Below are 239,050 nucleotides of genomic sequence, written 5' to 3' on the forward strand. Positions count from 1 at the left end.
CCCCGCAAAAACCAAGGCGATGCTCATGACAAATAAACTTAAATATGACACACCACGACTCAACATGGGCGGCACACCAATACATATGTCGAACAGCGTGAAGATATTGGGCTTGACAATAATGGTCTATTGACCATAAGATCACCTTTAGCGATCATATTAACGCAGCTTGCAATAAAGCCATCGGCCTCTACAAACAGGTATCCAAGGCAGCTAGGGTGAGCTGGGGACTCAGTCCGGAAATTATTAAAATAATATATACGGCTGTAGTCGAGCCCATTGTCCTCTACGCGGCTAATGCATGGGCAGACGCGGCGAATAAGGCATACATTATTAAAAAACTAGATACGGTACAGAGAAGCTTTGCCATCAAAATATGTAGGGCATACAGAACAACTCCACTCAGCTCCCTCAGAGTGCTGTCAGGTTTGCTCCCCCTAGACCTAAGAGCACACGAAAACAAAACCTTATATTAAATTAAAAAGGGGTACACGGCCTGCGAGCACCTGAAAGGAGCCGAGGTGGAAATAAAAACACCTTTCTGCTAAACTTCCCATCCGGCAACGGCAGCATTGGAATATGTTATCCTGTCCAATGAAGAACTTACAATAAACGGTAGTAGTCTACAAATATATACGGATGGTAGCAAGACGGAAGAAGGGGTGGGTGCTGCGATCTCCCTTTGGAAAGGAGACATTGAAATAAAGAGCCAAAAGCTGCATCTGGCACATTTTTGCACTGTGTACCAAGCAGAGCTGATGGCGTTAAAAAGAGCGGCGCAACTAGCGGTGCAGCGGAAGGAAACTGAGGTCCTCATTTACAGTGACTCAAGGTCTGCGTTGGATGCGGTTGTGGGGGGACGCTCTTTCGATCCCCTTGTCACCGAGATTCGCGAACTTCTTATCCAACACTCAGAAAAGAACATCAAACTTTTCTGGGTTAAAGCACACGCGGGGAGGAGGGGGAACGAAAGAGCGGACCAGTTGGCCAAAGAAGCCACAGGCGCAAAGCAGAAACCGGTCTACGACCGCTGCCCGATATCATACGTTAAAAAGTTAATACGCGAAAACACGGTGCAAAAATGGGTCACGAAACAGTCCAATGAAACAACCGGGGCGACAACTAGGATGTTCTTGCCCGACCCGGAGACCGCGTACAGAATTGTAAGATCCAAAGGATTTAATCCTATAATGACTCAAATATTAACAGGGCATGGAGCCTTCGCGGAATACCTCCACCGTTTTAAAATAAAACCAAGTCCCGCATGTGAATGCGACGAAAACGCGTTACAAACGGTGGAGCATCTCCTAACAGAGTGCCCCATATTCACCATACAAAGACACAATCTGGAGCAGACCGCGGGAATTCGGATAGCGCGTAATGTGCTGCCCGATATCCTTGCGGGGCACAGATTGGCCTTGGAAAATTTTTGTGAGCGGATTCTGGATCGGACGAGACGATTTAATGGCGCTCAAACTATTGACAAACAAAATAATAGTAAGGATACAACAAAAATCTAAAAACTCTGTACCCAAAATATGTAATTAATACAAAATAACCAAAATATAAAACTGTAATTAAACAGAAGTATTATCAAAAGTAAACTCTGAAATAAACGTAAAATTATAATGTGCACAAACTATTAACATATACATAAATTAAAAATAAAAACATGAATATAAGTGTTAGAAAAAGTAATAATTAAAATAAAGTAAACCAATAAACGCAAAGCTCTAAGTAAGTAATGTATAAAATCACTAACGAATATCTTCATGTGAAGTAAATAAAAACGCAATATAAGAGAATTAAAAACTAATAAATAAAATAAAGTAAACTAACAAGTATAAATGTTAAGAAAAATAATGTTCAAAACTAACATGTAAGAGACAAAATGTAAAATAAAAAACATGTTAAAATAACTATTATGTACACCATAGAATGAATGTAATATGAATAAGCGAACTAGAATCTTAAGAATTAAAATAAAGTAGACTAAGAAGTAAATGTTGAGTAAAATTATGTATAAGAGTAATACGCAAGAAACAAAATGTAAAATGAATAACATGTTAGAATAATTAATATGTAACCCATAGAACGAATATAAATCTATGAAAAAAGCAGTTAGAAACTTAAGAATTAAAATAATGTAGACCAGTAATTATATGTTAAATAAAATAATATATAAAACTAATATGTAAGAAACAAAATGAAAAATGGAAAACATGTTAAAATAACTAATATGTAAACCTTAAAATGAATGTAAATCTATCAACAAGTGAATTGGAAAATGAAAAACATGTTAGAGTAATTAATATGTAACCATAGAACGATTGTAAATCTATGAATAAGTGAATTAGAAATTTAAGAATTAAAATAAAGTAAACTAAGTAAAATAAATGTTAAGTAAACATAATGTATAAGACAACCATGTAAGAAACAGAATGTAAAATGAATAATATGTAAGAATAACAAATGTAAATGAATGTAATTTTTTGATGAATAAATAAAGCTAAAAAGGTCCTTGATAGGCAAATGTCGAGGGGTGGGTTCGCAGCTCCACGGCCCCGGAGCAGTCGCTGCCGGGGAGGTAGGCCAAGTAGGCAGGGGCAAAAAAAAAAAAAAAAAAAAAAAAAAAAAAACCTAACCTAACCTAACCTAACCTAACCTAACCTTTTTTTTTTTTTTTTTTTTTTATGAAGGAGGTTAAAATGCACAAATGCAGGCCCGCGGGCGTATGCAGTCGCTACCGCGGGGACTGTGGGGATGGCGTTCTCAAAGTCCCTCTGCTAATCAGAGGGGAGAAGCCGGACCCACTAAAAATTCCTCCTAAACCCTCCATACCGCCTGCGGTACCAGACTACACCCATTCTGAATGAATGCCGTCCGGCACCGCATTGAGCTCCCCGGGGGTCGCACTAGGCATTCAACCCAGAAAGCTCAGGCGGGTATGTCCGCATAAGGGCCTGGCGACGACGCAGTGGGACGCAGTTGGACCCACGCAACTATGCGTATATTGGGCCCACCCTGCGCCTACCCACCCTTCACCTTGCCGTCGCCAAGCACAACCCCTCCGGTCGATTCAACGCACCTCCCGCTGGCGATCGACAGCCGGAAAACCGGCAAACCGGCCCCACGAAACCGAAAAACCGGTAAACCGGAAACCCGGCCCCACGAAACCAGAAAACCGGTAAACCGGAAAACCGGTAAACCGGCCCCATGAAACCGGAAATACCGGTAAACCGGAAAACCGAAAAACCGGAAAACCGGTAAACCGGCCCCATGAAACCAGAAAACCGGTAAACCGAAAAACCGGTAAAACCGGAAAACCGGCCCCACGAAACCGGAAAAACCGGTAAACCGAAAAACCGGTAAAACCGGCCCCACGAAACCAGAAAACCGGTAAACCGGAAAACCGGTAAACCGGTAAACCGGCCCCATGAAACCGGAAAAACCGGTAAACCGGAAAACCGGAAAACCGGTAAACCGGCCCCACGAAACCAGAAAACCGGTAAACCGGAAAACCGGAAAACCGGTAAACCGGCCCACAGTGGGCTGGGATTTCAAAGTTTGGTCTTAAGAGATAAAATGTATATTTTTGGTATCTAGACATATATTTAAAACGTTTTTATTCTTTGAGTTTTTTTTAATTAACTAATAGTTTCGGAGATATAGCAATTTCAAATTTGTATGAAGCCTATGACTTTTTAATTTAGCAATCCATAATAAAAGAAACTTACATATTATGTATAATAAATTGACTAAAGCAAGTATGTATACTTTAAAAAGATCTCTACAATTGTGTAATCAATATTTGACATTTTTCATCACGGACCACCCTATGACGTCATTTGTTTTGATACTTTTTTTTCTGGGAATCAAGTGATAAGAGCGCAACAACAAATGACGTGTCGTTACCTGATTGGTGCATCGATACTGCACAAATTGTTCTTTAGTGTTTTACACTTTAGTGTTCTATTACCCACCATAATAGACGGACTACCCCATACATATTATTATTTGTTATCATAACGTTTGTAAAAATGTTTCAAGATTTAATGACAAACCTTGATCTCTTCGTTATTTTAAAAGTCAGTGGTAGTATTAAAAATAATGATATATTATATAGTGAGATAAAGTCCAAACTCTTAGTCAATTTAAGTGATGAACACGAAAAGTCTTTAAAATCGTTTTGTGCAAAATTTTGTTTTAATTTAAATAGAAGATGGCAAAATGCTCATTGTAAAGGCGATATTTTCAGAACTAAAAATAGCGAATGGTTACAAACAAACGTCATATGGCCAGACTTTATGAATGGTTTATTAAGCAATAATGATGATCGTGCAGAACCAAGTACATCAACTCAGTTTGAGTCCCAAGCAAAAGTTTCTATCGGTGTATCTACTGAACAAAGTCCTAGAAAACCTTTTTGTGAACTAGCTCCAAAACAGAAAAAAAGACGAGCCGAAAGCTTTCATTTGTCTTCGGATGAGATTACATATGCATATTTTGCGCAATTAAAAGCAGATGGGAATGAGGATATTGCAGAAATACTAGAACATTTATTAAAGAATCGACAAGATGTGCAAAAAGTTAAAAGGTGTATATCTGTCAAAGAAACAAAACCTGCGTTTTCTCCGGATGAGGCGTTGGGGTTATTTTTATCACTTAAATTGACCAAGTGGCAATACAATACATTAAGAAAAAGTGTTAACGAAAAAGACAACAATATATTTCCATCGTATTATCAAGTGCAACATGCGAAAATGGAATGTTATCCATCAAAAAACGCTATCAAAGTGACAGAAACCTCAGCCAAAATAAAGTTACAAGCTCTACTGGATGTAACGACAAGAAGAATAATGCTGCCACTCATCATCGTAAGTATAAGCAACTAACACTTATCAGTAAATGGGGATTTGATGGTGCTTCTAATCAAGCGAATTACAAGCAAAAAATCCAAACAGACGACGACACTTCAGACAGTCAATTTGATGATTCAAGCATATTCATGGGAAGCTTAGTACCAATCAGATTGGTTTGCGGCGAACAAGTTATCTGGCAAAATGATTCCCCGAATTCATCATATTGGTGTCGTCCAATCTTTTTCGAATTTGTGAAAGAAAACAAAATAACCATATTGCAGGAAAAAAATGCCATTGAGCAAGAAATTGCTGATTTAATGGATACAGAAGTCGGGGAAATAAATATTTCACACTCTTTATTAATGACAATGATAGACGGAAAAGCAACATCAATATTATGTGACACTTCATCTCAGAGATGCGACATTTGTAAAGCCACTCCAAGTGAGATGAATAATTTATCCTTAATTGCGTCAAAACAGACTGATTTAGATCTTTGTAGATACGGATTGTCATCATTGCACATATGGATACGAATGATGGAATGCATTTTGCATATAGCTTACAGATTAACGATAAAGACATGGGCTGTGAAGGGAGACACCAAGTGTATCCTGGAAAGCAAAAAGAAAAACATACAGGATGCTTTTAAAAATAGAATGGGCCTTCTGATTGATGTTGTCAAACAAGGTCATGGCACCACCAATGATGGAAATACCGCTAGAAGATTTTTTGCAAATCCAAGCATTACTGCTGAGATAACAGGTGTTAGCGAGAACTTAATAAGGCGGTTTGCAATCATTTTAGAGGCAATTTCATCGGGCTACCACATTGATGTAGTCAAATTTCATGATTATGCTCAAGCCACTATGCAACTGTATGTAGACTTATATAGTTGGTATTATATGCCTTCAAGTGTTCATAAAGTTCTAATGCATGGTGCAGCTATAATTGAAAGTTTTAGTCTACTACCAATTGGACAGCTATCTGAAGAAGCTGCTGAAGCTAGAAATAAAGACTTTCGTAGGTACCGCCAACACCATTCTAGAAAATGCAGCAGAAAAGCTACAAATGAAGATATTTTAAACAATTTATTGATCAGCTCTGATCCACTCATTTCAACGAAACGACACAAATTTGGCAGAAAACATAAATCCTTGTCAAAAGAAGCACAAAGTTTGATCATTGAACGGGCAGAGACGTTTGATGATGACGATCAGGAAAATTTTGAAATAGCTAATGTTGATATCCTGGACACTGATTAAATTAAAACAGCTAGTTTGTATTTTTTTTACGTATTTTGTTAGGCTTTAAGGCCTAAGGGGGATACCACTTAGGGTGGTGAGGAATCGAGAACAAATGTTGAAATTGCGACCAAATCGGGGAAAATCGAGACTCGAGAGTAAGCGTAAAAATAGGACAAATATACGTGTTATGCTCATGTAAAGTCAATTACATGAGAAAATTTGAGAATTACGAGATTTTCACTGTTTTTTGTTTTTTTCCATACAAAATTAACTTTGAAAATGAATAACTCCGAAAATACTAAGTTATCTGAAAAGTCGATAGTAGTAATAGTTTCTTATAATCAATAGAAAAATCCAACTGAATGATAAAAAATTTAAAAAAATAAACTATTTTTTTTCAAATGCTAAGTCCACTACCGGCCCGTTTCGTTCCACTGTGCGGCCCCGCGAAACCAGAAGAACCGGCAAACCGGAAGAACCGATCGCCATGCCTCATGGCTACCTAGTATTGCTGCAACAACACTCGGCAGCGAGAGGTCCGTCCAAACGACCGACACCAGGTCGAGACAGTGTTGCCTCAACCAAGTGGCACATTCGGCCAGGGTGTGCAGTCACCACCCCTGAATCGCGGCACAGCGTCACCAGATCCCCCCCAACAGGCTGGTGCAGCTATGATGGTTGTGCCACACCAACCTCCATGGGAGCGTTCCCCACAGTTGTCCCAGTCCTTTGGGCTCCCAGGCCCTTCGTCACCTTCGGAGGGTTGCAGGCCCTTCCCGCCATCTTATGGTCTGCTGGCTTCCCAGCCGTTGAGCAGACCGCGCAATGCAACTCTTTCGAGCTGCATTCATTGGCCTTGTGGCCAGCAACCCCACATCGATAGCACACCTCCGCCAAGTCCATCGTTGAGTCACAAGTGGCTCGCACGTGACCCAACTTTTGGCACTTGTAGCACCTCAAAGGGCGGTCCTCTCGGATTTCAACCCGACAGGAGCTCCACCCAATGAGGAGCTTTCCTTGGCACACTTTCTGGGCGGCGGCGACCGGACACATGAGGAACATCTCCCCCAAGCCCCGTATCCCACGCCTCAAAATCTTACCCGGCTTGATCGCTTCAGCCGGGCACCCACCCATGGCAGCCACCGCCTCCGTCACATCCCTCTCAGTGACGCTGTCGTCAAGGTCCCGAATAAGGAGGTCCGCACATTTGACGGGCCTCCCCACCAAGGCCTCCCCCGACAGCACCACACGAAGCCTGTCCGCCAGGGCATCAGCCTTCTCCTCCCTGTCAACCCCCGGCACCTCCAGCATCCGAGCTCCCGTTGCCGTTAGCCGGATGCTGATAGTTGCAATACCAATCTCAGCCAGGTTTATACCATTTCTTGCCTTGAGTAGCACATCGGCATACGTCACCCCCCGCTCCACCGCCTCCCTCCGCAATGTGATGACCACTGCGGAAGTTTTCGGCGGAGTGAGCGAAGGCTGCACCCTGACAGACCTCTCTATAACTGCCACTCGCCCAGCCGAGGGCCCTGCGCCGCGACTCACTCCATGGTCCTCTGACCGGCCAACACGGCCACTTCCCCCACTCACAGGGGGAAGGACCGGCACAGCGGGAGAACCACCCTTCTTTCCCTTTCCCTTCTTTTTGCTGACGGTCGCCCAGCTTCCCTCACTAGGACCCCCAGAGACCCGGGGCCCCGAAAGACCTGGGGCCTCCGGGACTCTGCTCCCATCAAAATCTTCGGGGCCCTGGGTCCCCACCACATTCGGAGCCACCGTGCCCCGACCCCCCAACGAACCCTCACGGGTGCTTGAGCCCAGGGGCCCTGCGAAATTCGGGGCCACCGGCCCCCCCCTCTCCACAAAACGCTCAGGGGCTCCCGGACCACGGGCCGATGCCGCCAGCGGAGGACGCAGCACAGGCTCAGGGAGGAGCCTGTCCCCAATCCCCGCAAGCTTGGCATCTAGCATGCCCCCAACAGCCCGCATCACCTCCCCCATAAGGCTCTCCTTCACCCCATCCAAAAGCCCCTCCATCATTTGACGGAGGGCATCCGGAGTGGAGGGACCCTCCACCGACACGGGGTGTCCCTTTGTCTGCACTAAGTGCGCAGTGCTCTCATTGAACTCCCTCCTAAGGGCCGCAAGCTCCAGACCCAGGTCTTTTACCTGGGCCCTCAGGCGAACATTGTCCCTCAGGAGGCGCCTCCCCTCATCCCCTCCCAGGCATCTCTCCGCGAGATCCTCCACGATCTCAGCCACCTCCTTGGCTGCAACCTTCAGGTCGCGGACAAACTCACCCTTGAGGTTGCCCGACTTCGTCGCAATTTCGAAAATGCGACGAACCCGCACAGCCGTCCGCTCCTTCATCTCAGCAATGCCAAGGAGGATGACATCGTCGAAATCCTCCTCCCCGGATGACCTCACTAACCTGATATCCACACTGGCGGGAGCCCCATAATCGGAGACATTCCCCGCACCTTCTAACCTCTCTGCAAGGCGAGAGCGAGCGTTCTGTCGCCGCAACTCTCCCTCCGCCTCCTCCAACCCAACCACATGAGAAGCCGCCTTTTTCGGCTTACCCTTGGCCGGTGGGGAGCAAGTATCCTTGTTGTTGCCAACCGGGCTTTTTGTATGCGCCCGCTTCCTCTCACCGGAGCAATCCACGATACCCACATCGTCGTCACTATCCGAGGACGACGAAATCACCAACCCTTTAGCTCGCCTCATATCAAGGTGCTACTAGACCCTACCCCCAACTAACATTAGAGTCGACGACTCTATCCCCGACTCCACCTCCGCCCAGAACTCTACCCCCCTACCCAATAAATATATAAATAAATAAATAGATAAATGAATATAGACCTGGCAACACCACACAAATACAATATTAATTCCAAAATCTTAATTCTAAAATCTTAATTCTAAATAATTAAAACTAAAATTTAAAGTCTTAATCCGCTTCGGTGTGACGAAGTCCAATCTTCGGACGCCCACTCACTTCGGTGTGAGAGACGTCCAACACGTCACGGAAAAACCCCAACCTTGCCACCAAACTTGTAAACAACAAGATGGCGGACCGACGCTTCACTAGTTTGCCCGACCTTGGCACCCAACTAGCAAACAAGATGGCGGCCGACAATTCACTTGCTGCAACTTATATTATTTTGGCCAAATTAATGGGCCAAAGATAAATAATTGAACACTCACGGTTGCACCGTAATCCCACAATGAAGACACATACAATTTATGTGTCGTCGCGACACATAAAAGGTAACACAAACACAAACACCGGGTCAATTTCCCCTCACTTTAGCCTTGTAGTTATTAAGAATATAACTACGAAGTGCACACAAACATACAAAGAAGCAGTAATTGCTACTGAATCTTTTATGCCAACTCACAGGATTTTCCGCCACTAAAAACCCACCATTGGAATTTTCCAAACGCGGAGCGAACGAAAACACAGTTGTCGCTACGACAGCTCGACGCGTACTTAAAGGAATGTTGAATTACTTAACCACTTGTAATTGCCATCCTCACACAGGAGTATCGATATAGTTGGGTGCCCACTGCACACTATAGAATCTCAACTGTGCCCACTATGTACGGTTTAAACACTCGCCCGGCACCGTACAGCCCTACCAAAGGCCGAGAATAAATATAAATTTACACTCGGACCGGGAATCGAACCCGGAACCTCACACCCACCACGGTCACATACAAAGCCGCTTGGCTATGAGGCCCTTAAAAGGAATGTCCAATTACTTAACCACTTGTAATTGCCACCCTCGGCCAAGAGCGTATTGCTACGTTCTAAGCCTACACAGGAGTATCGATATAGTTGGGTGCCCACTGCACACTATAGAATCTCAACTGTGCCCTCTATGTACGGTTTAAACACTCGCCCGGCACCGTACAGCCCTACCAAAGGCCGAGAATAAATATAAATTTACACTCGGACCGGGAATCGAACCCGGAACCTCACACCCACCACGGTCACATACAAAGCCGCTTGGCTATGAGGCCCTTTAAAAGGAATGTCCAATTACTTAACCACTTGTAATTGCCACCCTCGGCCTAGAGCGTATTGCTACGTTCTAAGCCTACACAGGAGTATCGATATAGTTGGGTGCCCACTGCACACTATAGAATCTCAACTGTGCCCACTATGTACGGTTTAAACACTCGCCCGGCACCGTACAGCCCTACCAAAGGCCGAGAATAAATATAAATTTACACTCGGACCGGGAATCGAACCCGGAACCTCACACCCACCACGGTCACATACAAAGCCGCTTGGCTATGAGGCCCTTTAAAGGAATGTCCAATTACTAACCACTTGTAATTGCCACCCTCGGCCTAGAGCGTATTGCTACGTTCTAAGCCTACACAGGAGTATCGATATAGTTGGGTGCCCACTGCACACTATAGAATCTCAACTGTGCCCACTATGTACGGTTTAAGCACTCGCCCGGCACCGTACAGCCCTACCAAAGGCCGAGAATAAATATAAATTTACACTCGGACCGGGAATCGAACCCGGAACCTCACACCCACCACGGTCACATACAAAGCCGCTTGGCTATGAGGCCCTTAAAAGGAATGTTGAATTACTTAACCACTTGTAATTGCCATCCTCACACAGGAGTATCGATATAGTTGGGTGCCCACTGCACACTATAGAATCTCAACTGTGCCCACTATGTACGGTTTAAACACTCGCCCGGCACCGTACAGCCCTACCAAAGGCCGAGAATAAATATAAATTTACACTCGGACCGGGAATCGAACCCGGAACCTCACACCCACCACGGTCACATACAAAGCCGCTTGGCTATGAGGCCCTTAAAAAGGAATGTTGAATTACTTAACCACTTGTAATTGCCATCCTCACACAGGAGTATCGATATAGTTGGGTGCCCACTGCACACTATAGAATCTCAACTGTGCCCACTATGTACGGTTTAAACACTCGCCCGGCACCGTACAGCCCTACCAAAGGCCGAGAATAAATATAAATTTACACTCGGACCGGGAATCGAACCCGGAACCTCACACCCACCACGGTCACATACAAAGCCGCTTGGCTATGAGGCCCTTAAAAGGAATTTCCAATTACTTAACCACTTGTAATTGCCACCCTCGGCCTAGAGCGTATTGCTACGTTCTAAGCCTACACAGGAATCTCAATATAGTTGGGTGCCCACTGCACACTATAGAAACTCAACCGTGCCCACTATGTACGGTTTAAACACTCGCCCGGCACCGTACAGCCCTACCAAAGGCCGAGAATAAATATAAATTTACACTCGGACCGGGAATCGAACCCGGAACCTCACACCCACCACGGTCACATACAAAGCCGCTTGGCTATGAGGCCCTTAAAAGGAATGTTGAATTACTTAACCACTTGTAATTGCCATCCTCACACAGGAGTATCGATATAGTTGGGTGCCCACTGCACACTATAGAATCTCAACTGTGCCCACTATGTACGGTTTAAACACTCGCCCGGCACCGTACAGCCCTACCAAAGGCCGAGAATAAATATAAATTTACACTCGGACCGGGAATCGAACCCGGAACCTCACACCCACCACGGTCACATACAAAGCCGCTTGGCTATGAGGCCCTTAAAAGGAATGTTGAATTACTTAACCACTTTGTAATTGCCATCCTCACACAGGAGTATCGATATAGTTGGGTGCCCACTGCACACTATAGAATCTCAACTGTGCCCACTATGTACGGTTTAAACACTCGCCCGGCACCGTACAGCCCTACCAAAGGCCGAGAATAAATATAAATTTACACTCGGACCGGGAATCGAACCCGGAACCTCACACCCACCACGGTCACATACAAAGCCGCTTGGCTATGAGGCCCTAAAAGGAATGTTGAATTACTTAACCACTTGTAATTGCCATCCTCACACAGGAGTATCGATATAGTTGGGTGCCCACTGCACACTATAGAATCTCAACTGTGCCCACTATGTACGGTTTAAACACTCGCCCGGCACCGTACAGCCCTACCAAAGGCCGAGAATAAATATAAATTTACACTCGGACCGGGAATCGAACCCGGAACCTCACACCCACCACGGTCACATACAAAGCCGTTTGGCTATGAGGCCCTTAATATAAATTTACACTCGGACCGGGAATCGAACCCGGAACCTCACACCCACCACGGTCACATACAAAGCCGCTTGGCTATGAGGCCCTTAAAAGGAATGTTGAATTACTTAACCACTTGTAATTGCCATCCTCACACAGGAGTATCGATATAGTTGGGTGCCCACTGCACACTATAGAATCTCAACTGTGCCCACTATGTACGGTTTAAACACTCGCCCGGCACCGTACAGCCCTACCAAAGGCCGAGAATAAATATAAATTTACACTCGGACCGGGAATCGAACCCGGAACCTCACACCCACCACGGTCACATACAAAGCCGCTTGGCTATGAGGCCCTTAAAAAGGAATGTTGAATTACTTAACCACTTGTAATTGCCATCCTCACACAGGAGTATCGATATAGTTGGGTGCCCACTGCACACTATAGAATCTCAACTGTGCCCACTATGTACGGTTTAAACACTCGCCCGGCACCGTACAGCCCTACCAAAGGCCGAGAATAAATATAAATTTACACTCGGACCGGGAATCGAACCCGGAACCTCACACCCACCACGGTCACATACAAAGCCGCTTGGCTATGAGGCCCTTAAAAGGAATGTCCAATTACTTAACCACTTGTAATTGCCACCCTCGGCCTAGAGCGTATTGCTACGTTCTAAGCCTACACAGGAATCTCAATATAGCTGGGTGCCCACTGCACACTATAGAAACTCAACCGTGCCCACTATGTACGGTTTAAACACTCGCCCGGCACCGTACAGCCCTACCAAAGGCCGAGAATAAATATAAATTTACACTCGGACCGGGAATCGAACCCGGAACCTCACACCCACCACGGTCACATACAAAGCCGCTTGGCTATGAGGCCCTTAAAAGGAATGTTGAATTACTTAACCACTTGTAATTGCCATCCTCACACAGGAGTATCGATATAGTTGGGTGCCCACTGCACACTATAGAATCTCAACTGTGCCCACTATGTACGGTTTAAACACTCGCCCGGCACCGTACAGCCCTACCAAAGGCCGAGAATAAATATAAATTTACACTCGGACCGGGAATCGAACCCGGAACCTCACACCCACCACGGTCACATACAAAGCCGCTTGGCTATGAGGCCCTTAAAAGGAATGTTGAATTACTTAACCACTTTGTAATTGCCATCCTCACACAGGAGTATCGATATAGTTGGGTGCCCACTGCACACTATAGAATCTCAACTGTGCCCACTATGTACGGTTTAAACACTCGCCCGGCACCGTACAGCCCTACCAAAGGCCGAGAATAAATATAAATTTACACTCGGACCGGGAATCGAACCCGGAACCTCACACCCACCACGGTCACATACAAAGCCGCTTGGCTATGAGGCCCTAAAAGGAATGTTGAATTACTTAACCACTTGTAATTGCCATCCTCACACAGGAGTATCGATATAGTTGGGTGCCCACTGCACACTATAGAATCTCAACTGTGCCCACTATGTACGGTTTAAACACTCGCCCGGCACCGTACAGCCCTACCAAAGGCCGAGAATAAATATAAATTTACACTCGGACCGGGAATCGAACCCGGAACCTCACACCCACCACGGTCACATACAAAGCCGTTTGGCTATGAGGCCCTTAATATAAATTTACACTCGGACCGGGAATCGAACCCGGAACCTCACACCCACCACGGTCACATACAAAGCCGCTTGGCTATGAGGCCCTTAAAAGGAATGTTGAATTACTTAACCACTTGTAATTGCCATCCTCACACAGGAGTATCGATATAGTTGGGTGCCCACTGCACACTATAGAATCTCAACTGTGCCCACTATGTACGGTTTAAACACTCGCCCGGCACCGTACAGCCCTACCAAAGGCCGAGAATAAATATAAATTTACACTCGGACCGGGAATCGAACCCGGAACCTCACACCCACCACGGTCACATACAAAGCCGCTTGGCTATGAGGCCCTTAACCTAACCTAACCTAACCTAACCTAACCTAACCTAACCTAACCTAACCTAACCTAACCTAACCTAACCTATTAGAAACGTTTTGATGTATTATGTTTAATGTTTTGATGATAATTGACTAAAAAATGTACAAAAATTAATTTTCTCAAAAACTACCTTATGGATTTTGATAAAAATTACACCACAATATAGCGTATTCTATTAGAAACGTTTTGATGTATTATGTTTAATGTTTTGATGATAATTGACTAAAAAATGTACAAAAATTAATTTTCTCAAAAACTACCTTATGGATTTTGATAAAAATTACACCACAATATAGCGTATTCTATTAGAAACGTTTTGATGTATTATGTTTAATGTTTTGATCATAATTAACTAAAAAATGTACAAAAATTAATTTTCTCAAAAACTACCTTATGGATTTTGATAAAAATTACACCACAAGATAGCGTATTTTAGTAGAAACGTTTTGATGTATTATTTTTAATGTTTTGATCATAATTCACTTAAAAATGTACAAAAATTAATTTTCTCAAAAACTACCTAATAGATTTTGATAAAAATTACACCACAAGATAGCGTATTTTATTAGAAACGTTTTGATGTATTATTTTTAATGTTTTGATCATAATTAACTAAAAAATGGACAAAAATTAATTTTCTCAAAAACTACCTTATGGATTTTGATAAAAATTACACCACAAGATAGCGTATTTTAGTAGAAACGTTTTGATGTATTATTTTTAATGTTTTGATCATAATTGACTTAAAAATGTACAAAAATTAATTTTCTCAAAAACTACCTAATAGATTTTGATAAAAATTACACCACAAGATAGCGTATTTTATTAGAAACGTTTTGATGTATTATTTTTAATGTTTTGATCATAATTGACTAAAAAATGTACAAAAATTAATTTTCTCAAAAACTACCTTATGGATTTTGATAAAAATTACACCACAATATAGCGTATTCTATTAGAAACGTTTTGATGTATTATGTTTAATGTTTTGATCATAATTAACTAAAAAATGGACAAAAATTAATTTTCTCAAAAACTACCTTATGGATTTTGATAAAAATTACACCACAAGATAGCGTATTTTATTAGAAACGTTTTGATGTATTATTTTTAATGTTTTGATCATAATTTACTAAAAAATGTACAAAAACGTAATTTTCTCAAAAACTACCTAATGGATTTTGATAAAAATTACACCACAATATAGCGTATTCTATTAGAAACGTTTTGATGTATTATGTTTAATGTTTTGATGATAATTAACTAAAAAATGTACAAAAATTAATTTTCTCAAAAACTACCTTATGGATTTTGATAAAAATTACACCACAATATAGCGTATTCTATTAGAAACGTTTTAATGTATTATGTTTAATGTTATAATCATAATTAACTAAAAAATGTACAAAAATTAATTTTCTCAAAAACTACCTTATGGATTTTGATAAAAATTACACCACAATATAGCGTATTCTATTAGAAACGTTTTGCTGTATTATGTTTAATGTTTTGATCATAATTAATTAAAAAAATTACAAAAATTAATTTTCTCAAAAACTACCTTATGGATTTTGATAAAAATTACACCACAAGATAGCGTATTTTATTAGAAACGTTTTGATGTATTATGTTTAATGTTTTGATTGTAATTAACTAAAAAATGTACAAAAATTAATTTTCTCAAAAACTACCATATGGATTTTGATAAAAATTACACCACAAGATAGCGTATTTTATTAGAAACGTTTTGATGTATTATGTTTAATGTTTTGATCATAATTGACTAAAAAATTTACAAAAATTAATTTTCTCAAAATTTACCTTAAGGATTTTGATAAAAAATTACACCACAATATAGCGTATTCTATTAGAAACGTTTTAATGTATTATGTTAAATGTTTTGATCATAATAAACTAAAAAATGTACAAAAATTAATTTTCTCAAAAACTAACTTATGGATTTTGATAAAAATTACACCACAAGATAGCGTATTCTATTAGAAACGTTTTGATGTATTATTTTTAATGTTTTGATCATAATTGACTAAAAAATGTACAAAAATTAATTTTCTCAAAAACTACCTTATGGATTTTGATAAAAATTACACCACAAGATAGCGTATTCTATTAGAAACGTTTTGATGTATTATGTTTAATGTTTTGATCATAATTGACTAAATAATGTACAAAAATTAATTTTCTCAAAAACTACCTTATGGATTTTGATAAAAATTACACCACAAGATAGCGTATTCTATTAGAAACGTTTTGATGTATTATGTTTAATGTTTTGATCATAATTGACTAAATAATGTACAAAAATAAATTTTCTCAAAAATTACCTTATGGATTTTGATAAAAATTACACCAAAAGATAGCGTATTTTATGAGAAACGTTTTGATGTATTATGTTTAATGTATTTATCATAATTGACTAAATAATGTACAAAAATTAATTTTCTCAAAAACTACCTTATGGATTTTGATAAAAATTACACCACAAGATAGCGTATTCTATTAGAAACGTTTTGATGTATTATGTTTAATGTTTTGATCATAATTGACTAAATAATGTACAAAAATTAATTTTCTCAAAAACTACCTTATGGATTTTGATAAAAATTACACCACAAGATAGCGTATTCTATTAGAAACGTTTTGATGTTTAATGTTTAATGTTTTGATCATAATTGACTAAATAATGTACAAAAATTAATTTTCTCAAAAACTACCTTATGGATTTTGATAAAAATTACACCACAAGATAGCGTATTCTATTAGAAACGTTTTGATGTTTAATGTTTTGATCATAATTGACTAAATAATGTACAAAAATAAATTTTCTCAAAAATTACCTTATGGATTTTGATAAAAATTACACCAAAAGATAGCGTATTTTATGAGAAACGTTTTGATGTATTATGTTTAATGTATTTATCATAATTGACTAAATAATGTACAAAAATTAATTTTCTCAAAAACTACCTTATGGATTTTGATAAAAATTACACCACAAGATAGCGTATTCTATTAGAAACGTTTTGATGTATTATGTTTAATGTTTTGATCATAATTGACTAAATAATGTACAAAAATTAATTTTCTCAAAAACTACCTTATGGATTTTGATAAAAATTACACCACAAGATAGCGTATTCTATTAGAAACGTTTTGATGTTTAATGTTTAATGTTTTGATCATAATTGACTAAATAATGTACAAAAATTAATTTTCTCAAAAACTACCTTATGGATTTTGATAAAAATTACACCACAAGATAGCGTATTCTATTAGAAACGTTTTGATGTTTAATGTTTTGATCATAATTGACTAAATAATGTACAAAAATTAATTTTCTCAAAAATTACCTTATGGATTTTGATAAAAATTACACCACAAGATAGCGTATTCTATTAGAAACGTTTTGATGTATTATGTTTAATGTTTTGATCATAATTGACTAAATAATGTACAAAAATTAATTTTCTCAAAAACTAACTTATGGATTTTGATAAAAATTACACCACAAGATAGCGTATTCTATTAGAAACGTTTTGATGTATTATTTTTAATGTTTTGATCATAATTGACTAAAAAATGTACAAAAATTAATTTTCTCAAAAACTACCTTATGGATTTTGATAAAAATTACACCACAATATAGCGTATTCTATTAGAAACGTTTTGATGTATTATGTTTAATGTTTTGATTGTAATTAACTAAAAAATGTACAAAAATTAATTTTCTCAAAAACTACCATATGGATTTTGATAAAAATTACACCACAAGATAGCGTATTTTATTAGAAACGTTTTGATGTATTATGTTTAATGTTTTGATCATAATTGACTAAAAAATTTACAAAAATTAATTTTCTCAAAATTTACCTTAAGGATTTTGATAAAAAATTACACCACAATATAGCGTATTCTATTAGAAACGTTTTAATGTATTATGTTAAATGTTTTGATCATAATAAACTAAAAAATGTACAAAAATTAATTTTCTCAAAAACTAACTTATGGATTTTGATAAAAATTACACCACAAGATAGCGTATTCTATTAGAAACGTTTTGATGTATTATTTTTAATGTTTTGATCATAATTGACTAAAAAATGTACAAAAATTAATTTTCTCAAAAACTACCTTATGGATTTTGATAAAAATTACACCACAAGATAGCGTATTCTATTAGAAACGTTTTGATGTATTATGTTTAATGTTTTGATCATAATTGACTAAATAATGTACAAAAATTAATTTTCTCAAAAACTACCTTATGGATTTTGATAAAAATTACACCACAAGATAGCGTATTCTATTAGAAACGTTTTGATGTATTATGTTTAATGTTTTGATCATAATTGACTAAATAATGTACAAAAATAAATTTTCTCAAAAATTACCTTATGGATTTTGATAAAAATTACACCAAAAGATAGCGTATTTTATGAGAAACGTTTTGATGTATTATGTTTAATGTATTTATCATAATTGACTAAATAATGTACAAAAATTAATTTTCTCAAAAACTACCTTATGGATTTTGATAAAAATTACACCACAAGATAGCGTATTCTATTAGAAACGTTTTGATGTATTATGTTTAATGTTTTGATCATAATTGACTAAATAATGTACAAAAATTAATTTTCTCAAAAACTACCTTATGGATTTTGATAAAAATTACACCACAAGATAGCGTATTCTATTAGAAACGTTTTGATGTATTATGTTAAATGTTTTGATCATAATTGACTAAATAATGTACAAAAATTAATTTTCTCAAAAACTAACTTATGGATTTTGATAAAAATTACACCACAAGATAGCGTATTCTATTAGAAACGTTTTGGTGTATTATTTTTAATGTTTTGATCATAATTGACTAAAAAATGTACAAAAATAAATTTTCTCAAAAATTACCTTATGGATTTTGATAAAAATTACACCAAAAGATAGCGTATTTTATGAGAAACGTTTTGATGTATTATGTTTAATGTATTTATCATAATTGACTAAATAATGTACAAAAATTAATTTTCTCAAAAACTACCTTATGGATTTTGATAAAAATTACACCACAAGATAGCGTATTCTATTAGAAACGTTTTGATGTATTATGTTTAATGTTTTGATCATAATTGACTAAATAATGTACAAAAATTAATTTTCTCAAAAACTACCTTATGGATTTTGATAAAAATTACACCACAAGATAGCGTATTCTATTAGAAACGTTTTGATGTTTAATGTTTAATGTTTTGATCATAATTGACTAAATAATGTACAAAAATTAATTTTCTCAAAAACTACCTTATGGATTTTGATAAAAATTACACCACAAGATAGCGTATTCTATTAGAAACGTTTTGATGTTTAATGTTTAATGTTTTGATCATAATTGACTAAATAATGTACAAAAATTAATTTTCTCAAAAATTACCTTATGGATTTTGATAAAAATTACACCACAAGATAGCGTATTCTATTAGAAACGTTTTGATGTATTATGTTTAATGTTTTGATCATAATTGACTAAATAATGTACAAAAATTAATTTTCTCAAAAACTACCTTATGGATTTTGATAAAAATTACACCACAAGATAGCGTATTCTATTAGAAACGTTTTGATGTATTATGTTAAATGTTTTGATCATAATTGACTAAATAATGTACAAAAATTAATTTTCTCAAAAACTAACTTATGGATTTTGATAAAAATTACACCACAAGATAGCGTATTCTATTAGAAACGTTTTGGTGTATTATTTTTAATGTTTTGATCATAATTGACTAAAAAATGTACAAAAATTAATTTTCTCAAAAACTACCTTATGGATTTTGATAAAAATTACACCACAAGATAGCGTATTCTATTAGAAACGTTTTGATGTATTATGTTAAATGTTTTGATCATAATTGACTAAATAATGTACAAAAATTAATTTTCTCAAAAACTAACTTATGGATTTTGATAAAAATTACACCACAAGATAGCGTATTCTATTAGAAACGTTTTGATGTATTATTTTTAATGTTTTGATCATAATTGACTAAAAAATGTACAAAAATTAATTTTCTCAAAAACTACCTTATGGATTTTGATAAAAATTACACCACAATATAGCGTATTCTATTAGAAACGTTTTAATGTATTATGTTTAATGTTATAATCATAATTAACTAAAAAATGGACAAAAATTAATTTTCTCAAAAACTACCTTATGGATTTTGATAAAAATTACACCACAAGATAGCGTATTTTAGTAGAAACGTTTTGATGTATTATTTTTAATGTTTTGATCATAATTGACTTAAAAATGTACAAAAATTAATTTTCTCAAAAACTACCTAATAGATTTTGATAAAAATTACACCACAAGATAGCGTATTTTATTAGAAACGTTTTGATGTATTATTTTTAATGTTTTGATCATAATTGACTAAAAAATGTACAAAAATTAATTTTCTCAAAAACTACCTTATGGATTTTGATAAAAATTACACCACAATATAGCGTATTCTATTAGAAACGTTTTGATGTATTATGTTTAATGTTTTGATCATAATTAACTAAAAAATGGACAAAAATTAATTTTCTCAAAAACTACCTTATGGATTTTGATAAAAATTACACCACAAGATAGCGTATTTTATTAGAAACGTTTTGATGTATTATTTTTAATGTTTTGATCATAATTTACTAAAAAATGTACAAAAACGTAATTTTCTCAAAAACTACCTAATGGATTTTGATAAAAATTACACCACAATATAGCGTATTCTATTAGAAACGTTTTGATGTATTATGTTTAATGTTTTGATGATAATTAACTAAAAAATGTACAAAAATTAATTTTCTCAAAAACTACCTTATGGATTTTGATAAAAATTACACCACAATATAGCGTATTCTATTAGAAACGTTTTAATGTATTATGTTTAATGTTATAATCATAATTAACTAAAAAATGTACAAAAATTAATTTTCTCAAAAACTACCTTATGGATTTTGATAAAAATTACACCACAATATAGCGTATTCTATTAGAAACGTTTTGCTGTATTATGTTTAATGTTTTGATCATAATTAATTAAAAAAATTACAAAAATTAATTTTCTCAAAAACTACCTTATGGATTTTGATAAAAATTACACCACAAGATAGCGTATTTTATTAGAAACGTTTTGATGTATTATGTTTAATGTTTTGATTGTAATTAACTAAAAAATGTACAAAAATTAATTTTCTCAAAAACTACCATATGGATTTTGATAAAAATTACACCACAAGATAGCGTATTTTATTAGAAACGTTTTGATGTATTATGTTTAATGTTTTGATCATAATTAACTAAAAAATTTACAAAAATTAATTTTCTCAAAATTTACCTTAAGGATTTTGATAAAAAATTACACCACAATATAGCGTATTCTATTAGAAACGTTTTAATGTATTATGTTAAATGTTTTGATCATAATAAACTAAAAAATGTACAAAAATTAATTTTCTCAAAAACTACCTTATGGATTTTGATAAAAATTACACCACAAGATAGCGTATTTTATATGAAACGTTTTGATGTATTATTTTAAACGTTTTGATCATAATTGACTGAACTATGCACATCAACGTAATTTTCTCAAAAACTACCTTACGGATTTTGATAAAAATTTGAAATGTATATTTTTAATGTTTTGATCATAATTGACTAAATAATGAAAATAAACGTAATTTTCTCAAAAACTACATTATGGATTTCGATAAAAATTACACCACAAGATAGCGCATCTCGGAGGGGGGGAACCTAACCTAACCCGAGTCCGCGTCCAAACGCCACCCGAAACGGTCGAATCCTCGCCGCTCCGTGCCTTAAAAAAGTCTAAAAAATTCAAAAAAGTGGTATTCAGTGACATTTCAGTGAAGTGAAATATAGTGAGATGCGCAAAAAACTACATTCTATCTTTTAGTAATAAATTCAGATAAATACCAAACATCCGCACCCTCCGAATAATATCAAGCGAGCAATCTTGCATAGAAAAATCAGGTAGGGTGGATTACCAGCCCCAACTTCATAAAATTTTCAAACTTTTAACTTTTTGTCTGAAACCCACCGAGCTTGGGCTAATCTAACGGCCAAAATTAATAATGTATCATCAATCTATGATTATAACCAATCTTGGACTGATTCATATCTAAAGACCGATCTCCAATCTGCATGCCAATAAACATTTCTGCTATCCGATTATTTATTTGACAAAAGATTGACAGCAATCTTTTGCGTGATCCTTGCCTCTCGACCGCGTTTCGTTCAATGCAATATGTTGTGTTCAAGCATACCAAAAGTTTGCTGTTTTTGGAACGAAATAAAATAAGTAAGACTTAGGCCGTTTCTCCACTGCTCCGGTCCGGCAAACGTTAATTACCGATCCGATTTAGAAACTCACAACAGTACTTACGTGCTTCTCCACTACTCCGGCATCCGGTTTTTAACGATCCGCTAACTTGCTAGATCGGAACGCTGTGTTTTATCGGTCCAAGTATATCCAAGAGGTTATAAATTATTATTCATAGGTTTATTTATTTATAGTTATATTATATAATTAAGTATTAGTGAACGATTTATTAAGTAGATTATAATATTTCAAGATAGACAATGTAAAAAAAGTAATAAACTAGCCAGGCAATAAAATATTCAGAATTTAGAACGTTTTATTAATAAAATAAAGTATATGGGTTTAAGTTAATATCAGTGTTGCATGATAAATATACAAGTATCGGTTATTGTCGGATCGGATATAGTGGAGAAGCGCAATCCGGCTTTCCGATATTTTTTTAATGACTCATTCCGGCTTCCGACGCCGGACCGGAGCAGTGCAGAAAGGGCCTTAGGGTCTGTTTCACAATGTATGGATAAAGTAGCAAATAGCTATGCAACGTTTTGTTTGTTTTTTTGTTACGAACAAATAAAGTTACAAAATTCTATAGAAAAACATAGAACCTTAACCTTTTTGTTGGTCATTTAATATTACTTGTAATGAAACGGGCTGTCATTGTCATATGGTATTTTTGTTTGTTAGGTTATTGAGTATTTTAGTACATATTATTACAAATATAATTTTTCTCTGAGTAGTTTGTGTATGTTGTTTTTGTGATTCGAGGTTGGTTCTTTAACTTAAAAAAATGTCTACTCAAAAACGTGAAAGAAGCGTCAATTTCAGCCGGGAAGAAGTTGACCTTCTAACTTCGCTTGTTGCTGACCATAAAAATATATTAGAAAATAAAAAAGAGTGACTCAGTCACCTGGCAGGAGAAAGAGCGGTGCTGGAAGACGCTGGAGGCGCTGTTTAATAGCACAAGTGGGGTAAACTTTCGCAGTGCTAAAGCTTAAAGAGGGCTACAAGAAAAAAGTCTGCCTTGATACATGCTGAAACATATCGTACAGGAGGTGGCCCTAGTGCTGCTACTCCTCTTACCCCCTATCGAGGAAAAAGTCAAAGACATGATATTGTTGTCTGTCGAAGGAAATGAAAGTCAATTGAAAGGAAGAGCTTCTAAATAAGAGAAATTGAATTTGAAGAGGAAGAAAGAGAGCATAAAAGAGAATTATGGGCCATAGAAAAAAATATATTGTTAAATAAATTAGAAAAATAACAGATTTTGTGTCTGGAGCGAGGATGTATTGTATTAAAAATTTGTATTTTTATTTAAATAAAAGCATTGAATTTTTATTTAATTTATCTCAAAAATGTTGTAATTTATAAAATATTATAGTAATAAAGCAAAATAATCACTTATAATATTACTTCGCACACTTGCATTTCCCACGTTGTCAATTGCGCTTTGATCAATATCATCAGCTTGTTCATCTACTTGTTGCAGTAGTTCAAAATGTTCATCTCGCATATCAATAGCAATATTGTGCAACACTGCACATGCCACTATCACGGCTTGTACACGAGATACTTGAAGCAAAACCTTTTTTGACAAACCGATTTTGGGGAACCGATTTTTTCCAAACACCATATTATGTCCTTTCCACCACATTTCTGCTTCGTATTTGAGATTCGTTATAAAGATGTTCTGCTGGAGTCTTGAGGTTTTGAAGTGGAGTTAGTAGGTAGTATCTATAGTAACAAATATTTTTAGTTGTAGCTAATATTTAATTTTTTTTTACAAAAGTTGATGAAAAGATGAAACCTGCAAGAAGTCATATATAGACATCACTTTGTGTAAAAGTGTCTCCAAAGCTTCTTTTGTTAACCTTAATCTAAATGTGAATTCGGCGTCATTCAGGCTCTGGATATAATAAATTCTTGTCTTCTTATGTCTTCTCACAGAAGTACGTTGTCTTCTTCCAGCTTCAGAATTACTATCCCAATCGGATAATTGCATTTAAACTTCCAAATCACTATCACTAGAACTGGAAGATGACGAAGAAGAATAAATTTTCCCAATGAATATTAAGTTAGGTCGCAATCCCAAACCCAAATCATACGAGTTTCACCGATAGCAATCCGAGATTGATTTGGCCAATCAAGCAACTGTCAAAATGGACAGATAGGTTGTTGGCATGAGTAAACATTCATTTTCATACAGAGGGCAATCTTCAATCTCTTATCCGCCCTCTGAACGATTGGTTGAATAATTAGATTGGTATCTCAGTCCATGTATTGAATATTGGCATGCTTTTCTTTAGAAATGGATTGAATTGTCAGTCTATGACAGCTAAAATTGGATTGATATTGCATATTGGTTTTGGCCGTAAACCAACTCGGCGAGGCGATTTCGATAGAGCCCATAGTTTCCCTCATAAACCCCCCCATTTTTTATAACAAAACGATTTTTTCCGCCTTACCCCTACCCCCTCGAGTTGGGTATCATTAAACTCGTCTTTAATAGGCGAACACACCAGTATATAGAAAACTACATTCCAGCCCCCCCTTCTACCTTATACCAGCAAAATGTTATCCCGAACCTCACCCAAAGTGATTCCACCAACTAGCAAAGCCTCCACTCCCTCTACGTCCTCAACACCAGCTAGACGGACCTTAGTAGAGATGTTGAGCCCGGCCTTCACTCGCGAGAAACGCCCAACAGAGTCGGCTCACATGGAGATGGCCAAAGAATATAGGCAGACTGGCTTACAAGCTCTCGCTGCCTCCCGCAACTTAAAAGGGGAACTAAAAACCGCAATCACAGAGGCAATCGAAGGCCTCTTCGGAGTCGTCGGCTTCATTTACCCCTCACCTACCACCTGCCCCAACTCTCCCGCCCCCACACCGCACACATCACAGGCTACCAAAGCCGCGATTACACCTCCAACAACTACACCGTCAACCCATACACATATACACACCACACAACTATATATATATTTGACGGCGCATTCCTAGCGCCATCTGTTTAGAATTACTAGAATTATTGGAACGAGATTTGACTATGGTCAGTCTGGCGGAGCGTCGTGTCGATGGTCAGCGCGAACATGTTGAATTTAGTTTAGTTTTCGAACGTCAACGGCGAGCGCACCACGTCTGCGACGAATCGCTTTTTGTTCCAAATAATCTTGTGTCTTTTTGTTACAAAACTAATTAAAAGTGATTGATTAAGTGATTCCCTAATTACGAGTGAATAGATTTTAGTGAATTGCTGTAAGGGAGATACTTTTTGTGATTCTATTGTTCCTACCCACATAACAACTTATTGAAGACATGGCTTATTCTTATGATAAAGGGCATCCGCCCATATCAGAAGTGGGATCCCATGCGCTACTGACCGTGCAAAAACAACCACCTGACTAAAATAGCGCCTTGAAGTTGTTAAGTAATATGGAAACTGACTCGGATGTTAGCGACAACGCAACCACCGGTGGCAACTGCTAACGCCCAGTATAGTGCAGTGAAATTCGTAGTTTAATCGGGTAGACGCAGACGCGGATATAGAAGGTTGGTCTTAATTACTGAGCTTAAAGTAACATTTAGAGGGCGTAGATTTCTCTAGCTCTTAGCAGTGTACTGAAAGGGCGCGCAGCTTGCTTGAGCAAGTTAAATTTGTATGAGCTGACATGGGAGAATGTAAAACAAAGTTTAATGGCTAGATTTTGTAAACCAAAATTATTTCAAGACTTCTTTGATGAAATATTGCGTTTTCAAATTGGAACAAAAGAAACTACAGCAGAGTGGCCTGCGCTTATGGAATATGATCGAAACTATACCTAAAACCCGAATCTCAAGATTTTATAACTGGATACGTCATATCGGTCTTATGTCAGAAGGATGATTTGATATGCCGTGAGCTAAACGCATATACTGTCACTATTAAACCTCAGCTGTTTAGAATCTTAAAAGGCATTTCCCTAAAGCGAAGATCGGGTGTTACTGAAATCCAAGAGCCTGATTTCAAGCGAATTAGCGAAAAAGCACTAGAATTGTGGACGCAAGATTTCCTGGTAAATGTCATTTTTGTGAAATCCTCGGACACCGGCAAGCCGACTGTAAAAAGCGTCTTCGAGAAGATTCTTCTAGGATGACTAAGCAGCAAGATCCGTCAACTGCAACACGTGCCCCCGAGAAAACTTCTACCGTAACCTGTTATATATGCGGTCAAGTTGGACACATAGCAACAATTTGTAAAGAAAAGGAAAAAAAGGTGGTGGATCTACTGCAAGGTAATAGGTCAATATCTGCGAACAGTGGCTGTCGAGGGGCACCTTGGGGATGTCATCTGGTGAGTCAGTCTCCTTTTTTTTGTTTGATAGCGGATCGTCTTGCTCGTTGAGAAAAGAGAGCTATTCTACTAAGTTCCCAAGTACTGTGCGCAATGATCTTGTGTATCTTGCGGGCATTGGTGGTGATGAAATAAAATCTACGTCACAGATTTCGAGTGAGGTTAATCTTGAAAATTTTATAAAACTCTTGACATTTCATGTAGTCGTCAAAATTAATAATGATAATTTGATTTTTTTTTTTTTTTCAATTTGAGGAACAAGTTAATGTTTGAAGTCTAAAACTGACCTGACCCCACGTGTTCATCGTTGGTGGGCATTTTTACAAGCCTACGATTTTGATATCATATATCGCGAGGGTCGTGGCATGGAGCACGCGGATTGCCTTTCTAGAAATCTGCTGCCGGACCCCAATAGCTTAGTTTCCGAGTCACAAGTCTCTTCAAAACCTACAATTCAGACAGTAAATTTTGTAGAAATTCATCGGCGCTGGCTTTCTGTGGAACGGAAACGTGATGCAGAGGTCCAAGACTTGATCGACAAGCACAATAATGGCGATTTTCCTAAACCGTTTGGGCAGACATGTGACGTTAGGAATGGAGTTCTTTATAGGAGGAAACAAGATCACATCATGGCTGCCAGTCGTTCCACGTTCCCTAATATGGACTTTGATCAGTCACGTTCATAACGAGTTGCAGCGTCTGGGTGGTGACGGAACACTGGACAGACTGTACGAACAGTGTTAGTTCCCTCAGATGTCCGAGTGCGTTAGAAAAATTGTTGACTCTTGCATTGTCTGCAAGTCATCGAAGGGTCCCGCAGGTGCTCAGCCTGTGCAGCTACATTCTATTCCAAAAGCTCCGGTACCGTGGCAGACGATTTATATCGACTTCACCCGCAAACTAAGGAGAAAAAGTGACCGTAAGGAGTATTGTTCGGTAATTGTTGATGCGTTCACTAAATGGGTATTATTAGAGCACATTAGACGCAGCTAGCGCGGTTCAAGCCGTTAAAAATGCCGTTTGCCTTTTTTTGGAGCACCTAAGCGCATAGTAGCCGATCAAGGCAGGTGTTGCGTTGGCCAGGATTTCAGGAGCTTTTGTCCGGAGCGTAACATTGGGCTGCATTTTATAGCAACTGGCTCCAGCGGGGCAAATGGGCAAGTCAAGCGTGTAATGCGCGCTTTGAAAAGTTTTGCTAGCGATTATCGAAAGCGATCCCAATAGGCGTGACGAGTTGGGTAATGTGCAATTAGCGCTTAATAGTACTGGGTCTACAGTTCGGTATCCGTTCTCAATCTCTAGGTATGTCGAGAATTAGGTGTTCAAGTCCAGATTCAGAACAACAACAGCGAATTGACGTAGAGTCAGCTAGGCAAGATGCGTCTCCTAACATACAAAGGGCAGCCGCATCCGATACTTTACGATTTGACCAAGGTCGAGCTACTATCAAGCCATTTTCTAAGGGCGATTTCGTATTCATCAAAAGTTGCGAGCGCAACCAAACTGAGTTAGATAGGAAGTTTCTTCTTATTCTTATAGTGCCATCTCCTTGCGAAGGTTGGCGATCATCTTGGCTATTTTAATTTTGGATGCCGCGATTCTAAACAATGACTTGGTGCTTTGACCAAACCATTGTCTCAAGTTTTTCAACCAGGACGTGCGTCTGCGGCCAGGTCTCCTTCTACCTGCCACTTTGCCTTGTATGATTAGTTGAAGGAGCTCATATTTTTTGGAGTTGCGTAAAACGTGTCCGAAATACTCAAATTTCCTTTTCTTAACCGTCATAAGCACTTCTTTGTTCTTCTGCATTCTGTCCAGCACGGTTGTATTTCGTATGCGGTCTGTCCAAGATATTTTAAGCATACGTTGATAAACCCAGATCTCAAACGCTTCCAGTTTTTTTGGACATAGTCTCTGTCAGCGTCCAAGATTCTACGCCGTAGAGCAGCACAGAGAAGACGTAACATCGCGCAATACGAGTTCTAAGCTGTAAATTTAGACGCTTGTCACAAAGTACTTTTTTTTTTTAGTTTTGAAAAGGCGTTCCGAGCTAAATCAATACTGCAGCGGATTTCGATGCTATGGTCACCTCGATAGACCGAATGTTTGTGATATGTGAGTGCAGGCTCCGATACACTGTCCGCAGGATCAGACACGCTTACAGCGGAGTCTGATACCCATTAACATTTCAGATCGCGAAATCTTTGAGCATGAGGTCCGAATTCACGCAGAGCAAGACAGTCCGTAACTTATAGGTATGTGTAATCTGTAAGCACTGAAGTCTACTTAACTATGTTGGCACGATTAGTGAGAAGAGTCATTGAATAACGTGGTGTGTGTGTGTGTGAAGTTGGTCGAAAGGATAATGTCGTCCGGGCCATGCAGCTGATAGCGGCTGGTCGTAGGGACACATTCATCCGGTCCAACCTTAAGTGTTCGTTGGTCGAAAGGATAATGTCGTCCGGGCCATGCAGCTGATAGCGGCTGGTCGAAGGGACACATTCATCCGGTCCAACCGTAAGTGTTCATTGGTCGAAGGGACAGTGTCGTCCGGTCCATGCACAAGTGGCTGGTCGAAAGGACACACCCGTCCGGTCCAATCTTAAGTGTTAATTGGTCGAAGGGACAGTGTCGTCCGGTCCATGCACGAGTGCCTGGTCGAAAGGACACACCCGTCCGGTCCAAATTGATACTGTGTGAAAAATTGATCCTAAGGATAGGACATGCCGATAAAGAGTGTAATGTTTGTTAAGTGATTAGAAAAAGGTGCCGTCCGGTCCATGAGTGGTCGAAAGGACACACGCTTTTTTTTTTTTTTTTTTATTCTGATAGTCATAGTTGTATGACAGTAGCATTACGTCTAGTAGTCATAGCTTGTCAGGTTGGGCGAGCGGGTAGATTTACTGACACCTGTCCGATTGATTCTGTCACTGTTACAGGACTGCAATCTGATGCGCCCGAGGACGGTCGAAAGTCAGTCCGGCCGTGACGGCGCATTCCTAGCGCCATCTGTTTAGAATTACTAGAATTATTGGAACGAGATTTGACTATGGTCAGTCTGGCGGAGCGTCGTGTCGATGGTCAGCGCGAACATGTTGAATTTAGTTTAGTTTTCGAACGTCAACGGCGAGCGCACCACGTCTGCGACGAATCGCTTTTTGTTCCAAATAATCTTGTGTCTTTTTGTTACAAAACTAATTAAAAGTGATTGATTAAGTGATTCCCTAATTACGAGTGAATAGATTTTAGTGAATTGCTGTAAGGGAGATACTTTTTGTGATTCTATTGTTCCTACCCACATAACAACTTATTGAAGACATGGCTTATTCTTATGATAAAGGGCATCCGCCCATATATTCTTGAAGCCTTGTTGTATGTCCAAAAAAAATATAAACGATTTTAAAACAAATGGTGACTTTCACCAGTATAATACGCGAAATAGAACTAATTTGAGTGTACGACCAACCAGGCTCCAAAAGATAAACCACTCCTTATATGGAAATTGTATTCGTTTTTACAACAAACTCCCAAGCGAAATTAGAGAATTATCACTAAATAAATTCAAAGCCCTTGTTAAACGAAAATTAATCAACAAAGATTTTTATAAATTTGAGGACTACTTAAATGATCCTAATCCTTGGGATTGAATTGCTCCAGTTCAAACAATTTGTATGACAATACTTGGCGATTAAAAAGAGTGGCGGAAAGTTTCTTGCCAGTTCTTCTTACCCGCTCTACGCCTTTGACTTGCGAACTGGTAGTAAATGTAAATTTATGATTAATTTAACTTGACGATTCAAAAGTGTACTTGGTTACCCACTTGAATAAAGATATTTTGAGTTTGAGTTTGAGTTTAAACTACTACAAAAACTCGAGGCCCACTCTCGGCTACTCGATGAATCTAATAAGGCCTTGCAGGAACACACCAGGGTCCTTAAGGCATCCCCTAAACCCGCGCCGTCGGAGATACAACCAGTGGCGGCGGACCCGCATAAGACTCATCAATCCTACGCTAACGCCGCCGCCACCCCCAAACCCCCTGCAGGGCCTTCCATCATCGTGTCCGGAGAGGGTCTCGACACAGCAGAACAGAAACTCACACAAATTAGTAGATCAGTCAATTTCAGAGAGGGCGGATACGCCCCTTTAATGGTCACCCCGCTATCTAAACACAAGATAAAACTCGTTTTCGAAAGAGAAGAGCATAAAATAACTAACACTTACACGACTACAAAAAAACACAAAAATAAACACTCAAGAGGAAAAGCGCATAGACCCAATGATAATACTAAAAGGCATAAAGAAAACAATACCCGAATTTGAACTTATTAAAACAATAAAAGACCAAAACATCACACTAACTAAGCACACATTCACTATAAAATTCATTGCTAACAACAGAAACACTACACTGTACAACGCGGTTCTAAACGCAACACCCTCTGCCTGGAAGGCATTCGCCGACCTAGGCAGAGTTAACATAGGGATGCAGCGGGTCCACAGCGGCAACTTCTCACCATTTAGGCAGTGTCAAAACTGCCTAAATTTCGGACACACAAAGAGCCGCTGCCCTGCAACTACGCCAACATGCGCCAAGTGCTCCGCCCACCACCCTACTGCGGAGTGCAAGGCCGAAGTACACAATTGCACCGAACACAACAAACAATTCAACCCTACACCGCGCCGACTCAGACAAGTGCCCCAAAGTTACAGGCATGCGTGCCCGCGTTGAGGCAAAAATTAACTACATTTAAAACATGCACAAAACACTAATTTCATATTAACAACACAATTACACACTGAATCAAACACTCACATTAACAGCGACCTCAACGCGCAGCACTCGTACTGGGGCATTTGTCTACTTACACAAAACCACTTATAAAATTAAAAACGACCAAATTTTCGACGACCTTTACACGCTGCACCTCCTCTAGGGCACCTATTTACACAGAAACACGAAAACATCCACAATCCTTACCCTTTATTAAACAACACAACCCTTCCCAAATCTCATGTGCTCTATCAAAGCTTCCAAAATATTATTATAGTATTTTACACTCACATTTAACAATTAATCTGCAAGTAATCCACCCTCACCCGTACAAAAATGTATAAAGTTACCTCTATTCATCTATTACCTTTAACTTTTTTTATAATTATAATACCCACTATTTAATATTTAACTTCGATTCAATTACTAACTACTACTAACCTATGTTAGACTTTAATCTCAAATTTATTCCTTCTATCTTTCATTAAATAGTAAATTTAAATCCTACTTTACTGTGTTAATATCATTTGTACTAAACATAATTTATTATATTGATCCCATTTTTATTTTACCATAAGTTTAATTTCATTTAATTGTGTATTCTTATTTTACTATAGTTTTAATTCTACTTCACTGTATGATAACATTTTTAATCTCGTTTGTGTAACTAGTTACAGATTTTTCTATTACTAGGTTTAATATATACAAACACAATTCACTAAAGATTATCCCTGTTTAAGTTTAACCTTATATCAACCGTATATGTAAATGTAAAACTTTCCTATGTTTATTATTGTAAAACTTTTCTCTGTGTAATATTATATGTTGGTGTTAAGAAGCGGGCTTAAACCGGGCGGCTGAGGGTCGGTTATTGTATCTAATAGCAGAACTGGCCCTCAACAACCTACCCGTGTCCAACTTTAAACACCCGCATAGTTATTTATAAGCACAATTACTAAAGCCTATGTCTGTTTAAATTTAGTTTTATATCAATTGTTTTATATTACCTAACGATGATGTATAGGTTGAACTTTTTCTTTGTTCAATATAAGTGTTGGTATTAAGAGGCGGACTTAAACTGGGCAGCTGAGGGAAGGTTATTTCAAAAAAAAAATCAAAAATCATTTATTCACGTAGGTAACACAATGTACACTTGTGATTCGTCATTAAAGAAATAAATATTAATGCTTCTAATTTTACATTTACTTTTATTGTATCTAATAGCTACTTCTAGCTATTATTTAAATGCTTATAAATATGTTCTGTGAAAGCGGATAGTGTGGTGTTTTTATTTGGTTAAAATTCGTACTGTTTGTCAGAAAGAATATTGTGTTTATATAGTAAAACTTCTTTAGGCGCGACTAGGGAGTAACTCAGAATTTTTGGAACGAAGTTCCTTATCGCGCGTTGTGAAAGAGGGCTAGACGGAACCAAAGTTAAGCAACGTCGGGCGAGGTCAGTACTTGGATGGGTGACCGCCTGAGAACACCTCGTGATGATGGCTTTTTTTGTAGGGTTAAGAAATGAAAATTATTTTTGGAATCACTTAACTAAATTAGTCTTGTTGGAACGAAGTTATCGAGCGTTGCGAAAGGGGGCTAGACGGAAAAACTTCTTACGAAAAGTTGTCACGACACTTTTTTGCTATTTGCTATTGTAATACACCGGTTCTCGTCCGATCACCGAAGTTAAGCAACGTCGGGCGAGGTCAGTACTTGGATGGGTGACCGCCTGGGAACACCTCGTGATGTTGGCTTTTTTTTTCGTCGTAAGATTGGTGTTGAGAAAATCAATCATACTGTTATGATACCAATTAACATATAAATTAATCGAAAGGAATTTCGTTCCATCCGGGTGTCCCTTGACACCTCTAAAGTTTTTTTTTTCTTACGGAAGTAACGGTTACTTGTGTAGTTAGTTAGTCTGTGTAGTTTCCGCTATTTAAAAATAATAATTCGGATTGGTCGTAAGTATACGAGTATGTCAATTGTCATATACTCCACGCTTCTTGACTTATACGTCATCTAGTAGCTAATATCATAATCAATTTGGATTACTTATTTCCAAATTTTCAAACGGATCAATTGTGAATAGTGTGTTTAAAAAAAAATCTGCAGTTTAAAAAATATTTTAAATTGGAAATTTTTTTTTTGAAAAACTCTAAATACCTATATACTTATTGATTATTTTATTACTTTTAAAATAAGTATAGGTCGGTTATCGAAAGCTGGCGCGTTCACAGTACTCACACTAATGCAATTTCACTATACAGTATGTTTAAAAATATTACTTTTTTGCCAAGCTATATATTTTAGTCTACTCTGGTTTTAGTAAGGTTGGGTGGGTTGTAAATAATAGTAAAATGTAATAATAAATAAAAATGTGTCAAATACATATAAATATTATGTGCATACGCGGGTGGATGCAAAAGTTCTAAGCCCGACCAAGAACGTAAATGAGTAGTTTGTATAAATAATTTTTCATTTTTCGACATAAGCTCCTTCTAGCTCAACACACTTCACTAACTATTCTTTCAATACTCCTCTTAAAAACCCCAGTCGCATCTGATGTCAAATTAAATATAACATTTTTTCATTAAACTGTTTTTATTAAGATGCTTAAAATAATTAAAATTATTGGTTGTTTGTAAAGTAGGTTTACGATCGAGATGTTTACGTGATAACGTCTTATTGGTGATATAAGTTTTTGCGAAGTAAGGAATTAATGAAGATAACAATTTTTTCAAATTTTAAATTACATCTATCGTTTTATTCACACTTTTGATGATAAATTTCGGGTGTAAATGACAAGCGCTCGAGATGAGACGGGAGATCGGTCCGTCTCTCTCTCGTTATACCTGCGATCGCGCTCGTGAGGTTCTGTTGTGACACAAGTTTCTGAACATGTCACCCGACTAAAACGATTTTAAAGACGTTATCACGTCAAAACATTGTGCACCATTTCACGAGGTTGCCCTGGTAATGTTTGAAAAAAGATCAACATGTAAAAAATAATAATAATATAAAACAGTAAAGATCAACATCAACAGTAGCAAAAGAAAAACAATAACCGTCTCTTTTATACTCATAAGCTTGACCGAGCGCGAGAGAGACGGACAGTCTTTTCGTGATGTATTTGTGAATGTATTTCAGTTTGACATCACGTCTCGCGCTTATTCACAGACACTACACAAGCACAAAGTGTAAATGTGTTGAAGCCGCCAGCTTTAGATAACATACCTATATATTAATAATAAATTTTCTGACGATTGCGACATTCTATGATATTCAATGACAAGGTTATATTGACATGTGCTGTCAAATATCATAAAATTTATTCATCAGCAATTACTTCACTTTACAATTGAAGGTTCTCGACTTTTAAATAGTAGTTATCATGAATTACCGATGACTAACCGATGTCTAACTGGAGATTTTAATGTTAATTTTCGCTCTCCGGAATCTCAGCCATTAGTTGACTTTTTAGAAGAAAAATTTGATCTATCTATGAAAACTTCTCGACTTCATTCAACAACGCGTTTCGGTACAACGATAGATGCTGTATTTTCAAGAAAAGTAGCAAATTTAGAAAGTATAATTTATGTTTCACATTATAGTTAGGTACCACAAACCTATAATTTCATACGTAAGAAATTATGATGACATTCAATTACCAATAATTTGTTCTTTGAAATATTATATATTAATTGTCGTTTGTTTGTTTTATTTTTGTATATTAATGTACTTACTTATGTTTACTATTTCATATATATTTTTTATCTATGTAATCTATTTTGGCTTTGTATATTGTCTAAGTGTTTTATTTATATTAGCTGAAAGATTTCTAATAAATAAATACTAGCTACGAAATAATAAACCAAGTAAAGATCAAACACCTATTTACATTATCAAATCATTTATTTACACAATTTCCAATAATTAACATCCAAATGTATAAAAAAAGTATATAAATAAAATATCAATTATTAATTTTAGTTATAAAATGGACGCCAGGATAATTGCTTTTTTTCTCATGTCTATGGATATTAGTTCTTTAGTGGGATATTCTTCCCATTCCAATAGATTAACTATTGACATTTGAATATTCCCGCGCTTCAAGTCGCATGTCAATTGTCGGCGACGATGAATCACAGATTATACATTTCAAAGATAAAAGCGATTATACATTTTATTTTAAAATTTGATTAACATATTGAGTAGAAAACCATTAACCATCAATGAATTCAATGATAACACAAAAAAAGGAATATTATTTTATTATTTCCCACATCCGCCTTTAGCGCAAGCGGATCGCTTAGGCGCTTTATAACTTGACGAAGACGAACCACCGCACAACGGAAGATATTCTGTGGACAAATATTTATAATTTTAGACTAGCTGGCCTGGCGAACATCGTACCGCCTAACAGTCGATTCTTTATTTTTTTTAATACTTATTTTACTATTCGGGACACCGGTCTAGCTAGTAAGATAAAAAATTAAGTTGATAAGACAACAAATACATTATGTCAAAAAATAAAAATTTACCTTCCCGGAACCCCTCCACTAACACTTGAACTTTATGATATGGTATTAAAGTTCAAATTGCCTTTAAATATTATTACGAATATTTTGTAGAAAAGTGTTGTTTTTAGACTTTTTCACTAAATTTTTTTAATTTTTCTCTCCGTAAGAACCATCCTCGTACTTCAAGGAATATTATAAAAAAATAATCAGACAAATCGGTCAAGCCGTTTTCATGTTATGTCGTGACAACGGAAAACGGGTTTCATTTTTATATAATTTTAGATTATATATAGGTTTGGAAATTAAACTATGCTTTGAACATATCAAATCTATAGTAGCTAGCTTTCAAATATAAAAAAAGAAACGCGAAAGTATCTCTCTTTTCATCTTAGCGTCATCAAAAATTGATAGAAAGAGACAAAAGAGTCCTTTTGTTAAAATTATTGCAGACTGATTTAGGAAATTTGATGGACACAATCGAGTCTCAAGTTCAAATTCCGGATAAAACAAGAACAACAATAACTTTCTCACCTCCATCACTCGGATGTCCCACTTTCTGTCCCCCCTTTGACCCATACTTTTCTAGTTTCGCCAAATTTTCCGCGCGTTTTCGTTTTTCTTTCTGAAATTGGTGAAAAATTTTCAATGCACTTTAAAAAGGAAAAACTATTTTCTCAATACCACTGTATTATGTATACATCGACACACGAGTTTAACTCGAAATTAATTGAAATGCCATCCTCATCATCATCCAGCACCCTAAACCACCTCAGTTGTTTTTGTTAAGTGTTTTTGAATAAGAATATGATTTCATGCTTTCATTTAATAAACGTCACCTTCTTCTTCGGACACATGCTTGAAAAAATTAAGCAACTTGCTTAATTTTTTCAAATATGTACTAAAAGCTAAAACCCCAGCTTATCAAGTAATTCGACACTAGCAAACGACGAGGGGGGGTACGTGCGAGAAACTTTTAGTGTAGTGTGCAGTCCCTCATATCTCAAAACACTTGTATAGTGAAGTACCACTGTATTCTGACAGACTGACATAACATTTATTACTACCGAAACACACACACAAAAACACACATAAATAACAAAAAAAATTGTAAAGGAATAAGGTACATTTTAAGTGTGTAATGTGTGTGTGTGTGTTGTGGTAGTAACTGGCCCAAGCTGTTATGCTGTGGATCACACGTGTTTCACAGCGCTGGTCATTCTGCCAGAGACCACAGCAAAAGTCAAAAATAATTTTTTCATATAGGGACACTTATGAATGTCAAAAAAGAAATATATATTAAATGCTTTTAATTTTACATTTACTGCCAGTTCTCAAATTAAGGGCGTAGAACGGAAGAGAACAACTTGCAATGGATTTAAGTTTAACATAAAATCAGCTGTCAAAATTATATGTTGGTCAACAAAGATATTTAAATTTTAGAAACATGGTAACATTTTTCCGTTCTCACCTCAATGTCCTCTTCCTTCTTCTTTCGCGATGCCTCCTCCAACTCTCTCTGCTGTTTCTCGCGAGTTCGCTGTATGGCCTCCATCCGAGCGAGATATAAATCTGGATCTAAAAAGAATATTCTATAAATATATTCTTCTAAATCTTGGCCTCAGATCTATACTGTTCCAGCAGCCGTCAATTTAATAGGAAAAGTAATTTCTTATAATCTTTTAAGTAACCTATATTACTCACTTTTTGTGGCTTCGTCAATGTCCGAGTTGGCTTTCTGCCATTGGAACCACTTGAAACCAATGTATACCACTAGCAGAGTGGAACCAAGTAAGACGGGACCTGCACTCCATAGTGAATCTAATACTGAAAATTATTATCCATAAATATAAGGATGTGTTCCCATAGTTAAACATTCAATTATTTCTAACTTTTATTGGCAGAAACCATTTTAGATCAGTTACCTAAATATATGATATGACAGCATATTATCTGATATGATAAATAGCCTGTAAAATTATGTATAAGTGAAATGATACACAGAAAAAAATCATAACAAGAGATCCTATGTCAACAAATTAATTTTGGCTAAAAATACTGTGCAAAACACTGTTTTGTTTCCATAAGCCTAGAATTGGCAAAGAAAGGTAATGGTAAAGGTTTATAAATAACTGTTTTTAGGAAAGAAAATTTAAATTTTAAGCTGTGCAACATTTTGTTGATAAGCATATAAGTCTACCAGCAAGCTACAAGCTAATAGGCTAGGACTATATGCAAGTATCACAGAATTTTAAAATAATGTACCTGATGTTTCTGTGTCTGGTTCCATTATATACTCTTCCTCGATAAGTGGGTCCATTTTAGCTAATATTTGACAATCACACACACTAAAATAAGATAATTCTTAATTTAATTGTTTTTTATAGTATATTGTAAGTACGGCATGGGGCACCAACTAAAAATATTTTATCTATTGACAGTACCTAGTTGTATCAAACATATAAAAAAAATTTTAATTATGTCAGAAGTTACAGAATAACCACAATAAAACTAGACAATACTTTTTTTAGTTCAATACCTTATTTTCTTAATGTCAAACTTAATATAATTAAAAGCACCAAACTGATACTATCTTTCAATTTCATAGAGTGCATACTAAAATGAATAACAAAATTCCCATGTTAACTTGGACTATTCCTGTTAAATCACAGAGGTCTATTTAAAGATGTGTGATAGATTTTCTACCCCAATACAAAGTCAAGTTTGTTCCAAAATTCATGGTGATTAAATTTGTGTTCCGCAGTATTGTTTTAATGTTTTTGCATAAACCAAAGACAATATTATAATATAAAAATCAACCCTCAATTCTAAAACTGAAATTTTTAATATATTATGACTCATGGCAGTTGATAAGCTGCTCTAAATTCAGATGTAATTCCTACAAGTTACAGTACATTAAGACTATAGTACCATAGTATGTATACGGAACATACGAAATACATTAATTTTGAATTCTTATTTAAACATAAGTCAGTGTGGATCTGATACAAAACTGAAATAATATGTTGGATCCCCTGTTGTTTCATAGATCGAAAATTATAAGTTCGTATAATAAATGTTTCACAAAATCGTATTGCGATTCCTTTTCTTGTCCTGTCAGCTACAATAATTAGAATAAAAATTCAAAATAATAAGGAAAACAAATTTTTAATGTCATTTTCTAGTTTTATTGATAGCGGAATTTTCTAGAATAACCTAGTTTCGATAATAAATTGGGAAGTACCTTCAACTCCTTATTGATTATTCCACAAAAAAGTTAATTTATTATAATCAACTTAAAAATTTTAGTAGGTCAAAAACACAAATCAAAATTAGAAACGTAGTGTTTTTACTTTTAGTAATTCTCAATTGTCAGACTGTCAGTTTGACATTATCGAAGTTGAATATTATGATAAATTTTTACGTTACAAGAGCACAGTACACTAAGAAATAGCGACTATTTTCATTAATATCTGTGTACTGAATAATATTAACTTCATAGGTTACCTGTTTTAATATTTTACTTTATAAAAAATCAAATGTTTAATGTTTAAAGTACTTTATTTCTCATTACAAAAATTATTTTTTATTTACATGAGAAATTTAATATTAAGTATATACGAACGAGATACACGTCGTCATCAGCTAACCCAATTTTAGTCTAATGGGCCCATTCTGATGTGTGTCTTTAATGCCCTTTTGAACTGATCAAACACGCTAATGTTACGAACCTTAGACGGCAACCGATTAAACAATTGCACACCCTCATACCTAATAGATCTCTTTAATAATTTGTGCGCGGCTTTGGCAAGACAAGCAAACTCGCTCGGCGAGTATTGCGTGTAGTGGTGTATTTGATTTTATTAAATGATAAGTTACTATTTAAAGAGTTATTTAAATTTTTTTTAATAAGGATACAGGTACTATAAACATATAGTTGTTTAATCGTCATAATTTTAGTTTCATGGTAGATTTTATTAGTAGGTGTTAAAAAATTGTATCTGAATAGTGCTTTTATTAATTTATTTTGTAGTGTTTGTATTGGCGAAATTTTGTTTTTGCATGCTGTACCCCATATTTCAATTAGGTATATGAAATGTGGCTTGACTAAACAATTATAGATCAAATGACGTACAGATTGCGGAATGCATTTAGATATTGACCAAAATCTGCCTATGGTAGGGGAGCCCACGATGCTAAATGGGGATTTACTCGAGCGTCGTAGAGACCTATTGGGATGCAAAGCTTAGATAAAAAGAAGAAAAAAATGTTATATGATAAATTCCTTTTCATCGGTGGGGGAAGCGGCTATAGATAGTTAAATATGTAAAAAAAAACTGTTGCATGGACATCCTCGAGCGCGTCAGATATTGATAGCATCTATGCCCTACGTATTTTTAATAATGTACGTATGTTAATCTGATCGTTTGCATGATGCGGGTGGTTGTATTTAAGGGTTGAAAATTAAAAAAAAAAAAAATTTATCGAGCGCGTCAGATTTTCTAAGGGAGTGTTAAGTGCACCAAAAAAAAGCTCTCATTCACTAATCTGACGATTTCGATGGGACGCAAACCCACAGCCATTTTCTTAATTTGCAAAAAAAAATCGCAATTTTGAAATACTCAAGCGCGTCAGATTAAGATATATGTGGTTCATCTTTATGTTCTAAACGTACTGTCTCATAATCTGACGATTATCTAGAGGGATTCGCCTGATCTGCCAAAAAAAAAATAGAAAAACGGTTCACCTAAAGGGCCATCCCTGCAACTTCCCGCTAATTCCATTCCTGGGCGCTTAAAATTGATATTTTGAGCTCGCTGAGTTCAAAGAAATAACATTTCTATGCATTTGAGCTCTCCCAGCTCGAAAGTCTGATAGAAGTTTCATAGAACACTATTTTTGGAATTTTCAAACCGCAATAACTTTTGAATGGATCAAGCAATTTTCACGCGGTTGGCGGCATTCGACGCAGTTTTATCATCCTCATAAATAATTTTGCAATTTTTATTGATCGAACCACAAATTTCGGAGTAATCCCGAAAAAACACTTTTTCGGGTTTCTTTCGTGTACGATATCTCTCGAACGAATCAACCGCTTTTGACCAGCTTGGTGGCGATCGACGTGGTTTTTCAAGCTCAAAGGCGGATTAGTTTTTGAAGTTGATCGATAAAGAAACCACTTTAAAAAAAATATTTCTTATTTTTTTAAGATTTTTCAAAATTTCTCAAAATCTATCGGTCCGAATCGGTTCAAATTCACAGGAAATGTAATTTTGAGGGAAATATTTAGGACGCCGTTTAGTAGATTCCGATCGGTTTAAGGAAATGTAGGCATCACGCAGCTGCACGCATTTAACTTTATCGACGAATTTTTGTTATTTCGGCTTGCGGAAATCGTCAGATTATATATTTTTCATTATTCTTGAATTATTTCCTTCAAAATAAAAAAAAAATTAGCTACGCTCGAGAATGTCGAGATGACGTTTTTTTTTTACAACTTTGTTGCCCTCCCCTTTTTTTCCGTCACTCTCAAATTGTCAGATTAGTGGAATATACACTTTTTAGGATGTAATTAACTCACCCTACCTTAATCTGACGCGCTCGGGAATTTCTGATGGTCAATTTTTTTTTACTAAACTGATCCTATCTCCTTCACGTGCGGCTTTATATATGGGCCTCATATTTTGTGGAGGTACTTAACCGGGTACAACAATCCCCCTATATTTTAATCTGCCGCGCTTTAGTAAATCCCGAAATCCCCTCTTGGGCTCCCCTACCACTATAAGTGATTTTAGTTTGGTAATTATGTGTGATATATGAAAGTTCCATTTTAAATTTGTATCCATTCTAAGACCCAGATATTTCTCCCATTTTTTGTTATTGATTTCAACGTCTTGAACTTTAAGCGTTTAAAATTCATCTTATTAACTGCGGAAACTGTTTATTTATTAAGCTGCGTATACATTAAGCGCGGCAAACCATCGAACTTTGGCGCGCGCGGCGGCCGCGCTCTATGTAGACGGGGTCGCCGCGCGCGGCGACTCGAACATTGCCGCGCTCGAACGTGCCGCAGGTCGATCCGCTCGCTGTTGGTTTTTGAGACCGCACCGCATCAAAGGAGCTTCAGTCGTTGGCTCGCGCGCAGTTGGGACGGTTATAGGTTTGGTCATTTGGCTCGCGCGGCGAATACGTAAAAAAGGGTGCGTGTACTTATGTACGCGCGTAAAGATCAGTACTCACATACGGTATTACTCGATAGTTTTACTCGAAGTCGACTAAAAATCAGCGTGTGGACCGGAAAACTCACAGCTCGAAGGCTCGCACAGAGCCGGCTCGATGGAATGAAATGAAAGTAATTTCCTTCGAACCTACTCAAAGCGAGCCGTCAATCTTGAACGTGTGTACGTGACTGCGAGTGCTTCAGTCTGGTATTGTTTATCGTGATTGAAACACGTGTTTTTAAGAGAAATGGATTTGCGAGTTTATTGCAAAAGCGCTATAGAAGACTTTATTAACACATAAAGACAGTGTGAGTGTTTATGGAATGTCAAGTCCAAAGATTACTCCCACAAAAATAAGAGAAATGAATGTTATGATTAATTTCTTTTCATTTTCTTTGATTTCCTTATAAAGCACTGTGAGTCTTGCTAAATACAGCCTCCGTCTCCTTTGTTGCACAGACATCCTTTGGCACGAACGGTTCGGTGAATACTGAACGGCGCGCGGCGCGCCTCACTCGATAGATCAATGCTCAATGTGTGGACGAAAGCGCATGCCATTGGTTTTACTCGACAGTTTAGCTCGATCGTGTAATACCGTATGTGAGTACTGACCTTAAGAAGTTATACTTCTCTGGCATTATTAAAAATAGTTTTTGATTGCATGCAAATAATTAATTACAATTAAATAATCAAAGACTGGAAAAGGAGTCATTATAGTCAATAAAGTTCAGTTTACATTTGAAAAATTAAATAAATAAATATTTATTTTTCTTTTATTTTTTTTACAAATAAGATGGTGAATCACACTGAAAGCGGCAGCCGCCCGATCACGCGCGCCCATACTCGCAGGTTTACAAGAGTGAACTGGTCTGACTATCCGCCGCGGTCTGTTCGTGATGGATCGCCTGCCGCGCGCGGCAGTTACGTCCAACTAAATTTATATCTACATATTGGCTCGCGCGGCAAATGAACGTCAAATCTGGTCGAACATTGGCTCGCGCGGCTGCCGCGCTTAATTTATACGCAGCTTTACTTTCCCCAAGAATTGTCAGCATTAAAAAAGGTAAAAATATAAACAAACTATGTTTACAAAATATTTATATTTCGTCAGTTTGGTTCGGTTTGCCAATGGCATCATAACTTAAGGTAATGTTTTACAATTTATACACATTTATCCACAAACATTCACAATATATTCATATACAAAAAGATTCCCTGTTAAGCTTGTATTAAACTATACATAACATGCATTTATACTGTTGCAGACATAACGCGGTAAGAAAATATAAATGTATTCATCATGATTGATGAACCCACTGTTTTCAAGCTACCAGGATGGCGGAGAGGTGCAGTTGTTAAAGATTGATTATTATGCAATTTATATTGCATTGTCAATATCTCAATATATATTTCACACCTTAAATTATATTCTTCAACTTACTACCCCCTGGGCCACCCTGGCTTTAGCTGCTTTATAAGAAAAAAATATCATATGTGATTGTTAACAACATACTAGCATTTTAAAGTTTAAAACCAAATTTACAATTTGTTCGTCAATGTAATCTAACAGTGGTCTAAACCAATTAACACTTAGAAAATTGTGCGTAAGTACTTACAACATACCACAGTTTCATGTCAAATGTCAAACTTTTGTTCTATTGGAAACAATGACATTATAAAAATAGTTTATAGTTTGAGCAGATCGTTTTATAAAAACATTTCATATCACCTATTGTTATTATACAGGAATTACAAGGCAGGACTAAAAGTGGGCCCCATTTTAACGTAAACTAATGGACAAACACTGAAATGTTCGGGCAGTAATGTCAATCACATGTTTGTTTCACTTAAATAAAACATTTTATAACCTCCATCGATGTCAGCCAACAAGGTTTTAAGACTATAGTCGTATTTTTAATTAGACGAAGCCAACTGACAGTAGCTAATGTCACTTTGTAAAATAATGTTGCCATATTTAAAGTAATAGTGATGCGTTCAGTTCTTGTTCAATCAGATGAATGAACAATGAGTGTGAATAGTCAATCATTCAAACAATAAAATAATATTATTTCTATTTCAAAATTGTATAAAAGTGCTCTGATATAAGTTAGGTACTAGTACTATGTAACTACAATCAGTTTTTTGACGTCTTATTGCAAAGCGCGGCGCGGCGACTAGTGCCATCACCGATCATTAATTCAGGGGTTTTTACTTTGTCACTATTTTTATTTCATTAAAAACTGACAACACCGTAAACGTCAGTTGACTTCGTCTAATTAAAAATTCGACTATAGCTATTTTGTCTTTTATTCATCGAAATAATGCCATTTATAAAGAAACTTATCAATTAGTAAAAACAACGGTAGTGAGACGGTACTTAAACTTAACACAGCTTTGAACACATTACCACTAGAGTCTTGTATCCCTTAAAACACTAAATGTGGGTATTTACAGTCAACGGACGATCACAGTAAAAACTTTTGAAGTCCACTAAAATAACACAACACTTATTCCTTAAACCGGTTAATTGACTAAAAATCTTCAACACTTGCTATGGAGAACTGAGCTCCTATGAGCCTACTCGGCCAGGACCCGTTTGACCCGCCCCCTGTAGGTGACGAAGAGGGGCGCCAGCCTCCTGAGGCCCATGAGAAGCCTGTATTATTCCCGTAACAGCCCTCTCGCCTTGGCGGTGAGTCGTCGCACACGTCCCCGGGAGGAGATCGACACTGGCCCGGGACCGGATGAACCCCCTGACCCCGCCGGGGAATCCCCTAAAAAGAAACTAAACATATAACAAAACAAAAGCCGAGCTTTCCATTGCTATTTACAAGGGATGCTGGTACCGATATTTCGACGATACAGATACCGGCAAACATCTTAAACAAATGTCCTTGACTGCGCAGAAGCGATTTTTAAGGCGACGGGAGAGTGATGTGTCGATCGCGTGATTGGTAAATTAGTTGACGTCTATGTCGCAGATGCGCAAACTTTCCCCCACTACCTTGTTTAATGCTCAAGAAGTGTGCCGGTTTCTGTACTTTGGCTTTGCCGATATATCGTCATTGTAGATATTATACAATATACAACGATACTTTTCAAATTTCGCGTTAAACAAAGCAAACGCACATCTTTGATCTAGTTCGTCGCAAACGAAACACGGCCTATCTATGCCCGGGGAATCCCCGCGTTTTATACAGACAGACTTGCGTAAAAATCTTGCCAATGTTAAATTTAATTATTCACAGTTATTTATTTTTATTTATAAACTAATTTTAATAACTAAACCTTTAATCTTATTCAAAGTTTGTGACTGTTTTTATTCTTTAATAAAAATCAAAAACTTTAACCAAACTCGATATATTTCACCTTACTTTAATTTCACAAAGCGTTGGTATCGGTATCGACGATATTTCAACAAGAGTATCGATATCGGTATCGATACTCTTGATATAAGAGATATCGTCATAGTATCGATGCATATTTAGTATTTACTTACTGTTGTGGTGATGGGAGTGTCCGTTGAAATAGTTGTGGTCCTCGTTGTGAGGAGCTGCGCTTGCGCCGGGCACGCCCGTGCCCTGGGCATGATTCTGCCTCCTCCGGGCGAACAGCCTCTGATGCCTCTGGTGGTCCTGATGATGAGGCAGCCTCTTGCTGATGGCGGCGATGGAGTCTTCTTCGCTGTCTTCGTTGTACCGCCGAGGGCTTCGACGTTTTCGAAGAGAAACACCCTTCTGTGGATAATCAGAATATACATATTAATTACTATCTACAATAATAAAAAATAGGGGTTGATCGTAGAGGGTTGAAAATTAGGGGTTGTTTGTATTTTTGTATGCTGACCGTAAAAACAAAAAAATTTAGGGGCATGAAATATGGATGTTGTCCGATTCGCAGATCTAATATGAGCACAAAATTTCACGAATTTCGTGTCAAGCCATTTCGGAGGAATTACACCGTGACACGAGAATTTATGATATCAAATAATTTTTACATTTCAAATTTCTTTGAAAATTAAAAATGGACCACAGATTCCATTCCTCATTAAGGATTTATGCTCACCCGATGATGAGGTCTTCTCGAAGGTCCCGCCTCCACTTCGTCTCCTTGCCGCTGTCTGCAATGAGTTTCGTACCTCATTAGTCAAAAATCATTTATTCATATAGGTAACACAATGTACACTTATGAACGTCAAAAAAAATGCTTCTAATTTTACATTTACTGCCAGTCCCCAAATCAAGGGCGTAGAACGGAAGAGAAGAACTGACAATAAACTCTTCGCCACTCTTTTTAATCACCAAGTTTTTTGTTTTACACAACGTTTGTAAAGCTGCAACCATTACACCATGTTCCACATGACATATTAAATATTTATTTATACTTTATTACCTTATTCAAATAAAAAAGCAGGTTACAAAAGTTATAAAGCATCGGGCGGTCTTATCGCTAACTAGCGATTTCTTTCAGGCAACCCTAATATGGAACAATAAAAAAGAAACAGCTACAGTGGGTAGAGTACAAGAAACGCATAATTAATTAATAAAGAAAAAAAAACATAGAAAACACTTTTTTAACGGATTTGAAGTTATGTATTATTATTATAAATTTACAATTATTTAACATAATTTTAAATTTATCCGACGTTTCGCGTGCTTTACAGCGTGCTTGGTCACGGTGACTGAAGACAAAAGGTGTTGGATGTTAAATAGTTGTAAATTTATAATAATACATAACTTTAATCCGGCTAAAAAGTTTTTTCTTTAAATAAAAAAAAATGTTAAATTGGCTACCCTGACCTACACTTTATAGAGCGTAAATATATTTGTCAAAAACTACACACAAAAAAGTTCAAAAGTACATAAATTTATTTATAAAAAAAAAACACAAATAAATAACATCGACTCCACTTATTAGACGCGAGACTATTTGAAATGAGTGCACAATTTAGAATGCGCGCTCGAATTGCGCTCATTTTTTGAGGACGTTTTTTAGATGTTGATTGTGCATCTTGGGTTTTTTATATATCAATGATTTTAACCAATATTACTTACAATCATTTATAATGTGATTACTATCAATAGGTAAATTATTCTATACACATAACGCTTTTCTTTTACTGGCCATCTTGACAGTTTCTAAGTTTGTCCGTTTAGTAACTCAGACCAAAGACCTAATTACGAGGCAGAAGAAAAAATATCAAAAAGAAGATTTTTAATTAAATGTATGAACAGCTAGAATAATATCAATTGGTAGGGAAATCCATAGCACAAGTAATAAATCATAATAAAATAAATTAAATAACAACAGATTTCGTCATGATCGCAAAAAAATGTCGGATTTGTAAAAAATCCAAAAGTCCACTTTTTATTATATTTGGATTTATAAACTAAATATTACATTAAAAAAATCCATGTGTTTTAAATAACAAATTAATCAGTGACGGATTTGATAGAAGCATGTGATTTTTCTAGAAAACTGTGTAATTTAATGTTACTATTTTTATTTTCATTTCAAAATTACCCCTTTTGTTTGCTTGTATGCCAATTTTCATAATAACAGATCATATAAAATAGTTATGACAAAAACTAACATGATTATATTATTGAAGTGAAACTTCTTTAGAATCGTTGTGATTTCAAACCGGATGCAACGGAAAAAGCGACAGTAAAAAGAGACAGACACATAAATTAATAGGATTTGGCGTGGGAGAGAGTGAGAAAGCGACAGTAAAAAGAGACAGACACAAAAATTAATAGGATTTGGCGTGGGAGAGAGTGAGATGGGAAGAATTGTGCAGTGGTTAAACTTTAAATTGGCGTGTATTTGATCATTTTCTGAATTAAAAAAACATAGATGTGCAAAAAAAGTAATAATCATCGAATTTCAAACTTCCATTATTTTAGTTTTTATCAAATTAAAGATTGATATTGATATTAAACTTATAAATTAAAATTTAACATAGTCCTACATTTAGTTAGTGAAAAAAGTATAATTTACATATTATTCATTATAAAAACTTTGTTTTTGATGGTTTCACTTCTACCACGTCCACACAAAACTCTATCAGCAGGAGGCATGAAAGTACCTGTACAACAAAACTCTATCAGCAGGAGGCATGAAAGTACCTGTACAACAAAACTCTATCAGCAGGAGGCATGAAAGTACCTGTACAACAAAACTCTATCAGCAGGAGGCATGAAAGTACCTGTACAACAAAACTCTATCAGCAGGAGGCATGAAAGTACCTGTACAACAAAACTCTATCAGCAGGAGGCATGAAAGTACCTGTACAACAAAACTCTATCAGCAGGAGGAATGAAAGTACATGTACAACAAAACTCTATCAGCAGGAGGAATGAAAGTACATGTACAACAAAACTCTATCAGCAGGAGGCATGAAAGTACCTGTACAACAAAACTCTATCAGCAGGAGGAATGAAAGTACATGTACAACAAAACTCTATCAGCAGGAGGCATGAAAGTACCTGTACAACAAAACTCTATCAGCAGGAGGCATGAAAGTACCCGTACAACAAAACTCTATCAGCAGGAGGAATGAAAGTACATGTACAACAAAACTCTATCAGCAGGAGGCATGAAAGTACCTGTACAAAACTCTATCAGCAGGAGGCATGAAAGTACCTGTACAACAAAACTCTATCAGCAGGAGGAATGAAAGTACATGTACAACAAAACTCTATCAGCAGGAGGCATGAAAGTACCTGTACAACAAAACTCTATCAGCAGGAGGAATGAAAGTACATGTACAACAAAACTCTATCAGCAGGAGGCATGAAAGTACCCGTACAACAAAACTCTATCAGCAGGAGGCATGAAAGTACCCGTACAACAAAACTCTATCAGCAGGAGGAATGAAAGTACATGTACAACAAAACTCTATCAGCAGGAGGCATGAAAGTACCCGTACAACAAAACTCTATCAGCAGGAGGCATGAAAGTACCCGTACAACAAAACTCTATCAGCAGGAGGAATGAAAGTACCTGTACAACAAAACTCTATCAGCAGGAGGCATGAAAGTACCCGTACAACAAAACTCTATCAGCAGGAGGCATGAAAGTACCCGTACAACAAAACTCTATCAGCAGGAGGCATGAAAGTACCTGTACAACAAAACTCTATCAGCAGGAGGCATGAAAGTACCCGTACAACAAAACTCTATCAGCAGGAGGAATGAAAGTACATGTACAATAAAACTCTATCAGCAGGAGGCATGAAAGTACCTGTACAACAAAACTCTATCAGCAGGAGGCATGAAAGTACCTGTACAACAGAAGCGGCGTTTCGTCATCGCTGCTGTACTGCTGAGGTCTGTCGGGCTTGTAGGAGCGGTCGGACTCGTAGCGGGCGGCGCCGCCTGAGCACCAGCCCGAGTTCGACCCGGAGGAACTGCTGGACGACGAGCCGTCCGTGAACCTTTCTCGGGTTCTAAAATAGAAAACGACTCGTTAAGGTGATTTTTTTTAAACGCGTACAATTTATACATTTTCCACCAGTAGGTTTTTAAATAATTAATAAAAAAATCTGAATAAAGAAATTTTAATTTTGTTTTTATTATGCCTACCGCCTTTTTTATTGGCGCCATTTGCAATTATATCTCCCCATATATCAATAGAACCTATACTAATTGTACACTTTCAAAATTCAAATTAAACATCCAGAATTGCAGACTCGCCAAAAAGCTTCTCCATCCAAGATGGCGACGCACCACGCCCTGTGACGTAACATGCTTGTAAACATGTAAACATACTTAAAATTTTTACGTCTCCCACGAATTTAAACTCCGAGACATGCGAAATCCTTCGGTTTTTTGCATTTTTAACTCTGCCAGCTCTCAATTCAAGGGCTTGAGCGGGCAAGAAGAGACTCCGACACTCTTTTTTATTCTAAAATACCTCACCGTTTGCCAGGCCTGGAGTCCCTCGGTCTGCTCCCTTCGCTGTCTTCCGAGCTCTTCGAGCGTCTGCGTTTCCTTGAGTTGCTCTGTGGAGAATTCAACAAGAGAAATAAATATCCAAAGCTTTGAGTTCGAGCTCTACAAACCTGACTTCGATAGGTTGATAGCGTCACCGCCACGAAAACAAAAAAAAAATATTTTTCGAAAAATGATCTACTATATGCAACTTTACAGAAATTGGTTAAATAAAGTTAAATTAGATAAAGTTTAACAAAAGGCTTTTAATATCACAGACTTGAATACAAATAATACAATTATTTCATTTTACCTCATTACCACTAAGATTATTACAGAATTTCATAAATTGTAATAGAATTTTTAGTATCATTGTTATCGTTATTATATATTTTTGTTACTAAAGGCTTCGAATCTCTTCGGATCAACCGTGGTAGGGACAAGAAAAAGATGGCGCGTAACCCAAAAATGTGTGTAAATTTTTTTCCAACGCCGATAAAGAAGTTTGACTTCAAAAAACGTGTGTGTACTTATGTACACGCGTTTAGGCGTAACAAGATAAAATCATTTCAAAAATTCGTAGAAGAAACGACACGAACAATAGAAAAAGGTATTCAATACATTGAAAGTTTTATTATAACGCATTATCTTAAATAAAGTTTTTTTAAATATAAAAAAAAATGATTTCTATATAATTAAAGAAATGGACATTTTTAATTTTAGCATACAACATATTGATGATAGCCAAAGTATGATACAAATATTCTTGTAGAAAAATTTACGTACAAATAAAGCATCAATAGTTGTATAATATAAAAAAGTGCGTGCGTACAAAGTACACATGTCGGAAGTGAAACTTCTTTGAAAACTAATTTTTAAGTCTTGTTCATATTTATACAAATCTAAAACTTTGGATTTCCGAGTTTTAGAGGGAGAGAAAAAGGAATTAATAAAAATTATAAATTTAATTGTCATTAAAATATTAAAAGTGTCGAAAATTAATATAAATTATAATACGTAACGTACTAAATACGTTTAAATTTATAATTCGTCAAATTTGAGATTTCAATAAATAATTTTGCATAAAATTTAAAATCTAATATTTCATAAATTCTCTTTACGAAATTTAAAATTCCTATATAATAATTCACCCTTCTCACTCTCTCTCGATCGGTCTCAATCGCTCTCTCCCTTTCGGCAAAAACGCTGCACATCTTCATAACGTTCCGTCAAAATTTTACCCTCATGCGCCTAAAGAAGTTTCACTTCAAAAACTATAATGTTGACTGTAGCTAACTTCAGGGTGTCGGTTTTTTGTGACGGCGTGCGCGCGCATTGTAAAAATTTACTCTCATCATTTTTCCCTAACGCGCCAAAAGTATAAGTAAACTTCTAAAAAAAAAGTAAACTTCTGTAATAAAAAGTATAACTTCTAAAAAGCAAAATATCAAAGCTCGAACCTGCAAATGATTCCTATTCCGATGTCTCCGACGCTCACTTCTCGCGTTGCTCTCTTCTTCTTCGTAGGTCACTTCCACTTCATCTTCCACCAACTCCTCTTCGACCACCTGAAGAAATTCATCAATTAATTTCAATATTCGTAAGAAGGCTCAAATGTCACATATTTAGTCCAATGCCCAAGGACCCAAGAATTTTTAAAGTGAAACTTCTTTAGAATCAGTAAAAAGAGACAGACACATAAATTAATAGGATTTGACGTGAGAGAGAGTGAGATAGGAGGCATTATACAGTGTATAAACTTTAAATTAGTTTGATATATGAGATAATTTGAACATTTTCTGAAATAAAAAAACAGATTTGATGAAAATTAAATAAGTAAGTCAAGTAAGTAGTTTAATTATAAAATTAGATTATTTATCAATTTTATTTACAAATCATTAGTTATAGAAACTTTTTGAAGTGAAAACTTCGTACTACACTTAATTAAAAGTTTATACACTGTATAATGCTTCCTATCTCATTTTCTCCCACGTTGGATCTTGTGAATTTATTTCAAACTTTTATTTAGTTTTTACCAAATTAAAGATTGATATTAAAGTTTTAAATAAAAATTTAACATTAAAATATTTTTTTTTAAAGAAAAGATCCTACATTTAGATAGAGAAAAAGTCTAATTTACATATTTTAATTATAAAAACTGTTTTTGAAGGTTTCACTACTACCACGTGTGAATTGGACACATGATTTTTTTATTGTTTTTAATAAAGGGTAGTCATCGCATTTCATGGACGTCTTTAGCGGGTGCGTTCCTGGCCTTTGAGGGTGGAAACAATTGAAGGTCGTATTTCCCAGGGGAGACCCAACCTGCAGTCGATTCCACAGTTCGTTAGTTACCTGTATTCTGGAATATGCGCTGGAGTCGGAAGTGCTCCCGTCAGCTATGCTCTGTCTCGCTGGCATCTCTTCCTCGGACTCCGATTGGTCGACGCCATTCGTCTCGACAAACACTATAAATGGAATATTATTATTGGCAGAGATAGAGAGATAGAGAGATGTCCTCAAACTCAAATCTTTATTGCATTCCTTATGTTCATATTTTACACGTGACTTGACATTTATTGCAAGAATATGGTACAAAATTGTGTAAAGTGGTACAATTTGATTTGACGACTCATTGGTCTAGTGGTTAGTACCCCTGACTGCGAATCCATGGGTCCCGGGTTCGATCCCCGGCTGAGGCTAACATCGATGTGATGATTCTTAGGTCTTGGGTGTTTAAATATGTATTTATATGTATATCTATCTATAATATGTATGTATATCCGTTGCCTAGTACCCATAACACAAGCTTCACCAGCTTAGCATGGGACTAGGTCAATTGGTGTGAATTGTCTTTTAAAAAAAAAAAATCGTAAGTTCGCATATTCTGCCACACACAATGGCGCGCATTTTTTTCTTTAAAGGAATTTTACATTATTAGTCATATAAATTGGTCAGTTCTTATATTATTTGTATTCTACATATCATATGTTATTAAATTACAGTGTCTCACGCAAATAATCATCTATTTTATTATACCAAGTCACTTTTTAAAGACTCTAGTCGGAAGATATTTTTATTCTTTTGATAAATTATTGTCATCCATAATTGCCATACAAAAAGTGTTTTTGTTTTTTGTGTTGGCAATTTCTCCCCTTCTTTTGTTTATTACGATAAGCACCTTGGTCAGTCACAGCAATGTTGAGAGAGGGCACGATTTATTATAATTAATTATATTCTTATAAGATACATTATTTGTTTCGTATATTTGCTGTGATTTCTCGTTGCGAAAAGGAGGTACTTAACATTTTTAATAAACTTTACTTTTATAAAGAAACTAGCTGCCCTCGCGAACTTCGTTTTGTTAAATGTGATTTTACGTAGGCTACCTTTTTAGTACATAGCAACATGGAACATTTTGCTATGCTACCCCAGAGAGTGTATCTTAGCGTATCTGTGATGAAAAAAAAAACGTGTGGCACGCGGGGACTGCCGCGGTAAAGCTATTGTATAGCAGTTTTATCAACTTGTACAATTATAATTTTTCTTTGATATTAATTAATTAAATCTATCAGACTCAGACTAACACGCCTATATAGTCTTTCTCACTCTAACGCGTACCGGCTGCATCGGCCGCGTTTACACTACGTCACCGATCTCGTCAGACCGATGTGAGACACAGCATGCGTTCTGTCCCGCTCTAACGCGTATTGGCCACACCTATATTACGTCATCGTGTGTTAGGTTTTTATTTTCGTTACGGAATTTCTTGATTAGGTCGACACGCTCAAAGTCCGGGATAAAATCTATGCAATAGCTTAAAAATTCGGAGGACATTTTCAAGAACTCCATGAAATCTTTCGCCGAGTTTTAGCAAGCAATTGCGACTTCAACATAATAGAATACAAAGAGTCCCTTGTGTCTGAACAACATGAGAGTAAGAGCAAAAGACGACTCATTGGTCTAGTGGTTAGTACCCCTAACTGCGAATCCATGGGTCCCGGGTTCGATCCCCGGCTGAGACGAACATCGATGTGACGAGCATTTGGTGTTGTACTTAGGTCTTGGGTGTTTAAATATGTATTTATATGTCTATCTATCTATAAGATGTATGAATATCCGTTGCCTAGTACCCATAACACAAGCTTCACCAGCTTAGCATGGGACTAGGTCAATTGGTGTGAATTGTCTTAAAAAAAAAAAAAAACTCACTGGGAGGCACGCGGCTGGAAGTACTGGCGATGGCACCGTTCTTCGTCTTCTTCCCGACTCCTTTTCCTGTAAACATTCCAGACATTCAACACACATTCAGGTTTAAAGACTTTATTTCTCAAAAAGACAAAAAAATTCACTTACATGAGAATAATACTCTAGATAACATAACATTGTAGTCGTTCTTAAAATAATCACAATAAAAGATAGCCGTACATGCAATAATAAATCTATATATATAAAAGAAAGTCGTGCTTGTTACAACACTTATAACTCGAGAACGGCTGGACCGATTGCCATGGTTTTTGATTTGTTGGATTTGTTTCCGTCCCGAATAGCAGAATAAGCAATAAAATATCGGATAAGTTATCGAATAACAATAAATTAATTAATTAATTTTACGAATGCAAAAACCATATGGTGCCATCTGTTGACAAAACTACGCATCACTTTACGTCGAATTCGTGTCAGTTCAAGAAATTCCGATCTTGAGGTGAATGAGGAGATGCATAACCATGCTTTGATCCTGATCAAAAGATGTTGGATATCAGAAAGTGCTTAACATGCAGTATCGCCATATTGACGCTAGAGAGAAGATGCCTAATGTGTAAAACTGCCATTCTTCTTTCGCAATGGCAAGCAAACATTTCTGTATTTGCAAAAGAGTTGTATTAATGTAATACTTAACATTAATGAAATCCTAAAATAAGTTAAATTAAAGTAACAACGATATTATAAGTTTGTAGGGCGGAACGAAGTTAGCCAGGTCAGCTAGTTTAAAAATAAAAGTAAACAAAGAAATTTGCATTCTTCACATTCAACCGAACCCCTGGAACCCACCCACCTTTGCTGTGAGCGTTGAGCGGGGCGTCGCTGTCCCACGAGTCGTCGTGTCGCGGGTCCGTCGTCCGCCGTGACGTCACAGCCAACGTCTCGCACTCGGAGGAGGAGGACGGCAGCTTGGCCTTCACCGAGCCGTTCGTCTCTTCTGAATGTTAAATATTTTTGAGACTTTTCAAGCGCCAGACGAGATGGCGTAAAGCGTTTTTGAAGTTATACTTCTTTAGGCGCGTTACGTAAAATTGATGAGAGTGAAATTTTACGATGCGCACGCACCGTGACACAAAATTAACAGAATGAAGTTGCCCACTAATTGAAGTTATACTTCTTTAGCCGCGTTATGTAAAATTGATGAGAGTGAAATTTTACGATGCGCGCGCACCGTGACACAAAATTAACAGAATGAAGTTGCCCACTAATTGAAGTTATACTTCTTTAGCCGCGTTATGTAAAATTGATGAGAGTGAAATTTTACGATGCGCGCGCAGCGTGACACAAAATTAACAGAATGAAGTTAGTTCTAGGTGGCATGAAAATAGAAAAAAGCTATGTTCAATTGTATATTCTAGTATTTTTATATTTAGAACACGTATTTCGTAACAGTACAATTAAACAGTGTGAATAAATAAATTTTATTTTGGTGTTTTTATTAAATCAATTTCATATACAACGGTGATAGTATTTACTAATAATAATTATAATATTTATCGTTAATCACTACTGCATTTTAGTTATTTTTTTTCCATATGCCAAAGAAGTATAACTTCTAACGCGTGTACATAAATACACACACTCTTTTTTTAACTCACCGACTGCTCGTCTGGTCGGTCTCGAGTGCCTGACCCGTCGATGCCTCGTGGAGCGACGCGTGCTCCGGGTTTCGACCGGCATCCGGGTCCACAGGGCTTCGAATAGGGAGGAGAGACGGACCGTCATTGAGTATATCTGAAAGTAGTGGATATGTAAAAATTAAAATTTTTTTTTTTGGAGTGGACATCCTCACTTAGGTAGGAATTATCACTTAGGGGGTTGAAAGATAGTAGCGGATTCTCAGACTTACAGAATATGCATAAAAAATTTCATAAGAATCGGTCGAGCTGTTTTAGAAGTATGGGAACGAACATTGTGACACGAGAATTATATATATATAGATATTATATTCACTATTTACGTTGTTACGGTTGTTAGGTCTCACCCTCTTATATAATTAGTTATCTCCTGCAGCTAGCATACATACACTACATATTATATACATTATACATGTAGTATATATACTATAGTACAGATACTCCTGACAGTTAAATTTAAACACACATTTCACAATCCCCTGGCTGGCAAGCTTGTATATCCACTAAGCCCACTAATAACGATATTTTTTAACCGACAAATATAATATACTCAAACTTAAATCTATATAATATATAAATATGTAAGGAAAACATAATATATTTTCCTATACAAACTTTTGTCTATATTGTATTTTATATAAACTCTTTTGTAATGTTGTCTTTGCCGTCAGATCGACGATGTTTAATTTATGTCACTTGACATAATATATGTGGGATATTTTAATTTTTTCATTATATTATTTTACTTTATAAAACCTAGGCTTTAAATGTTGTTTCTTTTGTATTCACAGAGAAACGCAGTTGCGCCTTATTTATTCCCAGTATAAGCAATTGATACTATTATATAATATATATAAATGTTATGTTGATTTGTGTACGCTTCAAAAACTCAAAAAGTTCTACACCGATCGAGCTGAAATTTTAGCATGATATATAATCCGCATCATGGATTGTTTTTATCTATTATTTTTTTCCAGAAGCATTGCCAAATTAAACTTATATGAAATGTATTATTTGTTTTGTTTCTCATTTCTCAACCATTCAATCACAATGTGCCACTGCGAAGCGTGGCAGGGAACAGCTAGTAATATATAATAATATACACAGACTCACACATATACTTATAAAATAAATAATAGTTTAAACTAACTAAAGCTCTGTGCCATATTTTTCGTCTATCGAGAGAATTTTTTTTTTCCTTTTTTTTTTTTTTCAGCCTAAATTAGGAATTATTTTTCACTTTTTAGTTTGATCTGCTTTAAAAGCGTGTTTTTTAGTTTTTTTAAACTATATTTATTTAGTTTAGTTTTCTATATAAAGCGTGTGTTCTAGTTTTTTAAACTATTATTTATTTTTTGGTTAATTTTTTTTTTTTTTCATTTTTTTTCGGATTATTGCATTGTCATCGATCTTTGACAGGTGCGCAAAGTTTGAATTAAATCTGTCCGTTAAAAGTGGGTCAAAATCGAGTCCGAAGGAGTCGGTTACATACATATATACATACATACAGGTGAAGCTAATATAAAGCAGACTTACCCGACTCCTCTTGTTCGTGTTGTAGAGTCTGCTGTTGGTGAACACCAGCCGGACGTCCGCCGCGACCTCGTCCGCGTTCGAGTATCCGTTGCTCTCCAGCTTCTGCTGGACGCTGCCCAAATCCATCGGCCGGGCTATCACCGAGTTGTAGTCTGGAAGAGCTTTTCACTTTCAATAAAACGATAACCAAACCGAAATAGAAGGCTCACCTGATGTTAAGCGATACCGCCCATGGGCACTGTACCTGGACCCTTCTAATACTCTTTTATATTATTAAAAGTGAATATATTACATTAAATTCTTTAATTAAATTACACAATGTCAGAGCTATGGTATTTATGACTTATGACATAATGACAGTTGACAGCTGACGGTGAGGAAAGTGTTGATATTGATACGAATAATTTAATTATAAGTGTTAGAGCTATGGCTGTCAGACTGTCTGTTTTAGACTTTGAAGTTGTCAACTTATGACTTTTGTGACATAATGACAGTTGACAGCTGACAGCCACAGCTCTGACATTTATAATTAAATTATTCGTATCAATATCAATCGTTTGTTCACCGCCCGTAGGGAATAAAACTAGCTGCACACGCGCATGGACATTGTTCGTGTGACTTGTTGTAATAGAAAAAGAAAGATTACCAGGCGCCATGCTGGGCGAGACGGGCTGCCTGAAGGGCTCCGCGTCCGCCGAAGCCGACAGCTCCCGCAGAAGGCCGAGGCAGTGCTGCCGCCATGCCCCTTCGGACCTGGCGCGTTCCTCGCGTCTGTTCTTCTGTAAAGCAACCTTCATGGTTCACATTGACTGAATATAAAAAGCAACCACTCTGATGGAAATGATGGTACCTGCACTTGGAGCGGTTCCTCGTCCGACGAGTGGTAGGAAGCGGCCAACTCGTGGTACTTGGATACGACGTCTATGTTCTGCCAGGTGCTGTATCCAAAAATAATTTTATTATTATTCCGTTCGTGACCATGCGTGACCATGCCGAATCACAACGAACATACCTTATAATGGACAAGAGCAAGTCCGTGACCAGCCTCGCCTGCCTCACGATGGGCGAATGGGACTTGTTGAACTGTTCGGCGTTGCTCGCCAAGTACCGCCCGTCGAACTGCGCGGCCGCCGCGCGTCGGTAGAACTGTACACCGCAAACCACAACTTTAATGACGTCACCGGGCGTTTGTGAACAGCAAAGTGTGAACTACACTTAAAGTGGCACTGACTTGGTTGTCGAACCTGGCTCGGATCGTGGCCAAGTCGATGGGGTAGGGCACCACCAATGCGTACGAGGGGTACAGCTGCAGGTCCACGGGGGCCACGAAGGGCTCCGCCGCCGACAGAGACATCACCTGGAGAGAATTTAAAAGAGCGTCCACTATTAAAAAAAACATGTGTGTGTACTTATGTACATGCGTTAGAAGTTATACTTTTTTGGCGTAACAAAATAAAATCTTAAAAAAAATTTTATTTTACGTTAGTAGAATAAGCGACACTAAAAATAAAAAATCTTTAGTTCGAAATGAAATGAAATGAAATGAAATAGTTTATTCTTGCAAGTAGGACTATATAAATCACTTTTTCACGTTCTCAAATCAATATAAGGCATAGAACGGAAGAGAAGAACTGACATAAAACTCTCCGCCAATCTTTTTAATCGCCAAGTTTTTTGTTTTACACAATGTTTGTAATGACCTGCAACATGTTATACCATGTTACACATGACATCTTAAGTATTTTTTTTATTAAAAACAAAGATTTGTCCTCTTTCAGCAGGAGGCATGGTGAAATAGGAGCCATTATACAGTCAAAGCGTGTTTATATACGTACATAAACGTTTATAGTCACAAAAATTATAACCATTATTTTGGAAGTCTAGCATGGTCATTGCATGGTCAAGCTAAATTTAGGCCAAGGTCAACGAACCTGCGAGATATGAGCGGCGATGGCTTCGCAGGCGTCGGGCGGCCACTCGTGGGTCTCGTTGCGACACAGCACCGCTTCCAGTTCATGAGGCAACACCGCCACTGCCCCGCCCGGTTCGGCCGGTAGTCTGCAGAACAGGTCACAAAAGTTATATATGTCACCGTAAAATTGTAAACACCGTTAGATTGTAATCTATCTCGCGAGATTGTAAACTGTCTTATTATTCGATAGATTGTACTACACTAACTTAGTTATCATTCAAACTTCTTTGGTCAATGGGGACCCGTAACGGTTTTATGTTATAAATGCAGTTTTATAGTCCTTGAGAAACTAAAACATAAGGTGTAAAAAATTTTGTTCTACGACCAGAACTGACAAAGTTATGGGCAAAATACCAAACAAGGTTTACTGACCGCGCGAACGAAAGCAATGACGTCACAATATCTCAACGCTTGCCGCTGAACCACAGCGCGCCCCGCGCTGTTTATTCTGTTCGCGATACTCGTCCAACACGGAGCGTAACGTCACCAGTTTATACCCAATCGATTAATAAGTGATTTGATTTGTTTAATATTATAATATAACAAATCAGTGGTAGAAATAAGGTAGATATCGGTTTTGAGCAAGCGCAATCCGATAATCTACCTAAATGGTATTTGATTATCTTAGTAATCATTTAAACTACACAAGCGCTGAAATTCGTGGTTGGAAACATCAGAGGTAAGCAAATCTCATTGTCAACCTAATCAAAACAGCAGGATAATAAGTAGGTCAGGAATACAGGGTCGTATTCAGGCCCGGGAAAATTCCCAGTAAGGTTTATGGATATGAACATGTTACCGGGAATATTCTTCTCAATGTTTCTGGGTGCATTGCCAGTCGGAAATCTTATTGGGAGTTAGTTCCTAGTATTGTTAGTAGGCAACGGACGGCACATTGCTGGTAAGTAAGTAAGAAAAGTGCCCGACGAAATGATTAATTTTATTTCAATCTCATCGACTTGCGTATTGTTGTCGTCTAGTTTTGTCAGTGCAAATGAATATAAGAAACAAAGTAATCGGTAGGTATACTTTATTCGTTTACCTTGGATTGTTTGAACAAGCAATCCTAATGAGAATGAAATAATCTTCTGCTCAAGTCGGATGACTATAGATGACTGTAGCAAAGCAGAAGAAGCAACATTATCGCAAGCTGATTCACCATTATGGAGGGAACTAAGATACTGCAGAGTAACGGCGTCAAAAATTCACGAAACTGCAAACTGCAAGACTGATGGTGTTTTAGTTGAACAGATTTTCGGGGCATCCATACAGGAGACAGTCGCTATGGAAAGAGGAAAACGTCTTGTAAAAATATTCGCAAAGAGTTTTAAAAAAAGGCGTAAAATACGTCTAGCAGTTTTCGCGTGAAAAGCGTTCAACAGACAGACAAGAAATTCAAAAACAATATTTTTGGTTTCTATTGCGTGTATGGAGCTCTCATAACTCGATTATTCAAAAAAATATTCAATGTATAGAATTCACTTTGGCTACAGTTTTATTACCTACAGATATATATTCCCCAAAGCGGGAATGTTCCGGCATTGGGAAATATTCCCGGGAACGGCACATTTCATTTAGTTGAGCCTCAGTACGACCCTGGGTTTTACCAGACTACTGAGGAAGGGTTATTAGAAATTTCACTACTTACACTTTTTATCATTTATTTATTCATTGAAATACACCTAGTACGACCCTGTATTTTTCTTTAACATTCGTAAACAAGTTTTACTAAGATACTGTTTACCACATGAGTAATGTAAAGTGTACTGTCACCCCTCTTCATGACAGTACACCATTTTTTGCGCACTTTCAGGTCCCTTGGCACATTAAAAAACAGTTTTTCAGGTGTACTAGTTGAAGTATTAGTACATTTCGGTACTATACAGTACTTATAATGCGGCATATTTTCACATAAAAACCACAAAACCACAACACGACCCGCGCAGATCGAGTGAACTTTAATAAATGAATGGCGAAGAGCGAGCGCGCGGTCCGTAGGGAAATCGTGACGTCACATGAGCATTTCGGCCGCGCCGCGGTTGGCTTGTACAAAATGTGTAATATCTTCGCAACCAATTTACCGATTTCAATGATTTAAAAAGTATTGTACCTAATCGAGTAAAAGGAACACCATTATATAGATAATATATGCATTTTCCGACTTGTTACGGGGACCCATTACAGATTAATTTTACTTTTCAACAATTTCATATAACTACCGAATAATAATATGTTAATTTGTAAGCAGTACGCTGGGGTTCACAATCTTTCGACAGTTTATAATCTCGCGAGATAGATTACAATCTAACGGTGTTTACAATTTTACGTTAACATATATAACCTTGATGACGTCATTACGTTTAAACCACAAGAACTCACCTCTCCGGGTCGAGCGGTTCCAGGTCCCAAGGCGAGAGCCGTTCCACTTCCCCATTGTCCCATCTCACTCGAAGCGATAGGAAATGAGCTGAAAATTTCGTGTCGTTAGTTTCCGATTCCGGACCCGATCGTTCGAAGTACCAAAAATGGTTTTTGTATTACAATAAGAATAATTTATTTTCTCCCATACAACATTCACAACAAACAATAAAACAATAGTTGAAAAGACATTGGGAGACTGGTTTCCAAACTAGGCAAGAACCTGTGATATGGATAACCAGGCTTCCAAATCCACAGCAAAGTCATTTTGAGTGTTTACAAAAAGTACATACATATATGGGTAGGCAAACAAATTAACATTTTAATTAAAGAGAGAAATACAACTAATTAGAAGCTAGTACAAAATAGCACAAATAAAGCTGTATGGGCGTATGTGAGTGTGTGTATGTGAGTGTGTGTATGTGAGTGTTGTGTATGTGTAGGTGAGTGTGTGTGAATGTTGATAGTGGGAGAGGGTATGTGTCAGGCACACGCCCGAGAACATATGTGAAAATTATTTTAATTAATAGTATTATTTCATTTATTATTGTCCAAACTAGACGTTTTATTGAGTGAATTAAACTCCAAAAAAATTATTATGAAATGTTTGCCCCAAGTCCAATTGTTCCCCACCATTTCACGGGCAAAAGTCAAAATATTATAATAAAGAAAACGATAATATCGACTCACACGCAGCCGCCGCCGCCCATTCGTTTGTAGCCGAAGTCTGAGGTAGCGGGTTCGATCCAGGTAGACCTCCGACCGAGCTGATCCGCTCCAGGACTATTCCCGTCCACCACGAATCGTCAATCATGCAGCGAAACCTGAAATCATTTGAATTGAAGAAACGCCCCCCCAGCTCGACCGGTTCCGATTCCGTCGAGAGACCTCACCTGTCCCCCTCCCCCCAATTCCTGGCCACCGCGGCCTCGTACTGGTGCTGCAGCACCAAGAAGTCGATGACGTCGGGCATGTCGTGGTATCGGACGGTGAAGCTGCCCTTCTCCACCTCCCGCGCCAGCTTCAGGCAGACCACCCTCGGGGGTTTTATCACGTACTTCATCCCCACCACCTTCACGGCTTCGCAGTCCTGGAACATAACATGTGTCACACTGTTGCCTGCGCACGCGCACATCGTATTGATAAAGGGCTCCGCTCACGTTGATGTGCATCCGCTCCCACGGCTTGTCCCTCGCGTTCACCTTATAGAGATCCTTTTCACTCACAGCTTCGAAGTACCGTTGGTGACCCTGCAACGGACACCCCCCGGTCACATCTCAATACTCACTTGGAGTCACATCGCTACGTGTTGCGATGTCATATCGACTCACCAATCGGAAGTACACGCATCTGTCCCCCATCTGAGGGTGGTAGGGGGCCTTGCGGGGCGACACGGCCGTCAACCATTCCCCCACGCGGTACGCTTCGGGCAACTCCACGCCCGCGTGGGCGGGGGCGGCGGCGGAAGCGGCGGAGGGGGCGGCGGAGGGGGCGGCGGCGACGGGGGCCGCGGAGGTGGCGGGGGCCGAACGCTTGCTCGTCACCGTGCTGGGACTGTACCTGTGTAAGAATTAAATCTAAAGAAAACATCTTTGGGAAGGGATTCGGTAAGATTAGGTCAATTTATATGAAAACTAGCGACCCGCCCCGGCTTCGCACGGGTGCAATGCTGATACTAAGGGTGGGTTGTTTCAAACCATTTGCTATCGTTACTTACGTTCGTTAAAATTTGACGTCTGTCAAAGTTCATACGAGTCTTCGTATGAACTTTAACGTATGTTAACTTGTTAGCGTTGCTTCATTGTTAAAAAATGAGTTCGTCATTGTTAATGGGGTTGCCTGTTTGCGTAACGCTATTTTGACCAAATGTTTTATGGGAATTTTTTTTAGTAATAACAACATTGATAAAAACAATGTCATTTGAAACATTCTGTCAAGTTTGACATCGATGTTTATTGTTTTGTATGAAAGGATAATTTTAAAAAGTGTTTAATTTTAATATAAATAATGGAAACCTTTTCGCCAAAGTAAGTATAAAGCTATTATTTTATTATTATATTGCATGAATTGTATATGCGCAAAGTATATATATTATATTGAGAGATATAGTTAGAAGTGTATTTATTTACGTGACTCATTGACTTTCAGAGAACGTTCGGTAAATTTTGGAAAAGAAGAGAAGGACAGATTTAGAAATTTAATAGAAAAACATAAACACATATTATTTCATAAAAAGACAGACAGTACTAACAATTTGCAAAAAAAAGAGGGCATGGAGTGCGATTCATGCAGAATTTAATGCCCTTTCAGATAATAAATATGAAAAAGAAATTTTTGAGTTGCGTGTTCAACATCTAAATGAGAAGAGGAAGAACGATGAAATCATTTTTAAACTACAAGAAAAAAAAATAACTTACTATTAATTATACTAAAGGGATGTAAGATTGTATGAAACTGCCATTTCTAATGTAAAATGTATGAAAAGTGGTACTTATTTACCTTTACAATAAAAAATAGACTTACTATAACTTGTTTATGATCAGAATTACTTGAAACTTAGTATAAATGCTCTACAAAATAATTAAACAGTTGTGTGTATCAATGTTATAAAATAAGTGTAAAAAATAATAAAAACTGTAAAAAAATAGATTTTTAAGATGGAGTAATTCTTATGTGCATAGGCAGGCATAACTATGTAATGTTTTAATTCGGTAATAAAAAGGCATATTATTTTTGTCTTTTGCAATTTTTTTTTTGAAGTCAAAAATAATCGTAATATTAACATACCTTGCAAAATAATTATTAATCAAACCATCTCTAATATTAAATTCAGAGGAAACAGAGTTTAGGAAGTACGAACTACGAAGTTACAAACCAAAATTTGACGATTACCAATGGTTCAAGCACTGGTTAACGTAAGCGTAACTTTTTAACGAACGTAAGCTGTCATAGATGGTGAATCAACACTTTTTTTGTCTAACGTTCGTTAGCGCCATATTTAACGGTTACGTGTCCGTCAAAATTTGTTGATGCAACCCACCCTAAATACACTACAGAAAAACTGTACCGCCGCAAACGCTACGTCCCGCAATTTTGAAATCTGTAATATCTTCGAAAATATTCACTTAAATCATACGGTGTAAAGGGCCATATAGATCTATATTAAATGAACAATGTATTCAAGGTATTTAATTGGTTAAGGATTAATGCTGTATTGGTTAAAATCGCTTCGAAAATTAGCCATTATTTGTCGTAAAAAGTAAATGATAAAAAAAGTTATCGTGGGTATCCATAAGAGATAGACATATACCATCAAGGACTTTTCCGTAGACCTTTTCAATGTGTACAATACTTAGTACATTATTTTGATAAAACTCGTAGGGTTCAGCCTGCGTTTGCAATGTAAGCGGAAAAAATGTAATTATTTACGACATCACATTAGAAACTTCAAAAATAACAGTACTTCTCCACTATTTAATGGATGTTATTATACATATAAACCTTCCTCTTGAATCACTCTATCTATTAAAAAAAAACCGCATCAAAATCCGTGGTGTAGTTTCAAAGATTTAACCATACAAAGGGACATAGGGACAGAGAAAGCGACTTTGTTGTATACTATGATACCTAGTGCTGGGAACTGGTTTCCTCCTGGCTCTGGCGGGAGGCGCCAGCGCAGTCCCGGCTTCCCAATCCGAATATTGGGATGACTCGGAAGAACTGAAATCAATCAATTGCATTGCGGCCGTTTGAATTATGAAAAAATCAAATCAAACATTTCCAAATAATAAAAATAAATAAATTTATCAAAAATATAGATTTTGATTCGTCTCGTGACACAAGACTATCACAGATCACGTTAAAAACTTGACGTTTGGTGCGTTTACAAGCATGTTACGTCACAGTATTGGTGCGACGCCATCTTGCCTAGAAGCAATTTTGACGAATTCTTGCAATTTTGAAGTTTTAGAGCAAATAACCTAATGAAAAATAACAATTTTTTTTTTAATTTTTATCAAAGGGTGCGTTCAAGTATTACGTAACGAATTTGGGGGGGTGGGTCCTTTTGTAAAACGTTACGATGCGGGGCGGGGATGAATTACGCGTTATTGTTAATATTATTCGACTTTCCAGTACTTTACACCACATAATGGTAACTTTTAGGTATAAAGAGTCACTAGGTGGTCACGAATCGTTTTACTATTGGGTACAGAAAAACGTTACGGCGCGTTACATGGGGGGGGAGGGTCAATAATCTCCTAAAATTGCGTGACGTAATACTTGGACGCTCCCAAATAACCTATTAGATTGGTGATAGTGGAGTTTCACACCTGAAGACCTGGGTTCGAATCCGAGACGCAAACTACTGGCCTAAATTGTAAAATATAAACGGCCATTTTGATAATTTAAATAGAATTCCTCACCTATCACTTTTCACGGGAGACAGGTCCGACAGGTCCCTGAAAAATAATCAAGCAGCAAAATTAATCACAACCTTTTTAGGTCTGGGCCTCAAATTTCTGTATTTGTGCCATATTTTTCGTCTATCGAGCACTCACGCTTTTTCACAATAATACCAGTATTTTTTGTTCATTACCATTTTCAGCCTAAATTAGGAATTATTTTTCAATTTTTAGTTTGTAAGCTTTAAAAGCGTGTTTTATATATTACTAGCCGATCCGGCAAACGTCGTTTTGCCATGTATATCATTTATAATAAAAAATAGGGGTTGATCGTAGAGGGTTGAAAATTAGGGGTTGTATGTATTTTTTAATTCTGTAACATAAAAAAAATAAAAAATAAAAATTAGGGGTGGACTACCCTTAACATCTGGCGGGCTGATTTGTGAATCTAAACCATTCCCAGATCCCCTTGAACACACACAAAAAATTTCATCAAAATCGGTCCAGTCGTTTAGGAGGAGTTCAGTCACATACACACGCACACAAGAAATATATATATTAAGATTGGAACGAAGTTCCTCATCGCGCGTTGTGAAAGGGGGCTAGACGGAAAAAATTCTTACGAAAAGTTGTCACGACACTTTTTTGCTATTTGCTATTGTAATACACCGGTTCTCGTCCGATCACCGAAGTTAAGCAACGTCGGGCGAGGTCAGTACTTGGATGGGTGACCGCCTGGGAACACCTCGTGATGTTGACTTTTTTTTTCGTCGTAAGATTGGTGTCGAGAAAATCTATCATACTGTTATGATACCAATTAACATATAAATTACTCGAAAGGAATTTCGTTCCATCCGGGTGTCCCTTGACACCTCTCAAGTTTTTTTAAACTATATTTTATTTCGAACAAGAATGACTGGCTGGAGTAGGTCTTATGTGTAAAAAAAGAATGAAAGAGCCATACGTGTAAGAGTTGGAGTGCGAAGAGTTCCTCGCAACCCTGGCCCTAGGTCTAGGCCTGGGCCTGGTCCGCGGTCTTGGACCTTCCGATCGGGAGGAGTGAGAGGAGAGGCTGACGGAGGAGTCCGACGTGGAATTGGAACTGTCCGTTGCCTCTTCTTCGCACGCGTCTTCGCGGACCTCCTGAAGCATTTCAAAAATAAAAAATAAGTGCGTACACATGTCAGAAGTGAAACTTCTTTGGAAAACTAATTTTTAACTCTTGTTACAATACAAATCTAAAACTTTCGATTTCCGAGACTTAGAGGGACGAAAAATGGAAAGAATTTAATTTATTTAATTGTCATTAAAATATTAAGTGTCGAAAATTAATACAAATTTCAATAAATTATTTTACATAAAATATAAAATACTAATATTTCATAAATTCTCTTTACGAAAATTTAATTTACAAATAGAATGTCTATAAGGTAATTCACCCTTCTCACTCTCTCTCTTTTCTTCTACAAAAACGCTGCACATCTTCGTTACGTTCCATAAAAATCTTACCCTCAAGTGCCTAAACAAGTTTCACTTCAAAAAATCCTTTCATCTAGCTCTAATTATAATCCATTTACAATAAACAATATAACAATTTTAAAATATGATCGAAAACAAACCCACTCACAGTATTGGGCTGCGGAGGCTGCGGCCTGGCTCTGGGCGCCGGAGCCCTAGGCCTCCGGCCCGGCTTCCTCCTGGGCCCGCTGTCGGCCCCCGGAATGGAGATCATCACCGGCCGCCGTCTCATTTCCCGGCGGTACCAGGACATCTCCAGGTTATTCAGCTCCACGCTGAAATCGGTTAAAGGTTGTATGGGCTTTGCTTTCGTGAAAGGAGTGGGGAAGAACTGCAAATGAACAATACCTGGCCTTCTCCAGCAGCTGCCTCTGCGCCGGGGGCAGGGGCAGCAAGATGGGGCGCGTGCTGAGGGGCACGTCCAAGGGCTGCCACGACCCCGCCGTGTGACGGACGCCTTCGCCTCTCCATACGCCTGCCACCATTCCACCATTATTATTAATTAGACATGATCAGGACGCGTATGAAATAATTGCACGAGAGACAATTACCGGCCGCCTGAGGCGCCTGCGCAGGGGGCGTGGCCGGGTCCGCGGCCAACGCCTCGATCATGGCGTCCAGCCTGCTCCTCGCCGCGTCCGCGTGAGGGATCAGCTGGGACAGCGCCAGGTTCTCCCTCCCGGGGACCAGGCGCTGGAACTCCGGAGGGTGGGGAGCCCCCTCCACGTCCACGAGGAAGGGGGGCGGCATCAGATGGGGGGGAATCTCTGTCTGCTCGTCCAGCGCTCCGCCGAGGGCGTCTCGGACTGAAATTTTTGATTATTTTGAATATCTAATATATAAAATTCTCGTGTCACCGTTTTCGTTACCATACTCGTCCGAAACGGCTTGACCGATTTTGATGAAATTTTTTGTGCTTATCCGGTATCTATGAGAATCGGCCAACATTTATTTTTCATCCCCCTAAATGTTAGGGGTAGTCCCCTAAATTTTTTAGACAAAATTTTTAATTTCTATTTTTTATGATACAACATACAAAAATACATACAACCCCTAATTTTCACCCCTCTACGATCAACCCCTTTTTTTATTATAAATGATATACATGGCAAAACGACGTTTGCCGGATCAGCTAGTAACCAATAGAGAAGAGGGAATTGTCTAGAATGAAATCAATGAAAGTACCCAGCGGCCTGTAGTCCGTGTGGAAGAAGAGCTCGGGGGGCAGCTGGCCCAGCAGACGATGCCCCTGGCCCAGCCCCAGCAGCAGCACGTGGCCGTGGGAGTCGGAGGCCGCGATGGTGTTCCCTTCGCCCCACTTGGCGTCGAAGATGGCTCCCTCGCCCTGACCCTCGATCACGTTGTGGAACTGGGCCAGCACCTGTACCACATTCAAAGAACCTTTAAAAAAGGGAAGCATAAGGACTTGGTAGCCATTTAAAAGGTTTGCCAAGATTATGGAAATTTAATGTTTCATTTAGTCACTAGATGGCGCTGCCGGCATTAAGGTCAATGAACTGGCATTTCATTACATTTAATTTAATTGCAATTCATTTCATTTCATTACATTAAATTTAACAGGTTTTCCCAACCTTTTTCAAGCACCAGTCTCTCAGTATAATACATAGCTTTAAGCTTATTGTCAAGTTTATTATTATTATTATTAATTTAATTAAATTAAGTTAAAGTTCATTAAAGTAAGTTTAAGTCAAAGTAAGTTTATCATAAAGCAATGTATGTATAAGATAAATAAATTCCCTCAACAAAAAAAAAATGCAATTATTTTCATTTCATTTACATAATTCATTTCAATTCAATTTAATTGCAATTCATTTCATACTTCCACAATTAACTCATTTATTATTAATGTTCTTTGGGCACCATAACTCACCTCTCCATTGGCAGCGTCCCACACGAAGAGCTGTCCGTCGTGTCCGGCCGACAGGAGGATGCCGGGCAGGAAGGGATGGGCCTCCAGCACGTACGCTTCGTCGCGGTGACCCGACAGCACACGCACTTGCGTACACGTACGCGAACACCAAACCTACGAAAAACTTTCACTTTTTAAATGTTTCCTTCAATTGTTATCAAAAGGAAACTCGCGAGCATTCTGCCTATATTGTCTTACGGCTGTCCAACTCGGAGCTAAAAGCACTAACCAAAAGAAAAGGGTGCGTGTACTTATGTACGCGCGTAAGAAGTTATACTTCTTTGGCATTATTAAAAATAGTTTTTGATTGCAAGCAAACAATTAATTACATATTATTATTATTCTCTTACATTAAGTAGAACATAAATTCTATTATTATTCGAATGTTGTTTTTAAATTATGTCCAATGCCGTAGCATCTTCCGTGGGCAACTTCATTCTGTTAATTTTGTGTAACGGTGCGCGCGCATTTTCACTGTCATCAATTTTTCATAACGCGCCTAAAGAAGTATAACTTCAAAAACTTGAAACACGTCAAGAAGCAATGAATAGAAACTTTCTGACAGAATAAACATCATCATCATCAAACACAGTCAGAAAGTGATGGTGCCAATTGGAGGCATCAAAAGGCAAACAGAGGGAATGTTATTCAACTATATTTAAGTTAATTTTTTCAATACTAAACATGTATATTCTAGATTTAGTATCTTGTCTGAATAAAGGCAAGAGGAGTGTTAGCCTAGTTGTCTTAGGTTCGATCCCCGGCTGTGCACCAATGGACTTTCTTTCTATGTGCGCATTTAACATTCGCTCGAACGGTGAAGGAAAACATCGTGAGGAAACCGACATGTCTTAGAGCCAAAAAGTCGACGGCGTGTGTCAGGCACTGGTGGCTGATCACCTACTTGCCTATTATATTTTTTTTATAGACCAGGGGGCAAACGGGCAGGAGGCTCACCTGATGTTAAGTGATACCGCTGCCCATGGACACTCTCAATACCAGAGGGCTCGCGAGTGCATTGCCGGCCTTTTAAGAATTGGTACGATCTTTTCTTGAAATCTTTTTTTGAAAATGATCATGAAACAGATTCAGAAATCTGAGGCCAAGACCTAAAGAGGTGGTAGAGCCACTGATTTATTTTTTATTTATTTATGATTATTTTTCCGACCCAAATATCGGCCAATAGAATTGCACCATTCGACGTCACGTGGTACAACCTACATGGTATTATACTGATAATTTTTTGTGAAAATTTTCTCTGGTCGTTGCTTCAAGAAAAGTATTAAGTAGTTGTTTTATTCATTATGAAATTCTTATTTGTTAACTGTACATTTCGTCTCATGGTGCAATTCTATTGGCCGACATTTGGGTCGGAAAAATAATCCCCCGAATACTACTCGAGCTTCAAAATTATCGGATATTTCCCGATAGGTTCGTTGCAAACAATTAATATAGTCGTCATGACGACTATATTTGTTTGCAGGGAACCTTGAGGGTATTACATATGAATATTGTTTTTTTTATTATTAACTTTTTAGTACATAATGAACATCTGTCCTTTCTATTTGCTTTCCAGTTTGGTTCTTGAAAAACAGAATTTCCACTATATACAGAGTGTTGTTTTTAATGCAAATAAAAGGCATAATGTAAAGATATTCCCTGACTGCGATTCTATGGGTCCCGGGTTCGATCCCCGGCTGAGACGAACATCGATGTGATGAGCATTTGGTGTTGTGCTTAGGTCTTGGGTGTTTAAATATGTATTTATATGTCTATCTATCTATAATATGTATGTATATCCGTTGCCTAGTACCCATAACACAAGCTTCACCAGCTTAGCATGGGGCTAGGTCAATTGGTGTGAATTGTCTTTAAAAAATTCAACAAACTCACCCGCACTGTATTGTCCGATACAGCAGTCATGACATATTCATCGCTGCAGTCCCAGCAGACCATAGTCACCTGAAATTATAACTTAATACACCACATCGCACAAATAATGCAAACGACTGGACCGGTTTTGATGAAATCCTTTTTGTGTCCAAGTGGATTTTAGAATGACATGTTTTTTGAAGTGAAATCTTATTTAGTATCGTGATTTGAAAGTTGATGAAAAAAAAAAGCGATCGTAAGAAGAGACAGACACATTAATTCATAATATTTGGGAGAAAATGAGATAGAAATCATATACAGTGTAAACATTAAATTAGTGTGTATTTGATCATTTTCTGCATTAAAAGAAACAGAGATGTGCAAAAAAAAAAAATGAATTAATTCAATTCAATTATAAAATTAGATGAAATTTATCAATTTTATTTACTGTACTTTATGTACACGTGTTAGAAGTTATACTTGTTTGGCGTAACAAGATGAAAATCTTTTTAAACATTTTATTCTTCGTTAGCAGGAAAAACTAAAATGTTGACTTTAGCTAACTTCAGGGTGTCGGTTTTTTGTGACGGGGTGCGCACGCATCGTAAAAATTTACTCTTATAATTTTTCACTAAAGCTCCAAAAGAAGTATACTATATTGTTCCTCCCATATATAACCTCAATTACATCTAATTATCAGGTTCTACTCCACCACCCTGTATATAGATACCTTCAATTTCTTCTGATCGTCGCCCGCGCACGTCTTCAAGAGCGAGTGCCGCCATTGAGTCGCGTACAACGTCCACAAGGCGGCCGTGCCGTCTTTGCTGCCCGACACGAACCTATAAACATTTACAAAAAACTTTAGAGGTGATTAATTTATATGTTAATTGGTATCATAACAGTATGATAGATTTTCTCAACGCCAATCTTACGACGAAAAAAAAAGCCAACATCACGGTGTTCCCAGGCGGTCACCCATCCAAGTACTGACCTCGCCCGGCGTTGCTTAACTTTGGTGATCGGACGAGAACCGGTGTATTACAATAGCAAATAGCAAAAAAGTGTCGTGACAACTTTTCGTAAGAATTTTTTCCGTCTAGCCCCCTTTCACAACGCGCGATAAGGAACCCACGCTCGCTCACCTCAAGCCGCAATGCGCCCAGGCGATCGAGTCCACCGCGTCCAGGTGAACCGCCGTCTCCAGCACCCTCCTGGGTCCCCCGACGGCCACGGAGTATATCCTCACGTGGTGGTCCGCGCTGCCCGCCGCGAGGAAGGCCCCGCCGGCCGACCAGGCGGCGCAGATCATGTGGCAGACGCCGGGTCTCATCCGCTCCACGTACTGGACGGGCTGCGAGAGGAACTGGCCGTCCGTGGAGCAGGTCCAGAAGGCGACCGAGCCGTCCGTGGAGGTCGAGGCCAGCCACCGGACGTCCGAGTGGGCCGGAGGGGCCCAATGCACCTGGAAATATGTATTATGGCGTAATTGGACTAAGGAACACTTATTTTAACTGGGAAATTGTTCAAAACTGTTGATTCCAAGTTTTATACTAAAAAGAATTTCTGTTAATATACTATCTTTCGAACCCCTTAGTGATAAGGGTGGTCCAGCCCTAAACTTTAATTCTTATTTTTTAGACAACATTTTTGTTTTTATTTTTTTTATGGCATTTTATCTTCATCTCAGGCACTCTCTTAAGCATTTTAAATTGAGTGGTTAATAGAAGCTAAAGCAAGAACCTTGAATAAATAATAAATAAATAAAATATGTTTATTTTGGAACATAAGATACAGGTATCTCTTATTCCGCGTCATTAAATTTATCTCGGTAGACATCCCTACTCATCGGCAAAGAAGACAGAGGGTGTAGGCCGAGAGAAAAAGCCGGCGTAAAAAACTCTCGGTACTCTTTTAAAACAGCAAATCATCAAACAACACGTATTTTAAAACAAATATCGCAAATTAATTAGAAGTAGCCTGTCTAGCACTAGTCCCAGGCCCTTTTATCAACTAGATAATCGTTAACTTTATAGTAAGCCTTTTTACATAGCTTTTCTTTAATACATTTCTTAAATTTATTAAAAGGCAGAGATAAAAGAGCCTCTGGGATTTTATTAAAGAAGAGTATCCCTTTCCCCAAAAAAGAGTTAATAACTTTAGATAGTCTAGTACGGGGAAATTGCAGCCTGCGTTTGTTCCGTGTATTAACATTGTGCGTATGTTCTATTCTAGTAAATTTATCAATATTTTTGTATACATAGTACATACATAATATTTTCATAAATATATTGCGAGGGAAAGGTAAGTTTATTAATTTCCTTGAATAGACAACCTTGTCCTGACTAAAAAATTCGTTGATTAAAGCAATTACATTTTTCTCTTGTTTCTCTTTTTTTAGTGAATCATTCTTCCAAACACAATTATGATTTCAGAAAAAGTTTTAAACATTATAAAACAACTTACGGAAGTGATAGTCCCAGCGTGGGCATGCAAAACCGCCCTCGGGGCTCCGGTGACCATGCACCAGACCCTGACCAGCCGCTCCACCGAGCCACAGGCCAGCAGAGCCCCATCGCTCGATATGCACACATCCGTGATCTCGGCGAAGGCCCCTCGGAGGGTCGCCAACAAACGACCGTCTATTGCACTCCATACCTTCACTAAGAGATCATCTGCACCCTGAAATACATTATATATGTCACCGTAAAATTGTAAAAACCGTTAGATTGTAATCTATCTCGCGAGATTGTAAACTGTCGAAAGATTGTGAACCTCAACGAACTGCTTACAAATTAACGTATTATTATTCGGTAGTTATATGAAATTGTTGGGAAGTAAAAATCATCTGTAATTGACCAAAGAAGTTTGAACGATAACTAAGTTAGTGTAGTACAATCTACCGAATAATAATACGATAAATTGTAAGCAGTACGCTGAGGTTCACAATCTTTCGACAGTTTATAATCTCGCGAGATAGATTACAATCTAAAGGTGTTTACAATTTTACGTTAACATATACATAGATTTTTAAGCTATTGCATAGCTTCTATCGCTGGCCTCGATCGTGGAGACCAAATCTAGAGATTCCGTAACGAAAAAAACCTTGCGCGTTAGAGCGGGACAGAACGCATACTGCGTATTCACATCTCTCTGACGAGATCGGTGCAGCCGGTGCGCGTTAGAGTGAGACAGACTATATAGGCGAGTTAGTCTGAGTCTGGTAGAGTGGTAGATTGAATTAATTTATCAAAGAAAAAAAAATACTGCATAAATAAATAATTATAATTGCATAAGTTGAAAAAAAATTATGCTTAGCTTTACCGTGGCAGTCCCCGAGTGCCACACGTTTTTTTTATTAGATTATTAAGCTATTGCATAGATTATATCGCGGGCTTTGAGCGCAGCGACCGAATCAAGAAATTCCGTAACCTAACCTAACCTAACACACGATGACGTAATATGTTGCGGCCAGTACGTGTTAGAGTGGGACAGAACGCATACTGCGTATTCACATCTCACTGACGAGATTGGTGACGAGATTGGTGACGCGTTAGAGTGAGACAGACTATATAGTTGTGTCTGAGTTTTAGCAATACATTGAGTTTCATTCATTATATAGAGTAGAGTTTATTGCCAGTTCTTCTCTTCCGTTCTACGCCCTTGAGAACTGGCAGTAAATGTAAAATTAGAAGCATTTAATGTATATTTCTTTTTTGACGTTCATACATTGTGTTACCTATTTGAATAAATGATTTTTGACTTAATCTAATTAATATACAGCATTTACTTTACAACGAATATCTAATACATTTTTAAATTCGTAACATTTACGTAGAATGTCCGATATTAGTAAATTTAAAATACTCTATAGGTATTGAAAAATTCTTGATTTCAAGTATAGATAGATAGATAGCAAAATTCAAAATGCAAAACTTTCTTCTAGAATATTAGAGAAGAGATTTATTTGTAGAAATTCAATGTCTCAGTATAAAAGAATATGAAAATAAACAAAGTTCTTGTGCTGTCGTTTTTTTGAAAATTTGCAAACAAATAGATTATCTAATAATTGTCTTTTCAATTAAAGTATAAGAAATCTGTAATTATTATCTTTTTTTATGTTACAGGAGGCAAATGGGCAGGAGGCTCCCCGCACTGCCAGAGGGCTCGCGAGTGCGCTGCCGGCCCTTTAGGAATAGATACGCTCTTTTCTTGAAAGACCCTTAGTCAAATTGGTTTGAAAATACCTATCGCCCTTGGACACTCTAAATGCCAGAGGGCTCGCGAGTGCGCTGCCGGCCCTTTAGGAATAGATACGCTTTTTTCTTGAAAGACCCTTAGTCAAATTGGTTAGTTTACTTTACTTCAGTGGGCAGCTGATTCCACATAGTGGCAAAAACTGTCTTAAAAACGCTCAGTTGTGGAACGGACGTCGTAGTGATACGGATGGTATTTCGTATTCTGCCTTGACGTCTGATGATGAACTTTTTAAACCATTTCCACTGCTAATTATTATTTCATGATGCATTACGCTTCGCAAAACATTTAGCTCTCTCATATTGACTAAAATAATCTAAAATTCTTCATACATTACTATAGGACACTGTTAAGGCAGTATTACAAAGTAAGGTCACATTTTATAATATAAAGATAATTGAAGTGAAACGTCACGAAGATATGCAGCGTTTTAATTGAAGAAAAGGGAGAGAGCGATTGAGAGAGTGAGAAGGGTGAGTTACCTTATAGAAATTCTATTTTTAAAATTAAAATTTTTACGAATTGTAAATTAAAATGCCACGTATTTTTTTTTAATCAAAGAATTAAATTTATAATTTGTATTCATTTTCGACACTTAATATTTTAATATCAATTAAATTAATTAAATTCCTAACATATCTTCCTCTTTCTGACATATGTACTTTGCACTTTTTTCTTTACTCACAGTAATAATATATTTCCCCGTACAATCGAAGACTAGACAGTACACAGCCGAGAGATGCCCCAATGTCCGCCTCTGCAATTGAAGATTCCGCAAAAGCCTTGCAGGGAAGGGCCCCTGCTGCCCCGTAGAGGCCCCGACACCCGCCCCATTGGCTGGGCCTTTGGGGCCTCCGCCAACTTCTCGGCATATTAGACGACGTACTGGAAATTAATTAATTTAGAAGTCAATAATGGAGCAGAATTTGACGACTCATCGGTCTAGTGGTTAGTACCCCTGACTGCGAATCCATGGGTCCCGGGTTCGATCCCCGGCTGAGACAAACATCGATGTGATGAGCATTTGGTGTTGTGCTTAGGTCTTGGGTGTTTAAATATGTATTTATATGTCTATCTATCTATAATATGTATCCGTTGTCTAGTATCCATAACACAAGCTTCACCAGCTTAGCATGGGACTAGGTCAATTGGTGTAAATTGTCTTTAAAAAAAAAAAAAAAGAATACTCATATACTCCTCCGAAACGGCTCGACCGATTCCTATGAATTTTTTATGCATAATAAGTCTGAGAATCGGACAACATCTATTTTTCATCCCCCTAAATGTTAAGGGTGGTCCCACCCCTAAATTTTTATTTTTTAGACATAACTTTTTGTTTTTTATGATACAGCATACAAAAATACATACAACGCTTAATTTTCAACCCTCTACGATCAACCCCTATTTTTTATTATATTAGATAGTTATTTTTATTGAACTACTATATGTTTCCTAGAAATAATATACAGGGATAAACAATGTTTGCCGGGTCAGCTAGTTATTTTATAATAGTTATATAATACTTTCATTATTTTCATTCCACCAAATCAATACATATACTATTAAATAAAGAGCAGTATTGGCCTAGTGGCTTCAGCGTCCGACTCTCATCCCTGAGGTCGTAGGTTCGATCCCCGGCTGTGCAACAAAGGATTTTCTATGTGCGCATTTAACATTCGCTCCAATGGTGAAGGAAAACATCGTGACGAAGATTTGCCTTAGACCCAAAAGTCGACGGCGTGTGTCAGGCTGATCACCTACTTGACTATTAAATTAACAAATGATCATGAAACAGGTACAAAAATCTGAGGCCCAGACCTAAAAAGGTTGTAGCGCCATTGAGTTTTTTAAATATAGTATTATAATACTATACTGATATTAATTAATACTAGTAGAAAGTAATCTCCAGGGAAGATGATCTGTATATAACAACCCCAACAACTCGGAATGAAGAAATAAATAACTTTAGACTTTCAGTTGATAAAGTTTGTTTTATAAATATGGCTTACCCAAACTATGGTCCTGCTTGAACGATGCATATTTAAACTTTGGCCTGACAAGGGACTCGCTCAGTAATGAAAGCCGGGCATTCAGATGCTTCTCTGTGCCATCGATTAAAGATATTTGTGGTGCAGCACGAGCCAAGCGTAGTGCTCTCTCACAGACTGCTGCCAACCGACGCCATGACACTTCAGAATATTGTGAGTTCTGCAATGACCAGAAAATTCTTTATTATACCAATATATGCAGTCATAACTTGACAATTGTTGAAGTAATATATTAATATCAATAGTAGCTTTACAATGTTTCAAATCGATATAATAGAATTAACTTAAAACTTCAACCAATTTCAATATTAACAATAAGAAATTTAATTATTACATTTTAGGAAGATTTACAGTTTTTTAAGTAAATTATGATTACAATAAATGCAACAATATTCCCAAATACTAGGATATAGTATAATTAAAAAATAAAATATTAAAAATTTCCAATTTGTTAAGGGACAGGACGCTACTAAAAGATAAAATGAACTTTATACATGTATAAGGTAACTAAAAATTATCTATATATGTTTAACAAACATAAGTATATATTTTTTATACATTTTAAACTAAGCGCCATTCAGTCAACTTTAACGTCATTGTACTTCGTGAAGTTTCGGGAGTATTCGTTAGTTTTGGACCTATCGCAGCAAAGAAATATCTTATCGTACAAATGAGCGAGATGGCAAACCACGTTCCTAGATTTGCTACTACGAGAGACAGAGACAATTGCGAACGGAATTACGCGATCACAAGAAATGGATGGATGATTATGAAATTTTTTTTCAAAACATGGAAATATACAAAAATAATAACTGGAACGGCACAAAATCGATTTTCAGGATTTTCCACCGTATTTTATAGATCGTTTTCATATAAAACTCAACTTAAGAAATTTTCGCATTTTCACGATAAATAATAAATTCGCTTCGCTATTTCGCTGAAAAAACGTAAATAAACCCTAGATTTACGTTAATATAACATAAACTAACCAATTCATCATACGAAAGGGGATGCTCCTTGCCCTCCCAGTCGAGTCGCCGTGGTAGCACCTGCTTCGAGAAAAAATGCATTAGAACTATTTCAGAAAGTTTCAGCGAGTTTGACAAGCAAGCCACGTGCGTTTACAATCAAAACAACTGAAAGCTTTAGTTCTAGTACTACGAGAAGCTTAAACTTACCTCGACACTCTGCAACTCTTTTAACAAAGTCTGTAAAAAAACGAGACAAATGTTACTGTAAATAACTAAATATTATCAAAATTAAATAAATAATCTATCGTTTTTACCTTTGCGGTCTCTTTAAGCGGGCCCCCGGAGAGAAATTTCGCTATCAGAAAGTAGAGTTCTGAAACCGGGCAAGACATCTTTACTCAACCTTGCTCTATGTCACACATATTTTCAAGCTTAATTTTGAAGCACTAGACTCACCGGGAACGACATTGAGGTCCTCGTTGGACTCCTCCATAATCCTAGATTCGTCTCAATTACCCACAATAGTTCATTTGTATTAGCATCACTTGCAAAAACTAGCAAACATTTCACTAAGAACATTTACATTGTTGACGAAAGATAATGTAACCACAGTATACCAAAATGGCGTTTGCTCACGGTCAAACTGTTCTGAAATCGCCTACATAGCATTTTCACACGTGGTTCAACAAATGTAGCATAGGTGGCGGCACAAGTCTTCTTTTATCGTCATTGTGTTAAGTAAAACTTTACAATAAAGCTATTTAGAATTTTTCTTGAATAGTACAATTATTAATTTTTGTATAACATTGAGTATTAATTGCAAATTGACGTTGTATAACCAGTTATTTATAAAAGATAACACAATTCTTGCTACATGAATTGATGTCATTGAAACGTCATGTCAATTTATCAAACATATGTCAATTGCCAATTTTCTGAAAACTAAATCGCAGAGGCAATGAAATGGGATTTCGTACTTTGGCTTCAAAAATGAAGCGATAAATAATTCAGCAATGAGTTTTTGTGAGAGAACTTAAGACTACAGTGTTGTTTACATTTTACGCGACTGTGCAGTTTTATTCTACACGCTGTCTTAGCTTAAGTAAAGAAGGGCGGTGGCTTGTTCCACTCATTCATGTTTAGTTTAAACTTAGGGTTTTTTGTTCTAAAGTAACTTTATTCTGCTTTTATTGCAAAAATGAATCGACACTGACTTTCATACCAAATTGTAAGTACGTATATATTAACAAAACCCCATTAGATTAAAAACGATTCCCTTAAAATCTAAATAAGTACATTTTACAACACCAGTTATCCAGTTTGATAATAATAAATTTGACTCAAATGTACTTACTAATTGATAGCAAAAGTAAACTCCTGCTTTCTACCCATTTTTAAAATACAGTTCTATAATTACAAATCTAAAAATAGAAGTGTTTTCAGTCTATTTAGAAATTATCTACTCAGCCATGTAATTGATTACAGGGATGGGCACAGGAATTAATTTTCTTCAGATTATACAGCCATTAAATGTGGCTTGTTATCGTTTAGAATCAGTTTTTTGTGTATTTAGCCAATCTTTATAAAAGTAATAATTAATTTTCAGGAAAATGTCAGGTACTGCAGCTGGAGGTGCTAGCAATTCCGGTGCCAGTACATCAGTGTCCGCTCTTGGTGGCCTCGGTGGGTCGTTAGAAGACAAGGATTGTGATCTCTTGTGCCCAGTATGCTTTGAACTCATTGATGAAGCATATGTCACACGCTGTGGACACTCTTTTTGTTATGCCTGTATTGCAAAGTCAGTGGAATTGCACAGGAGGTAGGTTATTCTGATACAAATGAATCCACATAATAGCCCAAATATCACCATAAAATCAAGGGTCCTTCGAGACAAAATCATGATTTGTTAGTGTATACCACTTTATTTCATGTATAATAATGATGAAGGGACCACACTCTAATGTAGTTGTTACATCTGGATATTATTACAGGCAAAGAAAAAATATAGACACATGTGAGTTGCTACTCAGAATATCACTTCGTAACTATCAATTTAACTCAGAAAGCTATCTACCTACATGTACATAGCCAATAACTATTAACAAAAGGTACAGATTTGCTGACCATCTGCGTAAACAAAAGATTTAGAATGCTCTAAATGACATTAGCCAACTTCAGTCTCAATGTATACTTAAAATTCAAGGGCCTTAGGTTTAAGATCTCTAGTGACGTATAGCTAAATGGTTGATACAACCTAACTGCTGGTATTTTTAATTTATTATCTATCTATTTATTTCGAAGATCTGGCAGCTACCTCGGACAAAGAATTAGTCTAGCAATTCAAAGGGGGAACGCTGCCAATATCTTCGGAACCTTGCCTAAAGGGACTCCTTTTAATGATATATTTTAGTTTATGTTAAGTTTAGATATTTATTTCAATGTATATTATTTTATTATTATAAGTATTTACTTAATGTTTATCTATAATAATGTGACTCATCTAATTATAATATAAAAAAATTAAATACAGACAATGCAACTGTCACAAATTCAGTTTCTAAAGGTCAGTACTCACATACGGTATTATTCGATCGAGCTAAACTGTCAAGTAAAACCTATGGCATGGGATTTCGTCCACATATTGAGCATTGATCAATCGAGTGAGGCGGGCCGTTCAGTATTCACCGAACCGTTCGAGCCAAAGGATGTCTGTGCAACAAAGGAGACGGTGGCTGAATTTAGCAAGTCTCACAGTGCTTTATAAGAAAATGAAAAGAAAAAACGTTAAGCACAGCTAGTAATTTATCATAACATTCATTTCTCTTATTTTTGTGGGAGTTTGGACTTGACATTCCATAAACACTCACACTGTCTATATGTGTTAATAAAGTCTTCTATAGCGCTTTAGGAATTTACTCGTAAATCCATTTCTCTTAAAAACACGTGTTTCAATCATGATAAACAATATCAGACTGACGCACGCCTCGCTCCACTCGCAGTCACGTACACACGTTCGAGTCAAAATTGACGGCTCGCTTCGAGTAGGTTCGAAGGAAATTACTTTCATTTAATTCCATCGAGCCGGCTCGGCGCGAGCCTTCGAGCTGTGTGTTTTGCGGTCCGCACGTTGATTTTTACTCGACTTCGAGTAAAACTATCGAGTAATACCGTATGTGACTACTGACCTTTAGGCAATGTGACATTTAATGTTGCTGTAAGCAAGGTGCAAGCTACACACTTTCACTATGTGGGTAATTGGAGACTTGCACTCTGAGATATCTCTTTAATTGTAAGCGTTGAGTAATGGATGGATGTGGAAAAAACAACAAAAATAAATTTTCTCACACTAACAAAGATTATAATAAAAATTAGAATCGTTTTTTCAACCTTCTAATGCCTAGTTTAATAGAATGAACTATGTTTATGTGTGTACCTAAGTCTGGTACGCCTAACTTAAAAAGGAACATTGAATGAGAGCTGTTGATACTACAGCTTATCTCATAATATTCCAAATGGATATGCATGCTATCGCAGTATAATAGGAATGAGAGTACATTTGAAAATGTATCCACTATCAAAATCAATTTAACATAACATTTATTACTAACAAAACACACAAAATAATAATATATTAATATGGAAAGAAAAAAAAAGGAATAATCTACATTTTAAGTATGTAATATGTGCATGCTGTGGTAGTAACTGGCCCTGGATCAGCATTATGCTTGGAGCAGCAGATCACAGCACTGCCAGAGACTGAATTTTTCATTTTGACATTTTCAGATGTCCAAAATGTGGAGCCCAGCTGACGGGTCGAGATCACTATTTCCCAAACTTTTTGCTCAATGAACTGGTTGCCCGTCGGCGCTTGCGCACTAAACCGACGACTGTAGCGCCCTCTATTCCTTCACCGGGAGATGCGGAGAGGCTTCGAGCACTTGTCGCAGCTGAAGCAAGGCACTTAGGTAAATTATATACACTGAGTGTTTCTGATTATACTCTCATTTTTAATTCCGTAGAATTGTGACGGCTATCATTTTTTTTTAATTTCAATACGAGCTGGAACATCTGAGTCTATGAATACATTTTATTGTTAGTTAATATATCCATTTTATTAAGTGCGGTGCTGCACGTTAAAAGTGTAAACCACTACGGCGAGTGATAATTACGTCCTTTTTATCACAAACAGTAAAAAACGCGCAAGTAAAGTTAAAATATTTGTTATTTTTGTATTAGGTCACTTGAGTAAATATTTAGATTAACCTTTTTGTAGGTAAAACATAAAAAATACGTCGCATTTTATTTTTTATTGCCTTAAAATGGGTCAAATTTGTCTCATTTTCGGTGGAGAACTTTTTAGTAGCAACACTTATGAAATGTCAGAATTCTACGGAATGAAAAATCAGAGTATAGACAAATTTCGGCAGCTTTTGTTTTCCAGGAAACTAATATTAGATAGATAATGATAATGTCAAGTGAACTTACTGTTTACTTCAATTGTCATACATTTTAGATTGAAGATTTTGTAAAATATGCCGTAGATTTAGTACTATGTATGTGTGTGTAGACTTTAATAAATAAATGAAATCTGAACAGTAGAAGTCATGTGGGTAAGAGAGCGTTCAAGTATTACGTAACGAATTTTTTTCCTTTCGTAAAACGTTACGAGGCGGGGCGGGGATGGAATTACGCGTTATTGTTAATATTGTTTTCCACTTTGCAGTACTTTACACCACGTAATGGTAACTTTTAGGTATGAAGAGTCACTAAGTGGTCACGAAACGTTTTACTATACTTGGGTACAGAAAAACGTTACGGCACGTTACATGGGGGGGGGGGGGGAGGGTCAATAATCTCCAAAAATTGCGTGACGTAATACTTGAACGCTCCCTAAAGTGCGAGCCCAGAACGAATTTAATTTAGTTTTCCTTTTAAGACTACAATTAAGACTTTAGCTTTAATTATACACCTTCAGCTGTTTATTGAACAACCAGTATTGAAATTCTTAATGATGGGGGGTTCAAAGGTTTTCCCCTTAAATTTCATTTCAAAGAATCTCTCATCAATATTGTTTAATTACCAGGTCTATCAGATGTCGATGGCATGCTGGATGTGTTGACGAGAAGAAAAAGACTCCTAGAAGCGGAGTCGGCTGCGGCTCACCACAGACTTTTGTATGAGTTTTTGTCTCAGCTTTTGAGGCATCGCTCACACCAGTTGGAGCAGTTGTCGAGAGAGGCGACGCTTGTGCGGAAGGTATGTGTGGAGTCTGCTCCTCAGCAGAGCCAGGGCCAATTACAACCACATCACAGCACACTCGCATTACACACTTGAAACGAACCGAAAGGGAAAAGGGTTTTTTTTATATCTCTCATTATATATTATTTTCTTTGATTATTGTTATTATGTGTGTTCATGTGTGTGTGTTTTTTTAGTAATAAATGTTATGTCTATGTCTATTTATATAAAATCGAATTATTTACTCACAAACATACAAATAAAAACAGCTTACGTAAGACATTAGGCAATTTTTTTAATTTTATACTAGCAATTTCTTCCAGGCAGGGTTAGTATGGAATTAAAAAAAAGGTTGCGTGTACTTATGTACGCGCTTAAGAAGTTATACTTCTTTGGCTTTCTTTATTTTTATTAAATATAATTAATATTTAACGTAAACAATTTGATAATATTTAATATTTAGTATATTATTCAATTATTAATTAATATTAATAACAATTATTATTATTATTTATTATTTTATTATATTATTCATTCAATTTAATAACTTGGTATGTTTCATAACCTTTTAACTAAGTAACAATAGGTCTTTGTGAAAAAGCATTGCTAAATTTGTTTGAAAAAATAATTTAAACCCCTTAATATTTGTTTAAAAGGTAAATGTCATTATGGTCATTCAAAATTTGCGATGTTCGAACTTCACGCATATTCTATTTCTTTTTACTTGTAGATTGTCTTATTCCCATTTCGCTCGCGCCGGCTATAATCACACTGATAATGTTGTGTCTCAGGTGCGCGCGCATCGTAAAATTTCACTCTCATCAATTTTTCATAACGCGCCTAAAGAAGTATAACTTCAAAAAAGAAACACCAACTGAGGGTATAGTATAAGAAGTGGATTAAAAATGAATTAGTTTTCATTTTCGTTACGAAATTTCTTGATTCGGTCACCGCGCTCTATGCCCGCGACAAAATCTATGCAATAGCTTAAAAACAGAGTTATTTTTAACACTAGACATACTAACTAAAATCTAAAAAAAAGGAATAATAATAATAACAGCCATTAATTAAGATACTTTTAAATTTAAACACGTTTCTATTTCAATCTTCTTTCTGGTATCTTTTTTTTATGGACAGGCTCATCTGATGTTAAGTGATACCGCCGCCTATGGACACTCTCAATTCCAGAGCTCTCCAGAGTGCGTTGCCGGCCTTTTAAGAATTGGTACGCTCTTTTATTAAAGGAATCTGTGTGCCCTTTCTTGGCAAAGGCCTCCAAATCCCGCCATTCCTCTGCACTGTGCCACTTGTACCACGTTCACGATGGTACACGTTGTACCACTAGTTGTTTTATTAAAAATATTAAACTAAGTGTGTAGTCATAATTAATATATAAAGGATTCTTAAATTAATTTAAAGACTTAGCTTGTCTGATCTCCAGGAGTAATGTTTTACACATTAGTAGTAGGGATGTTCGATGATCATCGATGTTGCTATATGAAAAATATCTTAACATTGATGTTGCTATAAGAAAAATATCGAAACATCGATTTTGCTATTAGAAAAATATCGAAACATCGATTTTGCTATTAGAAATATCGAACATCGATGTCAATATCGATGTTTTTTCTAATATCGATCATCCCTAGTGAAAAGCAGGCTACTTTGCCCCGTTAAGGAGGATGAATTTCGATAAAAATATGAAAATGTTTGTAAGGAGCTGCAACTCTCTGTTCCTCGTGAACATTTAGAGCAATTTGTTCTGGTAAAGAACGCACTGAATTGGGTTTCGCAGGACTTGGACCACGTGGGCACAGTCCTTCGAGAGCTGAAGGCGGGGGCGGAGGCCCGTATCCCTTCGCCCACCGAACATTCCTTGGCTGAATGGCTGCGAGAGGGTCGATTGAAACGGGAAATCAGCGAGGCAGACACACAGCGTGAGTTTAATTACTCTTCCTATTAGATCTATTATCTGTTCTTCTTTCTATCTTCTATTCTACAACACGACCGCAGGAATAAAGTGGTCATGCAAAAGCGTTCCACTCTTGTGGAACCAGCTGCCAGTAGTAGTCAAAGGCCAGCAACACACCCGGCGTTCCAGGTGTCCACGGCAGCAGGCTTCCTGTATCATACAAAACACGTAAAAGTTAGCTTCTTTATTAAATTCTGATAAAATAAAAATTCACTGTTTTGTATCAAAGTTCTAGTGAAGGTAGTGGACTGAAAAATAGAGTTAGGTTAGTAGCAACTAGATGACTAAAGAAAGGGGAAACTTCCAGAAGCCCCTTACGCGCAAGAGGAAGAGGAGAGTTTCGGGTCGGTCTGCGGCGGAGGCTGGGCCGGGACGGATGCACTCGCGCAGCGCTGGAGGAGGCTGGCCGCGCATTTCGATGACTTCGTACAGGTTCGTTCTTCTTCTCTTCTGTGATTTCTAGAATATTTATTGAGCTTACAGTAAACTCCATTATAACGCATTTTCATATTACGTGATTCCAGTCCCTCGTATAACGCGGGGATTGCGCCTTATATTTCTACACTGTGACATTTATGATTTTTTAATTATTCCGTTTACATAGTTTTTTCTTAATATTCGATTTAAATCCCCATTAAAAGTTAAAAGTGAATCGTTTGTATATAGATTATTGTAGGGTCATAAAAGCGCGCTAAGCAATAATATTCCTACAACGCGTTTCCTTTAACGCGGTACTAATATATAGTGTTATAGGAGGGATGACTGTCCATGACTAAAATTATTTAATTTTATTTGTAAGATGTTAAAAGTGACTGAATGAGAATTCAAATAAATATTCAAAATGTGAAATATATCGAAAGGTATTTTGGGATTTTTACCAAATTAGCGCTGGAAGAGAGATTTCGATTGGTCAGTTCTTCTTCGCGTCCGCCGCGTGTAATACCCTCCTCCCGTACCAGCTCCGTTCACCACTTGGAAGAAGAAGCCGGTCCTCCCGCTAAAGGGCCCTTCCATCCTTTCCAGCCTCTACCAAAAAGGGACTTTACCTCACTAAAGATCGCCCAAGCAGCGACTTTTGCTTATCGCACATAAACGCGGCCGCCCTCTCTTCTTGAGAAGAAGTCGCTTCAAGCCTCAGGCAGATTTGGGTCAAGCTCAGCCTTCGTGCACCTTTCCGGGATGAATAGCTCCTTGAAAACGAGAGCCACAATTCTCTTCTTCGATATAGCGAAGGCGTTCGACAAGGTCACAACAGCTTGCTTTACAAGCTCTACCTACCTCCTTCAAGTGCCTCAATCGGTCTCAATCGCTCTCTCCCTTTTCTTGACAAAAACGCTGCACATCTTCGTGACGTTCCGTAAACAATTACCCTCATGCGCATAAAGGAGTTTCACTTCAAAAATTATTGGCAGAGAGAAGAACATTATTTGTCAACTTCTTTGTTCTTTTAACAAAATCAATTTGAAAATGTATTTTGTTTAAATATTCTAATTTGCAAACGATTTGCAGTGCTACTTCGCCCACCGAGCCGACGAGCTATACTTCCCGGGGTCCGGGTCGGAGGGGCCCACGGCGCCCGTGACCCCGGGGCCCGTGGTGCCCTCGACCACCGGCGGGGCCTCGGAGGCCGACCACGTGCCCCAGCAGATGCCCGAGACGAGGGTCTCCAGCGCAGCAGGTAACATTCCTTCCCCACGTGAAACATATTTAATTGTTGGACATTCTTTTGTCTACGCTCTGCCTCTTCAATAAACTATATTATGTATTATTTTCAGCTATGGACCAAACGGCCCCGGACGGGGACCCGCCGGCGGTCCACGCCGTCGCCCAATGCGGGAGCGGAGACGCGTCGATGAACGCCGCGTTTCCGGGCGGGGACCAGAGAGCCCCGGACGGGGAGCCGCCCGTCCAACCCGCGACCCCCGTGGCGGTGGGGACGGAAGTGTACGGGGGTCTGGACGCGTTCCGCGAGGACCTGGCCGCGTTCACCCGCTACAGAGCCCTTAGGCCGTTGGCGACCCTGTCCTACTGCTCGGACGCCATCAACTACTCCACCATCGTGTCGACGATCGAGTTCGACAAGGACGACGAGTTCTTCGCGATCGCCGGAGTCACGAAACGGATAAAGGTGAGTGGTTCTGGAGGGGAGGGAGAGGGGAGGACGGGGGAAGAGGAAGGGTCTGACGAGGCTCTCTCGCGCCGCAGGTGTTCGAGTTCGAGTCCGTGGTGCGCGACGCGGTGGACGTGCACTACCCGTGCGCCGAGATGCAGTGCTCGCACAAGATCTCGTGCGTGTCGTGGAACGCGTACCACAAGAACGTGCTGGCCTCCTCCGACTACGAGGGCACCGTGGCCGTGTGGGACGCCGCCACGGGGCTCCGCACGCGGGCGCTGCAGGAGCACGACAAGCGCTGCTGGTCCGTGCACTTCAACCGCGCCGACGTGCGCCTGCTCGCCTCGGGCTCCGACGACGCCCGCGTGAAGCTCTGGTCGCTGAACGCCGAGCGCTCCGTGGCCACCCTCGAGGCCAAGTTCAACGTGTGCTGCGTGCGCTTCAACCCCAACTCGTCGTGCCACCTGGCCGTGGGCTCGGCCGACCACTGCGTGCACTACTACGACCTGCGCGCCCCCCGCTCCCCCCTCGCCGTGCTGCGCGACCACCGCAAGGCCGTCTCCTACGTGCAGTTCCTGGACTCGAAGACGCTGGTCTCCGCCTCGACCGACTCGATGCTGAAGCTGTGGCGCGTGGACTCGCCGCGCTGCGTCAGGTCCTTCACGGGCCACGCCAACGAGAAGAACTTCGTGGGGCTGGCGACGGACGGCAAGTACATCGCGTGCGGCTCCGAGAACAACGCGCTGTACGTGTACTACAACGGGGTCTCCAAGCCCCTGCTGGCGTACAGGTTCGAGGCGGTGAGGGGGTTCCTCGAGAAGGAGCGCCGAGACGAGGAGCCCAGCGAGTTCGTCTCGGCCGTCTGCTGGAGACGCTCCGTGGACAGGCCCGTGCTGCTGGCCGCCAACTCGCAGGGCACCATCAAAGTGCTGGAGCTCTTGTAAATAAACGTATCCTAAGTCTTTTCTTTTTTCTCCTTTCGTCTCGTCCATCCTTAGCATCCGTCGAATTGATAACTTTGTTAACCAGAAGTAGTCCTTATTATTCCCTTATTATTCCCTATGTAAGTACGTGCCAGGGCTCGTACATTCCGATCATCTACAACCTTGATGTTTTTATAAGTACGTGCCAGGGCTCGTACATTCCAATCATCCACGAGCGTGATGTTTTTATTATGTAAGTACGTGCTCTGGCTGTACAGTTTGATCATTTATAAGCATGACGATTTCCTACAATCGTCGGAGTCACGCCCCGAGAGTATAGCCCGACGCAGGCACTCTCTTCGACTGTTACTATGCAGTCATTCGTAATTAACTAAGTCATAGGAGTTTCACCCCGGAGCATAGCCAGACGTAGGCACTCTCTCTGTTTGTTAGATTGCACTTATTAGCAATTAACATAATAGTTATTATTTCGCTCATAGTCTATTGTATAACGCGAGTGATAAATATAGAGTAAGTTCAATTTATTCTATTATTTCGAACCCCTGATGACCCAGGAACCGTACATTTTGGTCCTTTGAGCTATCCGGGAATAGCGGGTCTTTCGCGTACAGTTGATCGCGTTCGCGTTTTTCTCCGTCATCCTGAAGATCGGCGCTGTGGAAAAACATCCCACTGCTGGTTTGTTGGGTCGTCAAGCAAGTAAGAAATTATCATCCGCATCAATAGAAAAGAGGAGAGCAAGGAGAAGGAGGACCCATAGCGGTCAAATAGGGAGGCAAGCGACAGTGAGTCCGCTCCCAATATTTTCAAGGACCCATAGCGGTCAAATAGGGAGGCAAGCGACAGTGAGTCCGCTCCCAGCATTCTCAAGGACCCACAGCGGTCAGATAGGGAGGCAAGCGACAGTGAGTCCGCTCCCAATATTTTCAAGGACCCATAGCGGTCAGATAGGGAGGCAAGCGACAGTGAGTCCGCTCCCAATATTTTCAAGGACCCATAGCGGTCAAATAGGGAGGCAAGCGACAGTGAGTCCGCTCCCAGCATTCTCAAGGACCCACAGCGGTCAGATAGGGAGGCAAGCGACAGTGAGTCCGCTCCCAATATTTTCAAGGACCCATAGCGGTCAGATAGGGAGGCAAGCGACAGTGAGTCCGCTCCCAATATTTTCAAGGACCCATAGCGGTCAAATAGGGAGGCAAGCGACAGTGAGTCCGCTCCCAGCATTCTCAAGGACCCACAGCGGTCAGATAGGGAGGCAAGCGACAGTGAGTCCGCTCCCAATATTTTCAAGGACCCATAGCGGTCAGATAGGGAGGCAAGCGACAGTGAGTCCGCTCCCAAATTTTCAAGGACCCATAGCGGTCAAATAGGGAGGCAAGCGACAGTGAGTCCGCTCCCAGCATTCTCAAGGACCCACAGCGGTCAGATAGGGAGGCAAGCGACAGTGAGTGCGCTCCCAATATTTTCAAGGACCCATAGCGGTCAAATAGGGAGGCAAGCGACGGTGAGTCCGCTCCCAATATTTTCAAGGACCCATAGCGGTCAAATAGGGAGGCAAGCGACAGTAAGTCCGCTCCCAGCATTTTTAAGGACCCACAGCGGTCATAAAGTATATCAGCGTCCTTTCAACCTAGAAGAAGTCAACGGACGTCAATCTTCAGCATACGGAGGCATCTACAGTAAGTCCTTTCCATTTGTTTTGAGCACTATATTTCTGAGAATTATCTCATTTGTGAGCATAATTTTACTGAGAATGATCTGAAGCATTCATTGAGCATTTTATCACGTATAAGCATTTAAGAATTTATAATGCAATATTTACAAAGCGTTTAGTTAATTATTATATTAAGCATAATGGAGAATTTATTCCAAGCTTCGTTTACCGACGGTCTGAAAACCATCAGGCATTCAAAAAAAACCGAAGAGTTGCTTCGCAAACAAGCATATTTATTTAGGTCGCTTGATAAGATTTTTGAACTATCAAATGTATACTCCGAATCCGACAAAGATGAACTTGAAGGAGCGCTAGACGAAATAAAGTGGCATTGGGATTTAATTTTTAAAACCCATATCGACATACTTGTTGATCATGGCGGATCCTACTCGGAGTATGAAAATATATATTACGAGAAGCAAGCTATATGTAGGCGCCAAAAGAGAAAGATATATCTCAAATTACATTCTTTAGAAACGCATATGGATTCACCAGTACTTTATTCATATAATTCAGAAAATTTCTTATATGCCTTGGAAACAGGTAATAATCAAACCTGGAAAGATTCAATTGCAAAACAACAACGACCTTCATCAAATTTTAGCATCAGCAAAAATTCGCTGTCAACGCATTTCGATACACAAGGTCAAGGAAATGCAAATTTAAATTGTAATTCTACGCAAGCAGAGCAATCATTTCAATATAAATCGGACAAGAAAATCTCTTCGTCTTCGGCAATGGTGGAAGGTTTAGCAGAAAGTGGTAACAATCAGCAGATACCATCAGGCATAGCAATGATGCCAATACAGAAAACCACTGATGTAGAGCAGGAAACATCGATAGCGGCATTGGCGGAAGCAGTGGCAGCCAGTCTCGGAGTGGACTCCAAAGAGCCCACCCGGTACTGGACTCCGATAGGTGTTAGGGTTAATCACAGTATACATGCAGATACTTATCAAGGCGGAGAATTATCCAAGTTGGCAGAAAGCGTAGCACAGTCGTTAACTGACTACAGCAAGGAGCAACAAAGCATCATCTCCGGGGTGGGAGAGACCCTGCACCAAAGTTCAGGTCAAGTTACACTGCCTGGTTCTTCAATTCATAATAATAATAAGTTTCATTCCGATGTGTGTACTGTGAAGCAAACTGTTAGTAAATTACCTATGGATAATCACAGTATATGTGCAGATGATCAAGGAGGAGATTTATCCAAACTACTAAAAAGCATAGAAGAAATGTTAAATTCAGACAGCATGGAGCATCACAGCTTCATCTCCGGGGTAGGAGAGACCCTACACCATAGTACAGATCATCAAACGCAACTTGGTTGTGAAGTGAGCGGAGAAGATAAATCACATCGTGTTAACGTGGGTATCAAAAGCATGAAATGCCTACAAGACAAGCAAAAAACAGAAGATAAAGAAATCTTGTCTTCATCCATTTCTTATAAGAAGAATAAAAACTTAAATAGCAGCTTAGTGTTGTCTAAGCCATTGTTAGAAGCGCCCATTCAATTGTATACGGAACCCTATTTGCAACGCAACTTAACACAAGGGTCCGACATAGTTGTAAGAAACAATAGCATAATAACTAGAAAGAGTTATGGCAAATTTTCGCATGGATCAAAAAAGGTTACACGCAAATTAAATGGTTTGCCTATCAAGAAAGGCAAGAAATATAAGCAAAAAGCTTTCGTGAAAAAGCAGGAATTTCGAAGAAGAAAAAATGGTGTTAAGATAAGAAAGGAATTTACAGGAAGGTCAAAAAGAAAGTTCAGAAAGAAAGGTAATATCTTTCGTAAAAGGGGAAGATTGCGAAACGTTATCGTTCCGCAATATAGCAGGCTCACCGATTCAAGATTTCATAAAAGTAACATACAGCAAACTTATTCGGATATGCATTCCTATGAGTCAAATATGAGTAATCAGAGGAAGAGAAAGAAAAGCACCATATATAAAATAATACTTAAAATTCCTTTAAGCATACAAACCAGAGACTATGTTTCGTATGTTCAGTTCCATTTATGTATAACATACATTGTCGAAACTTTATATTAAATTATACATACATCAATTAACAAATCATTTTATAAAGTGAAAAACGATAATTGAAACGAAAAACGATATCATAAACAATGAATGGAATGCCAGTTCAGCAAAATATCATATGTTAGCAAGTGGAATGACCTACTGTGAAAGACGTCAACTACAATGAATAATATTATGCAGATATCAAATTACGGTTGCACTTAATAACAATTATATTTAACCTAAGTCATGGTTGCATTCACCAAAACTGTAATACATTTTGTATGCTCATGATAGTTCTCAGAATGTGCTCAAGAAAGGTAGTGGATAGGATATTATAATCATATAAAGATCAGGAGACGTCACGGAGCAGTAGGTGTAGCAGCGGCAGAATCAGCAGCCGGTCTCGCAGTGGCCTCAGGAGAAGCCACCCGGGACCGGACACCGGTTAGGAAGTGCAAGGGCCCATGAGCTGCGGGTCCTAGTGTTAGTGATAGTGCTGTGATTAAAAGTGTTAGCATAAACCTAGAGACTGTTAAGCATATAATGAAATCATCTTGTAAAGCACTACATATTCATCTTGCACTTTTGCCTGGGGGAGTATGTACGAGCCAAGGCTGTACATTTTGCTCTTTTGCCTGGGGGAGTATGTACGAGCCAAGGCTGTACATTTTACTCGCTCAGGCTTCCTTATTTTATAAGCTTAATTATTCCCTATGTAAGTACGTGCCAGGGCTCGTACATTCCGATCATCTACAACCTTGATGTTTTTATAAGTACGTGCCAGGGCTCGTACATTCCAATCATCCACGAGCGTGATGTTTTTATTATGTAAGTACGTGCTCTGGCTGTACAGTTTGATCATTTATAAGCATGACGATTTCCTACAATCGTCGGAGTCACGCCCCGAGAGTATAGCCCGACGCAGGCACTCTCTTCGACTGTTACTATGCAGTCATTCGTAATTAACTAAGTCATAGGAGTTTCACCCCGGAGCATAGCCAGACGTAGGCACTCTCTCTGTTTGTTAGATTGCACTTATTAGCAATTAACATAATAGTTATTATTTCGCTCATAGTCTATTGTATAACGCGAGTGATAAATATAGAGTAAGTTCAATTTATTCTATTATTTCGAACCCCTGATGACCCAGGAATCGTACACATAGGAAGGGGGCCGTTGAGTATTACATAAGCAGCACTGCACTGCCCCCTTGTCAGCAAAAGTAAGCAAAGCTCTAAACGTAAACGTATTAATTTTTAGTAGGAATCCTCGAAAATGCATTTCGTTTTCAAGCATAGACGATGTGTGGGTAATATGTGTAAAAATTAAATAATTACTGTTCACGTAATCACCAAATAAGAAGATCAAAGAACCCCCCTCCCCCTCGCCCTTATAGTGCTACGTAATACTTGAACGGCCCCAAGTTTCTTATTGCCAAATGTATGTCTACAATTTTTGAGATGATATTTATAACGCCTGAAAATATTTACTTAGCAAATCTCCCTTTAGTGAACTATGGTATTGCGTATTATCCTTTTCTCTTTATAACTTAATATAACTTTTTATAAGTACATTGTGTTCCCGTGCGATTGCCAAGTCAATATTTAAAAGATTTGTAATATCGATATGAGAGGTCAGCTAATTACGTCATAACTTAAACAGAAGGTCTCTTTGAGCAATACATTATTCGACTCGGTATTACATATTCATTGTATTGGTTCTCACAACTTTTAACGAAAGAAGTGTTGTGATACTTGGTTTTTACAAGTTATGTTTTGTGATGGCATTACTCAGCATTATGCTCACCCAGGGCCAGTTACTACCACAACACACACATTACACACTTAAAATGTACTACTCTTTAAAAAAATATTATATTTATTTCTTGTTTTTGATTATTATTGAAGTGAAACTTCTTTATCGGGGATGGAAAAAAATTTGGTGTAACATTTTTTCGTTACGCGTCACATATTTCCGTTACGCGCCATCTTTTGAAATGAAACTTCTTTATCGACGTATGGGAGAAATTTTGTAGCAGGTTACGCGCCATGTTGCTTTTTGAAGTCAAACTTCTTTATCGGCGTTGGAAAAAAATTACACACATTTGTCACATTTTTCGGTTACGCGCCATCTTTTTCTTGTCCTTACCACGGTTGATCCGAAGAGATTCGAAGCCATTAGTAACAAAAATATATAATAACGATAACAATGATAGTAATACTAATAATTCTATTACAATTAATGAAATTATGTAATAATCTTAGTACTACATAGTAGTACAGTAATAAGTTAAAATGAAATAATTGTATTTGTATTCATGTCTTTGATAATAAAAGCCTTTAGTTAAACTTTATTTAACCAATTTCTGTAAAGTTGCATATAGTAGATCATTTTTCGAAAAATAAGGTCATAAAGAAGTTTCACTTCTTACGTGTGTACACCTAGTACACGCACACATTTTTATTTTTTTGTGTGTGTGTTTCGTTAGTTATAAATGTCATGTCTGGCTGCATTCATGTTTTCCCATAGCATTGCGTTGAACTGATGAATACTTAAATAGTAAGAATTCTGATGGGGGATTTTATTTAAATACAACTACCTAAAGTACCACCCTAATACTAATGTTTTGATGGACCATTGTAATAAGCGGCTCCATACAGCTGCAATGTACACTAAACCTGACGATCTAGCAATCGAGACTTCAATATAGAGTATTTGTATTACGAGATTCAAACTCACAATAACTTTATTCATATAAAGTAAAAAAGTAAAAAAATCATTTAATCATATAGGTAACATAATGTACACTTATGACTTGTCAGTAAAGAAATACATAATATTAATGCTTCTAATTTTACATTTAGTGCCAGTCCTCAAATCAAGGGCGTAGAACGGAAGAGAAGAACTGGCAATAAACTCTCCGCCACACTTTTTAATCGCCATTTTTTTGTTTTACAAAATCTTTGTAAGGAGTTGCAACCATTACACCATGTCCCATGTGACATTTTAAGTAATTCATAATAATAAAATAAATTAAAAACAAAGATTTGTCCTCTATCAGCAGGAGGCATGATGGGTAAACAAATACACTTATGAAAGTCAGAAAAAAAGTTAAATTAATTGTAAATTTACTACCAGTTCGCTAGTCAAGGGCGTAGAGCGGACAAGAAGAAATGGCAAGAAACTCTCCGCCACTCTTTTTAATCACCAAGTTTTTTACAAATTGTTTGAACTGGAGCAAATCAATCATTTAAATAATCGTCAAACTTATAAAAAGATTTATTGATTAATTTACGTTTAACGAGGGCTTTGAATTTATTCAGTGATAATTCTCTAATTTCGCTTGGGAGTTTGTTGTAAACACGAATACAATTTCCATATAAGGAGTGGTTTATCTTTTGGAGCCTGGTTGGTGGTACGCTTAGATTAGTTTCGAGTATTATACTGGTGAAAGTCACCATTTGTTTTCAAAAATCGTTTATATTTTTTTGTACAAACAACATGTCATAATACTTAATTCCTTAAGGTGCGCTTACACGAGGGCAATAATTGCTCGGCGACACGAATGGACCGATCTGGAGCAATTAATGGAGAAATTTCAATAAATTGTTTCGGCGATATTGCTTCTAATTGCTCCAGATATTTCATATCGCTCAATGTCGCAGATACGAATTGACGAATATCCAATGGACTTGGAAATTTCTAGCAATTTTCATATATCTCTTTCGCACTTGTTTGTTTTGCGGCTTGTCGTCTTGCTTCCGCGGGGAGAGCGAGAGGTCTAAATAATAATAATTTCTAATTACTCTATTCAAAAGTAATTCAAAGTCTGTTCGTGACATTCTAGTAAAGTTTTTGAATAATATATCATCTAATTATTTACACAATGAAAATTTCGGTCAAAAACGATCGCACCCAGATACGCCTATTCCTTTTCTATCTTTTTTGTTTTTGATTAATAATGAAAAAAGCGCTACAAGCCGCCGCAGCAAGAACAATGTCGAGCGAATACTGAATTGCTCGTGTAGGACAGTATTGCCTAGTTGATGAAGTTGCGCCATATCGCTCAATATTGTATTGCGCAGTATTGATGCTTGTTGCCGTTGCCGTAAATTGCTTGATGTAGTCGTGACGTCATAGTTGACGAGTATTGACTGGAATTGAGCAATTTTAGTTGCCCATGTAAGCGCACCTTTATACTTATTTCGATTGCCAGACAGAAGAAAGGCAGACCACTGATTTCTGCGTTAGAAAAATCGCAAAGGTACACTCGCCCTTCCCCCATCCGATATGTCAACAACCAAATTCCATTTGAAATCTATGTAACTTGTAACCATGATATTCTAAATCGTGACTGTGTTATTAGTATTATGTCCACTGCTCAATAGTTAGTACTGTAATTAAATGGAGTTTTACGTCGATACTCAGAGTCGCTCATTAAGAGCCCGTATCCCGTACCGTCGACCCTTTATACTATAGTAATCGCGGGAGGAAAAGCTAATCCCTGGCAAATAAATATTTAAAATACGTATGGAAATTTACATTCGTTATATTTTAATCTATTCATTAAGATCATGATCGACTCTGAGTACTATTATTGTAGACTATTATGATAGGTAATAAATGTATAAACTTTAAAATAGTCAAATCCAAGAATTATTTCATAAATTTATTGGCAAATATTTTTTAATATTCTGTTTTTGTTTAGTATAAGAGCAGTGTTGGCCTAGTGGCTCCAGCGTGCGACTCTCATCCCTCTGGTCGTAGGTTCGATCCCAGCCCTGCGATTCTGTAACTCACTTTTCGAACTCACTCAGCGGTTTTCGCATCGGCGGTCGCTCTCAAATCAGTCGTGAAGCAGACATTTTATGATTTGGCATTCTGAAAAGGTGGGAGCGTGTAGTTTATTGTTTATGAAAACCGCTGTGTGAGTTCGAAAAGTGAGTTACAGAATCGCAGGGCAGGCTGTACATCAATAGACTTTCTATGTGCGTAATTAACGTTCCAAGTGAAGGAAAACATCGTGAGGAAGCCGGCTTGCCTTAAAAAGTCGAAAGCGTGTCAGGCACAGGAGGCTGAACACCTAATTGCCTAAAAGATTGATTGATTATGAAACCGATACAGAAATCTGAGGCCCAGACCTAAAAAGGTAGCACCACTGATTGCTTTTTTATTATTTTAATTTAGTAGGCACGGAAGGACAGGAAAACTTGGCCGACGCAATTATTATCTTCTTCGCTTATTCTTCTTAGTAGAATTGTGTCGCGTTCGTTCAAATTGAATTATTTTAGGAATATAGTTTCAGCCAGATCGCCACTGATGAGAAAAATTGTAAAAAAGTTGAGTTATATTGTAAATAAAACCTTTAAGTTGTAAATGAAAACTCGTTAATACATTCCATTGTTTTATTTTCTTTAACCTTTTTCATGCAGGAAATTGATAATAGAATAGTTTTAAAGAATTATGTTTGGAAACATATTTCCGAGTCTATATCATTGTTTTAACCTGTTCGATTTCGCTACCCTTTAAAATAAAATAGAAATGAAACTAATACAATGATTAATATAAAAAAATAAAGAAGAGAACCTCTTTATTGTTAGAGAAAGAGAAGAGTTCTGGCCTAGGCTTTAAATGATATTCCTAGATATGTAATAGATCAAATAGAAACCTTGGAGGTCCCATGTCTAGACCCAAAATTTTACATGCTATTTAATGATAGAACTCTTTTTTAAATCTACTAGAATCCGACAGACGTTGTCCTGAATGATATTTCAAGCGATTAGTATATTAAACAAAGTATGATGGTACTGCAGCGCCATCTGCTGGGCTGATTTGTGAATCTAAACCATCCAGGGCGTCACCCAAACGTTTAAAAAAAACATTCAAATCGGTCCAGCCGTTTAAGAGCAGTTCAGACACACGTATAGTAGTGTATAGTAGTAGTAGTATAGGTATATAATATATATATACCTATACTGCTACTAAACTACTATGCTATATATATATATATATATATAGCTATTTGATTGAAATCGGTTAAGTAGTTTGGGAGTACATAGCGGACAAACAACTTTACGCATCATTCATATTATATATTAAGATTGCGTCTGCTACGAGAGCTCAATTTTTTTGTGTTCTACTATAAACTACACAGACACGTGCGACAGCGCAAGCGTAGCTAATACTTAAGTAATACTATTATACACAACAAAGTTTTGGTACGGCAATTAGCTTTATAACGTCTTTTTCATTCACTGAAAACATCATGTGATACAAATATCAGGCAAATACAATTATGTACAACGTTTTCAATGCACATTGAATTTTTTTTTGAGCGCGGCGATCGAATCAAGAAATTTCGTAACGAAAATAAACCTAACACACGATGACGGTGGGTGCGGCAATGCGCGTTAGAAAGGGGCCAGACCGCATACTACGTCTCACATCTCTCTGACGAGATCGGTGAAGTAGCGTAAGCGCGGGCGGTGCAGCCGGTACGCGTTAGAGTGAGACGGACTATATTATATTGTGCGTTTTCCAATTACAGCACTAGAGCGCATTATGCGGCATAATGCTCAACGTTGAATGTTCCAACTACAGCAACGCTTCGCACAATTGAGCACTCTCAAAAGTGATGCTCTCGCGTGCTTCTCGCAATCAATCGTAGATTTTGAAAATAATTAAAGTTATTTCAAACTGCTAAAAAAAATAAATATAAGTATGGATGAAGGTATAAATAGTAACTTTTTTATATTCCACATTTAAAGTATGAATAAATTTTATTTTAAAATTCGGATCTGTAAACAAATTTATTTTACAGGATAATACTCTTGTAAACATTGCAATGGTTTTGAGAAAGAATATAATGTTTTTAGAAATCATTTAAAAAAAATTACTCAAAACGTAAATGATGTAAACTTCTTACATGAAACTATATATTTTACTGTTAATTTAGCTTGTTAAAACCTTATATTATTTAAAGGTTTTCTCTTCAGTAAAAAAATGTTAATGAAATAATTTGATTATTAAAATAAGCGGAAATAGTTTTCAACCAATTATTATTGTTAACCACATTAATTATACATTAATGAGGTGGCTAACTCTATTCAGAACATTTTTTTTTCAACACTTGACTTAGCGCACTCTGCTGATGCATTTGAAAACTAATTCACGTTCCAATTAAGCTTCAGCATTATGCGGCATTGTGCGGCACTGAGTCGCATTATGCTCTGTAATTGGAAAACGCACATTATATACACTATACGGCGGGTTAGTCTGAGCCTGGTTGAGTGGTAGATTGAATTAATATAAATATTAAATAAATAATTATAATTGCATAAGTTGATAAAAAATGCTATGCAATATCTTTACCGCGGCAGTCCCCGAGTGCCACACGTTTTTTTTAATTCGTTCACAGACGGGTTCGAATACACGAACAGGGTTTTTTTTTTTTAGAGACAATTCACACCAATTGACCTAGTCCCATGCTAAGCTGGTGAAGCTTGTGTTATGGGTACTAGGCAACGGATATACATACATATTATAGATAGATAGACATATAAATACATCTTTAAACACCCAAGACCTAAGCACAACACCAAATGCTCATCACATCGATGTTCGTCTCAGCCGGGGATCGAACCCGGGACCCATGGATTCGTAGTTAGGGGTACTAACCACTAGACTAATGAGTCGTCAGCTTCGGTTACGGATCCTTTGCTTAAAGCACATTACTTTGGATTGGATTTGATCAAAAAGAATTGTGGGATTTATAAAAAAAAACACTTGAACTCTGAACATTTATTAAGTCAAACTTGCACGTTCCGGCCACACAGTATCAATGATCCAATCGAGGTATGGTCCCACTCTTGTATACACTCCGGGTCCACCCGAGCCGCACTGTGGGCCATGGGACACAACGGCCATCGCGATGTAGGTGCAACTTATCTCACGGGACCTCACCGTCACTGGGCTTCCGCTGTCTCCCTGTAACATTATGTTATCTATTAAGGCCTACAACGCACTAGCGGCTGGCCGCGATGCGCTGCGGCATGCCGTATTCCGGCTAACCGTCCCTATTGCGGTCCTATTGCGGTCTGCCGCAATCGTCACTCGTTAGTGCTTCTTGAAATATTGCGCATGATGGACGTTGAAGAAGTTGCGGCAGTTATTTATTTATATAATCGTAGAAAATATCGTCAAAAAATCTCTGCGTAGTGTCTAGCGCAAGGAACAAGCGATGACTGAGGCGGGTAGGACGTGGTATTTACGGCTAACCGCGCCGAGTGCGTGGAGGGGACGCGGCGCGCCGCATGATTCAACCGGTGCGGTTGACGGTTGTCCGCAAATGAGTGCGTTGTTATCGTGCGGTTTCATGTAATAAGCGATGTGTGGCCTACCGCAACGGCACGCCGCATCGCGATTCGCGGCCAGCCGCTAGTGCGTTGTAGGCCTAAACACTTCGTTACATTTATACAAAAACAAATAACATAATGCATAAATTTATAATGCAACGGGCGGCCTTATCGCTAACAGGCGATCTCTTACATACAACCCGAGTAAGGAAAAAAGTGCGTCTTCTTTGGCAAACGAATTTTTAAGTCTTGTTCATATTTATACAAATCAAAAACTTTACCGAGACATAGAGAGTGGGAAAAGGAAGATATGTTAGGAATTTAATGAATTTATCTGTCATTAAAATATTAAAAATGTCGAAAGTTAATACAAATTATAAATTTAGTTTAATAAAAGTGTGTGCGTGTAACCTTTACGCGCGATTGAAGTAAAACTTCTTCGACGTTGACGATATATCACTGGATTAAATATTAACTTAAATAATAAATATCATAATTTAATTATATTTATTATTCATGCACATGTCAATATAACCTTGTTATTGAATATTATAGAATGTCGCAATCGTCGGAAAAATGTATTATTAATTTAATTATTTTAAAAGTAATAAATCAATAAGTATATTTAGAGATTTTCAAAAAATATTTTTTAAAACTGTTGATTTTTTTTATTCACTCTGCTATTCTCTTATACAACTTTGTTATTTTTAAAATAAAATAGACCAGATTTTTAGGATAATTAATTTGGTATTAATTTACTTCTTCGAAAATGGTAAAATATGAAATTAAGCGAAAAAACTGGCCGTATGTATAACAAAAGAAAAGCAAGCTAGGATGGGAACCTACCCTCTTTGGTGGAATTTTAATTTGGTCACATGTTACTAGTATGGATTGTCATTTTAAATAAATATATACTAATAATAACATAATTACAAGAATCAGTATCAAATAAAACTAGTGAATGCTATCCTAAATAAACACTACCAAGAAACTGATTTAAATCAGTTCAAATAATGCACCACTAGATGGCGCTGACGGACTTACAAAACGCGATATCGTTGTTATTTTTAAATAGCGGAAACTACACAGACTATAAGTAAGCGTTACGTCAGAAAAAGAAGTTCGACTTCAAAAAGCAACATGGCACGTAACCAAAAAACGTGACGATTTGCTACAAAATTTCTCCCATACGTCGATAAAGAAGTTTCGCTTCAATAATAAGTATAATATAAACATATGGCATTTTAATTTACAATTCGACATTTGAGATTTCAATAAATTATTTTGCATAAAATAAAAAATACTAATATTTCATAAATTCTCCTTACGAAATTTTAATTTTAAAATAGAATTTCTATAAGGTAATTCACCCTTCTCACTTCTCAATCGCTCTCTCCCTTTTCTTTGACAAAAACGCTGCACATCTTCGTGACGCTAATCTTATTATTATTGCGTTTCATTCTTAAAAATTTTACCCTCATACCCTAAAGAAGTTTCACTTCAAAAACTAAATGTGATTGATAAAGTTTTTTAGATGAGACTACAAAACCTTCACCGAATATTGTCTCCGGATAAATTACGCCATACATTCATTTATGAATCTAACAATAAGTCACCTTTTAGACAACATTTATCACGAAACACACACATACAGGAACATACAAATAAATAATAAGAAAAATATTATTTTTTTAAAGGAATAATGTACATTTCATGTGTGTAATGCGTGTGTGCTGTGGTTGTAATTGGCCCTGGCTCAGCATTATGCTGAGGAGCAGATTTCCACAGTGCTGGTCATTCTGCCAGAGACCAAAACAAAAAGAAATGAAGAATGTAATAATAATAGTAGAAAAAGTAATCAAAGTAAAAATTTACAGTGTATCTAAAGAAGTCTTGTGTAAAAGTATATAGTAAAAAAATATAAAAATAATTTTTAAGGGTAAAAATCGTTTTTTCTCAAAGTTGTAGGTCATAAAAAAATCTACAACTTTTGTTTTCACACATTTTTCACATAACCTCAAAATTTATGTGAAAAATTAAATAACTTTTACAAAAATTTATTTTTTTAAACGAAATTTGGTGAAAACTTACCTTATTATGTCCCAAATATACTGTAATTTATTTGATTAAAAATATTTAATTTTTCACCTTATTTTGAATTAATATCGAAAAAAACACCCTAATTTTCAATCGAAAATTGTGACGTCAAAATTTCAGCTTTTTTCAAAAAGTTGGTGTGCTTTCAGTTCGTTGAAATCTCTACTTTCCTATGGTAAAAAAATAGATATATATTACCATAGTAAATCTTCTCTTCAAAAAATCCTATGCAGTAACGCCCAGACCCGTCATCCCTTTCCCTACTTCTCTATGAATCTTCTCTTCTCTCCCTTTCCAATAGGTTTTATCCTACTATTATTTTTTTCACTTTTTATTTTTTTTAAAGGCTATCTGCACTGGTCTATTCCATCATATGGTCATTTTAAAAGCGGAGTTGAATTTGCTAAAGTATTAACATATCTACTATACCTGACATGTGTCTTGGTAAGTGTCGTTGCGATTTTTAAGTTTCGATCCCTGCGCACAAATCATCGTTGTGCTATTGAATATCCTGTCGCGTGTATCGTATCTGTGACAATCAGACGCTCTCTTTTCCGTCACTGCTACCTGAAATGTAGAATAACTGCTGTTACTCATTGACAAAGGACATCGACTAAGGTAGCCTGTTATTGAATTCTATACCATATTCAGCAGACACTAATAAAAAAAAGAAGGGTGCGTGTACTTATGTACGCGCGTAAGACGTTATACTTCTTTGGCTTTCTTTATTTTATTTAAACATTAAATAATTGATGATAAATATTTAACGTTAATAATTTAATAATATTTAGTATATTATTCAATGATTAATTATTTTTAATAATAATTATCATTATTATTTATTATTTTATTATATTATTAATTCAATTTAATAACTAGGTATGTTTCATAACCTTTAAACTAAGTAACAATAGGTCTTTGTGAAAAAGCATTGCTAAATTTCTTTGAAAAAATAATTAAAACTCCTTTATTTGTTTAAAAGGTACTACAAATGTCATTATGGTCATTCAAAATTCTTGGCATAACTGCTGACGTCACGCATATTCTATTTCTTTTTACTTGTATATTGTCTTATTCCCATTTCGCTCGCGCCGGCTATAATCACACTGACAATGTTGTGTCTCAGGTGCGCGCGCATCGTAAAATTTCACTCTCATAAATTTTTCATAACGCGCCTAAAGAAGTATAACTTCAAAAAGTGCGTGCGTACAAAGTACACATGTCAGAAGTGGAACTTCCTTGTAAATTAATTATTAGTAATTAAGCTGCACAAATTTCATAATTTAATTTTGCCAGTCTTTCTATATTATTGAATGATACTAGGCTAATTAAAAACTAGAACTAAAATTAGTTGTTGTTATGTATATAGAAAGGGTGTATTTAAACGCAAGTCGAAAAAAAATACTTTTGTATGCAATACAAATCCGATATCAAAATTACTGAAATCAAAATGACTGATTGCACAGCAAAATACTCAACTCAAAATATTACCAAATAAACTACAATTTATGTTCGCGGCGTACGGCTATTTATCTTAAAGCACAGCTTTTTTACCAATACACAGCTAATAATACTAATGCACATTATACCTACTTACTCTTTTTTTAAATATAGCTTCTATTTGTATATTACTTACAGCAGTTTTTATAAATAAAACAGCATTTAATCGGTTATAATAATCTTATTATTTATTAAGTAAGACATAATGAGATCAGCAAAAAAATATAAAATTGGAAACAAATAGTATCTTTTTTATTGGATTATTAAGGCGGGTCCACGCTTCCTTTTTTGCCCAATAGGCACATTTTTGGCTTCTGGAGGTGCCATGTTCTTGAGTCGGATCGCAAGTCCGATGATATGCTTGCACATAATATAGTTCTTTAAAAGAAATGGGGCAGGTGCATTTTCCGTTCATGCAGTTGTTGTTGGTTGGGCAAGTCAACTCTCCAATACGCGAAAGCTTTCTTTTTGTATCTGTCACCGTAAAATTGTAAACACCGTTAGATTATAATCTAACTCGCGAGATTATAAACTGTCGAAAGATTGTAAACCTCAGCGCACTGCTTACAATTTAAGCGCACCTCGCGCGCTGATTGGTTGAATATGCCCCGCGCCACCATATTTGTTTGTTAATTCGTTTGTTGTCGAATGTAAATTGATTGTTTTGATGAATGTAAATTGATGTCGTGGTGAAAGTAACTCACAGCTTTAGTAATAGTTATATGAAATTATTGGGAAGTAAAATTAATCTGTGATTGACCAAAGAAGTTTGAATGATAACTAAGTTAGTGTTGGAAATGAAATGAACCAATACATATTCCGTTCAACCAATCAGCGCGCGAGGTGCGATCCGTTTCACAATTTGACGGTTTCACTTCGATAGATCTACCGAATAATAATACGTTAAATTGTAAGCAGTTCGTTGAGGTTCACAATCTTTCGACAGTTTACAATCTTGCGAGATAGATTACAATCTAACGGTGTTTACAATTTTACGGTGACATATCCATCAAAAGATACCCAATCTTGATTAAATGGAATGTTTCTTGCTGTTGAGCTTTCTACTATGTAAGTATTTACTCCGGAATCAGGTTCTAAGAATTTGACATTTTTGTCAAGTTTTGCCCATTGATACGCAAGAGTCCAATCTTTCAGTTCTATAGGAGGTACAGTTATCTTAGTTAAAAGGCTAGGCAATTAATTGAACGGTTAATTAGGCTAGTTGGCTGCGACGTCTTAATATATATAAATTACGTGTCACGTTGTTTGTCCGCTATGGACACCTAAACTACCGAACCGATCAATCATAATTGCACACCGTGTGTAGTTTGATCCAACTTAAAAGATAGGATAGCTTACATCTCAATGTATACCCGCAATATTATTTGATTGCAAATCACGGGTCAACACGAATTTTGAGTCTGCGTTCTGTACCTCTGATTTTGATTACTTATGCCTAACTAATTAAAGAAAAAATATTTTTATCTATTAAAGTTTGCTTTTGTAGTTACTACAACGAAATTTATTTTTTATGAAAGAGCTCTATTTACATTGTATTGTATATACATTGTGTAAAGGTACAAAAGCAAACTTTATTTATTATAAATAGAGTTTCTGCTTCTTTTTCGATGTATACAATCAGAAAATATTCACTAAATAACAGACTCAAAAAAAAATATTTTTTTTGTTGACTTGTGAAATATTTGTTTATTATTTGATACAATTCTAACAGATGGCGCTGTGTTAAAAGTACCAACGTTTCACATAAGCTATCTACCTTTCACATAAGTTCTCCTACCGTTTCCCTTGAATAGTTTACTACTATGTAATATAACAAAAACTTTAGCCACAGCAAAGCTTGGCCGGACTGCTAGTATATTCTATAAAGATATCTAAAATATCGTATAACAAGCGTTTACCTTTAACAGCGTCTCTGCCCTGACTCCCTCTTCGGTGACGCCCCAGCCGGCGACTGTGAGGTGTAATAGGGACAAATTCATACCAGGAAGAGGCAGACATAATGGCCGAATGAACTCGGAGAATTGGACTCTGGAATTAATTACTCAGACTTATGTATCTGTTTCATGATCATTTGTCTTATGGGCAAGAAGTTGCTGCTGCTCATGTCGGTCTCAGTCTATATAACATATTATTTATTCTATTTACTTACATTATAATAATACAAATTCAACTGACATAAAATGAAAAAGATCGCGCGTATTTTGTAACATTGCTGTGGTACAATTTATAACCGTACAGGTATTTGCAATGTAATTGATTTCTAATGGATTGGTAATGAGTCGCATTTTTAAAGAACTTTCAGCTGGTGCTTTGGAGACCTAAAAGATCTCGTAACAAGCCTATCCTTTGGTGCGTTTGAGACCTAATCAGTCTCCTAAAAATACACCTTTGAAAATAATTTATATCTTCCAAAAATACAATGACATATATTTTGAAGTTTTTGTGGGTGAAAGATAGCTAATTGCTTTATATTTTGCTAGGTTCGCACGCAGTTACGATATTTGAATAAACTACAAATACCAAATAAAATTAGATATCGATTGTATCTCGTACCGCAACCGAAGATAGTTCAATATGTGTAGTAAGTAGTGATGGGAATAAAATAATATCTCAGTTATCGATTCTAAAAGTTTTATTAATTATGCAAAGTGTTTTTCATTAAAACATGGTAAGCACATTGATTGCTTGCACATTACGCGCAAATGGTAACAATTCGTTTAGTTTTTTTAGAAGCGTCAGCGCTGTTTAACTGCGTGTGCTCCAACGAAAAAGGTTTATCGTTAAATATTTCATAATCAGAATCACTGTCATTATTAGTCAATGGGGGGCAAATTTGATCATTTTCCAAAACAAATATTTTACTGGACGATGCAGCAGTATAATCCGGCGTTGATTTTTTGTTAGAAACCTCACCAATAAAATAGATTTTTTACACTTTTTTCTTTTAAAATCACTCATTGTTTATCAAAAATAATCAACACGCTGGTATATACGCGAGTGTTATTTCCAAAACGTGCCCGCGACTTCCTGAATGTCGATTCTAGGACAACACTAAAAATCCCATCCTCCATCTCTTGCGTCTACCAGGCGTACGATTTCACGAGTACCGACATATCTCCTAACGCAAGGAATTAAAACAATTACAGTACTGTGCGTTAGGGACCTAATCCATCTCTAATTTATTTTTTAATGTCCTTGAATTCAGCTTTAAGTAGGAAGCAAATATGTATATTTGTCCTGCTCATCCTTAAAGAACTTTACAAGTTAGACCCTCCCGCAAGGAGTGAATAAACACGATTATGCTCAACGCACAATACAAAAGTCCTGCAAGAGATCTGATAGATCTCGTAATGCAACGAACGTGTTAAATAAATAATTATCCCTTTAAATATCTTAATAATTTATCCCAACCCCGAACAGCTGTTGTGTGGACGGCAAAGATCTTACCTCCTGTCCAGCTCTACTAAGGCGATATCGTTGATCTGCTTCCGTGGATCGTAATCGTTGTGTGGAATAAGTCTTACAATTGTATACAGCATTCCACTGCGGATGTCCGTCTTGTTCAGAGTGCCCATGAGTGCGTAACGGATCAAGTTGTCGCTGTAATAAAGTAAAGATGACTTTTTGGCCATGGGGATGGGGCCATTCAAATATTACGTAAGCAACTGCAATTTGTCCCCCCCCCCTCCTCTTTTCATCAATAGTAAGAAAAAAAATACTATTTAAACGTATTAATTTTTTGTGGGAATTCTCGAAAATGCATTTCGTAAGCGTAGACAATGTGTGGGTAATATGTGTAACTAAGAAATAAAAAATAAAAGTTGCTCGATGGCACAGAGCGCCTCACGCTGTTTCACAATAAAACCAGTATTTTTTGTTCATTACCATTTTCAGCCTAAATTAGGAATTATTTTTCACTTTTTAGTTTGATGTGCTTTAAAAGCGTGTTTTTTAGTTTTTTTTAACTATTATTTATTTTTAGTTAGTTAAATTTTTTTTATTTTTTTTTACGGATTATTGCATTGTCATCGATCTTTGACAGGTGCGCAAAATTTGAATAAAATCTGTCCGTTTAAAGTGGGTCAAAATCGAGTCCGAAGAAGTCGGTTACATACATACATACAGGTGAAGCTAATATAAAGCGTGTAAAAAAGTACATAATTACTGTTGACGTAATCACCAAAAAAGAAAATCAAAGAACCCCTCCCCCCCCTCTACCCTGTATAGTACTTACGTAATACTTGAACGGCCCCGACCCAGGACAATCAGTCATCATATGAGACTCGTTTGTGGACTTCGTTAGTGGATAATTACAGATAAATCGTTCCAAATACATTATAACACACAAAAAAAATCGGTTGTCTGTAAAGTCGGTTTACTGACGATAGTTGAACGTGACAACGTCACAAATCGCTCACTCAAGTAGGAGAGAGACAGATGTCGAACGCTGAAGAGCGCGGAGTCCGATTGTGCCTCTCTGTCGCCTCGCGTTCTCGCTTGCACTTCAAGCCTTAATGGAACGCCTCAGAGCGAGGTAACGCCGCATGAGTCATGTTTTATCGTGCGTGCAGCCGGCTCCATCGAATTATAAGACGTTGTCACGTCAAAAATAACTGTATGCTAGATTCTCCCTCAATGTGACTCTCAACGACATGTTGACTTTGGTCTTATCGCCTCCCCACAACAGCTAGGCTATAGGAAGCCATCAGCTATTGAGTATATGAGATTGGGGGCTGAGATTCTCCCTTGTCAGGAGCTCATATCTTTAATTACATCTAAAGGCCGATTTACATTATCTTAGTGTTTAGGAGAGTGCTTTAGTACAACTTGAAAGGCAAGTTCTTTAGCGTAGCGTTTACTAAAGCAAGTAGCGTTTACATGTTTCAACTAAAGTACTATCCTAAAGCACTCTCCTAAACACTAAGATAATGTAAATCGGCCTTTAGGCTTACTTGTTGTTCTTAAGGGCGTGTCCCGCAGTTAAAATGAACTTGTCGCTCAGAAGTGCACCGCCAGCAATCCAATCAATATCTCTTTCAACTGTTTCATCTGAATTGTCAGTGCCGAGAACAGCCTGAAACAACTCGCTCATATCATTTCAGTTATTGATGTTTCAATGGATGTAAACGAATTTATTGAACTAACAAATGCAACTAATGGTATATTAGCCGAAAACTATGTTATATTGAGAAATTTTGTTTGCTTATTGCAATATAGCTTCATTAAAACGAAATTACACTTGAATTCTTGCTGTTGTCTCAGTAACGAACATAGGTCTACCATGGCTCTCTTAATTCTAACAATAACATTAAGATAACCACACATTACGACGGTAAATTTAACTTGTTTTTCAAAAATTCTGAAAAAAACTACAAACTACAGACACCCAAGGATGTCAAACATTACAAGACTATTATTATTGCATACCTCTCTTTAATGTAATGTCTAAAGTTAGGTTTTAGTAGAAGTTATATGTTACCATATGTGGAAATTCCCTCGGTTCCACCGGCGCACCACCGATTGTCCTTACATCTGTATTTGGCATCCCACAGGTGTTCTCCCTGGTGAAGCCACTCCCATCTGCCTTGGTCACACATTTATTGAAATGTTTTTGGTATTGCCAGCACTCTGGAATTATCCAAGAAAAGGTACGATTCGGCTTCAAATATTCTTTTGGAAGTTATACTTTTTTAGGCTCGTTGGAGAAAAATGATGAGAGTAAATTTTTACGATACGCGCGCACACCGTCACAAAAAGCCGACACCCTGAAGTTAGCATAGTCAACATTTTAAAATAAAAAAATGTGTGCGTGTACTAGGTGAACACACGTAAAAAGTGAAACTTCTTTATGACCTTACTAATGGCTTCGAATCTCTTCGGATCAACCGTGGTAGGGACAAGAAAAAGATGGCGCGTAACCGAAAAATGTGACAAATGTGTGTTAATTTTTTTCCAACGCCAATAAAGAAGTTTCACTTTAAAAATTTCCATTTATTTAATTCTGTAGAAATATTTTTTTTGTGATATTTAATTAAACTTTATTTAACTAGATAATGCGTTATAATAAAACTTTCAATGTATTGAATACCTTTTTTCTATTGTTAGTGTCGTTTTTTCTACGAACTTTTGAAAAGACTTTATCTTGTTACGCCAAAGAAGTATAACTTCTAACGCGTGTACATACACACACATGTTTTTTGACGTGACAACGTCTTATAATTCGATGGAGCCGGCTGCACGCACGAAAAAATATGACTCATGCGGCGTTACCTCGCTCTGAGGCGTTCCATTAAGCTTGAAGTGCAAGCGAGAGCACTCGTTGCGCGCTCTCGCTTGCACACAAAAATTGACATAATTGTATTTATGCGTACAAATAAATGTAACTTGATCAATTCAATTGTGATTTCCATTTACTTCCTTCTCTATATCCATACAAAATATCTATCTAACAAATAAAATTAAAATTTTCTTTTAAAGAATGCAACCATTCCATCAGTATTTTCTTATGACGTTGTCACGTTCAACTATCGTCAGTAAACCGACTTTACAGACAACCGATATTTTTATTTAACTGAAGCAAGCGCTTAATACAAAATACCATCCGTATCAATTCGAGTGCATCGTTCCACAAATGAGAGTTTCTTTTGGTAGTTTTTGCCACCACCACAATGTGGAGCCAGCTGCCCACTGAAATATTTCCGAACCAATTCGACTTAGGGTCCTTCAAAGAGCGTTCAATTCTTAAAAGGCCGCCAACGCACTTGCGAGCCTTCTGGCAGTCTGAGTGTCCATGGACGGTATCACCAGTGCCGGATTAAGCCAGCGCGGGGCCTGTAGCAAATTCTGCCTATGGGCCCTTGGCTTGTAGGTTTTTAAGTTAAGGGTATTTAATAAAACAAAACTGTTTCAAATAGACTTTTCTGGGTTTAACATGGGCAAATTTAGAGATAACACTATCAATATCGACTTCTTCAAGCAAATCATTCTCTATATTGAACAAAGTGAGAAGATTAAGACGTTCTTGGCCCATCGAGTTCCTTAATTAATTTTTAATACTTATACGCTATATTTTTATAACTAAACGCTCGCCACTAAATTAATACTTTTTTTATTACGGTCAGACAGGCGTTGGAGCGCGGGGCCCCTAAATTCGCGGGGCCCGTAGCATTTGCTACTCTTGCTATATGGCTAATCCGGCACTGGGTATCACTTAACATCAGGTGAGTCTCCTGCGTCCTTTACATAAAAATAAACATATGAGAATAGAGTAGGTAGATATATTGTTTCTAAAACACCCACTTGATATAACTTGGTCGTATTTCCCGATTCCTGTGGCAATGTGCTGCCTCGGCAGTCGAGGGCATCCTCTGGGTTCTGTGTATTCGATTGGCTTTGGATTACCACAACACACCATTGGCTGATTGCCATCATAGTAACATGTCTGTAACGCAACGTAAAGATATTTCATTTTATTAGAATATAAGCAGCAGTAATGTTGCATAATATAACGATGGGCAAAATTCAAGGCGAGAGATGGGCTCGTGGAAAGAAGTCGTGGTTGCGAAACGTACGGGAGATGGGAAAAGTTTTACCAGAAGAAGAAAATAGAATCATAGTTTTGTAACTAATTGTAAATAAAAAAATGTAATTCTAGAATCGTCTGTTTTGTTATTTGTAATATATATATATACAAACATAATATACAGGGTGGCCAAAAAGTCGTGGATCAAACGCAAATAGGGGATGAGGTCATCAGCTGCAAAAAATTGTTCTACGGGAGGTCTCTATAATTTATTTTATACCTTTTCAGAATCCCTATTAAATGCGCCAAAACTTGTATACAGGGTCACTTTTCGCTAGAGTATTTTTTTTTCACATTGGGATCCGAAATAAACAAAAAGTTTTGATTTGAAAAAAAATTATATCGTATAACTTAATATTATCTTCAATACACTCAATAAACAACTATAAATAGTATGTCTAACGCAAGAACTCATCAGTACCAATCTAGTGGATATTATGCAAAAGATACAGGATGTTTTATTTTTCGAATGTTAACAAGAATTAGTAAAAAAAGTCAATTTTATTATAAAATAAATTATAACTCTGCAGGGGTTGAGCTTAGAGACCTCCCGTAGAACAATTTTTTGCAGCTGATGACCTCATCTATCCCCTATTTGCGTTTTATCCACGACTTTTTGGCCACCCTGTATACAACTGCTCATTACAAACATTATGTAAAACAAAAATCTTGGCAATTAAAAAGAGTGGCGGAGAGTTTTTGCCAGTTCTTCTCTTCCGTTCTACGCCCTTGATTTGAGAACTGGCAGTAAGTTTTTTTTGACGTTCATAAGTGTACATTGCGTTACCAATATGAATAAATGATGTTGACTTTTGACACTATTGTGAACTTACAATGTTCTTATTCCGAATGAAGTTGTCTGTGGTCGATTTGAAGATTTGTCGAAAAGCTCCAGTTTTGAACAAACTGTGCTCGGTTGGACAGCACGCCACCTCCAGCTTATTATCTCGGTAGCAAAGCTGGAAAGATTCATCAAGATTAAGCAAAACGCAGATTATATAGATAAAATAGACATAGATTTTTTGAAAAAAACAGGAGGCTCATCTGATGTTAGTGATACTGACGCACATGGACGCTCTCAATGTCAGAGGGCTCACGAGTGCGTTGCCGGCCTTTTTTTTCAAAGAATAGGGAGCATATAGACAGGAGGCTCATTTGATGTTAAGATATACTTTTGCCCATGGACGCTCTCAATGTCAGAGGGGTCACGAGTGCGTTGCCGGCCTTTTTTTTTTCAAAGAATCAGGAGCAAATAGATAGAAGGCTCATTTGATGTTAAGAGATACTTTTGCCCATGGACGCTCTCAATGTCACAGGGCTCACGAGTGCGTTGCCGGCCTTTTTTTTTCAAAGAATAGGGAGCATATAGACAGGAGGCTCATTTGATGTTAAGAGATACTTTTGCCCATGGACGCTCTCAATGTCAGAGGGGTCACGATTGCGTTGCCGGCCTTTTTTTTTTCAAAGAATCGGGAGATACAGACAGGAGGCTCATCTGATGTTAAGTGATATTGCCGCCCATGGACGCTCTCAATGTCACAGGGGTCACGAGTGCGTTGCCGGCCTTTTTTTTCTCATAGCCAGAGGCCTCTAGTTGCCTTTAAACAATTCGTACGTTCTTTGAAGGACCCTAAGTGGTTCGGAAATACTTGTGGGCAGCTGGTTCCACATTGTGGTGGCGGCAAAGACTGCATTTATTATTTTTTTTTTTATAGAACGGGGGGCAAACGGGCAGGAGGCTCACCTGATGTTAATTGATACCGCCGCCCATGGACACTCTCAATGCCAGAGGGCTCGCGAGTGCGTTGCCGGCCTTTTAAGAATTGGTACGCTCTTTTCTTGACAGACTTTGTATTAACAGAAATAAATATACTTACATACGGAGGTATCCTATTGACTGTGATGAGCCTCACGGCCATGGGGCAGTAATGTATCTCTTTGCATGTTCCGACTATAGTCGTGTTATCTATTTCACTGTTGGCTGTACATGGGGTGTCAACTGGGGAAGAGGTTACCCATGAGTCACACATTTTCTTAAATTTCAATTATTCAAGTATCTTATTATCTTAATTAGACCACCTTAAATGGCTTTTTTGAACGTCAAATAAAATATAAAGATGATTCTAGTTGCCCCTTCCAAAAGGTTTCGTGTGGAGAAGAATGGGCAAAAAACTCCACACTTACTCTTTTGAAATAGGTTTTACAATATTTTGTATATGTCGCAGTAAAGTAGTTAAATTATAGAGTTAATTGAACCCTAGACAGTTAATTAATGATCGATATTCAATCAACTCGCTAGCGTTTATTTAAATAAAGCAGCTTCGAAAACGTTTAACTATCTGTCTGACCGAAAGCCAGCGTGTTGATAAATAATGTAAAACAAGATGGCGGTCACGACAACAGCTGAGAGAGAGCTAGAGTCTTTTTGTGTGACAGTGTTTTTTTGTTTCAAATTGTGGTCTTTGGTGAACATATTGACATACAACATGTTGATTACAATTTCGGTGAGATCGTGAAAGCGTGGAAATTCCGTGTTTTGTTTTATTCTAAATGGTTAGGTTAGTAATAATTTTAATCTTGTTAGTAAGCATATTTTTCATTTGTATAGATTTTGTTTACATTACTTAAATATATAGCTTCTTTTAAGGCAGTGTATGCCGAATGCCTAGCCTGTTTGTTTTTGAATAAATTGTTTTTAACGTTTCACAAACATTCGTGAACAACATATTCAGACACAAATTTGATAGTTGTATCTTCCGACCATTTAGCCATCTTTAAAAATAAAAAAACACGCACGCGTTTCACGGCACTTATGCACTCTCCTAAAGATTTGACTAAATTACGTGTTTACACACAACGAGGGAAGATCTCGGGGGGTGCGCGGGCGCGGGAGGGGTATCACTTGAAACAAAAATAAAAAGCGATTCTATTTTGATTCAACTTGAAAGTCAAGTAGAACCGTACTAAAGCAAGTGGCGTTTACATGTTTCAACTAAAGTACTATCCTAAAGCACTCTCCTAAACACTAAGATAATGTAAATCGGCTTTTAGACCAAAACTACTATACTAAAAAAGTATACAATATGTTCCTCACATATTTACAAATATCGAAACCGTAGAATATTATACATTAAAGAGTAATAAAAATAATATAAAAAATGCACAATAAAACAGTGTGTGAGATAAAATAAAATAATTAAATTTTGTAGTATTATAAATTTAAAAAAAATATGTAAAAGCAAAAAATCAGCAACCAATTTGATTTTGTCCAGGCTCTATGATTGTCCTATGAAGCAGGACCAGCATGTTTCCAAGCATTCTTATCTTGAATATAATCCTCTAATTTGTAATATGCTTGTTTACAAAGTGTACTTTTAATAAAACATTTAAATTTTCGTTCATTTAGTTTTAAAGTGTCACAAGGTACCTATTTTATTGTAACATTGAACACAGTATGTACCCCATAAATGATGTTTGAACTTTGGCTAATCTGAAAGGTGGTTGAGCTATTTTATCTATATTTCTAGTACTAAATTATGTCTATCATTTATTTTACTAAAAAGATGTAGATTCTTTCTCACATACATAATATTTTCATAAATGAATTGGCAAGGTACTGTCATAATATATCATATTTCGTTCGGTCACTTGTCTGACAAAACTTTAGCGAGTTGATTGAATATCGATATTTAATTAAATATCTAGAGATTCAATTAACTCTCTGATTTAACTACTTTACTGCGACAAATAAATTAGTTAAATAATTAAATGTGAAGACAATATATCCAAGAATAAAACTACTATTCTAAAATAGGCAATGCAGCGGATAGGATATCGAGATCCTCACATATTTACAAATATTGAAACCGTTTTAGTAAGTCAATATTTTATTGTAACATCACAGTAGGAAAAGATGTTTGAACTTTGGACACAACTGTGTAAAACTTTTCTTTTAAACAAATAATATTTTACGTAAATACTGTTAATGTTAGTATGATTAAGTTAAATAATAGTAATCCAGTGACACTACAGCTCAAATGTCAATTAATTAGACCAAAATTTCATCAAAAACAGGACATGTATATGAAATAATGTCGAAGAATTTGAAATACTCACGTTTATAATAGTAATTCCGAACCTGAGCAGACACAGACACACACACACAAAACAACACTAATATTGTATAACGCAACATTTTGTCTCTTTACACTTTATCTAAGGTTATCATTGAAGTCTAAATTTCAAATGAGACAAAATCATTTCAAAGTTGTTAATTGTTAAAATTGAGATGTCTATTTTTGTAAAAAAAAACATCGCAATATATATTAATTACAATTTTATTTCAATATAATAAAAAATTACCAATAATGTCTCTTATAATAACTCTTTAAATATGCAGTATTTACAATATTATTAACCTGCATAGTAATAATATTTAAAACGTAAAAAATAAAATAAATTTTAAAAGTTTGTTCCATTTGGCAGGCCCTTAAATGCTGGTATTTCCTCGCTGTACTTGGATACTTATTTGTTGAGGAAAACACCAGCTCTGGGGTTACCGGTACTATCTACCAAGCGCCTTAAAACCTGAACCTTAAGGCCCAAGACTACTCCAAAGGGAACAAATTCAAAGTTGGAGAAAAATTTAATTTATATCATATAACTCCATTAAATCCAATCGAAACTTGACATCTTTGTGCTTTGTAAAACACACAAACACAAGTCAAAAACAAAAATCTAATATACTAAATGAATATTACTTTGTAATGCACTTTAATATCACAAATAACCGACCGGCTTCTCGTTGAGCCGTAAGTTGACTAACAACAAAAAATATGTTTAACATTAAGATGACCTTTGCGGCCACTAGATACGAAATAACCGCTTGGTATGCTTATTATTAAGATACGAAATAACCGCTTGGACTGCTTATTATTAAGATACGAAATAACCGCTTGGACTGCTTATTATTAAGATACACAATAAAAATTAATTGAATATTGGACACTGCCCCACTACCTAAGGGAATCTAAGACAGCATGTAGTGAATGAGGCATCTTTGGTAATAGCCTTAAAGCATCATCGTGACCCTTTCATGTAGATAAAATAAATAAAAAACACTCGATGTGTATTACAAAATATTAAAAGTCAATATTTAGTTGGTAACTACTTATTAAAAGAATACGATATTAACACGTTCACTGCGGCAAGTAAAATAATAATGTTTCATCAGGTGCGGCGGCGGGCCAAAATGCGCCCCCAATGATATTTCCGCCGGTGCGTGGCAGGTCTTTCTAGACCCAACAGCACTAGGATATATTAAATTGCTATAACTTTGTGGAAACATAATGTATAAAATTTTTTTTTATATTGTTAGAATGACCTTGAACCCAACTTCCTTAGGTTTGATTCGCCCCGGGATCTGGCAAACAGGAAATGAGAAATAAAGCAGGAAAAGCGGCAGGCCGATATCGACCTGAACCGCACTAGAATATATTTTTAGTAGTGATGGGACAGAGAAATATCGAAAATAAAACAGAATTATCGTAAACTCAACTCAAACTCAAACTCAAAATATCTTTATTCAAGTGGGTAACCAAGTACACTTTTGAATCGTCAAGTTAAATTAATCGTACATTTACATTTACTACTAAAGGAAGTGAAAAATTTATTTATTTACTTATGTATGCCTGTCTTGGAAACAGAAATACTTTTTATTTTTCTTAGTGGAAAATATTTCTTCACTGCTGTCACTATCACTGTCAATAACTGCAAGGCGAATAACTCTATTTTCCTAAATTTGTATTTTTCTTGTATTGCTTGCCATCGTTGATAATATCGAACGCTATGTTAGATCAGTTAGATAGCACAACACTAACTGGTCGGGCGCGCGCTCTGTGCGGTATCGGGTCGCCAGGTGCCTGTTGGGTGGGCGGGCTGAAATAGGCCCACTGCCGCACTCAGCGGATGCAAAGCAGCGTCAGTGCGTGGTAGGTCGATAAAAGCCTGCCGTTATGTTTTGATGGGGAAAACCTACAATTTTGACAGCAAGATGAAATATATATTTGTCCCTGTCGAATTTTTACAAACACCTGAGATAATCGTTACGCACCAGCGAGAGGGACATAGATTTCTTCGTCCGCACCAGCGGAAATACCGCGGCAGGCTGATATCGGCCTGTTACGCAGTGAACGTGTTAAATACATAATAATTTTAATTTATAAATTCTAAAACAACGCAACATAAAATTATACAAGAAAATATGATTTCACAAATTTTACACACATACACATCAATAATATTAGAACAAAAAACAAGAACTAACCTTAAAATATAATAACTAAAATGTATTATTAAAAGGAGTCTTTAGGCAAGGTTCCGAAGATACTGGCAGCGTTCCCCCTTTGAATAGCTAGACTAAATCTTTGTTCGAGGTAGCTGCCAGCTCCTCGGTCTCCTGTGATGTCGACTAACCTTTTTGCTATATCCTTACAAAGCCTTATAGCGATAGGACCCCACGGACCAAGGGTCTCATAATAATTAAAATGGATAAATGGAAAACTAAAATAAAGAGGTTTCGTCCCTGTATTAAAATGCTGGCAGTATTTCCTCTCTGTATTTGCGATACTTCTTGGTTTTACAATAACAATTTTAGTCTCTTACAAGACCAATCAATAAAAGTATTGTTATTTTATTCTTTTTAGTGGATGCACCAAGGACACAAGACCTCACGTATTAATAATAATAATAATAATTTATTGCGATCGATCGTTCGCGATTCTCGTGGCCGAATGAGGAAAATACTTAAATAAATGTGTTATCACACTAGCTATACTGGTATTCCTGTTCCAACAGGTTTATAAATCACAATAAACATAACTTCAAAAAGTACCAAAAGTTTGTATGCGTGTAATATTTTTTTTAGCGACTGAGGCACAAACTAGCTGCTGTGGTCTCTGGCAGAATGACCAGCGCTGTGGAACAGTCTGCTCCTCAGCATAATGCTGAGCCAGGGCCAATTACAACCACAGCACACACGCATTACATACTTGAGACGAACCGAATGGGAAAAATCTAAAATCATATCTAAAAATAAATATCTCTCATTATATCTTTTATTACATTTTTTCTTTTTGATTATTGTTATTTTGTGTGTGTGTTTTTGTTTGTAAAAAAAATATTGGTTGTTTGTAAAGTAGGTTTACGATCGAGATGTTTACGTGATAACGTGTTATTGGTGATATAAGTTTTTGGGAAGTAAGGAATTAATGAAGATAACAATTTTTTCAAATTTTAAATTACATCTATCGTTTTATTCACACTTTTGATGATAAATTTCGGGTGTAAAATGACAAGTTTACTTATTCGACTATGATATACATTTTTCTTCATACATTCACGGAATGACTGGCAGCGCTCGAGATGAGACGGGAGATCGGTCCGTCTCTCTCTCGTTATACCTGCGATCGCGCTCGTGAGGTTTTGGTGTGACACAAGTTTCTGAACATGTCACCCGACTAAAACGATTTTAAAGACGTTATCACGTCAAAAATGATATGTCTATAATATTTCATTAATAATGTGCGTAAACTCACGACATCAGCTCCTGGTGTTTAGTGGATTAAACTCAAAATATCTTTATTCATATAGGAAAACAAGTTCACTTATGAACGTCAAAAAAGAAGTTAAATTAATTGTAAATTTACATTTACTACCAGTTCGCAAGTCAAGGGCGTAGAGCGGGCAAGAAGAACTGGCAAGAAACTTTCCGCCACTCTTTTTAATCGCCAAGTTTTGAGTCATACAAATTGTTTGAACTGGAGCAAATCAATCCAAAGGATTAGGATCATTTAAGTGTTCGTCAAATTTATTAGAAGCTTTTCTTATAATATCATGCTCTTAATGAGGTTTAAGTTTCTATTTGGTTTTAGTTATTTTTTTATTTTGTGGTCGCTTGTTTAATATTTTTCCTTGAAAAGAACTCTTTCAGAAAGGCATGAAGTATTAACATTACTTAATTCACGATTGTACGAAAAAATTATTAAATATATAGTATGCAATGACAAAATTTTAACCACTATTAGCTCCACTTCCAAGAGATACAGAGTTGAGAACTATATCTGTCAAATCTATAAACATCGCTTTAAAAGTAAAAAACAGACCGGCTTGTCATGAGCATTGACAAACCCGGTCAACTTTGGAGCGCGAAATTGTTCTGATATTATTAAAAAAAAAAGGTATTTTTTTCACTTTTTTACTCATAACTTTGAATTTTGGCTTTATAGGCCAGTCATTATAGACATTCGAAATCGAAAATTTGATAATAATTCCAAAAGTTTTCAAACTTCGGTCAAGTGAATAGTACATTGGGACGACAATAAATCTCATTTTGCAACCTTGTCCGCAGTCCGGAACATTGTTAAAATTGCAATTAAATTAATTTTTGCTGTATGGTCGTGAAAAAAATTCCAAAAGTTCTGCAAACTTGGGGAAGTTTTCGATATAATATTTCATATCACGTATAAAATTTGCAACCAACCTAAGTGTACGGAAATTTTTTTGTTATTTATTTTATTTTCGATATATCTGTCAAATTTGCAGAACTTTTGGAACGTTTTCCTTCAGTTTAATAAAGAAAAACATTAATTTTTAATAACAAAAAATGTTCCGTACACTTAAATTGGTTGCAAATTTGACACGTGATGTAAAATAATATATTTAACACCACTCCAACTTTGCAGAACTTTTGGAATTTTGGTCTCAAGAACTGAGAAAATTATCATTTATTGCATTTTTAACAATGTTCCGGACCGCAGAGCAGGTTGCAAAATTTTATAGTTTGTTTTAATACCACTCCCGACCTTACATCAAAATTTGAAAACTTTTGGAATCATAATGAATTAATTGTCTTGACTAACTGGACTACATTGACAAACCCGGTCAACTTTGGAGCGCGAAATTGTTCTGACATTATTTTTTGATAAAATAAAAAGAAAAAAGTTATTAAGCAAAAAAGGTATTTTTTTCACTTTTATACTCATAACTTTTAAATTTTGGCTTTATGATAAAAAGTCACAAAGACATAATTGTAGGCAAAGTTATTTGCTACAAAATATCACAAACTTTTTGTACGATGGATAGTTTAGGATATATAGCCAAAAACGTGTTTTCACCCCTTTTTCCAAGATGGCGGCCGGGGGACTAGGATGCCAACCCCACAGACTTGGCTTTAAGCTTGTATTGACCCCCCCTACATGTGCCATAAATAAAATTGCATCCTCTAACAAATGATCAGCAAATGTAACATTTCAATGGACTAGTAAGCGAAAGAACGCGATGTATTTTTGATAGTATTAAGTGTATGGCGGCTAAAGAATTTTAGGATTTTTTTCTTCTACAATTAAAATTTAGTTAAAGTGCAAATTTGTTAGATGGGTCAAAAAGTCCCTTACTTGGTATGGCCCAGTGGGAAGAAAAAGGAGGAAGCCCACCAAACCTGGGAACATGAAATAAAAGAGATAGCGGGAATTAATTTCGGTAGCGGTTGTTGTATGGATATGTTCAAATAAAACACTTTGTGTGAAGCTGGGTAATAACTTAATTGTTTAACACATGAGCTTATAACTAAGATAAAATTAGGGATTGCGACGCTGGATTAACAAAAAACTAACTTGACTTAGTGAAGAGTTCGTAAATCTAAGTGACATACCAGAATGTTAAATTACAAGATTCAAGATAAGAATGCTTGGAAACATGCTGGTCCTGCTCCATAGGACAATCATAGAGCCTGGACAAAATCAAATTAATTGCTGATTTTTTGCTTTAGCATATTTTTGTTATTATTATTTTTATTTATAATGCTACAAATGCTTTTTTAGTATAGTAGTTTATGCTAAGAGTACATTGTCTTCACATATAATTATTTAACAAATGTAACAAAATATTGTAAACAATATTGTTGTGAAGTTTCTTGCCCATTCTTCTCCACACGAAACTACCTTTTGGAATGGGCAACTAGAATCTTCTTTACATATATATTTTTTTTTTGACGTTCAAAAGTGCCATTTTAGATGGTCTAATTGAAATAAATTATTTGACTTTGACTTTGACAATTTATGAGTGTGGTACAAACTAAAGGGCTCATTTTGGCCTCAAGTGTGCGATATTATTTACGCTATAAATTTTAACTCAAATATAACTTAACTAATGTTAGTTATATAACTCTAGTTTGAAATTTTTATTCTAAAATGATTGATGTGTATCATCAAGTGTGTGTGTGTGTAAGAATTGTGTCATATTCTTGTATATTTAGTAAAACTCGAATAAATGTGACGTCAAACATTAAAAAATAAATAACCTTCAAAGGAATCTCAATTCGGTTACTTATTCATTCGTCAGATGAAGCGACATTTGCATTTTTATTAAATCATATTTAAGTGTCAAAGTTTTAAAAAATACAATTTTGCTAGATTGTATATTATAAACGCGAATTTTTGTAGGTATAGATGAATGTTTGTTACTCTTTTACGTTAAAACTACTGAATGGATTTTAATGAAACTTTACAATAATATAGCTTATATCGGGTGTTTTTTTTAGAGGTATAGAACTTTAAATTGCAATAAAACAACGATGGATTATTGGACTGACATGATTTTATATTTATTTGAAAGATAATCTTGTGGCATTACATTTTAAATATGATTTCTGGCATATGACTGCCACGGCTGGCTCGGATATAGTCCAATCTGGACGTCCAATTTTCGATGACTTTTTTCAACATTTGTGGCCGTATATCGGCAATAACACGGCGAATGTTGTCTTCCAAATGGTCAAGCATTTGTGGCATATCCGCATAGACCAATGACTTTACATAGCCCCACAGAAAATAATCTAGCGGTGTTAAATCACAAGATCTTGCAGGCCAATTCACAGGTCCAAAACGTGAAATTAGGCGGTCACCAAACGTGTCTTTCAATAAATCGATTGTGGCACGAGATGTGTGACATGTTGCGCCGTCTTGTTGAAACCACAGCTCTTGGACATCATGATTGTTCAATTCAGGAATGAAAAAGTTAGTAATCATGTCTCTATACCGATCACCATTGACTGTAACGTTCTGGCCATTATCGTTTTTGAAGAAGTATGGACCAATGCTGCCAAAAACCAAACAGTCAGTTTTTCTGGATGTAATGGTGTTTCGACATACACTTGAGGATTAGCTTCACTCCAAATGCGGCAGTTTTGTTTGTTGACGTGCGCTTCATCGCTAAACAAAATTCGCTTATGAAAATCGGGAACAACGGACAGAAAAATTGGACGTCCAGATTGGACTATATCCGAGCCAGCCGTGGCAGTCATATGCCAGAAATCACATTTAAAATGTAATGCCACAAGATTATCTTTCAAATAAAAATAAAATCATGTCAGTCCAATAATCCATCGTTGTTTAATTGCAATTTAAAGTTCTATACCTCTAAAAAAAACACCCGATACATCAGAATAACACATAGGCTACAATTTATAAAGAAATTGTTTGAATTGTCTAAACTATGTAAGTAGGAAAAAATCTACCATCTGCGAGCTATTCTGGCGTGCGCTGCCAAAACCGCTAGAGTTACACATATGTAATATATGATAGAAATGTTTATCTTAAATAGTCCTACAAAAAAAACCGCCACAATATATATCTATATCTTATATGTAAGCCATTATAGCCAAACTATTGAACCATAACTACAATATAAATTAATAATTTATTTCAAACGCACATTTGGTAGCAATAAATTGAATCCAAAATGAAATTAGATACTTCTATCGCTTCTGGTATTTAAAGTAGATAAAACATGTCTTTTACGCTACATCATTTGGACAAATAATTTCCTGCGCAGACGAAGTCGCGGGCAACAGCTAGTTTCTTATAAATTGTATAACTTAAATTGTCACGTCATAGACAACATACCACATCTGGATGATTCCCATGCTCCGATTTATTGAATTCTCTTACAGAACTCCGTCTGACTCTCGAAGACAGCTTAAGAATCGAGCTGTTCATTCCAGTGCCGGCCAGATGCCAGAGTCTTTTAACCAGTTTTGTGACGGGTACTAGATTCTTGTCCCTCCAAATGTCCCACGTTTCGTATCAAAGAAGAGGGATGCCTTTCCAGTAAAGAGGGGGGCAAGAGAGCCTTCAGGGGTGGTGGTATCACGCGATCAGACGCTCTTCTCGGATATGAGAGCTACCCGGTGTAGTATTTGCTGCAAACCCTGGAGAGGGGTGAGCTTGTGCTTGGCCCGTTCGGGGCATATGCCCCTTCGGGTGGTGATTCTGTGTTCGCGCCCTGCTGATACAGAGCGCTACGGGGGCGGGCTTTATAACCCTTGGTGGGCTTTACTCGGTTGGTGTCAATCCGGTGGTGAGGGGCCTAAGAGTATTCTCAACTTGGCCGTGGTAGCTGGCAGACTCGCGGTCAAGCCCCGCCGGGTAAGATCCCCGGTTACCCCGGGGAAGGCCCGGCGAGGTGACCACTACAGCAGTGGTGTGTTCCTGGCTTCCGGTGTGCCCCTGAGAGCTACCTAGCTGAGCTCCACAGCTCAAAACCAGTTATCTCTATCTCCTTCTCATCACTTGAGATTCAGCTAAGTAAATCTTAGTTAAAATTATGCCTGAAGCAACCCTGCCTCGATAGAAAACTTATGATCTATTTGTAATGTTATCGAGCTATTTTCGTAGTAAACCTAGTACGAGAATTAACGTTTAAATGTTCTCTTAGGCGATACTTAAGTCAAAGTAAAAAATCATTTTTTCATATAGGTAACAATGGACACTTATGAACGTCAAAAAAGAAACATTAAATGCTTCTAATTTTACACTTACTGCCAGTTCTCAAATCAAGGGCATAGAATGGAAGAGAAGAACTGGCAATAAAGTTACTTTGTATTATCATTGCTAAAGCTATACTCTTCAATCCTTCTTCTATCTAAAATCTTTTTATCTCAAGAACGATTTTAAATTCATGGGAGCTCACAGCTGTAGCCTACTCCGAAAATAATATCATTGTTATCCCATCACCATAACTCTGCCTTTCTTCGCGGATCCTTTAATGTCTCTGCAGTGAGGCTATGGAATTCACTTCCCGTCCCTATTCGCTTAGCTCCTTCTCTACCTTCCTTTAAATCTCTACTAATCTTAAATGAAATTATCGTGATTCATGTATAATTTTCATTGTCTACATAGCTTTGTTTTGTTCAATTATTTTTGTCTAAGTAATAGTATAGGTATCTAATAAAGTTTTGCACTTCTTGCACTCACCTTATTTAATTTATTTTTCCTTATAGCGGTTGCCTGATAAGATGCCCTCCATGAAGTGTAAATAAATAAATAATAATAATGCTTTGTTTTATAATTTTTCTAGTTAAGCTTATTGGCAATTTATATAAAATACACATTGAATTGATAGACTCCTTATTCAGCTTTATTAAATAGTTAAAAGGTAGTTGTTAAAAACTACATGCATATAATGACCATGCAATAACCTATGGCGTTTAATGTTTATATTCGCTAAAACTAATAGATAATAATACAAATATTAAGAAACTACGTTGCCTTGAATCTACATTTTTTTAATGCAACAGACGACACGACTATAGGTTCACTTATGTGAAGTGACAACCTTTAATAACAGCCTTGCGATTCTGTAACTCACTTTTCGTTTTACGATTTGGCATTCTGATAAGGAGGGAGCTTGTAGTTTATTGTTTATTAGAATGCCACATCGTAAAATTACTGCTTTACGACTGATTTGAGCGTGTCCGCCGCTGTGAAAACAGCTGTGTGAGTTCAAAATGTGAGTTACAGAATCGCAAGCCTGGGACGTTGTTTCCTTGACGTTCTTCTCTAAGTTGTATTGATTCAGAAATACTTTGACGTAATACTTTTTTTACTTCTAAACTTAATGCCTAAACAAATATTTGAAACGTAATCTTTACTAATAATAATACAGTGACATTATCCGTCTGTTTTGGCCTAAAGTTTGCACTTAGTATAGTTTTTTCTTGTAAGTAATCAGCTTTCTGTGCCGGACCCACGAGTTTTAGGTTTTGGATCTCCAGATCTTAAACGGTTTCAATGTTTCCTTTACTGTACAAGTGTTGATTGCGCTGAGAAACGTACACCAGCTGGCAATATCACAATAAAATTAAACACATACCGCTCCGAGTGTTACTAGGCGAGAAGGTTTCGATCGTTATCACATCGTTTTTCTCAAATCCCGTGCTATCTCGAAGGTATCAATAACATAGCAAATAATGCATATTAATGGTGGCGAAGTTGAAAATTGTTAAGAGAATGATAAATATTTATCCCGCGTCTTCCTAAAGGATGTTTTCTATATAAACAGGGGATGGAGGATCTACCCTCATTCGAGAACTAGTGCCTGCTGCAAACATGTTGAAAATAGCCGCCATTTTATCGTTATTTTTGATTGGTAAGTAATAGTAGTTATTCTAAATTTTCTACGTCATATTTTTTTCGTGGATTCCAGCCCTGCGATTCTGTAAGGTGGGAGGTTGTAAGGTTCGAAAAGGTGGGAGCTTGTAGCTTATTGTTTATCAGAATGCCAAATCATAAAATGACTGCTTCACGACTGATTTGAGAGCGACCGCCGATGCGAAAACCGCTGTGTGAGTTCGAAAAGTGAGTTACAGAATCGCAGGGCTGGACTTTGTTATTCATACCAGAACTTTACCTTTAACGCTAGCATTTCCTCGCTGTATTGCGGTACTTGTTCGTTGAGGTACGTACCAGCCTTGCGATTCTGTAACTCTGTGCTGCGAAAACCGGTGTTGAGTGTTTTTTAAAAAGCGAGCCTACTCCTCCCTCAAAGGCCGGCAACGCACCCACTAAAAATGGGTGTCTATGGGCTGTGTAGACTGCCCTTTTTGGTCGTCCCGCAAGCTCGTTTGCCCCCCTATTATATAAAAAAAAAAAAATGAGTTCGAAAAGTGAGTTACAGAATCGCAAGGCTGCTCTGGGGTAACATACCGGCCCTAACTTTAATATTTTATTTCACTTGAATATATATAGTTTATTAATAATATATATATTATTAATTTTATTATGTGTGAACTGTGCCATAGTATATATTTAGGTGTATTGTCCATGACGTTCTTTAATTATTCTCAGAGACTACTGGTTATAAAATATTCCAATGTTGGGTAGTCAATCATCTGGGAATCAGTCTGAGTCTGGTAGAGTGGTAAATTGAATTAATTTATCAAAGAAAAAACTTGAATTAATATAAAAGAAAAAAAAACTTCATAGGTATATAAAAAATAAATAAATAATTATAATTGCATAAGTGCCACACGTTTTTTTTTATTAAACATTTATCAAATGTATGTTTGCGGATTCACTGCATCTTCTACCGTATTTATCATGGAGAGGGTTTAGAGGAGTTGTTCGGATTAATACCTGCAGCTGAGTTTCACGCACGTTAGACAATCGTTCCTCAACTGAGCGTTTTTAAAGACACAGATAATGAAGTATTTTCGAACCTTCCAGAAAAGAGCGTACCAATTCCTAAAGGGACCGTACTTGCGAGCACTCTGGCATTGAGTGTCCCGTTTGGCCCCTGTTTAGTAAAAAAAAAGAGAGAAAAACAATTTTTTTAAGTTTTCTTCATATTTATTTATACAAATCTAAAACTTTAGATTTTCGAGACTTAGAGGGAGGGAAAAGGAAGATATGTTGGGAATTTAATTGTCATTAAAATATTAATAGGGTCGATAATACAAACACGTGGCATTTTAATTTACAATTTGACATTTGAGATTTAAATAAATTATTTTGCATAAAATATAAAATACTTATACATATTTCATAAATTCGCTTTACGAAATTTTAATTTTAAAAATAGTATAGGTATAATAAGGTAACCTTCACACTCTCTCTCTCAATCGGTCTCAATAGCTCTCTCCCTTTGACATAAACGCTGCACATCTTCGTGACGCAAATATTATTATTATTGCGTTTCATCCGTTAAAATTTTATGCGCCTAAACAAATTTCACACCAAAAATTCACGCCTATATTATCTAATATATAAAATTCTCGTGTCACAGTTTTCGTTGCCATACTCCTCCGAAACGGCTCGACCGATTTTGATGAAATTTTTTGTGCTTATCCGGTATCTATGAGAATCGGCCAACATCTATTTTTAATCCCCCTAAATGTTAGGGGTATTTCACCCCTAAATTTTTATTTTTTAGACAAAATTTTTTTATGATACAGCATTAAAAAATACATACAACCCCTACTTTTTTCACCCCTCTACGACCAACCCCTATTTTTTATTATAAATGATATACATGGCAAAACGACGTTTGCCGGATCAGCTAGTTTAAAATATATAATTCTGTCTCAGCAACATTGTCACAGTCTCAGTACAGACGGATAAAGAAAGACGCGCATTCTTCTAATGATTACTCTACAGGTGGGTACGCCAGTTCTCTGAACCTTCTTTTATATTTTCATCATCATCTTTTACAATTCTTCTGCTCAACGATTGTGACACGATAAGTTGGAGATAAAACGCTGTGGCAAATGGTTGGTCGGTAAATTTGTTAGTGGTGTGTTTAATTTAGTTGATCCACTTATTACATATTATAAAGGGCCTCACTTATTGGTGCTGGACTAAAACATTTGTTTGTCTTATTATTTGTTATTTAGTAATTATTATTAATTTAATTAATTTGGCGCCTGGTAGACCGGTGACCCCAGAGCTGGTGCTTTCTTCGTTCAATGTTAAGCACTGCCACAGAGGACTAAACTTTTAAATTTGTTTTATTATTTTTATTATTACTGTATAGGTTAAGAATTATGTAAATACTGTATATTTGATTGTTATAGTTAGGTTTTAATAAACGAATAATCATTAAAAATTTATATTTAACTTTGGTCTATTAATCTTGGAATTAACAGTTAATTTAACCGCACACAACATTACGGTATGATCGGAAAAAAATATCGTATTTGAAAAAAATCCAAAATCCTCTTGTTATCATATTTGAAAATTACTTTGACTAAATATTACGGCTACATAAAAAAAAACCATGTGTTTTAAATTTCAAATTAATCAGTCGATAAAGTGATGGATCTGATAGAATAATGTGATTTTTCTAGAAAACTGTGTATTTTAATGTTATTTGTTTCAAAAAAACTCTTTTGTTTGCTTGTCTGCCAATTTTCTTAATAACAGAATATGAATTAAAAAACTAACACGATTATTTTATTTTGAAATGGCTGTAAAGTTTACTATTTGTCAGATCCGTCACTATTCTACGACTATGATGATTAGTATCTGAATGAATGAGAATTAAATACATATACATAGAAACAAAAATGACGTATTTCTTCAAACTCTGCTTTCCTATTTATATTCTTCTGGTTTTATTTTATTTACTCAAACATTCTCTATTTACAGGCAGTGTATGGGGGCAAGGCATATCCTGCGACTCGTGCGGAAGTGAATGCGCTTCCGCCTGTGGTACACGTCATTTCAGGTCCTGTTGCTTCAACTACCTTCGCAAGAAACGCCCTGACACCTTCAAGGTATAAAACAATTTGTCTTCATTGATCTCGTTATTCATATATATATATATATATATATATATATATATATATATATTTTAATTGGGCCAACGCGGGGTGGTCAATTGCCTGAAGCAGGGGCAGAAGCTCACTGGTACACGCCGTCACGGCCTTCCCCGGTGGTATTTTACCCTAGTCTGATTTTGGATCCGGATCTATTAAGACATGTTTTTTTTTTATGGCTCTGGCACGATTTGTGCATTAGCCAGCGTCAAGTATAGGATTTTTTATAATTCGTGCTTGTCTTTAGAAATTCGACCATGCCCTCCATGTAAGGTTTAAGCACTCGCCCGGTACCGCACAACCCTCCCAAAGGCCGAGAACAAATTTAAATTAAATTAAAACTTGCCCTCGAACCGGGAATCGAACCCGGTACCCCTCACCTAGCTGCCGCTTAATAAGACCGCTAAGCTATGAGGCCCCTCTTAAGACATGTTTTTATTTAATGAAGAGTCACTATATACATGTCGCAGCCAACTAGATTAATTAGCCGTTCACTTAACAGCCCAGCTGTTTAACTAGCGGCCTAAAAGATTTTCAGCCAGTTGATCAAACAGCTAGGCAAATGACTTGGATCGATGAAGTTTCATTACTTGCCTAGCCTGTAGACTGTTAATTTAGTTCTTCTACTTTCTGTCACTCTCAAACTCGAAATGGAACTCAAAATGTCAATATGGCGTCAGCAAACCACAACTTTGATGGTGTTTTCCAAATTTTCATGAAAAAAACAAGTACAATAAAAGAGCGTAGTGACAATAATAATGTGAATTTCACTTAGGTAATTTAATTTTAAAAGATTTTTTTTATGGCATAATATGTTTATCTTTTTTATTTCTACCAAATCATGACTCTATCGTACGAATGGCCTAAGCATTAGCCAGTTTATTAAATGTAACAAACGCTAGGCTGAATATCTTTCAGGCCGTTAGTTAAACGAGGCTGTTTAGTTAAAAGGCTAAGCAATTAATTGAACGGTTAATTAAGGTAGTTGGCTGCGACATAGATATCGCGTTTTAGATGCAACAACTGCCATCTAGTGAGCAAAAATTAACTAATTGATTAAACGAAGTCTTATTACAGCAGTTTCGAATTAAATCGAATACAGTACTGTGTAATAATTAAATTATTTTTTCAGATGCACCATTATTATGATGGCCAGCGACAGAACCCACCATTCTTTACAGAAAACCTTCCAGACGACAGTTTTAGATGGTTCTCTAATGAACGCTATGGCCTCTTTGACGGTATAGATGAGCGGGAATAAAACTAATATTTAAACTGACGAATTTAGTTTTGTTATAGCGAAGTTTGTATGTATATTAATTCAGCATATATAGAGGAGACGCCTATATAAAAGTTATTATCGTTACCATGGCAACCACAATATAGAAATTGCAATTCGCATCTTATGGCTGGTCAGATGCGAATTACATATATAAGCAATATATTTATATAATTTGTGTATGAAATAAATTAAATTTTAGAGAATTTCTTGTGTTATTTAAATTTTTGCTCCGTCACCACATTCGTACAAACAAAAATTTTCACTATGGGGGCAGGGGGTCTTCTAATCTTTGATTTTCTTATTTGGTGTTTACCTGTGCTGAACCGGAAAGTAGAATTTATAACGTCAAGTACGGCATTGGGAATGTCTAGTTATGTACATAATGTTGCAGAATTAAAAAAAAATTACAATGAAGACTTTATTTCTCTCCGATTTGAACAATATTAACATTACTTACAACTACGAGAGTAAACAGTACGAGTTTTATTAATAAAGACAACCTAATTTTCGAAAAATTGCTTTTAGTACAGATTATGAACGAAATTATTTGTCTCACATCGTGATACACAGATAATAAAACATGTCGGAATGCAAGAATTCTTAAATATATACAATGTCACCTCCTAGTTTAGTACAAGAATAAAAGTTTTTTTTTCTTTGCCGCGTTTGGCGCGAAAATTACATGAAAACGCTACGGACGCAGTCTGTAATCTACCAATGGAGTCAGCCATTTTGTTTTCTTTTTGACACAGACATTCGAATTGAAGATACATAATAATGGTTTTACTTCTACAAATAATGATGTCTAAATACGTAAATTAATTTCTATAAGTGAGAATTTTAATAATAAAGTAATATATATATGATTAGAACTGTAATAATCATAAGAATATTTTTTTTATTACGTATTATAATTGTTGAAAGTTTGCTTACACAACTCCCAACTGAGGGGAACATAAAATAGTTATTATTTTATTGACAACGACGTGCATTACCAATTTGTCTATTATAATAACATTCACGTCGTGCCAACAAAGGTTTGACAAATATAACATGATTTATTATAGATATTGACAAAATAAATCGACAAAAGAAGAAAGGGACAGGAATGAATTAGTCTGTGCCACTGACATTTGACATTTAAAGTAACGCTTCTTTTTGGTTTCGTCTGGCAATTTGGGCGCTGGCTTCTTGTACCACTTCCCACAGTTTTGCTTCAGATAAAATTTGGCGGGAAAGGTCTTCTAAGGAGTTATCTGTGTCGTAGTTGTCTTCTTCAAACTGTGGATAAATAAAAGATGATTTAGTAAAAATATACTATATAATAATATATAGTAACCGCCTACTATATTATATATAATAAAAATATATAATATAGTGTTAGGCGGTTACTGGTTTCTTTTAGGTGTCCTCTAAAACCCGTTTTAAAAACAAATGATGTTCTTTAGTTTTAACTTCTGTATAGTTTTTAGATTCCAAATGATGGGTTCCATTTGATGAACTGTTGTGTTTGATGAATTTCTGTACTGTACCCAAGTAAAACGTTTCGTGACCACCTAGTGACTCTTTATACCTAAAAGTTACCATTATGTGGTGTTAAGTACTGGAAAGTCGAAAATAATATTAACAATAACGCGTAATTCAATCTCCGCCCCGCATCGTAACGTTTTACAAAAGGACCCCCCCTCCCAACTTCGTTACGTAATACTTGAACTCGAACTTGAATCTTTTCTCTTTTGTCTCACACTCGTGTATCTCGAATTTATTATTATGTATCTATAATTTATAAGCTCATCTCTCAAAACAAATAATAATTAACCTGTCTTGATCGCATCATTCCTTGCAGAGGCATTCCGGGAGGGTTCATTGACCTTTTGCGACCACATCCTGAAAAGCACGAATATTTGTTAATATTGATCAATAAAGCAATGTACGTTTAAAACGAATTTGTATAGTTTTTTTACGATAGTTGATTCAAGCAATCTTTAATTAACTGAGTAGTTTGTTAGTTGAGGTCGTAGGTTCGATCCTGTGCACCAATGGACTTTCTATGTGCGCACTTAACATTCGCTCAAACGGTGAAGAAAAACGTGGTGAAGAAACCATATGCCATAGACCCAACACGACGGCTTGTGTCAGACACAGGAGCCTGATCACCTACTTGCCTATACAACAAATAATCATGAAACAGAAATAGAAATGTGAGGACTAGACCTAAAAAGGTTGTAGCGGCATTTATTTTTGAAGTGAAACTTCTTTAGGCGCATGATGGTAAAATTTTTACGGAACGTCACGAAGATGTGCAGCGTTTTTGTCGAAGAAAAGGGAGAGAGCGATTGAGCCCGAATGAGAGAGTGAGAAGGGTGAATTACCTTATAGAAATTCTATTTATTAAATATTAGTATTTTATATTTCATGTAATTAATTTAGGCCTACAACGCACTAGCGGCTGGCCGCGATGCGGCGTGCCGCTGCGGCAGGCCGCAGTATATACGGTCTGCCGTAGCGGCATGCCGTATTCCGGCTAACCGTCCCTATTGCGGTCCTATTGCGGTCTGCCGCAATCGTCACTCATCAGTGCTTCTTGAAATATTACAAATTCAAATTTAATGACGTGGAATAAGTGATACAACCGCGCCGAGTGCGTGGAGGGGACGCGGCGCGCCGCATCATTCAACCGGTGCGGCTCGCCGCAGCTCCAGATCAACCGGAGCGGTTGACGGTTGACCGCAAGTCAGTGCGTTGTTATCGTGCGGTTTCATGTAATAATCGATGTGCGGCCAGCCGCAGCGGCACACCGCATTGCGGCCAGCCGCTAGTGCGTTGTAGGTCTTATTGAAATCTCAAATGACGAATTGTAAATTAAAATGACACGTGTTTTTATTATCGAGGAAATAAATTTAAAAAAAAATCAAAAATTATCATTAGCACGTATACAGTGTGTAAACAGTGTGAATATAGATATAAAAATACATGGAGTGATCATATTATACTCGTACATGATCATCTATTGGGGCTTTTATCTTAGAAATAATTAATTTACTAAGAAGTTTCACTTCTGACATGTGTACTTTGTACGTACGCATTTTTTATTGTTGCTCTCACTCACACATGTTATAATGATCAATCACATTTGAAAATATGATATAGAAAGGATATACACGTGTGAAAATGAAGAGAACTTAAGATCCATGCAACAGTAGCACTAGCCCACAATAGAGAACACAACTCACGAGGGGACTCTTTGTATTGAAGTCGCATGGGTCGCCAATCCGCAAATATACAATGTAAATACATAATTATGTAGGAATAAAGAAAATAATAGCAAATAAATAACACAGCAAGGTTAAAACTCGACTAAGGTCCCCATGGAGTTGCTGAAAATCTCCACCGAATTTTTCATCACTGCTTTTGTTAATCTGTTTAACAATGAGACAGGCGTGTAAAAGGGATATTTGTTTCTAGTAGACTGGAGTGGATAGGGATTGCAATTCAGTATGTTAATATGTATTATTTTGTAAAGATATACACATACATAATAACAATAATGAGAAGAAAATAAAATAAAAAGTAAAACAAATAATGAGAGACATTTTTTCTTTTCATTTTCCCTTTCGGTTCGTTTCAAGTGTGTAATGCGTGTGTGCTGTGGCTGTATTTGCAATGGATCAGCATTATGCTGAGGAGCAGACTCTTCCACAGCGCTGGTCATTCTGCCAGAGACCACAGCAGCAAGTTTTTTCATAACGGTGCGTCGCAATTCAAGTAAAACGAAAAGTCAAACCTTTTAAGACTTTAAGTCATCTTTTAAGTCTTTTATATATTGATATATAGGTTTTATATATTTCGATATTAAAATTTTACATTACCTGTGAAAGCATTGCAGAACGGTCTCTTCTTTGGCGCTATTATCTCATCCGTGAGACGTGGATCGAAATTATTTGGAATCTGAAAAATGTATATGTATACTAACTGCGTGTATTTAAAAGCATGGCAATTATTGTAAATACTCACCCTTGCCGAATAGCAGGTGGTGATAAGCAAAACTCCAAGTAAAACAATCGAGACGCGCAGTGACGCACCCATGGCGGGAAAATTTGACAGATCGAGTTTGAAAATGGCGGATCTGTGAAAAAAGAATAATTAAATAGTTTTGACAATTGTCGAAACGCGGGGTTGTGTTGGAGTGTTTTTACAATATACTAAAATTAATATTTTAATACACAATATACAACGGTGATTAGCTTACATATATTATTATTATCTATGGTATTAAGCTCTATAACTTGTAGCTAAACAGGTCGTTCATCATTTGTGAGTTCGTGTTTTATAGCTTATCAAATATGGTTGTAACTGTGTAACTATTAACCAAATAAAAATACTTTTTAAGTATTATTTGGCTAAGTATCAATAATTATTAATTAGCTACCACGGTACACTTTATAGCCAAAATTCTATTAATCAGTAGTTGGGATAAAAATCTTCTAGTGACATTTACTAAGCAAAGACAAGTCTATAGTTATATCTTTAAATGCCGATAAATTTTCAAAGAAACCTAACTTCGAACTAAGCTCGATTAACTGAATGTATTATTGATTTTGGAAATTAAATTATAACTCTGTAATTAAACGTTAAACATAAATTAATCAATTTAGCTTTTTTTTAATTTGACGATTATTTAAATAATCCTAATCCTTGTGATTGCTTTGCTCCAGTTCCAACAATTTGTATGACTCAAAACTTGGCGATTAAAAAGAGTGGCGAAGAGTTTCTTGCCAGTTCTTCTCGCAATGTAAATTTACAATCAATTTAACATCTCTTTTGTTGACGTTCATAAGTGTACTTGGTTACCTATATGGATAAAGTTATTTTGAGTTTGAATTTATTTTATTCTATTTATATCATCACGCCTTTATCCGCAGGGGCAGGCGCCACATCTCTCGCTTAATCCACTTTTGACATTAACCATCCTCTGTTATGGATACTTTTTCCTTGTCCCTTCTCTAGTACGTCCTTTGGTCCAGCGACAAGGGCTACCCAACCCGACTTCACCATCCACGGTTGCCTGGTATCCTTGTACGTCCTCTCAACCCACACTGCTCACATATCTAGTAGTGACTGCCTATCCTATCCCAGCACGAATTGCTGTGTCAGTGTCTCGGGGTGGACTGCGGAGCGCAGTGGAGAGCTGGAGCACTGCTTTTGCTCCAGTTCTAACAATTTGTATGACTCAAAACTTGGCGATTAAAAATAGTGCGTAGAGTTTCTTGCCAGTTCTTCTTGCCCGCTCTACGCCCTTGACTTGCGAACTGGTAGTTAATGTAAATTTACAATTAATTTAACTTCTTTTTTGACGTTCATAAGTGTACTTGAATATATGAACAAAGATATTTTGAATTTGAGTTTATTAGATTTATTACATACTAGCTGGCCTGGCGAACATCGTACCGCCTAACAGTCGATTCTTTTTTTTTTTTAATACTTATTCTGCTATTCGGGACACCAGTCTAGCTAGTAAGATAAAAAAAAGAAAGTTGATAATACAACAAATACATTATGTCAAAAAATAAAAAAATTACCTTCCCGGAACCCCTCCACTAACACTTGAACTTTATAGTATGGTATTAAAGTTCAAATTGACTTTTAAGGGTTATTACGAATATTTTGTATGGGAATATAGAAAAGTGTTGTTTTTAGACTTTTTAACTTAATGTTTTTAATTTTTCTCTCCGTAAGAACCATCCTCGTACTTCAAGGAATATTATAAAAAAAGAATTGGTCAAATTGGTCCAGGCGTTGTTGAGTTATGCGCTTACCAACACATTTCGCGATTCATTTTTATATTATAGATTAAAGCAATTAAAGCAAATTTCTCGCTGTTTCTCCCTCACTGTGTTTATATACGAATTATGCAACTGCGGGCTTCAGCGAAGATCCTTGTAGGACCGAGGAAGGAGCATATTCCACAAGTCTCTTTAAGCAGAGAAGTGAAAAATATATTTGTAACGAAGTTTTGTTATTTATTCTATGAGACACAAAGTTAACAGCTAGTTTATAAGTTCTATCGAGTTAGACAATTGAGACGTGTTGAAGTTTCCAATTTGTTCGCTTTGTTTAGCTGACAGAAGTTTCGTCTATAATTAGTTGGTCACTCGTTAATGGCCGCTGAAAAATTACAGAGAAAACAAGAGAAAATAATTTTCATTACTATTAATGACGCAGCCTACTTCCGCCTAACAGGCAATGAATGTCGTGTTACAGATTAGATGTACTAAATCTATATACATATATAAAAATTAAATCCGTTTTCCGTTGTCACGATATAACGTGAAAACGGCTTGACCGATTTGGCCAATTCTATTTAAATATAATATTCTTTGAAGTACGAGGATGGTTCTTACGGAGAGAAAAATTAAAAAAATTGAGTGAAAAAGTCTAAAAACAACACTTCTATATTCCCATACAAAATATTCGTAATAATATTAAAAGGCAATTTGAACTTTAATACCATATCATAAAGTTCAAGTGTTAGTGGAGGGGTTCCGGGAAGGTAAATGTTTATTTTTTGACATAATGTATTTGTTGTCTTATCAACTTTCTTTTTTTTTCTTACTAGCTAGACCGGTGTCCCGATTCCCGAATAGCAGAATAAGTATTAAAAAAAAATAAAGAATCGACTGTTAGCCGGTACGATGTTCGCCAGGCCAGCTAGTATTAAATAAATATTAAGAAAATAACGCAAAAAGAAATAAAAGTTGTTGTGTGTACCTTATACATTTTCCATAGTTACATAAAATTAATTTCTGGATGCATAAATTTTTGACAATCCGTTTAGCGATTGAGACCGATTGAGTGAGAAGGGCGAATCACCTTCTAGAAATTATATTTTTAATATTAAAATATTAGTATTTTATATCAACCAAGTTTCTAGGCTTAACACTAGACCAAAATCTTAATTGGAAACAACACATTTTAACGATATGCACGCGCCTAAATAAATTTGTTTTTGCTTTGAGTCGAACTCGCAAAGTGGCTTCAAAACACGCAGCAATTATTGCTTATCACGGCTATGTTGCCTCAGTTTTGCGCTATGGTATCCTTTTATGGGGAAATTCGGTAGATGTGAGTAAAGTTTTTATTACTCAGAAAAAATGTATTAGGGCTATCATGGGCGTTGGACCCCTTATAAGTTGTAGACCAATTTTCCACGAACTGGGTATTCTGACAGTACCAAGTCTGTATATCTATGAAGCAGTTATGACTGTCAAGAAGCATCTACAATTCTTTAAAACTTACAAAGAAACTTGCTTTTATATACCAAGGGATCCAACACGGCTGCGGGTGCCTGCATGTTGCACCGCGCTATACTCGAAGAATTGTTACGCCATGGCTGTGAGAATATTTAATCACCTTCCTAAAAATTATAGATCACTACCATGTAATGTTTTCAAGGGGAAGGTGATTAGATTTTTAAAGTCAAGGTGCTTTTACAGCGTAACCGAGTATTTAGAATATAAGTTTAACAATTACTCATAAATGACTTCTTATTATGACATTTGCATGCCTGTTATTGTATGGCTGATTGTGCGGACTTTTCTTGTTGTTGTTTTTATTTTATTTTGTACCACTATCATTGCAAATAAAGGATTTATTTATTATTTATTTATTTTATGGAAATCTCAAATGACGAATTGTAAATTAAAATGCCACGTGTTTTTATTATCGAAGAAATAAATTAAATTCATCAAATTCCTAACATATCTTCCTTTTTCCCTCCCTCTAAGTCTCGGAAATGTAAAGTTTTAGATTTATATAAATATGAACCAGACTTAAAATTTAGTTTGCCAAAGAAGTTTCACATCTGACATGTGTACTTTGTACGCACGCACTTTTTTTTATTAACATTGTGTTTAACAAAATTGTCATATATTAAAATATAGTACATATATACATATCAGGATACCACATCAATAAAAAAATAAATAAGTGTTCTAACAAACCTTGTTTTTTTATATTAAAACTAATAGCAAGAAGGTTTTCTCAATTCTTTCGAATCCTTATTTTGTGTTTATAATAATAATAATAGTTTATTGCAAGAATATGGTACAAAAATGTGTCAGGTGGTACAATCGTAAGTTCGCATATTCTGCCACACACAATGGCGCGCAAATTTGTATTTAAAGGAATTTTACATTTTACATTATTAGTCATATTAATTTTACATTTTACATTGTAGAATTTCTGACAAAGAGTGGAGTGTTTTGGCAGGTGCGATGTAAATTACCAATTATGGCGTTAATATGACATCTATAAATTAAGATAATCATATAGATTAGGACCACAAGGTTATTTCGACCGGTTGGTATCAGTCATCATTGTAGCTAACCACAAATTTCAATTGAATTTGGCACTTTTAACTGAGGTTAAACTTGCGTCTCTTTCTCTTAAGGGAGCTCTCTCTTACTCTTGAAAGTGACAGAAGATTTCTCCTTTTCTCTGATATATTTGACAGTATAAAAAATGTTATTTAGAGTAATCACATGTAATTTTTTTGAAAATATTGATTAACGTCAGTCACGTGACAACAAACGATAACAAATTAGTCGAATTTACGTAGCATGCTTATGTTTTCGAGTGCCTAATCCTAACGCTGTCTTGGAGTTTTATTTATTTGGAGACTGTAATTTTGTGAATTAAAGAATAATATTGCAAAAATTACGTGTTGAAGGCATGGCGCGTCAAAGTACGTAATTTTGGTTTAATCAAATTAATAATATTATTTGAGAACACTCTATCTCTTATTTGTAATAATAATAATTTATTGCGAGAATGTGGTACAAAAATGTTATGGTGGTACAGTCGAAAGTTCATATATTATATCACATTATTAAAATATATTATTGCGTTATCAAATGAATATAAATTATAATGTTTCACGCAAATAATCATTTATAGAATATTTTATCCAAAAGTAGTAAAGTCGATTTTTAAAAACTCTAGTGGGAAGATCTTTTAATGTCTTAGGTAAATTATGATAAACTTTAATTGCCATACAAAAGGTGTTTTTCCTATACAATTCCAGATGAATTTTGGCACAGCCAACAGCCACGTCTACTTCGACAGATATCTATTCCCGTTGACTTAAAAAATATGAATGGTACGCAACTATCAAGTTTGCTCCACAAATTTCTCTAATACATTCCCTTTGATCCTTAAATACCAAATTAATATTTTTTTAAAAGAAATGTATTAAAGAAAAGCTGTGTAAAAAGGCTTACTATAAAGTCAACGATTATCTAGTTGATAAAAGGGCCTGGGACTAGTGCTAGACAGGCTACTTCTAATTAATTTGCGATATTTGTTTTAAATAAGTGTTGTTTGATGATTTGCTGTTTTAAAAGAGTACCGAGAGTTTTTTACGCCGGATTTTTCTCTCGGCCTACACCCTCTGTCTTCTTTGCCGATGAGTAGGGATGTCTACCGATTCAAATTTAATGACGTGGAATAAGTGATACATGTATCTTATGTTCCATAATAAACATATTTTATTTTATATTTATTTCGACTGAATTTCCCCATGCTATAAATCCATATCTAAGTATAGATGAGACATGCATGATAAGCAGCTAATACCGTAGTATGGTTAACAGTTTCCCTTAGTCGATTTCATACATAAACGAAGCTGTCTATTTTGCTCTGTAAACTTTCAATCTGTGTTTTCTAACTACAATATCTATCTAGTGTTATACGCTAAATTATTTAAAGAGATCTATTAGGTATGAGGGTGTGCAATTGTTTAATCGGTTGCCGTCTAAGGTTCGTAACATTAGCGTGATTGATCAGTTCAAAAGGGCATTAAAGATACACATCAGAATGGGCCCATTAGACTAAAATTGGGCTAGCTGACGGTGACGTGTATCACGTTCGTATATACTTAATATTAAATTTCTCATGTAAATAAAAAATAATTTTTGTAATGAGAAATAAAGTTCTTTAAACATTAAATTAGTTATTGGCTAACATGCATATTATAAAACAAAACACTTTGACAATAGACATGCAAAAACAGATTACATAAAATATATGAAATAGAAAACATACGTAAGTACATTAATAGGCAAAAAGAGAATAAAAAAACAAACGACAACTAATACTTAATATTTTATAGAAAAAATTATATTGTTACTGTTAAACAAAGTCTCTTTGGTTTGAATTAACAATATCCTCATAATTAGTGTCACAGTTTTTATATTAAATCTTAATACAAACCCACACGATTTTTAGTACAACACGCGAATGAAAGGAAAACACAATTTTTCGTTAATTGTAAAATAATATTCGCTAGATAAAAATTCTTAAGAGTTGTATCTACTCTTATTTGAAAGTAATAATAACGCTATAATATCACATTTCATCTGTTTCTTTGGTATTTATCTGCAAGTAGATCGGCCACCTGTGCCTGACAAACATTGCTTTTTTCTAAAACGTGTCGCATAATTTTTCACCGTAACATAACTTATATTAAAAGCATTTGATGGAACCTGAACGCACAATTCTCATTGTTTCCAGATGGAATAAATTTAATAAAATCAATAATTTATCTTCGACATAAATAAAGCAACAGATTTTTAGAGAATTTAAGTACACATCTACACTTTTAATTTACAATGATTTGTAATTATTTCCGTATTTATCTGTATTTATTTCCCCGGAGTTGGTATCGACTAAAACCCTCATCAAAACCCTCCATTTTTTAGTCGATACCAACTCCGGGGAAATAAATACAGATAATGCAACTTTCTCTGCAGCTTTGATATTTTTTGACATTCAACATCTTTTGTCTTCAGTCACCGTGACCACGCACGCTGTAAAGCACGCGAAACGTCGGATAAATTTAAAATTATGTTAAATAGTTGTAAATTTATAATAATACATAACTTCAATTCGGTCAAAATAGTGTTTTATTTAAATGAGCAAAAGTTATGTCAATCAAAGACAATACTATGTTACAATGAAATGTTATAATATGTAAAGCAAATGCTTTACATATCAGTATAGCTTTCATATCATTCAGTAAATACTGAAAATTACGAGATAAATCAAAATAATCTAAAAACACGTCTAATATAGACAAATAAAAAGCTATCTCTTGAGCCGTGGAGTCCAATTGCATAGGCGCTAATCAAAGATTAAAGTTGGCGCCTGGTAGATATATATAGATATATATAGTACCGGTGACCCCGGAGCTGGTGCTTTCCTCACTCAACGACCAAGTATCACAAATCTCAATACAGCGAGGAAATGTTATTATACTTATTATTATTATAATTCTCGTGTCACAATGTTCGTTCCCATACTCCTCCAAAACGGCTCGACCGATTCTGATGAAAATTTTTATGCATATTCAGTAAGTCTGAGAATCGGCTTATATTCTTTCAAGCCCCTAAGTGATAAGGGGTGTCCACCAAAATTTTATTTATATTTATTCGACAAATTTTTAATTTTTTTAAGATACATCATACAAAAATACAAACAACCCTTAATTTTCACCCCTCTACGATCAACCCCTATTTTTTATTATTGTAGTATTGTAGAAATAATATACATGACAATACAAACGTTTGCCGGGTCAGCTAATAACGTAATCAATATAACGGCATATGTCAATTGTCATTGGTAAAAGTAAAATCGTCCAAAAACTTTCGTTTAGCTAAGCTATATACACTGAAGCCTATATAACATAACATGTCTCAAAGATTACGGCGAAATTTAATACTTAATTAATTATGTCCGCAATTTTCTCTGAAAATTCAAAAGGGTAGCTTATTATTCTGACATCTGTTACTTGACAGCTGTCAAGCGAAATGACAAACGCCCCGAGTGCTTTATTTTAAATATCATTTTGTAAACTCTACTTGTATTATTGTATATTATATAAAACATCTATTTCGTAGGTGGTCTAACTAAGAAAAGAAAAACAATTATACAAGTAAATTTTTCGTTTTAAAATGGCGGTCACTCAAATACTTCATTTTGAGCAAACGGCGAAACTCTTTCATCAAATTATGTACAGTGACTTCTTGTACAAGCCATCAAAACGTTCCTTTATTTGGCCCGAAGACATCTTTCAAAAAAGACTTAATGACGTTCGATACTCTTTCGACTTTTTGGAAATACAAGCAACTGTTCAAAATTCTAATTAAAATTGTCTATGTATACATAACGGTACTGTCCGTTTTTGTAATTACGACTTCCGGTGTCCCCAAAATGAACTGTGGAACGCGAAATTGTCCCGTTTTCAGAAACCGCGCGACAATTCAGCAGCAGAATATAAAAAGATGTGGCAAGAGTTTCATTCTTATTTGAAATCTTCACCAGCTATATTAAAACAAATTTGTTCTTCTGATAAATATAACTAAACATTTTGGGACAAGGGAAACAGTAGGAGAACACCAGTCATTGGGACCACCATGCTTTTTTGCTGGTTATGCCATTAAATTGTAGCTTATGTGAAACTGTGGTACTCTCAACACAGCGCCATCTGTTAGAATTGTGACTGTCAAATAATAAACAAATAATATGCAATAAAATTATATAAATTAAGATGTAAGCTATCTTTTTAGCTTTTTATTTATGGTAGATCAAACTACACACGGTGTGCAAATTTGATTAAAATCGGTTAAGTAATTTAGAATTCCATAGCGGACAAACAACGTGACGCGTAATTTATATATTATATTAAGATTATTACTATATTTGTGATTCGTAACTTTTAAGCCAACTAACTTTTTCTAAATAAATAAATTTAAAAGTGTTTTTTTTTATTGACTATTTATTATTTGACCTAAATTGAACCAATGTCCCTTTGAGACAAAGAATAAATGGTCACTTTATGTATACAGTACACGATTAACATACTATTCGCCTAGAACTATTGTCAATTCTTTTTGGGACCACCTTCGTATGTGACAAATGCACATATTAATTCACAAATAAATAACATATTTTGTCTATCCGCATGCCAACATAATGTTAACAGCGAGATTATTTTTAAATGGTGATTTCGCTAATCAAGATTTCATTGAAAATTAAAAAAATCATAGTCCCTTTTTTATTAATATTATATTATTAATAGTTTGGGTTGGGATAATTTTTGTTGAGCGTAACAAGATAATCCAATAAAAATAACTAAATTTTAGTTTTTTTTGGCACTGTTGGGGTAGTTGTTACTTAGCGAGAATAATTACTGCTGTAAGTCAAAATACAATATGTTTTAGACATGCGGGAATTACACTTAGCGCTGATTGTTTTCAAATCTTAGCACTAAATATCTTCCTTGTGTCAAAAACATTTTGAATGTTACAAACTTCGATCTTTTAAAAAGATTACAGGATCGCACAATTATCAAAACTAGTTCCAGATAAAGGGCTGTTAACGCATTTTCTTAAATGTTTTTCTAGACCAAAGATATCGTAAAGAATTTAATTGTATATCAAAGAAGTTGGTTAATTGTGATTTATTTATTTATTTATTCACACTTCGTTACATTTATGAACAAAAACAAATAACATAAAAATTATAAGAGATGCAACATGCCTTATCGCTAACATTCAAACAGCGATCTCTTAGGCAACCCTAGTAAGGAAAAAAAGAAATATGATGCATAAAGTGCAAGAAGTTCATACCAAATCTTATAAAATAAAAAAAAATATAGAATCGCTAACCAAGAAGAATGTAGTAAAATAAACTAAAAACTAAATAGCTTACGGATTCACGAAATGCAATACAGAAGAATTGAGCAGGATATGGTTCAGAAATGTTTATGCAGAAGAGTTTTAAAAGATGTTAGGTAAGAAACCAATCGTATGGAGTCGGGCAGCCTATTCCACAACTTAATGGCGGAGATCCTACACGAATTGCCTATTTATAATTCGATTAAGACATAATTATTTGATATCTGTTTTATAAAGAACTAGCTGGCCTGGCGAACGTCGTACCGCCTAACAGTCGATTCTTAATTTTTTTTAAATACTTATTCTGCTATTCAGGACACCGGTCTAGCTTAAGAAAAAGAAAGTTGATAAAATAAAAATTTACCTTCCCGGAACCCCTCCAGTAACACTTGAACTTTATGATATGGTATTAAAGTTCAAATTGACTTTTAAGTATTATTACGAATATTATGTATGGGAACATAGAAAAGTATTGTTTTAAGACTTTTTCACTCAATTTTTTAAATTTTTCTCTCTGTAAGAACCATCCTCGTACTTCAAAGAATATTATAAAAAAAGAATTGGCCAAATCGGTCAAGCCGTTTTCATGTTATGTCGTGACAACGGAAAACGGGTTTCATTTTTATATATATAGATGACAATTAAACCTTTTGTTCGATTGCTACTTGAACATTTTTATAGTATCGCAGTATTTTTATCACGAATGCACGAACTAACTGAGGGCAAACGGGCAGGAGGCTCACCTGATGTTAAGTGATACTCACAATGCCAGAGGGCTCGCTTGTGCGTTGCCAGCCTTTTAAGAATTGGTACGCTCTTTGAAGGCATTGGTTCGGAAATACTTAATGGTAATGGCAAAAACTGCTTTAATAACGATCAGTTGGGGAACGACGAACGTCGTAATACGGGTGGAATTTCGTATTCTGCTTTGACAATGATGAAACTCAGTTGCAGGTATTAATCCGAACAACTCCTCTGAACACTCTAACTAAATATTATTATTGGTGTAATTTTAAGGAATTAACTATTGTGACACTATTTGGTCAATATAATATTATCACTGAATAAATTCAAAGCCCTCGTTAAACGTAAATTTATCACAATATAGCTTTTTATAAATTTGACGATTATTTAAATGATTGATTTGCTCCAGTTCAAACAATTTGTAAAAAACTTGGCGGTTAAAAAGAGTGGCGGAGAGTTCCTTGCCAGTTCTTCTTGCCTGCTCTACGCCCTTGACTTGCGAACTTGTAGTAAATGTAAATTTAGAATTAATTTAACTTCTTTTATGACGTTCATGTTTACTTATATAAATAAAGTTATTTTGACTTTGATTTTGAGTTACTACACACTAGTCGTGTTAGTGCACGTTAGTTTTAAGTACTAACGTGGTATTCTTATGTTAAATATCCTTTTTAGATTTAATTTAGTCTTAAGCGAATACGTTGCCTTATAAGAAGTATGCCCTTTTTTCGAAAAAGTCCGCGCCCTTATTTAGCATAAATAAAACATAAAAAATCGTAAGTGTAAAGTACTCACCGCGTGACACGCTGGTAATGCAACAATCTTTGATCCTAGCCGCTTATATAGCGCGCTGGGCGGGCGGGCGGATTAGGAAAGATGAGGAGACTTCGTACTACCGATATTTATTTGTTAGGTATAGAAATGTTTGTTTTTTTAGTAAAAGCCGTAGTCTGTCTGCCACGGTATATTAATTAAATGTTCATTTATACAAAAGTTATTAAACAAAATAGTATACTTTTTTGGCTTTTTTCGATGGTTCTTTAAGAAAATTTCAATTGTGTTAATGAAATATTTATTTAATAACAATATTTTATTTGTAAGAATATGATACAAAAATATTATAGTGGTACATTCTATACTTGCATATTCCACACGTGCAATTTTGTCTTTCATAATTAATAGGTAGAATAGAATCACTACATTATCACATTATTAAATTAATATTAATTATTTTCCAAAACTAGTTTATTTAAAAATCAGATTAGTTTATGAACAAATTTAAATTCTTTTATTAAACTTATCTCGTTTATTTATTGGTATTTTTCGTTATGTTTTGGTAGCAGCATTATAATATATGATGATAAGCGTGTTCACTCTAATTGTGGCCCATAAAATAAGGTGTTTTGTTTAAATTTATATCTCTATAAAAAAGCAAAAATAGCTAAAAGTTCTTCAATGTCTATCAAAAGTGATCTCAAAGTCAAAGCCAAAGTCATTTATACATATAGGTAACACAAAGTACACTTTTGAACGTCAACAAAGAAATACAAATGAAATACTTCTAATTTAGCATTTACTGCCAGTTCTCAAATCAAGGGCGTAGAACGGAAGTAAAAGAACTGGCAATAAACTCTCCGCCACTCTTTTTAATCGCCTAGTTTTTTTGTTTTACACAGTGTTTGTAAGGAGCTGCAACCATTACACCATGTTCCACATGACATCTTAAATAATAAATAATAAAATAAATTAAAAACAAAGATTTGTCCTCTATCAGCAGTAGGCATGGTGAAATAGGAGCACGCACTTACATTCTCGTTGGAACAACACGCAATTTACTTTGATTCTTATCAATGATTATACTATAATTAAAATATAGAATATTAAAGACTTGTTAGCAATTAGCAATACATTTAGAAACACTATGTTCAAGAGGGACTGGTGACTTGTAATAACAGGTTTTCCCAACCTTTTTCAAGCACCAGTCTCTCAGTATAATACATAGCCCTAAGCTTATTGTCAAGTTTATTATTATTAATTAAATTAAATTAAGTAAATTAAGTAAGTAAGATTTTGTTTGTATTTTTGTGAATAAATTTGACTTCACAAATGAAATATAATATAACAAATATAATATAATATTAAATTATCAATTGACTGTAAAAAAAAACTAGTACGAACAACTCCATGCATTTATTTCCACTCATATCCCGCTGTTCTACGCTTCGCACATTGTGCGTAAAATATATAGAATACTTAATTAAATGCACTATTATTAATATATTATTTTGGGTCAGTATGGGCGTATATTGTTATTATATGCCCAGCCTTTTAGGAGGAAACTATATATAACTATAACTAAGATGGCGACTTCGTCATGGCTTAATATCTTTTTTTTTAGAACAGGGGGAAAACAGGCAGGAGGCACTCTCAATTCCAGAGGGCTCGCGAGTGCGTTGCCGGCCTTTTAAGAATTGAACGCTCTTTCAACCCAGTAAGGCCAACCAATAAAATAATAAATATTACGCATATTTATGAAAAGCTTATTTGATTTACATTAAACTAATGTCAAATACCTAAAGCAGTGTTGGCCTAGTGGTTGCAGCGTGCAAGTCTCATTCCGGAGGTCGTAGGTTCGATGTGCACCACTGAACTTTCTATGTGCGCATTTAACATTCGCTAGTACGAAGGAAAACATCGTGAAGAAAGAGGTCTTGGTGTGCCCCACATGGGGGCAATTTGATTGGTAAGTTGGTAACATTATTTGGAATTTGAATTTCTGTTTTTCATTATATGTTTTGACATTACTTATCGTCGCTTTAGAATGATAACCTCGTTTGTCCAGACAACCAAATATTAACAGAAAACGAAAATAATGTTTCATTTCGTCACTATTCATCAAAATATTATAATGTGATTTTTGTCCATAGTTTTGGATGGTAAAAAGGACTTATTTATTAATAACATAAATGTGTACTTTGTACGCACGCACTTTTTTTAAATCTGCCCTGCGATTCTGTAACTCACTTTTCGAACTCACACAGCGGTTTTCGCATCGGCGATCGCTCTCAATTCAATCGTGAAGCAGTCATTTTATGATTTGGCATTCTGAAAAGGTGGGAGCTTGTAGTTTATTGTTTATCAGAATGCCAAATCATAAAATGACTGCTTCACGACTGCAGACCCGTGTTTTGACAATACTATATTCAGTAAATCAGAGCAGTGTTGGCCAAGTGGCTTCAGCGTGCGACTCTCATCCCTGAGGTCGTATGTTCGATCCCCGGCTGTTGGCATCATCAATTTAATTTCGACATACATACCTATACATAGCCTTACAGTATAAGTGTATATTACACAGAAGATCTACATTGGTTATCAGATAAATTCCTTCAAGAAAAGAGCGTACCAATTCTTAAAAGGCCGGCAACGCACTCGGGCATTGAGAGTGTCATAGGCGGCGGAATCACTTAACATCAGGTGAGCCTCTTGCCCGATTTCCCAATGCTCTATAAAAAAAATTCAATATAAACAATAAATTATGCTCAATTACGCGCTTCTACAAGTTTACGTCTAAGGGAGGTAAGAATCGCACACGCAAAACGCATTACGCGTCGACATGCGACATGACACGTCCTATAACGACCAATCACAATATCAGTATCATGGTATTCTCGTCAAGCTGGTGATGCGTAAATATCCAACTTAGAATATAAAAATAAAATATCAAATGAAAACATACGAACTCTGTAATAAACACCAAAAGCTAAAGTTTTTCTATGTTTTCTGTATTAAATTTATCCTAAAAAAGTTTTGTTAAGTTAAATTTAAGGTTTTAGCAGATTATAAATCATTACTCGGTTTTTTTCTTATAAAAACAACTTCTTCCACGGTCAGCTTTGACTAGACATTTTCTTTTGACTGACTGTTTTTCAGGTAACGAAGTGGCAACGATTGGCGATCAGCAAATTGTCCACTGGTCCCCAATGGAAGTAGAAGGATGGGGAAAGTATGAATTGTAAACTTCAACTAGTCTACAGTAAATAAAACAAAGTAACTTTTAAGATGTATAAATCAATAAAAATTATTTCTCCAAATTATTTCTTACAAAAATTTTCGTACGCTAATATAATTATTATTGCGTTTCATGCGCCTAAAGAAGTTTCACTTCAAAAATTAAAACCAGAGTCTAAAAAATAAAAATTAAATTTAGGGGAGAATAGATGTTGATAGTAATAGATTCGCAGACCTAACCGATATAAAATTTCACCAAAATCGTTCGAACCATTTCGCAGGAATTACAAACACCGTGACACGACAATTTTATATATTACATGTCTCTCACAAACAAAGAGAATGAAGTTTTACGATTTTGTTTGGTTAGTTTTTAACTGCTGTTTGATTTCTCTTCAAAAAGTGCTTGTTCCTTGAAAAACTTAGCGGAACTTCAACATTATCAGTTCATCTAAATGTTTTGTATGGTCAAGTCTACATGAGGGCCAGACACATCTTGTGTTAAGAGATTCAGACAACTTCAATATTTTTAATGGATATTTTTTTCACACCTTGGGTAATATTATAGCATTTTTATTAGGGATAAAAATTCTTTGAGCATTGTTAGCCTAGTGGCTTCAGCGGGTGACCCTCATATCTGAGGTCGTAAGTTCGATCCCCGGCTGTGCACCAATGGACTTTCTTTCTATGTGCGCATTTAACATTTGCTCGAACAGTGAAGGAAAACATCGTGAGGAAACCGACATGTCTTAGAACCAAAAAGTCGACGGCGTGTGTAAGGCACTGGAGGCTGATAACCTACATGCCTATTATATTTAAAAATGATCATGAAACAGATTCAAAAATCTGAGGCCAAGACCTAAAGAGGTTATAGCGCCACTGATTTTTTTTATTAGGGATCCCTACTTTTTTTGAAAATGTTATATAGCCTATGGCAGTCAGTGAAGATGCAGCTTTCAAATGGTGAAAGAATTTTTCAAATCAGTCCAGTAATTTTTGTGTGAAAACATTACAAATATACGTACAAAAACACAAATTTTGCCTCTTTATAATATTATTAATGCTGTATCGGTTAAAATCGCTTCGAAAATTAGCCATTTTTGTCATAAAAGTAAATGACAAAAAATGTTATTGTGGGATATCCATAAGAGATAGATATATACGATCAGGGAGTTTTCTGTAGACCTTTTCAATGTGTACAATACTTAGTACATTATTTTGATAAATCTTGTAGGGTTCAGCCTGCGTTTGCAATGTAAGCGGAAGAAATGTAATTATTTCCGACATCATTATCATTAGAAACCTCAAAAATAACAGTAGTTCTCCACTTTTTAATGGATGTTATTATACATATAAACCTTTCTCTTCAATCACTCTATCTATTAAAAACTCTATCTATTAAACCGCATAAAAATCCGTTGCGTAGTTCTAAAGATTTAAGCATACATAGGAATATAGGGACAGAGAAAGCGACTTTGTTTTAGACTATGTAGTGAAAATGATAGTATAGATACGATCCACCATTAAATATTTTACATGACTCGGCCTAAGGTTGTCTAGACTGCACATTCATCACTACAATGTAACCACATTTGGCTGACAATCGCGTTTAAAAGATTGAAGGCAAAAAATAGCCTATTTCACACAATATTTTGCGAATTATAAACATCATTGGTTTTCTATTAGGAGTCTCATATAGCATCAATCAAAAATATTGGCTCCGAGTTTTCACCAGCCATCTTTCAGTTCGGAATACAACCTCTTTAATGCCTTAAAACTCAATGGTAATTGAGTTTATTTTATATAGTTATAGTAATACTAGCTAACTCGGCAAACGTTTGTATTGCCATGTTTATTATTTCTAGGATTTTTTTTTAGTTTAATAAAAATAACTATCTACAATAATAAAAAATAGCTGTGGATCGTAGAGGGGTGAAAATTAGGGATTGTATGTATTTGCTAAGTTAGCGTTTTTGAAGATAGATAGTAGCCGATTCTCAGACTTACTGAATATGCATAAATCATTTAATATGAACTTATAACTAACAAAATTAAGGATTGTGGGGTTGCGACGCTAACAAAAAACTAACTTGGCTTATCTAAGGGTTATTTTATTTTTAATGAATACTCTTAATAGGAAACATTTAAAATCTAAACAGCATTTATATGGCAAGCAGTTAATAGACCGTCAAAGACAAAAACCGCAAGATTAAAATCAGAAAAATACAGGCGTACTAGTTTATTATGATTTCATAACGTATTGAATTTTCTCTTTGGAAATTTTGTTAAACATTTAATAGAGATAAGTATCTTTCCAGTGGCACTACAACCTTTTTAGGTCTGGGCCTCAGATTTCTTTATCTATTTCGTCATTTGTCAATCTAATAGGCAAGTAGGAAATCGGCCTCCTGTGCCTGACACACCTGTTGTTTTTTTGGGTCTAAGGCAAACCGGTTTCCTCACGATGTTTTTCTTTTCCTTCACCGTTGGCACGATTGTTAAATGCGCACATAGACAGAAAGTCCACTAATGCACAGCCAGGCCACTAAGCCAATACTGTACCCTAATACAATACAATACAATACAATACAAGACAAGACATAGATAATGCATAATCTGTTTCCTCAATGACATAATTAGGTAATTCAAATTATCTATTTTGTAATCTGTCAAACCATTGACAATGTATATGAAAAATTAAGTGTATGATATTAAAAATCATTTAGGCTTACGGTAAGTTTAATTTTGTATCATTTTTTAATAATGATTTTCGAAGTATCTTTATGTAAATATTAATTGTGAAGCGATTAGGCGGTTTGACAAACTGTCTTAATAGTGGCGTAGGTACGTTTGTTTAAGAAGCAGAAAGAAGAAGAATATTATCTCTGTATACATTCCTGTATGTTCTAGAAATGTCCTTATTTGTTTACAAAAATATTAATATTTAATTTAATTATGTAAGTCGAAATTGCTCGTATGGGCAGAATATGCAAAGTTTAGATTATACCACCATAATAATTCGTAGTTCTTGCAAATAAATTATTATTATTGACGCGATTTTAGTCAATTTGTATCCCTGCCAATTCGCGTGGTATGTTTTATCAAATAGATCTCTTCAAGATGTTATCAAAAGCTAATGCTCCAAAGATTTTGAGTTTCTTTTCATGGTTTTTTGAATGTAATTAGTTTCAATGAAGTCATGTATATACATTATACATGAATATGATCTTTACTATCCAATTCTCTTAAATGAAACGTTTTAATTACAATTTTTGCTTTGCTCTCCCTTATTTTAGGACGCTTAATGAATAATTCCCATACATGATTTTAGCAACAAAAGCTCAAGCCATTTTGAATTCATGCTCTTCTCCTATTAATGAATTAGTAATGCGATGTAACATGTCTTTAGCATGTATAAATGAGTATTCAAGATTTCTTTTGTTTCAGTGAATGGATTGCGATATTGACTAAATGAAATCCGTTTGCAATATAACAAAAATGATACCCGTGGCGGGAATATTTACTCAAAAAATTATCGATAATAAATACCAATGAATTCAAATAAAATGGCTGACGTATCCACAGACTAAAATGTCTGAATATGCAAAACTAAAAAAATTGGACGAAGAGTCGCTCCAGAAACTAAAGGAAGGATCGGGGCCCGTCGATGAGTGTCTATGCTCCATTTTTAGTCCTGGCATAGAGAAAAAAAGTTTCACTAAGTCTGTGAAAAGAGCTCTAGGTCTCTCTGGACGGAAGAAGGAAGTTTTCGCGGGAAACCGGAGCGTTGACATACCATTGACGTTTAGCAGAGATGGAAAAGGTTTAGTGAACTTTTTATTAAAATCGTTCGTTCTCTTGTAAAATAGCGTGTAATCCCGGTTTGATTCCTGGCGAAATATTTGTTTCTAGTTAGTAAAGTTATTAGATTCAAAATTCTGTTAACTCTGGCTTCGCACGGGCACCCATGATCTTTACTTCTTCTTCATCCCTGATAAATGATGACCTTAACATTCCTATTGAATTATTCTAGATTTATTTATTTCCTATTTTTATAGTAACTTTAATAATACAATGGAAAACTTATTAATATACAAAATAAACTAAAAAGATAAAATAAAGAAAACATAAAACCGAAACCTTTTTATAAATAACTAACTAATGCCATTCTTGAATGAGTAAATTCAGCCGGGATGCAACTAAATATCAAATTTGCGCAAATTTGCGCGCCATTATGTGTCGCAGAATATGCGAACGATTTACGATTGTACCACCTTAACATTTTTGTACCATATTCTTGCAATAAATAAATTATTATTAGAGCTATTATAATATAAAATAAACTTCACATATTTTTGTGATTTCAAGGGGAAGGCACATAGTATATGTCATGATAATAATGAAGTATTTATTTTATACACTCCAGCATCTTACAGAGCCGTTCTCGCGAGATTTCTATAAAAATCTTATTTTCTTACAACTCGAGTTTTCTGATTTCCTAGAAATCATTCGCTCATACTAAGGGATTTACAAAACAGTGTTTGATGTGTCTTGATTAATTTTTTTCAGGCGTCTACACCACGAAGGAGGTCGTCAAGCGAAAAACTCCTTGCGGAAAATGCGGCTGCGACAGCGAGAACATTGTGCTGAAGCATTCGTACGCGAATATAAGAATTACTACGCCTGACATATCGACTTTCTGCCCGTGTCCTACTACTGACTGTTTACCAGGTACGCAATAGCAATTAGTCAAGAACAGCGACCAGCAATTTTTTTAGGGGCCAGTGGAAGGGGAGGGGGAAAGTATGAATTATATAAAGCAAGTGAAAACTACAACGGCTCTTGTACAATAAATAAAAAAAAAGTGTGTGTGTACAAAGTATAGTCCTTTTCATGAAAGAAGTCCCCCAGACGCGGCGCTGCAATCGCATGACGTAATGTTGCCATTTATGAGTAAAAAATTTACCTATTTTATTTACATTTAGCAGATGTAATTTATCAAATAATATTATTTTCTGCATACTTCGATGAAACAATATTTCTGTAATATGTAAAAAGTATATTTTTATTTACTTATATTATCGGTGTTCTACCTACTTACAGGGAAAAGATGAGAAAGTAGGGTAAAGAAAAGCAATACAATTTTTTATTCAGTTTTATTGCATAATTGTTGGGTTACAATTTTTTTCGAAGTATATGCCGCTGTTTTACCTTCGTTTCTAATTCTTGTTATAGTTTTCTCTGACACACCTGCAATTAAATTATGAACAATTAAAAATAATAGTAACTAAGTTTATAATGCTTATGTAATATGTAATATATGTTTTAATTTTAGTTACCTAGTTTCATCACGTTATGTATTTATTCAATTTTGTCGCAAAAACGAATTTATATCATAAAAGTCCCATCAATACAGCAAAAAATTATTTAATGGCAACTCTAAAAAGTACCTGTTATGGCGGCAACTCATTTCCGAAGATTGTTTAGTGGTATTAAAACACCTTGATTTTTATGTTCTGCTTCACAGAATTCCTCCACCTTTAATATCATTTCTCGAGCCGAACTTTTTACAACTTTTGGCATTGTAATCAATCTTTAAAATGCACTAAGCTAGTTAAAAATTCACAAAAATCTGCCACAACAAACGAACTTGATAACATCGACTAATGACAACTTTGCCGACCTGTCAAATTTAGTTCCAAAAATCACCGCGGGACTTCTTTCATGAAAAGCACTATACACATGTCAGAAGTGAAACTTCAGTGGCAAACTAATCTTGAAGTGTTATTCATATTTATACAAATCTAAAAGTTTAGATTTCCGATACTTAGAGGGACGGAAAAAGGAAGATATGTTAGGAATTTAATTGTCATTAAAATATTAAGTGTCGAATAATAAATAATAAATAATGTGACGGTAAACTTTTTTCCAACGCCGATAAAGAAGTTTGACTTCAAAAAGGAACATGGTGCGTAACCGAAGAACGTGACGCGTAACGAAAAAATGTTAGACTCAATTTTTTTCCAACCCCGATAAAGAAATTTCACTTCAAAAACATGTGTGCTTATGTACACGCGTTAAAAATTATACTTCTTTGGCGTAACAAGATAAAAAAAAATTTAAACATTTTATTCTACGTTTGTAGAAAAAACGACAACAATAGAAAAAACTAAATTGGCTATAGCTAACTTCAGGGTGACGGCGTGCGCGCGAATCGTAAAAGTTTACCCTCATAATTTTTCCCTTACGCGCCATCATCTCTTAGTCTTCTTTATCTTCTATATTATTATAAGTAAGCAATAAAATTTCTATTAATTTTGATAAATTCTTTATTAATAAAGTAAATTTTCTAAAGGGGGCAGATTTCTCTCCCATTTACCGCAATGGGAAGTATCGACTGTCGGTGACCCCCCCCCCCCCCCATAAAAAAGGGTCATGGCAGGAATTAAGTGCGGTAGCGGTTGTTGTATGGATAAGTTCACATATATGTTAAATGAAACACTTTGTTTGAAGCTGGGAGCTTATAACTAACATAAAATTAGGGGTAGTGGGGATGCGACGCTTACAAAAACTATCTTGACCTATTGAAGAGTTCGTAAATCTACTGACGCTTATGTTATTGGACATTATCGGAAGCAAGAATGTTATATCACTACATAGTATAAAACAAAGTCGCTTTCTCTGTCCCTATGTCCCTTTGTATGCTTAAATCTTTGAAACTACGCAACGGATTTTGATGCAGTTTTTTTAATAGATAGAATGATTCAAGAGGAAGGTTTATATGTATAATAACATCCATTACATAGTGGAGAAGTTTTTGAGGTTTCTAATGTGATGTCGTAAATAATTACATTTTTTCCGCTTACATTGCAAACGCAGGCTGAACCCTACGAGTTTTATCAAAATAATGTACTAAGTATTGTACACATTGAAAATGTCTACAGAAAAGTCCGTGATGGTATATGTCTATCTCTTATGGATAACCCACAATAACTTTTTTTTGTCATTTACTTTTTACGACAAATAATGGCTAATTTTCGAAGCGATTTTAACCAATACAGCATAAATCCTTATCCAATTAAATACCTTAAATAAATTGTTGATTTAATATAGATTTATATGGCCCTTTACAGCATATGATTTAAATGAATATTTTCGATGATATTACAAATTTAATAATTGCGGGACGCAGCGCGTCGTAGGCCGCGGTTCTCCCTATACTCTATAGCACTTTGAATTTAGTATCAGCATTGCATCCGTGCGAAGCCGGGGCGGGTCGCTAGTTACAATTATAATTGTGGAAATCTAAAGGGCTCATTTTGGCTTCAAGCGACGACTGCTAACATTTGGTTTACACTTCTAAGTATTAACTCAAATATATATATGTAACTTAACTAATGTTATGTTAGGTCAATCGTAATTATTTTATAGATCTATCAGCCTTCAGTGCGTACTAACCCGATACAAATCGTTTTACACAAAATCGAACCCAGTCGATGCATAATATATTTTTCGTTACAGATAAAGAGAGACTACAAAACAACATAAAGGTAATCGTTGAGAGGGCTGGGGTTTCCACTAAGAGTATGCAAGATATAAAGAAAAATGATGAAGACATAACAAAAACAATTTAATTATATTATTTCATGTTATACAGTTTTTTATTTGTCAAGTGAGATCTAGAATCCAAAAGTATTAAAGGGTGAATTTGAAAATGAACATATTAGACAATTTTAAAGAATGAAAAAATAGTACTTACAAAACTGCCTTGCGATTCTGTAACTCACTTTTCGAACTCACACAGCGGTTTTCGCATCGGCGGTCGATCTTAAATCAGTCGTTCTAATAAACAATAAACTACAAGCTCCCACCTTTTCAGAATGCCAAATCATAAAATGACTGCTTCACGACTGATTTAAGACCGACCGCCGATGCGAAAACCGTTGTGTGAGTTCGAAAAGTGAGTTACAGAATCGCAAGGCTGTTCTTTAGATATTCAAAGCAAAGCTGATAGCATTCACATACAAAAAAATGCGTGATAACAGAAAATAAGCCTTTATATACGTCACAATTTGAATCTGAAATTATTGTGCAAACGATAATTATAAATTAAACAAATGGTAAAGAGAATTTTAGAATGGTAATCTATAATATAAAAATGAATCGCAAAATGTGTTGGTAAGCGCATAACTCAACAACGCCTGGACCAATTTGGCCAATAATTTTTTTATAATATTCCTTGAAGTACGAGGATAATTCTTACGTAGAAAAAAAATTAAAAAAAATTGAGTGAAAAAGTCTAAAAACAACACTTTTCTATATTGCCATACAAAATATTCGTAATAATACTTAAAAGTCAATTTGAACTTTAATACCATATCATAAAGTTCAAGTGTTAGTGGAGGGGTTCCGGGAAGGTAAATTTTTATTTTTTGACATAATGTATTTGTTGTCTTATCAACTTTCTTTTTTTATCTTACTAGCTAGACCGGTTAGACCAGTGCAGATAGCCTTTAAAATAAATAAAAAGTGAAAAAAATTACAGTAGGATGAAACCCATTAGAAAAGCAGGGGAATATGATCAAAATGAAAGGAAAAATAAATTACGGTCGATCTGAGGTCGGGAAGGGGTAGGGGGGGGGAGTTTTAAGGGTAAAAAACGGTTTATCTCGATTTCCGGCAAAACTACAAGTCCTACCGAAGAAAGTTAAATGGCAAAGTTGTAGGTAATAAAAAGATCTAAAACTTTTGTATTCACACATTTTTCACATAACGTCAAAATTTATGTGAAAAATTCAAAAAACCAAGTTTTTGGTTTTTTATTTTTATCTTTAACAAAAATTTTTTTTTTTTAACGAAATTTGGTGAAAACTTACCTTTCTATGTCCCAAATACACTGTAATATATTTGATTAAAAATATTTATTTGTTCACCTTATTTTGAATTAATATCGAAAAAACACCCTAATTTTCAATCGAAAATTCTGACGTCAAAATTTCAGCTTTTTTCAAAAAGTCGGTGTGCTTTCAGTTCGTTGAAATCTCTACTTTCCTATGGTAAAAAAATATATATATATTACCATAGTAAATCTTCTCAGAAAACGCAAAAAATCGTATGCAGTAACGCCCAGACCTGTCATCCCCTTCCCTACTTCTCTATGAATCTTCTTTAAATTATAATCAGATGCCTATTTATTACTATTTTAAGATAACTTATATATACCTGAGTGACCTTAAAAAAAAAATTTAGCCTTTAGATGGGCTAAAATTTTCGTATTTCATAGAGAAGTAAGGAAGGGGATGACAGGTCTGGGCGTTACTGCATAGGATTTTTTGCGTTTTCTGAGAAGATTTACTATGGTAATATATATATATTTTTTTACCATAGGAAAGTAGAGATTTCAACGAACTGAAAGCACACCAACATTTTGAAAAAAGCTGAAATTTTGACGTCAGAATTTTCGATTGAAAATTAGGGTGTTTTTTCGATATTAATTCAAAATAAGGTGAACAAATAAATATTTTTAATCAAATAAATTACAGTGTATTTGGGACCGAGAAAGGTAAGTTTTCACCAAATTTCGTTAAAAAAAAAATATTTTTGTTAAAGATAAAAATAAAAAACCAAAAACTTGGTTTTTTGAATTTTTCACATAAATTTTGAGGTTATGTGAAAAATGTGTGAATACAAAAGTTTTAGATCTTTTTATTACCTCCAACTTTGCCATTTAACTTTCTTCGATAGGACTTGTAGTTTTGCCGGAAATCGAGATTAACCATTTTTTACCCTTAAAACTCCCCCCCCCCTACCCCTTCCCGATCTCAGATCGACCGTAATTTATTTTTCCTTTCATTTTGATCATATTCCCCTGCTTTTCTAATGGGTTTCATCCTACTGTAATTTTTTTAGGTTTCAAAAATTATCGGCACTGGTCTAGGTGTCCCGAATAGCAGAATAAGTATTTAAAAAAATAAAGAATCGACTGTTAGGCGGTACGATGTTCGCCAGGCCAGCTAGTTATATTATAGGAATGCTAATTAGTAAAACACAAATTGCAGTGATGTTATTTATTCAATTATTTAAAGAAAACAATTTCCGACACAGTATTTAATTTAGAAAAGATATGCCTGCACGTGTGGTTGAATAAACATTATCACTAGATGATAATTGAGATTTCCTTTGCATATAAAAGACCAATCGCATCTATCAAATTAAAGTTAACTTTATATGAAACATATTAATAACTTTGTATTGTACTTTAAACAGTTATATTTCATACTAAACCAAACATTATAAAATCTAAATGGATATATTTGTTCATTTTAAGTATTTTTATAATAATAATAAGCATTTATATATAACTAGCTTACATACAACATATAAAAAGATATGTACAATCTAGTTATTCTAAGATGCAGCACCTTTAGCATTTTCCACTCTATTTATTATATTTTGCCGTCAGCATCCAATATCTGCCAGCTATCCTTCAAATCTCGTTGGCCGATCACTCTTTTGTGTCATCTTGTCATCATCACATCTACCCTTGTTTCTCTGTCCATTCTAGAGCAGTCCATTTCAGCTCATATATATTTAAAACGGACTACGTAATATTCGTATTACTAAAATTATGTCGTAAACTTTTGACAGACGACAAAAAAGACATGCAATTGACAAATTTAGGAATTTGACTAATTTAGTTTTGAAGGGCGTTTCTCATTGATTAAACTAAAAATATATTGATAATAATCAGGAAAGAAGTCAAATAGCGATAATCAAAGATATATTTGACTAGTAGACTCGGCCAAGCGTTGCTGTGGCTAAGATTTTTGTTATATTACATAGTAGTAAACTATTCAAGAGAAACGGCAGGAGAACACCAATCCACCATGCTTTTTTGGTGGTTATGCCATTAAATTGTAGTTTATGTAAAACGTTGGTAATTATTTTGATAAGGATCAATACCTAGGTACGAATAAAGAGCCTTTTCTAGCGGTGGTATTTTAATTAAAAAAAATTAATAAAAGGACGCTTATTGTGACGTAACTATAAAAGAGACATGCTCTCGCGACATTTTTTATAGATAGTGATATGTCCTGAAAAATTGTAATACATCGTTTCTATCATTAATAGTTTTCGCAGCGCACACGATTGAAGGAAGTTTTTTGTTTATTTTTTTACACCTTGGGTTAGATTATTCAAGTTTTAGTAAGCATCCCTAATTTTTTTGAAAATGAAACATAGCCTATGTCATTCGGGAATAGTGTAGCTTGCCAACGGTGAAAGAATTTTTGAAATCGGTCCAGTAGCTTCGGAGCTTATTCATTTCAAACAAACAAAAAATCAAACCTTTCCTCTTTATAATATTAGTATAGATATAGAAGTATAGAATACGTATAAGGTCTTATCGCATTCGTTCCAAATTACATCTAACATTATAAAGAGGAAAGACTATTTCTGTATGTTTATAGCGATTGAATTCAAATTGTGAAAAAATAATACAGGATATATTTGTTATTTGAATAAACCGTGATAAGCTGGGACAGGCTATTACTTTTTTAATACAAAAATTCTGATGATTAGATTAGAAATCAATGCACTTGTAATTACAATATTAAATACGAAAAATATGATTATCTTATGTACAACTTCGTACCGCCTAACAATGAAAGTAATAAAATGAATACAAAATATAAAGTTCACTTTATTAAGATAATAACACAAAAAGAAACAAAAAAGTATTATGATTAAAATTTTATGAAGAAATATTGTGAAAAATTGTTATAAAGTAGCACTCTCCGGGTATCCTTTAGAACGTAAGAGCTTATCGTACCTTTCGTCTACAGCTTACATTAATTTTTATTTTACGATCAAACGCTTTCTGCTGCTTGTGCTGGACACACTATTTCCATTAATTGTGTCAAATAATCGTTCATATACCAATTGCCGTTTTCTCATAAAACCACTGCTATTTCCGTGATATATTTTTTTATTTTGGGTTATGTATTCAAGTCTGAATATCTAAATACATTGTACTCTGAACACTTTATTATATGTTACACTAGCTGCCCCCGCGAACTTCGTTTCTCCTTAATGTGATTTTACTTAGGCTACCTTTTTATTACCCGATTTTCCGGAAAAAACTTTTAGGTTTTTCTGTGATTTTTTCTCTATACAAACCTCTGAGTTAAAGTCAGAAGTTAAATAAAAAATAGGGATTGATCGTAGAGGGTTGAAATTTAAGTGTTGTATGTATTTTTGTATGTTGTATCATAAAAAAGAAAAATAAAAACATTTTTTTGGGGTGAACACTCCTTATCACTTAGGGGTTTGAAGTAGCCAATTATGTATAAAAAATTTCATAAGAATCGGTCGAGCCGTTTTGGAGGAGTATGGGAACGAACATTGTGACACGAGAATTTTATATACATAGAGATGATTATTATTATATATTGCAATTTTGCTGACTGCTATGAAATCGATATGTGAGATGCTGTAGATTGTATCATTCAAAAGCATTTTTGTCAGACTCGTCTGGATTTTAATTAGTTCGTAGATTTATTAAATTTAGCTGCACGTCTATAGATATCAATTATATTTTCTAGTTTGAAGTCTATATTGTATAGAAAAGTGCAGCCTTTCCTTATAATTTATATGGAAACCTTAATTGCGTAACCTATAAAATGTATAAATAAAATATAAGTACATTATTTAATTAAATTGTATTCATTCATAGCGCAATTGGGTACATATTTTAATTATACTCCTGATATTACTGCGAAGAAAACGCCGACCACAGACAACATTATCATTTCTACATTCTATTCCAGCTGTCGATGCCATTGCCAACTATAGTTGTCATTTGTCAGTATAGGAAAACCGACAATATTAGGACGTGTTGTTTTTAACTTTTTAAAATCTTTATTCTCCACAATAATAATTGTGTTATGTATAAATGTATAAAAAGTTTTGCTTAGACAAAGATATCCACTATAAATTATAACCAAGTTTTTATTGAATCTTTTTCGTTAATCTATATATATAAAAGGCTTCAAAATTGCATCCAAAATGCAAAACGTTAACGCTCCACGGGAGCCTGCTCCCGTGTTGAGCACAAGTTCAACTATTCTCAATATGAGAGAAAAAGAGAAATATATTGAAGAATTTGACTTTCCATTCTGTGATGAGTCTTCTAAGTATGAAAAAGTTGCCAAGATCGGTCAAGGAACCTTCGGAGAAGTGTTCAAAGCGCGAGCTAGAAACAGTAGTAAAAAATTTGTTGCAATGAAAAAGGTTTTAATGGATAACGAAAAAGAAGGTTTTCCCATCACAGCACTGCGAGAAATTAAGATATTACAGCTTCTAAAACACGAAAATGTCGTAAATCTTATTGAAATATGCAGAACTAAGGCTACATTACACAATAAATATAGGTCAACATTCTACTTAGTTTTCGACTTCTGTGAACACGATTTGGCAGGTTTATTGTCGAATGTAAACGTAAAATTTAGTTTAGGTGAGATCAAGAAAGTTATGCAGCAATTATTGAATGGGTTATATTACATTCATAGCAATAAAATATTGCATCGAGATATGAAAGCTGCAAATGTACTTATTACTAAGAATGGAATATTGAAACTTGCTGATTTTGGTTTGGCAAGAGCATTTAGTGTTGCTAAGTCAGGACAAGCCAATAAATACACTAACAGGGTGGTCACATTATGGTATCGCCCCCCAGAATTGTTATTAGGTAAGATATCTCATAATTCACTCTAAAGAATGAACAAAACTTCTACCATATTGTAATTGTTACATAAATAAACTGACTCTAAGGATATTTGAGTCCCACTTTATTTTTCTCTTATAATTTAGTTAAAGTTCACCAATTATGAAATAATAAGTAGAATTTCAGAATATTATAGTTTTACATAGATTGTATGTCTAGGCCTTTTTGGTGCAATACTTAGATCAAACTCTGAGGGCCTTCACAAAGTTTTGAGCAATAAGATTTTTTAGGTGATCGTAATTATGGACCACCAGTAGATATGTGGGGAGCTGGCTGCATTATGGCCGAGATGTGGACCAGGTCTCCAATTATGCAGGTAATACTATAAGTGGCACTGGCTGTGTTATTACTAGTATAAAGACAGCAGACATCAGATTTTTTATTTTCTAAAAATACTAAGATTAAAAATTTGTAAAAAGTTATTTTGTTTTTCTTAAATAATTAATAAATCAACTAATAATTATTAAAAATATTAGTTGCTTGCCAACACGGCTCATGCTTATTTTTAATAATTATTGAAATAATTACTAAATCAAAAATAAATTTAAAAATAAGGCTTGTGTAGATTTATACAAAACACTACTTAGGAATGTTTTGAACACAAAGTAATATTTTTTAAAAACATGCTTGAACAAAGAGAGCCTTTATGAGTTGGTTTTTCAGGGTCCCACAGAGCAGCAACAATTAATACTAATATCCCAGCTCTGTGGGTCATGTACTCCAGATGTATGGCCAGGAGTTGAAAGTTTAGACCTATACAATAAGATGGAGTTGCCAAAGGGACAAAAGAGGAAGGTTAAGGTATGTCATGTATATTAATGATAATTTTTGTATCACTAATTTAAAAATCTCTCAGCTCATAATATAGTAGACCTATACTCCTGAGGAGATCCTCAACCCTGAGGATGTGTATTTAAAACACGGCTGTGAATGAATAGATTGTCCGTGAGCTGTTAAGACTTGTTGGTATGGTGAAGGTACTGTTTGAAAACTAGAATGGGTTAGAACCAAAAATTTATGTATATCTGGGGACAATGTTCTAATATTAAAGTTATATTTTATGTACATCAGCCTCCTTAATTTTAAATATAATCAATTCAGATGAAAAGGGAGGTTTTTTAATGTGTATAAATTTCTATACTAATCAGAGGTTAATTATACATATTTTTCAGGAAAGACTAAAGCCATATGTCAAAGACCCGTATGGTTGTGATTTACTTGACAAGCTGCTGCAACTAGACCCAGCGAAGAGGTACTCCTAATTAACTCATTATGTGACAGAATCATTAATGCAAATTATTTTCAATAAGACCATTACATGAATGTTGTGAGGCTATACATGGGCCGGAATAGACCACCAAAAAGTATAATTTATATGTAAAATTAAAATTAATTAAAGAAATGAATTATAATATGAGCTATAACAGATAATAATCCCAAGGTACTGTGCATTAAACATTGTATCTTCCTACCACCAAATTATATATTCTCTACAAAAGGTGAAAATTTGTTTGCACATTGTGCAACGGAAATGATAGGTGCTGTTGCTGCAAGCTCGTACCAGTGTTACAACATCGCGTGGTATCAAGGCATTGTATTATTATTATTATTATGTTTAACATCCTTAACATATATAGACTTATTTGAAGAGTAATTGCTATTTATTACAGTATATCAAAACCATAAAGACACTTTTACATGTTTTAAATTTTTTACAGTTCAAATACATTATATCTTAACAAGTTAAGTCAAAAATATACAGTATTTACAATATTCTTAACCATCATAGTAATAATAAACATTAAAAATTAATAAATAGAAAAATAAAACATTTAAAAACATTGGTCCCTGTGGCCAGTATACCTTTAATTCTGGCAGTATTTCTTCGCTGTAATCCAATACTTATTAGTTGAGCAAGGAAAGCAACAGCTCGGGTCACTTGTACTGTCTACCAAGCACCAACTTAAATCTTTAATTAGTGCCTGTGCATGCAACCCCACGGCCCAAGAGTCTCTACTCAAGTCTTAATTATTAATTTCAGATATGACGCAGACACAGCACTCAACCATGACTTCTTTTGGACTGACCCGATGCCCTGTGACTTGGCTAACATGTTGGCCCAACATACGCAGAGCATGTTTGAGTACCTGGCGCCACCACGTCGCCCAGGTCATCTCCGACATCACCATCATGTGGCTGGAGCTCAGGCCAAGCCCAACCCACCACCTCAAGACTCGGGATACCAGGATAGAGTGTTTTAGTGATTTTGACTTTGGTGGGTGTGAAGTGCAATTGTGTGTTGGGGCACGGCTCCCATATTGACAAATATATCCTATGATATAAATGGTAAGACATTGAACAGTGATTTAAGATTACTATATGAATTAATGAATTATAATACAAGTTGGTTTCTAAATCTTCATGGTTGTGCTTTATAATTCTTTTTATTTAAAACACATTTTTTTTTTAAAAGCATTTAACATCCATAACATTGATACAGGGATTTCAATAATAAATTCTATGTTGTAACTTAAGCTATTTGGAAAAACTTGATTAACTTGTGAGATTATCATTTTAATGCGGACAAAATCTTTTTTCTACCTAACCACATACAAACAAAGTAATAGATTTTGTATAAAAGATTGTATAAATTGTATTGTATAAAAGATTTTGTGAAATATTGCTATTATGTTGTAGTAGAAATATGAGTATAGAGGCAAGGCAAGCACTATATACCCCATGCTGAACTCTGTGAAGCCGAAGGGAAAACCAGGCAGGTTTCTTCTTACGTCTGAACTAGGTTTTATAGGAAACTTATCATATAAATGTTTATAGTAATTTGTCCTATGTTTTTGACAAAAGACTATCTGGTGTATTGTTTAAAAAAGTGTGTGTGTACTTTACATATGTATGTCACAAGTGAAACTTCTTTGAAAAACTAATCTTTAAGTCTTGTTCATATTTATACAAACCTAAAACTTTTAGATTTCCGAGACTTAGAGGGAGGGAAAAAGGAAGATATGTTAGGAATTTAATTAATTTAATTGTCATTAAAATATTAAATGTGTCGAAAATTAATACAAATTATTAATTTAATTTAATAATATAATATAAACACGTGGCATTTTAATTCACAATTCGTCATTTGAGATTTAAATAAATTATTATTTATTATTATTGCATAAAATATAAAAATAGAAATTCTCACTCTCTCTCAGTCGGTCTCAATCATTATCTTCTTTTTCTTCGACAAAAACAATGCACATATTCGTGAGGTTTCCGTAAAAATTTACCCTCATGCACCTAAAGAAGTTTCACTTCAAACATAATTGTGAACTTTCTCGCTTTTAAATTAATTTGCAACCCATCCAAAAAAAACCCAATAATAAGAATAAATAATGGGGGGACAGAACAATTGTCAAAAACATGCAATGTTCTCCCTCTGAAACAGAAAGAATGTGTTAATAGAATTACTATTAAAAGGAATGAGGTTTTGCTTTCTAGGTCATGATGCTTTATAATTATTGCGACTGCTTTTGTATTTTTTTAGAACAAATCCCATCGCCAAAATTTCAACATCAGATTTACTGTTGTTATGCATGGCTTTCAATTATTATAGATAGGTAGTATGTAAATAAAATGTGATATATTCTTGAATATATTGTGTTCCTTATTATTGTTAATGTAATATAAAATAAGGCTAAATAAATTGTTGTACAATTGATAGTTTTTGTTTGAAATTCCTTAACATATAAAAAAATATTGGTTGTTTGTAAAGTAGGTTTACGATCGAGATGTTTACGTGATAACGTCTTATTGGTGATATAAGTTTTTGGGAAGTAAGGAATTAATGAAGATAACAATTTTTTCAAATTTTAAATTACATCTATCGTTTTATTCACACTTTTGATGATAAATTTCGGGTGAAAAATGACAAGTTTACTTATTCGACTATGATATACTTTTTCTTCATACATTCACGGAATGACTGGCAGCGCTCGAGATGAGACGGGAGATCGGTCCGTCTCTCTCTCGTTATACCTGCGATCGCGCTCGTGAGGTTTTGGTGTGACACAAGTTTCTGAACATGTCACCCGACTAAAACGATTTTAAAGACGTTATCACGTCAAAAATTGTGTAAAATAAAGGTGTGAGTGTACAAAAACGTCGTCTGTGTATTACACACTTCCTATAATGTAAGTGTGGTGTATTAGGTAGAACAGTTACTACGCAGCGGTTGTATAGAGTGTTCGGGTGTGGTTTAATTTAACGTAACTGATTAATATGCGTGTGGAGTGAGTGAGCACCCCCTGAATTTTTTTTTGTGGGGTATTTCTTATAGTATAAATTACCCCACAAAATAGGGAATTTTTTTCTCGTGGCAATATTAGTGGCATATAGATATACATTATGAAGTTATGTCAATCATTCGCTATCTCACACGCTGTACGCTGGTGCCTGGTCTATACCATAGTCCGTCTACGCATTCAATGGATTTAAATACTAAATAGACTCAATAGACCAGGGTCGATAATTTTTGAAAGGTTTGTATGTTTATCGGGCCTTTAAAAAAATTATATATCCCTTAATAATTCCCTCAATCAAATTTACCCCCTAAAAAACCTGAGCATCGTGGTTCCCTCGAAATTTGGGGGGAAAACACCCAAGTGGGCATCACTGAAAGCTGAACATTACCTAAATAGTTGTCTATTCCAGTAATGGACAGTTCCAGTGTTGTCACTTGTGTTAGAAGTACTTAGGTAATTGAGCGTAGCGTATCCCATAGAGGTGAGGCGTATATCAAATCACAGGTTTTATTACTAGGTTTCGCTCGGGACTTGTAAATACTAAGTCCCACATTTGAGCACTGAGGCGTTTCAGGAAAACCCTTGCAAGCGCTAAATAAATTATACCTTATGCGACACTACTCACGGCAGCTATTTCAATCAACAACACGAAATACTCTGAAGCGCGAGACGCGATCTTTTACTAATGTGTGAGTGAAACCCTTGCAAGCGCCAAATAAATTTCTACCTTATGCCTTACAACTTACGGCAGCTATTTCAATCCACAACACGAAATACTCTGAAGCGCGAGACGCATTCTTTTACTAATGTGTGAGTGAAACCCTTGCAAGCGCCAAATAAATTTCTACCTTATGCCATACTAATTACGGCAGCTATTTCAATCCACAACACGAAATACTCTGAAGCGCGAGACGCGATCTTTTACTAATGTGTGAATGAAACCCTTGCAAGCGCCAAATAAATTTCTACCTTATGCCATACTAATTACGGCAGCTATTTCAATCCACAACACGAAATACTCTGAAGCCGCGTATCGACTACGCGCTCCAAGAGGGCGAACATTGGCGCGCGCTCCAGCCGCGCGCAATGGATACCACTTTGGAACGCGCGCCAATGTGTTCGTTGGAGCGCCCGAACGCGGAGCGGTCCGTTCCGACGGGTGTCGGTTTTTTACCACGCATCAAAGGTGGCGCGCGCGCCAGTTGGGACGGACATATCGTATTTTTTTGTGTTTGTTGCGCTCCCAATTATGGATAACCAAAGTTGCCGTAAATTAATACAACTGTATGGTACAAAAGAACTACTGTAGCAAAAGTTCTTCGTATCATAATAAATCGCTTAGAAAAGATGCTTGGAGAAAAATCAGTAGTGAAATGGGAGTCCCTATGCCGGAATTAAAGAAAAAAATTACTGTGCTCCTATCATCGTACAGAAGAGAAAAATTGAGAGTATCTAAAAGCCAAGCTGACTGGCTTCCATGATGAAGGGTCGAACACTGGAACAGTTGCCACGCGCGCCAGGCGCGCTTAGTTGATATACTTCAAATATTTGGAACGCGTTACACGGAACGCACTCTCGGAGCGGTCATTCATGGCGCGCGCGCCAGGAGCGCGTAATCGATACCCAGCTTGAAGCGCGAGACGCGATCTTTTACTAATGTGTGAGTGAAACCCTTGCAAGCGCCAAATAAATTTCTACCTTATGCCTTACAACTTACGGCAGCTATTTCAATCCACAACACGAAATACTCTGAAGCGCGAGACGCATTCTTTTACTAATGTGTGAGTGAAACCCTTGCAAGCGCCAAATAAATTTCTACCTTATGCCATACTAATTACGGCAGCTATTTCAATCCACAACACGAAATACTCTGAAGCGCGAGACGCGATCTTTTACTAATGTGTGAATGAAACCCTTGCAAGCGCCAAATAAATTTCTACCTTATGCCATACTAATTACGGCAGCTATTTCAATCCACAACACGAAATACTCTGAAGCGCGAGACGCGATCTTTTACTAATGTGTGAGTGAAACCCTTGCAAGCGCCAAATAAATTTCTACCTTATGCCTTACAACTTACGGCAGCTATTTCAATCCACAACACGAAATACTCTGAAGCGCGAGACGCATTCTTTTACTAATGTGTGAGTGAAACCCTTGCAAGCGTCAAATAAATATCTACCTTATGCCTTACAAATTACGGCAGCTATTTCAATCCACATCACGAAATACTCTGAAGCGCGCGACGCGTTCTTTTACTAATGTTAAATAATTCTTTTTCTCAGTTTCACACTGAAGAATGTTTAATCTATTAGCTGTTAATTGATATGTAATAATCTCGGTGATGTAAACTTCTTTGTTGTAAACTTCTTACATGATACTATTATAAACTGATGACATTGTCAATCTGTTTAGACACTAACTTTTGTCAATGTATCAAAATGTAACCAAAATATTTTACTGTTAATTTAGCTTATTAAAACCTTATATTCTTTAGGTTTTGTCTTATTTCAATTTAATAAGCTAAATAAAAGCAACATGGATAAATATCTTCGCCCTGAAAGATTTGATATCGACCCGTCAAATAGCTCTGGTACGAAAGCTTGGATACACTGGCATAAGACTTTCGAAAACTTCATTTTCGTGCAGAAACCGACCGCTCCAGAAACAGATGCACAGTCGGTTCCTCCGCCAGAAAAATGGGACAGCATAAAGTTTCAGCTTTTGATAAATCATATATCACCAAATATCTACACATATATAAGCGAAGCCACGAACTACGAAGAAGCGATCACAATACTGCAAAAACTGTATGTAAAACCAAAAAATCTGATTTTTGCTAGACACATGTTAGCAACAAGGAAACAACGACCAGAAGAAAGTATCGACATATATTTACAAGCTTTGAAACTACTTTCTAAAGATTGTGACTTTGCGGCTGTTGATGCAGAATCAAACAAAAACGATAGCGTGCGTGATGCTTTCATATCCGGTATATCATCGCATAAAATCAGACAAAGGCTTTTAGAAAACTTAAATCTAACACTTGATCAAGCTTATAACCAAGCACTCTCTCTAGAAACTGCAGAGATCAACTCTCAAAGCTTCCATACTGTGTCTTTAAATGCCGTTGAAGAAGAACCTAAATTAGTCTGTACCAAATCACAAACTGTGCACGACGAGACCTGCTCTTCTGTTAATAATCCTCGGCGACGAAAATGTTTCTTTTGTGGGGGACAAATACATCCTCGTAAGAACTGCCCTGCATTTGAAAAGTCTTGTCAGCTCTGCAACAAGAAGGGGCACTTTGCCACTGTTTGCAGAAGCTCTTCTAAACCTACAAATTGTATGGTAGTAGGTACTGAAAATCTTTCTTGTATCACAGCAGCCTCACCTTATTCATTATACAAAGCAACTGTACCCGCGTATATTCGAGATATAAGAGCAGAGGCACTTCTCGACACGGGCAGCTCCATCAGTTTTATAAATGACAGTTTTGCAAGACTATGCGGGTTAAAAAGAAAATCCTGCAATCAGATTATTTCTATGGCCTCTCTTAATCATACTTCACAAGTAGAAGGTCAAACTTTGCAAAGCCTGAAAATTGGAAATCATAAATATGATAACGTGAATCTTCTTATCGTGAAAAATCTTTGTGCTGATATAATTATCGGCCATGACGTCCTCAAAGAACATTCATCGCTAGAGTTCTCTTTCGGTGGGCCAAAACATCCACTTCAAGTATGTAACGTAGCCGAAGCATCAGTACCAGCTGTACCGCTTTTTGCAAATGTATCTCCCAACTGCAAACCTATTGCTATTAAGTCTCGAAGGCACAGCAAAGAGGATAGTGAATTTATTAAAGAGGAAATCAGAAAACTTACAGAAGAAGGCGTGATTGAAGAAAGTAAATCACCGTGGAGGGCCCAAGTACTAATAACAAATACCGAAACTCATAGAAAACGTCTTGTGATTGATTACTCTCAGACGATTAATCGTTACACAGAACTCGACGCGTACCCTTTACCAAACATTGAGGACTTAGTTTCGAAAGTGGCAGAGAATATATTTTTCAGCCTAATAGACTTGAAAAGCGCGTACCATCAAGTACCTATACTACCAGAAGAAAGAAAATTTACCGCTTTTGAAGCGCTCGGAAATTTGTACCAGTTCAGGCGTATCCCTTTTGGAGTAACAAATGGTGTTTCGAGTTTCCAACGAACAATCGATTGGATTATAAGGAAAGAAAAGCTTCAAAACACATATGCGTATCTTGATGATATAACTATTTGTGGCCGTACTCTTCAAGAACACGATCATAACTTAGAAAGTTTTATGAATGCCGCAAAGAAATACGGTTTAACACTAAGTATGCTAAAATGCAAATTTTCTCAAGAGTCAATTAATATTCTAGGCTATAATATTCAAAACCACATAATTAAACCTGACAGTGAGCGACTCAAGCCACTGATTAATTTACCTGCACCAAGCGATTTACCGACCTTAAGAAAGACACTCGGCATGTTCGCACATTATTCTAAATGGATTCCAAACTTTTCTGAACGGATCCACTCATTTGCTAATACGACTACTTTTCCGCTCACAAGCGAGCAAATTAAATGTTTCGAAGGCCTGAAAAATGATATCGCAAAGTCTTCTAGACATGCAATTGATGTAAATATACCTTTTACAGTCGAAACTGACGCTTCCGATCATTCCATTGCAGCAGTACTTACTCAAAATTCTAGACCAGTGGCGTTTTTCTCAAGAACTTTGAATTCAAGCGAACAAAACCATTCCGCCATTGAAAAAGAAGCTTACGCCATTGTTGAATCATTGAAGAAATGGAGACATTTCCTTATCGGTAGACACTTTAAGTTGGTAACTGACCAACGCTCGGTTTCTTTTATGTTTAATATGAAACATACAAGTAAGATAAAAAATGAAAAGATTCAAAGATGGCGACTGGAACTAGCTGTTTTCAAATTTGATATTATATACAGACCGGGGAAAGAGAACTATGCTGCTGATGCACTATCCCGAGTTTGTGCCACTGTAGAAACACGTACTGCAAAACTTTTCTCGCTGCATGAGGCTCTTTGTCATCCAGGCATAACGAGAATGTTTCACTGGGTTCGCTCTAAAAACCTTCCCTATTCCATTGAAGAAGTCAGAACAATGACAAAATATTGTCAAACCTGCTCTGAAGTAAAACCTAGATTCTTCCGAAATACTTTTGATGACCAGAGGAAACTTGTTAAAGCGACGGCTGCTTTTGAACGCCTTAGCTTAGATTTTAAAGGACCAGTTCCAACAAACAATAATAACAAATTCATACTTACCGTGATTGACGAATTTTCACGTTTCCCGTTTGCTTTCCCATGCTCGGATATGAGCTCGAAAACAGTGATTAAACACCTCAACAACTTGTTTATGATATTCGGCATGCCTTCTTACGTTCATTCAGATCGCGGAACAGCATTTCTCTCTGCCGAAGTACAGGAATTTTTACATGTTCGAGGTATTGCCACTAGTAGAACTACAGCTTATAACCCTCAAGGTAATGGTCAAATAGAAAAATTGAATTCTACTCTTTGGAGAACGATTCTTTTGGCGCTGAAGACGAAGAATCTTTCGGTAGAAAATTGGGAGCAAGTATTACCACAAGCCTTACATTCAATTCGATCTTTACTTTGTACAGCCATAAATTGCACTCCACATGAAAGAATGTTTAGACACCCAAGACGATCTACTAACGGCACTTCTGTTCCATCGTGGCTTACAAATTCTGGACAAGTCTTGATGAAGAAATTTAATCGTACAAATAAATATCAGCCATTAGTAGAAGAGGTTGAATTGATACACAGCAATCCTGATTATTCATACATTCGGTTCCCAGATGGTCGAGAAACAACGGTGTCAAATCGTCATTTAGCACCATTGGGTTCAGAAGGGGTAGATCTGCGAATAAATAATGACTACCATAACGTCACAGAACCACATACGGATACAGAAGACCAAAACTTGGAAATTCCTTCATCTAATGAGACGGGACCTGTGGTACTTGATAATAGCAGAGAGCTAGAGACTGATCTACCATCATCACCAACGCCGGAGTCAACACTTCGTATATCTAGCACTGAGTTACCATCAGCATCACCGCCGGAGCCAACACTTCGTCGATCTGGTCGCATCCGTAAAATACCAGAATTATTAAAAGATTATATTTTAAAATAGTGCGGGAAAATGATGTAAACTTCTTTGTTGTAAACTTCTTACATGATACTATTATAAACTGATGACATTGTCAATCTGTTTAGACACTAACTTTTGTCAATGTATCAAAATGTAACCAAAATATTTTACTGTTAATTTAGCTTATTAAAACCTTATATTCTTTAGGTTTTGTCTTATTTCACTCGGCGCGCATTGTTTTATATTAATTGGTAAATTAGAGTAAGCTCCTAGCTCTAGGATAATTATAATTAATTAATAAAAACTTTGTCCTAATAGTGATAGTGAATAAAAAAATTGAACAATAGTAAATAAATTTAGTGTAAAAAGTTATTATAAAGTTTAAGTGTGTACTGGATAAAAAATACCCATATTGTATTTTTTTATCTATGCATTGCTTTAAAAAAGGTCTTTATTTATATTAGTTTCAACATTAAATGCTCAGTGAATGTTCTGTGCTCTGTGGACCAATAGCATATTCAAAGAGTACTTAACTAATTCCTATAATGTCACCTAAAGTGCCCTGTAAACGATCAAATTGTTTGTCAAATTTTACGTGTTTGTCAAATTATTTGATAGTGTACTGCTGTGTTTGACGCGTTTGTCAAACATTCTACGTGTTTGTCGTGTTTGATGAAAATCTGGATTGATGTCGAGTTTGAAACAAAATTTCACTCGTTGTATTGACATCATGGAGGACGCTACGCTCAATGACAATATGAGTGTCAATATTACTAATAACAAAGAATTTATGTTGCTTTTCATATCTGTTTATCGTGTTTTTTTTTTTTAGTAAACATTTGTTATTTTGTATATCTTTTAGCAAGAAATAAAAGGCTTTTTATTTTATTTATTAAATAAAACCTTATCTGTATATTGTTGAAGTGTTTCATTTATTGCTTCACAAGTTTTAATTTCAATGATAATATTGCTCAATGTTCGAGGTGCAACGCAGGCTTGAAATTTTAAGTCTTCGAAATCGGCGCCGCTAGCCAGATACCTCAAAGTTATTGATAACCTTTGAGAAGCTGGTAAAGATTTCCGCATAACTGTCCTTTTTTTCAATACGAGGATGGAGTACCTATAGTCAGTAAATCTTCAAAAGTTTTATGGTCCATGCGCAGGAAGTTTGCGTAGTCTTCAGGTCCTGTGCGCAATATTTCTCGTAGCAAATTCTCGTGGGTATATTTATCTCTTAATTTCAACCATTCTCGACTCCATCGTCTTCTTTTTTTGTCTTGATACACAGTGCTAGAGTCAATGCCAAAAATGCGTCATCTGAATTACTCGCGCTCGGCACGGCGACGTCACGTCACGAAAGGAGAAACCAGAATCTACTAGAAATTTAACAAATTTGATTGATATTTGGTTTGATCGTTTACGCTATTGTTTGATGAAAACGTGAAATTTGACAAACAAGTTTGTCAAGCAAATTTGATCGTTTACAGGGCACTTAACACAGTCGCATATTACTAAATACTCGTGGAACTAGTATTTGTAACTAGTTTTTTTAAGTACTTGAACTCCTAAGACTAGGGCTGGCTTTTACCGAGTACGACTCACCTCTAGTATCCCACGGACGCTGAAGTTATATTGAATATTATTAATTATATCACTTTAAAAATATGTTAAATAGTAAATTAAATAATCGTAAAAACTAAATGTTAAGGAAAGAGAAACTATTAAACTATAAATGCTTTAATTCTTCATTTATATGAGTTTAGTGTTTACGGCACCGTTCTAAAATCGGTTGATTTAATACTATTCAATATTTATAATAACTGATCCAAATCGCAACGCGACCCCAATCAGTTATTCCAAAAATTCTTTTATGTCTCTTTTTTAAATGTATTCCTAATACTGACTTGGTTCATTAATAATTTTGCTTATGTATTGCAGCGAAGTTCAAATGCTACCGCGTTTTTATATTTTTGAATTTATAAAGCGCCATCTCTGATCAGTTGCGTCCATCTATTAAGAGTTTCGAGTTGCGACCAGCCGAGCCAGCGATATTTTTCTTTGAGATGAGACCAAGATATGGAGGAATCACACACCACACTAACATTTTCTCCCACCTCAGACCTCAGTCTTTTTGCTTATTTCTTTTCGAAGCATTTTTGATAAGTTCGCGTTTTTTTCTTTTTGTACATTTACAAAATTTAATTTATAACCATAGGTCAAAAGAAGGTGGCGTTGATTGAAGTTGAACTAAAATGTAAAATCATTTTCTTATTCAAAAACACTTTAAAAAAAACCACTGGTTTTTCGGGTGCTGGAATGGCATTTGAATTAATTTCAATGGGGAAAATTGCTTTGAGGAACAACTTTACACTTTATTATACGTTACTAAATCGTAATTATTGTACATATATATTTTAATAAACCACTCAGACAGCGACAGTACCCCACGCTTTTCCGCAAGCAGAAAAGTGCATTTTCTGAGAAGATTTTTTGCATTTTCTGAGAAGATTTACTATGGTAATATATATATATTTTTTACCATAGGAAAGTTGAGAATTCAACGAACTGAAAGCACACCAACTTTTTAAAAAAAGCTGAAATTTTGACGTCAGAATTTTCGATTGAAAATTAGGGTGTTTTTTCGATATTAATTCAAAATAAGGTGAAAAAATAAATATTTTTAATCAAATAAATTACAGTATATTTGGGACATAATAAGGTAAGTTTTCACCAAATTTCGTAGAAAAAAAATTTTTTTTTGAAAAAGATATAAATAAAAAACCAAAAACTTGTTTTTTTGAATTTTTCACCTAAATTTTGAGGTTATGTGAAAAAATTGCAAATACAAAAGTTGTATATTTTTTTATGACCTACAACTTTGCCATTTAACTTTTTTCTATAGGACTTGTAGTTTTGCCGGAAATCGAGATAAACCGTTTTTACCCTTAAAACTCCCCCCCTACCCCTTCCCGACCTCCGATCGCCCGTAACTTATTTTTCCTTTAATTTTTATAATATTATCCACCCTTTCCAATAGGTTACATCCTACTATTATTTTTTTTAAAGGCTATCTGCACTGGTCTACAACCTGCCATTTTCCCTCTACACAGTAACATATTATGTAGAGTCGAATAGCATATTATTATCTAAGCTCTGTACATTATAATTGTCAATTAATTTAGTGACAGATGTGTCAAAACTGACGGCTGACATCTTTATCGTTCAGCTGACTACAGAGTTGTTACTACTTTCATAAATCAAAATTATTCGATCTTGTTATTACATTCTAAATTATTATATTTTCTAATTCTTCAAAAGTAAAATGTTTTGGCACAACTTATTAATTGGTTGATATTAGAAACTTTCATTTAGTAAGAAAATATAATACGGTGATGTGATACTATTTAAATTAAATTGAATCTAGTGCATGTATTTGCAATATCGATCGCGAAATTGCAAATTAGGTTGAACTACTTTTTATTTATTCCATATCAGTGCAGTCATATCTTTTATGTAAACTAGATAGCTACGCCCCCTTTTCACATTACTTCACACTTTTACGTATTTTGTATACCATTAAAAAAATAAGAAAGGTAAGCACTCCTTTCCAGGTTTTCACATGAACAATTTATTTCTGGTCTTTAATATTTTTCCAATATCTAAAAAAGGTTAAAGGTTTTTCTTAAATGTGTCTATGTGAAAATTGCTTTCAATGTTGTGCTGTGAATATGAAATAAGATGAATTTATTCCTATTAATGTAATTAGAAGTACATTATTACTACCCAAAACACATTATTTTAAGCATTAAACGAATATATTGTCATCTACTAGCAAACTAATGTAATTTAATTATTACTTTTTTAATGTTAAATACTCAAACTCAAATATACTGAGTATATTAACCGTCACTGTTTATTTATTCATCCTTAAAAAATAGGATTTGGAAATACAGACATTTGCTGAAATGAGTTCTCAGGAATTTTGTAAAAGGCATTTGTGCTAGTGCTTTTCCCTCACATCCATGCCTATGTTTCTAATTAAACTCCTGACTGGACCGATTTTAAATGAAATTTTTGTGTGTATTCAAATGGGTTTGTTTGTATTTAAGATGTGTGTACAGGACAATGTCTGTTGGTAGGGCTAGTATGTAAATCCATGAACTAATATTAATAATTTCCTATTCCATTATATTTCTAGAAAAATGGCAAGTGAAAGTAGTTCAGCAGTCTTAGATTTGAATGATGTGGACACAACTGATACAGAAGTAGGCAGTGTCACAGATGATAGAGAGGGTTCACCCCTCATCATGGAGACGGGATATGATATCGCTGTTAAGGTAATTGAGATATTTTAAATTTTATTAAAATATGTATTGTGAATTAATTCACACCATTTAGACAGAAATGTTAAACTTAAATATGTAGCACAAATCACGGTGCCTAACAGTTGAAAATTTAAACCGATTACTAAATATATCTTAGAGTTGTACTTTTTGGTTTTTAAAAAGTTACTTCGAAAACTAGATCTCAGCTGCCAGGAGAGTTTAAAAACATCTTCCCATTTGAAGTCTGTATGTTAATCAATTTAAATAGCAGGAAAAAGTTTTGATTCTTTATAAGAAATTTGAACTAGAAATATTGCATAATATTATCCATGGGCCGGCGACCCCCTACGTCTGTTAACCATTACCGTACATAGTGAATTTTTAGGTAGACGCGCCCATGAAACAGCTGTCGACTCTAGAAACATTTGTGACGTTTCGCGTACGATGCGTTTGCGCACGATGGCCTGCACCGCCCTACGTTAGACGACGGTTTAATCATTTTAAGGTAATTCATATTAAGTTACAGGTTAACACTAAAAAATCTAATTTTATTATAAATAAGGGAGCGTTCAAGTGTTACGTAAAGAATTGGGGGGGGGGTCCTTTTGTAAAACGTTACGTTGCGGGGCGGGGATTGAATTACGCGTTATTCTTAATATTAGTTTCGACTTTTCAGTACTTTACACCACATAATGGTAACTTTTAGGTATGAAGAGTCACTAAGTGGTCACGAAACGTTTTTCTGTAGCTATACTTGGCTACAGAAAAACGTTACGGCGCTTTACATGGGGGGGGGGGGGTCAATAATTTCTCAAAATTGCGTGACGTAATACTTGAACGCACCCTAAGTGTGAAGTTTTAATACAAAAGAGTCATTTTCATACGTTATTATGTATCTAAATCGTTAATTAATAGTTATCTAGTTACCCACATCACATAGATGAATTTTGTCATAAATGAAGTTTTTATTGAAGTGAAACTTCTTTAGGCGCATGAGGGTAAAATTTTTACGGATGAAGCGCAATAATAATAATATTAGCGTCACGAAGATGTGCAGCGTTTTTGTCGAAGAAAAGGGAGATAGCTATTCAGACCGATTGAGAGAGAGTGAAAAAGGGCGAACGTATCACGCACAGTGCCATGGAGCGAGAGGTGGGAGAGAGAGTGAGAAAGATAGAGAGAGAGTAAGGGAGATCGAGAAATAATACACGCTATTGGTTGATGTATTCGTTTAGTAGTTACATATTAGAACTTTAGATGACAATTCTGACGCATAACGTCTTGTGCAGTAAACGCATTATTATCATTAGCACGTATACAGTGTGAATATAAATATACCTGGTACATGATCATCTATTGGGGCTTTTACCTTAGTGATAATTCATTTACAAAGAAGTTTCACTTCTGACGTGACCTTTGTACGCACGCACTTCTTTTTATAGCAATGATTGAAATAAATAACTATGTTATAGCTACTTCACAAGCGCCTGTCAGCCGCCCATCCATTAGTGGCAATACCACCGCTGCCTCCGCTGCATTCAGCGAGGCAGCAGCTCGATAGATATTCGCCGTCGTTCGTCGCTGTGCGAGCGTTAGCGCTTGACGCTGTTATGGGTGAGTTGAGGAAAATATATTTTATTATTTGTCACCCACAAAATGTATAAAAAGTAATTTTAATCAGTAAATATACTATTAGTAATATTTCGTTTATTAGTTTTTTATGTAATAAAAGGCAAACGGGCAGGAGGCCCATCTGACGATAAGTGATTTGCCCATGGACACTCACTAGGCCATCAAATGCCCTTTAGGAATTGGTACGTCATTGAAGTCAAGTCGAGTTGGTTCGGAAGTACTTCGATGGGCAGCTGTTTCCACATAGTGGTGGTGCGCGGCAAAAATTGCCTTAAGAAGCGCTCAGGTGTGGAATGGACGTCGAGGTGAAAATAGAAAAAGCAAATACAAATATAAAAGCGTATAAAAGGTCTACCTCTAAAACTACTGAACCGATTTTGATGAAACTTTCACTGGGCCCTATTTAGAAGCCCGCATATACTGTCTTACACAAATATTATCCAACTCCAACACACATTCTTAAAAATAATATTTTAGGTCCATAAACTATTTATTTCCAGAGAGAATCGCAAAACACCCAATTTTGACACACAGCGACGATTTCAGACTTTTCGTGACCACACCAGACGAAGATATTGATAAGGTGACTCTTTTTCACTCTAAATATTTTTAATCTGTTACAATATTTGAATTAAGAGCGTTAAATTCTATATTGACCTACTTTAACCAGAGAGTATAGACATTAAATTAAGATGGCTTCACGAAGTTTACACCAAGGAGTTTTAATTTTTAGCGCCGTTCTATAGTCTACAGCAAATTACTACTGTGGACGCGCCTGTTTCCCACGTTTATGTTCATACATTTATTTCTTAAGAAATAGATAGAAATTCAGTCTACCTATATGTATTTGTTATTAGTTAGCGTTTAAGCCAAAAGGGGGGGGGGGGGGCTTTTCGTTCGTTATATATTTATCTACTTACCCACGATCTTTGAATAAAATACTGAAGAATTTGAAAAAAATTGTCTGTAAAGACGGTTTTTTCTTTTTTTCTTTTATAAGAACCTTCTCCTGACAATTACAAACACAACAAAAAAAAAATCAGACAAATCGGTCGAGCCGTTTTCATGTGATGTCGTGACAACGGAAAACGGGTTTCATTTTTATATATTTAAAATGTCCTACTCGTAGGAAAACGTATGGTCCTCTCTTTTCATCACAGCAGATCTCACAATTTGACAGAAGGAGACGCACATTCAAAACTATGTAATTGCGACTAATTTAATTAATATTTCAGATATTTAAAAGTGAAAACAGCGCTTTAAATTTATGGGGGCTTAGTACAGCTCTGTATGGGAACAACGAGGCGAAGGTCACCAATGGCGCTAGGTGAGTTGAATTTTATCTTATGTCTCTTTCTCTTGCACGTCGTTCCGTCCTTGTCTCACTAGAATGTTCCACCAAAGAGGTACGTTGTTATGAGTTCTACTATCTATGAACCTTTCTCAAAAGGGCCTCTTAAAGGGGATAATGCTAGTTGATGTTTGTTAATGAAAATGATGTTTTTTTATAAATATTTTATAATTTTCTAATTAAACACATACTTTTTAACCAAAAAAACTAAGTTTCGATAGATTTTTTTTATTTTTATTTGGAACAGATTTCGAAGATTCCTCTCGATCTCTATCATTCTGGTTTTCTCCTTTCCAACAAAAAAAAGAATCATAAATTTAAGTGAATTTAAATATAAATAAAATGAAGTAAATTATTACGATGCGCGCGCACACCGTCGCAAAAAACCGACATCCTGTATATATCTGTTCAAACGTCGGTAAAACAGTCTGGGCCGCTAGTTGGCGCTTGCTTTGTTTTATCGATAAGTTGCATTGTCTGTCATGGCGTAGTGTTTTTCAGAGTCGTGTTTATTTAAACCAAAATAGTGTTTATTATACGAGAAAACCCATTTAAATGTAATAAAAAACATAGTGTTAATTGTAAAATATCATGATTAGTACATATTATATCGTTTCGATTGGAAGTGACCATTAAAATGGACAAGAAAACTGTAATTTGAAGAGGGAAACGTCCCTCTAAAGTGCTCGAAGAAAATTATTACGCCAAAGAAGTATAACTTCTAACACGTGTACATATGTACACACACGTTTTTTGAAGTGAAACTTCTACAGCGCCTAAGCGCATGGGGAGAAAATTTTTAAAAACGTCACGAAGATGTGCAGCGTTTTTGTCGAAGAAAATGGAGAGAGCGATTGAAACCGATTGAGAGAGAGTGAGAAGGGTGAATTACCTTATAGAAATTATATTTTTAAAATTAAAATTTCGTAAAGAGAATTTATGAAATATTAGTATTTTATAATTCATGCAAAATAATTTATTGCAATCTCAAATGATGAATTGCAAATTGAAATGTCACGTGTTTTAATTATTGAAGAAATAAATTTAAAAAAAAAATAATAATTTGTATTAAGTTTCGACACTTTTAATACTTTAATGACAATTAAATTCATTAAATTCCTAACATATCTTCCCTTTTTCTTCCCTCTAAAACTCGGGAATCTAAAGTTTTAGATTTGTATAAATATGAACAAGACTTAAAAAATTTGTTTGCCAAAGAAGTTTCACTTCTGACATGAGTACATTGTACGCACGCACTTTTTGAAGTTTGTTATTCTTTAGGCGCGTTATGAAAAATTGATGAGAGTGAAATTTTACGATGCGCGCGCACCGTGACTCAAAATTAACAGAATGAAGTTGCCCACGGAAGATGCTACGGCATTGGACATAATTTAAAAACAATTCGAATAATAATAGAATTTATATTACACTTAATGTAAGAGAATAATAATAAATATTTATTTATTGAATTTTTCAAATGTAAACTGAACTTTGTTGACTATAATGACTCCTTTTCCAGTCTTTGATTATTTCAAGATTCAAGATTCAAAGCCTTTATTTTTAACTAATACAAGAGAACAAAATATAAATGTATATAAAAAAAGAAAAAAGTTTAACAAGCACAGCTGTCCTCTTGTATAGCTTGCCTTTGTGGCACAAAGGCCTCCTCCAACTGTTTCCATTCCTTCCTATCCCTGGCAAGTCTTTGCCACAGAGGACCAGTGGCTTTTTTAAAGTCGTCAGCCCACCGGGCACATGGTCTTCCTCTCTTTCGCTTGGTGTTGTAGCGAGGTGTCCATTGGGTGACTTTTTTCGACCATTTTGCTCTCTGGCCTCTGAGCAGGTGTCCTGTCCATCTCCATTTAAGCCTTTTGGCTCTGGTCATTGCATCTTCCCAGTTGGTGATCCTTCGGAGATCTACAGCTCTTTTCCTATCATTCCGTGTGTAACCTAGTATGCTCCTTTCCATACTTCTCTGGCAAGTCACAAGCTTTTGACTTGTGACTTGCTTAGTGGTCCAAGTTTCGCAGCCGTACGTTAGGATAGGTAAGATACAGGTGTTGAAGATGCTCCTTTTGATCCTAAGTGGGTACTCTTTATTCTTTAGGATGTGTTTTAATGACCAGAATCTTTTCCAGGCATTTGAGGTTCTTCTCTCTATTTCCTGATGGGCTTGTTCTGTCATGGAGATGAGTTGTCCCAAGTATATGTAGGTTGTCACATATTCTAGGTTTTCGTTCTCTAGGATAATAGTATCTGGTGTTCTGTTTGTCATGGCTTTTGTTTTTGATTTGTTCATTGTTAAACCCACTTCTTTGCTTTTGGTTGCCAGTTCTTCGATCATAGTTTGTAGTGTTCCCGGGTTGTCAGTTATGAGCACAATGTCATCTGCAAATCTCAAATGGTTGATCCTTTCTCCATCTATGTTTATACCGCAATCTTCCCAGTGTAGGTTTCTGAAGACTTCTTCCAACACACTAGTAAAGAGCTTAGGCGAAAGAGGGTCTTTGATTATTTAATTGTTATTAATTATTTGCATGCAATCAAAAACTATTTTTAATAATGCCAAAGAAGTTTCACTTCTGACATGAGTACTTTGTACGCACGCACTTTTTTGACAAATGAATGATTGTACTATTTTGTTTCCAGAGTGAAAGACCCGGAGTTCACCTCGGCAGGTGATTACATGCAGTCGTTGCAGGTGAAGTTGACAGCACTCTGCTCGCTCACCAACAAGCTGTACAAGGGATCCGTCTCCCTCAGCAACGAGTATACAGGGTGAGTCAAAAGGAGAATGGCCAAGTTTTTATAGAACAGTGGGCAAACGGGCAGGAGGCTGATGTTAAGTGTCACTGCCATGGACACTCAATGCCAGTAGGCTCGAAAGTGCTTTGCCGGCCTTTTAAGAATTGGTATGCTTTTTTCTTGGAAAACCCTTAGTTAAATTGGTTCAAAAGAGGGCTTGCGAGTGCGTTGCCGGCTTTTTAAGAATTGGTATGCTCTTTTCTTGAAAGACCCTAAGTCGATTTGGTTCGAAAATACCTATCGCCCTTGGACACTCTAAATGGTAGAGGGCTCGCGAGTGCGTTGCCGGCCTTTTAAGAATTTGTACGCTTTTTCCTTAAAAGACCCTAAGTCAAATTGGTTCGGTAATACCTATCGCCCTTGGACACTAAATGGTAGAGCGCTCGCGAGTGCGTTGCCGACCCTTTAAGAATTGATACGCTCTTTTCTTGAAAGACCTTTAGTCAAATTGGTTCAGAAATACCTATCGCCCTTGGACACTCTAAATGCCAGAGGGCTCGCGAGTGCGTTGCCGGCCCTTTAAGACTCGGTACGCTCTTTGGCCCTTAAGTCGAATTGGTGCGGAAATACTTCAGTGGGCAGTTGGTTCCACATAGAGGTGGTGCGCGGCAAAAAAACTGATACGGATGTTCGTATTCTGTCTCATCATCTTGGCGAGAGAAGAGAGAGAAGATTTGCCCAGAAGTGATATTACCAAAGGATGCAATCAGAATGTCGCAGATTCGAAGCCAGATATTAACCAGATAGTAATTGCTATCGTCGTCCGATATTTAGATTTTATTTTTAAAGTCGGTGCGCAAGCGCCGATCAGATAGCAACTGAACTTCAACGATACACCTGTATTCTGTTAGCCTTAGAACTGACTTAATTCTTTCTTTTCGTCACAAAAACATTTTGCATATTTAACGATAAATCTCTTTTTTTAAAGTGTTTTAAACGAAAGAGACGAGAAAAGACGTGTTTTTTTTAACTAATATATAACTATAATGATAATTAATTTCTCATCTTTTCTGACGTTCATAAGTGTACTTGTTTACCTAAATGAATAAATGATTTTGACTTTATAAGTTCTTAACTAATATAAAATAAGGGTTGATCGTAGAGTGTAGATGAAAATTAAGGGTTGTATGTATTTTTGTGTTATAAAAAATAAAAACAAAAAAAAATTGTGGATGAAATAAAAAAATCATAATTGGGGTCACCACTTATCGCTTTGGGGTTTGAAAGATAGATTACCTACCGATTATAGATAGAATACTGATTCTCAGACTTATTGAATATGCAATTTCATAAGAATCGGTCGCGCCGTTTGCGTTTCGGAGGAGTACGGGAACGAACATTCTGTCACGAGAATGTTATATATTAGATATTATATAGAATATTATTTCAATACACCTTCCAGCATGCGTCGTGCCTGCGACGCGTGGGCCAGCCAAGTGGGCGGGCGGAGCTCCCGCGCCTGCGCTGCCGTGGCTAGGGGATGCGCCGGCGCAGCTGCAGCCCGAGAAAGAGCCCCGCTCAAGTATAAAGCCATTTTGCCCCTGTTGGCCGCATATGCGAATGCCCATCTGGACAAGATCAAGGCTAGAGATGCTTTGCATGGTGAGTATTTTGAGTGTAGGCCTAGTGGCTCTCATCTGCAATTTAACCCCCCCCCCCCCCCCCCCTTCCTCTTGTCAGCAAAAGTTAAGCAAAGCTCTCAAAAATAATAGTACATTAACTTTTTGCAGGAATCCTCGGAAATGCATTTCGTTTTCAAGCATAGACAATGTGTGAAATGTGTGTGTGTGTATTTGTGTAAAAAAAGTAAATAATTACTCAAAGAACCCCCCCCCCCATTCCCCTATAGTGCTTATGTGATACTTGAACGGCCCCAAAGTCGACGGCGTGTATTTGGTTTACCTATTAGGTTGATACATCATAAAACAGATACAGAAATCTGAGGCCCAGACCTAAAAAGGTTGTAGTGCCAATGGATTTTCTTGTTTTGCTTAAAAGTAAAACCATCAATGATACCATAGATCACTAACGTTGTAATCACAGACTATAAATTGTATTTTTTATCGTAGTGTTGCCAAATTATTGTTTTTTAATTCCAGCTGCATACATTGCTGGCAACAATGCGACAGGTGACAATCATAACAGGTAGGATGTTAATATATTTTTGAAGTGAAACTTCTTTAGGCGCATAAGGTTAAAATTTTTACGGAACGTCACGAACATGTGCAGCGTTTTTATCGAAGAAAAGGGAGAGAGAAAGAGAGACAGAGAGTGAGAAGGAACCTTATAGACATTCTATTTTTAAATTAAAATTTCGTAAAGAGAATTTATGAAATATTAGTATTTTATGCAAAATAATTTATTGAAATCTCAAATGACGAATTGTAAATTAAAATGCCACGTGTTTTATTATCGATGAAATAAATTTTAAAAATTAGATTTATAGTTTGGATTAAATTACGACTCTTTTAATATTTGAATGACAATTAAATTCCTTATATATCTTAATTATATGTCTTTGACGACTCATTGGTCTATTGTTTAGTACCCCTGACTGCGAATCCATGGGTCCCGGGTTCGATCCCCGGCTGAGACGAACATCGATGTGATGAGCATTTGGTGTTGTGCTTAGGTCTTGGGTGTTTAAATATGTATTTATATGTCTATCTATAATATGTATGTATATCCGTTGCCTAGTACCCATAACACAAGCTTCACCAGCTTAGCATGGGACTAGGTCAATTGATGTGAATTGTCTTTTTAAAAAAAAATCTTCCATTTCCCTACTTCTAAGTCTCGGAAATCAAAAGTTTGACCATGATACCAGGTTGGAACAGGCCTCGGAGGCTCTCCGCTCCGAGCTATCTGACTGGATCCCGAAGACACGGCGGGAAGTGAAGAGCCACCTGCTGGAGATGGCCGACAGGCAGGTGGCCATCCACTCTCAGTCGCTGATGGCCTGGGAGGCGGCGCTGGAACTCTCGCACGAGGCGGACGTCGGCCAACTCTTCAAAACCGTATCGAAAACGGCCGTGCAGAACCTCTCCCCCTCCAAGTGCCCGACGGATGTCGAGAGCGACTTCGACGGGAATAATGAAGACGAAACGAAGGAGAACGGAGTGAACGGGGAGAAGGAAGAGAAGTCCTCGGAAGAGGAGAAGGAGTTCGCGGACCCTCTGCAGAAGTTCACCGAAGTGGAGTTGTCCTGATTGTGCGACACTCTGTTCTGCGATGTGTTCAAGCAGATCATTCATTGAACTTCTTGTGTTAACCTTTGACTTCATCTGTTGGTTTAGTCTTAATCTTAACTAATGGTCCTTCCAGCTTAAGGGAGGCTTCAAGTATTACGTCACGCAATTTTTTTGAGATTATTGAAAACCCCCCCCCCCCCATGTAACGCGCCGTAACGTTTTCTGTACCCAAGTATAGTAAAATGTTTCGTGACCACCCAGTGATTCTTTATACCTAAAAGTTACCATTATGTGGTGGTAAAGTACTGGAAAGTCGAACAAAGTCCCCACCCCGCATCGTAAGGTTTTACAAAAGGAACCCCCCCCCCCCCACTAAATTCGTTACGTAATACTTGAACGCTCCCTAAGGCAGTCAAATCGGCTTAAGGTCCTTCAAAGAGCGTAGCAATTCTAAAAGGGCCGGCAGTGTACGCGAGCCTTCTGGCAGTGTGTCTATGGCATATTACTTGACTCCTGCCCCCTTTTCCATTAAAAAATCCTAAATTTAACCTTTTTCTGTGTACATCCTAAATCCTAAATGGCCCATCCCTTACTCCTGTGATAGTTTTTATAAGACATAACACAGGATCAGCCTATATCATAACATTTGTGTCTCAATGTAACAGAACAAAGTGCTTTTTGTTAATTTACCAATAAAACATTTATTACCTCTGAAAAAGCCCAACAAATTGTAGTGCCGCAACCATACATGAACCGGCACTTTGGCAGCTGCCCCAAGGAGTCTTGTGTAATGCATAATATTAGACATAAAACAAATTGTACTTAAATCTATTTAAAAGTATTTAATAATAATAATAATAGTGCCAAATATAAAGTAGAAGTAGTTACCATGTAACCAATGTAAAATGAAAGTAGTGTAAAATTTAGTTTTCATACTTCATCGCTAGACATTAATTGGACATACAGTACATACTTTTCATGGCTGGTAAGAGTGTTACTATCATGGATATTAGTGTTGCCAGTTAATAAAAATTAACTATTATAAGGGGAATAATTTAAAGTCATGCTAACTTAATAATTTATTGAAATATATAAAATAGATGACCAGGGCCCATTACCTAATAGCAAAGTGTGGTAGTAATTGAATAATCATTTACTTGTTGAATAAGTTTTATTGTTAATGTAACAGGTATTACAATAGGTACAACCAGTTTATCAAAGTTATGAAAAGAAACTGAGTATAGATTATAAACGAACCACAGACTACACAATATAGACAAAGTAGAACGCGCCAATTTTATTTTCAATTTATGTCTTAATAAACAATAAATACTAGTAGATACTATGTGTGTATGTATTTCTAGATAGAAAATACAGTTCTAGGCATAAATAAATGTGACTCAAACTTATGAACAACTGACATGATAGGTTTTGTTACGTGTACTATTAATATAATATCTTGTAAAATATCTAGCAATCAGAACCGTTCGATAATTATATATTTGCCATTGTGATTAAAAATGCAAGGAATAAAAATTTCATATTAGTTGGATTTTTATTAGATGTTGGTAGATAGTTTATTTGAGAGCTTACTGACAATGTCAGTCTGACATTACGGTAGTACCAATTTCAGCCGCCGGCCAAGAAAAGTATGTAGCACTGTAATTGGCTATTTGACATTATAAAAAATCAAATGTCATTGAGATTAATCTGTATAAAGCATTACTTTGAACGCGTACGAACGTCACTCTGGCACTCTTAACTAAGCCTTCTTGAAAAGAGACTGATTTCTCTTTGACCTATGCAGTTAAGAGTGCCAGGGTGACTTTTAAAGTCATGATTTACACAGATTAGTCTCAATGACAATTAGGGATGTGACATTCTGCATAAAAAATCGATTTTTTATTAATCGATTATTTTTTAGCATGAAAAATCTATTAATAAATAATAGATTTTTTTATTAACCTAATTTTTGAATTAATTTCAAAATAAACACCCTAAATATTTAATTTTTCATGGTTTTTTTTTAATTAAAAATAAACAAAAGAATTTATGAACACAAATTAACGTTTAAGAATAATCAAAATCGAAATTAACTCTCGTAACTTTTCTCAAAATCTCGTTTTGATAGATTTTGGTAAAATTTGATAAATGCTGAGTGTATGCCATTTCAGTAGCACATTGCAGTATTTTTGTTGTCTTTTTAATTGTATGTAGTCTTGTGCTGCTGAATAAATTGATTTTAAATTTAAATTATAGTGTTCCATTCAAACTTGAGTTTTTGTAAAATTAACTGGTTTTATCAAAAAAAATCGATTTTTACTTTTCAAAAAATCGATTTTTTTAATAATCGATTATTTTTTCACATCCCTAATGACAATACATTTTTCATGTCAAATAACCAATTATGTATAACCACAGAGTACTATATTTGTCGAAATTTTATCGGCATCATGTAAATATTGTATTTATTGAAATAAATCACTTTTTACTCAATATTTTATTATTTATGCCACCGACATGATCCCATATCTTAATTACTGTAAATAAAAATTCACTAAGACATCTGTCAAATGCTCTAAAGTGTTTTGGCGGGTTTTAATAAAAAAACAGAGTTTTTCAAACATTTATTAAAACATTTCACTACGTAAAGCTTAGTGCGATGGACGTTTATTTATATATTCGAGATTCTATCGAAGCAATTAAAATTAAAGGTGCGTTCATTAAAAACTCTATATTCATAAACAACAGACCTCTGTCAGTGCAGTGACATTAACCCTATCGTCATATTCTCATGGCTGTTTTTTATTTAGGGCAAACAGGCAGGAGCCAGGAGGCTCATTTGATGTTAAGTGGACGAGAGTCTTAGGTGGAAGTGCGTTGCCGGCTTTTAAAATGCAGAGACAACCATCACCATTACGCCAGCTTAAAACAAATACATGTTTAGTAACTACTATGGACACGACACACACAATAACAATTATTTATGAAAATAGATATTTTTATTTGAGACAATTTTCTTATTCTATAAGTGCTATAAAAATATTTCTAGAATGATTCTAGTTTAACCCTTCACAATTTACAAACACTACTATTTCTAGGCTTTGTGCGATTTTGTATTAAAAAACTCATTTAAAGACAAAATTTTCATCGAAAACAGTTTTGCTACTAAAATAAAACACCTTGTCAAATTTTGCGGAATCATAATTAGTTCTTAGGGTAAATATCGCTCAAAAACGACCGTGTTAACTTCCCCTTAGAACGAATGGCTGAAAATCTTCGAGTCAAACTTATTTCGGAAACAACTCATTGATAATCGTGTAAGCGTCAATCCATGGGACGACTTTGGCCTTAATCTGTGGTTCCGGTGTTGCCAGAGTCTTTTTTATTAACTCGTCGAGAGGGTATCCTTTTCTCGGGAATACTGTTCCCTGAACAAAATATTGACATTATTATATACAGTCGCAAAATTGGTTAAAATAAATCTTTGAAGTCGAATCTCCAGCTACTTTGGATGCCAAAATTAGGGGCTGTAACGACAGTTTTAGACCAAAAACAACTTGATTAAGAGAACTATATATACGCGTCCATGGTGTTATTTTAATTACTCGACGTTATGAGTGCTTTAAAGTTTAAATCCTTCAAGTCGACAAATTGTAATTTTGAGGGTAGTCGCAAAAACACGAACTCCATATTGTAAACTGAGACTTCCTTTTTTATAGAACGGGGCAAACGGGCAGGATGATCACCTGATCTTATGCGATACAGCCGCCCATGGACACAATGTCAGAAGGCTCGCGAGTGCGTTGCCGGCCTTTTAAGAATAAGTACGCTATTTTCTTGAAGTAGAATAGAACCTCTATAAATTACCTTCATCTTTGAAACAGTACTACCACTGCAAAATTAATTTCAACTAAAGAGGGTACTTGTAAAAATATAAATTACTATACTCACATTGCTAAGCAATTTCGTTGACGGACAGAAGTCGTTCCGCCCATCCCCACTGTACACAATACGCGTGTAGTTCTTGTTCTTACAAAGCTGCGCCAGCGCAATCGATTTACATAGGTTCGAGGGACAGAGACGGCAAGATGTCTGACGCATGCATGGCTCTATGAACAGCCGATCATTTTGCCAGAAAGCGCGATTTGTTACTATTGTTGTTATCGCGTCCTGAAAAGAAATTTTCAAATTAAGAAATCCAGCTACAACCTTTTAGGTCTAGGTCTCTGATATAATTTTCTTAATAGCCAAGTAGGTGATCATCTGCCTGATACACGCCGTGGGTTCCCAAGCCAGCTCACAATATTTTTATGCGCCCTGGGTGTGCACACTTTGTGCGCATCTAACATTCGCTCAAACGTTGAAGGAAAACATCGTGAGGATATCGATATGCCTGAAAGAAATCGCTTGGTAAGCGTTAGGCCGCCCGTTTCCTTATAACTTTTGTAGCCTCCTTTTTTTATATTTATGTTTTTGTATAAGGTAAGTATACATAAATAAATAAATATGCCTTACAGCCAAAAGTCGATAGCGTGTGTCAGTCACAGGAGGCTGATTACCAAAAGTCAAAAATCATTTATTCATTTTGTTAACACAATGTACACTTATGAACGTCAAAAAAGAAATATACATTAAATGCTTCTAATTTACATTTACTGCCAGTTCTCAAGGGCGTAGAACGGAAGTGAAGAAATGGCAATTAACTCACCGCCACTCTTTTTAATCGCCAAGTTTTTTTGTTTTACACAACGTTTGTAAGGAGCTGTAACCATTACACCATGTTCCACATGACATCTTAAGTAATGATAATAATAAAATAAATTAAAAACAAAGATTTGTCCTCTATCAGCAGGAGGCATGGTGAAATAGGAGCACGCACTTACATTCTCGTGGGAACAACACGCAAATACATAGTCGTATACCGCATACCTACTTGCCTATTAGAAATGATCACGGGACAGTTAAAGAAATCTGAGGCCCTGACCTAAAAAGGTTGTAGTGCCATTGGTATTATTATTATTAGATAGATTGACAGACATTGTTAGCCGGGGTTTGGACGCCTGAGCAAAATAAATCCTATAGGCATAAACTACTTATTAAACAGCTACAACCTTTTAGGTCTTGTCCTCAGATTTCTGGATCTTTTTAGTCATATTTCTAATTCTGGTTTCCTTCAAACTCAAAATAACTTTATCCATATAGGTAGCCAAGTACACTTATGAACGTCAGCAGAAAGCGTTAAATCGATTCTAAATTTACAATTACTACCGGTTCGCAAGTCAAGGGCGTAGAGCGGGCAAGGAGAACTGGCAAGAAACCACAGTTTATCGCGTTCCTAGGGCAGGCAAGAAGAACTGGCAAGAAACCACAGTTTATCGCGTTCCTAGGACAGGCAAGAAGAACTGGCAAGAAACCACAATTAATCGTGTTCCTAGGACGGGCAAGAAGAACTGGCAAGAAACCACATATTATCGTGTTCCTAGGACGGGCAAGAAGAACTGGCAAGAAACCACATATTATCGTGTTCCTAGGACGGGCAAGAAGAACTGACAAGAAACCACAGTTTATCGTGTTCCTAGGACGGGCAAGAAGAACTGGCAAGAAACCACAGATTATCGTGTTCCTAGGACGGGCAAGAAGAACTGGCAAGAAACCACAGTTTATCGTGTTCCTAGGACGGGCAAGAAGAACTGGCAAGAAACCACATATTATCGTGTTCCTAGGACGGGCAAGAAGAACTGGCAAACAACCACATATTATCGTGTTCCTAGGACGGGCAAGAAGAACTGGCAAGAAACCACATATTATCGTGTTCCTAGGACGGGCAAGAAGAACTGGCAAGAAACCACAGATTATATTACAGAGGGACTTCATTTTTTATATGAACACGTGAAGTTCGTTCTTGAAAACCTCCGCCAAGGTATTTTTGTATTGTTTTTACACAAAATTCACACGTTTCGATCACGTCACGATTTTATTCACCATGACATGTTGTTAGTACGAACTTCATAATTGCCTTAATAGACCTGTTCTAAGTTGATTTACATCTAACAACCACACACAAAGGATTCTTTAATCTAGATTCAAGATTTTTAGCCGAATTCCTTTATCGCTCAATTTTTTTTTTTTTTAAAAGACAATTCACACCAATTGACCGAGTCCCATGCTAAGCTGGTGAAGCTTGTGTTATGGGTACTAGGCAACGGATATACATACATATTATAGATAGATAGATATATACATACATATTTAAACACCCAAGACCTAAGCACAACACCAAATGCTCATCACATCGATGTTCGTCTCAGCCGGGGATCGAACCCGGGACCCATGGATTCGCAGTCAGAGGTACTAACCACTAGACCGATGAGTCGTCAAAATAAAGACCTGTATTTGAGTACTACATCATGTATTACGTTAACTCCATGTCATGAGTGAAGAACTCCTCCAAATGTCCATTTGTCTCTCATCCTGACCACCATTTTCCAATCCTTCCCCGCTATCCCTTTTACTCCATCTTTCAACTCACACACGCTATATATTCGCGCTCTCTTCTTTTTCCTTTTTCTACTCCCAAACGAGTAGGCACAGACCGCGGAACTTCACTTGTCATGCATTAACCAAGGTCGTCTGTTTGACCTGCCCCTTCTCTAGTACGTCCTTTGGTCCATCAATGGTTGCCTTGTATCTTCTTCTTGTTGACCGTTTTATTCATCCGTTCTACACCAAACACTACTCATCTACGTCCTTTTTATTAGCTTATAAAAACATCTATATTATAGCAGCAGAAAAAACAAAGTGATAGAAACGTATACCTACTATGGGGCAAAAGTTTTCACTTTGTTACCAAAGCACCCTGAGTTTTTCTGGACATGAAACAAGCACAGATCCAGAAAATCTAGAAAGACTCATCGCGGCTGTCAGAGGGCACTAGACCTCGAGGCCGATCCCCTACTCGCTAGACCTATCAAGACCCTTACAGGTCTTACCATCACCCGAGCACAGAGGCTCGCCGAAGACAGAGGAGGGAGGAAGAAGTAGATGATCAGCTTTTTAACAAAAACTCCACACCCTCTTTTGCGTCGGTTAAAAAGACGTTACCTGCAACTCATTTGTCTTTATCCAATGATTCACGAAGACTGTGTTAGCATCTGTTAGTATTGCGACATCCCAGCCCTGCTCTGCCAGTGTGGTGATCAGCTCCCGCATGCCAGGAGTCGGACGCATACTGGCGATGCTATCCAAGATGTCTGATGGGTAGAAGCCAGCGGAGAACGCGTGCTCGAATACCTGCAAAACAGATTTATCATACGTGGTCTTTTCTATTCTGGTGTAAGTGGTATTGAGGTGACAGGGCAAACGGGCAGGAGGCTCGTGTCAGATGTTAAGTGATACCGCCGCCCATAGACACTAACAGAGCCAGAGGGCTCGCGAGTGCGTTGCCGGCATTTTAAGAATTGGTACACTCTTTTCTTGAAAGACCCTAAGTCAATTTGACTTAGGTCGATGACCCATAGTCGAATTGGTTCGGAAATACTTCAGTGGGCAGCTGGTTTCACATAGTGGTGGAGCGGGGCAAAAACTGCCTTGAAAAACGCTCAGTTGTGGAAGGACGTCGAGGTGATACATGAGGTAGATGTCATAATGGTTCGGAAATGTGACTTGCAATTGGTTCGACATAGCAGAGAATTCTCGTTCTACGCCCTGTGTAACTAATTTAGAACCCTTTGAATCACATAATGTTACATAAATTAATGATATTTTTATTTAATTTTTAATCCCCGTCTGTTCATTGTTTGAAACTTTGAATTAAGTTGAAGTTAAGTCGTTTTAAATCACCTATTTCACTATAACATAAACACTTTCTAAATCCTATTTAACCTAAATACGCTTGGTCTAAGATCCCTCTATACAACGACCTTCACCGAGATGCTTATTTAATGAAACGTATTTTATATTCAATTTAATATGTCAATAAATATAATCCATATGGGTTGTCTAGCAAGTTTCAGTCCAGAGTATGTTTAATTAATAATTTAAAAAAAATATTTTTTGAAACATTTCACCGGTATGATTATTAGATAAATTCTATACCAATCGAAAGTATGAACCCCATAGAATATGCAAACTTTATGCTGCCCATTCTTTTCCGGTCACAACTATCGGGTTGCCAGGTATAAACAGGTAAATCTGTACTAGCATTTGCAACGGTCTGTTTATTGAATGAAATTTAAATGAAATTAAAGATTATTTTATTCTGAACACGGTGGTATAGGGTTGGCTGCGAAAAATCAGTCCAGAATTGCGGTTGTCGAATTTTAAAAAGTAAAATATTGCTCCAAGTGAATGTGTGCGACTGAAAGGTCCCAACCGACCATCCCATGCGATAGAAGAGGACACAGCATAGCAGCTGTTTAAAGTCCGCCCACTTAAAGAAAGAGAGTGCGCATGCTATTTGGGCTTGGAAAAGAAAAGGATAGCGATGGACTCGTATATACTATGCATAATTTTGGAGTAGTTTATTATTTAAATAGAGAAATAGTTATTTAATTTATTTTTATCAATTAATTATTTATTTGTATATTTTTTATGAGACACTAAAGTATATTTACGTCTTTAGTAAAAAAGAAGGTTATAGTGATTCATATATAATACTAGCCTGATTAAAAATATTGATTGAAAAAAATTAAAAAAATTACTACATGCAAATTATAAATCTATAAATATATGTGAAACTTGAGCCTGAGAACTGCGGATGGTTCTTAGATGAATATTTAAAACCAGTAGGATTCATTGGGGATCATACACCTTTAAAGATAGAAGACATTGTCGAAAAAAGTGAAACAGAGAGTGATGACGAAGAAGATTCAGAAGTTGAAGATCGTAGTTTTATGTCCGATGACTTGGATTCTGAATAATTTAAAAAAAAAATTGTATTTTTAATTTTTTACAATAAATAGAAGTAATTTTTTAATTGTTGTTTTTTTATTTTGTCTTCTTATAATAAAAATAAAATTTGCAAGATTACCCTGATTAAAAAAATTCACTTTTATGGGTTTTGAATTTTTTCCAATAGTTTCAATTGATTTCAATTTCTCTGTTTACATTTATAGATTTATAATTTGCATGTAGTAAATTTTTTAATTTTTTTCAATCAATATTTTTAATCAGGCTAGTATTATATATGAATCACTATAACCTTCTTTTTTACTAAAGATGTATATGTTAACGTAAAATTGTAAATACCGTTAGATTGTAATCTATCTCGCGAGATTATAAACTGTCGAAAGATTGTGAACCTCAGCGTACTGCTTACAATTTAACGTATTATTATTCGGTAGATTGTAATCTATCGAAGTGAAGCCGTCAAATTGTGAAACGGTACGCACCTCGAGCGCTGATTGGTCGGCTTTATAGTAGACCGTTATATGTCCATAGAGTTAGGAATGAAACAAGGGTATCGGTCAAATAAAATGAATGCACTTCAAAAATTAGTATTTATTACTTAGTAGGTAATCAATAATTCTGACATCACATGATAAAAAAAAAATATCAAAATAAAAAAATCAGAAACGTAACAATATTTTCTCTTCAAACACAAATTAAAATTGAAAAATTAGTTCAATTTTCTTTCATTTCATTTCCAACACTAACTTAGTTATCATTCAAACTTCTTTGGTCAATCACAGACTAACTTACTTCCCAATAATTTCATATAACTAATTCTAAAGCTGTGAGTTACTTACAACACGACATCAATTTACATTCATCAAAACAATCAATTTACATTCGACAACAAACAAACAAATATGGTGGCGCGGGGCATATTCTGTTCTATTAATCAGCGCGCGAGGTGCGATCCGTTTCACAATTTGACGGTTTCACTTCGATAGATTACAATCTACCGAATAATAATACGTTAAATTGTAAGCAGTTTGTTGAGGTTCACAATATTTTGACAGTTTACAATCTCGCGAGATAGATTACAATCTAACGGTGTTTACAATTTTACGGTGACATATATATACCTACTTTAGTGTCACAAAAAATATACACATAAATAATTAATTTATTAAAAAGAAATTAAATAACTATTTCTCTATTTAAATAATAAACTACTCCAAAATTATGCATAGTATATACGAGTCCATCGCTATCCTTTTCTTTTCCAAGCCCAAATAGCATGCGCACTCTCTTTCTTTAAGTGGGCGGACTTTAAACAGCTGCTATGCTGTGTCCTCTTCTATCGCATGGGATGGTCGGTTGGGACCTTTCAGTCGCACACATTCACTTGGAGCAATATTTTACTTTTTAAAATTCGACAACCGCAATTCTGGACTGATTTTTCGCAGCCAACCCTATACCACCGTGTTCAGAATAAAATAATCTTTAATTTCATTTAAATTTCATTCAATAAACAGACCGTTGCAAATGCTAGTACAGATTTACCTGTTTATACCTGGCAACCCGATAGTTGTGACCGGAAAAGAATGGGCAGCATAAAGTTTGCATATTCTATGGGCTTCATACTTTCGATTGGTATAGAATTTATCTAATAATCATACCGGTGAAATGTTTCAAAAAATATTTTTTTTAAATTTTTAATTAAACATACTCTGGACTGAAATTTGCTAGACAACCCATATGGATTATATTTATTGACATATTAAATTAAATATAAAATACGTTTCATTAAATAAGCATCTCGGTGAAGGTCGTTGTATAGCGGGATCTTATACTAGCTGGTGAAATTCTTTAGGTAAAAACGGAGAGCTGATTAAGGAGGATTCAAGATAACCCTAAGAGGATAATTCATTGCTTTTGTTTTTGTTTAAATAAAATATATAAATAAATCGTTTATTTGCAAAGAAAGTGGAACATTTAGATCTATTAATTATACTCGCCCGGTATAAAGGCACGTTGCTTTTAAAAAATCTTTAGATATCCGAGACTAAGAAATGGAAAAAGGAAGATAGATGGTATATGTTAGGAATTTAGTGAATTTAATTGTCATTAAAATATTAAGTGTCGAAAATTAGTACAAATTATAAATTATTTTTTTTATTTATTTCTTCGATAACAAAAATACGTGGCATTTTAATTTACAATTTTAAAATATAAAATACTAATATTTCATAAATTCTCACTCGGCCTCAATCGCTCGCTCCCTTTTCTTCGACAAAAACGCTGTACATCTTCGTGACGTTTCCGTAAAAAATTACCGCGCCTAAAGAAGTTTCACTATAAAAATAATTTTACTGTGTTCTAGACTTTTCCTATAATTTCTGTTTATTACTTATTAATATTATGTGTGAATAAGACGTAGAAGATATTTTTTTTTTAATTTATTTAATTCCTAGGTTCGCGTTCTAGCTAATAAATCCTTAATATTAGTATATTTTATTTCTTTTAATATGTTAACGTAGATCGAACGCCAAGTGGCAATGACGGAAGCCATGGCCATTGGGAGCTTTGCCAAATCACGTCCACATAACTTCAAACTTACATTTGTATTTCAGATAAAAAAACTCATTTTACGTAAATATTTAAAAAAAAGTGCGTGAGTTCAAAGTACACATGGAGTGAAACTTCTTTGTAAATGAATTATTACTAAGGTAAAAGCCCCAATAGATGATCGTGTACCAGTATATGATCACTACATGTATTTGTATACCTATATTTGTGAATAGAAAAAGAAAGAGAGAATTTTTTTTCAGTTATAATACATATATAGTCGACAAATATAGTCGTCATGACGACTATATTTGTTTGCAGGGAACCTTGAGGGAAATGCCCGATAATTTTGAAGCTCGTGTGGTATTCGGGGGATTATTTTTCCGACCCAAATGTCGGCCAATAGAATTGCACCATGAGACGAAATGTACAGTTAACAAATAAGAATTTCATAATGAATAAAACAACTACTTAATACTTTTCTTGAAGCAACGACCAGAGAAAATTTTCACAAAAAATTATCAGTATAATACCATGTAGGTTGTACCACGTGACGTCGAATGGTGCAATTCTATTGGCCGATATTTGGGTCGGAAAAATAATCAGCAAAATTTAAAATTTAAATTTTAAAAATAGAATTTCTTCAAGCTACGTTCGCCCTTTCTTATTCTCTCTCAATCGGTCTCAATCGCGCTCCCTTTTCTTCGACAAAAACGTTGCACATCTTCGTGACGCTAATATGATTATTATTGCGTTTCATCCGTAAAAAATTTACCCTCATGCGCCTAAAGAAGTTTCACTTCAAAAATAAAGACACTTTTTTTATTTTTTTTATTTCAGATTTCTATATCTGTTCTGTGATCATTTCTAATAGACAAGTAGGTGATCAGTCTTCTGTGCCTGACACATGTCGATATTTAAGTCTACATCATGGTTTTGGTTAGTAATAAATGCACTATAAAGTATGTTAATAAATAAGCATCTTAAGTGTAATTGATTTAGATCTTTTGACAGTTGGATCTAGTGGTGTTGGGCGGCCATGGAGAGAGCTCAGAGGAGTTCGGACAAATACCTGCAGCGGAGTTTCATCATCGTCAAGGAAGAATACAAAATACCATCCGTATCACCTCGATGTCCACAACTGAGCGATAAGACAGTTTTTGCCACCACTAGTGGAACCAGCTGCCCACTGAAGTATTTCCGGACCTATTCCACTTAGGGTCCTTCAAGACAAAAGCGTACCAAGTCTTAAAAGGCCGGCAACGTATTTGCGAGCCTTCTGGCAATTTGAGTGTCCATGGGTGTCACTTAACGTGAGGTGAGCCTCATGGATGTGGGAGGGACATCGAGGTTTATGGAGTTATGTATTCTACGACATATTGGACTGTAATTACCTACATAGGTACATATTTCAGTACCTATGTATAAAATGATTACAAAAACGATTACTCTTATCGATAAATTTCTAATTTTAGATAACAAGGAAATGACGAAGGTCATTTATGAAACATTTCCTTAGCGAGTGCTCATTCAGCTTTGTCACTCTTCTAATTAAAAAAAAGTTCGTGCGTACAAAGTACACATGTCAGAAGTGAAACTTCTTTGGCAAACTAATTTTTAAGTCTTTTTCATACTTACAAATCTAACTTTAGATTTCCGAGACATAGAGGGAAAAAGGAAGATATGTTAGGAATTTAATTGTCATTAAAATTAATACCAAATATAATAACAAAAAAAATTTTTAATTTATTTCTACGATAATAAAAACACGTGGCATTTTAATTTACAATGAGTCATTTGAGATTTCAATAAATTATTTTGCATATAAAATACCAATATTTCATAAATTCTCTAGATATGTTTATTTACAAGTGTTCTTTAGTTTATTTACAAGGCTTCTGTTTACGCGTAAACTTCGAATAATAATTATTAGGTACACCTAATCATTTCTCATGAAGCGTTATAGATTGGTCTGACCACAATACTTTTTTTTTATTAGCTGACCCGGCAACGTTGTTTAGCCATGTATAATATTTCTAGGAAACATTTTTTTTCGTTCAACAAAATAACTATCTGCTATAATAAAAAATATGGGTTGATCGTAGAGGGGTGAAAATTAGGGATTGAATGTATTTTTGTGTGCTGTATCTGCTGTATTTTTATTAAAAAAATAAAAACAAAAAAAAATTTGGGGTGGACACCCCTTATCACTTATGGTAGGGGAGCCCACGATGCTAAATGGGGATTTACTCGAGCGTCGTAGAGACCTATTGGGATGCAAAGCTGAGATAATAAGAAGAAAAAAATGTTATATGATATATACCTTTTCATCGGTGGGGGAAGCGGCTATAGGTTGTTAAATATGTAAAAAAAAACTGTTGCATGGACATCCTCGAGCGCGTCAGATATTGAAAGCATCAAGGCCCTACGTATTTTTAATAATGTACGTATGTTAATCTGATCGTTTGCATGATGCGGGTGGTTGTATTTAAGGGTTGAAAATGAAAAAAAAAAAAAAGTTATCGAGCGCGTCAGATTTTCTAAGGGAGTGTTAAGTGCACCAAAAAAAGCTCTCATTCACTAATCTGACGATTTCGATGGGACGCAAACCCACGGCCATTTTCATAATTTGCAAAAAAATATCGCAATTTTGAAATACTCAAGCGCGTCAGATTAAGATATATGTGGTTCATCTTTATGTTCTAAACGTACTGTCTCATAATCTGACGATTATCTAGAGGGATTCACCTGATCTGACAAAATAAAAATAGAAAAACGGTTCACCTAAAGGGCCATCCCTGCAACTTCCCGCTAATTCCATTCCTGGGTGCTTAAAATTGATATTTTGAGCTCGCTTTCTATGCATTTGAGCTCTCCCAGCTCGAAAGTCTGATAGAAGTTTCATAGAACACTATTTTTGGAATTTTCAAACCGCAATAACTTTTGAATGGATCAAGCAATTTTCACGCGGTTGGCGGCATTCGACGCAGTTTTATCATCCTCAGTGATTTTGCAATTTTAATTGATCGAACCACAAATTTTGGAGTAATCCCGAAAAAACACTTTTTCGGGTTTCTTTCGTTCACGATATCTCTCGAACGAATCAACCGCTTTTGACCAGCTTGGTGGCGATCAACGTGGTTTTTCAAGCTCAAAGGCGGATTAGTTTTTGAAGTTGATCGATAAAGAAACCACTTTAAAAAAAATATTTCTTATTTTTTTAAGATTTTTCAAAATTTCTCAAAATCTATCTGTCCGAATCGGTTCAAATTCACAGGAAATGTAATTTTGAGGGAAATATTTAGAACGCCGTTTAGTAGATTCCGATCGGTTTAAGGAAATGTAGGCATCACGCAGCTGCACGCATTTAACATTATCGACGAATTTTTGTTTTTTCGGCTTGCGGAAATCGTCAGATTATATATTTTTCATTATTCTTGAATTATTTACTTCAAAATAAAAAAAAATTAGCTACGCTCGAGAATGTCGAGATGACGTTTTTTTTTTACAACTTTGTTGCCCTCCCCTTTTTTTCCGTCACTCTCAAATTGTCAGATTAGTGGAATATACACTTTTTAGGATGTAATTAACTCACCCTACCTTAATCTGACGCGCTCGGGAATTTCTGATGGTCAATTTTTTTTTACTAATCTGATCCTGTCTCCTTCACGGGGCGGCCTTATATATGGGCCTCATATTTTGTGGAGGTACTTAACCGGGTACAAGCTATCCCCCTATATATTAATCTGCCGCGCTTTAGTAAATCCCGAAATCCCCTCTTGGGCTCCCCTACCATTAGGGGTTTGAAAGATAGATTGTAGCCGACTCTCTGACTTACTGAATATGCATAAAAAAAATTCTTAAGAGTCGGTCGAGCGGCTTTGGAGGCGTATGGGAACGAACATTGTGGGAACAACACAACACGCATGGGAACAACACGAGAATTTTATATATATTAGATAAATACGAGCCAATATTATACATTTTGCTTACACAGGCTTTATAAGTTTTATAAACGTGGTGATTTTCTAAGTCGTCGGAATAACGCCCCGAGAGTATAGCCAGACGCAGGCACTCTCTTCGACTGTTAAATTGCATTCATTCGTCAACGAAAATCCCACGTAATCTACTTTTTAATCCGCCCAAAAATATTTATTTATTTATTTCTTAATAATTGTTCTTATTTTTATTTACTTAACTTATGTGCTGTACACCTATACACAAGACTTAATTACTTACACTGCTAACTTTAGCTAATATTTTTTTTCTACTTTTATTATTACAATAAGTATTTTTTAACCAGCTACTGTGGTCTCTTGCAGAATGACCAGCGCCTTGGAACAGTCTGCTCCTTAGCATAATGCTGAGCCAGGGCCAATAACAACCATAGCGTACACGCATTACACACACACATTGAAACGAACCGTGTTCTTTAAAAAAAATGTAATCTTTCATTATTTTTTATATTTTTTTGATAACTGTTATTTTGTGTGTTTCTGTATGTATGTTTTGTTAGTAACAAATGTTATGTCTATGTTTTTGATGTTATTTGGTGATTACGTCAACAGTAACTATTTACTTTTTTACACATAATACCCACACATTGTCTATGCTTGAAAACGAAATGTATTTTCGAGGATTCATACAAAAAATTCATACGTTTATGTAGTATTATTTTTGAGAGCTTTGATCACTATTGCTGACAAGAGAAGGGGGGGGGGGATAAATTGCAGTAAATCTGCTTACGTAATACTTGAAGGGGGCTGTTCAACCTTACTCTCCATAATATATTCTCTCTTCTTTAGATTGTTAAAAAAATAATAGTAGATAAATAGGAATAACAGCCACGTCAGTAAATATTATACATTTATTTATTACGTATTTTTAATTCTAAACAAGCTCTGTTCTGACACGAGCACGACATTAAATTTGGTGAAGTGTTAGTAGATTTATCTAATATATAAAATTCTCGTGTCGCGGTGTTTGTGGTTAAACTCCTCCGAAACGGCTCGACCGATTCTCATGAAATTTTGTGTGTATATTGGGTATGTCTGAGAATCGGACAGCATCTATTTTTCATCCCCCTAAATGTTAAGGGTAGTCCACCCCTAAATATTTTTTTCTATTTTTATTTTTTTATGATACAATATTAAAAAATACATACAACCCCTAACTTTCACCTCTCTACAATCAACCCCTATTTTGTATTATAAATGATTTACATGGCAAAACGACGTTTGCCCGGTCAGCTAGTCTTATATATTTTGCTTTATTCGCCAAAAAGCCTCGAAAAATATTTAAAAATGTATCCGTCATTTCTATTAAATATAAGCTAACTTTAATTACATTCAGTACCAGCTTTATAAATTTGTTTTATTGCTTTGAACTAGTTCAGTACAACCGGAAAAATTTGCCGAAAATGCTGAGGAAGGAAGTATTCCTATTGAAAATATTGAGTAACAATGAGGTTTATAGCAAGTCATCAAGTTATGATATCATTGTACTTAGTCATAAGCCAAATCCTACTGTAGCGTCAATCTTATCCCTGATGTGTAAACCATGGATTTTTCCATGTGGGGAATCCAGGAAACTCACGCTTTTTGGACAGTCCACTAACAGCAACGCTCTGATGTTTTTTTTATTAACGATTTCAACAATTTCGTAGAAATATCAAATGTGTGCGGCGTTTAGTTATATCTGTTAACGTAAAATTGTAAACACCGTTAGATTGTAATCTATCTCGCGAGATTATAAACTGTCGAAAGATTGTGAACCTCAGCTTACTGCTTACAATTTAACGTATTATTATTAGGTAGATTGTACTACACTAACTTAGTTATCATTCAAACTTCTGTTGGCAACATAATTTAATATCTATGATTCGATTGATAGTTTATTTTTGTTATCTGTAATTTTTCTTTATATGTCTATGGTTTTAACTTCCTTCCGCTTCCATTCGTGCTTGTAACTTGTGCTCAAATAAAGTGGTGTGTTAATAACTAAAAAATAAGTGTTTTTTCTACGCCTGACCTCACCTGGAAACAATTAATATACAGTCCACGCTCTGCAGCTGGAATAACCGTGTGTGTTGGGTAACTATTTACACTAGTGCCCTACAACTTCTTTGGTCAATTACAGATTAATTTTACTTTCCAACAATTTCATATAAATACCGAATAATAATACGTTAAATTGTAAGCAGTTCGTTGAGGTTCACAATCTTTCGACACTTTATAATCTCGCGAGAAAGATTACAATCTAACGGTGTTTACAATTTTACGGTGACATGTCCAAATCATACTATTATCAACATGTCGACATCGCGATTCTGTTATTAAAACTGTGGTCTAGAAAACAGAACACAAAAAACATACATGTCAGTGTTTCAATACTGTATAATTGTCGTTCCAATGTTTTTATTAAATAGCTGTTATAAAAGTTTTAATTAAAAAATTTCTTGATTAACAAGAGTAGGTATGTTACAACAACACTTTTATCCATAATTTTTCATGTTTCCGGTAAAAAAGGTGAATATCTTAAGAAAAGCTACCTTATAAATTTATGCAATAGCTGGAATCCACCAAGCTGCTTAAAAATGTATAATGATTTTAAATTAGTCAAAAATACTCTTTAATCACATTTTTTTTATATCTTGTAAAAAAATTAAATTAATATAAATAGGGCAATTCTCTCTTGAATAACTATAATGTTTAATGTTTAAAGAACTTTATTTCTCATTACAAAAATATTTTTTTATTTACATGAGAAATTTAATATTAAGTATATACGAACGAGATACACGTCGTCATCAGCTAACCCAATTTTATTCTAATGGGCCCATTCTGATGTGTGTCTTTAATGCCCTTTTGAACTGATCAAACACGCTAATGTTACGAACCTTAGACGGCAACCGATTAAACAATTGCACACCCTCATACCTAATAGATCTCTACCTATATTTTATTAAATGTAATTATTATACAGCTACGCTCGCATTTTATTCAATTTATTTTTGATTATAAAGTTAATCTAAGAAAAACAATAAAGAATTAGCTAATGACTTTCAACAGACTTTAAAACTTACATCGCTCATATAAGGTGTCCAATCCCGGGACCCGGAATCATACTCCGGTGGAGGCCTTTTTTCTCTCAGTCTTGTTATGATTGTCGCATCTGAATCTTCATCCACGATCGTATGATCAAAATCAAACACTGCTAATTTCGCCATATTTAAATTTCGCGCTAAAGCACTGTACCGCAATGATGTAATAACCGCGACTGAAAAGTGGAACTCACTGAACGCCGCGCGGTAACCGATCCAGTTTAAATAATTCTCTCATTTTTGTGCAATGTTTCCGCAACTTACCGCATGATAGTAAATAGCGAATATTTGCGAATACCTAGACGTTTACATAGAAGCATCTTCAAAGTGCCACTTGCCAGTGACATTTTACTTGACCTAGAGTTATTTGATATTGACACTTGACAGTGAACTTGAAAGTGCTTATATTTATTGTTATGAATTTTTATATATGTTTTCAATAGTAATTTCTATCTTTTATGAATTCACAATAATAATTCAAGAACACTATTTCGTAAAATAGTATATATACTTTATAGTTTTGCTTTTACTTCCACTTGAAGGTCTTCCTGGTCTGTCAAGAAGATGTAAAATGTATTTGCAATATGCATAGAGTTAGACATTGACAGTGACAGAAAAGAAAAAAAAATCTGTATAACCTTACGTGCTTAAATTCCCAACTTTAGCAAATTAATTTAAGTACCAACTATGGCTTCATTAAAAGTGTATTCAATAGGCCGGTTAGTAAAATGTGTAACAGATTCGACTCTGAAAAATTTAAGGACAAATTACTACAGGTAATTATTGCGCAACTGTTATTCCAACCTCAAAGATAAGTTAGTTGTGTTTAATATAATACACAGACAAAAAAAAATACAAGATCGCAATAAATTGTGTATTTTTCATTGGTTTTAAATATGTATAAGTGATATTACAAGTTTATCTTCTATATGATGTGAAATAATTGTTGCATCAGCCTAGTTCAGTGGACTTTATCATTCCATTTAAGAATGTGTTCAAGTTTTTGTTCTAGAGGTTCTGTCCGCTGCTACAGCGTAGAAGAAAAAGCTGCAGAAGATCCTGAAAAACAGAATAAACAATTGCCAAATACTGTTGAAGAATGCCATAAACTGATAGAAACTCTTACTACAGACCTTAATACTATCAAAGAACAATCTAAGGACTTTGAAGTAAGACTGAAAAAGCTATTTAATATCATTATAGACAGAGGTGATCTTAAAATTTTGTAGTTTGATATCATTAGGGATTCCAAGTTTGTTGTTAACTTTTAAACTTACTATAAATAGCAAACTCTTTAGAAGACACTGATCTTATACTTATTCTGACTGCATAACACTTATCTGGTTACTAATCAAAATTTCAAACACACCTGAATCTATGTAGGGTCTATATCACTTAATATTATATAAAATACATTTAGTTGTACTAATTATATTTTAATTACTTATCTGATCTATTCTGATGTATGTATATGAATCTCCAGGATAAATACAAGAGATCACTTGCCGACTGCGAGAATGTAAGACGCAGAATGATGAAGCAAGTGGAAGATGCTAAGTCATTTGCGATACAGAGTTTCTGTAAGGACTTACTTGATGTGAGTGATTTTTTTTAATAATGTTTATAAACCAAGTTCTCTATCTATTAGTGAAGAAAATTACTTTAAATTTCAGGTGGCAGACACCCTCTCAGCGGCAGCAGAGAGTGTACCAGAAGGTGCTGAGGCCGGTGCTGGAGCTGCATTAAGATCGCTGGCAGATGGAGTTAAGCTTACGAGAGCACAGCTTTCACAGGTATTTCATCTTTAGTTTCTAAAGCTATCAACAAAAACTTGATCATCAAACAGGCTGGTGGAGACTTTCTTGGTAGTTCTTTAATCTTGATTTAAAAACTAGCAGTAAATACAAACTCATTTATTTTTATGTGACCTTCGTATTTAGGTAGATTTGCAAATTATTTCACATTCATATTTACAACACTTTTATTTAAGATTTGTTATAATTTTTGAAGTTATACTTCTTTAGGCGCGTTATGAAAAATTTATGAGAGTGAAATTTTACGATGCGCGCGCACCTGTGACACAAAATTGGGACTGTGATTATAGCGTGCGCGAGCGAGATGGGAATAAGACAATTTACAAGTACAAAGAAATAGAATATGCGTGAAGTTCGTATGCCAAGAATTTTGAATGATCAAAATGACATTTGTCATTTACCTTTTAAACAAATAAAGGAGTTTTAATTATTTTTCAAAGAAATTAAGCAATGCTTTTTCACAAAGACCTATTGTTACTTAGTTAAAAGGTTATGAAATATACCTAGTTATTAAATTGAATTAATAAAATAATAAATAATTATTAATATTAATTAATAATTGAATAAAAATATTAAATTTGTTAAATTATTAACGCTAAATATTTATTATTAATTATTTAATATTTAAAAAAAATATAGAAAGCCAAAGAAGTATAACTTCTTACGCGCGTACATAAGTACACGCACCTTTTTTTTTTTTTTTAATTTCAGACTCAGTCCTTAAGTACTTTAGTTATACCAAATTAATAAAATTACAGATAAAAAAAAACAAATATTAATTTGTATTTAAATCGATGTTTTCAGTACAAGTCACAAGATGTCATACCTTGTCATATCTCACTTAGGGATTCTTTTAGGTTTTCATGGTATAAAACTGATGATTTAACATATGATTCATATTTTTTCAGGTTTTTGCCCGACATGGGCTTGTAGCTGTATCGCCTCTTAAAGAAAAATTTGACCCTAACTTACATGAAGCACTCTTCCAACAGGTAATAAATATTATTGAAGTTATACTTCTTTAGGCGCGTTATGAAAAATTTATGAGAGTGAAATTTTACGATGCGCGCGCACCTGTGACACAAAATTGGGAGTGTGATTATAGCGTGCGCGAGCGAGATAGGAATAAGACAATCTACAAGTAAAAAGAAATAGAATATGCGTGAAGTTCGTATGCCAAAAATTTTGAATGATCATAATGACATTTGTCATTTACCTTTTAAACAAATAAAGGAGTTTTAATTATTGACTATAATGACTCCTTTTCCAGTCTTTGATTATTTAATTGTAATTATTAATTATTTGCATGCAATCAAAAACTATTTTTAATAATGCCAAAGAAGTATAACTTCTTACGCGCGTACATAAGTACACGCACCCTTTTTTTTTTATTTAATAGTTCTTTCTTTAAGAACCAAAGTGAGAAAAGAGTGTGAGAACTTTTTTTCATACCACTCTCTTAAAAATTCTTTGAAAAATCCATTTTTCTCTAGTGTCTAGACTATGTTATGGGGCATTGATCTTGGGAACTAGTTGTTTATTTCCTTTTTTTTATTAGATTATACTGAAAATGAGCTTCAGTCTGTTTTTAGAAAGAAATAACTAATATTTTTATTACATTTTGACTTTTTTTTTTTTCAATATTTAAGGATGATTTCTTAATTCTTGAAAATTATTATTATTATTTATTTAACCTTAAACTTATATTAGTTGTTAGTAAGGTGTATTATAAATCTGTGGCAACCCTTTCATTCTTGGCTTTAATTTTTCGAGTTATTTTTTTATATAGAAAAGTAGATTTTGGTGATATATTATGTGCTTCACTTATCGATTATCTGGACTTATACATGCAGAATAAGTAGTGACAGTTTCTTCACCGTAAGAGCTAGTATTGATATAAGTATTCATTGGTGAACAGACGGGGTTCCAATGCCCTATACTGTTCTCTGGCTGGATATTAACATGATGTTAAATGAATTTCAGGAAGTGGAAGGCGCAGAAGCCGGTACAGTAGTGACTGTGAGCAAAGTTGGTTACAAATTACACGAGCGATGCGTGAGACCCGCATTGGTCGGTGTAGCCAAGTGATGTTTTACAGGGACCCACACTGGGACCACACTCCTTTATTCTATTCATCAATGACACAAACCAAGAAAAGACAAAAATGTCCCGATTAGAAAACGTTTCTGGTAATGTAATACAAATTATTACAAACTAAGGGCTTGTGGATAGAAAATATATTAAGAATTTATTTAAACACTCCACAATGTTCTCATCACATCAAAGCGTTTCCAATAAAATACCTGATAATTAGTTTCCGGCTAAATTGTCTCCTCTAGACATTGACTTGGAAATGACATTAATAAAAATGTTAACCTCCCATTGTTAAATTTCTATTTATTTAAGTCATGAAAGAGTCGGTAAACATCTCTAAATAGCACAAAAGTCGAAAAATATTTTCTTAACCCAAGTTTGTAACAATATGTATACATTAACACCTCATTTATAATCATTTTTAATTATGCTTCCTGCAGTTTTTTTTTTTTTATTAAACCATAGACAATTTTTTTCCACTTTAAAATGTGAGAAAAAAAAATTCAGATACAATTACAGACACAAATGTACACATTTTATAAGTTTTTGTTTGTATTTTATAAGGGTGGTGTACTCGGTGGTTCCACAATGTGGCTTTTAAAGGCGATGCTCATGCATTTAAACTAAGGTGTTGTTGGGTAACTGAAATATATATATTAAATAGCAAATTCCAATAAGTAAGGGGACTCGTATGCAGCGGACTAAGTTTATACTTCAAACTCAAAATAACTTTATTAATATAGGTAAACAAGTACACTTATTAACGATAAATAGATTTTAAATTTACATTTACTACCAGTTCGCAAGAAGAACTGGCAAGAAAGTCTCCACCACTCTTTTTAATCGCCAAGTTTTGAGTCAAACAATTTGTTTGAACTGGACCAAATCATTTAAATAATCGTCAAATTTATAAAAAGGTTTATTGATTAATTTACGTTTAAATATAGTAATGAAACTTTAAATAATTAGCTTGCCCAGAGAGACTTAATCATTCGAGACTATGGGAGTTGAAGAGAACAGCATGAATTCACTCTAAATGTGTTGTAACATGAATCATTATATAGAGTACTAGCTGTACCCTATACGCTATGCAGTGGCACATTGTGATTGAATGGTTGAGAAATGAGAAAGAAAACAAAGAATACATTTTATATATGTTTAATTTTGAAAAAAAAAATAGATAAAAACAATCCTTGATGCAGATTATATATCATGCTAAAATTTCAGCTCAATCGGTGCAGAACTTTTTAAGTTTTTGAAGCGTACACAACATAACATTGATTTGATTATTTTAAAGTTTATGAACCGATCATTACTTCAGTTACCCAACTATACTATAGGAATTATATGTAAAATAGTTTTAGAAGAAAAAGTCTAGTTTATTTTGTATTCCAAATGTAGTGTAGATGTAGATTCGGTGTAAAAATGGATGGATGTATTGTTGAATAAAATTTTGTTATTAAACTTGTTTTCTTAACCGGACAGGCAATCTCAAAGATGGTCTTAGGAAATACGAAAGAATTAATAAACACTACAGAGAGATTAATGTATGACTTTCGGAGTCAGTGAGTCTGTATTCAAAAGTTTTTTGTCAAAATTCTCGAAATCTGGTTTCTATTGTTTTTGGTATTACAGATAAAAAAAAATTATATAATGGGGCAAATGGGCAGGAGGCTCGCAAGTGTGTTACCGGCCCCTTAATGATATGCTCTTTTCTTAAAGGCACCTAAGTCGAGTAATAATGTATTCATTGATATAATGATATATCTGCGGAAACTACTTGTTTTGAGAGCTTCCCTCAGTTTGTGAAAATGATCTTAGGAATCACGGCATGGAATTGTAAAATTCTGGGCTGGACAGTCCATTTATTGAGGAAGGCTAGGACAGAATTAACGCGTTCGACTGCAGGTCCCAACTACTATATGGACATGATGTACATACTCGTACATGGTAGCTAATATACTTTAATGTTGAGTCGAAGACAATACAATAATTTATTGTCTATATATACGTCGACTATATATGTGATACTATATATAGTCGACGCATTTAAAATGAAGTCGGGCATTAAATGTCACTGACAGTAGGAATGTGCACGCAAATGCAACCCGTTATTGATACTTAGCTACCAGCGCAGGAATCCATGCGTCATCGTGACATTGCAAAAAATCAAGATTTTTTGTCTTTAGAAATTATATAAAAATTAAACGATACACATAAAAGTCGTGATTACAATAAACAAAAAGTGGTATCTATCCTATATTGAATTATAGTCGACGATCAGAAAGAAGCATGTGAGGACTGAATCTGAGAAACAGGATTAAATGATGGATAAAATAGCAATACGAAAAAAACTAAATTATTGTGCCGCCTGAAATGGCGTTGGGAGAGGCATACAGCAAGAATGTGCGAAAACTGATGCAGCGAGAGAGTGCTGCACTGGTACCCGCGCGACGCGCACCGCCCCCTTTGGGAGCTGGGCGGACGACATCACCGCCGTAGGCGGGGTAACCTTGCCGCGCCTAGCCCACGACAGACAAGAGTGGAACCGGATGAAAGAGGCCTTTAATATAATATATGTATATATAATAATATCGCAATATATTTATGAAAATATATGTATGTGTACAAAAATATTGATAAATTTACTAGAATAGAACATACGCACAATCTTAATACTCGTAAAAAACGCAGGCTGCAATTTCCCCGTACTAGACTATCTAAAATTAGTAAGTAATTCATTTTTAAAAGGGATACTTTAATAAATTTAAGAAATGTATTAAAGAAAAGCTGTATAAAATGGCTTACTATAAAGTTGATAAAAGGCCTGGGACTAGTGCTAGACAGGCTATTTCTAATTAATTTGCGATATTTGATTTAAAATAAGTGTTGTTTGATGGTTTTTTATTTTAAAAGAGTACCGAGAGTTTTTTTATGCCGGCATTTTCTCTTGGCCTACACCCTCTGTCTTCTTTGCCGATGAGTAGGGATGATCAGATTCAAATTTAACGCCGTAGAATAATTGATACTTACCTGTATCTTATATTCCATAATAAACATATTTTTTTTACACTGGACAAACCAAAACCTGACTAGCATAATATGATTCCTGAATGTTAGGTTCATTGTATTTTACCTACTGTCAAAACTTATTTTTTTTAGGATTCATATGAATAAAACTTCAATGTTCAGAGTTAAGTTTTGGAAATAAAGGTTATTTATAATTGATTTATATTTATTTAAGTCTCACAGAATCACTTTGCATTATTATATTTGACATCTTCTGTTCAGGTAGCGTTAAAGTATTACGTCACGCAATATTTGTAGATTATAGACCCCCCCCATGTAATGCGCTGTAACGATTTTCTATACCCAAAGTGGCAACCCAGTGACTCTTTATACCTAAAAGCTACCATTATGCGGTGTAATGTGCTGGAAATTCGAAAATAATATTAACAATAACGCGTAATTCAATCCCCGCCCCGCATCGTAACGTTTTACAAAAGGAACCCCCCCCCCCCCAAAATTCGTTACGTAATACTTGAACGCTCCCTTAGATATCTCTTTAATTTTATATAAAACTATACCAGCTTATATGATAATTTAAAAAATCGACTTCACTCTTCTTCATACTATGGCCAGACGACACTCTCTATCCAGGGCACATATTCAGCAACTCTAGTATAAATCCCCGGTTGGCCTATGACTCCACAGGCTCGGCCAAAAGACGTTATCCCAATTACAGTGTACATACAGCTGATCTGCCGGTTTTTTAATTGAAGAGGCCCTCCACTGTCACCCTGTGGTCAAATATAATAATTAAAATATTTTCTATAGTGTAAAGTCTTTATAACGAATTACAAGGGACTGTGCATTTCTTTACGTTATAGAGATGTTTCGTTAAAGGGAGTGAACAGAGAAAAAGCAAATTTAACCAATTACAATAATTTCTAATTTTATTACTATCAATAGGTAAATTATTGAAGTGAAACTTCTTCATCGGGGTTGGAAAAAAATTTAGTGTAACATTTTTTCGTTACGCGTCACATTTTTCGGTTACGCGCCATGTTGCTTTTTGAAGTCAAACTTCTTTATCGGCGTTGGAATGAAAGTTCTTTATCGACGTATGGGAGAAATTTTGTAGCAAATCGTCACGTTTTTCGGTTACGCGCCATGTTGCTTTTTGAAGTCAAACTTCTTTATCGGCGTTAGAATGAATTTTTTATCGACGTATGGGAGAAATTTTGTAGCAAATCGTCACGTTTTTCAGTTACGCGCCATCTTTTTCTTGTCCCTACCACGGTTGATCCAAAGAGATTCGAAGTCATTAATAACAAAAATATATAATAACGATAACAATGATAGTAATAATTCTATTACAATTAATGAAATTCTGTAATAATCTTAGTAGTAATAAGGTAAAATGAAATAATTGTATTTGTATTGATGTCTATGATAATAAAAGCCTTTTGTTAAAATTTATTTAACCAATTTCGTTAAGTTGCATATAGTAGATCATTTTTCGAAAAATAAGGTCATAAAGAAGTTTCACTTCTTACGTGTGTACACTAGTACACGCACACATTTTTTTAAACACTGCCTGACGTGTTTTGCTATGACTGGCAATGTAATCTAATAATAATGGCACACGTGTTAATGCAAGTAACAATAACAAAGGCGAAAAGGCTATTTATGACCTCAGGTGCCTTTCGTAAAATTTCGGAGCCTCAAAAAGTTACTTTTGTAAGCTAATAAAAACAATAACACTTAAGTATGTTGTTGATGCCTAAATATGAAATATTTCTTCGTAATAGAGAATCGCTGTTACGTTATAAAGAGTGAATTAATGTATGGGTTTGTGTTAAACCAAACAGGTTTTACTATTTTGTTCCATTATTCTTAGATTACATTAACTGTAGGAAATTTTGGTCTCAGTTACTAAACGTACCATCGTCACCTATCTATTATTTATGTCACCGTAAAATTGTAAACACCGTTAGATTTACATTCATCAAAACAATCAATTTACATTCGACAACAAACTAATTAACAAACAAATATGGTGGCGCGGGTTATATTCCGTTCAACCAATCAGCGCGCGAGTTGCGATCCGTTTCACAATTTTAACGGTTACACTTCGATAGATTACAATCTACCGAATAATTATACGTTAAATTGTAAGCAGTGCGTTGAGATCTTTCAACAGTTTACAATCTCGCGAGATAGATTACAATCTAACGTTGTTTACAATTTTACGGTGACATATACATATATAAATTATTGTAATTGGTTAAATTTGTTTTTTTCTATAACGAATAAAAATGCTCGGTCCCTTGAAATTCGTTATAAAGAGTTTACACTGTACTTAGATAAGAGGGTACTAAGCCATTAATAGTTAGAATGTCATTCTACAAATTTATAAAATCACATTTATTATATTTAATAGAAGTGCTTCAACTAGTAAACTTAAACGCTGAAAGCTTTTGGTTCTACAAAATAAATTAAATGAAATCCTCTTTTTACTCCCACTAACAAACTATGCATTGACACTTAATTAATGAACTTTTAGCAACTGTTTAAATACACAACATGCATTTTAGTTAAACGAGCATTAAATCTAACTTCAATCCCACACGAAGCCAGCAGACCACTAATCATATCCACCTAAAATCAGAACTAAATACGGTTGCAAAAATATAACATATTTCGACGCTAGCGTACAATGAGCGTAACGGGACAATGAGCCAAGTCACGTCGAAAATATAATCTATTTCGGAGCGAGTCTTTACAATTGCTTTCCTCCTGGGATACGGGAAATAGGAGCAGTTGACCCGTTTTAAATAAGCCGCGTGCGTCACTGAATCTATCCAATTTATTCATTTAGGTAACATGATGTACTACACTTATGAACGTCAATAAAATCTACTTCGTAGAAAGGAAGGGAAGAATGAGCAATAAACTCTCCACCAATCTTTTTAATCGCCAAGTTTTTTGTTTTACACAACGTTTGTAAGGAGCTGCAACCATTAAACCATGTTCCACATGACTAATCTAAGTATATATATAAAAATGAAACCCGTTTTCCGTTGTCACGACATAACATGAAAACGGCTTGACCGATTTGTCTGATTCTTTTTTTATAATATTCCTTGAAGTACGAGGATGGTTCTTACGGAGAGAAAAATTAAAAAAAATTGAGTGAAAAAGTCTAAAAACAACACTTTTCTATTGGTAGGGGAGCCCACGATGCTAAATGGGGATTTACTCGAGCGTCGTAGAGACCTATTGGGATGCAAAGCTTAGATAAAAAGAAGAAAAAAATGTAATATGATAAATTCCTTTTCATCGGTGGGGGAAGCGGCTATAGATAGTTAAATATGTAAAAAAAAACTGTTGCATGGACATCCTCGAGCGCGTCAGATATTGATAGCATCTATGCCCTACGTATTTTTAATAATGTACGTATGTTAATCTGATCGTTTGCATGATGCGGGTGGTTGTATTTAAGGGTTGAAAATTTAAAAAAAAAAAAAATTATCGAGCGCGTCAGATTTTCTAAGGGAGTGTTAAGTGAACCAAAAAAAAGCTCTCATTCACTAATCTGACGATTTCGATGGGACGCAAACCCACAGCCATTTTCTTAATTTGCAAAAAAAAATCGCAATTTTGAAATACTCAAGCGCGTCAGATTAAGATATATGTGGTTCATCTTTATGTTCTAAACGTACTGTCTCATAATCTGACGATTATCTAGAGGGATTCGCCTGATCTGACAAAAAAAAAATAGAAAAACGGTTCACCTAAAGGGCCATCCCTGCAACTTCCCGCTAATTCCATTCCTGGGCGCTTAAAATTGATATTTTGAGCTCGCTGAGTTCAAAGAAATAACATTTCTATGCATTTGAGCTCTCCCAGCTCGAAAGTCTGATAGAAGTTTCATAGAACACTATTTTTGGAATTTTCAAACCGCAATAACTTTTGAATGGATCAAGCAATTTTCACGCGGTTGGCGGCATTCGACGCAGTTTTATCATCCTCATAAATAATTTTGCAATTTTAATTGATCGAACCACAAATTTTGGAGTAATCCCGAAAAAACACTTTTTCGGGTTTCTTTCGTGTACGATATCTCTCGAACGAATCAACCGCTTTTGACCAGCTTGGTGGCGATCGATGCGATGGCGATGGTTTTTCAAGCTCAAAGGCGGATTAGTTTTTGAAATTGATCGATAAAGAAACCACTTTAAAAAAAAATATTTCTTATTTTTTTAAGATTTTTCAAAATTTCTCAAAATCTATCGGTCCGAATCGGTTCAAATTCACAGGAAATGTAATTTTGAGGGAAATATTTAGAACGCCGTTTAGTAGATTCCGATCGGTTTAAGGAAATGTAGGCATCACGCAGCTGCACGCATTTAACTTTATCGACGAATTTTTGTTATTTCGGCTTGCGGAAATCGTCAGATTATATATTTTTCATTATTCTTGAATTATTTCCTTCAAAATAAAAAAAAAATTAGCTACGCTCGAGAATGTCGAGATGACGTTTTTTTTTTACAACTTTGTTGCCCTCCCCTTTTTTTCCGTCACTCTCAAATTGTCAGATTAGTGGAATATACACTTTTTAGGATGTAATTAACTCACCCTACCTTAATCTGACGCGCTCGGGAATTTCTGATGGTCAATTTTTTTTTACTAAACTGATCCTGTCTCCTTCACGTGCGGCCTTATATATTGGCCTCATATTTTGTGGAGGTACTTAACCGGGTACAAGGTATCCCCCTATATATTAATCTGCCGCGCTTTAGTAAATCCCGAAATCCCCTCTTGGGCTCCCCTACCATATATTCCGATACAAAATATTCGTAATAATATTTAAAGGCAATTTGAACTTTAATACCATATTAAGTATTATCAACTTTCTTTTATTTATCTTACTAGCTAGACCGGTGTCCCGAATAGCAGAATAAGTATTTAAAAAAAATAAAGAATCGACTGTTAGGCGGTACGTTGTTCGCCAGGCCAGCTAGTAATAAAATAAATTAAAAATAAAGATTTGTCCTCTATCAGGAGGCATGGTGAAATAGGAGCACGCACTTACATTCTCGTGGGAACAATACGCAAATTCATAGTCGAAACAGCTAACATCACCGCATACACAAATTCAAATACGACCATTCACCACAAGTAGCACCCGTTCACGAGTATGACGCATGGCCAGCCTCGGCTCCCTCGCCATATTTTAGGCAGAGAGAAGATGTAAATCCTGACTTGATAAATCTTGGTTAAAAGTAAAATTCAATACCTGACAGGTGTCTTTTGACTTTTCTTTGTCCCCGTAACAAATTTGGGTTCGCGGGTCGAAGCCACGCTTCATGAGTCGATCTGGGCCGAACATCTTTGAACACTCGTCCGTCGAAAACCTATGCAGGATCACCTAAAATCATCACACAGTTTTAGCTAGCTTTATTATTAGTAATAGGAGGCAAACGGGCAGGAGGCTCACCCAATGTTAAGTGATACCGCCGGCCATGGACACTGACACTGCCTCACGGTTCGCAAGTGCGTTGCCGGCCTTTAAAATTATCCAAATATCTTAACGTAAATGTTCATTGTGGAGCGATTCGGCGACAATGCGTTATACATAGTGGTGGCTGAAATTATACACAAAACCGTTTGGTTTGGTATTGCATTGAATGTATTAAGGCAATTTGTGGAGCAAACCGTCTTGATTGGCGTACCCTTGTTTAAGAAGAAAAAAATAGAAGAAATTTTATCTCTTTCTTATTTTTTTAAAGGGGAGAAATTGGTAATACCAAAAATTATTTTGGAGTTGTATAGGAAAAACACCTTTTTCAATCAGAGTTCATACTAAGATACTAAATCATTCAAACATTACACTAGAGTTTTAAATAATTGACTTTATAGTACTTTCGAGTGAATCATTATAATTAATATTAATTTGATAATGATATATAACACAATTTCTACTTGAAATTATTTTAATTATTACGACAAATTTGCTCGAAGCTTAGATTGTACCTATCACCATAATATTTTTTAACATGTTCTTGCAAATAAAGTATTTTGTTTCACAAGATGTTTGTTAGGGGCTCCAGCCATTACAGTTCCAGTTGACATTCAACTAATAATATAATAAAAAAAATAAAAAAAGATTTTCTATCAGAGGATATTACGAAATGTAGGATGCACTGACATTATACTGAGAAGAGATCCGTTTCTCATCTGATCTCAAGGCAATATCTGTGCCAACCCGTAAATTTTATCGCATTTAATGGGACCAGGGGCAAAACTATCCGGTGTCCAGTCCTCTGGAAGACTTAATGGTGTGTTGCTGGCCTTTAGGAATATGGTGCGTTTTATTATCTACACGCCAGATGACACTGAAAGGGAGACAACTTCGAATTGGGGTCCTTCAAGAAAAGAGCGTACCAATTTTTGAAAGGCCGGCAACGCTCTTGCGGGCCTTCCGGCAATGTGAGTGTCCATGGGCGGCGTTATCACTGAACATCAGATGAGCCTCCTGCCCGTTTGCCTCCTATTACATTAATATAAGTGTTGCAGGCTTTTGATAGCCACTAAGTCGATAGCATAAATACCTTTTGCAGTACATCAGATGAGACCCCTCTGTTCTCGGTGGCTCCCCATCCAGTCGCAAGAGATTTCTCATAATCAGCAGGTGCACCGATGTCTAGACAGGCCGGGACTGCCGATTGGCCAAGAGCTATCCTGGTAAAAGGTTAACGAACAGCTCATGATAAAAACATCAAAATCTAAAATAATAATGATTAGCGAATATCATAAGATTGGTTAGGTGATGGACCGCCAAAGCGACCATGGGTGGACCACAAAAGCAATGGGCTGAGTTTCTGGGGAGATATGGATGGAGGAAGCTAAGAACAGATCCAAATGTTCAGTTCAGGAGGAGGCTTTTAGTGGTCACTATTGCAAAGCACAAAGAAACGGAAATAACAATAAATAACTTAGAATAAAAGTATAATAACAAACTTTGATTTGATTTGTTATGGAATTAAATTAGTATTTATTATAAGATAGGAAGTCTTTAGAGAAACTATTGTACTAAGTCAATAATGGAACAGATTATAAATAGATTTGGGAGCGTTCAAGTTTCAAAGTATTAAAAGTGTCGAAAATGAATACAATATAAAATTTAGTTTTTTATTTATATTAAATTTATATAATTAATTTCTTCGATAATAAAAACACGTGGCATTTGAATTTACAATACGTCATTTGAGATTTCAATAAATTATTTTGCATAAAATATAAAATACTTTACGAAATTTTAATTTTAAAAATAGAATTTCGATAAGGTAATTGTCACTTCTCTCAATCGGTCTCTCCCTTTTCTTCGACAAAAACGCTGCATATTTTCGTGACGGTTTCATGCGCCTAAAGAAGATTCACTTCAAGAATGATTATATATTATGCATTGTAAACTTACGGCCTGTCCGTCTCAAGCAAGGCGATATCGTTGTAACGTCTCGGCGGGTCGTAATTCGGGTGTTTGATGATCCGTTGAATCCCGTATAAGTTGCTCTTGTCAATTCGATCTGTCCTCTTTAAAACGCTGAGCAAAGCGTATTTTACTGGACCGCTAAAAACACGTAATTATGATTTTAGTAAGAACTTTGTAATATGCGTTTCCGTTGTTTTGAATAGATAAAAAATGGCGGGACCGTTTTACAGAATAAAAATTAAAGAAAACACCTTTTTACCAGATTGAAGTTATGTATTATTGCCTTATAATTACAAAAAAAATCCGACATTTCGCGTACTTTACAGCGTGCGTGGTTACGCTATAACTACGTGTATAACTTCGATCCGGTAAAAAAGTGTTTTCTTTAAATGTGTAAAAGTTATGTTAATAAAAGATAATACAAATATAAAAATTAGTTTACGACCTCCACAGAACTATCATGAAAATCAGTCACGTCACGTCGTTTCGGAAGAGCTTGTTGATAAACACTGCAGACGCGAGAATTTGATATATTGATATAGTGACAAAATACGATAGCTCTCGCTGGTACAAGCCGTCGGAAATATCTGCGAACCTCGCTGGAATGCGCTTCCCCTGGCGCTTCCCCGCACCCCGCCCCGTTTTCGCCTATCCAGTACCGATGCCAACGCAATCGCCGTTTAATAATTTATTTTCAATTTATTTCATTAGGAGGAGAAGACAGTGACAGCGAAACCGAAGACAACATTTTGAGTGATAATATAGAAGATGACGAAAACGACAGCGCTACCATGTCTGGTGTCGAGGCTTTTCTAGAATAGTTTCGCCACTTTCTCTTCCTCTCTACTTTTTCTTTGTATTATTTGTAAATTTGTAAATAATTTGAATTTTAAATAATGTAAATAATAAGTATTTGTAAATTTCAAGTAGGTACGAGTATCAATAAAAATAAGTACACAAATAAAATATTTTTTATTTTTACATCTTCAATTTTTTTGCTATCTCTCCAGTTTGTATGACGTCATTAAGCCAGGTTCGCAGATATTTCGACTGTACAGTAGGTCAAGTATAAACTCTCAATAATAATAATAAAAGTCTTTTATTTTATCTACTTTACATTTAAATACATATATATTTGTATCATCTATTCATTCCTATATATCTTTGTGCCCTTTCTTGGCAAAGGTCTCTTCCATATCCTCTCCTGTCTCTATTAAGCCACTCTCTGCCATCACCTGCTAGTTCCTATATCTGGTCTATCCACCTTGTAAATTGTATTTCTCTTTTTAGATTATTGTACCTGGGGCACCAGCCTTGCGATTCTATATAAGGAGGGAGCTTGTAGTTAATTGTTTATCAGAATGCCAAATCGTAAAATGACTGCTTCACGACTGATTTGAGCGCAACCGCCGCTGCGAAAACCGCTGTGAGAGTTCGTTGGAGGAAGAACGCGAGGAGGTGCGAGGAACCTTGTGCCTGGCGTAAAGACAGACAGCGGCGCGGGAAACTAGTACCAGTATATCCGCAGGCGGTGGACGGATGTACTGAGGGACAGGTATCTAGTAATCACCGTTTGTTAGTTAGGGATAGTTTATCTAAGTTTACTTTCCTGATAGACACAGGAGCTAATATTTCTGTAATCCCGAAATGGTGTGTTAAACAACGCACACTAATTCATTGCGATTTTAAATTATACGCAGCTAATGACAGCGAGATAAAAACATATGGCATTTGTTATTTAACAATTACACTTTGTCATAGTTTTATTTAAAAGTTTCAGTAGTAATTTTTTTTTTTTTTGTGTTTATATGTATCTACTCATTTTTTTTAAGAAGGGGGTGTATGTAGTGGTGTAATGGCTATTTAGAAATTTCGCAATTGTATTTGTAATATTGTCTACGCATCATTATTTCGTAATTCCACTTGCACGTGGATCAATCAGTCGCCCTATAACCGCCATGTAAGTCAGAGGACAATAAAGCTAGTGAATTCTACTACGGTTTTCATTTGGTGTACCTCAAACACTAAAAGTGAGTTACAGAATCGCAAGGCTGAGTGAGCACTACACTTGACTCGTAGTTTCAATTTACAATACATAATTATAGTTGGCCATGAAGTATGAAGTCGTCTGAAGAAATTGTGATGAAAAATGTGTTTTATTTAGTTTTATGTTTTATGATAATAGAAAATTAGACTTACTTGTCACGACTGTAGGTGCAGTGTCCCGCTGTGAGGATAAATCGCTCACTCAAAATTGTGCCACCACAGTCCCAGTGAGCCGTGTCCGGAGTGTCGCCGAAGCCTAGAAGAACCTACAAATATTTATTTATAAGCTATCATTACAGATTACTACACTGTGGTAACATTTATGTCACATACATAGACATAAAACAACATTAGATTTTTCAATTAATGTCAAATTTTGGTCGCAGCTATAAGATACATCTACAACTCAACAAAAAACACACGAAATCTTGTTTTTAATCTAAAAATATTCTTATTTTTTTTATTCAATTCAATAGGCAAGCCTCCTGTGCCTGACACACGCCGTCCACATTTTGGGTCTGAGGCAAGCCGGTTTCCTAAAATGTTTTCCTCCGTGCGAGCAAATACTAAATGCGCACATAGAAAGTAAGTCCATTTGTGCAGCCGGGGATCGAAGCTACGACCTCAGGGGTGTTCATACGCTGAAGCCTCTAGGCCAACACTGTTCTTAAAGAGATACATTACTTAAGTGTGTGTGAATAAGTATGTAATGTTTGCACAAAGCACACAATGAAAGCTCTCAAAAGGAATAATAACAGGCGTCTCAAAAGAAAGTTTACATTTAGTTTCAGAGCGTTATGTGAAAATGTTAGACGACTTCTTGGTGCCTGAACTTCAAAACTTTCCTGGCTATAATATATATATATATAAACAAAGAACATTGTACCAGCAGGACGGAACAACGTCACACGTCCAATACGTCTCTGCCACGAGTTCGTGAAGTTTTCTCAGACAAATTGATCTCCAGGATCACATAAATTATCCTCCACGCAGTCCTGATTCAACCCCTACGGATTTTTTCTTATGGGGTTATCCTAAATCTAAAGTCTACGCCAATAAGCCGACTTCTCCGGCGCAATTGAAGGATAATATCCGTCACGAAATGGCAGCCGTCACTCATTTAATCAAACAATAAGTAATTTTATTGTTCAATTAAATGAATGCCGCGAACGCGAGGCTCTACCTTTGTACGGCATTATTTTAAAGAAATAAATTCCCAAAATGTGTACTTTAATAATAATAAACACTTTTTTTTACACGACTTACTTTTTTTTAATCGATCAACTAAATATGAACTTCCTTTTGAGACACCCTGTATTTCAGTTTTTGTAGCATTTTCCATTTACATGCGGTATTTAAAATAGCCTCGATAATTGCAATAATGTTTTGGGACAGTTCTTGAGATTAACACGTTTAAATAAACTGTATTGTAAAAACGTGTGGGTATGGTCCGCCAAGCATCCGCGATTAATATATAAATACATAATTATGTAGGAATAAAGAAAATAATAGTAGCATATAATTAAGAGTGCAAGTTTGCTCAAACGACTCGGCTTATTATAGTAAAATAAGTTGACACTATGGTTGATAGAAAAAGCATTTTTTTGTATATTTATTAGTAAGTAAACAAATGGATCTCTTATGTATATGTTAAGATAAATAGAGAATGATGAAGGTACCATATGAGGAAATTCGTCTTCTCCAGCCTGAACTCCTCCCACGATTAAATCGGTCACGTGGTGTCTGCATTTGCTGACTCTTGCCATTTCTCCAGTCAGCGCCACCCCGCGTTCGCAGGGGTAAACTAACTTTTGCTGGTATTCTATACATTCTGGAAAGAAAGACAATGAATTAAATTTAGCTGATATGCAATTAATCTTTTCTGTTCTGTCTCTGTTTCTTTTGGAGTAGAGACTCTTGGGCCGTAGTAATTACTTTGGAAAAGATGTATTTCCAACACATAAATAATACAATATTAACAATATTTATAACTTAACATAGTAATCATTGATAAAAAGAAAATTAAAACCAATTTAAAAGTTAGCTTCCAGTGGAAGCTTCCGCTGGCAGCTGCAGCATTTCCTAGCTGTATTGCGATACTTATTCGTTAAGGAAAGCACCAGCTCTTGGGTCACCGGTACTATCTACTAGGCGCCAACTTAAATCTTTAATTAGCTGTGCACTTGAACCCCACGGTCCAAGAGTCATTTCTCCAAAATCAAAGTTGGAGGAAAGACTCTTAGGTATATTTGAGTCGTTTCTTATTTTACGCCTGCACTGCGACCGCGCTAGTTCTTGTGCTTGTCCGAGGGAGGTGAGATGGAGATAACGCGTCCACAGAAGTAGCATCCCATACGAAAACCCGTCCCATCCTCCAAGGGATCAAAGACATCGTTTCTAGCGATCCCTGTAGGCTCCAAAATGGAGGCAAGACAGCGGCGTACGTCGTCGAACGCCTTATGAATTATGATTAATGTTATAATAATTAAATAATAACCTAGCCTTAGATTGCATCCATTTCTTTGACAAGTGATCAGCCTTCTGTGTCTGACACATATCATGGATCCGGTCCGTCGGGCATGCATGCATACGTGCTTAAATACGACTTATTTGTTATAATTTTATTGAAGTAAAAACTTTTGAAGTGAAAACTTCTTTAGCGGCGTTGTACACTTTTGTAAAAAATGTTAAACTCGCGTCAGGTCACGTGTCCTGATCGAAAATTCGTAATACGGATGTTTTTTTAAAGGATTATGAACCTTCGTCCTATATAGGTACGGTTTTAATTCATTTGTCTCTTTCCTCAGATACATTGTTGCATGTGGAATTGGACCTTAAGTCAATACTTTAAGGTTAATTTTGCGAAACGTCTAAAGCTTTATTATTAACAATTTGGTCAGACCTGTGTTTTGGTCTGACGCGAATAAAAAATGGCAACTTAAAAAATAGTGAATTTTCCTAATTGAATAATTTAATACTGATTTTAATTATTTTGAGTAGTAAGACGGATGGAGAGTAGACAGCTGGCGCGGCGTATTTAATGTAATATAATTTGTCATGTTTGCGCAATAAATAAATATTGTATTCTACCACATAAATGATAGTACTTTTATACTGATAATTAAAGCAATTCGTGCAAAATGATTCCCTAACCATTACAAAATATCAAAAATGCACAACGTTAATATTCAAGTTTTCACTTCTGCACTCCCGGAGTGCAACCCGTCGTTTTTTTTTATTATAGCCTTATATTACTACCTAATAAAATAATATCTAATTATCCTATGTGTTAGTAAATATCTGTTACAGTTACTTACTATCCCAGGCTTTCTGTCCAGTCTTAGTGGCGGTCATATCAGACGACAAATTCTCACAAGAACCTTCAGAGGCTTGGTCTGCCTCCTTATAATCGTATTCAAGCGGAACATACTCTGTAGATGTTGTCAAAGGCCTGGAAAATACATATATGGAGTAATATTAAGAGAAAATGACTGGTATTAGAAGATCTATTGAGATCACCTCGACGTCCGCCGTTCCACAACTGAGCGTTTTTAAAGGCAGTTTTTGCACGCACCACCACTATGTGGAACCAGCTGCCCACTGAAGTATTTCCGAACCAATTCGACTTAGGGTCCTTCAAGAAAAGAGCGTACCAATTCTTAAAAGGCCGGCAACGCACTCGCGAGCCCTGTGGCATTGAGAGTGTCCATGGGCGGTGGTATCACTTAACATCAGGTGAGCCTCCTGCCCGTTTGCCCCCCATTCTATAAAAAAAAGAGCTCTTGTCATTAACCATGCTGAAAAAGTTTCCAAGTTTGGAAATCTTTTCAAAGGTCATTGAACTCATCTTCTGAATAATACTGTGGTGTGAATAGCTGTATATATAAATTTGACAACTGTTGTACTATATATAGTCTTTGAGATTAAGTATTTTGAGTGAAGGAAGTTTTTAATATATAGTAAAGCATTGCGTTTTGGCGATAAATAGGTATACTATTGAAGTAAATAGTATTTAAAGGCTTGTTAAACATTATTGGGACTCTTCAGTAGGAAAATCAAAGGTTCAGATATTAGAAGGACTATGCCAGAATTTATTTCCAACACACAAATATACCGTATTTGCAATATTCCTAACCTACATAGTAATAAAAATAATAACAATTAAAATTGAAAAAAAAAACCTTAAATAAATTTAAAATTTTGTCTATTCGATGAAAGAGCAAAGCACCAGCTCTGGGGTCACCGGTAGTACCAAACGCCAAATTAAATCTTTAATTAGCGCCTGCGAAATTCGTCACAATCACTTCTCTATTAGTATGTTCGAGGTTCGAGCACTGTTCGAATAATTTATTTCACCTACCTTCTGGTTGTTGTGGCGATAGGCTGACGTATCTCAACACAACACACTATTGTATCCACGCCCACAAAACTACATATCTGAAACAAACAAAATGGTGGTGTAAAAATAAATAATAGTTAAAAAAAACTAAAAAACACGCTTTTAAAGTACATCAAACTAAAAAGTGTAAAATAATTCCTAATTTAAGCTGAAAATGGTAATGAACAAAAAATACTGGTATTATTGTAAAAAACCGTGGGTTGCTCGATAGACGAAAAATATGGCACAGAGCGCCTTATTTAAACTATTATTTATTTATTTTATTTTTTTCGGATTATTGCATTGTCATCGATCTTTGACAGGTGCGCAAAGTTTGAATTAAATCTGTCCGTTTAAAGTGGGTCAAAATCGAGTCCGAAGGAGTCGGTTACATACATACATACATACAGGTGAAGCTAATATAAAGCGTGTAAAAAGAAGGAAGAAGAATTCGGCCCAAATAAAAGAACGTTTAGATGGCATGTACAAAGAGTTTCTGCGTCGGTAGGTAAACCGTCAAAAAAATGGAATCTTGCTGTTGTTTTGAAGAGCCAGGTTGTTGTTCGACAGCTCAGGCTGTTTTGGCTAGCGTAGCCCGATTGGAATAGGTTTTCTACGACTATCACAAGGCTTCTGCGAGACTTGGACCTCGGCTTGGGCCATCGCTGGTGTTCAATCGCCTGAAGAGCAGGATGAAAGCTCACTGGAGCAAGCGAAGTATTTAAGGGCCCTTCTCCGGTGAAGGCGGTTTTTACACGCTTTATATTAGCTTTACCTGTATGTATGTATGTAACCGACTCCTTTGGACTCGATTTTGACCCACTTTAAACAGACAGATTTAATTCAAACTTTGTACACTTATAAAGAAACAGCGACAATATAATAATTTCATAGATTTATCTCGAAAAATCAATAAAAAAAATTTTAAGTCCACAAAGCAATACGATTAAATTGAGACAACACGTATTGCTGCACGTTACTAAAAAGTGAAAAATAATTCCTAATTTAGGCTGAATATGGTAATGAACAAAAAATACTGGTATTATTGTGAAAAAGCGTGGGGCGCTCTGTGCCATATTTTTCGTCTATCGAGCAATCGAGGAATTATTTTTCACTTTTTAGTTTGATGTGCTTTAAAAGCGTGTTTTATAGTTTTTTTAAACTATATTTATTTACTCTGTACCGAGTTTCGTTATCACACCGAATGTAGCCATTTTGCTAGATGTATTTAGTTTGTGTAGCGTATTGAAATTGAATGATTTAAATGAAAGATGACAAATCTAATTATAAAAGTGATTCAGAAAATAGGGGAAAGTTTTGTATAAATAATGTTTGCAAATTAAAACCACATTCAACCCACGTCAGACTGATGCATTGTTTTAATAAGATGTTTTCCGTTACCGATAAAGAATTAATTGAGCACGTAGAAGGAAAACCTAGGGACCTTTTTGATAAACAATAAACTACAAGCTTTCACCTTTTCAGAATGCCAAATCATAAAATGACTGCTTCACGACTGATTCGAGAGCGACCGCCGATGCGAAAACCGCTGTGTGAGTTCGAAAAGTGAGTTACAGAATCGCAGGGCAGAACTCGCGTTAGCGAGCGTTAACGCGGCGCTCAGAGAAAAAGTCTCTAGACGCAGGTGATCGCGCATTGACATGTAAGTCACCGTAAAATTGTAAACACCGTTAGATTATAATCTATCTTGCGAGATTGTAAACTATCGAAAGATTGTCAACTCAACGTACTGCTTACAATTTAACGTATTATTATTCGGTAGATTGTAATCTATCGAAGTGAAACCGTCAAATTGTGAAATCGTACCTCGCGCGCTGATTGGTTGAACGGAATATGCCCGCGCCTCCATATTTCTTTGTTAATTCGTTTGTTGTCGAATGTAAATTGATTGTTTTGATGAATGTATATTGATGTCGTGTCGGAAGTAACTCACAGCTTTAGTTATATGAATTTGTTGGGAAGTAAAATTTTACTTCCCAACAATCGATCCCAATAAACGATTTGACGGTTTCACTTCGATAGATTACAATCTACCGAATAATAATACGTTAAATCGTAAGCAGTGCGTTGAGGTTCACAATCTTTCGACAGTTCACAATCTCGCGAGATAGATTATAATCTAACGGTGTTTACAATTTTACGGTGACATGTGCATCCCTAATTTTTTTGAAAATTAAACATAGCCTATATCACTCGGGAATAGTGTAGCTTGCCAACGGTGAAAGAATTTGACATCGGTCCAGTAGTTTCGGAGCCTGTTCATTTCAAACAAACAAACAAAAAATCTAATCTTTCCTCTTTATAATATTAGTATAGAAGTATAGATTAATGTCAGATGGTACGTTATTCGATTCTATATTTCCGAAACTAAACATGGTACGAAAATTCTAAAAACGTACGTCTGTAGAGTCCGTATTCCTTATCTCGTTTGGCTATTGAACTCATTTTTGCTCCATGATCACATCGGACTCTGTTCTACGGATAAGTCGAAAAGTTTGATATATATTGTGGATTAAACTTACTTGATACTTGATTTTATTTTATTATTTTTTACATTGATAGTAACTGTATTTCTATGAAATTAAATACTATACGTATTTAGTCTTTTACTATTGATACTAAAATGACTAGCATTGCATGGAAAACTAAAACTATATCTTAATATATATATAAATTACGTGTCACGTTGTTTGTCCGCTATGGACTCCTAAACTACCGAACCGATATCAATCAAATTTGCACACCGAGTGCAGTTTGATCTAATTTAAAAGATAGGATACCTAGCATCTCAATTTATAACCGCAATATTATTTTATTGCAAATATTTTTTTATTATTTGATACAATTCTAACAGATGGCGCTGTGTTAAAAGTACCAACGCATTCACATAAGCTATCTACCTTTCACGTAAGTTCTCCTCCGTTTGCCATGTATAGTTTACTACTATGTAATATAACAAAAACCTTAGCCACAGCAACGCTTGGATGGTCTGCTAGTTTATTATAAAATACAACTTTATTCGGAATAATCAAAATCAGAATACAAAAAAACAAAAAAACAAGGTATTATACCTGTTAACTATTCGGAAAAAATATATAATAGAAATAAAAATGAGTAATTGCATAAAGTATCAAGACAATAAATCATGCTAGCCTAAGAAATTCAATGACATTCTGTGTTGCCATCCGAAAGTTTTCAAATAATTCAATTGTCTTCTTTCATTAGCTAGACTCTAAACTAATTAGCTGGAGACTGTTCGGTCAGTTTGGTTCATTAGCAATAAAGCTATTTTCAAGAATGGTGGTCTATTTATGTACAGATCAAAATAGATTTAATCATATTAATAACTATGTACACTTATGAACGCCAATAAAAAATAAAAAATAAATTGAAGAGCAAAAGCAAAATGGCCGCCGCCCTTTTGAATTGACACGACACTTGACTCATTAAAACAATATGTCGTCAAATATCGCAAATATTTTTAGATAATTGAAGGATATACTTTATAGTGTATATCCTTTAATTATCAGGTTATATTTATATTATATATTTCAGGTTAAAATAATTAGTATAATTATTTTAACCTGAAATCGTGCTATTTTACTGAAGAACATTCTTCTTCAGCATTTTTGAAACTCAAAATAACTTTATTCATAAAGGTTATCAAGTACACTTATGAATGTCAACAGAAAAGATGTTACATTGATTCTAAATTTACATTTACTACCAGCAAGTCAAGAGCGTACGGGGGCAAGAAGAACTGGCAAGATACTTTCTGCCACTCTTTTTAATCGCCAAGTTTTGAGTCGTACATATTGTTTGAACTGGAGCAAATAAACCATTTATATAATCGTCAAATTTATAAAAAGCTTTATTCATTTACGTTTAACGAGAGTTTTGCAGTTCAGTGATAATTCTCTAATTTCGCTTGGGAGTTTGTTGTAAAAATGAATACAATTTCCATAAAAGTATATAAGTAGTGGCTTCAACACATAATATGTAAAAAACATGTATTTATAGTCATTTAGAATTTTTATATTTTTCATTAATTTGTGTATATATAATTGTTGTGAATTAGCTCTAATTAAAGCTGTTGAGTATTATATTTTTATAACATAAAGACTGAATGACTCCGAGCGGTCATTCCCCTTGAAAATGAGGATAATTTACGTAAATGTACCTAACCACTTAAACCGCTTTTGAGATATGCTTTACATATATGTTTTAATGATAAAAGCTAATAAACAATTTTATCACATATATAAAAAATATACATATGTAAAACTTCTTTTATTGGTTTTTGCCGTACTTTGTGGTACCAGCTGCCCACTGAAGTATTTCCGAACCAATTCGACTTAGGGTCCCTCAAAAAAAGAGGGTACCAAGTCTTAAAAGGCCGGTAACGCACTCGCGAGCCCTCTGGCAACGTGAGAGTCCATGGGCGGCGGTATCATTTAACATCAGGTGAGCCTCCTGCCCGTTTGTCTCCTGTAATATAAAATAAATAAATAAAAAAAAGAAATCTTTATGAAACAAGTCATCACCTGGTCTAATCCTATACTGTCATGTTGTTTAAGTTTGTTGGAGAATGTTTTTGATTGAAATATGTGTATTTGTGTAATTTGAGAATAATATTTTAGAGTCTTAACAATTAAAAATATCAGAGTGTAATAATAACAATAATTTATTAGCAAGAATATGCTATAAGGGTATTAGGGTTCTTCAAAAGAGCGTACCAATGGCTAAAATTCGCGAGCCTTCTGACTTTCAGAGTGTCCATGGGCCCATTGCCCCTCTACCATAAAATAATTAAAATAACAATTAAAATATTCAAATCTCCGGTTGTTTCAAACTAACGGTATCGTGTACGGTTTTTAATAAATTCCTGAGGAAAATTTAACTGTATAATTTATTACATTTTTATGTAAATTGTCTGAAATTTAACCATTATTGTTGAAGAGGTCGCAAAAAAATCTTCAAGTTTCAAATAACATTGCGCATTCTTTTAAGGCGACGAAAACATTTGATATAATCATTCTTTTGTTTTACAAAACAGTTTAGGGAGTGTGTCTATACGTGAATTACAATCTAGTCTATACAATAATTATTATGGCTAATAAGTAATTAGCATAACATTTATTACTGCCGAAACACACACACAAAAAAGAAAAATAACAAAACAATTTTTTTTAAGAATAATGTACATTTTAAATGTGTAATGTGTGTGTGTTGTGGTTGTAACTGGTCTTTTTTTTTTACCTAGTTCCATGCTAAGCTGGTGAGGCTTGTCTTATGGGTACTAGGCAACGGATATACATACATATTATAGATAGATAAACATATAAATACATATTTAAACACCCAAGACCTAAGGACAACACCAAATGCTCATCACATTGATGTTTGTCTCAGCCGGGGATCGAACCCGGGACCCATGGATTCGCAGTCAGGGGTACTAGACCACTAGACCAATGAGCCGTCAAAATGCCGGGTCCTTGCTCAGCATTATGCTGAGGAGCAGACGTGTTCCACAGTGGAACACAGGCACTCCACAGGCTGGTTGAAGAATCCGTGGTTGCGGAAAGTACGGAAGTGGACCGGCATCACATCCGCCGAAGAACTCTTTAGACTAGCGCAAGATACCCCCCGACAATTTAAGTTTGTTAACAGTCAACCTTTATAATAAAGTGGCACCAGAAGAAGATGTTTATTAACAACTTCTTAGTAACACTAACTTCAATTACCAGAAAATATTTTTATTTCCAACAGACAAATATACAGTATTTAAAATTTTCTTGATCTACACAGTAATAATAATAATAAATAAAAAATTAAAACAAATTTTAAAAGTTTGGTCCCTGTGGCAGTGTACCTTAACCGCTGGCAGCATTTCCTCGCTGTATTGCAATACTTATTCGTTAAGGAAAGCACCAGCTCTGGGGTCACCGGTACTACCAGGCGCCAACGTAAATCTTTAATTAGCACTTGAACCCCACGGCCCAATTCTTTTACTCCAAAGGGATAAATCGAAGTTGGAGGAAAGATTTAATTTATTCAACAAATATTATTTATTGACACTTCGCTGCATTACAATATAAAAAATTGACATAATTAAAAGGAGCGCAACTGGCGGCCTTATCGCTTTCGAGCGATCTCTTCCAGGCATCCACTGTGAGAAAAGAAAAGTATTAATTTAGATAAGGTAGGCAAGAAGTGCAAATATACATATAACATAATAAGAAAAAAAAGTAAACAGGAACCAAAAACAAACTAAACTAATAAAGTGCACATGAATAATTTAATTTAAGATCAGTCTCACGTCAGTTAGTAGTTATATTATATTATTACTTAGAAACAAATGCGATTCGTATTTAAGGGACTTTACTGTATTAGTAAAACGAAATTAGTAAGTATGAGCTCATGGTATTTCCACTATCATTAAAAAATCCATTGACTCACTTCAGGACAAATATCGCGACAATTAAGTGAAGTAAACGATACTTCCTTCATGCGTTACATGAACTGGCTATTTGACAAGGTCAGAACCGCTTCAGATTATTTATTAGTGACTGTAGTAGTAGGGCAATGTTTAAAGGCCGGCGACGCACCCACTAAAAAAGGGGTGTCTATGAGCTGCGAAGACTGCCCTTTTTGGTCGTACCGCAAGCTCGTTTGCCCCCGCAGCTCGAGGGGCGGAGAGTTTATTGCCAGTTCTTCTCTTCCGTTCTACGACCTTTGAGAACTGGCAGTAAATGTAAAATTAGAAGAATTTAATGTATATTTCGTTTACGTTCATAAGTGTACATTGTTTTATAAATGAATCATTTTTGACTTTGACTGATAATTTACCAAAATCATTCAAAGATTTTATAATCGACGTAATAGTGCTTTTGGAAGAAATATATTATTTTATTAATGATTAATAGAGTGAAACATTATTATCACTATTAATTTGATAACGAGTTATGTACCTACCATTAGTTAAATTACATATAAATAAGCAATTATCGCACACTTGAAGCCAAAATGAGCCTTTTAGTTTTTCCCACACTCATAAATAGTAATAACATTCTCGTTTCCGATAATGTCTAAAGGGTCGACTACAATTATATTAAAGTGTCACTTAGATTTAAGAACCCTTAAATAAGCCTTTTTGTTAGTGTCGCAACCCCACTATCCCTAATTTTATGTTATAAGCTCAAGTTTTAAAAGATATGATCTATATAAAATTCTGCCTTTTAATTATGTAACAAATTTGCACGCGTGGCAGAGATGCGGAGTTGAGATTGTACCAACATAATATATATATATATCTTAATAGCATATTCTTGCAAATAAATTATTGTTATTATTTCACTAATATTTTTGATTGTTAAGACTCTAAAATATTATTCTCAAATTACACAAATACACACATTTCAATCAAAAGCAGTCTCCAACAAAATTAAACTGCATTATGACAGTATAGGATTAAACCAGGTGATGACTTGTTTCATAAAGATTTCTTTTATTTATTTTATATTACAGGAGGCAAACGGGCAGGAGGCTCACCTGATGTTAAGTGATACTGCCGCCCATGGACAGTCACATTGCCAGCAAGCTCGCAAGTGCATTGCCGGCCTTTTAAGAATTGATACGTTCGCTTCTTAAAGGACCCTTAGTCGAATTGGTTCGGAAATACTTCAGTGGGCAGCAGGTTCCTCATAGTGGTGGTGCGCGGCAAAAACTGCCTTAAAAACCGCTCAGTTGTGGAACGACGGACGTCGAGGTGATACGGATGGTATTTCGTATTCTGCCTCGACGTCCGATCAGAAACTCAGCTGCAGGTATTAATCCGAACCACTCCACTGAACACTCTCCATGGTAAATGCTGTAGAAGATGCAGAGATACCTATGCTCTATGCAACGCCAAAAGTTGTAAAGTATTTTTTTTATAGTTATTATTATTAAATTTTTATCAAGTCGAACGAGTTTAACTTTGTTAATTAATAAAATCTATGAATCGTTTAAACTAGAGCTAACTTAAACACAATTAGACAGTGTTTGGGTGACGGGGAATTTGTTGACAATATTCAAATATTAAGTGAGAAATAGGATTGTGTGAGTGGGTGCTTTAGAATTTATTTATTTATATAATTTATATACAATAAATTCTTCTAATTTTACATTTACTGCCAGTTCTCAAATCAAGGGCGTAGAACGGAAGAGATGAACTGGCAATAAACTCTCCACTATTTATAATCACCAAGTTTTTTAACACAACGTTTTTAAAGCTGCAACCATTACACCATGTTCCACATAACATCTTAAGTAATAAATAAAAAAAAGGGTGCGTGTACTTATGTACGCGCGTAAGAAGTTATACTTCTTTGGCTTTCTTTATTTTTTTTAAATATAATTAATTAATATTTAACGTAAACAATTTAATAATATTTAATATTTAGTATATTATTCAATTATTAATTAATATTAATAACAATTATTATTTATTATTTTATTATATTATTAATTCAATTTAATAATTTGGTATGTTTCATAACCTTTTAACTAAGTAACAATAGGTCTTAGTGAAAAAACATTGCTAAATTTCTTTGAAAAAATAATTAAAACTCCTTTATTTGTTTAAAAGGTAAATGTCATTATGGTCATTCAAAATTCTTGGCTTAGCTGCTAACTTCACGCATATTCTATTTCTTTTTACTTGTAGATTGTCTTATTCCCATCTCGCTCGCGCACGCTATAATCACACTGCCAACTTTGTGTCACGGTGTGCGCGCAATCGTAAAATTTCACTCTCATCAATTTTTCATAACGCGCCTAAAGAAGTATAACTTCAAAAATGGAAAAAGTGTGAGAATATTTTGTAAGGCTCAAGAAAGCTTAACTAACCTGTGGCTGTTGTCTCCGTCTAATGGCATCTATCGCTGGTTGGCAGTTGTCCAAAATAGTGCAAACTCCTTGGACACCATTCTGGTAGCAGAAGTCACCTGCAAAACAAGATACATGTAAGTATCAGCAAGTCCGAACTTTTAGTCACTCTCATTCAAAATTCACAGAATCCACTCACGTCACAGAAATTGCTACCACGAATCTATTTCTCCGAGACGGCTTGACTGATATTTTTGTTTTTTTACCCTCCCAAAGAAACGCCAGCCAATATTTGAAGTTATACTTCTTTAGGCGCGTTATGAAAAATTTATGAGTATGAAATTTTACGATGCGCGCGCACCGTGACACTAAATTAACAAAATGAAGTTGCCCACGGAATATGCTACGACATTGGACATAATTTAAAAACAACATTCGAATAATAATAGAATTTATGTCACACTTAATATAAGAGAATAATAATAAATATTTATTTATTTAATTTTTCAAATGTAAACTGAACTGTATTGACTATAATGACTCCTTTTCCAGTCTTCGATTATTTAATTGTAATTAATTATTTGCATGCAATCAAAACTATTTTTTTTAATAATGCCAAAGAAGTATAACTTCTTACGCGCGTACATAAGTACACGCACCCTTTTTATTATATTTATGATATAGTTTAAAAAATGATAATTTTATTGATTACAATCAAGTATACGGTGTTTACAATTTTCTTAACCTACAAAGTAATAATATACATAATTAAAAAGAAAATCAAAACAAATTTAAAACGTTTGGTTTCTGTGGCAGTGTATCATAAATATAATAAAAAATATATTTAACGTAACGTTTTTAATAAAAAAATACCAGTGGCGCTACAACCTTTTTAGCTCTGGGCCTCAGATTTCTGTATCTGTTTCGTGATTTGACAATCGACGTTTTGAATGTTAAATGTGCCACAGAAAGTCCATTGGTGAACAGCCGGGGATCGAACCTGCGTCCTCGAGAGGCGCACGCTGAAGCTACTAGACCAACACTGCTCCTTAATCACTTGCGTGTGGAAATCACAATAATGGTGGAAAACTTCGCGAGAAATTATACCCAAATGTAGTACATATGACTTGGCGTAATAAACAAAGAAACAAATCTCCGGCATTATGATTGTTTTTATAATTTTCCTTGCCATTGGGGCTTTCCCAGTAGTTTTTTTCCATGAGAAATACTTTCATGTAATCTTCTGACCTAGATTTCTAGGCTTAGATATTCCTCGCGATGTTTTTCTATAGAAATTAAGAATCTATAAGAGGACTGCCGTGTTTGGAACCCACTACTCCAGAGTACACAACACTTTTTAAAATGTAAAACTCTCTAGCTATTAAATTACTTTACATACCTTCATATTGTCCAGACGAATAACAAATAAACAAAACAAACACGCACAGTAACAACATTATCAAAACAGAAAGGAATGCATCGAAAATGCAATTTTATTGTAAATTTTCTTGTCGTGTTTACGGCTTTGAGGTCGCGTTGTGACTGAGTCAGAATCGAGATGACCAAGAAAACAATTAATTAAATTATAACTTGTTTCACGTTTTAATCACTTCTATGAATATTCTTTACTATACTAAAATGTTTTAATTACCAAAACATTAATTAACGTAGAACAATGCCGATATCTAGATTTTCATGATGGATATTCATTTATTCACCACTTCATACACATTTCTGTCTACATGAATAACTAGTCTGGCCATAAATACACACACATGTTTTCTTTTTTTTCAACTTTTTAATTATTTTGAATTTCGAACAGGTATATTATTTTAAAAACTTCTTTAGATTTTGCGCCATTTCCCATATTTTTTCGTGTTCATTGTCAAATTACTATGTAATGGGATGTTAAAGAAATATGATTGCAGTGATGGCTTTGCACAAAGTAGGTATGGAGCCGTCGGTCATATCCCAGACACTTCAAAAGCTTTGTATCAGCCGTATGTTCGTGTATCGTACTATCAACAGGTACAACAACACTTCGTCTGCCGAAGACCAGATAAGATCAGAGCCAGAATTCGTCGAAACCCCTAATGGGGTATTAAGATCTTATAGCGAGAGATAAAGAGAAGTTCCGCTAGGACTCTGTCGCGTATTCTAAAACAAGACACACTTGCATATTATGATACTTTTATGGTTAAACATATATAGCGACAGAATGCGTTTTGATCGATCCACTCTTTTTAATTGTATAGATTGATTTAGGGCCGGTCCCGTATATCGACGAGCATCGAGCTTCAGCCCTGCGATTCTGTAACTCACTTTTCGAACTCACACAGCGGTTTTCGCATCGGCGGTCGCTCTGAAATCAGTCGTGAAGCAGTCATTTTATGATTTGGCATTCTAATAAACAATAAACTACAAGCTCCCACCTTTACAGAATGACAAATCATAAAATGACTGCTTCACGACTGATTTTAGAGCGACCGCCGATGCGAAAACCGCTATGTGAGTTCGAAAAGTGAGTTACAGAATCGCAGGGCTGAAGCTCGATGCTCTTCGATAAACTTGACAGGCCCTATATCAATATTTACAATTAAAACGAGTGGATCGATCAAAACGCATTCTGTCGCTATATATATTTAACCATAAAAGTATCATAATATGCAAAATGTTAATTCATGAAAATAATATTTTATTGAAGTGAAACTTCTTTATCGGGGTTGAAAAAAAATTTAGTGTAACATTTTTTCGTTACGCGTCACATTTTTCCGTTACGCGCCATCTTTTTGAAGTGAAACTTCTTTATCGACGTATGGGAGAAATTTTGTAGCAAATCGTCACGTTTTTCGGTTACGCGCCATGTTGCTTTTTGAAGTCAAACTTCTTTATCGGCGTTGGAATGAAACTTCTTTATCGACGTATGGGAGAAT

General features: G+C 35.8%; 13 protein-coding genes and 4 long non-coding RNA genes across 21 annotated transcripts; 10 read left to right on the forward strand and 7 right to left on the reverse strand.

Moving 5' to 3' along the window:
• The first annotated feature begins 4,920 nt into the window (after positions 1-4,920).
• On the forward strand, positions 4,921-6,551 carry LOC125058843. The gene has a single exon (XM_047662989.1). The coding sequence runs from the start codon at positions 5,009-5,011 to the stop codon at positions 6,125-6,127; it is 1,119 nt and encodes a 372-aa protein (XP_047518945.1). The 5' UTR covers positions 4,921-5,008; the 3' UTR covers positions 6,128-6,551.
• A 19,098-nt stretch (positions 6,552-25,649) lies between these two features.
• LOC125058861 lies at positions 25,650-26,902 on the forward strand. Its single transcript, XR_007118545.1, has 2 exons — positions 25,650-26,208; positions 26,788-26,902. It is a non-coding gene; the product is annotated as an uncharacterized LOC125058861 (long non-coding RNA).
• A 2,103-nt stretch (positions 26,903-29,005) lies between these two features.
• On the forward strand, positions 29,006-30,346 carry LOC125058921. Its single transcript, XR_007118547.1, has 2 exons — positions 29,006-29,244; positions 29,929-30,346. It is a non-coding gene; the product is annotated as an uncharacterized LOC125058921 (long non-coding RNA).
• A 5,639-nt stretch (positions 30,347-35,985) lies between these two features.
• Positions 35,986-39,687, reverse strand: LOC125058739. The gene is made up of 6 exons (XM_047662878.1): positions 39,530-39,687; positions 38,551-38,633; positions 37,990-38,112; positions 37,757-37,863; positions 36,820-36,910; positions 35,986-36,129 (listed from the first exon to the last, which is right to left on the reverse strand). Exons 2-6 carry the CDS (start codon positions 38,603-38,605, stop codon positions 36,041-36,043), a joined length of 465 nt encoding a protein of 154 aa, XP_047518834.1. The 5' UTR covers positions 38,606-38,633; positions 39,530-39,687; the 3' UTR covers positions 35,986-36,040.
• A 5,014-nt stretch (positions 39,688-44,701) lies between these two features.
• On the reverse strand, positions 44,702-79,924 carry LOC125058526 (bromodomain and WD repeat-containing protein 3). Of its 3 annotated transcripts, none has more exons than XM_047662615.1 (39): positions 79,722-79,923; positions 79,580-79,638; positions 79,473-79,502; positions 79,284-79,343; positions 78,256-78,454; positions 76,932-77,131; positions 74,456-74,671; positions 73,135-73,454; positions 72,720-72,831; positions 72,011-72,079; positions 70,079-70,231; positions 69,373-69,568; positions 68,739-68,993; positions 68,536-68,662; positions 68,297-68,462; positions 67,634-67,812; positions 66,691-66,726; positions 65,894-65,986; positions 63,598-63,826; positions 63,427-63,516; positions 63,160-63,356; positions 62,957-63,090; positions 62,228-62,315; positions 59,808-59,934; positions 59,108-59,233; positions 58,889-59,022; positions 58,727-58,814; positions 58,523-58,655; positions 57,877-58,028; positions 56,302-56,437; positions 55,497-55,640; positions 54,653-54,718; positions 52,796-52,908; positions 51,901-52,008; positions 50,429-50,511; positions 49,792-49,956; positions 46,572-46,626; positions 46,006-46,243; positions 44,702-45,280 (listed from the first exon to the last, which is right to left on the reverse strand). In XM_047662615.1, exons 1-39 carry the CDS (start codon positions 79,756-79,758, stop codon positions 45,168-45,170), a joined length of 5,226 nt encoding a protein of 1,741 aa, XP_047518571.1. In that variant the 5' UTR covers positions 79,759-79,923; the 3' UTR covers positions 44,702-45,167. The 3 variants fall into 3 exon arrangements, with proteins under 3 accessions (XP_047518571.1, XP_047518570.1, XP_047518572.1); XM_047662614.1 differs by having other exon boundaries at positions 57,877-58,037; XM_047662616.1 differs by having other exon boundaries at positions 45,166-45,291; positions 57,877-58,037; positions 79,722-79,924.
• On the forward strand, positions 63,943-65,004 carry LOC125058527. Its single transcript, XR_007118428.1, has 2 exons — positions 63,943-64,293; positions 64,415-65,004. It is a non-coding gene; the product is annotated as an uncharacterized LOC125058527 (long non-coding RNA).
• Positions 79,925-80,192: 268 nt separating the features above from the next.
• Positions 80,193-89,550, forward strand: LOC125058775 (E3 ubiquitin-protein ligase COP1-like). 2 transcript variants are annotated; one of them, XM_047662933.1, is made up of 9 exons: positions 80,193-80,497; positions 80,872-81,084; positions 83,049-83,230; positions 84,349-84,521; positions 86,299-86,440; positions 86,783-86,907; positions 87,985-88,153; positions 88,251-88,603; positions 88,681-89,550. In XM_047662933.1, exons 2-9 carry the CDS (start codon positions 80,876-80,878, stop codon positions 89,530-89,532), a joined length of 2,205 nt encoding a protein of 734 aa, XP_047518889.1. In that variant the 5' UTR covers positions 80,193-80,497; positions 80,872-80,875; the 3' UTR covers positions 89,533-89,550. The 2 variants fall into 2 exon arrangements, with proteins under 2 accessions (XP_047518889.1, XP_047518888.1); XM_047662932.1 differs by having other exon boundaries at positions 80,193-80,493.
• An 11,511-nt stretch (positions 89,551-101,061) lies between these two features.
• Positions 101,062-117,708, reverse strand: LOC125058552 (CLIP domain-containing serine protease HP8-like). 2 transcript variants are annotated; one of them, XM_047662645.1, is made up of 11 exons: positions 117,591-117,708; positions 116,947-117,064; positions 114,708-114,829; positions 113,664-113,789; positions 112,548-112,689; positions 110,728-110,876; positions 110,201-110,322; positions 108,696-108,848; positions 107,147-107,276; positions 104,157-104,294; positions 101,062-101,262 (listed from the first exon to the last, which is right to left on the reverse strand). In XM_047662645.1, the coding sequence occupies exons 2-11, from the start codon at positions 117,023-117,025 to the stop codon at positions 101,080-101,082; spliced, it is 1,344 nt and encodes a 447-aa protein (XP_047518601.1). In that variant the 5' UTR covers positions 117,026-117,064; positions 117,591-117,708; the 3' UTR covers positions 101,062-101,079. The 2 variants fall into 2 exon arrangements, with proteins under 2 accessions (XP_047518601.1, XP_047518602.1); XM_047662646.1 differs by having other exon boundaries at positions 116,947-117,122; positions 117,591-117,647.
• Positions 117,709-132,166: 14,458 nt separating this feature from the next.
• Positions 132,167-135,883, reverse strand: LOC125058537 (cardioactive peptide). The gene is made up of 4 exons (XM_047662625.1): positions 135,777-135,883; positions 135,632-135,710; positions 133,582-133,649; positions 132,167-133,043 (listed from the first exon to the last, which is right to left on the reverse strand). The coding sequence occupies exons 1-4, from the start codon at positions 135,846-135,848 to the stop codon at positions 132,903-132,905; spliced, it is 360 nt and encodes a 119-aa protein (XP_047518581.1). The 5' UTR covers positions 135,849-135,883; the 3' UTR covers positions 132,167-132,902.
• Positions 135,884-152,938: 17,055 nt separating this feature from the next.
• Positions 152,939-157,899, forward strand: LOC125058600. Its single transcript, XM_047662704.1, has 4 exons — positions 152,939-152,980; positions 153,695-154,070; positions 154,817-154,978; positions 157,769-157,899. The coding sequence occupies exons 2-4, from the start codon at positions 153,839-153,841 to the stop codon at positions 157,879-157,881; spliced, it is 507 nt and encodes a 168-aa protein (XP_047518660.1). The 5' UTR covers positions 152,939-152,980; positions 153,695-153,838; the 3' UTR covers positions 157,882-157,899.
• Positions 155,397-155,883, reverse strand: LOC125058601. Its single transcript, XR_007118451.1, has 2 exons — positions 155,698-155,883; positions 155,397-155,497 (listed from the first exon to the last, which is right to left on the reverse strand). It is a non-coding gene; the product is annotated as an uncharacterized LOC125058601 (long non-coding RNA).
• Positions 157,900-163,114: 5,215 nt separating the features above from the next.
• LOC125058624 (cyclin-dependent kinase 9) lies at positions 163,115-166,644 on the forward strand. The gene is made up of 5 exons (XM_047662733.1): positions 163,115-163,994; positions 164,261-164,346; positions 164,694-164,831; positions 165,203-165,282; positions 166,072-166,644. The coding sequence occupies exons 1-5, from the start codon at positions 163,313-163,315 to the stop codon at positions 166,289-166,291; spliced, it is 1,206 nt and encodes a 401-aa protein (XP_047518689.1). The 5' UTR covers positions 163,115-163,312; the 3' UTR covers positions 166,292-166,644.
• A 4,032-nt stretch (positions 166,645-170,676) lies between these two features.
• On the forward strand, positions 170,677-173,912 carry LOC125058798. Its single transcript, XM_047662949.1, has 2 exons — positions 170,677-172,181; positions 173,833-173,912. The coding sequence occupies exons 1-2, from the start codon at positions 170,876-170,878 to the stop codon at positions 173,910-173,912; spliced, it is 1,386 nt and encodes a 461-aa protein (XP_047518905.1). The 5' UTR covers positions 170,677-170,875.
• A 3,853-nt stretch (positions 173,913-177,765) lies between these two features.
• Positions 177,766-188,029, forward strand: LOC125058659 (sorting nexin-7-like). The gene is made up of 10 exons (XM_047662777.1): positions 177,766-178,125; positions 178,731-178,869; positions 179,243-179,362; positions 180,330-180,471; positions 180,990-181,072; positions 181,725-181,816; positions 184,490-184,618; positions 186,048-186,247; positions 186,745-186,790; positions 187,473-188,029. The coding sequence occupies exons 2-10, from the start codon at positions 178,735-178,737 to the stop codon at positions 187,852-187,854; spliced, it is 1,329 nt and encodes a 442-aa protein (XP_047518733.1). The 5' UTR covers positions 177,766-178,125; positions 178,731-178,734; the 3' UTR covers positions 187,855-188,029.
• Positions 188,030-190,450: 2,421 nt separating this feature from the next.
• LOC125058615 (pyridoxal phosphate phosphatase PHOSPHO2-like) lies at positions 190,451-206,744 on the reverse strand. Its single transcript, XM_047662721.1, has 4 exons — positions 206,378-206,744; positions 194,941-195,129; positions 191,791-192,009; positions 190,451-191,267 (listed from the first exon to the last, which is right to left on the reverse strand). The coding sequence occupies exons 1-4, from the start codon at positions 206,519-206,521 to the stop codon at positions 191,127-191,129; spliced, it is 693 nt and encodes a 230-aa protein (XP_047518677.1). The 5' UTR covers positions 206,522-206,744; the 3' UTR covers positions 190,451-191,126.
• Positions 206,745-207,001: 257 nt separating this feature from the next.
• On the forward strand, positions 207,002-210,480 carry LOC125058778 (grpE protein homolog, mitochondrial). The gene is made up of 6 exons (XM_047662936.1): positions 207,002-207,171; positions 207,408-207,564; positions 207,879-207,992; positions 208,069-208,188; positions 209,118-209,201; positions 210,193-210,480. Exons 1-6 carry the CDS (start codon positions 207,083-207,085, stop codon positions 210,295-210,297), a joined length of 669 nt encoding a protein of 222 aa, XP_047518892.1. The 5' UTR covers positions 207,002-207,082; the 3' UTR covers positions 210,298-210,480.
• Positions 210,481-213,917: 3,437 nt separating this feature from the next.
• Positions 213,918-237,679, reverse strand: LOC125058732 (trypsin-1-like). Its single transcript, XM_047662870.1, has 10 exons — positions 237,517-237,679; positions 236,139-236,236; positions 227,211-227,287; positions 226,168-226,301; positions 224,530-224,681; positions 223,004-223,116; positions 220,790-220,942; positions 219,924-220,053; positions 218,609-218,740; positions 213,918-214,103 (listed from the first exon to the last, which is right to left on the reverse strand). Exons 1-10 carry the CDS (start codon positions 237,572-237,574, stop codon positions 213,936-213,938), a joined length of 1,215 nt encoding a protein of 404 aa, XP_047518826.1. The 5' UTR covers positions 237,575-237,679; the 3' UTR covers positions 213,918-213,935.
• Positions 237,680-239,050: the final 1,371 nt, after the last annotated feature.

This window comes from Pieris napi, chromosome 18 (assembly GCF_905475465.1).
Source record: "Pieris napi chromosome 18, ilPieNapi1.2, whole genome shotgun sequence".
Lineage (NCBI taxonomy): Eukaryota > Metazoa > Arthropoda > Insecta > Lepidoptera > Pieridae > Pieris > Pieris napi.

Coding starts and splice junctions, on each gene's coding strand:
- LOC125058843 (XM_047662989.1), top strand. CDS start 5,009: ATGGGAAGCTTAGTACCAATCAGATTGGTTTGCGGCGAACAAGTTATC.
- LOC125058739 (XM_047662878.1), bottom strand. CDS start 38,605: ATGGACCCACTTATCGAGGAAGAGTATATAATGGAACCAGACACAGAA. Junction 37,864..37,989: donor CATTGACGAAGCCACAAAAA/GTGAGTAATATA, acceptor TATTCTTTTTAG/ATCCAGATTTATATCTCGCT. Junction 36,911..37,756: donor AGAAGGAAGAGGACATTGAG/GTGAGAACGGAA, acceptor CACCAATTTCAG/AAAGAAAAACGAAAACGCGC.
- LOC125058526 (XM_047662614.1), bottom strand. CDS start 79,758: ATGGAGGAGTCCAACGAGGACCTCAATGTCGTTCCCG. Junction 68,463..68,535: donor CAGCTGCTGGAGAAGGCCAG/GTATTGTTCATT, acceptor AACCGATTTCAG/CGTGGAGCTGAATAACCTGG. Junction 63,091..63,159: donor AATTGGGGGGAGGGGGACAG/GTGAGGTCTCTC, acceptor AAATGATTTCAG/GTTTCGCTGCATGATTGACG.
- LOC125058775 (XM_047662933.1), top strand. CDS start 80,876: ATGTCAGGTACTGCAGCTGGAGGTGCTAGCAATTCCGGTGCCAGTACA. Junction 81,085..83,048: donor TCAGTGGAATTGCACAGGAG/GTAGGTTATTCT, acceptor TGACATTTTCAG/ATGTCCAAAATGTGGAGCCC. Junction 86,908..87,984: donor ATTTCGATGACTTCGTACAG/GTTCGTTCTTCT, acceptor AACGATTTGCAG/TGCTACTTCGCCCACCGAGC.
- LOC125058552 (XM_047662645.1), bottom strand. CDS start 117,025: ATGTTGCGTTATACAATATTAGTGTTGTTTTGTGTGTGTGTGTCTGTG. Junction 113,790..114,707: donor TCAATAGGATACCTCCGTAT/GTAAGTATATTT, acceptor GAATCTTTCCAG/CTTTGCTACCGAGATAATAA. Junction 108,849..110,200: donor CACGCCCTTAAGAACAACAA/GTAAGCCTAAAG, acceptor ACTTTATTACAG/CGACAACTTGATCCGTTACG.
- LOC125058537 (XM_047662625.1), bottom strand. CDS start 135,848: ATGGGTGCGTCACTGCGCGTCTCGATTGTTTTACTTGGAGTTTTGCTT. Junction 135,711..135,776: donor CCACCTGCTATTCGGCAAGG/GTGAGTATTTAC, acceptor TACATTTTTCAG/ATTCCAAATAATTTCGATCC. Junction 133,044..133,581: donor GAATGATGCGATCAAGACAG/GTTAATTATTAT, acceptor ATTTATCCACAG/TTTGAAGAAGACAACTACGA.
- LOC125058600 (XM_047662704.1), top strand. CDS start 153,839: ATGTCTGAATATGCAAAACTAAAAAAATTGGACGAAGAGTCGCTCCAG. Junction 154,071..154,816: donor GTTTAGCAGAGATGGAAAAG/GTTTAGTGAACT, acceptor AATTTTTTTCAG/GCGTCTACACCACGAAGGAG. Junction 154,979..157,768: donor TACTACTGACTGTTTACCAG/GTACGCAATAGC, acceptor TTTTCGTTACAG/ATAAAGAGAGACTACAAAAC.
- LOC125058624 (XM_047662733.1), top strand. CDS start 163,313: ATGCAAAACGTTAACGCTCCACGGGAGCCTGCTCCCGTGTTGAGCACA. Junction 163,995..164,260: donor CCCCCCAGAATTGTTATTAG/GTAAGATATCTC, acceptor AAGATTTTTTAG/GTGATCGTAATTATGGACCA. Junction 164,832..165,202: donor GACAAAAGAGGAAGGTTAAG/GTATGTCATGTA, acceptor CATATTTTTCAG/GAAAGACTAAAGCCATATGT.
- LOC125058798 (XM_047662949.1), top strand. CDS start 170,876: ATGGATAAATATCTTCGCCCTGAAAGATTTGATATCGACCCGTCAAAT. Junction 172,182..173,832: donor GTCTCGAAGGCACAGCAAAG/AGGATAGTGAAT, acceptor TCTCTCTGCCGA/AGTACAGGAATTTTTACATG.
- LOC125058659 (XM_047662777.1), top strand. CDS start 178,735: ATGGCAAGTGAAAGTAGTTCAGCAGTCTTAGATTTGAATGATGTGGAC. Junction 181,073..181,724: donor CAGACGAAGATATTGATAAG/GTGACTCTTTTT, acceptor TTAATATTTCAG/ATATTTAAAAGTGAAAACAG. Junction 184,619..186,047: donor CTCAGCAACGAGTATACAGG/GTGAGTCAAAAG, acceptor TACACCTTCCAG/CATGCGTCGTGCCTGCGACG.
- LOC125058615 (XM_047662721.1), bottom strand. CDS start 206,521: ATGGCGAAATTAGCAGTGTTTGATTTTGATCATACGATCGTGGATGAA. Junction 195,130..206,377: donor GGACACCTTATATGAGCGAT/GTAAGTTTTAAA, acceptor TCTGTTTTGCAG/GTATTCGAGCACGCGTTCTC. Junction 191,268..191,790: donor CAACGAAATTGCTTAGCAAT/GTGAGTATAGTA, acceptor TATTTTGTTCAG/GGAACAGTATTCCCGAGAAA.
- LOC125058778 (XM_047662936.1), top strand. CDS start 207,083: ATGGCTTCATTAAAAGTGTATTCAATAGGCCGGTTAGTAAAATGTGTA. Junction 207,565..207,878: donor AACAATCTAAGGACTTTGAA/GTAAGACTGAAA, acceptor ATGAATCTCCAG/GATAAATACAAGAGATCACT. Junction 208,189..209,117: donor CGAGAGCACAGCTTTCACAG/GTATTTCATCTT, acceptor ATATTTTTTCAG/GTTTTTGCCCGACATGGGCT.
- LOC125058732 (XM_047662870.1), bottom strand. CDS start 237,574: ATGTTGTTACTGTGCGTGTTTGTTTTGTTTATTTGTTATTCGTCTGGA. Junction 227,288..236,138: donor GACGGAGACAACAGCCACAG/GTTAGTTAAGCT, acceptor TGTTTGTTTCAG/ATATGTAGTTTTGTGGGCGT. Junction 218,741..219,923: donor CATCTGATGTACTGCAAAAG/GTATTTATGCTA, acceptor TGATGATTTTAG/GTGATCCTGCATAGGTTTTC.